The sequence below is a fragment of the Ictalurus furcatus genome, chromosome 12, assembly GCF_023375685.1.
Source record: "Ictalurus furcatus strain D&B chromosome 12, Billie_1.0, whole genome shotgun sequence".
Taxonomy (NCBI): Eukaryota; Metazoa; Chordata; class Actinopteri; order Siluriformes; family Ictaluridae; genus Ictalurus; species Ictalurus furcatus.
The window spans coordinates 13,738,666-13,948,665 of record NC_071266.1 but is presented as its reverse complement, the minus strand read 5'-3'; the positions used below and the strand labels follow the sequence as shown (position 1 = coordinate 13,948,665).

Genomic DNA, 210,000 nt, shown 5'->3' with positions numbered 1-210,000 from the left:
GTGCCTGTGGTTGGTTTGACATTGTAACTAGACAGTGAGTGCTTTTACAAGTAATAAACAACTGCAAAAACATTAGCTGTAGTAACCAGAGGTGGGAAGATCAGCCAGAACCACACTCGTGTACACATACTACACCTTCGTAGCGTAATGACATGGAAGTATCTGGTGAAAAGACTGAAGTCTTTTTTTTTTTTAAACGATAGGATTTTAATTTTATAAACAAGTAGTGCTGATTTTTAAAAAAAAAAAAAAAAAAAATCCTGTATAATCTAATGGATATATAACAGTCTACAGGAAGGACGTGAATTTGGACGTAACTTTTCAATTCACGTTTTACGTTATGAACATATTTACTTTCAAATACTAAAACTCACCAAAATTGAGTCTTTGAAGGTGGGGTTAAGACCGTGTGTTCCCACGGATATGACTGGTCGGTCTCGACCAATCTCCTTTCTGGGACCAACCTTTGACCTCATTCGAAGTAAAAATCCCAAAATGGCAGACATGAATCAGTTTAATGTACTGGTCACCCAAACCCAAAATTAGTTTACAATTATTATGTTCTTACGCTAAGCTAAATAAATGAAACCTGAAACACACACAAAGTACATTTGCTTGCTCTTCGACTTTATGGGTTGCTGTTTTCCTGCTCAGCCTGTCGGCGTTCAGTGGAAAGTCTGGTTGATGAACATCATTGATAACCATGATTATGATTCTGGAGGGCTGCACATCAGTCTGTCGTTACGCAGATACGCAAACATGCTTCAGTGCACTAGTATTAACTTAAAAAGGTATTTTTGTAAACTGTTCACAACACTTTTTTCCCCTCCTCTTCTCTCTGATATAAGGCTGGAATGAGCTGCTGATTGCCTCATTCTCTCATCGCTCCATCGCTGTGAAGGATGGTATTCTGCTGGCCACTGGACTCCACGTCCACAGAAACAGTGCCCATAGCGCAGGAGTGGGAGCCATCTTCGATAGGTAATGTTCGCAGTCATGCATTCAGATTGTAGTTGCAATAACTGTGAAGATTGTGGATTCATGTTTTAATTTAGCACATAGAGCAATGTGGGCTGGGGTTTAGCTCCAGAATCAAGCGAGTGACAATCGTTTAACCCATGTAAAGTTTGTGTATTTTTATTTATTTATTTTTCTCCCTCATTCCTCCTTTTGTTGTTACTTTATAAATGCAGGCCTGTCTTTGTTGTTGTTGTGGTTATTCAGCAAACAGCAAGTGAAGAATACGATGTTATCAGTCTAAACTATGAGCATATGTAATCTGTCATGTTTAGTAACTTAATAGTAGGTCAAAAATCTTTGTACTTTTCCATAAGGGTGTTTTCACATTCTGTTCATTCCAGGGAATTTAAGCACATTCATTGTGTCTCCCGTACATGAACGCTCCAAATTAACTCCCAAAAAAAGCGAACCAAACTCTGATCGTCTCAAGATGTGGTTGAGTCTGAGTACAGTTCGTTAGAAGTCTTCTCTCCTACGTTGCTTGTATGATGTTACAGTTGAGCGGAGCTTAAAAATGTAAAACACTCATTAAAAACAACGAAGTGTTTGGACAGTTTTTTTTCTTTTAAGAAGGAGATGAAGGTATCTAGCCTTTCTTTATTATGGTGTAATATAAGCATGAAACTCATGGCAGGTGTGGGTGCAGCCGTCTTCAGAGGAAATTTATGATTTAAGACATTAGTGGGTCCAAAAGGACTGAGGCCTCATAAGAGCTGAAGAGAATCAGTAGGTAAAGTGGACTGAGTTAGGCTCTTTTTTTAAAAGATGTCTATATATGATTACACCGTCAATCAACTTAAGTGTATTTTAGCTGTGGGTAAAAGGTCTCTTCAGAAAGTAGAGATGGCTCTGGCCCTTTTTGTACACAGTGCCACAGTGCCTGGGATCATATAAATGCAGCCCCAGGTATTTGTCCTCACTGTCTCTTATCTCACTGCATTAGCTTCATTTTAAGACATGACCTCCTGAAGTCCACCACTATCTCCTTTGTCTTCCTGATATTGAGGTGAAGTTGATTCACTTTGCACCATTCAGAAAAGCCCTTGGCCCGGTGTTCCTCCACTTGCTCATCCCACCTGATACACCGTAAGAGCTGCTGCAGATGATGTGACACAAGGTGTAAGCTGGACAGTTTCACCCAGTTGTCCAAACATAAAGCTTCAGTACCCTGAACTGTCTGGTTCTGCAGCACTGTCCTGAATTTTCCCCAGCTCAGTAGTGTATGATGGATCAGGGAGGCAGAGAAGGCTGTGGATTGAGAGGAAGAGGGAGGAGTGGGTCTTCAGTCCCACTGGGCAATGACGGATGCTCTGAGGTGTGAATGGAGGAGGGACGGCGAGGAACTGAGGAAGGTGTCCAAGCTAATGTGAGCCAGGAGAGGGCAGTAAAACCTGGTTAACTCATTACGCACTCATGAATGAATTATTTTACTTCAGTCTGCCCTCAGCCTTTATCATTGGCCTCTTCTTACCTCATCCTGATCTGTCTTTGCACAGTCAATATTTTCTTCTTGTTCTTTGACCTGAAGAGACTCTCTTCTTGTCATGAAATTTAGATGTGGTGACATTTGCTTCTGCTGGTTTCAGAGTATATTCTTCCAAATATGTCAATTGTAAACAATAGAATTGTTAACTATTTTTTCCTTGTTGCATCGAGTACTTAAGCTCTTCTACAGACTGGAGACTGCTGCTGCTTCATTTATTTGGATCATGATGTTGTGTTTAAATATAACTTGTTAGGCTTTGAAAAAATGTTTTTCTTTTTAGTTTAATCCTGCAGTATCGTACACTTTACTCCCAATAAACACACAGTGTAGGGGATAGACACCACAGCAATTCAGTAAAAAATAAACACCATCAGTCAGTCAGCGCTTGCTAGATATGTGGATTTAAATGCTGGTTAAAATGAAGTGCTTCAGTAATACATGGGCCACTTGATACTGTGAGGGGGGGACACTTCAGAAATGATTTCAGTGAGAATTGACTCGATTTATAATTGATCATGCCAAGGCTTCCTTTTCCTCAGTGCAGTTACACACGTATTGCCTTCTGTTTATTACTGCACTTCTTTGTTTTTGGCTTCCAAGATGTTCTCCGTCTCCTGGTGTTGGTCATGCCCCCTAGTGGACGTTCTCTCCTTAAGTGCATGTATGAAGACTTCACTCTTTGCTGGCAGAAGTATAAATCAACCTTGAGACATTGTGCAGAGAGGAGTGGGAGAAAATCCCCAAATAGAGGTGTGCCTAGCTTTTAGCAGTGTACACATTTTAGAGTATGGCAGTAACATTGAAGGGATCTGAATACTTTCTGAATGAATGCACTGTATTTAAGTATCTGACTCCAAATATTACAAAAACAGTGCAGTGATGATGAGATTGCATAACCAGAGAGCAAAATATTAGACCATCTGCATCACTGGTGCATGAAAGCAGAGCTTCTATAGATATAGATGACCTCTACATTAACTTCCTGGCCTAAACCCTCCATCATCTGCCTCCATTATCAACACTACCTAAGACACTTGTCATCTCTCTAAATGATTACACCCTATCGCGCACACCTTGAAAGTTAGGTAGTGTTTCGAAAGGCTCACTATGTCGTACCTTATATCTGGTGTCTCTGCTGCGAACACCTCCTTCAGCTCAACCCAGCAAATCACCCGAAGAGGATATACACCTAACCCTGACACAGGAAATGCACTCATTACAACGCTTTTTCTTACTAATAGTTAAAGCAACAAATAAGGCACTAGTGTCTTGAGATGTTTATAGTTACGGCTGAGAAGTAAACAAAGTGATGGCGATTGAATGGTGCATCCCAGAAGGTTGGGCATGTTCTGCACATTAATTCTTTCCAAGAGGGGTGGATGGCTATACAGACGTGAGAGGCCTTTTTTTTTCCTGGAGTTAAAAATGTCTTAAAAGGTCTTTATTAGGAAAACTAATACTGGGTAGACCCACTTGCTTTGTGGCATGGATTCTATAAGGAATCTGTGAATCTCCCTTTCTACTACACCCCAAAGGTGTTCTCTTGGATTCAGATCTGGGGACTGGGAAGGCCACTGAAGAACACTGAACTCATGGTCATGTTCATGAAGCCAGTTTTGTGACATTGAGCATTTTCACGTTTGGAAAGTAGCCATTAGGAATTGGTAACCTGCAGCCAATAAAGGTCCGTATGTGCCAAGATAACATTCCCCACACCATTACACCACCACCACCAGCCTGAACTGTTCACACAAGACAGGATGATTCATGCTGTTGACTACTATCATCTGCATGTCACAGTAGAAATCAAGATTCATCATCAGACCAGGTGATCTTTTTCCAATATTTAAACTGTCCAGTTTGGGTGAGTCTGTGCCTGCTGTAGTCTCAGATCCTTGTTCCTAGTAGACAGGAGTGGAACCTGATGTGGTCTGAAGCATTGTCTCTTAATCATCTTTTGAGATGTTCCGTGTCATCCTCAACAAGCAGTACTGTAAGCCGGTTACTTTTATAAATGGAAGTAATTTACCATATATGGTGATTTTGGGAGTGTTTATGCAAATGAGAGTGGCTGTGTACTAGTAGAGCTGCTTAGAATGTGTACTGGAGTCCTTGCGTACACAGTTCTTGTTCTTCACACACTTTGATAAATGCCTCATGTAATACCTTGCGTAGCATCAGGACAGTTCATTTTGGACTGCTCATTGTTAAACACTGGCCTTTTTCCTCATATAACAATGGTACACTTTATTTCTGAAGTACTGTTCGCTTGCTGTCTGGTTTTTTGGTTTGAGAACACGAACTGAATGGCCAAACCCTGACCTGTAATAGGGGGAAAAAAGCAGGAGATCAGATGGTCTACTTGCAGTTGTACAAGAGGAGCTGGCCGATGGGTTTATATTAAAGAGTAGTGCTTTAGGGTTAAGGCTAGTATTTTGTAGTGCCTGCCTGTGGGTTTTTGAGTGTGTGTTTGTTGTTGGATATGGAATGGTACTTTTTTCATACGTGATCTGCAGACGTTAAGGCATTGTGAAAGGAAATTGTTGCCATACCAGTGACTTTAGGATTGGCTGAGGGTTTTCTTGTTTGCTCAGGTTGAAACCTAGAGAACAAGTGGGAAATTTAGAGAGAGCATGACATGGAAGTCATAGCTCAAAATGAACTTTTTTACTTTGGTAGCACTGGTGCTCGCAATTTTAAAAAGTTAAGAGCACCAGCAAAAATTTAGGAGCACATGCTGAAAATTAAGGAGCACCACAGCTACAATTTTATATATATATATATATATATATATATATATATATATATATATATATATATATATATATATATATATATATATATGTATGTGTGTGTGTGTGTGTGTGTGTGTGTGTGTATACATATTAGAGATGCACCGATATTAAATTTCTCAGCTGATACTGATAATTCTGTAAAATTTCCCAGTTGCTCCCCTACCAGTGTATCTAATCTTTTCCAACTTAAGATGACACATGACTTCCCTGACCCAATGACTATACACTGGTGGAGCAGGATCCTTCCATCTAAACAATATTAATCTCCTGGCCAGGAGAGTGCAGAAGGACATCATGCTGATCTCACACCATCTAAAAGGAGCATTCTCCAGAGTCACCCCAAACATTGCAATAAGGGGTGACTCCGGAGAATGACTCCGGAGAGGGGACGGCTGTACTACTCTTCCCAATATCTTAGTGAAAGTCTCAAATACAGATTGCCAGAATGTGTACAGCTTTGGTACCAGGTGGAGAGGGGCTATAGAGGATATTGAAAAGGCGTCTGATGTTGAAAAAAGAGTAACGATTCCTAATAAAACCTGTTTGGTCCGGCGATATAATGGCTGGAAGAACCCCCTCCAAGCGACGTGCCAAAGTTTTAGCAATGATTTTAACATCGGTATTTAGTAAAGAAATTGGACGGTAGGAGCTGCACTCAAGAGGGCTCTTGTCTTTCTTAAGGAGTAAGGAGATAACTGCTTCACGCATAGTAGATGGCAGGGCTCTCAAGGAGAACGAATCCTTGAAAACCGACAATAACAAAGGGGAGAGTTGCCTTGAAAAACCTTTTTATAGAAATCGGTTGGATAACCATCCGGTCCTGGGGACTTGCCGCTTTGCATAGAGCCAATCGCTGATACTATCTCCCCGACCGAAAGGTTCTCCTCCAACCCTGCGGCCTCCCCTGGATCTAAGGACGGAACATGCAGGGTCTTAAAAAAGTCTTCCAATACAGAAGGGTCTACAGATGGGCTGGAGCTGTGTAGTGACACACAAAAAGCTTGAAAACTGGAGTTAATTTTATGACTATTTCTGTACATTTTGAGCCCTGCTCATCATATATTTCAGAGATGGTCAGATTAGCAGGTCTCTGTCTTAGCTGGTGAGCGAGAATCCGTCCAGCCTTTTCCCTGTGCTCATAAAACCCGTATCGTGAAGATACTCAGCCTGTTTCGTCGATAAAAGGTCAAACGCTGTCTGCAGTGACAAACGCCTCTTCATAGAATCTGCAGAAGGTAGTTGGCTATGTGCCCTTTCCAGCTCAAGAATCTTTTCCGCCAGTTCTTTAAGTCGAGCAGTGCTCACTCTCCCCTGGTTAGCACAGTATGAGATGACCTGACCTCGTAAATATGCCTTCAGCGACTCCCAAATCGTCAAGGAGGACATTCCAGCTGTTTGATTAATATAAAAAAAAAAAGACTAGACTAGAGGAAGAACTGGATAGAACGCGCCACCCCAGACAGGGACGAGAATCTGGGTGAGCTACGATCCAACACAGGGGAAAGCGTACAGTTTATGTCACTGCCGAGGATGAGGTAATGCGATGCCTTATTCGGTAGGCGGGAAAAAAAATTTGTGAAGAAAATTGAATCATCCCAGTTTGGTGCATAAACATTGGCCAGAATGACCAGAAAAGTATAAATTACCCTACAACAATAACATAGTGCCCAGTGGGGTCAGCTTCTACACTTGTCATCGTAAATGGTTTATTTCTGTCAATTAATATAGCTGCCCCCCTAGCCTTCGAATGGCAATTTTAATGAAATATCTGTCCTGACCAGTCCCCTCCCAGTCTAGAATGGTCTGATGACTGTAGATGTGTCTCCTGAAGAAATGCAATATTTATATTAAGCTGTTTCAGATGTGTAAATACCTTCTTTCGCTTCAAATGATGATTAAGTGCCTTAACATTCCAGCTCATGAAATTAACCATACTACCATCCAACCCTCTGGGAATACTGAAATTAGTCATCATGAGAGAAAAAAAAAACTTGGATATCTGAGCCCTACAGGGAACCTAGAATGACAGCAGATGGGCCACAACACAGATGTCTGGCAAATTAAACACAATAAACGACAAAGTCTGGCACACCCTCCCCGTAACCCCAACTCCACCCCCCCACAGCACCTACAGGAACGGGGTGCTCACCGTACCCTCCCGAAACAAATCCGCACATTCAGTGCTTGTGTGGAGGAACTTTATAGAGCCTACTGCTCAAGCTCCCACCGAACCCCTGGTATGAAAAGTAAACTAAAAAAAAAAAAAAAAAAAGTGCAGCCTATCACAGTGTAGAAGCGTACACCCGATCATAACGTATATAACAGAAAATAAGACAGCAGTGTTGATCATCCTCCTTATTACAGTAAAAGTCTGATCAAACAGTGATCATCCATTCAAAGGTCAGAGACGATGAATTACCCAGGGCAATGTTACTCACTCTGCCCTTTACAGTAGTAATGATATTCTTCTTGACGTAGCTCATCGCTTTGCTTGCATTTATGAACTCCTTTTCCTCTCTGTTGAACGTGATGCGGAGAAAGGCTGGAAACAGGATGCCATACTGAACTCCCTGCCGGTTACGGAGCAACTTCCTGACCTCATTGAAAGCCGCCCTGGCCTTAGCAACACTCGTGGTATAATCCGGAAAGATAGCAATCGTCTCACCGTTACGCCGGAGCGGGGCTCGAGAGTGCGCCCGGCTCAGTACCTCAGCGCAGTCCTGGTAGTAGTGGAGTTTGGCTATGATGGCGCGTGGTTTCCCATCCTTCCTCACAGGACCCAGGCTTCTATGAGAGCGGTCCACAAGCACATCTCTATCCAGCTGTAATGTTTCTCTCAGTAGTTCTGAGACCGATGTTGTAGAGCTGGATCCATTTGCTTCCGCCACCATCAGAATTCTGATGTTACATCTCCTCAGTCTCCCCTCCATGTCCTCACACTTATTCCTGAGTCCAGTCACCTCTACTGCCAGGTCATTCACCAGGTCGTTAGCCCACCTTCCACCTCTTTAATTGTAGCTTTCATCTGGTCAATTTCGGAACGAATTGCGGCCGTATTGTTCTTTATTTCCACTTTCACCGCTTGCAACTCGTTCTTAAGAAAGTCGAAACCTTCAGCAAGTGCACTTTTCAGCTCAGTTTTTATCACCGTAGCAATGTCTGCCCTTAGTGAAAGCAGGATATCCGTCATCAAGGTTTCAGCGTCCATCTCTTGGCTGTTTGGCCGGGGCAGGAGCTCCGATCCTGGAGAGGCAGCAGAACTCACGGACGAGGCAGTGCTGGGTCTAGATTTGGTTGACGCTGTGAATTTATATTTCCACAAATTTGCCGCCATCTTCACGCAGATATATGTACATTTAACTTAAGAAAATATGTTCGAAACAGGGTTTGCTTGCATTTAACTATGAAAAACACTTATTAACTTAAAAAAAAAAAAAAAACAGACGTTCGACCGGAGCTCAAACTAAACCTACTCCATTGCCCGCTCGACAGTGCCCCCACATTAACTAAATTCTGAAGATTGAAGTAAAATTTCTTAATTTATTGAATGTTATTAATTCATATTAACATTGACTGAATTCTAAAAAACCTCCTGTTAGTCTCACATTCACTCACGACAAACAAAAGTATTTCTACTTCATCATTAACATCAAAGTGGTAATATATAATATAAACTTTTTTATATATTAACATTAACTGGATATGAAATACTACCCTACAAATATATATATATATATATATATATATATATGTGTGTGTGTGTGTGTGTGTGTGTGTGTGTGTGTGTGTGTGTATATATATGTGTATATATATATATATGTATATATATGTGTGTATATATATATATATATATATATATATATATATATATATATATATATATATACACACAAATATATATATATATATATATATATATATATATATATATATATATATATATATATATATATACACAAATATACAAATATATAAATATATAAATATATAAAAATAATATATTTACTGTCAACCCATCTTCATTTAAATCTTTCAACAATGTACTGGCGCTTTAATTCAGTGCGAGCAGCGTGGCAAAAAAAATTTAGCCTTGACGCCGAAACTCCCGTTTCACTGCTGCAGCGTCCGGTGTAAAAGCACTAATTCATTAACATGCAGTGCAGAGCTTACAGAGCTTATAAACTGCAGTTTTGTCGTCATTCCACACAAAAGACATCTTTACACAACATGAAATTTGTGTTTTCCTGCCCTCTTTTGATTGACAGGATATAATTGACCCTGATCATTGGATGTTTCTAAGCTATCGGCCGATGGCTTATAGCGTGAAAAATTGCCTTTATCGGTCGTCTGTGCATCTCAAATAAATAAAGTGGCAGGCAGCCAATCAGAACGGATTTCTGGACAAATGAGTTAGCCAATGGTTTTTGAGGCTACAGGCAACCCAGTTGAGCCTGCCCACTGCTGGCAAGAACAAAGTGTGCGCGAACGGAGCATAGAGATTTTTCTTTGCACGTGTGAGAGTTTTAAACGAGCATGCAAGTTCTCCCTCCTTTCCACATGTGAACATCTATTGTCCTATTTTATTGAATCTCGCATGTGTGTTATTGAAGCTCATGCGCATGAGCTTCAATGACGTGTTGCATTTTTTTTTTTTGTTTTACATGGATTTGCCGCCTCTGTCCCACTGGCTTTACAGTGAATGCAGTGCATCGAGATATTTTCGTAGCGGAGCCACTCGAAGTCTTTCAGCCACTCACTCACCAAAAACTGTAAGCCTTCTTTTCCACTGCTGGATCCACATTCACCACATGATCACCAACTCCAGGAGTCTAACTTTAGGTGGCTTACAAAAGAAATCTGTGTTCTTCAGCGCTTTACATTTTGCGTGCTAGTTAGCTCCCTGTCACGTGACAACGGAGCGCAGTGAAAGGCAGTGATTGACGGCTAATATTAAGCAATTGAAAATCTGCATTAAAGTTAAGAATGTGAAGATGAAGTTTAATTGGTTATGTAACATTTGATAGAACGGTGGTCCGATCACTGTATAAGCTCACAGCAGGCACATACTGTGCAGTAATTAGCAAACTTTTTGTAGAGAAATGAAAGCTGGTCGCACCACAACAATTCTTTTCACTCGCGCAAACGCGCCCAAATATATTTTAAGGTTGCGCAGATTAAATTTCTCTAGCATATGCGACCAAAATGGCTGCAATTTCGAGCCTTGTAAGTGACACTCACCCCTCTGCCTGGCTGCCAGCTCTGTCCTGACAATGTGTATTCTGATTGCTTTTAGCTCTGGCTGTGAATTACTATTACAGGATTTCCAGGGTGAGTCTCAGCAGAGTATTTTTCTCCTCTGACGCTATACTGACTCTGAGATTTAACAAGGGAGCGTATTGGATGTGGCGCTGCACTACATGTTTACCACATTTATTATTTTTCAGTAAATGACTAAACTTGTCTACAAATTGGGAACCAACCATCTTCATTAGAAGATAACTGTGAGTGGGATTTAATAATCATGTTGTGCACATTTTTAATCTACACATACCAATAGTGATTCCTTGTCATAGCGTCACCAAATGGCAACAGGATGTCAAGCAGGTTTTTTCAGTAATGAACTTGTTCATTAACAGTTCACATGTATGTTCAGTGATGTGATAATGTAAGATCCACATGCCAACACACCTTGGTGCTTGGGCCCATCCCTCGCTGCTTGCAGCTATTATTATTATGGGTTCAAGCATGAAATATAACCGTATTGTAACTGTTATGAGTCGTCCTCGTCAATTCCTTGCATTCTCCCAAACAAAAAAAGCCTTTGGAACCATTTCGTGCCACCCACTTAGATTGTTTCCTAATTTGAATATGAAAAATCTAGGTGATTATGCAAAGTTTGGGGCATAACCTTTGAAAATGGGTGGGGTTAAGTTGAAATGCTGTTTCTCAGGAACCCAAAGGTACGATGAGGCTGAAATTTGGTGTACTGCATCAATGTGCTAATCTGCGAGTGGATTTTTAAACACCACTGAATTACTTCAAAATTCTGATCGCCTTCCGCCAATCAGCTTTCTGCAGGCATTTTGCACAACTAGCGTTGAGTTTTTGTCACAAAACTTGATAAGTATTTTCATGTATGGTCAAGAGTGCTTGGACCCTGCAGATCACCACTTGTGACATTTTTTTTATTACTACTACTACTTGTAGTAGAATATTACCTCTGCTTGTGGAAGTGCACACTGTCTGTCATTCATGTACAGTTGCAATCAGAATTATTCAACCCCCATTGCAAATCAGGTTTGTCAAAATTTACAGTCTTTCAGCTGTTTGCAATTAACAAATCAACCAAAAGCAATTAAAATATGCTTCAAGTGTTTTCCCCAAATTCAACTGAAAATGCAGCTTATGATTTCTCCAGTTTCAAAATCATTCCACCTCTTCATGGCAAGGATCTTTAGTACTTTAATACTGTAGTACAGGGCGGCTGTGGCTCAGGTGGTAGAGCAGGTTGTCCACTAATCGTAGGGTTGGCGGTTCGATTCCTGGCCTACGTGACTCCACATGCCAAAGTGTCCTTGGGCAAGACACTGAACCCCAAGTTGCTCCCGATGGCAGGTTAGCGCCTTGCATGGCAGCTCTGCTACCATTGGTGTGTGTGTGTGAGTGAGTGTGTGAATGTGTGACAGACATAGTGCAAAGCGCTTTGGATAAAAGCGCTATATAAGTGCGCCATTTACCATTTACTTAGTAGAGCTTTACCTTTTGCTGTTATGACCTGCTGCAAACAAGATACATAGCCAGACACCAGCTTCCTGAGGAATCTTAGCCTCATGAGCAGTGGTGACTGTGATGGCCCTTTATGATGTTCCAGAACTTCTGCAACCAAGTGTTGGTGGAAGTTGAGGTATGCTTGGGATTATTGTCCTGTTGGAAGGTCCAATGAAACCCAAGCCTCAGCTTCCTCACAGATGGCATGATGTTTTCTCCTTGGATTTCCTGATACATCAATGAATCCAACTTGCCTTCCACATTTCCAGTGCTAGAGGATGCAAAGCAGCCCCAGAGCATCACCGAGCCACCACCATGCTTGAAATGTGGACAGAGTGTTCTTTCTTCATTTTTCTTCCTCCAGACATACCAGTTCAATTAAATTTTATTTGTATAGCACTTTTTACAATGGACATTGTCTCAAGGCAGCTTTACAGAAATATATAACCACAGGATGCAGATTAAGTGTGTGGTTTTATCCCAGTTGAGCAAGCCGGTGACGATGGTGGTAAGGAAAAACTCCCTAAGATGATATGAGGAAGAAACCTTGAGAGGAAGCAGACTCAGAAGGGAACCCATCCTCATCTGGGTAACAACGGATAGTGTGAAAGTATAAGAAAGTTCATTATGGTTTGTACATGAAGTTTTTGTTGAACTAGTTCACTGTTCACCAAAGGAGACCCGAGTGCAAAACTGCATGTGGTAATTGCAGTCCCAAGGCCATAGCAGCAACCGTAGTCCCAGCAACCACAGTGAGAATGTCCATGTGGAATTGAGGTCCAAAAATATTTCATGGCACTTCAAGTGATACATTCTAATCAATCTCCAGGCTGTAGCCTCCAGTTGATGGGAGCTCCATCCAGAGATAGGGCATCAGGATGGATCAGATAGGTCCGGAGAGCAGAAAGGGTCAGGATCACTGGCATCTCCATAAAATCCTGTGTGGCTCAACAGAAGCAGAGCGGGAGAGGGAAGTAAAGAGAGGGAGAGATAAAGTAAGATGTTGTACTTTAAGTCTACTCATGGTAACCTTCAGTAAACATATGTTTTCAGACTGGACTTACACTGAGGCTGTGTCTGAGTCCCGAACACTAAGTGGAAGGCTATTCTATAACTGTGGGGCTTTGTAAGAGAAAGCTCTTCCCCCTGCTGTAGCCCTCGCTATACGAGGTACCAACAAATAGCCTGCACCTTTTGATCCAAGTAGGCATGGTGGATCATAGAAGAACAAAAGTTCGCTTAGATACTATGGCACGAGACCGTTTAGTGCTTTATAGGTCAATAATAGTATTTTATAATCAATGCGAGATTTCACTGGGAGCCAATGCAGTGTGGATAAGATTGGGGTGATGTGATGTCATATTTTCTGGTTCTAGTAAGGACTCTTGTAGCTGCATTCTGGACTAACTGAAGCTTGTTTATGCACCTATTGGAACATCCAGACAGTAAGGCATTACAAAAATCTAGTCTAGAGGTGATGAAAGCATGAACTAATATTTCTGCATCGTGTCGTGACATTATATTTCTTATTTTGGCAATATTTCTGAGATGAAAGGCGGCTATCCTAGTAATATTATCTACATGAACGTTAAATGAAAGACTGGAGTCAATAATCACACCAAGGTCTTTTACTGCTGCACATGAGGAAACAGAAAGACCATCCAGAGTTATGTGATCAGAAAGCTTACTTCTAGCTACACGTGGTCCTAGTACAAGTACTTCTGTCTTGTCAGAATTAAGTAAGAGGAAGTTAAAAAGCATCCAACGTCTAATGTCCTTTACACATTCCTCAACTTTATTAAGCTGCTGTGTGTTGTCTGGCTTTGCTGAAATGTACAACTGCGTATCATCAGCATAACAGTGGAAGCTAATTCCATGTTTACGAATAATTTGACCTAGAGGTAGCATATATAAAGTAAAAAACAGTGGGCTTAAAAGAGAACCTTGTGGAACTCCAAATTTAACCTCTGTATGCTTGGAGAGGTCTCCATTTGCATCTACGAACTGATACTGATCGGTCAAATAAGATCTGAGACAGGAGAGGACTGTTCCCATAATGCCAACAACATTTTCTAGTCTATCAAGGAGAATAGTATGATCAATAGTATCAAAAGTTGCACTAAGGTCAAGTAACACAAGCAAGGAGACCACTGATCCATCGTGCTGAAAAGTTCCAGTTTTGTTTCATCGCACCTCAGAACAGAATCCCAAAACGTCTGTGGCTTATTTATATGATTTTGAGCCGAATTTTCTTGTGCTTTTGGGTCAGCAGTGGTGTATGTCTTGGAGTTCTGGCATGGAAACCTTCTGCACTTAGTATGCGCCTTACTGTTCTCACTGAAACCTCAGTGTCTGTTGCCACCAAGCCTTGCTGCAGGTCTTATGCAGTCACTCGAGGGTTTTTCACAACCTGCCTTCCCAGAAATCTGCTTGCAGCCTTTGATGGCTTCTTTTTTCTTCCCCGTCCAGGTATTTAGTAAATTTTCTGCCCCTAGCCAGTTCAGGTATTTCATTTGTTCCAGCTCAAGCACACCTGGTGCAACTAATGAAGGCCTTGATTAGTTGCATCAAGTCTGCTTGAGACAACACCTGTTTTGCATATTTGTGCTGTTGTGAGGGATTCTATTCAGGAGGTTGAATAATTTAGAAACTTGAGAAATCATTAAGTTGTGTTTTCAGTTGAATTTGGGGAAACCACTTGAAGCATTTGTTGTGTTGAACTCTTTCAGTTGCTTTTGTTTGATTTGTTCATTGCAAACAGCTGAAAGTCTGTACATTTTGAAAATAAACCTGATTTGCAGTGGGGGTTGAAAGTTTGATTGCAACTGTAAATAATAGATAAATATCTACACAGACACACACATTTCTTAAATTAAGCTTCATCACAGCACTGTTATCCTGCTACAAGTTCTTTCGTTTATAAATACTATTTGCATTTTTTTTTAATGCTCAGTACTTGAAAGAAATCTTGGAATGACCAGTTGCAGGCTGCTGTTTGAGATTCACCTGCTTCAGTGTTCTCTGATGCTCGTCCAGTTTACACCCATTTGTCTCGTGTTCGCTTCTCCACCATAAAAGGAGACACGCTTTGCTTATTTCACTTGCATGACTGAAAGTTAACACTGAATGGTGGTGTATCATCTACTGCATATTTAAATAAATAGTTTTTCCATCTCATTACTTGCACTATTACTTCATGCTTGTGCTTTCTGCTCCGTGTATTGTTTCATACCAACGCTATAATGATCCTGATTGTATAACGCTAAGCTGCTTGCTTTTCTCATGACATGAACATCTCTAGTCATTTGGATTTCTTTACTTCACTCTAAACTGTTTGTGTTCAGTAACCCCCCCCCCCCCCCCCCCCCCACAAATATATGCAGATTCTTTAAGACTGCAGTTTGTTTAGCCACCTGTCATCTAAAGCTGTTTTTTCCCCCCCTCCTTTTGTTTGTGTGATGCTCCAAGCCCAGACAAACACTTCTCAACAAGAGCCTGCAGCTTGTTACTCCTTGAATGGGCCCCACTTTCTCTGCTGGTGCACACAGTCATAACCTTTTAAATGCGGAAGATGTTAACAGTGTAATAATCTGTGTATTGACATTGTAATAACACATTGTGATTGAATACACAGGGAGAGTGCGCACAATGCAGAGGTTGGGGCCATATTTGACAGGTAATAAAGCCACACCACACAACACAAATATTCCAAGCCAGCAAAAACAAAAAAACTATTTATTTATTTATTTTAAATTCTGATTTATAGGTGGGTAAAGAGCAATGTGTGTGTCTGTGTCTCTGAATGTCTCCATATTGTTAATGGTTGGAATCATGTACTTTTTGTGAGAAATGTTCCTGCTCTGAGCCAGTATTTTTGTATTCAGACGTGTAACATAAAACTGCTGTCACTTCTTTTGCATGTCCCCCCCCCCCCCAAATCTGTCATCCTACGCTATATTGTGTGTGTGTGTGTGTGTGTGTGTGTGTGTGTGTTTCTCATTTTGTGGTGATACAGGGTGCTGACTGAGCTAGTGAGTAAGATGAGGGATATGCAGATGGATAAGACTGAACTTGGGTGTTTAAGAGCCATCATCCTTTTCAACCCAGGTACTTGGGTTTTAAAAAATGTATTTTGTATTTCATTTGGCTTGAGAATGTAAATTCTGAAATGTTTAATAAAACGCACATCTTGTCTCTTATCTCTAAAGCAGTTGTTAACAACGATAACAGTTTACTAAACGAATATGCTGCTGGGATGTTGATTTTATGTCCAGTGCTACTTCAAATGATGATTTTTCTGATTTGACAACACAAGGTACCATAATTATTCTTGTCTGTATATTTCACAGATGCGAAGGGGCTTTCAAACCCAAGTGAAGTGGAGTTACTGAGAGAGAAAGTCTATGCTGCACTAGAAGCTTATTGTAAACAGAGATATCCTGACCAGCAGGGCAGGTACATAATGAAAATAATTTACTAACCTTTCCTGTTTTTCTTACTTAGTTGCCAGTTTGGTAGACTGAAGATTTTGTATTTTGGGGAGCCTGGTAATGTTTTTATAATTTGTAGGTTTTGATAAATTCAGCTAAGTTAATGTCCTGGGTTACCGTAGGTATGAAAAGTATTCAGACCCCTTGGTTTCAAAGGCACACACCTCCCCCATAATTCACAGTGCATGTCGCACCAAAAACCAAGCCATGTAGTCCAAGAAACTCGCCGTAGACCTCTGTGATCGAATTGTGTCAAGACATAGATCTGGGCGAAGGGAATAAAACCATTTCTAAAGCTTATGTTCCCGGAGCACAGTGAGCTCCATGTCTGTGAAATACAGAGCTGTAAACTCAACCTGCGATAAGGACAACCATCTCAGAAATACTCCCATCAGTGAGGCCTTCATGCTAGAGTGGCTAGACAGTGTAAAAGGCATTTGGCTGAAAAGATTCTCTTGAGACATAAATGTTTTGGGCCGAGCTTGAATCACTACGTCTGGTAAAAACCAGGTACTGCTCATCCACTGGCTAATATCATCCCTATGGTGAAACATGGTGGTGGTGGCGGCATCATGCTATGGTGGTCATTTTCAGTGGCAGGGACTGGTCAGAAATGATGGAAGGATGAATACATCATTGTCTTGGCTGTAGTGGCATCAGGATCAGTTTCTCATCATCTGTTTTTTTTTTTTTTTCTTCATTTTGTGTTTTTCTACCTCAGCTATGTATGATCGCTTCATGATCACCTCTTATTCCTGATCTTCTGACGTTAGTTACAAACTTACAAAGTTACCCTTCCCAGAACAGTTATTTGGTTAATGGCTCATTTATTTTAAAGTGGATGTAGATTATGATAATTTAGGGTTAATAGCAGCATAGGAACTCTGCATTTTAACATCGGAGTACGCTGCTACGAGCGATCACTCCAAAACACACAAAATTAAAAACTGCAAATGAGCCAGTCGACGTATAACTATAGCATGATTGACAGTTGCATAGGCGTTTTGAACTCCCCAATATTAAAATTAAAGCCCCGCCCTCCTTCCATGTCTCACATTAGTAATATTTTGTCTCCTCTCGATTTACCTGCTGATGAGGCGTCCTCGCTCTCTGTCATGGTAAATGGAGTTAGGGTTCATGAGTGGTAAATAAATTCTATCTTTAAATTTAAAAAACGTATTTTCCAACTTCTCATTAACATTAGACCAGCACCTATATAGTTAACATCAGATAACTGTATTTATTAGGGATGCCACTGAACGTTTCCGGGCATGAAATAGCCAAAAATGTCACTTTCTTCAGCCAAAAGCAGGTCCTTACCCTCCAAAAAATAAATATTCTATTTAATTCAATTTTAATTTAATCGCTTTTAACAAAGTAGCCTTATAGAAATATATAAATTCGGATATAAATTTTAAATGTATAAATTTATCCCTAATATTAATAAATAATGTTAATGAAGACCATACCTGTCAGCCTTTTATGCAGCTTGGAGTACGGTGGAAAGCAAAAATGCGCAAAAGGAGCAGTATTAATTTTTTCCCGCCTCATAAGAAAAATGTCAAATGAGCCAATCAAATATGAATTGGGAATGATTGACCGTTGTGTTGGTCTTTTGAACTCTGATATTAACAGACGCCCCTGCAAAAAAATGCGACTATATTCAAGATATACCTTTTTTTTTTTCTCCGTGTTTATACAATCCTTCATATTTTCCAGTTACATGACGCATGTAAAACACGTGGACGGCTTTGTTTTTATGCTGCTTATACATATTTTTTCATTAAAATGTCCTACGTTAACGTACACTCTCCCAGTACGTCCCTGTCCAGTTGGGGCTAAACAACAAAATGACTGACGATATTATGATAATATAGCAAGATGCAGTATATTAAGTAATATTTGGTGATTGTGACTGGTGTAAAGTTATACTGGTGGAATGTTAACCATGATCTTGAACCATAACCAAATCTGTCTGACAATAGCAATGTAATAACTGTAATATTCACATTCTTGCGGTCAGCCTCTGTGAGTATAATGTGAGCGATCTTTTGTTCCTGTTCACTAGGTTTGCCAAGCTCCTCCTCCGACTGCCAGCATTGCGCTCCATTGGTTTAAAATGTCTGGAACACCTGTTCTTCTTCAAGCTGATTGGTGATACCCCAATTGACACCTTCCTCATGGAGATGCTGGAGGCTCCCCATCAACTGACCTAATCTGGACCACTTTCTACCCAGTTGTATCTGGTTAGCACCAGGGTGTACCGGTAGCCTGGACATTGGGGCTTCACTGTGTCTGTTCAATCTCCCTGCTTACACCTTCCTTTATTCTCTCCTTTTCTTCTCCCTTCCACGTCGTCTCCTATGCTAGTATTGCGCCAAAAAGACTTTCATCTCTCAGAAAACGAAGCGGGGGACATTTTTCATCGGGGGACACGTTGAGAGAGATCCGTATTTTGCAAATAAGGCTTTTCGAGGTTGTTTTCGGTTTTACACTTCCATTCTCAGAGCCTTTTTATTGATGTTGGTGCTCAGCTATGTTAGTTTTTAATCTGCTACAAAAGAAAAAAAATACAGCTGGTACGTTTCTTTTCTCACTACAGCTCGTTAGAAAGCTAACGAGTTGAACGCACAGCTCTCATGCGCAGGACGTGAAGTTTCATCACTCGCTGTAACCTTAAAGCGGCCGTCACACCTGATGCGAATAAAATCTGCCTGGTGAAAAAGCCAGTTCACTTGAATGGAAGAGGACATGGTATATGGTGGGGGGTTTTGTGGGGGGGGTTGCTTCCTGTAGCAGTTAATTTCTCCTCATCATTCTTCTCCGATTTTGGTTTTTGTGTCGTGTTCATGTAGATGAAACTTAAGCCCATGAATCTGCAAATCTTGGATTAGAATCGTGGGCCAATAGAAAACTAGAGCACGGTGATGGAGTCGTGTCTTTCTGGAGTAACTACTTATGATTACTGTATTACTGTTTCCCTGTTTTTCTACAGCAGTGTGTACATGGAATTGGTTAGCAGGAGCTGAAGAGCTGTTCCAATCTCGCTATATGAACCTCCTAATAATATTCTACTTAACAAGCTAAAGGCACTTAGCAGTCTGAGATGATTAGTCTGCATTGGCAAGGTTAGCTGTTCACTGAATCAGTTGTTTCCTTCAAGGTCTGTCCATAATCAACCGACTTTGCTCAACCCTGGCAAATAAATTCACAAAACTCTGGTGTGCTTGCTCCTTCATGCTACACCACCAGTGAAAATGAAAATTTTTTTAATTTATTTAATGTTTTGACGATACCCTGGTTGTTTGTGGGCATTCCTGCGTTTTCAGTTTCCTACCGTTGTCACTGTGATATTCGCACAAGCTAGCTACAGAACATATCTAAAACACCCGTTTGATCGCAAATCGTACGTCTTCCCACTTCTGGAGGGAAATGCTTCTGTGCCACGTATCAGAACAAAAACAACATTTTGTGCTTCACGGTTTCAGCGAAAACACCAGCACTGTTGCATTTTGGGTAAACACTTCAAGCTTGTGGCGGCACAGCGATAAGGAGAGACGAGTAGGAATAAATTAAACCAAAACACACGTTCCTGGATGGGGGTAAGGAACGTACCACAGTTCCTTGGTTAGGCGCTAAATTATTCTGCTTCTTCTCAACTTAAATGTCGCTCGTCTTTGTCGTATCTATTGCCCCGCCCTCTTCACGCCGCTACCGTTTGCTTCGCCTAGTGTCTCCCCAAATCAACAGCTCTAACTGAAAATGACTGACTTCTGGCAGCTTCCTCGTGTTGTGTTGCTGCGGTCGGTCTGAGTGCAGGGTTACTGATGACAGCAGCAGACCTGTGTGTAACAGGTAACTGTACAATTTAACATTCTGGGCCTCATGTAATCACGACAGTGTTTATGTGAGACTTAGTAAATCAGGTGCGGACCAGTGAGGGTCCTGTGAAATTCTTGCCAGGCTCTTCGTGAACAAATCTATGTGGAATGATTGCGGGTGTGTGTTTATGATTCGTGGCCAGAGCAAGCCCTTTAAAGACACAGCTGTTTTAATGTCATTTGGGGTCTTTAGTGGGTGGTGTGGTTCCCTCCTCATATGGTCCATTGCTTGGGAAATTACCTGCTACATTTTAAAACCAAACTTAACCCCAGACCTACACCTTGACCCCAGGTTTGCTTTGAAAAGTGTGTGTACTGTGATGTACAATATGTGAATTCAATCACTTTTGAAAAAAATATTTTTCATGTGCCAAATGTGACTTTTTTTCTCTCTCTCTCTCTTTCTCTCTCTCTCTCTCACTCACACACACACACACACACACACTATATGGTGTTGAAAAATAGTGATGATAAAAAAAAAAACCACAGGTCAGTAGGTTAAGTCCTCTGAGGGTTCTACATTCCATCCGTAATGGTGTTTTGTGCTTTTCTCACATTAGATGACAAACACCTTTTTATTTTATTGATTTAGTTAAAAAAAAAAAAAAACAAAACAACCAAAACTAAAAAAATTGCCCTTTTAAACTCACATAACTCACACGAACTTGTTTTAACAGTTGTTAATATAAATGAATTCACTTTGTATGGTTTAACAGTCGAAACCAGCATCTTGGCAATCTATGCATCTATTTGTAGAAAGACAAATATATTAATACTGTGTGCTTATTGTCTTCTTAATTCTGTACGTGTGCGCGCAGGCCAAGCTCAAAACCAAGGAGTAGTTAAATGCAACGAATTTTAACTGAAGTGGTTGTGTACCAGCGCACGACCTGCAGTTGGTCCTTGGTCTGTAACTTCATCCATCACGACATCAGTTCAGGCCTTGTTGCTGAATCAGCTGTGTATTATGATTTTTAACAATGCATGTACTTCATTTATAAATGTCCTGGAAAGTATTGTCAGTAACAAAGGATGAATAATACAGATCAAACAGAATGTTCTGTGATTGTGAATGTATTTGGAAATAGTGGAATTTGCCATTTTCCCAGGGATTTTTTTTCGTTTTTAAACTCTATTTCCTCCCCAATTTTGGCTCTCTCCTTATCCCATGACGACTACTGATTCAGAAGAGTGACTGTGAACACGTGCTTCCTTTGAGGCACATGAAGCCAGACGACACAGTCGGAGGAAAGTGCCATCTCTCCTCTTCTGCATAGATGAGCCCACAGACTCCCATGATTGGCTAGTGTCGCAGGGGACAAAACACTATGCCCCTCCCACCCAGACAGCTCGACCAGTTTGCTGCCCTGTATCAAGGCCACCGATAGCTGTGACATCATCAGGATTAGAACTTGCGATCTCCTGACAATCGAGCAAACACAGGATCTATTTAGACGTTATCTAATTTCTTTTTGAGGAGGTCCTGTTTAATAGTTTCACCGGCTTTCAAAAATTCCTCATTCACCTCTTGTAAGTGCACATTTTCTTCTGTTCTGTTTCCATCAGTGGTGTTTTTAAGTTCTGGTGAAGGTGTAATAAAGCACCTGATCACTTCTTGCTGTGGACACTGGTACTGATGAGCTGCTGTCTGAAGTGTGTGTGTGTGTGTGTGTGTCTGTGTGTGTGGAGGGGGAGGGGGGGTGCTTTCTTACGCACATCCCCAACTTCCCATACATGTTTAAGTGCACCAGTAGTACATTGTGGCCGTGCAAAATTGAATCTATCGGAGGTGTTTGGGAGGTATTTACACCCTGGACTGAGAAACAGACTGTAGTGGACCTACTCTTGATGCCGGGTTGTCATGATTTAAGAGAACTATTTTTGTTTGAGAGTCACCTTGCGTTTTCCCAAGGCTGACCCTGACTCTTGTTTATGGTCCACTATTTTTACTCTACAAAGCGAACATTCTTAGTCGCCTGTTATACCAGAAACAATGTTATACTTAAAAATCGGGTGTAACATCGGTTCTCTGCCATTGATGAGCATGAATAGCACGCTGTGCTTGTTAAGCCAGGGCAACATTTGTAAAGAATTACACGATACATACAAATCATGGGAATCTTTTGTGCTTTCTAATATTGTTTTGTGCTAAAGTTTGTCACACTAAGGTCTCCTGAAATATGCACAAAGTGTACAAGTCCTATTCTTTCATAAAACAAGCACCCATTAAACATAAGACATGAAAACAAAAGGTCACTTTTCTCTCGCCTTTTTCCTTAAAAAAAAAATCTGTGTAATAAGGGGGGGGGGATTATTTATAGTGTTTTCCCTACTTAATTGCACTTGTTTATTTTCCTTTCTCACAATGTTAACTAGCTCAGGCAGTTCTGTGCAGAGTTATGTTGTATCATGTCTGATTAAATATTTTATTACTGTATAATTGCTTCTTGGTTCTTCATTAATGCTGGACAGGACTTGTTTTTAAACAGTTGTACATATACATTCACTGTTCACTTTAATAGGAACACCTGTACACATGCTCATTTATGCAGTAATCTAATCAACCAAGAAAAAAAATCACCTGGACTTTTTCTAGTCTTGTACCTCAGATTCCTGGTCTTGGCATGTCCATCCATCTCAAGGTTTGATGTTTTGTGCATGCTGAGATGCTTTTCTGTTCACCATGGTTGTAAAGAGTGATTGAGTTACCATATCCTTCCCGGCAGCTAGAACCAATCTGGCCGTTTTCCTCTAACCTCTCTCATCAACAAGGTGTTTCCGCCCACAGCACCGTCGCTCACTCAATGTTGTTTTTCTTTTTTTCTTTCTCATTTTTTTTTCTGGATAGTGTTGTGTATGAAAATCCCAGATCATCAGTTTCAGTTTCTGAAACACTCAAACCAGCTCATCTGCTACCAACAACCATGCCATGGTTAAAGTCACATTTTGGAGATCACACTTTTCTTCATTCTGTTTGATGTGAACATTAATTGAAGCTCTTGACCTGTATTTGCATGATTTTATGCATTGTGCTGCTGCCACATGATTGGCTGATTGGTTACCTGCATGAATGTTCAGTTGTAAAGGTGTTCCCAATAAAGTGGATCGTGAGTGTATACGCGTCATAAATATATGTAATGTATTAATGACCTGTTTATATTCTTACTTTAAAAAAATTAAACATACGTAATTTTTACTATCTCAAGATTTTTGTGTGGTGCTAACCTGCTGGCCACACCCCCTTATATGATGACACATGAATCAAATCCACACCTTTCTATCAATCAGTTCCACTATGTCCTAATGATGACTCCACACTGTTCTGTAGCCTCTTTCGTGTGGGATCTTTATTCTTCTTTCATTTGTTTTTCTGCTTTTCCCTTAGGATTCTCGGTGATGTTTGTTTGTTTTTGTTTGTTTTGCATTATATTTATTTCAGATGTACATGTTCCATGCTTTACAGCGTGTGTCCCATGTATTTAGATTTTTTTAACGTTGGAGACGAGCTTGACCTGTAAATAGGTGGAAGCTCTAAAGCTCCTCCAGTACACTGTGCAGGTGATGCAGGAGTTTTCCTGTGCTCAGTCCAGCAGGACCCCCGGGCCCTCTCTGACCACTGCGGCTGCACTGCAGCTCTCTGGCCGCTAGAGGGCGTGTGTTGATGCTCGCTGCAGCCTAAACAGGGGAAACGCTTACCGTGTGATCTCTTCGCCACGGCGCACGAGCCAAGCGCGTTGGGAAATACAGATTTAGTTCACTTCACCTCCACTTCCATATCCGCCCTCTTTCTCTACACACCGAGTGGGTGATGTGGTTCACACAGGCTCCACATGCACGAGCTGGAGCTGCCACGGTTCTGGATGGAAAGCTTATTAAACCTATTTTGATAAAATGGGGCACGTGCACACTGCAAAACAATTACTCAGCAAGTCAAAGTGTGTCAAAAAAAATCTAAATATGATTTATTAACCCTATTTCTAGACATATTACTCATTTCAATCCTGTCTTGTTCGGTTAGCAGATCATTTTTCTAATTTTAAGCGTTATTATTTTATAAAGAAAATGTGAAAAGTATGAGGCTGAATCATTTTATATTTGATTTATAATCAACTCATAATAAATGTCCATATTTAATATTAATAATTTAATTTAAGATTTGTTCTAATAAGTGAATAATAGGTATTGTGTTGAGAACTTTTAAATGTTAGCGAAACAATTGCTTATGTACATGATAAGTTTAAAAAAAAAAAAGGTAAACTTCCATGGATTAGTGGTTAGCATGTTTGCCTTGCACCTCTTGGGTTGGGGGTTTGAATCCCACCTCTGCCTTGTGTGCCTGGCATTTGCATGTTCTCCCCATGCTTCTGGGGTTGTCTCCGGGTACTCCAGTTTCTTCCCCCAGTTCGAAGACATGCATTGTAGGCTTATTGGTGTCTCTAAATTGTCTATGGTGTACGATTGTGCTCTGCGATGAGTTTACATTTGATTGTCATTGTGCAAACATGGAAAAGCAGCGCAGCAAAGACAGCTTGGGGTTGTAGACCGTGCTGTATTAATGCTGCAAGTCATGCCAGGTCTGATCTGTGAAAGCTGATGTTGCAGCTTTTGAAAACGAAATCCACCAATATTACTTTTGGTGTCTATTTTTTGGAGTCTGAAAGCTGACTTTATTAGGTACCCCTCTACATTTATGCAGTTATCTAATCAGCCAATCATGTGGCAGCAGCACAATGCATAAAATCATGCAACTACAGGTTAAGAGCTTTAGTTAATGTTCACATCAAACATCAGAATGAAGAAAAACTGTGATCTCTAACATGTGGCTTTAACAGTGGCATGGATGTACCAGATACACTGGTTTGAGTATTTCAGAAACTGCTGATATGGGATTTTCACACACAAGTCTGTAGAGTTTACATACTGTAGAATGGTGCGAAAAACAAAAAACATCCAGTGAGCAACAGTTCTGTGGATGAAAACGATGAGCGAGGTGAGAAGAGAATGACCGGCCTGATTCAAGCTGACAAGAAGTAGTTCAAATAAGCACTCAGTACAACTGTGGTGAGCAGAAAAGCATCTCAGAACGCGTAATATGTCCAACCTTAATGCAGATTGGATCAGTACAGTGGATATAAAACGTCTACACACCCCTGTTAAAAATGGCAGGTTTTTTAATGTAGAAAAATGAAACCAAGAAAAATCATGTCAGAACTTTTTCACCCTAAATGTCATATTATAACGTATAAAAATTAGGTGGAAAACAATCAACCATTTCAGGGAAAAATTAAAGTTACAATAATCTGGGTGCATAAGTGTGCACACCCTTTTATAACTGGAGCTGTGGCTGTGTTCACAATCAACCGATCACATTAAAAAGTAATTATCATACAGCTGTAATCAATTAAATTATTCTGATTAACCCCAAATAAAGATCAGCTGTTTCTGTAGGAGTTTCTTCACACCTTCTTAGTTTCATATGAGTGCTGAAGACATGGTCCACAAAGAGCTTTCAAAGCATGCATGGTATCTCACTTGTTGAAAGATATCGATCAGCAGAGTGGTATAAAAGAGTTTCCAAAACATTAGATGCACCATGGAACACTGTAAAGGCCATCATCAACCAGTGGAGAAAATGGTGCACCACAGTGACATCACCAAGAACAGGTTGTCCCTCCAAAAATGAACAAAAGAACAAGACAAATACTTTCCAGGGAGGCTGCCAAGAGACCTACAGCAACATGAAAGGAGCTGCAGGAACATCTGACAGGTACTGATTACTCTCTGTATGTGACAACAATCTCTTGTATTCTTCACGTGTCTGGTCTATAGGGTAGGTGGGCTAGACTGAAGCACTATCTCATGAAAAAAACAACATCCAAGTTCAACTAAATCACCCCAAACCACGTGGAAAATGTGTTATGGTCTGATGAGACCAATTCCAAAAGGTATAATAATTGCATTATTCCAAAAAGCATGTTTAGTGCAAAAAGCCTCACCAAAACACCACCATCCCCACGATGAAGCATGGTGGTGGCAGCACCATGTTTTAGGGCTGCTTTTCTTCAGCCAGGACTGGGGTTTTTATCAAGGTGGAGGGAATCATGAATAGATACAAATACCAGTTTATTTTAGGGCAAAACCTTCATTTATCTGCTAGTAAGCTGAAGATGAAAAGGAATTTAACCTTTCAGCACGTCAATGACCCAAAGCACACATGCAAATCAACAAAGGAACGGCATAACCAAAAGAAGGTCAATGTTTTTGAATTAGTTTAGGGGTGTGCAACTATTGTATTGTTACACACTTGTGTAACTAGAGTACTGTAAGTTTTTTATTTTCCCCTAAAATATTTCTGAGTGTTTTTCATGTAAATTTTATATGTTGTAATTTCACACTGAGGGTGGAACAAGTTCTCACATGATTTATCTTGGTTTAATTTTTTTTACAAAAACCTGGCATTTTAACAGGGGTGTGTAGACTTTTTAACTCCACTGTAGAACACAGGGTTCCTCTCCTGTCAGCCAATAACAGGGATTTGAGGCTGCGGTGGGCACAGACTCACCCAAACTGGACAGATGAAGACATCAGAAAAATATCTGCTTGTCTTTTTTCAGTCTTCAACTGTCCAGTTTTTTCCCCTTCAATAAAGCTATTTAAGGCAGAAATCAAGTAGAAAATGGCAGAAAGTAGCCATTTCCTGACTTCGCCTGCAGGTTGCTATGTGAATTCCTTTTATAACTAAAAGCTAGATCATTTAGATTTAAAATAAGTCATTTTGAATGAAAGTTTTATTTAAATTATAGGCAAATTCCCACCCTGAACCTCCAGCTGCTAGTGCGGAGCTGAGATGACTGATAGAACTGAGTATTCAAACTAAATAAATAATAGACTGCGCTAATGAATAAAAAGCACACCTGATGTGTTTTAGCCTTGATATGAAATTCTATATGAAATTTTAAATAACTGATATGATAGAATACTGTTTTGTGTGAGAGGAGGAAAATACAAACACATTCACCACAAACAAAAAAAAGTCAAAAGCAATATTTTACTGCCACCGCTTCAAAAATTACACCCAAGAAAGAGGAAGCCACTTCTCCATCTCGCTGACAGTAAGCAAGGCCAAAACTATAAATAAAACCCAACACTAACTCCACAAACAGCAAACATAAATTTTATATATATATAAACGAAACTGTTAGAAATGGTTCCTTAACCCTATGCTAACACCAGAAAGCAAATGCGCTCGCTTATTTTCTTCTTATGTGTGCGAGACAGAGCTGCCATTTCTGCACTACTGACATTTAAACTGAGATTTTCTCAGTCTGATGTAAAGTGGATCTGACATTGTAAAGCGACAAATCCAAACATTTGGATAGAACGATTCTATGTCATTTTGAGCCATGCCTGGATGCACAGCTTCTGTAGGAGTGAAGTGATGTGTGGGTGAGTGAAATTTGCATAGAAGTAAAAGATCTTACCCTTTAAAGTGCACCTATTATGGTTTTTCAAATATGACCTTTCATGTAGTGTGTTATAGAACTGTTTGTGAATATAAAAAGTCTGCAAAGTTTCAAAAATCAAAGAGTTACTGACTCCCAAAAGAAGGAACCTATTCTGAACAGCTGAAACGAGTTGTTAGTAATTCCAGACTTTACTTCCTGTAGTAACCTACATAGGTTTGTAACAAAAAGCCCCGCCTCTGGTCTTTATCGGCTGCTCGCAAAAAGACGGAGCTGAAACTCGTTATGGTAGTGGGCGTTTCCTTTTTGTAACACGCTGACAGTGGTAGACCAATCACAACAGACTGGGACATCTGTCCAATCAGAGCAGAGTATGCTCTCTGAAAGGAGGAGTTTAGAATGAATCCTTTAGAATGGATCATTTAAAGAGTCATTTTTGACACTGGGGAAAAATGGCAATGCTGCAATTTAAATGATGAGTTTTATGATCTTGGATGCATGTAAATATATTGTATGAGACCTTTAAAACAAAACTAGGCACTTTTCAAAACCATAATAGGTGCACTTTAATGGACAGTTAGCTCTTTGTAGGTTCCACCCAGACACACATCTTCTCTATATGATGATTGGGAGATCCCTCGAAGGGGCGGAACCTCGTAACCTACAGCTAATCAGTGAAACGATAATGAACATGAATGACATTTCAAACTTAAACACATCAGCTCCAGTCAGGAGAGCAGCGTGCTCAGAGCCGATCAGCCAATAACCAAATCCATAACACAACTAATGTAGCTTGTTATTTTATCACTGTCATTTCACTGTCATTGTCAAATGAATATATAAGTATACAGTGTATACTTCTATAACAGGAACTTGTGCTTCACCTGATTTAAAAACCACCAGCTTCATCTGGAATCATGTCCAATGTCCCACTGGCTTGTCTGCCAAAATCAGAGGAGGTAGTGGAACCAACTTTAAGGTATTGTCACTACACAGAGCTGACAGTTTGAAGTACATCTAGCTTGTACCTACATTTATTCACGTACTCGTAGTATACAGACTACCATTAATGGAAAGAGAATACTGCTGACCAGATGATATTTGTTTATTCTTGGTACAGGAGTGTGTGTGTGTGTGTGTGTGTGTGTGTGTGTGTGTTGCATGGCACTGTTGTGAGTGTACAGCTACTCAGTTTATTGCTCATGCCTACTACTACGTACATAGATCCACTTTATAGGGTATAATAAGTGACTAAAACTTATCTTTCTCCTCACACAGTTTGTGTTCTTCATCAGTTCTGAGTTCAGTCTGGATATTTTTGGTTGATGGACCAGCAGTAAATAATGAGGTGTTTAAAAACCCCAACAATGTTTTTGTACCTGATCCACTCACACCAGCACCACACACAGACTACGATGTATGGTCTATCCCAAATAACATCTGCTTTGTACTCATGGGTGGAGTACAGAGCGGCTAATAATAGTGCAGTGCAACAGCTTCAGTCAGGACCTACAAAGTGCACCTACAATATATTGTAGGTGGACCAGATGAAATGGTCAATAAGTATGGACACAAGCTAGGTGTAGGTCTTTTCGAATGATCTGTGTCTACTCAACAGGTACAAGAACAGCTGCAACACTATAATAATAACCTCTAGATCTAAAACAGGTGGAAATTGATGTTGGATCTTCACTGACCATCTTGTCTGGACTGTGACTAAGAATGCAATCTCTGCCTCATCGTTTGTTAGGATGCTTCTAATAGTGGTGTTTCCCATGGATGTGCTACTTGTGAGGAACCTTCACGGCAAGTCGAGGGATTCTGGGGATCAGTGTTGAGCGCTGGAGAAGAGCAAAGTGGATGCAGTCTACAGTATGTGTTTATATGCTCTTTCTTTTTTATGGATTCATATATGTGTATCCTTGATGGTTCACGCCTTATCTAGAGCATTTTGCAAGTGTAAATTTTTACTGGGTGCATAAATATTTCCATCAAGTATCCAACAACTGTATTGCAACACTCTCAGTGCTTTGCCTTTTTCCTCTACTTCATCTCACAGGAGCAACGCTGACTCAGTGGCTTCACATGGTGCCTTCAACCACTGCTTCTACAATCAGTGCCTAGTTGACAGACAAGCAAGAAGAAAGAATAAAACACAGAAGCCTGAAGAAACACTAATAGTGTTCTATGACTGATTCATCTCCATCTGTTACTAAGCTGGTCAGTGTAATTATAGTTTATTAAATAAACTACTGCTGGGGAGGGAGGGGAGAAGATGAACAGAGCGTAGTTACAAATAGAAGCACAGTTCTTTTGAAATAATAGAACAGTTTTATATAAGTGCTCTTCAAAAAAAGTTTTTTGTTGTTGTTGTTGTATATCTTTGGATTATACAACCCAAATGTAAATAAAAACAGAATGTAATGATTTGCAAATGTCATAAACCCATATATTATTCACAATAGAAAACATATAAAATGTTTAAACTGAGGAAATGTACCATTTTAAGGGAAAAAAAAAGAAGGTCCTTTTGAATTTGATGGCCGCAACACATCTCGGAAATGTTGGGACGGGGAAACAAAAGGCTGGAAAAGTAAGTGCTACTAAAAAGAAACAGCTGGAGGTTAATTGACAACAGGTAAGTAACATGATTGGGTATAAAAAGAGCATCTAACATCTTAAATTGATTTCCAAATGAAATGCAAAATTTACTTTCATCTTCCCCATGATTGTGGTTGTGTACTGAACCAGACTTAGATATTAAAGGCTCAGGAAACCTCTGCAGGTGTTTTGAGTTAATTATCTGATTAGAGCTCTTCTCAGGTCGATATTTCTGTATTATAAATGCTTTATTCTAATATTTTGAGATACTGGAATTTTGATTTCCATGAGCTGTAAGCTGTAATCATCAAGATTAAAACAAACAAAAAAAGGCTTGAAATATTTCACTTTGTGTAATGAATCTAGAATATATGAAAGTTCCACATTTGAATTAAATTGCAGAAAAAATTTAACTTTTCCACGATATTCTAAATTTTTGAGATGCACCTGTATACTGAAGGAAGTTGTAAATATTTCATGTATGATTTTCATGAGATTTAATCAGCACCTTCTGATCTGAGAATTCAACCTTGCTGTTGCATTATAATTGTACTAAACACACTATCTCTGTTGAAACACGCCACATGTTCCCGAACCCACAGTCTAAAACAACTTCCCATGTTCCCTGTGAGAAAATCAATCTAAAATTGATGAAGAAACAGTTTAATGAATGTAAAACATACATTTTCTTAAGCTGTGACATAATGCAAAGATGTATAGCTTTTAAAAGACTTTTTATATTAGTCATATATTCCATTAAGCCATTATATTAATGTGGATATAATCATACAAAAAAAGACACTGATTTGTAGCAAATACAATAAACCATAAGATCCACTTAAATTCAGATTTACTCAGATGGAGACTTGCTAGTCATATTAGAACCATGCAGGGTTTTTTTCATATGGAAAACATACTAAGGACCTATCATGATTGAGGTTTTTTTTATGTCATGCTTTAGGTCCATTTACTGTAGAGTGAAGATTCAGTGAGAATCAACACAAATTTATTCTAGATGATCACCTTTATCCCATGATGAAACAGTTCTATGCTGATGGGTGTGGTCTCTTCCAGGATGACTCCGCCCCATCTACAGGGCGCAAGGTCACTGGATAGTTTGATGAATATGAAAATGATATAAAGAGCAAGAGGGTTAAAAATATGTACAATAAATTATGGTTCAGAGAGTTAATGAATTATTCATTTGGTAACATTAACATTACAAATAAACCACCTTTACTTGCACCCAACACTGATACTGACATTACTCTGTAAGGCTGTAACTGACCACACCCATGCGTCAGTTCAAAAAATTCACCGGAGTGATGAGAACACTCAAACCCTTGTTTTCCCATTCCAATCCCACACACACACAAACACGAACAGACAGAGTCAAACACCTCTCTCTCCTTTGAGGTATGAAAGTCCATGAAAAAACTCAACAGTGACACTCCCAAAGTATATAACAACGTATGCAGTATCGTGACCACAAAATTCCAACCTGAAGGACAAAATGTGTTTTTCAGAGTACATTCTACTGGTCAAGACCCGTCACCAGAATACATTTAAAATATCTGTTAGTTTCTGTTGGAGAGATACAGATAGAAGTGTAAATTCAGCAGTAGTTAAAACGATTCTGACAAACTCCCTAACCCCTTTGACATTTCTTGTGTAACTACTGTCTTATTCCTAACTCTGCTAATACCCAGTAAACACCTTTTGTTAAGCATTAAATCCATTAAGTCACTTTTCTCTGAGTTGGGCTAAATTGCTGTTACTATTTATTTATTTATTTATTTTTAAAATAGCATCGTATTCCATGTAAACAGTGTACAGCCAACGTCCTGGATGTTAAAACGATTGTTGTTTATTTTCCAGTTTAATCTTGTCAGTTATAATCAGCGCTATGTGAACTGGAACGACCCGAAATGGCCGAATTCCCACTCCATTCACATAAACGCACATCACTAATATAACATGTAATATAATATAATAATATGTGAATCTTTGTGTACATGCACGGTGAAAATAATGGTATTTGTACGTACAGTATGTGGATGCAAGCTGTTGTGTATACCGTATAGTGTGGAATGATTACTAAAATACGTTTGTCACAAACAAACAGTGTAAATCTAGTCCCTGTGAATGAACATACATGATGAGATGTATGACGATGCAATTAAGTTAATTCAGCTAAATATCTATTTCATTAAAATGTTATTTTCTATAGTGTCATGCACTTGAATTGAAATTGAACTGAAAAACCTTATTTGGGGGTTTAAACCTTTTATTTACACAATATGTCTAACATTTGAATGTGCAAAATATTTTTTATTGTGACAAAAAGGTTAATTAAACAAAATTAACCTTTGTGTCACAGGTCAATACTTGGTAGAACTAGAAACTCCTCTGGATACAATTACAGCTGCAAGTTATCTGGATATGTGGATATCACTTTTGCCCATTATTCTTAGCAAAATTGCTGAAACATTGGCTGGAGACCACTGATATAGGCTAGAGAAACTTTCAAGCCTTACCACAGGTCACCCTAACCCTAGATTGAGGTCCAGGCTTTAACTGGGTCATTTTATAACATTCAGGTTCTTGGTTTTCAACTATGGTTTTGGTTATGAAGTATGGGTTATTGTTCTTTTGAAAATCAAACCTCCATCCCAGCCTCAAGTTTGGAACAGATTTTCTTCTACGATTGTCCAGTATATCTCTCTATCCTTCTTTCATTGAACCCTGACCAGTCTCCCAGTCCCTGCTGACGAAGAGTATCCCCACCACATGGTGCTACCATCACCATGCTTCACTGTTGAGATGGTGTTCTCAAGATGACAAGAAGTGTTGGATTTTCACTAAATGTGACACAATATTGGTCTCTTTTTTTCTACCTAAAAATGGATTATGGATAATGGATTTAAGGTCTTTCCATAGGATGTTCAAAGTGTGGTATACTGTTTTATGATTAATATTTTTGCAAGGCACTGTATTTTAAACTAGATGGAGAACAACTTTAGATGAAAGCAGACTAGGCAGCTAGGCTTAGCTGTTGGTTTTGCTAGCACCAGAAGAAAAAAAAGCATAATTAACTCAGCCCATTCTACTCTGATGTTATATTTCATGAATTATTATTTTTTGTGTCTCAAACCAAAATTGCATAATGATTTCACAGTATTTGTGTACCAGCTTTCTTCTACTCTGAATTTATACAGTGAGAGAAAAACAAGCATTAGACTTCTTGTTCAAAGCTACTGTATACGGAAGGATAAATTCCAATGTGAACTTTAGGTGGATTTTACTGACTCTTTTAAAAATATATTTTATCTGTTAGTATAGCTACAGGCTAAAAGTCTTCTGTTATTAAGACTGTGTTTTCTTCAGCCTCAAAAGTTGTGTTGCTATATTCACTGAGCACACATTAAGCACAGAAGGCATTTCAGATGTTAATAAATCCATCATATAAAACTGGGTTTAATGATAGTATACAGAAGCCTGTCATGTACAGCTTTGATATTTGTTTTATTACACACTTACTTTGTTGACAGTTTAGAGAAAGTGAAGGTGTTTTAAGAAACTACCTTTGTGGTACTACCTTCTTCTTTTTAGACAAGCTGCCACTATCAGAGCAGAGGCTCCATTTCCTAGAGTACTAGCACACCCTCTGGGAAGCACTTCCAAGCTATTTCCTGAGTTTTAACTATTTAAACAACCTATTTTCAAATTCTAATTTTATTTTCCTCACATGCACACAGCCATACACAGTATGACATGTAGTGAAATGCTTTACAACTGTCCATGACACAAAATAGATTTTTTTTTTAATATACCAGAATTTACTTATAAAGATATAACGTAATGATATTTGTGTAAAAAAAAGCTAAGGTAGTTGTATTAAAATTGCCCACATATATGATATAAATATTTATAAGTACAGGATAATACAGAATAAAGAGGTTGAATAGAAGGTGTATTAAAGGAATATAGGTGATGTAGGTGTTGTGTAGCATGTCCAAGCTCTAAGCTCTCATTTGTAAGTCGCTTTGGATAAAAGTGTCTGCTAAATGAATAAATGTAAATGTAAATGTAATCCTTGGTGTTGTCCTGGTTGACGGCCTGAATGGCCTGTGGGAAGAAGCTCGTCCTCATTCTCTCTGTGTTGGCCTTCAGGGAGTGGTAGTGTGTCCCTGACCACAACAGCGAGAAGAGTCCATTGTTTAGATAGATGAAGTCCTTCATTATCTTCCTGGCCTTGGTCCAGCACCACTTGCGGTAGATAGACTGCGGGTCAGGGAGCTCAGTGCTGATGGTGCGCTCAGCTGATCACACATTTCCTATTTGTAACAAATGTTGGTGGGTTTTTCTGAATCAAGATGTCACCTGATTCATCCAATCTTGTCAAGAATGTTCACAGTCAAGAACTTCTTGTCAGCTTCCCACAGGCCTCCCAGAACCCCTACCTCTACATTTACCATGCCATACTTGGTCCCATGTAGTGCTTGATTTTATCACTGACCTAGTAGAATCCCAAGGGAAAACAACTATCCTGATTATCACTGATCACTTTTCAAAGGCATGTTAGTTAATTTCCTTTTTAAATTCTGTACAGCAATGGAAACAGTGGAGAGCATCTTTAGAGTGGTCTTTCGCTACTATGGTAGTGAAATCCCAGTATCCCCAGTATCTCAGTTTTATTGATACAGATAGAAGTTCCAGACTGTTCATTTCTCATGTCTGGAAAACTTTCTACAAAAAGAACATTAGTGTCAGCTTTTCCTCCGGTTATCATCACCAATCCAATGGCCAAGTTGAATGCCTCAACCCAGTGGTTACCAAAGTAAGAGTTCTGCAGGGGAGGCGCAAATGTATGAGGGAATGAAATGTAGAAATAATGGTTAGAGTTCAGTATGCGTAGGCCTAAACATTTCCGGAGTAGAGCATTGCTGCTGCTCATTTGAACTTATATTTTTACTGTGCCAGGGTTTCTGTTTCTCTGAACAGGGAACCCATCAGAAATCCCTGTAATAGTCAAGTGGATGAGGAGGAGTTAGCAGGCTTGGGAGGCAGCACATGTCTGTCTGCAGAGGGCAATAATATAGTAGAAGCTCACAGCTGACCAATGCCGAAGTCCACACCACCAGCTGTGCCCTGGCCAGTTGGTTTGGCTGTCCACCAGAGACCTACATTGAGACTTGCATCAAAATAGTAATGCAGACCCAGGACATGTCCCCTCTCCACTAACAGAGGTCCAATTTCCTGGAATACTAGTGTGACCTCTGGCAAGCACTTCCAGGTTACTTCCTGCTGGTTTTGAACTATTTAAGTAACCCAAGCAACTAAAGTTTTACAATCCCTGGTGCATGTATGTATGTTCTGAGCCTTAGTCCCATACTGACTGCCTAGTTGTTTAGTGAACCTTTGTGTTATTATTTGCCAAACAAGGTTTGGGACACCCTGGATGTGGTTCCAGCCCATCACAGGGCACAATCGCACACACACCCATTCACACACTATGGACAATTTATAGATACCAATCAGCCTGCAACGTATGTCTTTGGACTGGGGGAGGAACCCAGAGTACCCGGACGAAACCCCCGAAGCAAAGGGAGAACACTTAATACCATCCAATATGTTAAATATTGCCCTACTTTTAACAGCCCTTTAACTACCATGATTTGTTAGATTATCACTGGATAGTAAGGCAGAAAATCAGGGAATAAATATTGCTGTATACGATTATGGAGGTGAATCTCTGCAAAGTTGTTTATTCATGATACTGTATCTATTTCTATATTTACAAGTTAAAGTTAAGAGAAGGCAACCTACATTCAGAACTCCTCAGGATTAAAGGCGTTACTCAAAGACCCAACTGGCTCTCTGGCAGTGCTGGCATTGAACTCACAATCTTCCTATCACTAGATCAAACCTTAACTACTGAGGTACCAGTGAGGTGTTAAATTGTATGAGCATTTAGCTCTTTAACAGGGAGTCACAGACTGATGTTTGTCTAAAATAATGTTTGTGCTTTGCTTCAGACTGGCACTGAAAAGTGTAATTTAAACTCCAGGCTCACTAAAGTTATAAATGGACCTGTTTTCCCAACATAGGCTGTGTAGTTTGGCATGGGTGTGCTAAAACTGCACATTCTCAGATTTAAGAATGCACACCCAAGCTGAAAGGATTCCAGCAACATTTAGAGAAAGTAATCAGTACATGCTTTTTATTGTACATGGAAATGACCAAAACAATTAATCATAAGGTATTACAGTACAGTGTATACTTCTCAGATATATTTACATTTTTTAATACATTTGACAAGTAAGGAAAACATTGACAAAAGAATGACATTTGGTTCTGTTTATTTTTGTTTTATATTATCACTCTCATTCTGTAAGCATTCTTCAGTTAATAAGCCCAAATTGCAACCTTAGTCAATAGGTCAACTAAAGTGTCCCCACCATATTGCTCTCCTTGTTGTCAATCCCGTTTCTACTCTTCTCTGTGTAAATAGTGGGCTCTCTCTCTCTCTCTCTCTCTCTCTCTCTCTCTCTATCGCTCTCCGTCAATGGCCCTCATTCATATCCTTGCTTCATTCACATGCCTCTTGGCCCCCTTCCATCCTTCTCTATAAATTCCTATAATTTCTCCCTCTGTGCTTTTCTTGCTTGTCCAAATTCACTTCATCGTTGCTAATCATTTGTACTGTCATCTTTACATCATTAGAATTTTTAAGCCATGCCATCAGAAGTATTATGCTATGTTTTTGTTTAAGTCTTTATTCTAATTGGCCAGAAGATGTTGATTAATATTTCTAATCACCTCCATAAAAGTTCAATTCAGGGTTATACTTGACACATGACTATGCATGCAAATGCTCGTGCAGCAGGTAGGTGGCATTGTCTGCATATATTTTGCACATCTGGAGATTTTTTTTTTTTTTTTTTTGTATTGTATGTGAACTTGTATTTATTGTTCATTTTATTTTAAGGTCTGCACTTCTGTAGGTTGCTTTCAGAGCAACAACATTTACCCATAACAAGTTCGAAACAAAGAAAACACTTTGGCAAAAATGTACATTTATTGAATACACACACAAAAAAACCCCAACAATTATTGAATGTGACGTGTGTATAATGCAAATATACTGTACACAATTCATATTCACTTTTCTCAGCTTCCAAGCTCCATATGTATGTCTGTATGCATACCCAGTTGCCAGTTTGCACATTATATGTTCGTACATTCATCTGCCAAGTTAAATTCCTGTGTACTTGTGCATTTTGGTGAATTAAGTGATTCTGATTAAAATTAGTATCCATTATAGGGAGACCTACATTCCTGTCCAGCAGGCTTCCATACTGACCTGTAAAATATTTAGCAATTTCATGACAGCTATTCTGGGACAACTATTTGCCAGTGTGCAGCAACATGAAGATGTTAAATACACAGACGAACTTTTTAAAACGCTCTGCATTTGTTGGGTTTGTTGTCATGAACTATGTCTCAAACTGCATACTAAGACCTTTCATGTAAAAGTACTTAGTAATATTAAAGATTTGTGTGTAAAACAGATTTTTCAGTCGGTTTATAGACTGAATGAGAGTTGTGCTATCATCAAATGTTCTTTATTGAGTAATAGTTTTTCAGCAGCTATTTCAGAGGTGAACTTTAAAAGGAGAGCACGGTATGAAGGGAGTTACAACTTCCTCCATTTTCCTAAGTGATAACAATAAGGTATTGTTCGGTGCAAGTGGTGAGCTGAAAGGTGGTGATGGATCACTGTAAAGTTCAAAACTGGCATAGGTCTACTGAAGATCAGTTCTAGCAGTTTGCCTGCTTTGTGTCTCAGAGGAGAGGTTTAGGGCAAAAGATCTGATCAAAAAGGTGATAAAAGTGAGTCTAGGAAGGAACAGAGCTTAAATGATGACAGGTTGAAATCTCACTGAATGGAAAATTAAATACGGCCTAAATGATTAGGTGGGTGAAAGATGACAATAATGTGAATTATTAACAATAGTTAATAATAGTGGGGAACATTGCAGGAATACCATGAAATTCAAAAGATGATATGTTAGGATCCAAAAAAAAAGAGACAGAAGCAAACTATGCCACGACCTCAGACAAAGACGGAGAGAAAACAAAGGCAGAGTTTTGCCAGGGTCTGTAGAGCCATAAGTCTTTGAAAAAAACTAAGATGAAGTTAGCTTTGTGGACAGATTGGAAATTTCAGAGCTCCTTGGCTGGCTGAGACAGTGTGGGACAAATGAGATTATTGGTATTGTGGTTTCTGAAATGGGAACATCTTGAAGGTCTGAGATGGGTGTTTACAGGGTTTGGAGAAAGTCACATGATGGAAAAAAAAATTGTTTGAATATGCCCAGCTCGAATGTGAAGTTACCTATACCAGGTGGTTTTAAACTTTACACAGCCAGAGAGCTCTATAACTGTACAATAAAACCCACTGACCATCTCTGTACAAATGTATTTTAGGAGCTTAACCCAATATTCAATACAATATTTTGACTAGTTATTGGAGCCATATAACTTTTTATTCCTGTCTACGCTCAGAATGTATTTTTTTATTACAGTTGTTAAATTGGAGGCAAATTATCTTGAACCCTTTCATGCATAGTGCCTACACTTATGGACAATCAGTTTAAGGCTCTTTTATATATATATATATATATATATATATATATATATATATATATATATATATATATATATATATATATATATATATATATATATATTTTCAGATATAAGATGTAAATCACTTCCAGCTTGAGTTTACTGAGAACTTACTCTAAATACTGTAAATTAACATAAAACTATACAGCTCCATAGACTATTTGTTGTATTCAAGCTTTAATAACTTTTTACATAAAATAAAAAATAAATAAAATAAATGTTTTTTAAATTTAGTGTTTTTTGAAAGATTTTATTTATTTATTTCCCCCTTTACCTCCTTATGTCATGCAACCTTTCTAAAATGTGTATGTTTAGACATTTTCTACAAAAATAAAATGTCTTCAATATAATAGATTTGAAGACCTGAAAGTTTTGAACATTTGAATATTTATTTATTTTCATTATTTCAGGAATGCTGTTTAATATAAGTAATATTTAGACAGAATCATAATTCATACTTAATGCAGTTTTAAATATATAAAAAAAGAGAAAATATAAAAATCTGGATATGTGAATAAATAATTTATGCATGAAAGGGTTAAGATAAGTGAACAGTCAAATAGGCTTATAATGATAAGATGTCAGTAATAATTACAATAACTTTGTTAATGGTGGATTATAATTTATAGTAATGTAACAAGAAAAAAAAAAAGATGGACCCCCTGACTATGCTTCATGTACCCACTTTGAGAACTATGGGCTTAAGAGATTTAAATGAATGAGAACAAAGACAACAAACCAGTGGCTAAAATGGATCGAAAAATGAATGAAAGAAGAAAAGTGGTCAAGAACAAGACAAAGGTTTATGGTGGATACAAATAAAGATACTTCACTAAGAACTATAAGAATTTTTTTGTGGCATGCTCAACATAGCCTGTAATATTGAATTGGGAGGATGAATATAGTTTACGTAATTGCATAGGGCAACTGACCTAAACAAACCACAAACTGAGATATCAAAACATGTCCAGGACAAAGAAAATTATCAATCAAAACCTCCCAAACTGTGGAAACCCCTCAGAGGACCATTAAATTCATTATTTTAAAAAAATGGAAAGAATATGACACAACTCTGACTCTGCCTAGACAAGTCCGTCCACCAAAAGCCGTTGACCAGGTAAAGAGGGTATTGCTCAAAATAACAACCAAGAGTCCAAGGGTGATTCTGAAGGAACTGAAGAGATCCACAGCTTAGATGGAAGAAGCTATTCATAAGCTATTCTGTTCTGCATGCTCATGTACTTGCTTCGCTTGCATTCGTTTGCACAAGGCTACACTCTACTTACAAGTCAAGTTAAATTTTGAGACTTTGGGGGTGGGTATAAGATGCATGTTCCATGACTGTGATCTCAACCAATCCCTTTTCTTCTGGAAACAGACTTTGAAAATTCCCAGAATGATGGGAAATCATAGTAAACTTCATTTTAATATTCACCATAATTACAGCTGAGCTAAGCTAACATATATAGAATAATGATATATGTTATACTAGGTAGCTAACACGAACCAATAAGACCACCATTTCCATATACACATATTTTTTGCTTAGTTTTTCCCCAAGGAAAAGTCAGTTGGTGAATGTAAATTCCCCCATAGATTCAACATACACTATTGACAGGAGAGTCAATTAGCGACAGAGATAATATTAATATTACTTATTCAGAATGTGATCATCAGAGACATAAGGAACAATTTACTTAAAACTGCCTATCAGTCTGCCTATAACATCTGCCTATAACACACCACCAATGGCAATGATAAATGGAAGAGCCCTCAATCTCTTGTCACTCCATTAGAAATAATAAAAATTTTTGCTCAAATTCTGTTTGCAGAGGAGCTCTGGACTAAAAAAAACCCATTCTCCAGTGCACATTGGGAAAACAGAAAGCACAATGATCTGACAAACTGGGTTTCTCCACTTGCCAGTGTCATGGCCATAACAGACTGAAAAATGGTTCAAATAAGTGTAAGTGTATAAGTGTAACATCATGAACAAAAAACAACCAATTGGTCTAAAAGCAACCTTGCCCTTAACAAACCAATTATTTTCAGTTTTCTGCCTGCCTGTATCTTTATGTTATAAGCAAAAATCTCTGGGGAACTTTCCTGTTTTAACATCTTGCAATGAATCTTAATGACAGTCTGTTCTAATGTTGGTTATATATCACTCTCCCAGGCAACAATCAAATTGTCTCAAAGAACTCGGAGAGCTGCTATCTAGGATCTTGACAGATTTTGATTTCGTATTACTCACTGGAGACTTTAATATTCAACTTAAAAAGACTGCATGAAGGCAAGAAGGAAATTGGGTGTGACAAAGCTTACCATGTGCTATTATATTAATGAAACCCATCTGAAATTCTTTAGTAATCTTGCTAGGAAAACCTACTTCTCAAGCCTATTTAAAGATAATTCAAAATCCCTATTCTTGATAATTGCTGGGCTGATTAACCATGTGCCTTATGCCCCATATGAATTTTTCTCTAATGGGAAATGTAATTAATTTGCAGAACAAACAACACAGAAAATGATCACCCCTCTACAATAACTCTTTCAGCTCTTAATGGCGCAGATAACACTAAGTCCGCATACTGAACATCGTTAATCAGTCACAACAAGAAGGCATTTATCCATTGAATCTCCAAACAGCTGTTTTTCCTGGAAACAGTGATATTGACACATCGTTTCTTAGTAGTTAAAGGAATAAATGTAGTTACAGACTAATTTCATTCCAGTTCAAAATCTATGGGTTTTTCATTCAATAGAATAATCCGCATTAAACTGGTCTCCATTTCCATGACCTAGGTCTTCAGGAGCACCTCTACAGTTGTATCATGGACTTCCTGACAAACAACCCTCAATCAGTTAGGCCCAGAATACACCAAGCCTCCACCCTGATACTCTGCAGGGCTGTGTGGTAGGACCCCTCCTGTACACCATCTTTACCTATGACTGTGTCCCTGCCTACAACACAAACACCTTCATAAAGTACACATATGACACCACAGTGATGGAGCTGATTTCTGACAATAAAAAATCAGCTTATAGGCTATGTAGTACTCTGAGAAAAGCCTGGCTCTTAACACCAACAAGATGAAGGAGCTCATGACTGACTTCAGGAGAGGCAGTGAAACACCTGCTCCATAGTACTTCATGGTAGAGAGAGAGTCCAGAGTTTCGAGTTCCTGGGTGTCCACATGTCCGAGGACCTGTCATGGACACTCAATACTGCAGCAATAATAAAGAAGGCATAGCAGCAGCTCTACTTTTTGAGGTCATTCAGGAAAGTAAAAAAGGACCTGCTCCCCACCTTCTACTGCTATAGTATCAAGAGCATACTCACTCTTGTTTATGGAAGAGAGGTGAAAAGAAAGCCTTTGTTGAAAAAAAGCCATATGAAGTCCCATTTGTAGACTCTGCAAACGAAGAAGAATGTTCTCTGGTCTGATCTTTTTGGCGTTGGCACAATCTGCTATGTTTGGTTGAAATCCCAAACCGTTCATGACCGTGAAAGCTCCACCCCTAGAGTAAAGCATGGTGGTGGTAGCATTTTTATTTTACATCAGCAGAAAGGGAAACTGGTCACAGTTGAGGGCAAGATGTCTAGTTATCTGTGTTGGATATGTTAGAATTTTACATGTAACATAACTGTAAAAAAAAAAAAAAAGCCTTGCTCCACAAGGATTGGGCTGATACTTTTATCCAAAGCAACTTACAATTAAACAGAGCAGATGAAGGTTAAGGGCCTTGCTCAAGGGGTTTATTATGGCAGCTTGCCAGGATTTTAACTCATAGCCTTCTGATCTGTAGCAAAATGCCTTAACCACTGAACCACCACCGCCTCTATGCCATCCAGTGTAGGAGGTTTAAAATTACTAAGAGTACTACCTAGCATATCATGATAAATTGCAGTAGCACTACACTGACTCTTCAGGCAAGGGTATATTTAACAGTAGTCTAGTGTTTAATTTGAGTCATATTTCTGTCAAATAAAATATATCAGAACTATGATGTGTGATGGTGTGAATTTAATTCAAACTAGAAATGTGATATTTAAATGACCCAGCTTTCATGAAACAATTCATTTCTAAAATTACATGTATTCTTATGTTTTCTGTTCATTTTGTTTGCTAAAAATGTTTGTTTGTCTCCTAGGTTAAGCCTTGATTAGTCACTGTATTAAAACTACAAGACAGGTTTCTAGAATGGAGAGTGACATCTTCCTATAATCTTTTTTTAACAGACCAGAGCTACTCCATAAACACCTCGATTTGTTAATAAGATCACATACTTGGCTTCTGGATACTACATAGCCAATCAAAACCGAAACAACAATCTGTTTTATCTGTGGCAAACTTCTCTGTGCAAATGAGAATATCATCTAGACAGACAACAAACCATCATGGTTGAAAAGCTTTTAATCAGTGCAGCATTTGCCAGACCATAATTCCAAAGCCTATTGCTAAAGTCCATAATTTTTGCAAATGATTTGCAAATGATATAAACGTATTCAGATAATCGTATCTGTTTTCCTGACTTATCTGTATCCCCTGAAACTGACCCTCCTATCCCATTTCCTTCTTTGCAGCTACCTTCTTAAAATAAACAGATAATTGAGTGTGTATAGGGCCCATATTTAAAATAACTTAGCTTATTGTTCAGAATCCCAATTGTTCAGAGTCCTACTGTGTTTCAACACATGGACACACAACTACTGTATATTCTATCTGTAGTCTAGTTCTCTAGCAAGTGATGTAACACACATACATCCTGTCTATTTCCTCTCAAGTTTTCGATCTATTTTAGTACATTGTAGGGTGTGTGCAGATGGTTTGCAGCCCTGCCCAGTAAAATATAGACCCTGTGAGGAACTCTTGCCTGCTTTATTGTAATTACAAGGTCCAATTCTTAAATAGCCAGGCTAGCCACAAGTACTTGCTGTGTCTGTCTGTGGTGACATTTTGCTTTTCCGTTTATGTAGTCCACCTGGCAACCCCCAAAACAGTAATAAAATATATATACACATACAGTATATTCAATAGACTTTTCTTTTGATCATGTGTCATTTAGGTGATCTGCCTTGGTGGCTGATCAAAAGCCAGACATATAAATACAGAGTTAATGATGCACTTTAAGTTTAGTGTGGAATATTAGCAGGCTGTATTATTTTAGGTGAATTATCTGATATGAAATGAATATCCCAAACTTTCAATTTCCTTAGTCAGGAGAGCATGACAATCTATATCTAGTATAGATGATTTTAGTCCTTTTGTCAGAATAATGTAATATCACATAAATAATGAATGAATGGAAATGACATATAAGTACTTGTTAATTAAAGTTTGTTCATTTGTCCCAGAGCTGACTAGTATGGATCTTGAATCAGCTAATAAACCATTATATCAAAAACAAAACAAAACATAGCAGTCTTTCTAAGTTAACATCTTTTTTTTTTTTGCTTCCTTGCCATAGCATGTAAACACTATATGATCAGGTGGAGATATAGCACACATTGAGTTTCATATAAATAAAAAACCCACAAAAATCCTGAAAATTCCAAATCGTGAGGGATTCAGTGCAATCCTGTGGTACATGAGTCACAAAGATTGTCTGGGACATATATCATCGAACTTGTTTGTGGCACAGGCTTGTTTTGTCATGTACAGACAAATTTAGTAAGAAAAATAGCCTGTTGATGACACCCTTCACAGTGAGAAGCCTCAAAGGCCCTACATGTACAGGGTGAAACATACTGTACAGACATTTAGAATTCCCTTCAGCATCATTTTCCCAAGCCAAAGCCAGTGTTTTCTTCTTGCACAAGAAATCAAAAACAAAATAAATCTCAAAATATTTTTTTTTAAAAAGCACCAAATAGATTTAACAGTTAAATTGTCCCCATTCTCACAGCTACAGTTTATTTGACAGTTTTACTTTTTACTTTAGACTTCATACTGTCTGTTATTTCTGGAATTATCAGTGATTGCAGCGTTCTCACTAAACACACTGACTCAAATTGGGCCAAGTTCCCACGTTTTTATAAACAGACTGTTTACAGACACTCCTTAAGAAACCACATCATAAATGCTCTGATCTCAAACAACATCTCTTTTCTGTCTAAGATTTTGCCCAACGGCTCTGTTCTTTAGAAAGATTTATGTATTTCCATCTGGTTTGATTAGCATGTAAGCAACATCTCTAAACTGCATATTAATCATCCGAGAAATATAACTAAAATAAAATAGTACATGTTTTTATAGCATCTAGATTGGACTGTTGTGTTGCTGACTGCTTTTCCTGCTGTGCCATTAAGTGAACTTTAACGTACCTGGAAAAGAAAGTTTTACCCCAGTCTTATTTAATCTACATTCCTATCAGGTGAGAATCAACTGGATACCTGTGTGTGTGTGTGTGTGTCTGTGTGTGTGTGTGTGTCTGTGTGTGTCTGTGTGTGGGCGTGCACATGTGCACATATGCTAAGACCTTACAAAAAATTAAATAATAAAAAAAAATTGTCCAAAAAAGTGCAATAATTCAAATGAATTTGATTTGTATAGAGTTTTTAACAGTAAAGCAACTTTACACAACATGATCGTAAACATGCAGCCCACAGTTTATTCTTTTCTCTGCTGCCTGGACTCGGCTCTGGATTGTCACTGATTAATTAGGCCTTTTCTATGATTATGTCTACTATGTTACTAGATATGAGAACAGCAGTGATGGCTGTCTGTGATATTAGATGGGAAGCTAAAATCTAATATAAATATCCTGACATTGAAACTATTAGCATTGAGCAATGCCTGTCATGATGTCTCATCAGCGGTATAATAAGAATGATGGGGCAAAGTATTCTTAATTCTCTTTTCCTTGGAATCTACTTCATTGGATTTTAAAGAAATCAGCCCTAGCCTCACTTCTTCATACCACTCTGTGTATTACTTATGAGCATTGTGGGTACTGTTGCGCTCAGTTCCAGAAAAGTACAAAATAAACCCTGAGACATTTGTTAAAAGCAAATAATCTGATGTAGATGCCAAAAACAAACTAAAGCTTATATTGACCCCCCCTCCCCGAATATGTTTGTATGATACCTTACTATATGTCTCATATCAGTTGTCTTTAACACAGTTCTGATCTTAGTTTCATTCACGTTTGCAATGTTGTCAGTCATTTACAGTATAGGTTGTATCAGGTTTAGGTAAGTCAAGCGTCTGCTAACATTACTGAGTTTGAGCATGACATCAGCTCGTGGGCCATCAGAGTTCAGGTTTGCTGCAGTTTTAGCAAAGTTTTTGAAGTATTTTTGTCTTGTGCACAACTCAGTTCAGATTCATTATGTCACATTGTAAAAGAGATGCTATTAAACAATCGACAAAGAAAATGTGATTGTGAACATTTCTAACACAGCTCACAAGAATGCCCCAGTATATATAGTATACAGTACCGTGGGGTCGAAAGGTCTGCGAGCACTAGTGAAAAATTCTTCTCTTTGGCATTCTTTTTCAATTTAACGCAAAGGTTTTCATTACAAATGATATTATGAGCAATAACTTGAGTGAATCTTAGAAATATTTACATGAATTTCAGAGTTTCATAGTATGTGGTACTTTTTGCTTTAATGACTGTGCACTCGAGCTGACACAGACTCCATACATTTGTGCAAAACCTGATGATCCATGTTAGATCAAATCCATTGGAGTGTCGTCTGATCACACGCTTCAGTAGAAGAGATTTGACATGAGGAAAATCTGACCTTTTGTACAAAGCAGTTAACAATATGGTCAATATCACACATTTGCTTACATTTAAATAGTGACGAAAGAAAGCAACATCTTGAATATTGAATAGTCGAGATGTTAAACAGTTCCTTTTTTTGTTTTTGAATTTTCAGATTTCTAAAACTTTCTGTTTATTTCTAGTTTTTTTAAAAAAACAACCATAAATCTGGTCTCACGTTTTCAGACCCCACTTTTGCTTGTTATCCATTTTAGAGCATCTTAATAATTATTACTCCAGTGAAATTAAGTTGTGTAAATTATGAGAGTGAGGTATGTGAGTCTGGACCTGTTGATCCTGGAAGGGGAAGCAGTTTAATTGAAACCATGTCATTGACTCTTAAAATCTGTAATCCTTCTTAAAACATTTCTTACATTTTGATGACTAACATTGATGATAGTTTGAGCCAATACTACATGCCTAGAACTAGATATTTGCATAGAAACCACATACATGTTTATACATACACTCACCATCCACTTTATTAGGAACATCGGTACACCTGCTCATTCATGTAGTTATCTAATCAGCTAATCACATATCAGCAGCACAATGCATAAAATCATGCAGATACAGGTCAAGAACTTCAGTTAATGTTTATATCAAACATCAGAATGAAGAAAAAGTGTGATCTCTATGACTTTAACCATGGCATGGTTGTTGTTGCCAATTACAATTAAATACAAATGCATTTGTATAGCGCTTTTAACAATAGACACTGTCAAAAGGCAGCTTTATAGAAATATATAAATTCAGGATATAGATTTTAAATGTATATATTGAGCCCTAATGAGCACGACAGAAGCGACAGTGGTGAACCATCCACAGTAACCTTGTGTATCTTTAGGCAGTCCATGTAGGACCATCCTCAGCAGCAGCGAGTGATTTCCAATTGATGAAACTCCAACCAGAAGTAGGGCATCAGGATGGATCAGGCATGTCTGGAGAGCAGAAGGGGTCAGGTGGTCACTGGTACCACATGGGTTGGTTTGAGTATTTCAGAATCTCCTGGGATTTTCATGCACAACAGTATCTAGAGTTTACGCAGAATGGTGTGAGTTGTGTGAGTGGAAATGCCTTGTTGATACTGTTGATAGAGGTCAGAGGAAAATAAGGATATCAAATAGATAACTGATTAAATAACTGTACAGGTGTTCCTAATAAAGTAGGCGGTGAGTGTATGCATGTTCTCTTGAGGAAATGCCATCATGTAGTGCCAGTCATGTGACTCTGAGATTATTATTATTATTATTATTATTATTATTATGAGTCAACAATGACATTTTTCAGTTCATTTGACACAATAAATTGTTATTCTTATATTTGAAACGAATGCATCAATGGCACAACTTCCTTCTCATTATACATAAGGACATTTTAATGTCAATAGTCTTAAGGATAATATAGCGTACACATATCATTCACGCGCGACGGTATTTTAAGGGAACTTGGATTCATGTATCAGAGATAGCAGTAAGCCAGATGTACAGTTTCGCATCGCAAACGAAATGAGTCCGATTAGTGTAAGGGAGTAATGAGGCTGTTAACCCGGTAGCTTTGGGAAGGACTTGCACAATAGCGCGTCTGTTCTGAGCCTCGTCTCGAGCCGACGTGTAGCCTGTGATTAGTGCGGTTACGCGTGTACCTTCCCTCCCTCCCTCCCCAGCTTTCTCCCTCTCATTCCCTCTCTCTCTCCCCCTCTCTCACTTACACATCCTTCCTAGCTTTTCAGGGAGTAAAGTAAGAAGTGGAAGAGGGACTGGGAGAGAGAAAGTGTGATTTGAAGTCTCTCTCTCTCTCTCTGCTCTCTCCGCTCCTCCTGACTCAATGGGTCCGTAGCGTTATATTAATTATCAAGTTCCCTGTTACTAATTTCAGTTTTATGTAAAAGTTTACAAAAAAAAGGTGGGTGTACGATAAAATCCGCTTTTTGTATTTTTTTTTTAAAACGCGGACTGCACAGAAACTTATTTTTATTATTTTTATTTTTATTTTATTTTGTTTATTTATTTTTTTAACTTTGTGCTGTCCTGCCTTGTAGTCTCACCAAAAACTTGGAAACTATGGATATTCGGATGAAACGAAGACCGTGGATCCAAGACCCTATATCCCTCCTGCTAAGTGTTGTGTTCGTCCTGTGCCTAATTCTCCGGGCACAAGCAGGTAAGGTGTATTTGTTGAAGATATATAATGTTATGTATACACACAGCTACAAACCCTCAGCAGGTCTCTTCTCACCTTTACGCGCGCGTTTGTCTCTTTCTGCTTTTACGCATTGGTGATGGCTCACACAGAGATCACAGATTAATGATGAAATCTTGTCTATACGCATAGAACACGTTCTCATAGTTTTACATATTATAAAAACCACGTTCCTACATGTGAGATAAAGCCCTGGTTGTACTCGGATATTCCAGGAGGTGACAGAGGCTTGGACGGTGCTTTAGCTCAGGGCTGGCTGCAGGTTCATGATGCTGGCTGTACAGGTTCATTTCACTCAGTTTTGTCAATGATTACTGCAATGAACTGGGCAAAATGGAATATTCTGTATAGCCTACAAGTGTAGATTATAATAGACCTGGATTAAGCTGAGGTTAACTTGTGATCTGTCCTCACCTCTCAGCCTCCAATTATAAAGCATGAGTTTAGAAACAGACAAGGCCTAAGACTATGTAATCACATGCTTGTGTATTTTTCTCTCCTAAATATAGGAATATATCATCTTCTTTCAAAGAATTTTGATTGTTTTTGATTACAGGCTTTTCAAATAGCAACAGTCCAAGTACTGGAGTAATTAATATATATATATATATATATATATATATATATATATATATATATATATATATATATATATATATATATATTTCTCTCACTATATGATCAGTTTATACACAGCTACCTAGTTTAAAGTGTTAATTATAGCCTATGTTACTTTCCAGGTGAAAGAACCAACAAACAATGTGTAAAAAGATTAATTCATAGTCTATATTGAATTTGTTTGTTGACATTGAAATTTCATAGATGTAAATAGATAGAATTTCATAGCTGTAAACTCATTTGTGCTGAAAAATGTTTTTTGTTAAAAAAAAATCGAAGCAATTTTAAAAAGAGAAACTCTTCAGATGAGAAAATGCTGCGTTTACTGCTTCAAAGCATAATGTATTTGAAAGAAAGCCTGAATATGTTTAATGAATGGGTTATTATGAAGCACTCAGAAGTGAGTGAAAGAGTTAGTGTCTCCCTCTGTGTGTGTGTGTGTGTGTGTGCTTTGTTCAGCTATGTTTATATAACCGCAAACGTCAGGGGAAAAGCAACATTTTTTTCACCCATAAAAAAGCAGAGTTTAATAGTAAGATGAATGCTTTACTGTGTATGCCACAGATGAGGGTGTGACTGTGTCACTGTGAGAAAGCAGTACAGATGGCTGCTTGCACCTATAGGAAGATGGTATAAATGTTAGCATCCACTTAAAGAAGTGCTCTGACCTTACACTGTCAAAAGTTATTAAGCTTAGCAGCATTTATTTTCTGGCTTTAATGCTTGTGGATGTGTTTGATAGAAATAACTTGACTTAATTTTTGTGACATCATACAAAGGGGTGTGGTCAGCAGCCGCCTTATATCATGTCAAAAACAATCATCTTGGAGCAGGAAACATGACATACTGTATGCTTTGGCTAATTTTTATTATAAAGTTATAATGTGTATATCTTGTTATCATTAATATATGACACATACAGTATTTATGATATATGTATATACGTGTAAACTTGACTACTGTAACAAAATTAGGATAAAGTTCATTCAAATTATATGCAGATGTTTATAATTTTAATTATTTTCAACATGATTCAGGTTAAGATTTAAAATATAATAAATGGAGATGTATAAAGGGATGCATGAAAACCCCCACAACTGTGGGGTTAAACGAGGCATTTATGTTTTTTAAGGCATTTAATGGTGTTTTTATGAAGCATTTTAATAAGCAGGGAAATAATGTACACTGGGACACATAGAACATCACTTAGGCCTACTACTGAGTATACAGTTTATATAATTTTAGAGATTGATGTTGGTTTATTTTTTAAAGCTGTGTGTTACACTGCTACTGCAAAAGATACATTATAAAATGTTACTTACCCATTAGTGGTGGTTTTCTACTGTGATTATTATATATTATATATATTTTCCCTTCATATTTAGAATTTGCTGCCACCGTTCGGTGAAAATTTGCCCTTGTCAACTAATTTTCATAACTGGATTCTTACTGTTATCTGTAGCTTCTGACTCCAAAAGAAAGAACATTGATTAACATTAATCTGTTATTTAACATTAGTTAAGATTTCTGAATTTCTTTTTTCTGCCATTTGTTCTGAATCTTCAGTCAATCAGAAACATGATTCATCATAAACAGCAACTACTACATCCATGATTAAGACAGGAAGTGGTTAGCATTTTGTCTTTCTCAATGTAACATTTACTTTAGGCAAGGTCTGTCTGTCAGGTCATTTGAACAAAACCCAGATAGATTGAGCTTTACAATAAACTGGTGACACAAATAATCGCTTTCTTGCATTTGTAGTTTATGTGCTTGTTCTGTGGTCTCGTGCACCAATACATTTCACTCAAATGATTAAATTAAATCACATGACATTTAAAATTCTGAGGAATTTCACAGGTACTCATGATATGAGTTTTGTACTGTAGAAAGTTGTAATAATAAGATGGCCAAATTATCTAAAATTTCGTTCCATATCTGCTACATATTAAACTTACAGTTACATTTTTACTGCAACTTTATTAGATTGTTGAAGATGCATTTTCTGCTCAATTCATTAGTAATGATGGCATGGCAAGATCCTCCACAATGTTCATGAACCATTTTCCTATGGAATGTTCATATCTAATTGTTTTCAGCGAACTCCACAGGATTCTTGAAGAGAACTTCCACAGGTACTCATAACATGACTTCAGTAATCACTTTTGACTTTTCTCCTGTGGAATAATGGGATATAATGCATGTTAACTTGGCCTCTGCCATCCCATTCCCATCCCAATGCTCACCCCATCTCTGAGCAATTTTTGAAAGGCCTTTAATGAGAGTGGAACCATCAGCACTTTTACAGAACAGCTCATTGGTCCATTGATGCCTTTTATGGCATGACAGAAGTGCGTGTCATTTTTGTCCACATAAGAATGGGTTTCTTTGGTAATCCATCACTCATTATGTAGTTGATGCAGCTCATGCTGCATTGTTCTTCCATCACTTCCTGAGGATTAATCATGCTGGATTATTGATGCTCACTTTGTGGGCTTTGTGCATGTTGTCCAGGAAATATGTGAAGTGTGGTGCTTTTCATGAAGCAAGGCAGTGGTTAGGCTCCATTTGTTGTTGAGGAAGTCTTCTCTGTTCTGCATGAGCTCACATTTTGTGCTTCCATGTCTTTGAGTTTGTCACAGTGCAGCCTCTTTTTGATGCATGACTTTCTTGACAGCTCGACACAGCTTAAGATGGAGCTTTTCTTTTATCAAACGGTTTTCTGCATCACATTCTGCTGCCCTCATGACCTGGGTGATTTATCTAGAAGTATTAGATACTTTCACTTGCTAAAATGTAATGTTTTGCAATGCAGGAGGAAGATTTTATGTTTCTTTGGGACTCTTTTAAGGGTATCATCCAGGAGCCGGTAAAAGTGTTTTTCTTCAGCGTTCACTGGTCATGTTGGTGCATATGCAGTGAAGATGGTAGCAGAGCGCTTTCCAGCAAGAAGATGCTATGTGAAGTGTCATAAGCCTTTTAATTAGACCAATCGGTGTTTCTGTAAGACTGAGAAGGAAGCTTTTGTTTCAGAAGTTATAACAACCACCTTCTTCCCTGAGAGACTCCTCATCCAGGAGTCTGGTTTCATTCAAAGGCAGCAATGTTGATGTTCTATCACTGCAGTTCTTTTGCAGTGAGTTCAGTCCGATATTCAGATTTGTCAGTGCCCTTGTATCCCATGTTGCAATACTTATAGCAAGTGAGTTTAGGTTTTGAACGCTGATGGGAATGTCCTGATTACTGATCGGCATGTTATTTTCCGGATGCGTCTTTGAGACATGGATGGTTTAAAATTACATTTAAATGGGTCAGTTGCATTTGCTAGCTGTTTCACATTGCAGTCTATTAGACTACTGTTTAATATTGCCGTGTGCAATAGCTTTGGCAGACCACCAGGGGGAGATGTAACCGATCATGTAGATATAATTGACCTTCATCACTCCTCTGATACATAATACAGCTCTGTATAGTGGGTCTTCCTGATGTGACGCTGTCTGTGTGGTTTTAACAGTATGTATGTAGGCGTACGATATTGATTTAAATAATCATTGGGAAAATTTCCCAGTTATTTATACATGAAAAAGGCATAGATCCCAAGCCTAATTATCAGTTATGAGGAGGTGAATTCTGTTTTGAGACATATAAACTCTTCTATATTTAATAATCAATGGTTTAAGCCTAGTTTGAGAGCTACCAAATTCCTGAGTGAAAACCACACCCCCTCTCAGGCAAGCCTATCTAAATGTCTCATTTAATAATAAGTGAAATGTTTTTGCCAAACATTGCTGAAGAGGGCGCTAACACTGCAGACTGGATATAAAGTGGCCAACAACTGAAAGAATTGGAAGAAAAGGTCCCTTTGTTCTTGTTTGCTCTCAAGCTCTCTTTATTATTAATCCTGTTTTGTTTGTAGTGATCTGCTGTAACATGACATGAGACAGTGGGACACCAATAACTGGTGTATATTTGCATTTATTTTGTTTCCTCGTGCTGGTGTACAATGAGTAACATAAATTCAGTTTGCTGGCATTTCATGCTGTTCATTAGCACAGCAGTATACTGTACATAGACAGCTCTCTGGTCTTCATCTTGGTTTATCCTTTTTAATAAAAATTGCAGTCTTCACAGATGAAATCTAGGGCTCAAATCAAGAGTAGAAATGGAGAGATATTAACTGTTTATACAATCATTCTAACAGGACTGTTATTAACCGTTATTATTAGTTTAAATAGTGAGATGTGGTTTTGAGTTATTTGGGTTTTATTTCTGTAGTTTAGATTAAAAGGTGTAAATGCTTGTTGATGATTAAGGTGTTGTACTATTTTGTTGTAGTATTCATTCTGTGTAATACACTGTTTGTGTGAATTTGTGTGAATGCAGGCCTGTGGTTCACTGAAAAAAAAAGATATATTAGCAAGTAAAAATATCTTAAATATAGGCAATTTTATTTAACTACTATTTCTCTTAATTAGATTGTTCTTAAACAAATACAGTATAAGACTGTTAAGCTTCATTTTTACTTATTTGAAGCATTTATTTCTGGAAAAAGGGGAAAATTATATGCCAATAAAATAAAAGGTTTGAAATATGTCTAGAAATAGGATTAATGGTCTTTTATAATTGTTACATAATAATCTCATAATGAGAAATATTGGATTACTTCTTCACTTGCTAAAAGATAATACGTTTTGCAGTGTTGGTTCTGCAGTTTTGTGGTACATCATTATGTATTGTAATATAACTGAAAAGTACAAATGAGCCACAGACACAAATAATCATGAAGGTAATTTAAAAAAATCTTTATTATTGCTTGTCATTTTTTAGTAAAACAAAAAATAAAAATTCTAATCATAATAAGTGTCATGTTTCAAAGATGGATTTGGAAGCAATCGCAGATATACAATGTTTATTTAAACAAACAAACAAACAAAACAAAGCCACTAAGACAACTTGGCAAAATACTGTGGCAAGAAACAAAACATGGTAACATGGAACACAGTAGTCTAAGACAAACGTAAGACAGAGAAGCAGTGCAAACAATGGCTATATATAAGTGTGCTCATTAACAGAAACGTGATTCAGGTACAGATGGTCATGTGACATGTAGTACAGTGCAGTGGCTGATGGGAACTGAAGTCCAGAGTTACCTCCTTGATATATGACAATAAGTAATTAATAATAAATAACCTTTGAACCAGTTCTTGAAATATGCCAATATTTCTGTTACTTTGTATTGATAATTTCTACTACATTAACACTATTTCTCTCTAATATTTTCTTTAATATTAATAAAAAAATAAATAAAATGCTGTGAGTTACTTGTTAAAGATAATGTGTTGATGATAAACTACATTAGTCAGACCCTCCAGGATTTTGTGATTTTGTGAGCGCAGAAATTAACGCAAAAGCAAGGAAACGCTGCAATATTCGGAGGCGCTTGCAATTTTTCAAAATTACCGCAGATTTGGGTCTAGACGGGTCATGTGACATCATCACAACTTGTATTCAGCTAAAGCCCTCTTTGATTCACATGCTTCGAACATGAGTACAGCTAAAAGGTCTCATTTACTAACAAACATCACTGCAAAAGACCGTACAAAACAATTTTGTATGATTGCGATTTCGCTAATTCAAGTAGTTTTCTGCAAAAAAAAAAAAAACACAAAAAACCAAAGAAGTTTTAAAAAAAAATGTTTAAATCCACAGCAAAATCAAGCATTTTTGGCTGCAACAATCACAAAAAAACTCTGCGAAATCCTGTATGGACTTACATTATGGAAATAATTACTAACTTGATTAATAAAACAATCTACAACCAGTAAATAATTAGCCGTAGATCTATGTGTGTATAGTAATATATTTACCAAGATAAAAGTCCCAGGAATTATGAACAAGCCAGTTTAAACAAGTTTGTTTTCAATATGGATTTCAAAAGGCCTATAGAGCTAGCTATTCCTGAGTTTTATGTGAGAAAAGCGTCTTTTATTGGCTGAGCTGTGAGTAGGCCTGCCTCAGCAAAGTGCTCACTGATTCCTGAGATAAACATTAAAAAACCAAAAACCTTTAATTAGGAAAAGCCAGAATAATAAGGCTCAGGACTTCAAAGAAACATGATAAAGACACAGGGTCTATATCTGAAAGTAAAACTAAGATATGTTACGCTGAGTATCGGAGCTTGGACAGAAGGTAGTGTGTGTCACTTTCACTGTAGCATTTAATCTCATTATCCCATTAATTTAATGAAACACTGTCATTTCTATTCCTTTTGTAGATTTTAATCATATAGATATGATCACTTCAGTGACCTGTAAAAGCAATATTATTTAAAGTTCCTGTCTAGTCTGTATGCTAAAAACATAATACATTTTCAAGAGTTCCTTATTTTACATGAATTACATCAGCCATTTATTCCTTTAACAACATTTATTGGTGCAAATTTTACACACACCATGCTGACATCTAAAATTCTTTCTACACACACACTGATTCATTTATTTACTTGACTAAAACAGGCCTCTGGTGTGGTTTCATTAAAGCTACATCTTGTCATCACTGTCCACAACAGAAGAGCAGGTGTTTGGTAGTCTCACGTGGACAGTTGTCATCCATAATGAGAATTCATGTCTGGAGATGCTGGGAGGAAAGTTTGGCATAAGGGTTGTTTGGAATGTAGAGGAGAACAAGCTCATTCAGGATGGATAAGAAGCGTGTGTTCAGGAAACAGTTTAGTAAACGACTATTCTGAAGATTTAACTCCTCTGAACTGCAAATTAACGTGGGTGTCAGAGGAAAACCCTGTGGTTTGTAAATCCCTACCATCATTTTTTATGGACTCCAGATATCATCCGTATTCTCATTAGAACTCAAACCTACAGTAGCCTTACATGAGAATTACATGATGGATAGATCAGCATCAAGGACTACACCAAGGTCCTGAAGTGTAGTTTAGAATAGTCATCAAGCTCTAGGGTGAAATTAAAAAAATCTTACTGGCAGAGTTAGTTCCCAACATCGATATATCTGTTGTATCATTGTTTAGGAGAACAAGTTTTTTTTTAAATTTTTTTTTTACACATTTTACATTTACAGCTTTTGGTAGACGGCCTTATCCAGCAAATTATAGAAGCACGTGCTACACTGCAAAAATATTTATCAACATGGATTTATTGTAAATCAAAGATAAGATTATACCACCTGTTTTTAGATGCTTTTACACATGGTCAGGCTTGACATTTTTCTATTTGTAAATCATTTAGCATCTTTCTAGAAATAAATATATACAATTAGAAAAAAGAAATTGTTATTAGAAAGTATTAGAAAATATTAATAATGTCTAGAAATATGTTTAATAATCATATATTTGTTTATTGTAATCTTTACTGTAATAGGAAATACTCTATAAATGTGACTTTAATCAAGATATTCAGGGGTATATGAATAAAATCAAAAATTTTACATCAAACATCAAACTTTGCATTTTGAGTTGCTGTGATGCTGAATTTGCCCAAACTTATATGCATTGTGTAGCCTCAGTGTTGAAGTCAAATCCATCAATGTGTTAGTGAATTATAGATCCCGGACACCTAAAACAGAACCCATGTGCACTTTTATTGGTTTTAGGCTCTGAAGAATATCCATTGAGGATAAAATGATAACATATATGTCTATTGAAATATGATGATCATGTTCAGGGGCCATGGTGCAACTAAATGACAAATTCATTATTGTAAGTAATCTATTAATGTATCATAATGCAAAAGGTTTAGATGGTTTTAGTCTCAGTTCTGGGATTATGATGCTCCCTGGATTTTTAGGATTAGATAGCACAGAGCTGATCGCTAGCAACCTGCTGCTGAATTTTAACCCTTATGGTCTCTATTTCCTTATTGAAGAAGTTAAAATCCACTGCTATTAATATCTAAAACCTAGAACTTGAGAATCCAAAATGGCCTGATTATTTATAAATCTGAATTCGGAATTAAATAATAATATAACAGTGTTCTTAAAGCCTGCTGTGGCTGTAACTGGAGCTTAACATTAATGTTAGTTAATGATAAATTCTCTCTAGATTCTCTCTTATGGTATTAGTTATAATTTTTTTTTTTTAAACACAAACAATCTGGCTTGTTGTGGATATTACTATGAGAGGATGCATTGTAAAAAATATTATAAAAGTTATTATAAATTTTCAGTAAATAATTGTGACATATTTAAAGTAAAGTACTATAATATATTCCTTTTTTTGTTTCCAGTAATATACGGTAAATTTAAAATAAAATATGTACAATTTTAATTTGATTAGTTACTCTGTTAGTATCCATGCTCTATCATGTCACAAAAAAAACACAAATTGCACTTGAAAGCACCTAAATTATAGTTAATTATATGCATTACAAGTTTTGTTTGATCACATGCATGTGAAATTTGTAACTGAAAATATTTTTTAAAGTATAGATAGATAGATAGATAGATAGATATAATAGATAGATGTACTTTATTGCTGCCCAGCAGGAAATCTGAGACATATTAAGATATGTTATTATATACTGAATAACTTGACATGTTTATTCTAGGGTATAGAACATTAAGGAACCATAATTATGGAAAGCCTATAAAGCAAGTAGCCCACCTCATGTGTACATAGATCACTATTGTATGTTCACAGTGTTCAGCTTGGCGTAAAAGTTTGTCAATACTACACTTAAACAAATGGTGCCATCCCTGGTGTGTAATGACTTCTGGGATTTTTCTGAGTTTGAATAATTTTCAGGTAAATTTTAGACTACTCCCCAGCTTTACCTGGTTCAGGGAAGGCAGTCTAAAGTACATGTTTTGCGTACTGTCCTTTTTGGTCCTAGACTCTGCTCTCTGTCTCTCGCTCGCTTTCTCTCTGTCCCTAAATTCACTCTATTTGCTAAGAATCATTAAGTTACAGATCCTGTCTGTAGAAATATACTTTTCTTGCAGGTAATTTAATTACAACTCTCTCTCTCTCTCTCTCTCTCTCTCTCTCTCTCTCTCTAATAGCTTTTCATATTTGGTTTCATGCTTGATAAGACAGCTATTTTGGCATGTACGTTGATACAAGTATGATAATAGGTCCCTGTGCAAATATCTTTATTTATTCCTACAGTACTGACCCCATCAATTATTAACTGTTTAGAATCTTTTTGGACTGAAATATATCTTTTGCTACGACTATAAAATGTAATTGAGTTTTGTTTGGCTGTACTTTTGAGGAATGATTGAGTGGCAAATCATGCATACGACACTGCGCATATGGAATTAATCTTTGAGACACGATTCCTAGGTGTTATATCCACACATGTAACCCACATATTCCAGTTGAACAGATCATGCGTATACTGCTGTGAAACATATTTAGCATCCTTACTCACATTAGGTAGAAAATAGAAAGCTTTCCAGAATGTTCCACAGGGCGTCTGGTTCAGGAGTGGAATAAAGTTCTATTTGTGGTACTGCTATTTGTTGTTAATGAGAAATTATTATTTTTCCAGCTGCCCTCAATTTTTATTTTTTATTTTTAGGTTCTGGTGTTTCCACTTTTTGCATTAAATCTGAATATGAAAACAGAAATAGATTTTTTGAGCCTTAATTGATACAGATACATCTCATGGATTCCATCACACCTCTACACAGGGTTTGGCACCCGTAAAGCATCAAAACTGATGGGCTTTGCCATGCATGTAAAAAGTCTTTTCTGATAGGTGTTTAGCTTCTTTTAATGTCATCTATGATTGTAGTGAATTTTATTCATTCTTTCCTTCTCTGTGTTCATAGATCCAGTTGATGTTCTGCGGGTTCTCCAGGTTCCCTCCCTTCCTGAAGGTGTACAGAAGGTTCCAGGCTTTTGTCCCTCGCAGCATGCTGGTACTCATCATGCCTACCGTATCAGCAAGAAGGCCCAAATCTCTGCTCCAACCAAGCAACTCTTCCCAGGTACCAATCTCAGAGATCCTGCAAAATTATTTAACCCTTCAACATAGCAAATATTATTCAAGCAGGTTATTATGGGGCAATTTATAAATCAGTGATTATATATTATATACTATATGCGTGGCCTTAAAGCCAACTGATTTTAGACCTACAGTTAAGTGCAAAACTTTTGCATACACTTAAAACATTGGTGGCTTGTCCGTAAGTGTCATTTATATTATCCATTCAACAAATGTTAATCCTCAGAAAGTCTTTAAGTTCTGTTGAAATGCTGATAACCTCTTTTGAGTGACCAACAATTAAAAAAAAAGTTGCGATTTGACAGATTGTTGATGTTCCCTTGATTTGCTCACTTTTCTAGAAGTTGTGTAATCGTGGTACAGTGTACTCACTGCCCCATATACTGTAGCATCACAGAACTATTTTTTTACCTAGTGGTCAAAACAAAGGCCCACACACGCTGCCCCATGCTCAGGGGAGGAGAAGTGAACAGGACAGTTAACAAGAGGGTTGCCAGATGTTTTATTTTTTTTTGTGGCTGCCAAGATCTCGTTTTATAACAAATCATCGAAATTAAATCTAATAAAATTCCAGGCAATGTGTAAGTACAGACAGTGTGTACAGATAGTGTGTGTGATGTACAGAATCATTTCTAATGTAAGATAAACTATATAGTCAAAAGTATGTGCACCCCTCCTAATTACTGAGTTCAGGTGTTTCAGCCACATCCATTGCTTACAAGTGAATAAAATCAAGCACACAGCCATGTAATCTCCACAGATAAGCATGTGGGTCATACTGAAGAGCTCAGTGAACATGGTATAGTCATAGAATGCCTCCTATACCACAAGTCAGTTGGTGAAATTTCTGCCCTGCTAGATCAGCCCCAGTCAACTGTAAGTGCTATTATTATGAAATGGAAACAGCTCAGCCACAAAGCAGTACTGTAGACCACACAAACTCACAGAACGGGACTGCCGAGTGCTGAAGCGCGAAGTGCGTAAAAACCACCTATCCTCTGTTACATCACTCACTACAGAGCTCCAAACTGCCTCTGGAAGTAACATCAGTACAAGAACTGTGCATCAGAAGCTTTATTAAAATGGGGTTCATGGCTGAGCAGCTGCACACAAGCCTAAGATCACTAAGTGCAGTGCTGAGCGTGAGCTGGTGTAGTGTAAAGCACCGACACTGGACTCTGGAGCAGTGGAAACATCTTCTCTTGAGTGATGAGTCACGTTTCACTATCTGGCAGTCTGATGGATGAGTCTGGGTTTGGTGGATGTCAGGTGAACTTTACCTACCAAAACACAGAACCAGCAGTAAAATGTGTTGGAGGAAGGATAATGATCTGGGGCTGTTTATGTTGCTGAAACCGGTCAATATTAAGGATGGAATCTCGAACAAAAAACACCCAATGAGTTGCTAGACTGGATTACTGTGTGTTGTCGATTACCATCTGTTACAAATGACAAAGCTACTCTAAAAATTCATTAGATAGTACCCTGATCAGGTACGCCATGTGATGACATTTTGTTTGAGGCCGTGCTGTTATTAATGTCATCCTGCAACACCAAAATCTACGATCACGATCCACTTCTAACTTAAAACAGAAAGTGTTAGGTTTCACAGATGCTTATAAATTATTACATGTAACAAAAATGGCTAAATCGTGCATATTAAATATTAATATTGAAAAAAATATATATTAATAATGCTTCACCTTTATAAATGGAGCCAATCTGTTTGTGTGTCCTATAGAATACAACCACATTTTGTTCTGAAGATAAATTTTGAACAAGAGAAACTTTGCTGAATGCAAATATTTGACCGTACCAACCTACAGAGTAGATTTAAAAAGACTACACACCCCTGTTAAGATTGCAGAATTTCGTGATGGAAAAAACTCTTTGTCATCACTATTAACATTATTTGTGAAGTGAAGCCATGATAAATCATGTCAGAGCTTTGTGAAGAATACGAGAGATTGTTGTCACAAGCAGGGAGTGACCAGTACTCACCATATGTTCCTGCAGATCCTTTAATGTTGCTGTAGGTAGCTCAGCAGCCTTACTGATTTCTTTTCTTTTCTTCTTGTCCTTTTGTCAGTTTTGGAGGGACATCCTGTCATTGGTGATTGCCTTTGTGGTGTTCCATGCTACATCAAATGATTCAGAAATTCTTTTATATCCCTGTCCTGATCAATTTCTTTCCACAGTGAGATCCTGTACATGCTTTGTCAGCTCTTCAGCTTCAGCAGTCAGACGAAACCAAGAAGATGTGAAGAAATTCCTATAGAAACAGTTGATATTTATTTGGTGTTAATCAGAATCACTTCATTGATGAAAGATGTATGATAATTACTTTTGACCATGAGATTGAATATATGTGTTAATTCTGAGCACAGTCACATGACTCATTTTAAAAGGGTCATGTGACTGTGCTCAGAATTAACACATATTCATTAAAACATTTCTCTTTGTTTTTGTGAAAAAGGATCTTACATGATTTATCTTGGTTGAATTTTTTTAACAGGGGTGTGTAAACTTTTTATATCCACTATACCTACAATAAAATCAGTATTCTGAGACATGGGTTCCTTTAAGTCCTACGAGGTGGACTTGTTTGTCCAGCACATCCCTCAGATGCTCGATTGGATTGAGATCTGAGGATTTCGAGGTCGAGTCAACACCTTGAACTCTTTGTCATGTTTCTCAAACCATTCCTGAACAATTTTTGCAGTGAGGCAGGGCGCATTATCCTGCTGACAGTGGCCACTGACATTAGTGAACACCGTTGCCATGAAGGAGTGTACTTGGTCTGCAACAATGTTTAGGTAGGTGGTATGTGTCAAAGCACCCACGGTTTCTTCAGCCAGATTGGGGCTATCAACATTATCCCCAGTGCTGACTATGCAGTATAATCTACAGTAGCACAGAAAGCAATTTCTCAATTTAGTTGCTTTTTGCTGGCATCAGTAATCACATTAAGCTTGTGATAATCTATTTAATCATCCAGAACAAGACAAAAAAAATGAGCATTTCCACCATTTCAGTTTTAAGGAGTGAATGGAAGCTTGCAATTGTGAAAATGCGAAGCTGGATAGTTTTAGATAATTCTGCTGTAATGCACAGTAAATGTCCACTTGGCCAACATTTTCACATTTCTGCTCTCAAAGTATCTGAACACATCTGCAGTGACAGGCACAGAAAAAAACACACAAAAAAGCACCATGTCTGATCACTTTCCAATTGTCATCACTTTTAACATTATTTGTGAAGTGATACTTCATTTTAGGCCAATTGAATCTTTCTAGGTTAACATTGTCGTCCTTTTTTCTCTTTTGGCTGAAAAATGAAAGAGCCATTCTTGGCTGAAATATTTCAGTAGCAACTCTAATAAATATAATTAACTAATGTTAATATATGAGTGTCTAGTGTTAGCTAAGTTGAACATACACTCATAGATTTTATTTCATATTAATGAATTCAAACCATTCCCCATTTTTTACTGTGACAGAAAGCGAGAGTGCCCCGTGAGTGAGTTCGTCTGAGAGCACCTGAGGTGGGAAAAGGGGGCTGGGCTTCAGTGTTAGTTAATATCAGAGAGGTCAGGTCACCTGCGCAAATCTTTCCTGCATCCCGTGTCGATTGGCTTATCTCCTATTTTATTGGGGAGATAAAGACTGCTCGGTTAAAAAAAAAAGTTGATTGCAGAGCAATCCTATGCAAAATGCGTAATAGTTGGCAGATCTGGGAATATAATATGTTCGGTGATAAAAGTCACTGGATATCCTGGCACTGAGACATCATGTAGAGATGATAAAATCATTATATCGCACAAGCATACTTCATATTTATGTTGTGGAATTTCTTGTTCTGCCCCAGAGAAGTCTCTTGGATGTTCAATGCAAATGCCTTTATGTTCACACCACAGAGATTCAGTATAAGAGCTGAACTCTGGTTAGATGTTAATGAAAGCAGCATAATCAGTCCAGGATACGAAACACTTTATAAATTAAATTTGAATTTATTTATATTTACAATCTATTTATTGCATTGTTTCAGTCACAGCTAATGGTTGTGCCTTAATTAGCTCTAACTGTGTTGTATTTAATCACTAATCAACTCTGTGATTGAACAAAGAGGATCCCTGGGCATCAACATCACTGCATCCTTACAGTACATTTTCCCAAATGTGAGAAGTTGTCACACAGCTTTCTGTTTCAGTGCTGCCATACTCTCTGAGCAGTTTGCGTTGTGTCTGAAGCGTTTCTAAATACTAACCCAGTTTAGGTTAAAGAATGATATAAGAGTCATTTCCTGATTTCAAAGATTTCTTTTTGCCATTTTTGCCAAATTTTACACTGAGCTTTTTATGGTTTTATGTTATCTAGTATTGGCTAATAAGTTATGGTTCCTCGTTAGTGATTTGAATGATGTTTACCGTAAACTGGATATGTTCTAGGAACAATGAGGTCTCTTCCTGTGCTTATGAATATTCATCAGTGTCAGCACTTCTATTCTTTGCACTGTGCAGTCTCGAAGTCCCTACCACCTCTCATTTCCTCTCACCCCTACCTCATTCTTTCTTCAGTCCATTCCTTCCTGCTGAATTATTTCTAATCTTCTCATCCACTGTATTCTTTCATTCATTCAATCATTTGGTATTTCTTAAATCCATTTTCTTTTTTCCACAAGGTCGTTTCCCAGAGAACTTCTCCATCATGACCACAGTGAAGGCCAAGGCTGGGCTTCAAGCCTTCCTATTGTCCATCTACAGTGAACAGGGAGTGCAGCAACTGGGACTAGAGCTGGGCCGCTCGCCCGTCTTCCTGTATGAGGACCAGAGCCGCATGCCTACCCCAGAGAACTACCCATTATTCAAAGGCGTCAACCTGGCTGATGGCAAGTCAGTAACCAAACCATTCAGAGTGCAATCACATACATATATTTGTCTGTAGGGCTCTAATGATTATTTTGATAATCAAATGCATTATGGAGACTTGATGACTTGACACACAGGATATATTAACAGTATTTATTGTTCTCAATTCTCAATTACTTACAAGCTTATTGATTCAAATAGTGTCACTACTCACTGCTTAACTCTGTATAACATGACATGAGAAAACATCTGTCTCGTAACATTTGACTAATCATTCAAGACTATGTTCAGTCATTTTCAACCCATCGTGGCGTCAAATGAAGCACTGACAGGTTGGCCAATGAATGATGAGACAATATTTTTTAGAGCAGGAAAGATTGATGAATATGTCCATGAATGTGTGACACAGCTAGAAAACCGTATAAAGAAGGAAAGTCAAGATAACACACGGCGGTTAATAAGCACGATTCAAGCAGGTACATCAAGCTTCTCACAATAACCACAAACTAATGATTACAGCTCACGAAAACACACGTTATGTCATGAACCGAACACTGTCGTTTAATGTACAGAGTTCAGATACTTTAGAGGAGGTGTTTTCTGTTGTAACCTGCTCCACCATTTCCATCAAATGTGTTTTAGTCTAAACACAGTCCAGTAAATCGATAATGAAATTCGTTGCCAACTATTGTTTTTTATTATTATTGAATTTTATCAATTAGTTACAGTATTGCAGACCTATTTTTCTTTTTTTAGGGTGCTGACATCTTTTCAAATCGTAAACTCTTATATGTGCTTATTGTCTCTTCGGATTATTTTTGTGTTTTTAATGCTAAATGAATATATATATGTGTGTGTGTATATATATATATATATATATATATATATATATATATATGTATATATATATATATATATATATATATATATATATATATATATATATATATATATATATATATATACAGTTCTGTGTAAACGTCTTAGTCACCCTAAAACTTTTAATACTGATTTTGTCTTAGATGTTTATTTGATGACTTCTGCATCATTGGGTCAGTAAAATTACATTTTAGGTTAAACACATTACATTTCCAACAAATAATAAAAAATTACAGAAAAATGTTTGTATGTGATGAAATAATGTAACATGTTACATAATAAACCTAGTGAAGGCTGTCAAGTTTTACCTGAAAACACAGAAGCAAGTGTGAAAGTCAAAGTCTCCAGAAGAACTGAAGCAGATTCTCCTAAATGTTTGGAATAGCTTACGAAACATCATCCTTATAAAACTGCACAACATTTACCTGAGACTACTGATGTATTTGTTTTTTTTTTTTTTTTAAAGCAAAGGGTTGTCATGCCAAATATGTAGAAATGTTTAATTGAATTATTTTTTGAAGGTATCTTTGCTTGACAGCATTTCTTTACATGTGTGTAAGACTTCACAGTACTGTACAGTATATTAACATTTTCCTCATGGAAATTGGAGGCAGTCACACTCATCTGCTTTATCTCCATCAATCCTGCAGGTGGCACCGCATTGCCATCTCTGTGCAGAAGAAAAATGTTACTCTTCTCCTTGACTGCAAGAAGAAAATGACGAGACCGCTTCCTAGAAGTAACAAACCAGTGGTGGACAACAAGGGCATCACTGTTTTTGGTACTCGTCTGTTGGATAACGAGGTTTTCCAGGTCAGTTGTAATTGATTGTACAATGGATTTTGTGAGCATTTAAACCTCTGCCTGTTTATTTGGAACACCATTCACTTCATAAATCAGCATATCTGTCACCAAATTTTACATTCTACACTTGATGCAGTTGGGTGAATGGCCTGACATGAACACAGACTCTTGAGACACATAAAGAAGACAAAATTTCAACCAGGTTTTCAACACGAATCAAAATACACATTCCTTAGAGAATCTGTTCATGTTGACTTGATTTTTGTTTTTAATGTTTGTCTATAGCCACCTTGAGTGTAAATTGTGAGCTTGTGTTACTGTATATGTGTTCTCACTGTGTCTGCATAGGTTTCCTCTGGGTTCTTTGGTTTACTCCCAAGTAAACTTAGTTTACACTGGTTGCTTTTAAATCCAAACATTTATGCAGTGTTGCAGTTAAATATGTTTTTCTAGTGTTTAGCTGGTGGTTATCTGGTGTTTGCATAGACCCATAGTTATATACGTAACTAGCATTTTGTTAGCATTAGTTATATAGTTTGTCAATTCACTTCTGCTAGCAGATCATTTTACTTGGTGCCAGTTTTATTTAGGTGAACTTTATTGCCATGAATTCACATATAGTCACACAGGTCTGGCAACACTGCTGATAACAGCTTTGAAAACGTCTTCATTTATAAATAATTTATCTTTTATGCATTTACCCTTTGCATTTTGAGAGCTACCATATCACAGAGACATTTAAACCCTATGACTCATGCAGAGTACATTTAGTAAGTGGCTTACATCATGATCGCTTGCATAGTCAGAAATAAGGACTATAAGACAGAGAAGCTGGTGTGATCATTTCTTAATAATGGGAAGTTTACAGGAAATAACAGGAACCAACAGCTCAGAGCTTACTCAATAAAGATATCAGCAAGACCTTGCAATGTGGTATAATGCATGAATAATTAGTGGAAAACCAGGAAATGATTAGAGAATAGGAAGTGTGTGTGCTGTATTCAGGGAGATAGCCTCACGTTCGCCTCACACTTCCAGTGTCCGGGGTTCGAGTCCTGCCGGGGCCATGTGTGTGTGGAGTTTGCATGTTCTCCCTGTGCTGCGGGGGTTTCCCCCCCAGTCCAAAGATATGCATGGTAGGCTGATTGGCATATCTAAAGTGTCCGTAGTGTATGAATTCGAGTCCGAGTGTGTATGTGAATGTGCCCTGCGATGGACTGGCACCCTGTCCAGGGTGTACCCTGCCTTGTGCCCGATGCTCCCTGGGATAGGCTCCAGGTTCCCCATGACCCTGAAAAAGGAGTAACCGGTAGAAGATGGATGGATGGTATTGCCATGAATAAAAACAATATAAGAAAAAGTACAAATACTGTTAGTATAGGTTTTTTAATATATAGAATTAATGTAAAATACCCACATTGGAAAACCATGGACAAAAAGAACCTGCACCAGCAGTAGACCATAAACCTGGCAGCACAATCCATTAATTCATCTTCAGTAACCACTGTATCCTGCTCAGGGTCACAGTGGATCCAGAGCCTATACTGGGAACACTGGGCATGAGGTGGGAATACACTCTGGATGGTGTAGGACATTTTGGAAATGTGAAGCTTAATTTATAACTAGGTGCTGTAATAAACCTGTCATGTGATTTGCATGTTGAAGTGTTTATATCTTGAAATTTGAAAGCTTTATATTTAGCAGTTAGATGGCATTTCCTAATTCAGATCTATCAACATCTGCAGTTTAGCCGTAGACTTTACAGGTTTAGACCTCTTTTTCTCCGACAATAACAGAGCAACTAGAAAATTACACTTCTTTTTGAGCTAAAACAGCATTTAGACCAAAACCAGATAAGAATCCAAGACACTGAAGGTGTAAGGATGTGAAATATGCATTTGTTTTTGGTAGTGGTTACTTTCACTTTGCGTCACTTTATCTGGATAAACTTTGACTTGTGAATTTTGCATCCTCAGTCTTGTGATTGATCCTTCATCTTTCACCGGGTTACGCTTCTCTACAGGGTGACATCCAGCAGCTGTTGATTGCCTCCAACCCTCAGGCAGCCTATGACTTCTGTGAGCATTACAGCCCCAACTGTGATTCTCCTGTGCCCAGGATTCAGGCCCAGGATCCTAACACTTTTGTGAGTATCATTCTTACAAACACAGTACTTGGAATTGCTGTACTATACAGACCTGTTAGACTTAGTTAGAAATGAAAGGTTAATTTAATGTAAACAAACAAACAGCATTTGGTATGACTAGGAGCATACAGTTTTTATATAATACGTACATTGTTCAAGTCTGAGTGAATCTCTCGTTATATCAACAGTCATCTTTATTGCACAGTTTGCAAATGATATTGAAATTCATGACAATCATGTCATGATCTCATGTTTACTGAGGCGTTTGTATACGAGGATTATGCATCAGACAAGCTGTTCTTTCCATATGAATAGCAAATGTATTATTATATCGCTACTTAATTTTTTGTACATGCTATTTAAACTACTAATAAGCAAAAAAATGTTTTTGTTTGAGAAAGACAGATTGAGATATTCCTTCTTTGGACAATATAGGAATTACAGGTGGGGTGCAGGTGAAATGGAAAATAACACTAATAAATATTTAAAAGATCATTTTGCATAGGAGCGTTACATTTTAACAACAGAATATGGCAAAAAAATACGTCAAAAGAGCAATCTTCTGTTTTTATCCCTAAAGAAAACGGCATGTATGCCACTCGACATGTCAATCCTGACTGACTGAAAGTCATTATGAGCTCTCTGCTTGAAAGATGAGCTCTTGGGTTTTGTAAATACTTAGTTTTCCCCACTTCATTATTGTGCATTTTTTAGTTTATTCATGTGAAAAGCAAAATCATCAATGTATGTCCAACTTAATTATCATTAAATAAGTATATAACTAACATCAGATATTTATTATGGAGGCCACTGAAAAATTGTCTGTAGACAGTATAAGAACTGTAGTTGTGGGAAGTGTGGCACATGTGGGAAAATGTTTGAAAACATCTGTTATAAATCTTTAAGTCCGGTCAAATTTTCATTCATTCATACATTCATAGAATTTTTGGACTATGAACAACACTAATGTGGACTGATAACCATTAATATTGGCATCCTTGGTAAATATGAGCAAAGAAGGATGTGAAAAATTGTCTTTGTTGTTTAACCTTTAGATCTTTTGTTAAAAAAAAAATCACAAAAATACTCTGCTCTCATGAATACCAAACAATTGCAAACACAACACAGGTTTATAAAAAAAAATATTTGTTATATATTGGTGTGCAACAATTATTGGTACCCTTTTAGTCAATACTTTGTGCTACCTCCCTTTGTCAAGATAACAGCTCTGAGTCTTCTTCTATAATGCCTGATGAGGTTGGGTAATACATGGCAAGGGATCTGTGATCATTCCTCCATACGGAATCTCACCAGATCCTTCACATTTCGAGGGCCACACTGGTGGCTCTCCTCTTCAGTTCACCCCACAGGTTTTCTATAGGTTTCAAGTCAAGGGACTGGGATGGTCATGGCAGGACCTTGATTTTGTGGTCAGGAAACCATTTTTGTGTTGATTTTGATGTATGTTTTGGATCATTGTCCTGCTGGAAGATCCAACCATGGCCAATTTGAAGCTTTCTGCCAGAGACAGTCAGGTTTTCATTTAATATCTGTTGATATTTGATCATCCATGATGCCATGTATCCTAACAAAATGTCCAGGTCCTCTGGCAGAAAAACAGCCCCAAAACATTAAAGAGCCACCACCATATTTAACCGTGAGTATGAGATACTTTTCCATATGGCTACCTCTCTGTGTGCGCCAAAACCACCTCTGGTGTTTATTGCCAAAAAGCTCTATTTTGGTTTCATCTGACCATAGAACCTGATCCCATTTGAAGTTCCAGTAGTGTCTGGCATACTGAAGATCCTTGAGTTTTTTTTTTATGAGAGTAGAGGCTTTTTTCTTGAAACTCTTCCAAACAACTTGTGGTGATTTAGGTGACTTCGGATTGTAGTTTTGGAGATTTTCTGACACCAAGATGCAACTAACTTCTGCAATTCTCCAGCTGTGATCCTTTTTTTTGGTCACTCGAACCATCCTCTTCAAAGTGCGTTGAGACAATATAGACACGTCCTCTAACATTTCCAGTTGATTCATAATATTTCCAGTTGGCTGGAAATTCTTAATTATTGCCCTGATTGTGGAAATGGACATTTTCAATGCGTGTGCCATTTTCTTATAGCCACTTCCCATTTTGTGAAGCTCAACAACATTTTGCCGCACATCACAGCTATGTTCCTTGGTCTTACTCATTGTTATAAATGACTAAGGAGAATTTGGCCTATGTGTAACCTCATATTTATACCCCTGTGAAACAGGAAGTCATGGTTGAATAATTTCCTATTCCTAGTCACCCATGTGTACCAACAAAATGTAAAATATCAATGGTAATATATATTTCTCATATGAATTCATAGAGGTGCCAATAATTGTTGCTTCACCTATACTTAACAAAGATGACGTGTGTAGGTCACGCCTCCGTGGTTGCTACATTTTCTTCAGTAGAAGCGTCTGAAATGGGTTTTTTTCAGTAGCATCTAGACCAGTGTCTTTAAACACAAGCATTCGCTTTTAAGGCCAAAATCATAATGATTAAGGCCATAATCACATGTAATGAAGTGAGTCTTGGGGCAGATGCAAGTGCAGTTTAGAGTTTTATTAGGAACAGTTAATCCAAAGGCCAAGGCAAAAGACAGAAACAAAGCCAGGCAAATGTTATGCGATCGCCAAATGGGCATAAAGCAAACAAGGCAAAGCACGCAAGAACACAAGAAGCTAGAAACAAGCTCAAAAACCGGAAATGAGAACACAGGACAAAGGCTTGGTATGGTGACTCAATACTTTGCATTTGATCAACGACACACGAGGGGTTTAAATAACAAACATAACCAGGGGTGTAACACAAAACAGCTGTGATTATTGAGACCATGTGAGGGAAATATCTAGTGACATAACAGGGAGGAGACAGGGAATAAACCATAACAAATACAAGTATGGGATATAAACAAAGTCAATGTCACGGCACCTGGAAGTGTGTGTTGTCCCGCCTCGGGCTTCAGAGCACGCTGCGTGCTCCAACACTTTGCGCGAGGCGAAATCATGATATCACAGACAGAAAATGCATAATGTTTATTCAGATCATCAGTTTTTTTTCTTTGCTATCAAGTGCAATATGATGTAACATAAATGTAAAAAAAAATTAACAAGTAAAAATAAATGAGTACAGTGATACTGATGGCAATTATTCATATAAACATCTCATAGGATTCTAGTTTAATGTCAGTATATTGCTACATGAATAATCCTAGTTGTAATTATCACATTAATCACTGCAAATTGTCTTAATTTAACAATATGGCTTCTGTCAAGTAAACTGTCGTTACTTGACAGTTCATAAAATAGCATGAAAATTTCGAAATTTTAGAAACTTTATGAAATAGTACAAAGAACTAGAAGTACAGCTGCAGAAAGATGAAGGTTAACAGTCGTAGCAAGTGACAGCACAGGCCACAAAAATGATTTATTTTATGGTTTTATATTGTGTGCAGACAGTTAATTGTATGCACAGTTTAATGTGAACACAAGATACTAAATCAAGTTCATGAAATTGTAATGTGTACACAGGACATAGGCTATTTCATCACACTTTTAATTTGATTTATTGAAATAATAAACTAATGGCAATGTTTTTGTTAGTACAATGTGCTCTCATGTGATGAAAACATGGCAACGGTTTAAAAAGAAAGGCTGAGCGAGCACTTTACGTTAGTGTTATTTGTAAATTTATTTATATAAAATTTTGTCCTAAAGATAAGCAATGTCTCTGATTAAAATGCTGTCTACTCTGATCTCTGAGCAAAAAAAAACAAACAAAAAAAAAAACCTTGAGCCTTTGTTTTCAGTGACTTAAGTCCAAAAGAAACATATTCAGTGACTTAAATCTAAAAGAAACAGCAGTGTTTGTATATGAAAATTTGTGTGTATTCAGAGTTCAGTTATGCAGGTACAGAATATTCTCTTGGCTCTCTTAGATTATATAAATCCCCTGTGTGTAGTTAACACCACCGAGTCTGGGAGATTTTTCAATATCAGGCACTTGCCTTTAAACACCAGCCACATCAGAGAAGGAAACAGCAAAAATTGTGTTTGTTTGCTGTCAAATGCAATAAGATGTAACATCAAAGATAGAGGCACTTTAAAAATGAAACATTAATTAAACACAAAAGACTAATGTATATTCATAATATATTGCTGCATGAATAGTCCTAGTTTGGTTTACTTTAACAATACGGTTTCTACTATCATGTGATCTGCTGAGGGTCTAAGTCTTGCTAAGCTGCATAGCTGCATTCAGTTTGGTCTGCAGGATTTGCTTTAAGGAAAAAAAAAATAACTTGAAAAAGTTGGACCCATAATAATAAATGTTAGTAGCTAAATGCTAACCCTGTGCAATGCTTGGTGAAACCTGACTGGTCGATGGTGACCATGTTTTTAAGGAACCAGGCCATCATTAAAAAAAAAAAAAATCCCCTTATAGATTATAGATCATCTGAATTTAACTCAACCCCATATGCAAGACTACGACTCAAACTTTGCAGACATCCTCAGAATCTTTTCCTGAGCATGGCTTTCAAGTTTTGTTCAAATCCATGCAACAAATTGTGTGAAACAGCTGTTTGAGTTCATTAGACTCTGCCTTGCTACATTTGATTGGCATACTGTATAGTGGCCATATTGTTTACAAATTTTGTAAACAAACATGTTTTTAATAATGATTGACGTTCAGACTCTGCTGACCACCAATTTCATAGAAGATAGGACAAAAATCCTAGGGTTAGTTGCAAATTATTTCAAGATCTTAGTGGGTGAAGCTTAGCTTATGAGATATGGTCCAAAATGTAAAACACTGAGCTGTAGTGCCACCATCAGGTCGATCAGGCTCATGTTGCTTGCCTGTGTGTCCAAATGACCAAGTGTCTCTATGACTTATGGTTTGGTCTGCACAATTTGTTTTATTGGAAGAAAAATAAGAAGAAATATAGCTGCAAGTAGTGATCTGCAGGGTCCAAGCACCATTTTATGACTTCTGTATTGTCAATAAAAAAAGTTATGCAAACATTACTTTTCCAACAAAAATTCCTTGTTACAGAAAAATGTGTGTACAGTATGTCAGCAATATAGAGTATTACATAGTAAACCACTTTTCAGATGAAACCATAATGAATTCTGTCAGCGATTAGCAGCAAAAACAGAAGCGAGTGAGACAGTCAAACTCTCCGAAAGAACTGTAGCAGATTCTCCAAGAGGCTCAGTAAAACTCACCAGTTAATTTCCTCTTAAAACTGCACAAATTATACCTGAGACTACTGATGCATTTTTAAAACGCAATGGCTTGTCACACTAAATATTGACTTTATTTAAGTTACTACTTTTTACTGTAGATTTCTTTATAAAGAAACATTTTATTTTGAATAAATGACTGTTTTTAGTACAATCCCAATTCCAAAAAAGTTGGGACTCTATTATAAGTCTATTATATGTAAAATATAAATAAATGTAAATAAAAACAGAATGCAATGATTTGCAAATCTCATAAACCCATATTTTATTCACAATAGAACATGGAAACATATCAAATGTTTAAACTGAGGAAATGTACCATTGTAAGGAAAAAATAAAGTAAATTTAAAACAAGGTAAATATGGCCACAGCAAACGGCAACAAAAGGCTGGAAAAGTAAGTGTTACTAAAAAGAAACAGCTGGAGTTAATTGGCAACAGGTCAGTAACATGATTGGGTAAAAAGAGCATCTTAGAGAGGCAGAGTCTTTCAGAAGTAAAGATGGACAGAGGTTCACCAATCCGTCGAAAAACTGCGTCTACAATTGGTCTGGTCACACCACATGATATTTTCACGTTCACTCAAATTGAATAGGCACAAAATTGACCACCAAAGCAAAACCAGACTTCAGCTCACCATCTCACCAAAGTCCATTATAAGATTTCTAATAAAAACATAGATTTACAGATAGAGTGTATTTTTAAAATTTATTTTCTTGAAGTCATACCAGATGACAGCTATACGGTATATGGTGACTATACAGCAGTACTTAAATAGGTGAAAGTTTTCCAAATTTGACAGTCTGATAAATCTTCTAGATATTACATATAAATTTTTTCTAGTCCTACTTTCTCTCTAAATCAGTCAGAACTCTACATTAATGTGGTGTTTATGTCCTTTACGTGCTGTGTATTCTATATGTTTTGTTAGAGGCTCAGGTATAGCAATGCAGTCTCACACATCCAGATCCACTAATTTTTGTATGCAGCATTATATTAAGAAAATTATCTCATTCTCAAAGCAACCACTCTGCACAATACAGCTAATTTGCATTCAGTAATCATGGTCATGAAAAATGTATACTGTATATTGTATATCTAAAAGTAATTTGCATGTGTGCACATAAAAATGTACAGTTAGATTTTCAACACACAAAAAATCCATTATAATGTATACTCACCGGCCACTTTAATAGGAACACTTGTACCTCTGCTCATTCAAGATTTCCATTACATGAGAATAGATGTTAAACTTCATGCTCATTTTGCCAGCGAACTTGGCTCTCGCCATGATAAGCACCAACTCAGATGTCACTTCACAGTAAACTAATGTCCTTATGTGTTTCCATCCATTTACGCTTCCTTCCATTTAATGTCCTTCAGTTTGGTGTTGATAGCTGACTCCAGGGATCTGCTTATTTTGGTTGAGCTAAGTAGGGTACATCCCTGGGGTCTTCAAGTGGGCAAGTCCTCGGTGTTTCGTCGACTAGCCCACGACACCTCAAGAGGGCTCGACGGTGATTCTGGCGTCCCAGAATCACCCCCTCCGTACCCCACTCAACTCAGCCCAGCTAATTTACCTCTACCTTTCTTTCTTTCTATTGTGCTTGAACTCCCCAACCTGAATCTTTCCGTCTCAACCACAGCCAATTGCTGCTCCTCTCTGCTGCTTCAGATAAATTCTTCACTGTGCGACGCAACTCTTGGCCGTTGAATCCTACATCTCTAAGAAACCTGGTTGTAGAGTGTGCCACAAATCCTCGACATCCTACTTCCACTGGGTAAACCCAAATTCTCCATCCTCGCTGTTCTGCTTCAGTGGCTAGTTGAGCATACTGCAATTTCTTCATCTCATACGCCTCATCTACAGCATCTTCCCATGGCACTGTTAACTCTACCAGGTGAACAAGGCGTGCTGACCCAGACCACAAGACTATATCTGGTCGAAGGTTTGTGGTGGCAATCTCAGGTGGAAAAATAAGCCGTTGATCGACATCTACCAGCATTTTCCAATCTCTGGCAGCTTCCAGTTGTCCTGGGCGAGGATTGGTTTTAACACCTTTTCTTGGTGGTTGCTCTCCTGGACGGAGGAATATTGTCTTTTGTATGTACTGTTTTGATGGAACAGGTGGCAACTTATTCTTCATGTTATGACTGTCTTCCAATGCTAATGCCAAACATCGCAGCACCTGGTCGTGACGCCAAGTAAACCGTCCTTGGCTAAGAGCCACCTTGCATCCTGTGAAAATGTGCCTTAATGTTGCAGATGATGAACACAAAGGACACGAGGGATCCTCTCCTACCCAAAGGTTTAGGTTCTGCTGTGATGGGAGAACATCATACTTGACCTTATAAGGAAACTGATCCTGCTCTGTTCCATTGCCCATAGGTCTTGCCAGCCAATCTTGCGTTGTTCCACACTCTCCCATCTCATCCATTCTCCCTGCTTTCCCTGAGAAATGGCCTTTATACACCTCATCTTCTCCTCCTGCTTTTGCACCTCGTTAACTACAAGCTTCCTCCGTTGCACTGGGGCTGCCTTGTGCCATGTAGGAGGAGCTGAACTGAAACCAAGACCCCCTCTTCCATGCTGAACTTGCCCCATAATATCACCAATTTGAAGGGAAGCCTTTGCATTTGCCACAGCTTTCTTTGCCTCCCACTTTCTTCCAGTTTTGAACACAGGTGCTGCCTCCCTTACGCATTTATCGCGTGACTCTACTAATGTCATTTCCAGTCGGACCTTGGCGCACTTAAACTCCGCGGTTAAAGCGGAGACAGGTAACTGCAGTATTCCTTTACCATAAAGCCCCACTCTGCTGAGGCAGCGTGGAACTCCCAACCATTTCCTGATGTGTGAACTGATTAAAGCTTCCAACTTCTCTACTGCTGTCAAAGAAACCTCGTACACGGTCAGTGGCCAGAGCAACCTTGGTAGTAGGCCAAACTGAAAGCACCAGAGTGTTAATTTACCTGGTAAAGCACTGCTGTCTATGCTCTTCAACCCTTCCACCACTTGTTGTCTAACTTCTCCCACACGAACTGTGTCCTTTAGATCCCCGTTGTACCATCTCCCAAGGCTCTTCACTGGCTTCTCAGACACTGTTGGTATTGCCTCACCATTAATGAAGAACGTTTTATCTACTACTTTACCTTTAACTATAGAGATGCTCCTTGATTTAGTGGGCTTGAATTGCATTCGCACCCATTCAAGCAATTATCTAATCAGCCAATCATGTGGCAGCAGCACAGTGGATAAAATCATGCAGATACAAGTCAAGATCTTCAGTTAATCTTCACAACAAGCATCAGAATGGGGAGAAAATGTGATCTCTGTGACTTTGGTATGGTTGTTGGTGTAGGACAAGCTGGTTAGAGTATACATGTGTTCATATTAAAGTGGCAAGTCATTGTAATTGTAATGTCATTCTACTGGAGCATATTTTTGTGACTTTTGTATCCAATGAATGCCATTTTGTTTTTCTCAGACCATCTTTTGTTCTTTTTTTTCTGGTAGATCAGTCAAAATCTACCATCTGTTTCCAGTCGCCTGCATTCATTATTATTGTTAGAAACATTGTGTTGATTGGAAGGTTTATTAAATATTTGTTTTACAGGGAGTGATTTTATGCAACTTGTTGGGGTTGTTCTGATCATTACAGATCAGTATCATGACCTGTGATACTGCTAGGAAGCAAAACTTCCTTTTTGGGTAGTCTCAGCTATTGAAATGTCCTCTATTTATGGCCTCTATAATGTAATTTCTTCATTGATAGTGCCTTGGCATCTCATGTTCATATGGAGTACTGCAACAGTGAAAGTAGTGACACTCTGAATGGTCAAAAAAATATCTGAATCTGTGTGTTGCTTGTTGCTGTCATCTCTTTGCTCATGCTCAGTATGCCCTCATCTCTCTCTGCACAGTGTGCCAGTCAAGCATCAGTTTTTTATCAGGACCACAGGCTTTATTTGAACCTTGTTCTCAGTGTCCCTGCAAACCACAGGCTTTTTAACACAATGAATAGCACTATTGGAGTATACAGAATTAAAATTCACTCTTAGCCTATGTTCTTATCCAACAGTTCTCATAATTGACATGCCTTTTTTAAATTGAATCAGCAAAAGAATATTCAATATGTACTTGCATTAATTAATTAATTAATTTATTTATTTATTTTGCATAAAAATAGAATATTGTGTTTAAATATTTTCAACAGCAGTGAGACAGTCAATATGCCAGCGATCTTAATGTCATTATGTCATCAAACACCAACGCTTCTTTTTTTTTCTCTCCTCCTGCCCTTCCCCACTACTTTCAATCCCCCTTTTCTCTGTTTTTATCTTTTACTCTCACTTCCCCAACTACCCTATTACATTAATATTCAAAAATCTAAATATATGTTCTGTACTTAAAAAAACAAACTAAAAAACCCAAACATTAATTGTAGGGCAGCAAGACATCCAAATCCATACCTCCTACTAAGACAGCTAAATCTTATAAAGCAACATCTAGCTCAGCTAAATCATCTAAGGATATACGTGTTCCAGCCAAGCAAGCTGCCATGACTAAGCCTGCCAAGACCAGATCTACGTTTGTGAGACTGTCACATTCTGACATTAAGTCAACTGTAGCAGCTCAAGCAGGCCCTCGTTTAAAACCCACTGTAATAGAAAATAAGAAATTAAGTAACAGTGGCAAAGCATCTGAAAAGAAAAAGCCTAGTGGAAAAATTAAAGAAAATGGAGTTAGCAATGGCAAGGCTAATGATGCTGCTAAAGCTTCCAGCAATGATAGAATAAATATCAGAGGTCAAGCCAGTGCCAACGGAAAGGTGGCTGTTAAAGTAAATGCTTTTTCTAAAGCCAACAGCAGCAGTAACAGAAAGGCAGCAGTTGTGACAATAACAAATGCTGGTGCTAAAGGCAGTGTCAAAGTAGCTGAAGAGATAAAGTCATCAAGAGTGATATCTAAGAAACCTTATAGCACAGAGGGAAAAACAGTTCAAACAGGAGTTTTGAAGTCAATCACCAAACCCCCGCAATGGAGGACAACTCACACAGCGAAATCCGACAATAGAGTCAAATCAGTGTCGAATCAGTCCCCGCCCTTCAACAAGCCTGCAGTCAGTGGCATCACCATCTCCGCTCCAGAAAAAGTCAAGACGAAACCAACCAATGGTTATACACAGGTACAAAGTTAAGAGCCCAAGTTGGCTGTCCAGATCTTTATTTCCAACCTCATAGTTAAGCAGCTAAAACCTCTACCCACAAATTAGCCCATAGTGAGAGTGTTGGCCTAGAATTACACTTTCCAAAAGAAGTGTTTTTCACAACATGCTGAAAAATGACATTTTAGAAACACTCTGACTCTGGTATTTGGAGAATCATTCTTTTAGGTATTACACACATACTGTGACATTCCTGATTTTGTAGAAATCTGTAAATGTAAAAGCAGGTCAGTATCTGTCTACAAAATCAGAAATACAATAGTACAGCCTGAGTATTAGCCCATGCGCAGTTCCACTGACATTTTTCCTATAACCGTATATTTTTCAGTCCACTATATCCTGAAATATAGGTTATAGAGTGCATGTGTTAACTGACTGATTTCAGTAGATACCTATCATTTCTTAAGAACTTGGATTTCCACTTATCTCGACCGCTTTTACTATCTGTTCAAAACACAAATACATTGACTTCTTTATCCTACAAATGTTTTGCATTCACTTTGCCCATGTATTGAGTCAGATACAACCCTAAAACCCAACCCAGGTTTTTTCAGCTGCAGGGTTAAAATGAACAGTTTCATAACTGATACAGCATGAATGAATCATGCTAGCAATGGGCTACCAATGCTCAGGCTAAATGGTAATCTTCCTGTTTTAATGAATACGTATTGGGATAATTGAACTTCAGAATATGAATTCAATTTTTCAATATTTATCCCTTTTTTTTCTTTCTTTCTTTTTTTTTTTTTTTAGAGCTAGTGACATTTCCTGAAATCCCTTCGTAGTAACTGTATTGCATTTTATTGGCTCAGATGCAAGGTGTGTCTAAGAATGAGGAAAAGCATGTGTGAAGCCTTAAAGCCTTAGACATTCTAGCATCCCAGCAATGAGGTTGGAATATACTGACCCACTGGACCCTCTCCAACGTTTCATATATCAAATGATCTCAAAGATCATGAGAAACGATATGATAAAGCAGAATAAACTGTGACACTACTGCATGAGTATCTATCTTAGACTTCTTTGTATTTACCCACGATCTCCTGTCACTATCAGTCTGCACACCCTATTTCAGTGTCATCTAGTTCACAGAAAGTGTTTGTGTAAGCATGCAAATGTTTGTTAAAGGTAATGTTATGGGCCCACACATGAAATACTCCTAGCTGATTGATGTAGTTTCACAGAAGAACTACTGCTGCGTTTTTTTTATCAATCACTAAATGAAGCTCTTATGTGGCTTACCTAAAATATGTGTTACTTTATCCATTGTTATTCAGAGCCATCCTTGAAGAATATACAGTATAGCGTTTCTGTGAGACTGTGGTTAATACTTATTGTTTTTTTAAGGTCTGTATTGTTTAAGGGCTGTTTTACAGAAGAGATGCAAAATACTAAAACATTACATATTCTTTATTAAGCAAGTGAGAGTTGAGACAGAAAAGTAAAAATGTGTTTTTTTTAAATGACTTTATGAGACCTGCCAACCTTTACATATTTATGTAGAAGCTATACATTTTGTGTATCACTGTGTATCACTCAATAATACAGCAGAAGATCTATTTTTCATAATATAAATCTGGAATGATTGACAATCCCGCCCCCTTCCCCCATCTCACCTTGGTAATGTTCTCATCTGCACCGATTACCTGCTCGAAAGGTGCGTCAATTCGACACAATCACTTTCTGTAACAGTAAATGGAGAATGTTTTGGTTCATTAATGTAAAATAAAACACATTAAACATAGCTAACATTAGATACATATATAGTTAACATCAGTTTGCTATATTTATTTGGGAGGCAACGAACATGGTCAACAATGGCACTCTCAGTTTTTAGACAATATTAGGACCGGGGGAAATAAATGATTAAATAGACTTCATAATTAATTGTAAGTTTGAACATGTCAGTTCTAGACATATTCTTTAGTTATGGTTCTTCACAAAACAGTTAATGTGTCATTTTAGGATCATTTAAATCAGTAAGTCAAGCCTTGAAGATATTAACATGAAGTTTTATGGTAGTAATTTTGATCCTGGCTTAAACTTTTCCTTTTCTACACTAATTCCAATTTAGAACACACAGATTAGACATTTTGCCATAACACACCTTGTGCATTTATAATAATGAACTTGCACTATGTCACGATGTAGTATTAACACATTTATAGAAGGGATTTATTTATTTATAATCACACTATCCGTTGTCACCCAGATAATGATGGGTTCCCTTTTGAGTGTGGTTCCTCTCAAGGTTTCTTCCTCATATCATCTGAGGGAGTTTTTCCTCATCACCGTTGTCTCTGGCTTGCTCATTAGAGATAAACTCATACATTTTAATTCTGAATTTATATATTTTTGTAAAGCTGCTTTGGGACAATGTGCATTGTTAAAAGTGCTATACAGATAAATAAAACTGAACTAAACTTGCATTTAACTCACTAGACTTGATCATACAACTCTCTAAACCTTCTTCAGCAATTCAATTCAATTCAATTTTATTTGTATAGCGCTTTTTACAATGGTCATTGTCTCAAAGCAGCTTTACAGAAATATATAAACACAGGATACAGATTTTAAATGTGTGAATTTATCCCAATTGAGCCACCAAGCCGGTGACAACGGTGGCAGGAAAAACTCCCTAAGCAAACCAGCAAACCTCCTCAATCTTTTTACGGCATGCCCAATCAGGATTCTGCATACTCTGAGGCTGACCACACCCCCACAGAAACAAATTACTATTAAAACTTGAGGAAGAAGCCAACCCACAGCCAGACAGTGAGGTGAATGGATATGAAGTATTTACAGGATAAGTAACACATCCACTTTAGTCTGCTGAAATTAATGATGCTGAATACTATGTAGTCAGAGTTCAGTTGCTCACACCCAGTGATTCAGTATTTAATACTGAAATAACACACACTAGAATTCAGACCTTAAATATTTACCCAGGGAAAGTTGTGCTTGTTCGGAGTTGGGTTAAGCACATGCTCATGTTTAGGGGTAACTACTAGCTTAAAAATGTTTTATTAATGTGAACAATTTTCAAAATATTGTATATTTTCCAGTATTTTATCTTGCAACCAAATGCTACACCACTGCTTTTCCCCTTTTCACATCATTTATCATAGCTGCAAAAAATGAAAATGTCAGTTAATTTTCCTCAGTTTGTCAAAGTAGCTACTTTTCCTTAATTTATTTAGCAAAATGGTCTTTCTGATAGTTTGTGAGCTTAGCAATTGCAAAGCAGCTTCCCTTACATTGCACATGCTTTAGTGGATTTTCAGAGTTCGTCATTCAGATTACTCAAATCACCTGCATGTACAGTAAGTCACACCTCTGAGGTCGTCAGACTTTTCTTAAGTTCAAGTGTCTTAAATAGGGTTTTCAGTAGTGTTAGACTGCTGCCTTTAAACACAAGCCCTTGTCTTTAAGCCTGAAAAAAAATTTAAGATAGAAAATATGGACTGAAGAAGTAAAATTTTCTTTTCCTTTACTGTCAAATGTAATGCAATTTAATATTAATGCCCGAGGCAATTTAAAGATAAAACAACAACAACAAAAAAGACTAATGGTGAGCATTGAAATAAACACCTAAAAGGAGTCTAGTATGTGATGCTGATGTGTGATCCTGAAACTTCTTCTGCTTGGAGCTTTCTGTACTTTCTGGACTAAAGCTTAAAGTGTATGCCCAAGACTCAAGCTTGGTTCTACTCTTACTTGGATACTGTAGAATTGTACATAAAAACTTAGTGTAATCATGAAGACTATGATGTAACACTTAGTTACTGTTTGAGCTTATAGTGCACAGCTGTGGAAGAGTAATGATTTATAATTACACTATCAAGCTTATAAAATAGCACTTGAGTGTTTTATTGCTGGCACAAATTAATGTAGTCATGAGATACTAAATTGAAGTCCAAAGTTACATCTAAGATGTGAATATCGATTTGGGTAATAAATCCCTGTGCACACATCTCATGCATGATTCTGACCTTGAACTTAATCGCATTGTTTTTGCATGATATTGGCTTGAGCGAGGATCAGTATCAAGTCCAGTATTAATTCCACAATCAGGTCCAGTGCCACATAAATATAACAATTAAGTAATCGTATTGTCTCTTTCATTGTAAAAACATTTTACTGCCAAAGAAAGGGATTTTTTCTTAATCTCAGATATTGCTTATTGTGCTGAGTGAACTTTTTATGGATAAAGTTATGAATTAAATGATCTAATTATCGTATCCTTTAAAACCGTGCCTATGTTCTTTAGAGAAGAGTGTACAGAGTTAACAAAAGCATTTCCATTATTTTATTATTTGACAAATTAAAATATCACGCACACAATTGCGATTTCATGACCTCGATTTCTTATTTGAACATTAATTGTTGGCGCACAATTAACTTTCTGTGTGTGATCTAAAAAAGCAAAATAATAGAATGTGCTGGATCAAGTGCTATTTTATAAGCTATTATATATTTTATACTTGTGGAGGCCATATACATTTAAATCAAATTTGCAGTCTTATGATTACAACTAGGACTATTCATTATTGTTCAGTGGACTGGCAATATACTAGACTCTTACTAGATGTTTATTTAAGTGCTTGCACTTTTAAAATATATTCAGATATATAATGTAATCATATTTTTTTTATGTTACATCATATTACATTTGGCAGAAAATAAAACTATTTCGTTCTTCAGTCTGTATTTTCTATCCCCTGAAGTTTTTTGGGCTTAAAAGCAAGTGCTTGTGTTTAAAGGTGGTATAGAAGCTATTGAAAAACCCAGTCTCCATGCTTATTCATGAAAAACCTGCCAAACTCAAATGCATGGACTACACACATGTAATTTCATGCAGAAAATCATCTTAAGTATATGCTGAACCCATCTCTGAATACCCATAACATTCTCTGTGTAAATATTCACTTTTGGATGTGTCCAAATCTAAATATGGCTTACTGTTAGTTAAAAAACTAGATATTACAATGGAGATCTAACCAGCCTATCGTATAGTACCTAAAAATCTGCAATAATGCCATTTCTTATTAACATAACTCTGCAGCTGTAGTGCCATGTGTGATCCAGGACCTTCTCTCCAAGAATAATGCATAGCAGTCATTTTTATCAACTTTATTTAAGGGACAGTTTTATGATGTACAAAATTTCCTCTTGTTCCTATATTAACATTACAGATTAACATCACCATCTTGACATGAAGGAAATCTTGTAAAATGGAAGTCACTTAAAAATTGTTGACAAAAATTACAGAGTCAATAGGCATTGACTACAGAGTGTACTCTATTATAGCATGCATTATTTCTTAAACAGCCAATAATCTCTTGAGATGAATATTTTTGAAAATATTTTTGAGTGAAGCATTTTGCTTTTACAAGTAGAAAACAAAACACCCTTACAGCAGTTATTTTATTAATTTTACTATTACTATTTTACTTTCATTAATTTTTTTAATGAAAGGGTTTGGGTGTCAAAGTAGAGCTATGAAAAGGTTTGTATTTAAATATGGTGTGAAGTTGGATGTGGACATGTGCAGGGAAATGGTAAGTTGGTGGTAAGGAACTTATAATATGCACAGTAGCAAGTTTAGAATTATAAAGTAAATGCTGCATCATATGCTTGTGTTTCTCCCCTTATTAAATATGAATAATGGTACTCTTGTAACATTTCTATGATTTATTTATAATATAAGATAATGTAGTATAGAAAACCAAATATAACTGCTGTTCATTATGGCACAGTACACAAGAATATGATCCAGCATGCCACAACTCATGCTCATGGCACCTGATATGCAAAGAGAGATGGTGTGTGTGTGTGTGTGTGTGTGTGTGTGTGTGTGTGTGTGTGTATGTGTGTGTGTGTGTGTGTGTGTGTGTATAGCTGCAGGTAAGGCTGATTATTCTGATTCTGTGCTTTCTTCCTTTCAATCTCTTCCTGTTTGTTTCCTGTTTGTTTATGTTCATCTTATTCCTCTTTTTCTTTCTAAATATCACTTTATTCCTTATCTCACTTCACTCCACTCTATCCTCCACTCCATTATTCTTTTTCTTCCTGGCACATGCATTTCTACTATTATCTGCTCTGCTGTCTACATTCATTCTCAATGACATGGCCCAGGTGCATAAGACGCATGTGGTGGGTGAAGAGGTAGAAGAGGTCAAAGAAGTTGGTGAGGTGATGTCTCAAACAAAAGATGAGGCCTTTGCTGAAGAGTCTGTGACAGGAGACTTTGGAATGAAGGAATATGAATATTCCTACAAGGACTACAATGAGCCTGTTCCCGATGGAGAGACTGGTGGTGACATGGGCCATACCCTGGCTGCTGTCACACATATGGGAGGTGTAAGTCATGTTGTGCTTTCTGGCAAGTTCTCTTTTAAGCTCTTGAACATTAAGAGGTGATGCAGTTAGATTGTAGAGGCATCTTACAGAAATGGAAAGAGACTGGGCACAGAGATAGACTAAGCTTATCCAGTGTTATTCAGGTTTATCTTAACTTGGATTTCTGTAAATTTCCATCGACATGGTAATTTTATCAACACCAGTCTTCATGACTCTCTGAAAGATTCCACTGCAAACTCACTCAAACTCTTTTTCCCTTATTATTATTATACTTTGCATATCACAGAATTTGCCCTCACACCAAAAAGACTTTCTCAGAGTGGTCCATGTTGGAAAATGGAAAAGGGAAACTTGTTCTTGATCAGTAAAAACAACAACTTTTCCCTCCAATATAGTACCACTCTGATAGTTTTGAATGTATGCATGCATAAGTGCAAATACCAACATGGATGAGCATGCTGCATTCCTTTTTTAGTTAGAAAACCAGAGGAAGAACAACACTAAAGATACTAGGAGCATTCAGTCTGACCGACAAACTTTGGTTTGAGACTACACTCAACTATTAGTTGGTATAGCGCCGGAGTTTAACTGACTTCAGAAAACCAGGTCACAAGATGTGTATCTGGTGTCAGAGATCTACTTAACTTATTATGTTCAGTTCACTGTTAATCACTTCAAATTGCCTTAAATTCATCACTCATAAGTACTGAGAAAATACAAGACTAGTTTACAGCCCTTTCAGTAGACCTGGCACCTATTCTCCTGGGGAAACCTGCAGCAGAGGTTTGACTAAGCAAAGCATTTACTTCTGTAGACATTGCAAAATTCATGGTGGTGAAAGCAATGTTAAGTAAATGACTCTGGAAAATGAATATTCCATTGAATAATCTGTATGGCATTGTCACATGCAGTGTAAGTGAGCTCTTATACACGTTGAGGAACACACTGATCACTGACACTGATCTTTGGGGTTAGAATCTTCCGAATACGTGAAGAAGATTCTGTGGCAGACGGATCTTGTATCAGGACGTTTCTCAGTGAAATCAAGTGTCAGTCAAGTGCTCACAGTTTGATGGTTTTCATTTTTTAACTGTTTTCAAAGCATTTTTGTTGTTGTTGTTGTTGTTCAGAGGTTATTCAAATTGAACTTTACATTGTGAATACTGAGTGGAATGTGTTGCTGCTTACGTATGTGTGTCCCTCAGGCTGCTGTGAGAGCCCAGAAGGGAGAGAAGGGCGCGCCTGCTGTCCTTGAATCTGTAAGTACTATCTTCTTATACAGGTTGCATATAAAGGCACAAACACAGTGAGCTGCTAATTTGTTAGCTACTTTGACACAATTTGTACATTCTAGTTAGTAATACATATGTTTATTTGTTTGTTGCGGATGAGCTAGCTGCTCAGCTGAAATCGCTGTAGCACAGCACAGAAACACCTTATAGCTTGATGATGATAAAATCCTAGCTTAATGATGGATAAGAATATGATGTCTATAGCAATCTGAGAGATTTCTATCACCAAGTTCAAATAACGTTCAAAAATGATTCTGGATCAGCCACTTTGAGTCAGCATGCGTCACTGATCTGCCTCTAAACTAGCCGAGCGAATCCCGCATGGTGAATGCACATCTGTCCACAACATGCAATGTGATATCAAAGATATCAGACATGTCAGCGCTTCAGTAACCTGCCTACTCCCTATATCTCAACCCTGTTGAACATCTTGGAAATGATTGGGGAAGAGTGGTCTGTAGCAACAAGCTTCAACCATGCAATTTTCAGCAACTTTGCAATTCAATAATTTCCAATAAATGAAGTGGTAGCTCGGTCCATTTAGTGGAAATTATTGAATATTCAGTACAAAATGCTAAAAGATGATAATGTCTGATAAATGTAAGAGCAGCATGGTGAGGAACACATGCATACCCAGACCTTCCAACAAAGTCAGAAAGTGACCATATGATATCATTCTTGTTAAAAATATTCTTACAGCCATTTCCCCCTTTTTTTTCTTCTTACTTCCTACTCATTTTGCACCTCATGTAACATTTGTAGCAGATTTAGACCCTGACCTGGGGTTGAATGTGAATGTGTAGAGGAAACGTGAGCTCGTAAACAGAGCTGTCATTATAGCCAGAGATCTGAGTTTCTGATAGATTCCATTGTCTACAGCCACATCTGAGACATTTTTCCACTGAACAGTTACAGTGAAGTGATAGTTGAACCTTGATGTTCAATGTGACACACAGAAAAGAATCTGGATCGGCTGCTACTAGCTTAAATGCACTACCAGCAGGCTCGAAACAGGCTTCAGCAGCCATGGTTAAGATGGTAGCAGCTTAAATTGGACTGGATGCTGACAGGCAGTTCATTGCCCCAAATCATAAAGGACTTCACTGTCCCACCGTGTACAGATCAGTAAAAAAGGTTTTAGTGCCTCTGCTATCGTTGGTGGTTTCAGAACAAAGCAGTGCATCCAGTTGTATGCTGGTCAAGCACTGAATACAGACACATTGGTGATACTTTAGAGAGAGCTTATCACATACAGGAAATTTGTTTGCAATTCTGCTGCATGTGTTGGAACTGTCACTCCAATTTACAGCTGTCAACTGCTCTGTGGTGGAGCTGATAAAAACCTCACTCCTGTCAGTGTGACATCTAGGCCATGACATGGGACAGCTGTCTGCCAGACATATGTAAATCAACCATGTGAAATCTGGCCTATATGCCATTGTTGCTCTCCTGCTAGCAAAGAAGCTGTAGAGGAGAGCGAGGGTTTCACGCACTAGAACCCAGCAAAGCCACCTGGACCAGCCATACAGCACCTCCAATTCACTTATTTTTAATACCCACATCATTTCCTTTGTCCTGATATGAGCAAAAGGATGATGTCATGCTCTCTGGCCCCTAGGAGTAGTCTGAGTGCTCCCCAATCATCCTGTGGTATGGGTCCTAACTTCACAGCTGAAAACATTGCTCATCATGGGCATAAAGCTGTCCCCTTTGACATGTTAAGGCTAGCAGATGTTATTCATTCCATGGAACCACAGAAATGATTCACAAATATGAATTTCCTTGTATCCATCTTCCCAGAACACAGAAGCCTTTTGAAATTTGGCCTCTCTCTAGCTCCACGAATGTTTTCATAATATAAATGTATGCAGGCAGTTCAGCCACATCTGATAGTCAGAGGTATTAGGGTACTTATTTGTCATGGTGAAGACACATAGGGAGCTCCCCTGCCTGGTCAGAGACTGGTCCACTGGGTGATGGACATTATCTCTGTGGCCTACAGTCAGACCAGGACTCTGAGCCATCATACTTCTCCAGGTTCGACAAGTGTAACATTGCTCCTACCAGTGATGGTAGCATGGTGGCCCCCTCCGAACACCTTTCCAGCACATTCCTCATGACTCTGTGGTATACGTTATCCATGTGATATTCATCTTCCCTGGCTTGTTACACTCATTACACAAGTACCTATGACCATGTGAATGTTGGATATCTGCCAGGATTTTATGTCATTTGGAACCAGCATCAATCTGGTGCAAACTTGGTGAGAATGTTCCATTGAAAGATGGGTGCATGTTACTGGTATTTATAGCAAATACTACTGTACATGATACAGTGACTTTTTTGGACGGTCATGCCATGAGCAAAAGAAGGTGACTAGCATTCTAGACTGCTAAATTCTAGCCAACTCTCTCTATGCTTGTGTGGGTTTCTTCTTTTTGGGTCTCCGGATTCATCTCACTCCCCCAAAACATGCCAGTGGTTACTCTCAGTTGTCCCTAAATGTAAAAGAGTTTGTGAGGATGTTTGTTAATCCCCGCGATGGACTGGTACAGGATGTAACCACCATGACCCTGACCATAATCCTTTTATTATTTTCATTCTCACAGGGCATGTTGATTGAGGGACCACCAGGACCAGAAGGACCGACAGTGAGTATTAAAGTCAATTTGTAATGTTAACAGATCATTTTGGATAGGCAAATTGTGAGTCTGGTGCATCAAATCTTTTCTCTTTAACAAATTAATTATCACAGTCATAGTACCTGTTTCATAAAGACATTAAAATATTATATTTCAGTTTTTCTTCATGCAGTTCTCTTTAATAATTTACCGCAGGGTCTCCCTGGCCCTTCAGGGTCTCCAGGACTGCCGGGCTCTGTGGGTGATCCAGGTGAAAGGGTGCGTTTGTATTGAGAACTTGATATCCAAGTGTGTTTATAGTGTGTGTGAGAGAGGTATATTGTCTAACAAAGAATAAAATATTAAAAGTGCACAAAGCACTCATAATTAATATATCTTTAATTAAATGCAATATAATAAGTATTAATGTAAGATTAAAGTCAAATTTGTCACAAGTTTTTTACTTCGAACTAACCCCTTCTTCAGGGTCCAACTGGGAAAGCAGGTCTGCCCGGAGCTGATGGTCGCCAAGGACCTCCTGGCTCATCTATCATGCTTCCAGTATGAAAATCATATTTCTTCTTTGTGGATCAATATCTCCTAATAAATTTCAGTTCAGCATGAGATTTTGGCAAACAAAACATTTAGCAATTGTTTTATACTAATTATAAACACGTAGAGTGCTAGCTAATGTTAGCTTGATGAAGACATGGACACCATTACCCTTGTAGATAGCTAATATAGTCATGATTGAACATTTACATGATTGAACGATGATAGAGTTGAAGTTTATTTTGAACACAGTGTTAAAATTTGCAGTATTTAGCTCCTCTTTTTCCCCCTCAATCTCTTGATAGTGATTTGTAGCTGTTAGTGCATATTTTTATTCAAAAGATTTTTAAAGAAATGTCCTCTAATATGCTTGTTAATGCTCATTTTAATCCAATAGTTCCGCCTTGGACAAAGTGGTGGAGACAAAGGTCCCATTGTCTCAGCACAGGAGGCCCAAGCTCATGCCATTATGTCTCAGGCTCGGGTACGTATCTCACATGAGTGATAAGTAAAAGCAGTAGTGATTAGTAATGAGCAGGGGAGTAAAAAGTACTGAGAAAGTATATTTAAGTGAAAGTATAATGTATCAAAATCTTACTCAATTAAAAGTGGAAGTATCCAGACAAAAACTGAAAGTAAAAATGTTGCTATTTTTAAATGTACTCAAGAAATAAAAATGTTTTTAACTTAAATTAAGTTAATTTCATTTTAGACTTTCACTTTAAAAGTCTTATTATGTCTCAAAAATGATTAGAAGATGGTTTACGTTTTAAGTCAACTATGCCGTTTAACGATGAATCATTTTATACGAGTCTTTGTTTACTCTAGCATACTGAAATGTTTTACTGAGGCAGGGCCAGAGGTGCCTTTCCTCAGCTTCCACACTGCAGTGTGCTGGATTATTTTATAGCTACAATGCTAACTTCACTGCGTAGCATGAGAAGGTCACGAGATTTTATAGGATTTTTTTATGAACTTGATTGGATACTGCAGTGAAATGTTTGGATGGCTGCTAAATTGAAACAAAATCTATTGATGTCCAGCATACAGTTATTGGCTAGATGAGAGAAGGAAAGACCTTTTGAGGTTTGTAAAGTAATTAACAGTGCAAGTATTCTTTTTCAGTAATGCTCAACTCAAAGTATAAATATGCCAAAATAATACGTAAATATAGTAAGTACAATTACACAAGTATTTTCCACCTCTGGGAATGTGGTACACTTTTATGCCTGGAAATGTAACAACATATACATTACAAACATTCAGCATAAAAGTGTAAGTGAATATAGTAAGTGTTAGTAAAATTTTTAGTGTTTTGTATATTAGTAGGGCGGTCCAAACATGCACGGTCTATTCGTAGCATTTAGTTCTTTTTTGTTGTTGTTGTTGAGAAAACTACAAGCAAATACAAGGCCTGTAAAGAAATGGAGGAGCTGCAAATTTTTAAGTAGAAATCACACCAAGATTTTGGCATCCTATTTTTTTTTTACTTGTTACACATCTGGAAAGAAAAAAAGAGAATTAAACCTGTGCTTAAACTAAACTTGATGGTATTGTGTAATAAGTTAGTCTACATCTTAAGAAGAAAAAGTTGAAATGGGAAAACTGAAATGGGTTAACTTGTTCTTTAATAATAATGTAAGCGTAGCGTAGCACAGTGGTTTTCAAAGTGGGGGCCGTCAGGGGGTGCCCAGGGGCCCTCAACAATTTGGTGTGAAAAATAAATAAATACATGATTCTCACTCTCAGACAACCACACAATCAGTTCCTAATGTAATATAATGTAAAGATGAAAGAGGTAATTATTAATAAAAAAGGGGGATATATTCAGAAGTCTGTATTTTTAATGTGTTTTAAAGACATCTTGCAAAATGGGGGCCTCGTCAAATGTAAATGACATTTGGGGGGCCTTGCCCTGAAAAAGTTTGGGAATCCCTAACGTAGCATGTACTGTTGGGCCATTTAATATTTTCTTTCAGTATGAATTTTTTTTTTTTAATTAAACATTTTATGTTCCAGACAAGTTGTTTGATATTTTCCTTTCATGTCAGTGATAAAAACATAAAGACCAATGTCTATATTGATGTTTATATCAGATCTACATATATCTACAAATAAGTCATCTGATCAACAATGAATATGTTTCACTACAGTTTATTATGTGCTATATAACCAGACATGCATTTACCTTAATATCCTAACAATTAATTATTATAAAAATAACTCTATACCTTCAGCTGGCTGAAGGTATATCTTTTATCACTTATGCTATTAGCATTGAGTCGGTCCCATCTACTGAAATATCTTAGCGTTTTTGGGGTAAAATTCTGTTTCCTAAATTCTTAAATTCTAAATAAAATGATACACTCATAAATAAACCATGATTTACTAGAAAATTGCTATAATTTAAGTAATCAAAAATCACCTACATTTAGAATGCTGTCTTTATATCTTTCTATATCTCAGTCAACATACATCAGCATCTCATTTACAGAAAATCCAGGAGAGAAGAATAATAATTGAATAACTCCTCAGTAGGCTGGTGTATGTTTATGTACAGTATGTCCTTGGTTAAACTGTTGTTTTTTCTTGTCTGTAGTTAGCTTTGACGGGTCCACCCGGAGCAATGGGTTTTACTGGCCGACCTGGACCCATGGTATGAAATCCCAGTTATATGATTTTTTTTTTTGCACTCTTATCTGTGTTTCATGACACACTGCATGTCTATATGCATCATGAGAATGTGATGCTTGCAAATCAACAAATAGATGCAGAACCTATAGAAAACATTCTTGTGTTTTATAGGGTTCACCTGGCAGCGATGGTCTGAAGGGAGAGAGTGGAGACCCTGGCCCACAGGTTTATTCTTATTTTTTGTTTGGTTTTTGGAATTTTGTTTGTGTGTGTGTTTTGCCTCTTGACAGTTGTATTTGTTCTGCAGGGTCCCAGAGGTTCTCGGGGGGTATCCGGTCCTCCTGGTAAACCTGGTAGAAGAGTAAGTGACCATCACTGTGCTGACCTGCAGCTTTTATCGGTCTTAGTTTGTGTGATTTAACCTGCAGTACCTTTTGTTTTACTCTGTGTCTACTGTTTTGCTTATTAATGCTCCTGGTGTTGTTCCAGGGTCGACCTGGTGCTGATGGTGCACGTGGAATGCCAGGAGCATCTGGAATTAAGGTCAGACATGTTTCAGCCATTAGTTCTGTTCAGTGCTGCACTGTATCATTTTGTTATTGAGGATTAATAATAATAATAATAATAATAATAATAATAATGCAGTTGCAGTTTGTTTTTATGCATTGGCTCCAGCGTAAAAAGTCCTTTTGTGTTTCTGTGTGTCTGTTTTAGGGAGATCGTGGTTTTGATGGGTTGCCTGGTCTGCCAGGAGACAAAGGTCATCGGGTGAGAACTGCAATCTCAGGATCTCATGAATTGTTTGATTATTTGAGTGTTTGATTAACCACTGCATCCATAAGGCCACCTGCATTGTGTACGACCCCTCCCACCCCTCTCATGGACTCTTCATCCTCCTACCAGAACATACAGTACCGGAGCATCCGTGACACCACCACCACCACCAGATGCCACAAATGCTTCCTCCCTGAAGCAGTCATATTACTCAACACCCTGCTGCCTCCGAACACTCACCTGGACTAATCAAACCCTTACCTCTATCTAGCTGTGGCTTCTTTGGGAACTATTTTTGTTGATGGAGCAAAAAAGAACCAAAATATTTGGCCATACTGTGTCTGAAATATGAGTCACTTAATATTAATGGTATAAAAGCAAGATCATACTCACAATCGTGTTGTTGTGCTGAATATCAGCACGGATGTGATTACCTGTGGCTGTATGTCCTAATTTTCAATACAACAGCACTCTTGCTTGTGTGATTTGGTTTAATTATGTGTTGCTCCATGGTTCTAGAGAAATGACAATAAAAACCTACTTGATTTCATACACCTTTACCAACTGCTTCACACATTTCATATTGTTCTTCTCTTCAGGGAAATTCTGGAGGAATGGGACCACAAGGACCCCAAGGAGAGGATGGAGAGAGAGTAAGTGGTGAAAACAGCACGTTAATAGCATCTAATTAATGTATTGTCTGTGTGTTATCTGTACTCTCTATAGCCATGGCTCTCAAAGCAAGTTGTGCCTCTTCTTCTGTGATGTATATCTAGGGGGTTCCTGACTACACTCCTTTTTTTAAAAAGGAGATTTAAAGGAGATTTCCATTAATTAGCATGAATGTTGTTATTGTTAGGAAAGGAAAGGGGATCATGTAAAACTTAATAATTGAAGCATAAATAATGTTAACGCCCTACGATGGGCTGGCACCCTGTCCAGGGTGTACCCCACCTTGTGCCCGATGCTTCCTGGGATAGGCTCCAGGTTCCCCGTGACCCTGAAAATGAGTAAGCGGTAGAAGATGGATTGATGGATGGATGGATAATGTTAACTTTAATCCAACTGCAGGAAGTGATGGTAATAATACACAGTGTTTCAAATCTAGAAACACTGGATAGTGGCACATTTAGCAAGAAAAAGTTGTAATGGCTCAATAATTGAATATGGCGGTATAGACTGTATTTGCCCTGCTGTTCTTAAATCTGTGCTGTGACCATGAAGGGGTCCTTGGAAACTCTGTGACTCTGGAAAAGTTTCTTGGATGCAACTAGTTTGAAAAGTACCGCTCTATAGCATGCACCATATTTACTACATGTAGAGTATGTCATGTAGTGTGTTTCAAAATATCCTTGACTGAATACTGAAGGCTGTTTTCTTTATTTTCCCAGGGAGATGATGGCGATGTTGGGCCCAGAGGACTCCCAGGTGAACCAGTGAGTGCTTCTGTCTATCACACCCCTTTTACGCCATCAAAATTAATTATTGTCCATCATACATTTCATGCTATAAGCACATGACCCCACAGAACTTAGTTCTTGATGTAAAACTAATATTGTTTCAGTAGATCACACATTGTGTTCTTTCTCTTGTTCTATAGGGGCCTCGTGGGTTGTTGGGGCCTAAGGGTCCCTCAGGAATCCCTGGACCTCCAGTAAGAATTCACTCTACACAAAACTGCTTTTTTATTACAACAAAAAATACATTCTTGTATCTGCAAATGTTTGATCAATATGTCAATATCACTATATAAAATGGCTCTGATATGTAAAATCATTTCAAATTCATACTTTTAGGCTTAAGTCTCACATTATTTACTCAGCCAGTGTTTATCCTTGTCCAGCTTGGACTTACATAGACACTGTAGGTGTTCACTAAAAACACTCAAATCACTAAATGTTGCTGTTAATATTAAAGTGGAAATCATTTCAAGGTTCAAACTTTTTTTTAATCTTTATCTTGCCTAGATGAGGGAATATATATTATCAGTCCCTCTAGGTTTTGCGAATTTGCGTTCACAGAAATTAACGCAAAATCTAGAAAACTCTGCAATATTCAGAGGAGCTTTCAGTTTTTCAAAATTACAGCAGATTTTCTGCAGATTTGAGCCAACACGGGTCATCGTCATCACAAAGTGCTTCAGCCAAAGCCCTCTTTAATTCATGTACAGGTCTAATTTACCAACAAACATCACAATTTCATGCTATTGCTATTTTACCAATTCAAGTAGTTTTCCACAAAAAAAAGCACGAAAATCTTTGAAAAGAAACCACAGCAAAATCAAACATTTTTGGCCGTGACAATCATAAAAAAAACTCTGCAAAATCCTGTATGGACTGATATGTATTATGTGTGTGTGTGTGTGTGTGTGTATATATATATATAGTGCTATTAAAATATACCAATATGAAATATTTCATAATAAATATACATGAAATAGAGATTATTTTATTCTTACTGAGCGTTAAGATTTCACTACTTCTTTTATTCTCTTTAAACCTCTTTAAGGGTGTGCGTGGAAGCGATGGACCTCATGGGCCAAAAGGAAGCTTGGTTAGTAAAATTCTTTATATACATTTTACTGATTTGTTTCAGCACAGTGTTAGTGTCCTGTTCTATTTGTCTGTTCATGTTTAATAGGGACCTCAAGGAGAGCCAGGTCCTCCAGGCCAGCAGGGAGCTCCAGGAACACAGGTTAATAATAATGTTGAAATCATTAACATCAAACTATTAATCAAATACACAATTCACACTAGACATGGTACAGTATATAGTAGGTGTTACGTAGTGCCATTATCTGTATCTGTTTCTGCTAAAAATATTCATATCTGTTTTTGGTTTTAAATCGGAAGTGGGAGTGAACTTTACCCAACCTGGACACACTAACAGAATCTGCTATAACGCTGAGACAAGCTTCTGCGAGTCACAATGGGGTTATTTGAGCAGTATTTCATTGTAATGCCTGTATGATTTTCAGAGAAGGATTTCGTTTAATAATGAGGTAGAATGATCATTTAAGAATGACGAAAAAACAAGTAATGAACGTAGTACATGAAGTTTTACAATAGTTTTAACATTAATTAAATAATCCCTTTTGTAAATCCCCACTGAGATACACAGCTTTGTGCACATTGTGTACTGTGTTAGTGATATGGAGCAACGGCTCAATAAATTAAAGCAGATTTCTTATGTTTGTACAGAAATATGATAGAAATATGGCTTTAATTTGCCACTCAGTACAGCAGTGTTTAGTTCGGGATAAAGCCGAACAGTGCATCTCCCATTTGTGTCATGTGGTATTTATTCCATGAGCAGGGTTGCCACATTCATTGTATAATGTCTGTGTACAGCAGATATACTGCAAATCAGAAATGCACACACCTCTTCTGCTTTCTGTTAAGCTTTCTTTAAAAAAAGAAAAGTACCACATGATAAATGGTTACACCAAATGATGAGATTATGCAAATAAATAAATAAATAATCAACACATCATAAACCAGGTCTGAAATCTCACAAACATTTCATAAGAATGAATCTTTTTGTAACAATGTTTACAAAAAGTGAAATGTATGTTAAATAGTTTTTCTTTATTACTTAATAAATGATATCATAGATTCACAAATATGTTGACTCATTAAATTGTACAAATGTATCACATGATATTTTTGTATTTATGTCAAATTTAACAGCCACAGAATGGACCAGTAAATCAAAACAGAACAGAATAGAACTTTCCTTGGCAGAATCCTTGGCATGTAGCTGTATGATGAAATTTTTTCGTCACTGAATTATATTCAAAATAAAAGTCTAAAAATGGCCTTTTCTTGATGGCCACACCAGGTGATATTTCATCAAATGAACAACTTCAGACAATTTTTGTTAGTGAATTATGAAATAACATTAAATGCAAATGCTTTGTAGTTTTGGTCAGTAATGCAAAATATTTTTTTAAAGTAGGCCAGATATGGCAAAATAAAAATATAAAATGATTCAGGACAACTTTACACAATACAACGGTCAGTCGGTCACACCACATGGTATTTTCTCATTTTCTAATGCATGAAAAATGACAAATAATTCAAGTACATACATACAGTATATATTGTACGAGCACCCTAGATGTGTATTATGCCTTGTTTTGTATTTTATTTCTTTTTTAGTTTGCACGAACTCATATATATTCTGATTTACAGGGAATGCCTGGTCCGCAAGGTGCTAATGGTCCCGCAGGAGAGAAGGTAAAACTCTCAGAACGTCAGCCCCAGTTTTAGACACTATTGTGCACATTCTGTACTCAGGGTACCTGATTTATTTCAGACCATACCAAGAATCATATTTTTCTTGTTGTGATTAGGTGAAATGCATAAATCCCACCCTGTGTTTTACTAATTTTTTGCTGAGAATTAGTGCTGATGACATGCTTAAGCACAACAGCCAGTGTTGAAAAAATTTATTATTTTTTGCCATTTCTCAGGGACCTACAGGAAAGCCTGGTCTGCCAGGCATGCCTGGAGCTGATGGTCCCCCTGTAAGGAAACACCACTTTATTTTCTTCTTCATCATCAATAATGTGCAGATTCACTTGCCATTTTGTGCCACGGTTAACTGCCACTCGTACTAGCAGATCAGTCTGAGACCACTGTATTCTTTGACTAAAATCAAATCACTGTTTGTGATTATATTCCTTTAGTTATATAGTAACATCCTCTTTACATACAGGGTCACCCAGGAAAGGAAGGCCCATGCGGAACAAAAGGAAATCAGGTCAGTCTATGTGTAACTGGAATATTTCAATGAAAGTGACTTTCTGAAATTCTACTTCAAAACATATTTAATATTTATAAAAACTCACAAACTGACTTTAACGTACAGTACATCCACATTCTGTCAAATGGTTTATGTTAAAAACTATTACACCATGGAAATTCTGTAATCCTTAAATCTGCTCAGGTGTTGATTGATTTTCTATAACAGCATGACTCTGACATATTTGGCTCCATATTTATATTAATGCACTTGTTCTGACATATTTGGCTCCATATTTATATTAATGCACTTGTTCTGAGCTTTCTAAGCGTTCTAAGCTTTATATTAATAATGTGCTGCTATTAACAAAGGTGTGCTGAAGTTTTCTGTAAGGAGATTTATGGAAGGAGTCTCTGATGTCAGCGCTTTGTAACTTTGCGGTTTCTCAGTAACATGACAAGCCTGTCTGATTAACTTCAAGAAAGAGAATACAGAGAAGCTAGTGAAGGAACAACTGTTTATAGCTGCTGTAACATAAGTGACAACAGGAACTAACTGGTCTGGTGGACATTCCACAACATTAAATGTAGCTATCAACAGCTAAAAGTATGATGTGTTGTTCCTTAATAAATTAAAATTTGTAATCATTGACAAATTGCTGTGATATGAGAGGAATCAGGGTGGTAATCCTAACTCCATATCATTTCAGCCCGGTGTTATTTTCATATTAAGTGGTCCGTACAGGATTTTGTGGAGTTTTTTTTGGGATTGTCAAAAATGTTTGATTATGCCGCAGCTTTTTTCTTCAAAATTTCCGATGCACTTTGTGGAGTTTTTTACGCTTGTGAAAAACTATTTGAATTGGCGAAATCGCAATTGCACAAAATAGTTTTGCGGTCTTTTGCAGTGATGTTTGTTGGTAAATGAGACCTTTTAGCTGTACTCATGTTCCACACACGTGAATCGAAGAGGGCTTTGGCTGAATGTGCGTCGTGATGATGTCACATGATGCATTTCGGCCCAGATGTGCGGAAAATCTGGGGTAATTTTGAAAAATTTGCAAGCTCCTCCGAATACTGCAGAGTTTCCTTGATTTTGCGTTAATTTCTGTGATCGCACCATTGGGAAATCCTGCAGGGACTGGTTAGAGCATGCTCCATCAGGATTTAAGGATATAGTTAATACATTTATATTTATTTTAATTAAAGTTGATAGGTAAACAACGAGTTTAGGGAGATGTGTGAGAAACCATGTGCAGGCGGTTTATTAGAAAAACTGTTCACAGTCCGGAGTCAGAAATCAGAAACATTGCAAGGTCAAGGAAAGGGACCTCTGGTGGCTTGGTGGAGAATTGTCTCTGATAGGTGTAACAGCTAGTATGCTAACATGTTCTTTTATTATTATTATTCTAGCTCTCTCAGTTTAGATGAATATTTTTTCTGATTTTACTGCTGATATTTTTTATTATGAAATGAATAAAACATACCACAGACCAGCCAGTGACAAATTTTTTTAATGTGTAAATGAATGACACATCATGCATTTTAACTGCTTATGGTTGTATTTAATGGAGCAGCCATGAGATAAGTTTTTTCTGTATCTTAATTTTAATAAGACAAATAATTTTTCCTTTGTTATACAGAATAACAATATACAAAACATTTATTATTAGTCTCAGATTATGTGAAAGAGCTGTTACTATAGAAACAGTAATGTATTAGAGCAAGAGAATTCAACAGCACTGTGATTTCGTGACTGAATCTGTTTATTCAAGTTTATAATCTATGCTGCTGTCAGCAACCTATATTGATTTAACAATTTGGGACATTGTACAAGTCTTTTCTGTGATTCTAGTTAGTTAATGAACTGCTCCTACACTTGTGAATCAGCAGACACACCACGAATGAACCTTTTTGTCATTATTTCCTCAGGGGCCTTCTGGTCCTCAGGGTGCTATTGGCTATCCTGGTCCTCGAGGAGTGAAGGTGTGACTCATATCTCTGTCTACTATTAGACTTGAAATGTTAATGAGTGAATATCTGAAATTAAATTAAAATGAACCTTTTGCCAGGGGATTCAAGGTATCCGTGGACTGAAGGGTCATAAGGGAGAAAAGGTAGGCATTGTCTGTTTTCATGTAAAAGCCTAATTGAGAACACTGAACATCTGATGCTGTCACTGTCCACTAAATTAAATGCTTTAGCTGTATGTGATAATTGTACTGTATATCATTGTTAGGGAGATGACGGTTTTCCTGGAATCAAGGGAGATTTTGGTTCCAAAGGAGAAAGGGTAACCACAGCCTAATGGGCAACTCATACAGATTTAGTCCAAATTTTGAAGATGAATACATAACTGATTTTGCTGAAATTTGTTTTGATGTTATTTTCTACCTGTATGATTAGGGAGAGGTAGGACTGCCAGGCCTCAGAGGGGAGGACGGGCCTGAGGGTCCAAAAGGGCGTGTTGGTCCCCCTGGGGAGATTGGACAACTTGGCCCGGTTGGAGAGAAGGTGAATTTAAACGCATCTGTTCTTCTTCTTCTACTTCTTCTTCTTATTATTATTATTATTTTATTATTATATATATATATTATTATTTATAATTATTATTATTATTATAACCTTGTTACAGTTTTGTTGTGCAACCTACAGTGTTTTTACCTGATATATTTAAAGCCAAATTGTGTAATTCTAGGGTAAACTTGGCGTACCTGGTCTGCCTGGATATCCTGGAAGACAAGGACCTAAGGTGATCTATACTTCTGTGATCTGATACATTTCACAGAATAAAAGTTTCATATCATATCTATCGTTCAAGGGATTACATATTTTATTACAGCCCAGATGTTTATTTATGCTAAGCAAAAACAGAGGGAAGGAGAGAAAATAATAAAGAAAAGCAGTCTAATTTAGGATTGTAGGGTGCAGTAGTGGCTCGTCCGTTGAGGCAGGTGAGGCAGAGCCCCAGTATATATGGTATATCGTTATAAAGTCCGCATTCACTACTAGATACCTTCTTCTGAAATTCTAATAACCACTTTTAAATGATCAACCATTTAAAAAGTTATAAGCCGTTGTTGCGATGATTTTCTCAGCTTTCTAGATACTGCACAATCATAAGGCAATGTATTTAGCTTCATAGCGAGGAGCAGTGGACAGTACTGGGTTAATGTTAATGAAAGGGTTTCCAGGGTTATAGTTTTTATGCCAAATTGGGCTAGTTTAAAAATATTCCGCAGCTGCCAAGATCTTGCTTTATAGAAAATTATCAGATTTATATCCACAAACAAAGGTAAACAAAGTGTGTAAGTGAATTGTGTACAGAACTGTGTTGTACAGAACCTTTTCTATTGTAAGATATATTGCAAAGACTGAGAAAGGGAAAGGGAGATTATGGAGTGAATAATGTCTGGTTATGGAGTGAGTAAAATCTCACATCAGAAATGTGCGTGCACTGTGGTGATCTTGACTGTGTCAACTTACTCTAAAAATTCACGCCATATTAGTATAACGCAGGTGTGATAACCTGTTTCACGATAACGTGATTCTTAACATGATCGATATTTATTAATACTTAATACTTGCTCAATGATGTTTAACACTACTACCACCAAAGAGAAAAATACCAGTCATTTGCAATACGCTGAAAATACACAAGCTGGTACAGCGAGGCAAAGTCATGCCTGGGCTAAACCTTCTTCCCACCATGGTCTTCCTCTTACTGTATACACAGCTTTCCTTGCTGGTGGCCAGTAGAGAGAAAACACACACATACACACGCACACACACACACACATAGGTCTTACACAGATCTACACAGACATGTTATGAACTCTAGAGTAACACAGTTATAAAATAGTAACTTGATTTTTTATAAGGCAAATAACTTTTATGTTTTAGGGCTCACTTGGTTTCCCAGGATTCCCTGGTGCAAATGGAGAGAAAGGTGCAAGGGTGAGGCTTACAATACTACAATCATTTATTCCTGGAGCCATAAAGTTCAATTAATTCAATCTTATTAATGTCCTTGAAGTATTTTAGATTTGGTATTTGTTTATTTTTCTTCCAGTTACACAACAGTGAATTTTGACAGAGCATTTTGAGTGTGTAGCATGTTGTTAACTGGAAGAACAATATCTGGTTCATTTATTATTGTTTTGGGTTTTTTGTTTTTTATTATATTTTGAAGCAATAAATTCTCACTATTATACTGTATATTTTTTTCTGCAGGGTCTAATTGGAAAATCTGGACCAAGAGGACTGAGAGGACCAACAGTATGATCCTGTTCCTCTGTTTTCTTCTGTTCTGTTCTGCTTCTCCTTTGGTTAACACTTTTATCAAATATTATTATAAGATTAATATATCAAAAGTGATGTTGTTCAGTGTGATGCTGATCAACTCAACACATTTCACACATGCAATTAGATGATATCTCTGTGTCACTTTAGGGGCCCAGAGGACAGAGAGGACCTCGTGGGTCTACTGGAAAACTGGGTGCTAAGGTAGATTTCTATGGAATTATTGTCTATATATTGCATAATTACATATTAATGTACCGAACAGTTAAACGATTACATATTTTAGGGTTCATCCGGTAGCGACGGCCCTCCTGGACCCCCAGGCGAGAGGGTAGGTTTTTTTTCTTTTCTTTTTTTTCATATTGAGTTGAAATAATACTCATCCCATATATCTGTCTCACTTTGTTTTTATGTACCATTTCAGGGATCACCTGGAACCCAAGGAGTAAATGGATTTCCAGGACCAAAGGGACCTCCTGTATGAGCAATCTTCCCTGTTTAACTGATTAGAAACTGTAATGGAGATCAGTGTGTGATGGGGGAACATTTGAATTTCTACATTTGAAATTTAAGTCTACAATTTGCAAACTGTAGGCTCAAACTTCAGTAAATTATGCTATTAACTGCTGATGAATCAATTCAACAGTCAGCAGGCCTGGCACGTATTTCAACGCTTTCAAACCACTGAAAATCTGAGAGGCGTAGCTAGGGGTGGATTTCATGTTTGAACCCCCATGAAACATTTTCCAGTTCCAAATGTTTCCTCATGGAGAATTAACACAACACACATAGAGTGCCGCTTATTAATTGCACATTTTATGTAGCTCATCATAGCGTCATTTGTGCACGAAACAATATTATTCAGTGTAAAATGATGTTTCGTGCAGAAATTGAGCTATAATGATGTTCATAACAGGTCAACAGAATCATTATATTTAACCTCCCCAAACCTTAAATGAGCAGATGACTTGTCTCTTTAATCACAGTTTGTGTGATCACATTTTACTGGCTACTAGCTAGTGATAACGAGGTGATGGGCGATGAAGTACCACAGGGTTACTACACAAAAAAGTGAATCGTAGCTCTGGTTTCCTCTAATACTAGTGTCTTATTTTATTAAATTTCAATGGAACAGTCATAAAGGTATTTTAGGGCAATGTTATTAATATATTAAGGCTGCTTGACCATGCCTTAAGCATTGATAAGCGTGTTGGACTTATCAATATAATAGAACAGAAACAGTGCTATTTCCTCATTCATTTCCACATTAATTTGAGATTAAAATGATATGTATAGCACCTTTTTTTAAGCATTTATTATTTACTGTGCTCTTTGAATGCATTGTTTTAAAAAAAAAGAAAAAAAAAAAAGGAAAGTTTTTTTTAAAACCTGACCTCTGGTCTTTGAAGGGACCTCCAGGGAAAGACGGACTGCCTGGACACCCTGGACAGAGAGGAGAAGTTGTAAGTATTAATTATTTAGATTAAAGATTTAGTCTTTTTTTTTTTCAAACAAAGTACACAATGTGTTCTTGCTAGTATGTCCTCAGGAGTCATTGTTTTGTTTGTGGTTGAATTTCCTTTTTTTTCCCCTTAGGGTTTCCAAGGCAAGGCTGGGCCTCCTGGGCCACCTGGAGTTGTTGGACCTCAGGTAAGGTTTATTTAGCCTTTATGTACTTACTATTAAACATTTTTTGGGTTTTTAAATGTCTGTCTGTATGTATAAGACTATAGGATATAATCAGATATCTTTAAATTACAAGCATGTGCATTAACATACATTAACAGTGCCCTTCTCAGTGGAATAATCTTGATTATGAATAAATTATAATCGGCTCAATCATAACCATTCTAGAATACATTCAGACATATTAAGTATGACACATTCTGACAGGGGCAGCATGGGTCCTGGATTCAATGATGATCTTGGGTTACTGTCTCTGGTGGAGAACTTTTAATACGTCCATCATACCTTTTTGATGTCTTGTGAGTGCAAAGCTGTGAATGTAGCAACATATTTCCGACTATGGTTGACCCTAACTGTCAATATCCATCTTCAGTTAGACTTGAACATGCTTAGGACTGTTTTGCATTGATGCTTTGTGGCCTTTTTGAGTTAGGACCAGGATATTTTATCCTAAATCCTGCTAGGAGGTTAAGAATTGGCACTTGATCCCAAACACATCAAGTTTCAAGGAAAACTGATTCAGTGTTTTGCGCTTGCTATACCACTCTTGCTATACCAGATTTGAACCGCATTGAATGTCTGTGGTCTGAACTGAAGAGGACATCCACATTTGCAAAGTAAATACGAAGTAGCTTGAAATGTCGTGGACGGAGGAGAGATCCAAGATCCTCTGCAAGTGTCTTCAACATTGATAGACATTATAATAGATTAATTGCTGTTATTTTCCCCAGGGAAGGCTGCATTAATATATTTTTCTGTGGCTTCTGATAATTCTGAAATCTGTTTTCCATAAAAAGACACTACTAAAATTGCAAAAAGAAAATGTTTATTAGAAAAATTTTGTTAAACTAACATTGTCCAGCATCCCCATATATTTGTAATAAGAATATGACTATTTGGAGGTGCTCGTGTTTATAAAGGGTGGCAATAACTCAACAAGTTGCATTTTGAATAGACCTTTTGCACAACTAAGACATTTCCCCAATCTTTCCCTAAACTTTTCATTCTGTCTTTCATGACAAAACCAAAACAAGGTCACGGTATTGTTAGGCTACCTAAATAGCAATAGAGTTGTATACTGTATGTGTGCTCCAGCAAGCTATGCAGTGAGGGGAGAAGGGTAAGTGATTCACATTTACTTGCTCCCTTGATAGTTAAGAGAAATAAGAGAAAATTATGAAATGTAGGTGAAATAGTCCAAACTTTTATGACTTCCAACTTCATGGTTGGAGCTGAGTAAGATGATGGCGAACACTAGCTAGATTGGCAGTAAACTGATAGCTAAGATTACACATTAGGCTAGGAAATACAGTAGTAATGATGGTAAGGGAAAGCAATTTGCTACAGTGGTCTTCTTAGCTAGTTAGCTAGCTTGACCATGCCTAGGTAATAAACTATAGGTAATAAACAAATGGATGTCAAACAATTAAGATAGCCTAACATTATTTGTAGCTTTGGTAACCTTGAATATATTTGCTAAATCAGATATAGCATAGTCAGAAGCTATTTTAGATTGCCGTTGATGCTGCATAAGAAGAACCTGTGTAATTACTTTCCTTTTATGTTTGGAGAGTTGGAAACACATTGCATATGCAGACATGATTCTACCACTGAGTGGATGACCGCCAGTGTGGTTCCCTCTGGATCTAGGGCATATTCCCATTTGCTTGTTTCCTTGCCAAGTACGAATAGAAAACTCATTACCTTGGGATTGTGACACCATATGGGTAGTCTATAAAGTACACCACATCATTCTCTGGCCATTCTCATCAATCTGACTGACACAGGTGGCTGATGGCAAGAGAGATTTCCTTTGGATTCTCTGGAAATGGACCTACTCATCACAAGTCCTGATAGCACATCATTCCAGACAATAGCAGAAAACACTCATGAATAGTGCCAATAGCATAAATTATTAAGATTAATAATGACTCAAAGTGTTGATACTGATACCTTGTTAGAGAAAATTGATTATGTTTTTATACTGATCTCTATTGAGGATGAGAATCACTTGAAGTTCTGTCACTCTTTCCAAGAATATAATTTTCCTTTAAAAAAAATTCTCCAAATCCTGATACCATTCTCATTGAGGATAAGAATTGCTCAAAGTGTTGATACTGTTCTTTATTAAAGAGAAGAATCAAGTCTTGATACTCTCATACTGAAGTTTAGAATCACTTGATTGTGCTCTATATTGAGGGTTAGGATCACTCAACCTCACAACAGAGCACATAGGATGTGATGAAGCAACATTCATTCTGTAAAATCTGGCAAATGTACACACGCCATGTCACAACTTGACAAATGTCTGCAAGTTACCATTCTCTTGCCACCAAGGAAGTTAGCACTGTATGTGTTGACATTTAATAGAAGAAGCTACCTCTTGGCCCATTTTCAGTTACACTTGTATAATTAGTACCTTCTACCTTCACCCAATGGGCTCAGTTGGCTTAAGTGTCACTTTCACATAGTAAATGGTAGCCCTCACTGGACACAGGACTGGCCTGGGTCTATTCTCTTCTGCAAAGGCAGACAGGTTAATAGGTTTATTAATATTTTGTGCTATTGATAACTTTGGCACCAGTGTTGGGTTCAGGCATAGCGTGACACTGATCCCCAACACAGAAGCATTGTTTGCTGACTGATCTGGCAGTAGTGATGGCCAGTAAGCTGTCTTAAGTAAAACTCCTTTTACAGTAAACACCATATCTTCCATTGGTTAATATGGCCAGTTGTGTGTTCTGCCCTCTCTGTGAACCACTTTGGGCAGTAAGTTGTCTGTCTGGTTGCAAACAGATGAACTACCTACCTCCATAGATATTCCAAATGAAGTGAACCACCTCCTTAGTACAGGCTTGCTGTCAGACTGCACATCTGCCTCAGTTAGGTAGGCAGCTCACAGATACAAGGGATGAATTTGCCAACTTCCAGAGTTTGCTCACCCACCTCAACATTGCAAATGATTTTGTGTCTTCTTGGTGGTTGATGTAAATGACCACTTTGGGACCACTAGTTTGCACTAGTATCTGTGACCCTCTTATGGGTTCCTGGAAAAAAAAAGATGAGTTTTTCCACCTTACTTTAACTTTAAGAATGCTAAAGCTAACACAAAGGGAAAAGCTCTGAAGTGGTACATCACTCTGCTTATCACTCTGGAAGCGAAATCTATGGTTATGAATTTGCTTAATTAACATTCATGAGTAACATTTGTGTAACAAATAGGTGCCACAGCAAGTTTCTCAGTGTTTCTTTCATTTCTTTTATGTGTTTTATTTGTAACTTCACTTGCTCAAGAGAAGCCCTACTCAGGATTTGGCGTATTATTCCACCAGATTTGACTCGGAATCTTCCCTCAAGTTTGGATTGTTTATAGTTCATCTCGAAAGGTGCAGCAGCTCTGTCACATGTGTAGTGGTGCAGGAGGAGAGGAATGTGCTTGGGGCCTTACTGGGCTCAGAGGGCTATGTTACCTCTCCTGTTACCTCGTAAATGTCCAATCTATGTCTAACAAACTAGATAAACTACTACTCAAGACAAAAAACAACATTTTTGCTCATTATTCTAGGGGATGTTGATAATGCAAACCTCAGTAAAGAACTCACAGATCACAGGGAAAACTTTTGGCCACTGTTACACCACAATGAAAGGTGCATATTGTACTACAAATCGTACCCCACGAAGGTCTCATAAAAAGGGAGAACACATATCAGCACAAATTAGAAAACTAATACTAAGGAAAGCAGAGAGATGCAAGAAATTTAATACACAACAAAAACAAAACGTGTGTGTGCATGTGTATAATGTGGCTACTGTATCTATGTGATTGAATGTTGTAATGAATCTTTAGATGTGTGCTATGTTCTTTTAGATAGATTTTTAAATATATGATGGATCTGAGTTGTATTAATTTGAGAAACTGTTTTTTCTTGGTGCCATGATTCTACGTCAGATACGAGACTGATTGGAAAATGTGTTTATGATGCATGAAGCATTTTTCTATTCATGTGGAGAAGTTTGGTGTTTTTGGATTATTACCTGTTCTGGCACGAAAGCATCTTTGTGTTCTGGGTTACCATGGCAGCACTAATATGGTCTGAACTCCTACATAACTCTCTCTATCCACTTTTGTGGTTTTTGAAATCCATATTCATAGGAATAATGTTCCAGAGTAGAAAGGTGTCTCACATGTTTAGTTCATGTCTTGGAGGCTCTCCTTTAATTATTTTCTTCATTCCAACCCAGTAAAAGCAGTTGCCCTTCCTCTTTTCCTCTTCCATGGCCTGATCAGCCATAACTTTTTTCCTTCAGGCTCTGCACCCATATCTACTGGTCATTTCACTCCTTGTTGCAGCAACACAGTATATTTCCATAGTCTGCAAGGCTATTTCATTATTTCTGTGATGCTTTGAACGACATTGCTGCAAATCAGTTGGGACATATCAATTGGGATAACACGGAAGGCAAATTACACATTGCTATAGAATACTGTTTGTGTGCGTTTGACAGATTTCAGTTAAAACACTTTGGTAGTGTTTTTCACACATCTAGCACCATGGACTAGATAGATAGCTAACCTAATTACCAAGCCATGAAAGAAATCACCAATCAAAATGAAATGTTTTTCAATGAAGCAACATCATGTTTTCATGTGAAAACAACTTTTTTATTATAAGCAACTATGTCATTTTTCTTGAAAAGATCCTTTAATCTCTACCCCACATTTGCTGGTCACTATCTCTTCCTACTTTGCTAATGAATTAATCAGATATAAAATGTTCTGAAAAATAACCAATATTTGCCATTAACTAGACTTGGACTTGATGTCTAGCCAATTATATTAGCTATTGGAATCGATGCTAGTCTAACCTGGCATTAGCAAATAAAACAGGCTAACATAGTTAAATATAGCCAATTAACATTAGCAAATTAGCTAAACTTACCTCAACATGCTTTTTCAAATTAAATGGAGTTCATGCTTTCTAGGAAAGCCAAAGAGACGCTTCATTTTATACGAGTCTTTGCTTACTCCAGCATAAGAAAACATTTTACTGAGGTGGAATCAGGAACGCTGGTCCCCAAGGCTTGTGTGTATATATATATATATATATATATATATATATATATATATATATATATATATATATATATATATATACATATATACACACACACACACACACACACACACACATATATATAGATATATATATATATATATATATATATATATATATATATATATATATATATATATATATATATATATATATATATATATATGTATGTATACACACAGTATCTCACAAAAGTGAGTACACCCCTCACATTTTTGTAAATATTTGATTATATCTTTTCATATGACAACACTGAAGAAATGACACTTTGCTACAATGTAAAGTAGTGAGTGTACAGCTTGTGTAACAGTGTAAATTTGCTGTCCCCTCAAAATAACTCAACACACAGACATTAATGTCTAAACCGCTGGCAACAAAAGTGAGTACACCCTAAGTGAAAATGTCCAAATTGAGCCCAAAGTGTCAATATTTTGTGTGGCCACCATTATTTTCCAGCACTGCCTTAACCCTCTTGGGCATGGAGTTCACCAGAGCTTCACAGGTTGCCACTGGAGTCCTCTTCCACTCCTCCGTGATGACATCACAGAGCTGGTGGATGTTAGAGACCTTGTGCTCCTCCACCTTCCATTTATGGATACCCCACAGAGGCTCAATAGGGTTTAGGTCTGGAGACATGCTTGGCCAGTCCATCACCTTCACCCTCAGCTTCTTTAGCAAGGCAGTGGTCGTCTTGGTGGTGGGTTCAGGGTTGTTATCATGCTGGAATACTGCATACTGATCATGGTCTGCTTCAGTAGGTCACAGTACATGTTGGCATTCATGGTTCCCTCAATGAACTGTAGCTCCCCAGTGCCGGCAGCACTCATGCAGCCCCAGACCATGACACTTCCACCACCATGCTTGACTGTGGGCAAGACACACTTGTCTTTGTACTCCTCACCTGGTTGCCGCCACACACGCTTGACACCATCTGACCCAAATAAGTTTATCTTGGTCTCATCAGACCACAGGACATGGTTCTAGTAATCCATGTCCTTAGGCTGTTTGTCTTCAGCAAACTGTTTGTGGGCTTTCTTGTGCATCATCTTTAGAAGAGGCTTCCTTCTGGGATGACAGCCATGCAGACCAATTTGATGCAGTGTGCGGCATATGGTCTGAGCACTGACAGGCTGATCCCCCACCCCTTCAATCTCTGCAGCAATGCTGGTAGCACTCATACGTCTATTTCCCAAAGACAACCTCTGGATATGACGCTGAGCATGTGCACTCAACTTCTTTGGTCGACCATGGCGAGGCCTGTTCTGAGTGGAACCTGTCCTGCTAAACCACTGTATGGTCTTGGCCACCATGCTGCAGCTCAGTGTCAGGGTCTTGGCAATCTTCTTATAGCCTAGGCCATCTTTATGTAGAGCAACAATTCTTTTTTTCAGATCCTCAGAGAGTTCTTTGCCATGAGGTGCCATGTTGAACTTCCAGTGACCAGTAGGAGGGAGTGTGAGAGCGATGACACCAAATTTAACACACCTGCGCCCCATTTACACCTGAGACCTTGTAACACTAACAAGTCACATGACACCGGTGAGGGAAAATGGCTAATTGGGCCCAATATGGACACTTTCACTTAGGGGTGTACTCACTTTTGTTACCAGAGGTTTATACATTAATGGCTGTGTGTTGAGTTATTTTGAGGGGACAGCAAATTTACACTGTTACACAAGCTGTACACTCACTACTTTACATTGTAGCAAAGTGTCATTTCTTCAGTGTTGTCACATGAAAAGATATAATCAAATATTTATAAAAATGTGAGGGGTGTACTCACTTTTGTGAGATACTGTATATATAATAATAATTTTTTTTAACAACCAGAGCAACCTTGTTTTTGAATGTTGGGCAAATATAAAATGCTGAGCAACTGTAATGTACTCAGAAACTCTTCTTCTCACTGTCTGTTCAATAAGCACACTCTGGTGAGGTTTTGCTGTGATGAAAATAATAATAATAATAAAAAAAATAATGCCAATACTAAGCATTGCACACGCATAACTTTGGGTTGGATTATTTGATGTGTATAAACGAAGATCACATACAGACTGCCCAGTTTAGGATACATTAATAATAAATAATAATTCAGAATAATAATTTATATCTGATAGACTGATAATCTTTGCATGTAAACAAAGCCAATCTTTGTTTACATGTTTTGCATCTTGAAATTCTACTGTAAACTTATTGGGTAAATATTGGCTTTCCTGTATAAATGTTAGGTTCCACGGGGACTGCTATAAATAATTTACAAACAAGTTTCTGTCATATTAGTTGGATGATTCAATGACATTTAGAGTATGCTCACAAAACGTACTCCTTGATTCAGGGAGATTATCCTTGCTACTCATTATGGATCTATATTAGGTTTTCTGTAATGCAGCTTTATAACGATGTCTATTGTTGAAAGCGCTGTGTAAGTAAAATGAAACTGAATAGAATTAAAGCTGAGATTTATAATACTGACAGTCAACTGACATGCAGTAGGGAATTGAAATAGACATTCATTATACTATCAAGGTATATACTATGGAGCACTTGGATGATACAAATGACATTGAAAGGACACATAAAATGACAGTTTAGAGTCTCCATATCCAATAACATGCATAAAGCTTAGAAATTACATGCAATTTATATCACTAGAAGGTATACGAGAGATGCAGTACATGGATGACTTATTGCATTTAATAGCCTTGTACTGACTAATATCTACTGAAGAAGGAAGAGGTATACTGACTGTCAAAATTAACATAGATTGCATGAAAATAATTATAGTTACTGTGTTATTATTTATTGGCATTGAGATATACCTGTTATCATACTGTTATTCATACTGCTTCTATATGGCTCAACACAATAGGAAAAAAACACATAAATATGCTTATACATTTTGCTAACAACAAGCAATTGTAGCCCAACATAAATGGCGCACTTGGCGCAATGTAGACACTGCTGCACGTGGCGGTCATGTTATATTATAGTACTTTAGGCTTTTCATATTTTCTGTACAGTAATTCCTCAATGTTCTTTTTGTAGGTATTCTGTACCAATACATCAGTCTTAATCAGAAACCACTCTTTCATATAATTCTTTCATATCTATTATCATTCTTTTATATGTAGGGTCCTTCTGGAGAGACAGGCCCATTGGGAGAGCGGGGCCACTCCGGACCCCCTGGACCACCAGGTGAGCTAGGCCTTCCTGGCCCTTCGGGTAAGGAAGGAACCAAAGGAGATCCTGGTCCTCCTGGTGGCCCAGGAAAAGATGGACCTCCTGGATTGAGAGGCTTCCCTGGAGAGAGAGGACTCCCTGGAACACCAGTAAGGAAATTACTCAAAAAGAAAGAGAAATCACATAGACATGTCTCAGAATAACTTTATTAATTGTGATTGCAGAATCCTGCTTTTATGTTTCGATATAGAACTGCACGGCTGCATGACAACTGAATCAGAAATATTGTATGATTGATGTCTTCATAAGCTATTTATCTTCTAAATAGGGTGGTGCTGGACTGAAAGGAAGTGAAGGCCCAGCAGGACCTCCTGGACCAGCTGTTAGTATTTAAAATGAGACCTTAACAAAAAAAAAAACATTGATTAAATTTATGTACATTTCTCAGTAACATAAATGGAATTGCTGTGTAGGGATCCCCAGGTGAGAGAGGCTTGGCAGGCACAGCTGGCCCCATTGGCCCCCCTGGAAGACCTGGACCTCAGGGACCTCCTGGAGTTGCAGGAGAGAAAGGAGTGGCTGTGAGTGTCCAGCTCAGATTTACTGAAATCTAATAATTCATGTCAATATATTATTCAACTAAGCAGAAACAAATGGTTAATTAAATGTGATTTAATTATTTTCCAGGGAGAGAAAGGCCCAGTTGGCCCAGCTGGTCGTGATGGCATTCAAGGCCCAGTTGGGCTTCCAGGCCCTGCTGGATCTGTCGGTGTTCCAGGAGAGGATGGTGACAAAGTCAGGGACCTATTCACCTCTACTCATAATCAAAACATTAGTCCCTGGCTTCAGTGGCTGTTTGTGCTTAAAATTATGTGATTTAACTTCTGTCAGGGTGAGGTTGGAGAGCATGGGCATAAGGGCGCAAAGGGAGCAAAGGGAGAACAAGTAAGTAAAAAAAAAAAAAAATTCACTTACATCTCTACTCTGCACACTTTGCTTTTTCTAGAACTCAATTAATGGCTCTTGTATGGTAGCACTACTTGTATTGTTCTCTGCTTGATATATCGCTTTGCCTGTATTTTCTCATTTGTAAGTCGCTTTGGATAAAAGCGTCTGCTAAATGAATAAATGTAAACGTAAGTAAATATACTTGCTGCAATCATAATTAGGGGGCCAAGCATCAAAAGTGTTTAGGCACCGTATTGGAATTTTATGCTTTCTTTTTCTTCTTGTTATTTTTATACTTCAACATGGGAGTCCATAGAATGCTTCATACACTTTTTTAATGAAATTTGGAGTGATAGAGGACAGTCTCAGCTACTTTCGTAGTAATTTTGATGTATTCCACTCAAGCACTTTAGTGTCACCAATAGGGCAAATTTGCACTTACATTTACAATAGTAACTCTGCAACATGGTGTCATGGAAACACGATTTCAAATTCCTCTGCGTCTCAGATTTTCCACCATTATTTTATTTTATTTTATTTTTTTGCAGAATTTTTTTTTCAATTCTTCTCCTACAAGTTTCATTTAATTTGGAAGCATCAGGAGACCAACCCGAACAAAAATGTTAGATTTTTGATATGTGATGGGTTACCCATTACACACAAACGAACTTGACACTGCTGGCTCAAATTTAGCCTATTACCTGAAGACACTTAAAAATTCAACATAGAAGCAAATACTCACATCTGCAAACCCAGTTGGAGATAGAAAAATAAGACACCAGCCGTGAGTGAGAAGAAGCAAAGTTCCAGATTTATTGGTTCCGTTCCACCACACAAGATCCACACCGATGAGAATTCTCAGAAGTGATCTGACACCTGGAGCTCAAGCTCCAGTATTTATACTGTATTTACACAGTAAATAACCAATATATCTTAGAAAGACTATGATATCAATACCAATAGGGTTAAAAAAGAGCTCATCTACATTACCATGATGTTTAAAAAGAGGCTTATCAAATTTACCATTATGTTTTGAACAAGGACTTTCTGAGTACCATTATGTTTTGAAAGAGGACTTTCTGACTACCATTAGGATTGAAAGTGGGAGAGAGAGAAAACAATTTAGAGAGACCTTGGTCTCACCATTGGGCGGGGGGGCAACTTGACTCAGCTACCCTTATAAGTCTAAGTCTAAGTCTCCAAATAGGAAGTGAGGGCACCTGAGCCATACGTTTATGTATTGACACCCACCTTTCCACATATATATTGAGCAACAGCTTTGAGTTCATTTGCAACTTCTTTAATTGCTGCTTGCAGCTATATTTTTTTACATAACATTGTAAAATTATAATAGTTTGTCAATTTTGCACAAAGTGTATTGCAATGTATATGTTTTGCTATTTTTGTAATTAGATAATTGTTTGTTGACAGGGTCCTCCTGGCCCACCTGGGCCGGTGGGTCCTCTTGGACAGCCTGGTGCTCCTGTAAGCATAACACTTTCAAATTTATCAAATTAATAATACAACATTTAATAGTATTTTGATTAACCTATTAAAAAGTCCTTTTTGTGAGCTCATGCCTGAATTCATTTTTCTTTTAATTAGGGTGCTGATGGTGAAACAGGTGCCAGAGGTCAGCAAGGTGCATTTGGTGCTAAAGGAGATGAAGGAACAAGAGGATTTCCTGGTCCTCCAGGCCCTATTGGGCTACAGGTATCAAACTAAATATCAAGACCACACACATTCAGAGATTTCATACAGGAGTGCAATGACAGTTATTTTAAACCTAGGGATTGCCAGGATCAGCAGGAGAGAAGGGTGAAACAGGAGATGTCGGACCATTGGTAAGTGTTGAGGATTTATGCTTGCTGTGATGAAAAATGTTGGGATTGTTCCAATAGAACTCTGTTGATCATTTTTGGTTTTGTGATCTACTTTTTAGGGTCCTCCTGGACCTCCTGGACCCCGTGGCCCAGCAGGTCCTAATGGTGCTGATGTGAGTAATTTAATACAAAATATTACAGATTATATTTTGTCTAACAATATTATATTATATTTTGTCTAACAATGACATCATCATTAACACATGTCTTTTGGCAATTAGGGTCCTCAAGGTCCCCCTGGTGGTTTGGGTAACCCAGGTCCACGTGGGGAGAAGGTAAACACAAAAGAGTATAGTTTTTGTATATTAAGACACATGTCTAAAGTTATATGCTGATGTATAATGATGTGTCGACAGGGTGAACCTGGTGAATCTGGACCATCTGGTATTGGTGGAGAGCCAGGAAAGAAGGTAAAAATGATCTTTATTAAAATTTACTACTTAGATTAACTTTTAACAAATTCATAATTGCTTCAATTAGGTTCTTGCTCATGATATTCATTGCCAGTAGACTTTGAATAATAATCCACTTTTTCAATGCAATTTGATTGTTTAATGGCAGGGCCCAAGAGGAGAACGTGGTGAGAAAGGTGAGGCTGGACAGCCAGGTACACCTGGTCCTTCAGGTGGAAAGGGACCCATTGGAGATGATGGACCTAAAGGAAACCCTGTAAGTGTCAAAGTATGAATCAGCCTGACATATACGTAGACTCTATGATTCAGTAGTGACTTCTTTCTTTCTGTTTAAGGGTCCTGTCGGTTTCCCTGGTGATCCTGGTCCTCCTGGAGAAGTTGGGCCTAGAGTGAGTACACATTACATTTTCATTTGGTCTGGTTCTGTATTTGGTATGACAATATTTAATTCCTAATTACAGATTTTTGCCTTTTATATAGCTGTATAATACATTTTCTTAACCTTGTCTTTTATTAGGGCCAAGACGGAGCAAAGGGAGACCGAGGAGAAGCTGGTGAACAAGGAGAGACAGTAAGTGGCAAATTTTTGTCATGTGTGAAGTTAATTGAGTGTACCCAAGTGCCTGTACTTTTACATGACATCAGTGTGAAGAAAAATTCAATTTGTAGTGGATTGACACTTTAATCAACCAACGCTTGACTAGCTCTACAATGCAGAAGAAACTATACTTATAGTATACTGTACAATTGATTATATTGAGCCTGTGTCCAGCTTTCTTTTATGGTTCATGGCTGGATAGGTAAGGGCATACTTTAGGTGTTATATCACTGGCAAACTGCAGCATCATCTACAGCAGCAGTAGTAGAGAAAAATAAAGAGTAAGACTCTGACCTGAGATATGCATTTAAATATTTTATTACAGAGGAATTCATTGTAGCATATAGAGAGAGGGAGAGTGTTTTCTTTGCACAAACAAGACATGGCCATGGAAAGGACAGGAAAGGAAAAGAGAAAAATAGACTTACTGAGACACTATTTATACAGGGAATGGTTTACTCATCACCAAGCGATCATGACCAATGAAATGACCCTTTCTGGCATTACTAAGGAAAGAGGGGAGCTCTGGTAAGCATGATACAGTATAGGGAAGATACGACATCTGCATGGCACATTCATACGCTTGCCAAGAGGTCAAACAAGTACACCATCTGCAAGTTTTAAATTCCCAATTCTTAAAAATGTTGCAACCATTAATGTTCCTATAGATCCAAAAAGGAAAAATGCTTTGATGATGCATTTGAGTGCATTTGCTAAATTAGGGCCCATGCATGAAGCTTCCTAGATAACTTAAATAAATATATACAACAACACTACAAATAACATTAGCACTGATTTAAGCAACACAGAGACATAGACAACGGAGTTTTCTAATACTGTAGTCATTAGAGCAGGGGAAATAAGTTAGTTAGGAAAAATAAGAGCAGACAGGTGGAATAACAAGGAGGAACTGATAATAGCCTTGGAATTTAACTGAAAGCCAGACCATCAGACCATGTTTTGGTTTATTACAAATGCTCCTTTTTTATTATTATTTTGTCCATTACTAGGTTTCAAGGTTCAATTTTACATTTTATTTTGAATGCCATATGTAAATATCTAGTGTGTGAGTCCATCCACATTTACAGCATTATCCATTTCTTCACTGCGTGATTTATGAACAATAACAATAATGGATTATAACGATGGGAAAATATATTTAACAGAAAATCACGCAAAGATTCAGCAGTAAACACAGTGAATATATTTTAATTGTAATGTTGAATTTTAATATTTACTATCATATTTAATATTAATATAATTAAGTATTTCAAGGCTGTTTGACTGACAAAGGATTTAATGTGCTGTGAATTGTCCTGTCATCATTGTTTACAACCAAATATTTAACAGTATGTAGTAAATGTCTATTTGATTGAAAACAATCTGGTAATCATTTCAGGGTTCGCCAGGACCTCCTGGTGAAAACGGACCACCTGGCCCTACAGGGAAAAGAGTATGTATATACACAGGAAATATTATATTTCAAAAAGAAACTGATAACAAATTATTTTTTGCTGATAAGTAACCGTTAAATAGTTATACCTTTCCAATGGATTGAGTGGCATTGTGTGTAATATTTATTTTTTGTGCTAATTTTTGCTCTGTGACGCTAAACTGATGTATAAGAAGTGTCTGATATTGGCCTTTCATACAATTTTAATAATTGACATAGATAGTAAGTGTTCGATGTTTAAGTGTAAGCTTTCCTTAAACCCATGTAATCATTTTTAAGGGGCCACCAGGCACAAGAGGACCTGAAGGCCGTGAAGGAGAGAAGGGAAGCAAGGTAAAACATATTTATGATCTCATTTGAAGTTTCATGAAATTATCATTTATGAAACATTAGCGCTGTTGAGCTTTTCTTTAAGATGCTTAATTATGTGTTGCTGGAGGAGTCACAATTTCTTACAACTTCTATAAATATAAATATATATATATATTTATATATATAATTTATATATAAAACTATTTAAAGTGTATATGTTTATGTAAATATCAGTATTGATTGATTCTTTCTCACTTTGTAACTTTTTTCCCCCAGGGAAATTCAGGAGCTGTTGGGGCTCCAGGAAAGACAGGCGCTGTTGGGCCACAAGGTCCTCCTGGAAAGCCAGGAACAGAGGGTCTGAGAGGCCTGCCCGGTTCAGTGGTACGTTCTCAGCTGCCCTGATTTACTGGCCACATACAATTTTATTTATTTATTTATTTTTACCTGGTTTATAATTGAAAGTAGCCTTGTTTGATATTATGAATTAGATTAAGCACCTAAGATTTACTATAATGTCTGAAACATCTGTGCTAACATACCATCACATTTTCTGTGCTGCAAACATGTTTCATCAGTGTAAAAAAATGTATCCTTGATTTCTCTAAGGGAGAACAAGGTGCTCCTGGCCTGACGGGTGAGAAAGGACCTCCTGGACCCATAGTAAGCCTTTCTACAGTTAAAACCTCATAGGCATTGGTGATGTACTGTATATTGCATACTTTAACACATATTATAAATACATTATGAATAGTTTGTATCAAATAAACTTGTCAGTGAATTTAAAGAAATGCCATGCCTTGTTTACCCATCACAGGGTCCTTCAGGTTTGGCAGGTCTACGTGGTGACTTTGGTGCTAAGGGTGAAAAGGGACATACAGGTATGATTGGTCTGATTGGACCTCCAGGTGAGCAGGGAGAAAAGGGAGACAGAGGAATTCCTGGCCCTCATGGATCAACTGGGCCCAAGGGAGAAACTGTAAGTGACATTTATACAGCCTCATATACCTTACATACCTCAACGTTTGCTTGCATGATATAGGCAGGAACCAACAACGGGCTGCTCAGAAAATTAACTTAAATATGTGCGTAAATCTATTCTGAATACGATGAACATTCCCCATGTAAGTATTAATATAACTTTAGGTTATAGTCCCCATATTCAGTTGCCAACTCTGAATACGCAGTTCTATTTGAATACACAAACCTGGCCATACATGTAATACAGAAGAGTATAAGTTTGACTGAATATGCACATGCTGCATTTCATCTGCTGTGCTGTGTTCCAGGGTGTGTCTGGTGGTACCGGCCCTCTGGGCCCTGCTGGTCCTGCTGGTTTTCCTGTGAGTATCTCTTGGCAAAACTTTGTTTATAGTCAATATATACATTGGTGTAAGGTTAAATCTGACACTTTTTCACATTTTCACAGGGCGAGAGGGGTATTAAGGGAGTAAAGGGTACTATGGTGAGTAGCTATTAACCTTTATGGCAGATATAACATCAACAACTACAAATACTACAAACATCTTCAAAGTTGTGATATAATATCAGGTAATGCCATGAAGCCTTTCCTGTGTTACAGGGCGGAGCTGGTCCCAAAGGAGAGAAAGGTGTACAAGGGCCCCCCGGACCCCCTGTAAGTTCACCTAGTGGCTGTCAGTTTAGGTGTTGAGTAAGATATAGAATGAAAGCACCCTTATTTCTCTACAACAAATTAGAACAAACAACTTAGAAGCAGGACGTACTGTAGGATGGTGGAAGGTGCTGAACAACATCTAATGAACAGAATCAATAAAACATTAGCTTATATAAATGTTGTGTCCTAGAATCCTCACAATAAATCATCCACAAAAGCACACAAGAAGACAAAAAACACACATTTGTTGCCATTTATATTAGCTAGACATTTATTTCAACTACGAAATTAATAATTGAAACAGAATTAAATATGGTCACAAAATTATCACTGTGCTAACCCACCTCTGTAAAGAGGACTTGATCACTTTATCACATCTGTATCATCTGCCACACCCACTGTTGTTATGCACACAAAAATTCTCCCTCCTAGGGACCTCCTGGTGATGTCATCCAACCCATGCCCATTTCAGTCCCGAAAAAGTCAAAGCGTTCCATCGATGCCAGTAAGATACTCTCTCAGAATGATGAGGATTCCCCAGCTGATGCCACAGGTGCCGGATTTCTGACCGGCAAAGAAAACATGGAGGAGATTTTAGGCTCTCTGAACTCCCTTCAAGTTGAGATTGAGAGCATGCGTTTCCCACTTGGAACAAAGGAAAGCCCAGCCCGCACATGCCATGACCTCCAACTCGGTCAATCAGAATACAAAGATGGTATGCTTATCACATTCTGTCATTGTGGCACCTAACTAGGGAATAGTGATTCCTTTTGCTCGTGTTAAAGTAATAATATTCAGGCATTTCGTAGCCCTGCCTAGGAACATTATGTTTTTTTCCCTGTACAGGTGAATACTGGATTGATCCAAACCAGGGCTGTGCTCGAGACTCTTTTAAGGTTTACTGCAACTTTACAGCAGGTGGAGAGACATGTCTCCATCCTGGCAGAGAAGTGGAGAGTGTAAGTGCATGGAGGTTGCATATGTAATATACTAGAGGGAAAAAAATCTATAACCTATATTATCCAGGGGTTCATGGACAGTAATGGATTCGGGTCCAGAAAATAATTTTTATGGTACAGGTTCATCAAATGTCTACATTCATGTCAAATAAGTAATAGGTCCTTATTTTCTTTCTCAAACCTCTCAGGTAAAGATGAAGCATTGGTCAAAGGAGAAGCCGGAGTCATGGTACAGCCAGTTTGCTAAAGGAAGCAAGGTAAGCATTTCTTTGTCTAATCTCTAGGTGGATACTAAGTAATCAGGTCGTCATCAAAATTCCACCAAGAGATTAGCAGCATTTCCTTGTCTAACAATGCATTGATACCACAAGCCAAAAAGTTTTACAGTCAACTGCACAATTAATGCAAAAAAACTCAATTATTTTCATAAAATAAACATTACACAAAATTAAGCATTTGCCACTCAGTTAAATAAGGTTTGGTATATAACAAAAATCAGCATAGTAAAAAAAAAAATTAATAATAGTATTTTCTCTCAAAGCACATGGGAAAACAATAGGGGATTACTTTCAAATTACAGCTTGATCAGTCTTACAGTTCCTGAGGCACAGATATTTGAGCATTATTCTGCAGCCCTATGACTGACCTCAGCACATAATCTTGGCATTTTAATGGCCTTTTCACGTTTTGCAAATCAATCCAAACAATCATGAGATACAGTTGTTTAGTAAATTAAGCTCATTAAGCCACAGGAATTGATTTGTAGCCATATTGTTTACAAATGTAAAAAGAAATCCCCAGTTTGGTCATCTGCCAATTCCCACCCACCAGCAAGTGCTCCCCTATCATATGAACGCTACCAACCGGGGGAGGGTGAAGGCTGGGGTGAAGGTTGTGCTTCCTTCAAGACATGTGAATGTTTCATGCTTCATCACAAGGCAGCGAAACACGCATGGAAAGTGTCTTCTGCACTCTTCCACATACATGAGCTTACAGAAACCCATGATTGACTAGAGTTGCTGTGAGTGAGTATGCCATCCTGTGGAGTTTTTTGTGCTTTTTTTGCGGGAAAAAAAAATTACGGAATTGTTTTGTGCAGTCTTTCGCAGTGATGTTTGCTGGTAAATGGGACCTTTTAGCTGCACTCATGTGCGATGCACATGAAACGAAGACGGCTTTGGCTGAATGCGTGTTGTGATGACGTCACGTCACAAATCTGGGTTAATTTTGAAAAATTGCAAGCTCCTCCAAATATTGCGGCGTGTCCTTGATTTTGCATTCATTTCTGCGATCACAAAATCCTGGAGAGACTCTAAATGGTTCAAAATGGTTAAAATTTTTGTGGCTTAATGCAGTGAATAGTGTCGCAGCCGGGAATCAAAATTGAGAGAATTGGGATTTTTACCATTTTATTTACACAATACGTTTGAAGGTGCAGTATAGGTGCAGTCTGGGCTTGACTGGGCCGGAAGTGCTAAAATGCTAACTCATTTCTTGGTTTTAGGAATCATTCCTGCAGCAATCACAAGATATTTACTTGTTTTTATGTAGAAAAAAAACAGGAACAGCGCCCCCAAGTGGCTAATACACATTAGGTTCCAAACAATACTAGAGGATCTGTAGAGGGACATATCATTCAATCATTTATTAATGACAGCTTAATGTTAACCTTTTCTAATGCCTTTCTTAACCTTTTCAAAATGTTTTTAAAAAAATCATTTAAAGGTTCAGTCTCTGCTAAGTAATTGTGAAGATTTGCCAAAAAAATCCTAGGGCTAGTATGCAATATTATGCAAATTAGCTCAAAAGCTGAGGGGGTCAGAACTAAATGGTTCTTTTTTGCAGAACAATTGAATGAGTCAGCAAGAATAAATAAATAAATAGATTCCTATTGCACGTTTCTACAGGGGTGACATCACGAAATATTAATTTTGGGGGCCAGTGTTTTCAAAAAAATGCTACTGCTTAAGAAAACTTTGCTGTTTGAAAGATTGTAGGAAAAATTCTCAGTTATTTACTGTATATGTTCATTTTTATGAATGGTACCAATAATTCTGGAGTCGACTGTATCTGCAGAAGAGACCGACATTTTAGTTTGTTCCACTTATTCTGATCTTAATTTTTTTCCCCCCCAGCTTTCTTATGTGGATGCAGACGGTAAGCCTGTGGGAGTGGTGCAGCTGGGATTCCTGCGGTTGCTCAGCATTCGGGCTCATCAAAACTTCACCTATCACTGCCACCACTCAGTGGCCTGGACTGATAACACTGCTGCCAACAGATATCAGAGAGCACTGCGCTTCCTGGCTGCTAACGAAGAAGAGCTGAGTTATGAGACCAGTCCCTATATCAAGGCACTCACTGATGGCTGTTCTGTAAGTTTTCCCTTTTATTTCCAATATATATACATATATGTATTTATATGTGTGTGTGTGTGTGTGTGTGTGTGTGTGTGTGTATTGCCCTCATTCTGAACTGGTTGAAATGCACTCAAGACAAATGTGAGAAGTGGGAGAAAACAAATTTATGTATTCAAGATTCAGATCAGTAAATAAATCTGTGTATCATCTGTTCAATCCATATCTGTTTTGATTTTTTTTTTTTTTTAATTTCCATAAAACCAACGAATTCTCAGCTTTTTCTCATTCTTAACAGTAAAAATGGGAAATACGGAAAAAAAAGGCACCTTTTTAAAACTCGTTTCATCCACGTACCACACCAGCAGTGGAATATGTGAGGATATGAACAGAGTACTGTAAATGTGGGAAAATAACTAAAAGACACCTGAAAGACAGTTGCATCGTTAGAGCTGTATGTGGATGTCATAGTTAAAATGTTTGATGATGGAACGATGAACACTGATACGTCTGCCAGGACGGCTCAAATTGGTGTAGAGAAATGCTCAGCTTTGCAAACGCAGAGAACAAAAAGAAAAGTGGATCATGACATTTTTGAAATATTCTGAGTTTGGTAACACCCACTCCCACACACACTTTTTTTTTCTTCCACTGCTCACACCTGTTAAATTAAACACAGTGATATTGTGGGTCTTATTTATGGACCTCAGCTCTGCCTTTTCCTTTTTTCCTAGTAACAACAGATAAACTGTGAAAAAATGCTGTTTTTTGTAAATTCAGGCAATTTTTTATTTTCTGGTTTTTTTTGTTTTGTTTTTTTTTTGTTTGTTTGTTTTGTTTGTTTGTTTTTCCAGAACAGATTTTGATTGAATGGATGAGACACGGATTGTAAATCAAGTGTAATTCAAGTGCATTCTGTTCTCCGTATCAATTGCCTGTCATTAGCATGTCTGTAGAATATAACAGAAACGTCTCTGCTGGTTCGACATTAGGTTTGTGGTCAAACCAGTAACCTGCATGTGCATCTTGCTAAAGAATTGGACAATGCCAAAACATTTAATTAATGGCAATTAAAATAATTCTCTCTTTTTCCACTCTCTCTCTCTCTCTCTCTCTCTCTCTTTTTCAGTATCGCAAAGGTAATGGTAGGACAATTCTGGAGATAAACACACCTCAAGTTGAGCAGCTTCCTCTCATGGACATCAAGATCACAGACATTGGGGAGACCAATCAGAAGTTTGGTTTTGAAGTCGGACCTGTCTGTTTCCTGGGATAAACTTACAGACATGGCAAGAACATAAAAGGAATACAAAATTAGAGACAAATGACACACAATAACTTGGATTCATTCAAAGATGCATTTATTTGGCATAGATGTATGCCAGAATAAATACATGTTAAAAGACAATCTAAGATGTGGACACACACACACACACACACACATACACACACACACACACACACACACACACATACACGTCATTGTGAAGCAAATGTAAGTAGAAATCAAGGGCAAAACAACTCTAAACCAGCTTGAAGATGAGATGAAGATGGATGGCAAGATGAGAAAACAGCCTTGATGAAACACACCTGTAGCAGAACAGAGTAAAGATCAATATGTGACAAGGCATATTTTCAGAAAGAGTGTTCTGGAACAAGCTGATGGCCTAAAGGGGAAACTACTGCAGAAAAGCAACCAAATTTCTGCTTCTGCATTTCAGATCACCTCGCCCTTATCTTTCCTTCTCACTGTTACTTCCCCAGGTGTCCCACTCTACCTCTGTGCTTCAGCCTTCCTCTCCATAATCTCATCTAAGCCCTGTGTGATCACTCCATTTGAAGTTGAGACAACGTAAAAAGTAACTTCTTTTTTTTTTTTTTTAAGTAAAATGGATAAACTGGTATGTTTCCATTTATCCTTTCCATACTGTAATAAAGCCACATGGCAACATTTTGTACTGTTTTTTCTCTCTCCCTTGTTTCTAATATATGCAGTGGATATCTGTAAATTGCATTGCCTTGTTGTACATGCCTTGTAGAGTGATTAAACCTAGTGTTTTTACAAGTTTTGTGGGCAACCCATGGACCCAATATTAACTCATCAGAGAAGAATTTATAGATAAGAGAGTTGCGCTAGTTTGTGTAATGCAAGCTAGCTTAAGCATGGGCCATTCATAGTTATATAAAACAATATCTTATTTTTGCTTTAAAGTGGAATTCCCTCTGTGTTGTGAAGATCGAGAGCATCCTGTCACTATTTTATCTCCACGTAAGGTTTCAGCGACAAGCTATTCAGTTCACCATCACTAACCTCTCTTATTACCAGTTCATGGTGAAAATGTGAATTAGAAAGCATTTGTATAGAAATATTTTATTGTATTTATTTTTCAAAATCTCATTAAAACAAGGTGCTCAAGCAGACCAAACACTTTTGCAGTACAAAATAAAATGTGGTGTTTCACCTGTATTTACCTGTTTATACCACCTCATTACTTGTTTGTTTGTGAAAGAAGATCACAATCGAGTAAAATTTAGGCTCACTACTTTGAAACAACAGTTGCACAATGGGGGCAAGAACAAGTGTGAAAATATTAAACCTTTTTAAAAATATTACATTTCTGGAGAAGACAAGCCACTGCCTGTGTGGTTTTCTCCGCAGAGCTATACTGGGGAGAGTTTTGTTGTGTTATTAAAAGACACTCCACAAAATCATTTGCTTGTTTAATTTTGTCTAATGGACTTCTACTAATTGTCCCAAAAGTTTCAACTCCCAACCAACCCAGTCTCACAGAAAAAAAACGTTTGCATGCAAGTTATCTGCAGCACCTTCTATACGATGAATATCAACATATAAATATTTCACTTGACTGCTCTGCATGAGACGTTCTACACCAACACATTAACCAAGCTAACCTCTCCCACTTTGCTATTTCAATAAAATCAGTAGGTAATGAATAGTATTACCACATTTTTTAAAAACATATTGAGTGTTGTCCACTTCATGCGTAAAGGTTGTGCTTTTTCTCAACTTACTATTCTCATGAAACTCCTTCTCCTCTTCTTTGCAAACACATTCGAGTTGGTAATGTGATACAGTAATACAGAGAGGAATTTTAATCATATGTCATGAAAAGCACAAACTTTGCGCATAAAATGGGCAATACTCAATGTGTTACAAAAGTGGAAACTATTTATTACATAGTAATCTTATTCAAATAGTGTCATGGTAGAGGTTAGCTTGGATGAAATATGTTGGTTCAGAACATCTCATACAGAGCATTTGAGTGAGAGTTTGCTATGAAGCATATGCTTGTGCAAGAACGTTGATGTTCAGCGCATAGAAGGTGTTGCAGATGAGTTGCATGCAAACGTTTATTTGTGCACATTATAGCATGTGTCAAATGTGTATTTTCAATGTTTTAGCCATTTTTTATTGCCAATTCTGCTGATAAACCTACATTTTAGAATACTAAAAAAAATCCATTCAATCCCAACTAGACAGCTTTTCTAACCAATGGCAAAGCAGATGCACCACACATTGGCACACTGCGGTGTTGCAGAGCATTATGCCATTGTGAGGGAAGAGGCAAAACTGTAACTCAGGCTGCATATTGTGTTTTAAAAAAGTATAGCTAAAAGATGTAAGTAAACTTCCATTTTCTAAACCCGTAGGAAAGATGAAAATGTTAACAATGAATAATTTTCAGAAATAAAACCATGATAAACCAAGTGGTTGATGTTTCAGTTAAAGGCAATAACTGCATGGATCAGAGCTGATGAGAGTAGCATTGACTCTAATAATTGTACTGATTATAAATATTCTTGACATTTCCCCATAAAGCGATATTTTGTTGCTTTATAATGGACATGTAATGAAATGTGTACTGAAAACAGGCCAGTTAAAGGATGTGGAAGTAGGCGTGCTGAGGGTGCTGCAGGACCTTCGATTTTCAGGATTCCTTTACTGCAACTGCTTAAAAAATAATATGTATGTAAATAAACAAATAAACAAAGTTTAAAATGTATTATTTTGAGTAGTTTTATGTCAGAGATAGTATTCATTTTATACTACAGCGAATTTCCAGTGCTTACAATTCTCAATTTTCAACTGTTTAGAGTTACATTTTATGTTTTGGAAGATCCGGGAGTTTGTGCTTTCTGGTTTCTTGGTAATATTAAAAGCTATGAGAAAGAGAAAACAGAGACAATTCCAATGCCGCATTTGTGATACAGATGAATTTCAAGTACAGGCCAATGTATTAACAGAACATTTTATATGTAGAGGATATCAGAAAAAGGTTGTTCAAGGCACTCATGATAGAGTCTTTTTAACTTCTAGAGCTGAAAGCCTACAAACTGCACAGGAAAAAAAAGGAAAAAACAGGTTTAAGAAATCAAGTTTATTTTGTAACCAAATGTGGTCATATACCTAATCAGGTAAAACAAATTGTTTTTTTCCAATTGGAAATGGATTCAAAGTGCCCCTATTTTAAGGGAAATTAATTTCAGAAGAGCACTGCCCTTAAAAGGTGAACTAGTACAAAGTCACCTATCCAGTAAGAAAAAAACTACATGGCTTCACCAGTCTTTAAAGGGCTTACATATATATGTGGCTCCTGCAACCACTGCTGTAGTAGTCATTTATAAAAGTCATGAACCAATTGTAATACACAATACAGAGTCTATTGGCTATCGTGCAGCTGTGGTTGCTTCAACCATGGTAGAACTAACAGGTGCTTGAAGAATATGGACTACCCCATGGCGAAACATTTTCAGGTAGCTCATAATGGCAACCCAGACAGTCTCCTAGTGGAAGCATTAGAAACAATAGGTAAAATCGTATGAGGTGGAGATCATTTGAAATTATTTTCATTTGAAATTATAATTTCAATAATTAGGGCGGCTGTGGCTCAGGTGGCTGTGGCTCAGGTGTTACAGCGGGTTGTCCACCAATCATAGGGTTGGTGGTTCGATTCCTGGCCCACATGACTCCGCATACAGAAGTGTCCTTGGGCAAGACATTGAACCCCAAGTTGCTCCCAATTTGCGCCTTGCATGGCAGCTCTGCTACCATTGGTGTGTGTGTGGGCGAATGAAACAGTGTAAAGTGCTTTGGATAAAAGCGCTATATAAGTGCAGACCATTTACCATAATTACAAAGGGTAACATATATATATATATATAAAATAGATACAACCAAGTCTGTGGATCCCCCTCTTGGAACCTAGAGGGTTAGCAGTTTCAAAATCGTCGTAATAGAGTAGAATCTGTAAAACGTGCTTTTGCGGCGAGAACAGTGCATGGTTTTGGAAATACGACCCATCATTAATGTCTTTGTAAACTCCAATTCCACTCTGTTTGTCCTGTAAAAAGCTCTCTCATACTTGACTGTTTTTGAATATGGATTTCAGTGTACCGAGAATGGGTACTGTAGGGAATCTAGCCAGCAGGGGGACGGAGCACAGACACACAGGAGGCTGTTTTGGTGTCACTCGTGGAGAATTCGTTATTCAAAAATAGTTCTTGAGAGGGTGTGGGTACGCGTGTGTGCGTGCGTGTCGGCGTGGGGGTGTGAGGAGAAAGGCTTATTTGCCGCGGGGTTGCCGAGGGCGTGCTAGGGGTTTCCCAAGTAATGGGGATCCCGTTTTACTGTCAGGAACATCAGCAGATGCAGTCAGGGGGCAGAGTCTTTGCTTGCATCTGGATTGCCTGGAAAACATACAGCATAGGTTAGCGCATACACCCAGAGAGTGTTCTCTCCCTTTGCGAGCGGATTAGCGCCCTTTTATACTCTCCCCTCGCCTGCTGGATGGTGGAATTCTCCCATGCCGTGCGCCATTCACCGGCCATGTGTGTTGGCGGCCCCGAGCCACCGCCACGTGCTCTCCGGCTGTCCAAAACATTGGTGGTGCTGAAGTGGAGCTGTCTCTTCAGCACCACTGCGGCAGTCACGGGAGGAGCGATCTTTGTCTCTTGTGCTCCAGCTGTCAGTCCGTCACGACAGTACCCCCCCTCAGCTCTGAGCCTACTGCCGTCGCGTGTCGGGCCCACAGTGCATCCCGTCGCGAGAGGCCATCTGCATTCCCATGGTGGGTCCCCTCCCGGTGCTGGACCTGGAAAGAGAACTCCTGTAACCATCGGGTTACCCTGGCGTTAGTCTCCTTGGCCTTGGCCATCCACTGTAGTGGGGCGTGGTCTGTCACCAGGACGAAGTGCCGACCGGCCAGGTAGTGTCGTAGCTCTTCGATGGCCCACTTTATCACCAGGGCCTATCTTTCCACTGCTGCATACTTCCCCTCAGCTGGGGACAACTTCCGACTGATGTAGAGGACCAGGTGTTCCTCTCCACCGAAGGTCTGTGAGAGAACTGCGCCCAGCCCGGTTTGGGATGCATCTGTGTGCACGGTGAATGGAAGGGCGAAGTCTGGGCGTAGCACTGGGGCACTGGTGAGGGCTTCTTTCAGGGCTTGGAAGGCCCGTTCCGCTTCTGCCGACCACTTCACCCGGTCTGGCTGGCCCTTTTTCGTGAGATCTGAGAGGGAGGAAGCTACAGAGGAGAAGTTAGGCACAAATCGGCGGTAGTACCCCGCCAACCCCAAGAAGGCACGTACCTGTTTTTTTTTATGCAGGCCGGGGATAGTCTCTTACTGCCTCAATTTTCTTCATCTGGGGCTTTAGTAGGCACCGGCCGATATGGTACCCGAGGTACTGTGCCTCAGTCAGCCCCAAGTGGCACTTTTTCTTCCTTGACAAAGTTTTAAGGCAGGAGCTGAAACCTGTTCCCTAGTCTGGATCGTAGAAATGTTCCTGTCAGAAAGACAAGAGAAAATGTTTTTTGTAAGAACTGAACATTCATCTGAACACTGTGTCATACCACAAAACAGAACATCAACTACAACACAGTCCTCTAAAGCAGAAAATTGGTAGTGAAAATATCGTTATGGAAGACTTGAAGAGCTGCAGTTGTTGCAAGCCCGAATTTGCTTTTAACTGAAAAGTAATTTTATCAATGGCATGAACGTAGACATTTAAATTTATTTGCTCATATTTAAGTCAAACCGAAAAGGGGTCATGATATAAGAAATCCAAATCTAAAATAAAATTGTACTTAATCTTTTAACATATCATTGTATGATTAAAACGTCCTGGAGGTTTCATAGCTTAATACATCCTTTTTAGTACAAAAAGAGCATTTATTTAACCAAGCTCCAAAAACGGCTCATTTGGATGTGGTAGGATTTGTGACATCACACGGGCAAATACATTTGTATATGACTGACCCTACAGCAAGACTTCACTACCAATGGGAGTGAATACAGTAGAGTGCACGTGATCCGTAGCCCTTGGGTGGTTACATTAAAGTCTTAACAGTAAAGGACAAAAAAAATTGTTGTTTCAGTCAGAGAACGCGTAGAAAAAAGTTATAAATACTATAATATATATAGTATAAATACTATAAATTACTACATTTTGTATGTTTTTTGTGCAAAAAATTTTACTAAAATCTGCTGAAACATGTGGGTCTGCAGCCCACTATTTCCCTTTATTTTAATATTTCTACTATTAAATAGCCCTTTAAATAAAGGCTTTTGAACAATTCCAGTTGGAAGTGTGCCTTGGATGACCTTTTTGGATTATAGAGTACCTTCAAATATACTCCATAAAACTTCTATGCATTTCTGACTAATAATTACATAAAAAATTTTTGCCTAAAATAAAAAAAAATCCCCACCATTTACAACATTCCTCAAAGAATTGTCTTTGTTTTTATAATTATTTAAAACTCATGGAAAGTAAACATGCACTTGTTTACTCAATATAATTTAAATATATAACAACTCCCACCGTGGCCCTGTGTGTGCAGAGTTTGCATGTTCTCCCCGTGCTGCAGGGGTTTCCTCCATGTACTCTGGTTTCCTCCCCCAGTCCAAAGACATGCATGGTAGGCTGATTGGCATGTCTAAAGTGTCCGTAGTGTATGAATGGGTATGTGAGTGTGTATGTGATTGTGCCCTGCGATGGATTGGCACCCTGTCCAGGGTGTACCCCGCCTTGTACCCGATGCTCCCTGGGATAGGCTCCAGGTTTCCCCGTGACCCTGAAAAGGATAAAGCTGTATAGAAGATGGATGGATGGATGGATATATAACAACTTAAATAAATAACTAATATAAGTTGCTGTTTATTTCTTTTATGAATTTCAGTGAAGCTTTCATGAAGCTTCCATGAAGCTTCGTCTCACCGTCAGTCAGTAGCTGCGTTTACATGGACAACAATAATCCACTCTTAACCCGATTAAGACCATACTTTGATTAAGAAACTACCATGTAAACAGAAATTTTTACTTACCTTCATCTAATTAAGGTCATCCTTGAATTAAGCTCTAATCGAATTAAGACAGGTGGAGTACTCCTGTTTTAGTCGCATTATGGACGTGTATTACAGACATGTAAACACCTTAATCACATTATGAACGTCGTGTGAGAGTTTTCACCGCATTTTGCGACAGGACACGATCACACACGGCAGTTTTCAACATTTTACAGCGAACAAGAGAGTTCGGCTGCGTCCCAAACCGCTTACTTACCTACTATAGGCCGGTAGTGGGGAAAAATACATGTATCTCGGCTACTATATAGACGGTAAGTACGCGGTTTGGGACGCAGCCCACGGCTTCAAGCAGTCGTCTATTTGCACGTACAGCATGCCAAATAATTAACTGCACTTAAAGCGTTCGTAAAAAAAATTAAATATAAACACCCAAAACTGTATACGGTACCATAACGAAGACAAACTGTATGTTGATACGTGAAATTCTGGAGGGACGTCGGACGGCGTGGCGCGGTGACGTAATGACGTGTGACGTTAATCTAATTATGTTCTATAACATGTAAAACGGGTACATAAAAGGAGTATTCTAAAAGCGACTCATGTAAACACCTTAATCACAATATTATCTTACTCAGAGTAAGGTCAATAATTAGAATCCTGCTGTCCATGTAAACGTAGTCGTAACTGAGGTGTAAGGTGTGTAAAAATGTGCGCATGCTTACTAACGCCAGGTCACAAAACTGCTTTATCAACCCACCAGATCACTAGGTGGCGGTAATATCACCTGTCAGTGCGAAGAAGGAGAATGTTATGTAGAAAAAGAAGACGGCGACGATAACAAACTCGACATGGCCGCGTTCTTTGCTACTTCCCGTGTCCTCGGAAAAAAGGTCTTGTTATCAAAAGCTGTAAGTAATTTCATAATGTCAGTGTAATTCTTGTGTGCTGGTGTGAAAGTGTTTAATACATGCATGCAGAGCCTCTACACATATTCTGTTCATTTATAAGGGAAGAAGTCCTTCATATCTCAGGGTCATTGCTTATGCAACTATGTAGGTCAGGTCAGGCAAGGCAAGTACAGAGTCATGATGTTCAGTTAGTATTAAACCAATATTTTAAGAAAATCATGATCTAGTTGTGGGGGCGCACGGTGGCTTAGTGGTTAGCACGTTCGCCTCACACCTCTAGGGTTGGGGGTTTGGCACCCTGTCCAGGGTGTACCCTGCCTTGTGCCTGATGCTCCCTGGGATAGGCTCCAGGTTCCCCGTGACCCTGAAAAGGATGAGCGATATACGTAAAGGTATAGAAGATGGATGGATGGATGGATGTTCCAGTTGTAAGAGGGTGCGTGTGTGTGTGCGCGCGCGCCCGTGCGTCATGTGAGTGCTGGCGAAAGATTCACACTGTACTGATAGGACCTGCCAGTCTTAAATAAGTGTTTTACTGTCATTTTTTTTACACTGGCCACTTTAATAGCCACATGCTTGTTCCTTCACATCCAACATCATAATGAGGGAAATGATCATAACCCAAAACCCAGTCAGTCTATTAATGAATTTAAATTTAATTTAAATTTAATAAGTGTGCAGTACACTTAATTTAAATCTACTCCATACTTATTTAAAAACAAACAAACAAACAAAAAAACACCTATAATAATAGCCTAAGAATCAATCAGACAACAGCTTCATAGAATCCACCTGAAAGGAATCAGCAATAACAAGATGACATAAAATATCAATGTAATAGCTTCATATAAAAATCCTTTTACACAACCAATGGCATTGTAAACTGGTCAGGTAACGATGTGAGCTGAAGTTGGGTTAGTTCCGTTGTAATAAACAAAGTCCCGGACAAACTAATCTACTGGCAAATCCACCCAGCAAATCTTACCAAATTTAACAGACTCTACTGAATATTAATAACGTTAGCCAAGAACTGAGGTTAATAACCAGTAAACAAGTCTAACCAGTGATCAGCAAGATTTGTTTATAAAAATTGTATAAATTAATTAATAGCTAACTGTGATTTGTTTTTGTGCTCCTCCACTTTTATCTCATCAGTAAATGACTTTAAACCCAGAAATGCTCTTTTTATTGTTGTTGTATTTTTTGTTTCACCTAACCCAAATGTTTTGTTAACTTTGGACCCAGTTATCCCCAGGTTCCTCAGCCAGCCTTCGTAAGCTTCATTTCTCCATTTATGGGAAACGGGGAGATGCCAAAGTCTCAGATGCTGTAAGTTATTTTCCTCTTTTTGTTCAATTTGACACAAACACAACTACTATGATCTTATTATTATAACTGAGTTGAGGTGTTAAGAACTACATGACAAGTAGGGCTGCAACTAACGATGAGTTTTTTGATAATGAATGAATCCATCGATTTACTTTTTTTTTCTTCTCCTCTATTTAGTCTTCTAACATTACTACAGAACTCTCAACTAGTCTTAATTACATATCAGGTCACTAACTATCTGACTTTTATCAGATACTCTATCACTAAGTGTTTATTCAAACCAAATGAGACACAGAAACTGTGTTCTGTACATTTTCACTTTATCTTTTACTTTTTCTTTCACTTTTCTTCTTTATCCGTGTTTTGGGACCTTGATTTGTTCCATTCTGATCAACATAAATACTAGTTCAAAATAAATATCTTCTGGCTGTATGGCTAACTGAAATACTCCCATGCTGAATTAGTTTTGCCGTATGAGCGTGAGGTGAAACGTTATTAAAAAGATACTAAGAAAGTTAAATAATGTATCCATTCAAATAGCTTCACTACTCACTGCCCAGCACTGTAGAATACTTCATGAGCCGCGTTTTGAAGTGAGACTTGTAGACTAATTAATCATTTGAGATGAGATGTTTAGTTATTTTCAACCCATCGAGGTGTCAAAGTACTGACTTTTTGGACAATATAGCACAGGTTATAATGTCTTCTAATACGCAAAACTAATGTCACAAAGCCTGCAGTGTAGTGTAGTATAAGAGTTCACATACTTTAGAGGAAGTTGTACTGTTTCCTCTGTTGTCTTTCCATCAAATGGGTTTTCTAGTCTAAATGAAGTGATGTAGAGCCACAATGCACTTCATAACAGTCTGTGAGTCTGTTCTTTACTTCCTCAGTATTAAGGCACACGTAGTCGCTCTGAGTGTTGTCTTCGTGTGTTTTGGTTTCTTACAGATATCCACACACTATCCAGTGGTGGATCATGAGTTTGATGCTGTTGTGGTGGGAGCAGGTGGTGCTGGACTGCGTGCTGCTTTTGGATTGTCAGAAGCTGGTTTTAATACGGCATGTGTCACCAAGCTGTTCCCTACTCGCTCTCACACGGTGGCTGCACAGGTAAAATAAACCCCCCATCTACATCTGTAATGCTTAGTTTAATATCTATAACTTACTTGCTTTGTAAATCACTAACATTTACCTCCCACAGTGTACATATATTTGTGGATTTTATAATTCACAGCCCCCTCTGAGAGGATTGGGACACCAAAGCCGATCTTGTTATACACTGAAGACATTTGGGTTTGAGATCAAAAGATGGATATGAGACCATAGATCCGAATTTCAGCTTTCATTACATGATATTTACATCCTAGATAAACAACTTGGCACCTTTTGTTTGGACCCACCCATGTTGAACAAAAGTGATAAAAAATATTCAAACATGTGACTGACGGGTGTTTCCTGTTGCCCAGGTGTGCCCAGGTGTGTCCTGTTAGATTGATTGTTTAAAGAATTAAAAGCTCTGAAAGTCTACTCTTGGTTTGAGCCCTGGGTTTCACCTGTGAAGACTGTATTTGGTGTTAAAAAGGATAAACCAATATAAAGATCAGAGAGCCATTTTGAAAAATGTAAGCCATTTTGAAGCTAAGAAAAGAGGGGAAAGCAATCCGAGGCATTGCATAAACATTGCGCATATCCAGTACAACAATATGAAATGTCCTGAAAAAGAAAGAAACCACTGGTGTACTAGCAACCAGACATGGAACAGATCGGCTAAAGAAAAACAACAGTAGTTGATGACAAACATTGTGAGCAGTGTGAAGAAAAAAAAAGGGGGGTGAAGGAATCACAATGCACCATTCGAAGACCACTTTGAACTGCTGTTTGATCAGAGCCGATGACTTTCCATATATACCAGTAATGACTAGGATGGGAATTGTATTAGTACAGGTCCCAACGCTTTGACCAAATTAACTGGTTTAAGGATCATCAGATTAAGTTTTATCCAATTTAAATCTTATCCACATAAAAATGCCTTTTGTTCCTTTCAGTATAATAGCTGACTTTTTTCCTGTAGGGTGGGATCAATGCGGCGCTTGGTAACATGGAGGAAGATGATTGGCGCTGGCACTTTTATGACACAGTAAAAGGATCTGATTGGCTGGGAGACCAGGATGCCATTCACTATATGACTGAACAGGCTCCTGCTGCTGTGGTTGAGGTGAGAGAGAGAAAACACTTTCTTATTTCTTAAATCGCCCTGCCTCATTTCCTTTACTCACTTCTTCTCTTCCTCGTTTCTTTGCGCCTCCCCTGATGAGATGAGAAAAAGGGAACAGTAGGAGGAATAATGTGTTTGCAAAATGATCTGGTGTTGCGCACTTAACTTTCTGCTCATGACCTGATTTCTCCTGGTTAAATCAGACACATTTTATTGGACTTTTATCAAAAAAGGTGGAGTACAAAATATCGATTCTCCGATTTTAATCGATCTTCAATTTAAGGAAACTATATTGATTGGGGAAATCCCCGAATCAATTCTTACTGGCGCTTTACTTGAGAGGATGTGAATATTATCTGTAGTTCACCTCTCGTCCTGAAGATGTCGCCATCCTTCATGTTTTGAATTTTGAAAACGGCTTTATTTCTTAAACATGTTTCAAGCTGTTAATTTCACTGTTGCACATTTTCTTTTCTTTTTTTCTTCTTTTTTTACAGTAATGTGCAATTTGTACTTACCTCGTGTGCATTGTATGCACATATTTATGATTTCCTATTACAATGTTTTTTACTCAAGGTGAAAAGTAGTTAAACATAATTGTTATTGTTCATTTTAATGTGTTTCATAATATGAGTAGGAGGGTTTCAGTTACCAGCATTTATATTAAAATATGGATTCCATGTCTCCAAAACTAACGTTTCAAATGAAATATTGATAACCAATCGAAATTTAATCGAAATCGAATCAAAACCATATAAATAAGAATCGAATCGCCAAATTGGTCACAATACCCAGCCCTAATAATATTTATTTATTTATTTATTTATTTATTTTTAAGTACAGTACAGTTTCATGGTTCAGTCAGTACTGTTTATTTTTGTAATAAAGTTAATTCATTTTACTTTAAGTGTTATGTTTTCATTCAGTATCAATTTTGCAATCTATCAGTTGATTAATAAATTTTTTTTTTTTACAGTAAAATCCACTATCACTCGACCTCTAGTCGGTTATATATGTGTCTCAGTGTGTAATTCACATTGCTGTACAGGATTATAATCTGCTCAATACTCCGCTGTAGTAAGCACAGAGCTCAAGGTTTTTGCCAAACTGTCACGAAGAGAGCGCTGAAATGACAGACTGGCATATTGTGTGTGTAATGCACATGAAGGCCAATAATGAGTCCGAACTTCCACTACTTCTCGTGTTTGCTCTTTTCTTTTTTTGGCCGTAGCGATTTTGCCAGCTTTAATTACAAAACTGTCCAGTTAAAAGCCGCGAAGATCCGAAATATCATACCAATATACCAGCCCCATGTTATGCAGCTACAGGTTACTCAATCATGATATCTTTGTAGATTATGATTTAAAACGGATAGAAAGTGTGGTTTTGGGATTTTCAGTGGGTTTCTATGGAGTTTTGACTTGCCTCTCACACACGAGTGGGAAACGATGGACTCCAAGTATAAAACAAGGGCAGCGTCGCCTGTGAGCTGGAATTTAATGTGCCTCTGATGCAGCCGGCTGTGGGCGGCTGTGGTTCAGGTGCTAGAGTGGGATGTCCACTAATCGTAGGGTTAGCGGTTCGATTCCCGGCCCACATGATTCCACATGACGAAGTGTCCTTGGGCAAGACACTGAACCCCAAGTTGCCCCTGATGGCAAGTTAGCGCCTTGCATGGCAGTTCTGCTACCATTGGTGTGTGTGTGTGTGTGTGAGTGAATGGGTGAATGAGACACAGTGTAAAGCGCTTTGGATAAAAGTGCTATATAAGTGCGCCATTTAGCCAGTGTGGACGGAAATGGTTTTTTAAAATGGAACTGAATTCGGTCTTAGGGTGCTTTAGAGTTGCTTTCATGGTTCATTCTGAATTTAGAGGTGCATTTTAGTTTGTTTGGGGTTTTTTCGGGGGAGGGGCGGGGTCACAGGAAGCACCTTTTCCTTACCAATTTCCTTTCAATCTCTCTGACATGGAAATGCGGTGTGTAAAATATTGTAGTTAAGTGTATTGTCTTATCTTAATAGTGCATTTATGCTTTGTATAGCATTTATAAATATAATATGGTTCATAATGGTCTCTTTTGTGCACATTCACCTCCAAACACAACCCCCGCCCCCCCCCCCTTTCTCTCATCAATATGCATTGCTCAAGTTGGAGAACTTTGGTATGCCGTTCAGCCGTACAGACGATGGAAAAATCTACCAGCGTGCGTTTGGAGGCCAGAGTCTGAAGTACGGAAAAGGAGGCCAGGCTCACAGGTGCTGCTGTGTGGCCGACAGGACGGGTCACTCCCTTCTGCACACGCTCTATGGACGGGTGTGTGTCACAGTACCTACTGAAACCATTTAAACCCGCTATTCTTTGGGGAAATGAAATTTATATTCTGAGCATTGCTTTGCTGTAAGTGTTCAGTATTAACTGTAGATTCTCACTGTTGTGTGACAGTCTCTGAGGTATGACACGAGCTATTTTGTGGAGTATTTCGCCCTGGACCTGTTGATGGAGGAAGGAAAATGCGTCGGAGTCATAGCCTTGTGCATGGAAGATGGTTCTATTCACCGTTTCAGGGCCAAAAACACAGTAATTGCGACAGGGTAAGAAAAAATAGCCTGTACAGTTTGTTTCTCTTTTTTTTTTTTGTGACTGTGCCAGTTTACCTTTTATTTACTTTTCAACCTAAGGTTGTTTTCACAGTCGTGTTTCTTTCTGGGACACAACACCGTGGAGCGGTCCAGATAATCGATCCCTGGTCCTCTTGAAAATGGTAGGCTGGGGTTTTCTTCAGGTGGATGTCCTCTGTGCTTGGTGTTACTGCTGTGATTTCCGGCATGCCGAGCAATGCGATTGGTTCAACTTGTAACGCCATTTCCTGTTTCTGCTGCCATGGTGCAGGGGAAAGGATTGTTATTGTTTTATAAAGCCAGACTTTCAGGGCTGCATTGCTGTAATTGGCTCACCTTTGTGGTGCGAGTGTTTGCACTGAGAGCGTCATGGAAACCACACGTCTCCTGCAGGCCTGCATGGCTAAAAACGTTCTTGTAGAACGGCTCCTCGTTTCCTGCAAAGATGACATGCCACGGATCCAAAAAGCGCTCTTCCTCACTTTAGTGTTGGTGTTCACCATTTTGCCCATACAAGCCCAGGCTCAGGTCTAGGTGTGGACTCGGGTATTCGGACCAAGTGTGAAAACGCCTTTGGTTTGTGAACCTGTGAATTTCAACAGGGGGAAAAAAACCAGCAGTTAATTTCTAGCTGCAATAACATTCATCTACCTGATTTGATGTGAAATAACATGTAGGATGTGCAGTTAATTTGTTGAAAGGACTGGCACTTTCTGTACCTCTTACCTCATTTAGCTGATGACTAACAATGTCCTTATATGTGGTGTGCAGTATTGGGTCATGAAGCCAGAAATGAATATTTTGTTTGTGTTTGTTGAATATTTTGTTGAGTTGTGGTGAATTAGTGTCCTAATTACTGGATTCTCAGCGGATCAAAAGTGCAAATCTAGCATTGTTTTTTTACAATATTTTGTGCTTTACATTCTTTACAAAAGCAAAACTGCAAGCGACATGGCCGACGTGTCATTATACGTCGTGTGATTAGCGTCGTGAATATGTTCAGGTAGACAGGCCAAGTGGTTTTCCTTTGCTATACTATGTGCTGTTTGCTACTTAGCCTGTTAATAAGTTAGCTGGATTCTGCTCATTTGAAACATTGCAGTGCAGGTACTGGAGTCGGATCCATTCCTCCCTCATTTTCACTGCTGGATCAGGTTCTCCTCAACACTACCTGCTCATCCCATGCCGTCAGACAGACTGGCAGGCCTGTGGCTACATACTGCTAGCGTGGTTGATTGGTTTTCTGGGGCTGGATTTTTTTTCCCTCCACACAAAGGATGCTTTGTTCTTTTGAGTGGTTAACCCAAGCCATGCTGTCTGACTCTCACTCATGCAGCCAGCGTGGAGGTGGTGGAGGCTTTGTGATTTCAGGTTGTCCGGGCTGAGAATCTATCCAAGATTCTCGTTAGTGCAATATCTCCAGATCAATTCCTAGAATGCTTGTTGGCAGTCTACATCATTGACATTAAGTCCTACTTGTTTAATCATGTTTTTCATCCATGTGTGGTTATATACACTGACAATGCATGTCTCCACAGTGGTTATGGACGCACCTATTTCAGCTGTACATCAGCACACACTAGTACAGGAGATGGTAATGCCATGGTAACCCGTGCCGGCCTGCCATGCCAGGATCTGGAGTTCGTTCAGTTTCACCCCACAGGTCAGGATCTTTTTTTTTTATTATGAATAAGAGTACACTTTTTTTCCTACATTTACAAAATTTCAATTCTGTAGAAACTCTTTTATAAAGGGTAACGTCATAAATTAGTGTGTACCTCTTAATGAAAATGGCTTGTGTTCTAATATGAAGTTGCAAAAGTTTTAGGCTTCTGTTTTATTATCCCTAATCTAATCTAATCTAATTCAATAAAGCAACCAGGGATGATATTGGTTGATGCTGTTTAGATCTGTTTCCTCTTTAGTTTATAGGATGCAGTGTCCATGGTTTCCAAAAAGAATTTTGATTTGTCTGACCACAGAACGGTTTTCTGTGAACAGTTTTTCAGTTTGCCTCAGTCCATTTTAAATGAGCTTTGGCTCAGACAAGATGTCGGCGTTTCTGGATCATGTTCACATATGGCTTCTTCTTTGCATGATGGAGCTTTACCCAGCATTTGTGGATGGCACGGCAAACTGTGTTCACAGACAATGAGTTCTGGAGGTGTTTCTGAGGCCATGTAGTGATCTCCATTACAGTCATGTGTGTTTTTAATGCAGTGCTGCCTGAGGGCCCGAAGATCACGGGCATGTAATATTAATTATATTAATAACACCCTTGTCCCTTGTGCACAGAGATTTCTCCAGATTCTCAGAATCTTTTGTTGTTATTACGTTCTGTAGATTATGAGATATTCATAGTCTTCGCAATTTTACGTTGAGGAACACAGTCTGAAATTGTTCCACAAATTGTAGACACAGTTTTTCGCAGATTAGTGAACCTCTGCCCATCTTTACATCTGAAAGACTCTGCCTCTCTAAGATGCTCTTTTTATACCCAATCATGTTACTGACCTGTTACCAATTAACCTCCAGCAGTTTCTTTTTAATAAAACTTACTTTTCCAGCCTTTTGTTGCCCCGTCCCAACTTTTTTGAGACGTGTTGCGGCCATCAAATTCAAAATGACCTTATTTTCTTTCTTAAAATGGTACATTTCCTCAGTTTAAAAATTTGATACGTTTTCTATGTTCTATTGTGAATAACATATGGGTTTATGAGATTTGAAAATCATTGCATTCTGTTTTTATTTACATTTTAGAGAGTGTCCCAACAATTTTTGGAATTGGGGTTGTATTACATGATTAATGATGGCAGTCAAATCAAAGGAGACTACAAACTGTGCTCTGTGACAATATCAAGAGAAACTGCAGCATTCTCCTACAATACAAATCACTTGATAAAACATCTTGCACATAAAACTCAGTATGAGGAGTTTATTACTAGCAGCAAACACAGACTAGATGCATTCTTTTACAGCTGTACTGATGTGCTTTTCTGCACCATCCAAGCTTACTAATGTCGCTAGCTAATGCAGTACATTTTAAAATCAACTTGTCGACGTTATAAAGAAAGCTTATTCATGGACGCTGTTTAAACTGAGGAGACATAATCGGAGAGGAATAAAATGTTCAGTGATGTCCCTGATTAATACTAAACACCAGTTCACACCGGACCTCATTCTATTCCTTTTTATGTGATTTTTTTTCTTTCTTTCTTTTCCCACTTGCTCCTAGGTCTCAAAACTAGGTTTTTCGCATTAACTATCAGTTAATGTCCCAAAACACAAATATGCAGGAAATATGTAAATTAGCCTACAGAGTGTGCTGTTCTCTCTTTCTCCTGCCAGTAGCTCATACAGAAACACTGCTGAGATGCATCTGTATAATGGTATTGGTATGGGCGTTTACAAATAAATGTGTACTCTTGCTCCGATTGCGGGGGGGAAATGGTATTGATGCATCCTTAGTACTTTAATATGGTTTCTTAATATACATTTCCAAATCTTGTTTGTCTTACAACCTGAAACTGAAATGGACTTGTTTGGAATTTCTAACATTTGAAGGTGGAAACTATTTTTTATTGTGACACACAGGTTAATTAGGCTAAAAAAAAAAAAACATGTCTACTGGGTGATTCTACACCGTCTTCAATGAGCATTTAGAACTGCAGGTCTTTTGTGATACAGTATGTCTGGATCAGGATTGCACTTTTCTGGATCCTGAATACTTATGCAATCACAAATGTTCTGTTTTATTTGTAAATAATTTTTGCATTATCTTATAACTATATGATCCCCAGGGGGGCACGGTGGCTTAGCGGTTAACATGTTTGCCTCGCATCTTCAGGGTTAGGGTTTCGATTCCCGCCTCTGCTGTGTGTGCTCGGAGTTTGTTCTCCCCGTGCTTCAGGGGTTTCCTCCGGGTACTCCCCCAATTCAAAGACATGCGTTGTAGGCTGAATGGCATCTCTAAATCTGTCCGTAGTGTGTGTGTGAGATTGTGCCCTGCGATGGGTTGGCGCCCCGTCCAGGGTGTCCCGAGTACCCTGGGATAGTCTTCAGGCTCTGTTTAGGATAAGTGGAACAGACGATGGATGGATGGATGGATGGATGGACAGATATCATCCCTACTCCCTCCCTCTCAGTTCAGTTGTTCAGTATAGTTAGGGATGCTTATGCAAGGCACTGGATAAAGTGTTTTATGATGTTGTTGCATACTGTACTTCTCCAACTAGGCTCGTTCTTTATAAAGTGACATTTTGGGATTTGCCTTAACCTAATCGAGAGAACGGAGAGGCTGTGTGGTGCATGCGTATGGCCACAAGAATTATTTACAGCCACTTGACCGTTGTTTTTTTTCTAGGCATCTATGGAGCTGGTTGTCTGATCACAGAGGGTTGTCGTGGTGAAGGTGGAATCCTGATTAACAGTGAAGGTGAGAGATTTATGGAACGCTATGCTCCAAACGCTAAAGACTTGGCCTCCAGGGATGTGGTTTCACGCTCCATGACCATCGAAATCCGTGAGGGAAGGTATGGTTCTTCCTAGACACACACACACACACACACACGCATTCTAACTGTGTGTACAGCAGGGGTAATAAAACAAGACCGATACAGTCAAGGAGTCATTATTATGAAGTCATGTTATTCCTAATAAAGTGCATGCTGAGTGGATGTCTAATAAAATATGACACGGTATTGTCCTTGCTCAGGGGTGTAGGACCAGAGAAAGACCACGTCTACCTCCAGCTCCACCACCTCCCACCTCAGCAGCTGGCATCCCGTCTGCCAGGAATCTCTGAAACCGCCATGATATTTGCTGGAGTGGACGTCACGAAAGAACCTATCCCAGTCTTACCCACAGTGCACTACAACATGGGAGGCATCCCCACCAACTACAAGGGACAGGTTCCTGTATTACTTGTACTATATTGAGATGATTCTTTTTGTGTGATTAAAGCATGACTTTAAATGACTAGTTAGTCCAGTATCAGTACATCTAAGTATTGATAAGATTTGATCATTCAGTATGGATTATTTTTTTATTTCATTATCGAGGAGTTGGACTGTGTTATGTGGAGCTACGTCACTTCATTTTGATTAACAATGAAAAAACACTGCTGGAAATACTGGAGCAGGTTAAAATGGAAAACAACTCATCTAAAGTGTGTGAACTCTTTACACCAAACAGCTGGCTTTGTATATCATTAGTTTGTGGTGAGCGTGAGAAACAGCTCGTGCTTATTAACTGTCGTGTGTTCTTTTGAGTCCTGTCTTATCCTGTTTTATTCTGTGTCACATTTTTATGGTCCTATTTATCGCTCTTTCCTGCTCTATTAGAAATCATTATCTCATGATACTTTGACCAAACATTCTGTGCTTTGTTCGTCACCTGGATGGGAAAATGACCCTGAAGGATCGCGAATGATTTAGTCTACAAGATGAAAGTTTTCTCTGTTCAAAACACAACTTGTGTCATGAAGCGTGTGCGTTATGTATTCTATGTGTTGGGTAGCGAGTATTGAAGTGAATAGATGAACTGTGCTTCCAACTCCGTAACGCTGATCAACACTACATTGTTTAATTTTCTTAGCGTACACAATATATATTTTTAATCAATGTTGTGTGTCAAGTCACCAAGTCTCCATCCTGCTCTCAGTTCACATCGAAATCGCTCCAAATATGAGTTGATTGACCGATTCCAGGCAATGAAATGTACGAGTCTGGTTCCTCAGGCTTTCCTCCTCATGTCGTCTCGGGGAGTTTTTCTTTGCAGCAGTCACCTCTGACTTGTTCATTAGGGATAAATGTATATATTTACATTTTATTACCAGATTTCTGTGAAACTGCTTTGCCACACTGTCCATTTCAGTTAGCGAGACAGCCAGCAGATATTTATCTTGCCTTTATATTGAATTTGTCTGGTCCAAGAAATCAATTCAAAATGAATATCATTGCCTTGTTTTAGCATGAGTGCCTCATTTGCTCAACATAAGCACTTGGTAATATTCTTACACTACGACAATAATAATAATAATAATAATAATAATAATACATGAAATTTTGTTTTCTGCATAGGTCATCACCTACAAGGATGGTGAGGATAGGGTAGTGCCAGGGTTGTATGCCTGCGGTGAAGCTGGCTGTGCCTCTGTACATGGTGCCAATCGTCTGGGAGCCAACTCGCTGCTGGATCTTGTGGTGTTTGGCCGCGCATGTGCTCTCACCATTGCCGAAACCAACACTCCAGGTTGGCAGGAACATTTTAGACATGTTCACAATCCTGTAGTATTGCATTAATATCGTAAGCAGAGTATTTAGGTTGTTTTATGGGTGGAGAGGAACACTGTGATTATACCTTTTTGAACCATTTTAACTAGAGATGCACCGATACTAAATTTCTCAGCCGATACCGATAATCGATTATTCAGAGTGATATCGGCCAATACCGCTAGTTCTGCCTTTTATGCCTTCTTTTAAATGAATAATAATTAATACCACAATTCTGAAAGAAATGCAAATAAAAACTTTATTCTCTCCATTTCATCAAGTTGTTTTACAGCAACTGGTCTCAAACAGAAAACACATTACTCAAATTAACATTAACACATGAACTAAATTCTGAAGATTAAAGTAAGATTTCTTAACTTATTGAATATTATTAATTCATATCAACAGAATTAATTGACTGAATTCTAAAAAACTTCCTGTTAGGCTTCACATTCACTCATCACAAATAAAAGCATTTCTACTTCATCATTAACATCAAACTGGTAATATATAAAAAAGTTTATTATATATTAACATTAACTGGATATGAAATATTCTACTCTACAAATATATTTTTCTGTGCTATATATATATATATATATATATGTACTTTTGTCAACTCATCTTCATTTAAATCTTTCAACGGTGTACTGGTGCTTTAATTCAGCTCAAGCAGTGCAGCAAATAAACAATTAGACTCGACGACGAAACCCCCGCTTCACTGCTGCTCACTTCCGGTGTAAAGTTTTATCAGTGCAGAGATTACAACTGCAGTTTTGTCATCATTCCACACAAGAGACATCTTTACACACAGCATGAAATCCGGTGTTTTCCCGCCCTCTTTTGATTGACAGGATATAATTGGCCCTGTTTTTAAACTATTAGCCGATGGCCCATAGCGTGAAAAACTGCCTTTATACGTGGATGCATTTCTAATTTTGACTATTCACATTAATATATTGGTGTAGCTGAGCTCCCTCTTCTGAAAGAGTAACTTCCCGTTGTATCTTGCATCAGGAGAGGTGGGTTTCTACTAGGGGTTTAAAATGCACACTTTGGCTGATGTAAAGAATTCACTGCAACGATTGCGAAGTTCATAGTGGAGAACTCAGGATTATAAAAACATGTTTGAGCTATAAAGAATTCAGACATGCCAGCAGGGTTGCCAGGGTTGCAGTTTGTACACCAAATTGGGCTAGTTACGAAACAAGAAATCAGAAATGTCTGCAATACGGCGATGGAAACCAGATGGTGCCATCCTACGATAGCACGATTGGCTGATTTAAATAACTACATGAATGCTTGGGTGTACAGGGGTTCCTAAAAAAAAAAAAAAAAAAAAAAGGTGCTCAGTGAGTGTATGTAAAACCCGTGGTTTTTACTGTTTTCATAGCATGAACATTTCGTACCATTCCACCCCAAGGTTAACATAAAAATATTGGTTATCGATCAGAGGAACTGTTTAAGGAAATGTATGTTCTTATTTTGCTGAAACAGGGGAGAAGCTTGAACCCCTAAAGCCTAATGCAGGAGAGGAATCTGTCACTAACCTGGATAAACTACGCTTTGCTAATGGCTCTACAAGAACTTCTGAGATCAGGCTTAACATGCAGAAGGTACTAAATAATACAGTTGTTTTATGTGTATTCTTTTTGAAGGTAGTAAGTTTACTTCTGGGGGAAAAAAAATCCTAATTCTCAAGAAGTGTTTGAAATTCAGAAAGGGGAATGTGTACCACAGACAGACATTGTTGCTTTCTTTTTTTTATTTTTTAAGCATAAACTTGAATATTTTAGAGTCACTGTTATTTATTTATTAACCTACCCATGGTTATGATGCTTACATTTTAAGATTCGTAACTATACACAGATAGTTGGAAACTATACACAGATAGTTTTACCTGGTTGCGTCTGAGAAGGGTTCGCTGTCATTATACAGTACGAGAGCGCCCCTTTTGTTGTGTTATTTGAAGTGTTTTTTATTATATATATATATATATATATATATATATATATATATATATATATATATATATATATATATATATATATATATATATATATATATATATATAAAATATAATATAATGTATATAAAAATTCAGTTTGGATGTCTCATTACTTGATGTTTCTAGTGTTACTTTTTGGTTCAGCTTGGATGTATATCTTGAATATGTGTTTTAAACATTTATATTTTTATTTAATTTTAAATGCAGTACATTTTCACAGTACAGTTAGAACTGTATATTTTTGTAACAAAGTTCAAAAATATTTTACTTTTCATTCAGTAACAATTTTAATTGGTTGATTAATCAGTTACCAGTAGGTCCTGCCCAACTTTGGTATCAGTAAAATCTGCTATCACTCGACCTTTTAATAAGCAGTAGGGCCTCCCCAGCCCGTCCTCAGAATCTGACATGCACCCAATAATACATGTAATTGTTTACTAGTTAGAACTTTAAACTGCAAACGGAAGCATGCATGTGAGCCGATTTAATTATTTTTCCTTAAAATCTTCTATTTTGAGCTAGATTTACCCAGGCTTAATACAAATTCCTGTCTCCATGTCTTGGTTCTCAGACTATGCAGTCTCATGCAGCAGTGTTTCGTACCGGAGATGTCTTGAAAGAAGGGTGCGTTAAGATGGACGCCATCTATCAGGCATTAGACGACATCAAGACATTTGACCGAGGTTGGCCTTTTTTGTTTCTTTTTAATTAATTAGTTTTTTTTTTCCTTTGGAAACAAATATGCTGTAATTATGTTCACTATATCAAAAGGACATTCTAACACTGCACAAATATATTTACAATATCTTTGGATAAAATTAAAGAACTGAGTTCAGGCTTAATATTATATATGTATAGTAAACTCTCTCAACAGTATAAATGAAAGAATAAGACAGTTTATATTGCTCAGCTTCACATCCAAAACTCGCTGGCCTGAGTGGTTAATAAGCCTCTCGCCACATGTGAGTAGGCAGTTAAAGGAAAGGGTAGCAAAGTTAATTGTGGTGATGTATGTGCTACAGTGTAGTAATCCAACACAAAAAGGGGAAGTAGCAGTATACATATTATTGTGTAAAACCTATAAATGAAGCCCTACTGCGATCTTAAGCAATGGCTTGAGGACGTTGGTATATTTCACACAAAGTCTAATGTGAAGCTTCTATTGCTGGGGTGTTTCAGGTATTGTTTGGAACACTGACCTAGTGGAGACTCTGGAGCTGCAGAATCTGATGCTGAACGCTGTACAAACAATTCACTCAGCTGAGGCTCGCAAAGAAAGCAGAGGGGCTCATGCCCGGGAAGATTTCAAAGCAAGTTATTCTCAATGACACTTTAAGGCTAAAGCATCTATTAGTTTCTTCTTATGGTCAGATTTAGCACCAATATTTATAACTCGAAAACGACTTTATTTATTTTAATGCAGTTGAATAAAAATGAACAAGTCTGTAAACAATTTACAGATTAACACATATTGTATTAGTTTGTATTGTTTTTCCATTGACTGTGTGTGTGTCACACTCTGATGTCCGATATAGGTGCGTGTGGATGAGTATGACTACTCAAAGCCATTGCAGGGTCAACAGAAGAAGCCTTTTGAAGAGCACTGGAGAAAACACACTCTGTCATACACAGATCCAAAGACTGGAAAGGTATTATTATTATTATTATTATTATTATTATTATTATTATTATTATTATAGCAGCTTTGGGTATTTAACATAAGTTCAAAAGGAAGGTTTGTTTAAATCATTATTGGGTTAAGAAGAGTTTTTTGTACATGACGAGGCATTTGCCAATTTGATGACAAATACTTCATTTATAAATTCCATCATTCCTGAATGTTTTATTAAATAAGTTGGTTTTTTTGTGGTGGGGGAGGGGGGGTTGCTCGTCACATCACACTTTAATGTCATATAAACTTGACTGTGTCTTAGGTCACTCTGGAATATAGACCTGTGATCGATGACTCTCTGAACGCTGAAGACTGTGCCGCCATTCCACCTGCTATCCGCTCCTATTAAACACGGCCGCACCTTTCACTATTATTTAATATTATGCTTAATCTGACTCCTTAAGTACATTACAGGACATTTGTGTTAAACTTTGGCATTCGGGCTGACATTTCTTTTTGCTAATAAAAAAATACTAAAAGTAGAGAAATTTGAATTCATGTAATAAATATTGTTAGAATGCAGGCAAATATTGTTTCCTGCAGCCTGCACTTAAAAGTACAGTAATTAAATTCCAGATGCACCTGTGTTCTGCTGAATTAGCCTCATTTATCAAGCTTCATATAAACTAATTTTCCATCAGTCATTCGTAGTTCGAATTCTACAAGAGCTCCGGAGTTTGTGTAAGTTTACATTTAGGGACACTCGCAGATCATATAATATGGTTGAGTTACACAACAATTTAATGATGTAGATACTTTTTTTTTTCTCCATTTTCATGTCAAGCCATTTTCTTGTAACCTCACTTAAGTCGCACCTAATTCACCTTTTCTGTGCAAGTCAAAATAACTTATGAATCTGAGAAATTAATTTTCTCTCGCTGTTTTGTCCTCTGTGAGCTTTGCTTTTATAGAGCTTTGTGGGCATCACTAAATGCAAATGAGCTGTAGCGTGAACCCATGTTGCACTTTGAGTGAGTTGTAATTCATCAACATACGACAGGAGCGTGGAGAAAAATCAACATTACTGAAACTTTTGCAAATCTGGCGGCGATTTTTCCTTTTGGTTTGGCTGATAAACATTTACGCACAAGTTGATAAATGAGGCTCAGTGTTCATGCGTGTTTTCACCAATGTACTAGCTCGATGTGTGTTAAAGATTCATTAAATTATTTTCCAGCTACTTTGTTTTGAATGACTTTCTTATGGGGGCTACTGGGTTATTAAAAAATGACTGTCATTCTGCTGTTGTAATCTCTTCCATTAGCACTGCAGTGGATCCTTTAGGACACACACCACATAAAATAATCTGATTGGCTGCATCCTGGCAATATTCTGTCTCATTTGCATAAAGTTGATCTGACCATCTGATCTTCAGCATATTAAAACCTTGTACATAGCATGCATGTGGTCTTCTAACGCTGCAGCAAATAGACCCCATCACCAGCTGATCCACAACCCCTGCCCTACTGCAAATTTCAAAACTTAGGGTTGGCAAAGGCTCATTAATATTCAAATGTCAATTTGTATTTCTGTGTCAAATGTGTAAATAAAGCAACAAATAATTTGGCATGCATTCACTTCTACATGAATATAAACAAACTATAATTAAATAGACAACTAAATAAACTTTATTGTTGGTTAATGTGCAGTTTGAATAACTATCAATACATGTGGGAAATGTGTAAATGTATACATGTGAATCTTAATCATTGGAACTTGAATTGAATTTGTATTGAAGTGCTATCAAACATAGACATGAGTAAAGCAAACATTCTCAACAAGCAAGCTTTGTTTCATGCATGAGGTCTGAATGTTTCTAGTTTTCTGTTTATTGTTAAAATTTCTTTCAAACTTTGCAAGTATTTGCACATTGAAATAGGTAAATGAACAGTGATATCTACCTTTTGGTTTGGTGATGTGGGTTTCCATGGTTCTTAAAGCTGTAGTATGAAGTGTCAGAGCTGGATTATTTCACTGGTCAGTCGGGTAGCACTTCACTCATTAATATTAATAAGTGCCCCCCCCCTCCTTATTTACTCAATCAAACAATTAACCAGATTTAATTGATAATCGGGTTCAATTAGACTAGACACACCATGGCTTGATTACTGCCAACCCTGTGCAATTTAAACATCACTCAAATAAAAACCTTTACAGCAATGTGAAGTTGGCTAAAAGGTCTCAACAAGCAGCACACTATGCCATATTCAAAAGAAATTCTGGAAGAGATGAAAAAGTAAATTGCTGAAATATCAGTCTGAAAATGGTTATGGAGCCATTTCTAAGGTTCAGGGACGCCAGCAAACCACAGTGACAGCCATTATCTCCAAATGGAGAAATCTTAGAACAGTGGTGAATCTTCCCACAAGTGGCCAGCATACCAAAATTCTTACAAGAGCTAATTGACAACCTATCCACGAAGTCACAAAAGAATCCAGGTGACCATCTAAGGGACTACATGCCTCACTCACCTCATATAAGGTCAGTGTTTGTAATTTGACATTTAGAATAAGACTGGGTGAAAATGGTATCCATGAGAGTGTTGCAAGGCTGCTTGCAAACCCACTGCTAACCAAGAGGAACATAAAGGCTCATCTCACATTTGTCAAAAAAACACCTTGATGACCTTCAGAATATTTGGGATAATGTTTTGCAGACCGATGAGATGAAAGTATAACTTTTTGGAAGACAGGAGTCCCATTACTTCTGGTATAAAGCTAACAGCATTCCACAATAAGAACATCATACCAACAGTCAAACATGGTGGTGGTAGTGTGATGGTCTGGGGATGGTTTGCTCCATTGACAGAACTATGGATTCTGACACAGTGAAAGCCACAGAGAATCCTGAAGGAGGACATCCATGATCTGATGCTCAAGTGCAGTTGGATTATGCTGCAAAACAACAATCTGAAGCAGAAGATCGAGTCCACCTCTGAATGGCTTAAAAGAAACAAAATTAATCTTTTGGAGTGGCCGAGTAAAAGTTCAACCTAGAAATGCCTTCAGTTTTATTAAGTAATGTCCTTGCCTTTAAAGTTAGGTCTCTCAAGAGCCACAGATTGAATCTTTACTTTGTCACTTAAGATTTAAGTTGCTAACATAATTTAAAATCTCAGTACCTAATATATTGATTAATTCTTGTATTGATTTTGTAGAGATAAGCCACGGGCAGTAAAAACTGTCTTTATATATTTGGTTTCTATGGAAATCAGTGATTGATCTTTAAAAAATTTAAAAGCAGCCCTCCTCAGAAGTTCATGCGTACATGTTCAGTGGTCATGATTACGACATAGTGCGTGTTCAAGTAGTTTTGGTTAGGGGAAAAGGGATTGTGTGAGAACTTTTGGTGGGTTTTTTTGTTGTTTTTTTGTTTGTTTTCATCAATGACCAGAAATTTATTTTATGAGTTCCTGAGTTTACTGCAATTATTGTATATCGCCAAATATTGTTATTAGGATATTTCCAACAGCACCTGAAGGCAGATCATAACTTGTAATTCCCAAGCACTGGCCAGAAAAAAAGGCAAAGGAAACTCCCCTTGAAATTGGGGTAGTCTTTTTTCAACTACAGGTTCCTCAAAGTTAAAGGAGTGACGTCAAATCAACATGGCCGCTCACAGCACCAGCAGTAAACACAGCAGCAACTTATCTTTAAACGAGTTGTACTGTTTATACACGTATTATCTGTAGATCAATCAACATATAAACGCAGTCACTTGTTAAATCTATGACCACTGACGCTGCAGTTCACTGTTCTTAGGTAAATATACACCACTCAGCAGTTAGCTAGCCCCAGAGCTCGAAAATGACGTCATTCGCCAAATTCCCGCTTCCGAGGTCAGTCGAATGGTTCGACTTCGCCCTAGTGGGACGAGCTGGATCATATCTGACTCCGCCCCCTGGACTTTTGGTTCTGCAGCGACAGGGAAAAGGTGCAAACTTTTATAAGGCCTTCCTGCTTCATAAAGCAGAATTTGTTACGTTTCGTAAAAAAGAACACACACCATCAAAACACTGTGTGTGTCTTATTAATGACAATTAAACTGAAACACGGTGATTACAGCGTCGAATCAGACGAATTACCATTGCTGCAGCCAGACCGGAAGTGGCGTTCAATCTCGCGCAAGGAAACCGGCGCGCCAAATTTCAAAGCACTTCCTGGGAAGAAATTGCAAAAAAAAAAGTTAGTAACGAGGAAACCAATAGAAGCATACTGTTCAGGTTTGCAGTAATCTGGCGTCATATTTATGGTATGTCATGTTTTTTTTTTTGTTTTTGTTACAATATTTTGCCGCCCTAATGATCAGCTGAAACGGGAATATAACTGACTCTTAAGCATTTTATTTGAAGTTTCTCTGGACCTGCCGCGAGCTAAGCTGTATTTAGCGCCTTCCCTTCGGCATTTCCTGTTTACTCGCTGGCGTTAAATCTGCACGCGCACCATATCTACGAGTTTGTAATATATATATATATATTTTAAACTCCATAATGTAATTATTAATAAACAAACGCGCAGTATGGTTTGACTTGTATTTGGACAGCTGTTTCAAGAACATTGCCGTTGGGACAGTGCAGTAAGCGTGCTAGCTAAGGAACTAGCTCTTGATGCTAAACAATAAGACTATGCAGTAGCTAAGCTAAGCTAAAGTCACAGCTGCACACTGAAAGGGATTAGCATCATGAGTAGTTAAAGGGAAATTCAAAAGTCTATTATAATAATTCGTTTGTTTTATGTTAATGTTTATGATATGTGAATAAATTTTGATGTTTTATTTTAACATTAAAATACAGAGTCATTATACTGATATTTCATATTTTTTTACTTTTTATATTAAGTTATAGTTAGTTTGTCTTTGTTTTTCTTCCCAGGATGAAGACCATCTGAGTCTGACCTCACCTTCAGCTGTTTGCGTTAACACAACAGGCTAATTATTTTATACTGTTATACAATAAACACATTTTTAAAATGATGTTGCTGTAAAACTTCCTAATTTACACAGGACTTAATATTTAATGACTAAAGAAAATCTACAATGGTGGGTCGTAATCCTGCAAGCAGTTCTATGTAAGGTAACCAAAGGTGGGCGTCATTTTGACTTTTTTCCCTTGTGGCGTGCCAACATGTTCCCTGGAATCCATCCCTGTTTTCAGCTCTTGAGAATAGGATCGTCATGTAGTGTAAACGGCTCCGGCGGTGCCGTTGCAGATTCGGCCCATGACCTGTACACTTTCCGGCCGGCACTTGCGCACTCGGTGTTCAGATTGGGCCGACTGGCAGAGTTGTGCGACGTCACTTTGGAGTCGACGACAGTTTCACGTGTACACGCCGAGCTGCACGCTGAGAAACAGACTGACGCTGCTGGAGAGGAGAGCTGGAAGGTCCAAGTGAGGGACAGAAGCAGCTATGGTTGGTGTTAAAGTAGTTAATGCTTTATGTGAAAGTGCAGATCATCACTGGTGAACGCAACAATAACTTTTTACTTCTGTTGACAGGTACATGGGTGAACGATGTCCGAATCCAGTCAGGTGTCTTGTTGGAGATATTTGATGGTGACACGCTGACATTTGGTGGCCAAACAGTACAAGGGAGCCCAGAGTTCTACTTCCTTTTCCAGAAGGTCAGGGTCAGTCCACAGGAGTTTGATGCCATGACTGTCCCAAAGGCAAGCTCTTTCTCATCCAATATCAATAACCGGATCAGAACAAGTCAAGACTGCAAGCAAGAGCCCGGCCTTGACATTTCTAAGTTGTCCATCAACAAAGCCACAGTCATTCTCAACTCCATCGGTAGCCTTAGTAAGATCAATGGCAGCCGCTGGACCTTCAAGAAGACTGACAAAACCACTGGCCTGAATTCAGCCGTTATGCCTTCATTTCAAACGTTGGTACCGCCTTCAACTCCTCCTTCTCTTTCTAATAGTCGAGAGACTGCGAAATCCATCCCACCATCGTCCAAGAGTCGCCGCAAATCAGCCCACACAGTGCTTTTGGAAGACGGCAGTGTGGAGGACCACAATGGCTGCAGGTCTGGGTTAGAGGAAGCATGGAAAGCCAAAGCTGGCAAGAGACGACGTCTGTACAAGTCAGAGTCTGAGATTCTCCAGTCTCCGCTGTCCAACATGGAGTTAAGTATGAAGCCGCAGCTCGACACCAGTCCAGTCATGCCCAAGCAAAACACAGTCGTTCTCAATCAGTTGAGCAACGGAAAACTCGGTCATCCTCCTTTTACCTTGATCCTGAAGCGCGAGAGTGAAAACACAGGCCACAACAGAAGTGTAAGTCTGATGGGATGCCGGCAGCAAAAGCGTTGCTCCTCGGCTCCTCGTGGCAGGCGAAGGGCAAACAGCACTCCGTTATGTTCTTCGCTACTCGTTGGAGGTGAAAATTATCAGCTGGCCAGTCCACCAGCAAGGCCGGCCAAAGCAGTGAGGGGACACACGGCGCGGTTCCACGCCACCACTAGGTACGTCAGTTCACTGATTTTAAGCGGCATTTATTTGTGCTCATCAATAATAAATTTGTCTGTGATCATCTTTTAGAAATGCTAATGTTGATCATCAGCGTTAAAGATTCAAATTGAGCTTGGAGAAAACATTTTGGGCTCTGACTCAACAATTCAGCATACAGTGTTTTCATTTCATACTTCACTCACTTTTCATTTTATGTACAAATCACAAAATAAAACTGAGCTTAAAGATGTCCAACTATTATTTTTTTTCCACTCTTGTAATTTAAATAAAATGCTCCTGGGATGCAGCAGAACAAAAGAATAAAGCAACACAAATGGTAAATGATCTGCACTTATATAGCGCTTTTATCCAAAGCACTTTCATTCTCTCATTCATCCACTCACACATACACTTGCACACCAATGGTAGCAGAGCTATCGGGAGCAACTTGGGGTTCAGTGTCTTGCCCAAGGACACTTCGGTATGTGGAGTCACGTGGGGCAGGAATCGAACCGCCAACCCTACGATTAGTGGACAAACCACTCTAACACCTGAGCCACAGCCGCCCCGAGATAGACGAGTTAATATTGCTATATCTTACTGTTTGTGTGTGAAAACATTGGAATGGCCTCTTTTTCACTATAGGACTGAGTGGTTCTGAGGCAAGAGAGAAATAATTTCTGCACCATTAGCTAACCATACAAAAATAAAACGGTACAGGTAGAATGGTGTGATGTTACATACTTTTTCTTAAAGTGTGGGACCTTTTAAGCTGGATATTGTGCTGGCCACACTCAGTATTTAGTGAATACCAGGCACGAGCAATATTTATTGATTTTCCATTTTTGTGAAAAGTGATTTAAACCTCCAAACCAACAGCCTTAAAAACACAAGAAAACAAGCATTTTCACTATTTTAGGTTTAAGGAGAATACAGAAAAGTGGAATAGTATGCAGTCAAACTGTTTGTCGGTAACTCTGCTTGATGGTGGATTTTAAATGAATTTGTAGCAAACAATAAATTATTTATTTATTTTAAATAGCACATTATCAGTATGGTCCTGATCAAGTCCCCACGGATGACCTTTTCACTGTCATTCTGCTCAAAGAGTTTGAACAAAGAGCAAAACAAACCCCCAGCATATTTAATCACTTGCTAATCATCATCGCTGAAATTAATTATAAAGTTAGATTTGACACTTCGTCTCAGAGCTATTTAAATTTTTTCCTTTTGGCCGAAAACTGAAAGCCTTTTTTGTAGCATCTCTGATAAATACGGTTCCCTGATGTTAAATATGTACATGTTTAATGTTATCCAAGTTGAACATACACTGATGGAATTTATTTCACTTTAATGAAATGGAGAGTGTGTGAGATTTGGGGAAGTGGGTGTGGCTTATTGGAGATCAGGTAATATTAAAGTCATTCCAGATTCCTGTGGCTCATCTGCTGTTTTATTGGGGATAAAGCCTGCTCTTTTGGCATATTTTTGAGTGATAGCCGACATTGGGGCAGTGTAATATGTAGGAACGATAAAAACACATGAGCCTATTAAATACTTTGGTCTTACTGTGAATAAAGTTTAATGAGGATGCTATGTTTGGTCTAACAACATATATTTAAATGCACAAATTTCAAGCATCTTGTGGTTTTTATTTAAAACAAATTCATCAAATTCCTTGTTTGTGCTTCAAATTTGTTTAAATTTAAATTTGTTATTGGGAACAGGGAATGATCGTTAGATTAGCCCCAGGGCAGAAAGAGTACTTTAAGAGTACGTTTCATTTTCCATTGTGTTTGTCTTCTAATTTTTTTTTCCAATAACACAAATTAGGGCTGGGTAATAATATTGATATAATGTCGATATATAATTGTTTTTGTTTTGTTAACAATTACAAATTAAATGGTACTGAATGGATTCCATTGAGTTGGCATAATTTAAAAATTTTCTGTTTTTGTAGGCATTAAAGAAAAGTATAATCAAATTCAGTTTAATGGTTTTTTTTTGTTTATTTTACTACTGTTTTTGCTGACATACCGTGATATGAAATTTTTGTCATATTGCCCAGCCCTAACACACATGCCAAATGTTTTTTTACAGCCCTTCTTATTTATAAGCCACATTTAAGCCGATTAATTAACCACTGTTGATGAGTGAACAATGCAGTTCTTGCCCAAAACATTAATCAGTGATTTTAGATTATTTTTTTGAGGTTGCAAATATTCTACTGTGTCCAAAAAATATTTTAACTTCTTACAAGCTAATTGATTGAAATATCCTTACTACCTGTAGAAGAGATTAGCACCCAAGTCTGCATAATTCATATTTAAATTCATTATAAATACAGGACATTTATTATGGATAAAATATTCAAAACCCAAATAAAAGAAACTGTAAAATTCTTTGGGTTCATGACATGAGTTGTGTTGAAGTGAGAAAATTTTCAACCCACAGAGTTGTCATACACGCTACTTTTTATAGCATGAAACAGCAGTGATTTGAGAAATTTATGGTCATTTCTTACCGGTTGGACAACCTGATAACTCGCTAGAATACCCAACGGTTAATAAGCAAGGGTCAACCCAGGACGGGGGGGGGGGGGACGACAGCATCCAAACATCCCAGTTCACCACAACACCGTATGCCCATGAACCCTCCAGTTCTGCTCCTTTACCAAAGAGAACGTGGACTTAAACACTGAGACGGTCCCGAACACTAATTGGGAGGCTGTTCCTTAACTGTGGGGCTTTATAAGAGAAAGTTCTACCCCCTGCTGAAGCCTTCACTATTCGAGGTACCAACAAATAGCCTGTACCTTTTGCTTGAAGTAGGCATAATGGATTATAAAAGACCAGAAGTTCACTTGGGTACTGCGCCGTGAGACCATTCAGTACTCTTATTTTTATTATTTTTCCACCCAAAGTCCAGTTGAGTTGAAATTTGGTGGTCTGCTAGACTGTAATTGGATTTTTAATCATCACTGAATTATGTAAAAAATATGGCCACCTTCAACCAATCCAATTTTAGCAGGTATAGCACACAACTAGCTTTGAGCTGTCATCACAAAACTTGACAAGTATGCTGATCTATGGCCTCTATTGTTCTTTGTATCTTGGCAAGAACTGGCTATTAAGGGACACTATTTGAGGAGTGTTTGGACCCCGCAGATCACCTCTTGCAGCTATTATTATCATCATCATTATTATTATTATTATTATTATTATTATTATTATTATTGTTATTAAAGGTGACAAGGTGGTGCATTGAGTATTATAGCCCTCTTTTGTTATTGCAGTAGACGGCGTGGGAGACCCAGAAAGCATCCACCACCCCAGCCTTCCCTTCCATCTCCTGCTTCCTCATCATCATCATCTAGCTCATCATCATCATCTTCTTCAACATCGTCTTCCTCAGAGGATGAAGATGACGATGAAAATGAAGAAGAAATGAGGGCAACACAGGGCATAGAGCCATGTGCTGCAGTGCGTTGTCGTCTGCCGCAGCAGGACACAGTACAGTGGGTGCAGTGTGACGACTGTGATGCCTGGTATCACTTGGACTGCCTTCCAAACGACCGCAACCGAGCCGCGTTCCTGCTTGATCCTAGCGCTGAATTCCACTGTGGCTGCTGCTGAGTGGCTCCACTAATGGTAATTAGAAAGGCTGGTCAGACAGAAGCAGTGCTACATATTTAAGAAATAAAGTCTATGTTGTTTGACTGCCTGAGCTAATTATTTTTAGACATCAGACTCGGTTGTCAGGTAATACACTAAGCTTTATAGCATTAAGATCAGATTCAGAAGTGGGTGAACGCATCTTAATGGGCACAGCTTTTTTTTTTTGCAACATAGAAAGTGTGCTGGATCTGCCTGGCAGCTTATGGGTTCCCCCAATGTTCTTCTGAAATTAAAGGGATTCCTCCAATGTTCTCCTAAAATCGATCTTTAATATGTTCAAGAATCTTCTGGATAATTATCTGGAATTGATGCAGAAAATCAGTAGCTGACGTATTACAGGCTTAACAAAAGTGTTGGAAATGTGTCTTAGCTATTAGGGTTAGGGAATATATCGTTCATGATGATACCAGTGTAACTTTAAAGATTTTGTCACATTGCAACATAAGCAGGATTTTACAGTGTGAGGGCTTTGCTTGCATTTGCACCTTTATTTTTCTAAAACACAAAATAACTTTGGACTTGCAAGACCAGATTTTAGTCCGTGCAGCCTACCACTTTGACTTAATATTATTTATTTGATGAACAAAAGTGTATATATAGATCGAAAAGCTTTTCACAAGATAGAAGGCTCTCTGCTCCAGCTGCCTCACTGTGCTTCACAGAGAAAATGTTAGAATTCCTGCTCAACACATTGTTTCTAGTGCAGCAGGTGAAAAACTGGTTCTTCACCAGATAATCTCCAGGTGTGGTTTTTAACACCTGGATATGCTCTCGTGTGTGTGTGTGTGCCATGCCAAGACCATCACCAAAATTGTAAAATGACAGTGATTTAGTATTCATTATAAATGCCTTCTGCACTTCAGGACCTGGAAACTTCTCACTGGGCACTTATTGGGTCAGTGGGGGTTATCTGGTGTTCATGGAGCCACAGTTACATGAGTAACTAGTATTTTATTTCACTGTGTCTAAATGCCAGGGGTGGGGTTTAACACCTGGATACCCCCTGCTACAAGATCATGAGAAATCAGCTCGCCTGTGGCTGACTGTGAAGGTAGAAATTATCACTTGAGGTTGATTTTGACCTTCTAGAACCTGGAGAAGATAAAAGTTTACGCCCAGGTAGCTGCAGTGCAGATGTCCTGAAACAGTACAGCTCTTAGTGATGAAACACTTCTCGTGGAATGGCCTGTCATTGTAGGGACTGGACATCCAGCCTGTCCAGATCAACCTCCTGGATGGGTTTTTAGAACTTGAGGGACTCTAACACAAGGGGTAGATCCCATGCCTGCTCTTCAGGGGGTGAGGTCTGGCCACACCTTACAGTTTAGAATTTAGAATTTTTTATATATCTGCATAAATGACCTAAAACATCATCAGATTTTCATACAAGTCCTAAAAGTAAATAGAGAGAACCCAATTAAACAAATGGGACAAAAATATTATACTTGGTCATTTATTTATTGAGGGAAATTATCCAATATTACATATCTGTGAGTGGCAAAAGTATGTGAAACTTTGCTTTCAGTATTTGGTGTGACCCGCTTGTGCAGAAATAACTGCAACTAAACGTTTGCGGTAACTGTTGATCAGTCCTGCACATCGACTTGGCGGAATTTCAGCCCATTCCTCAGTACAGAACAGCTTCAACTCTGGGATGATTTTGGGTTTCTTACATGAACTGCTTGCTTCAGGTCCTTCCACAACATTTCTATTGGATTAAGGTCAGGACATTGACTTGGCCATTCCAAAACATTAACTTCATTCTTCTTTAACCGTTCTTTGGTAGAATGACTTGTGTGCTTAGGGTCGTTGTCCTGCTGCATGTCCCACTTTCTCTTCAGATTCAGTTCATGGACAGATGTCCTGACATTTTCCTTTACAATTCGCTGGTGTTATTCAGAATTCATTGTTCCATCAATGATGGCAAGCCATTTTGGCCCAGATTCAGTGAAACAGGCCGAAACAATGATACTACAATGATGGGGTTTTATGCTGGAATTCAGATTGTTTTACTTTCTCCAAACATAACGCTTCTCATTTAAACCAAATGAGATCCGTCCACAAAATATTTTTCCAATATCCTCCTGGCTTGTCCACGTGATCTTTAGAAAACTGCAGATGGGCAGCAATGTTCTTTTTGGAGAGTGGTGTTTTTCTCCTCGTAACCCTGCCATACACACTATTGTTGTTCAGTGTTCTCCTGATGGTGGACTCATGAACATTAACGTTAGCCAATGTGAGAGAGGCCTTTAGTTGATTAGAAGTTACCCTGGGTTCCTTTGTGACCTTGTGGACTATAACACGTTTTGCTCTTGGAGTGATCTTTGTTGGTCTCCACTCCTGGGGAGGTTAACAATGGTCTTGAATTTCCTCCATTTGTACACAATCTGTCTGACTGTGTATTGGTGGAGTCCTAACTCTTTAGAGATGGTTTTGTCTTTCCCAGCCTGATGAGCATCAACAACTCTTTTTCTGAGGTCCTCAGAAATCTCCTTTGTTCGTACCATGATACACTTCCACAATCGTGTTGTAAAGCTCAGACTTTTATAGATCTGTTTTTTAAATAAAACAGGGTTCTCTCTCACACTGGATTGTCATCCCATTGACTGAAAACACCTGACACTAATTTCACCTTCAACTTAATTGCTAATCCTAGAGGTTCACATACTTTTGCCACTCACAGATATGTAATGCTAGATAATTTTCCTCAATAAATAAATGATCAAGTATAATATTTTGTCTCATTTATTTAATTGGATTCTCTTCATCTATTGATTTATTTTTTAACAGTGGACTAGTTCAACAAACAGACTTTATATAAAAACTATAATGAATTTTCCTTTACTTTCGCACTATCCGTTGCTACCCACATGAGGATGGGTTCCCTTCTGAGTCTGGTTCCTCTCAAGGTTTCTTCCTCTTGACATCTTAGGGAGTTTTTCCTCACCACCGTCGCCACCGGCTTGCTCAATTGGGATAAATTCACGCATTTAAAATCTGTATCCTGTGTTTATTTATTTCTTTAAAGCTGCTTTGAGTCATTGTCCATTGTAAAAAGCGCTATACAAATTGAATTGAATTGAACTTTTAGGACTTGTGTGAAAATCTGATGTGTTGGGTCATTTATGCAGATGTATAGAAAATTCTAAAAGGTTCACAAACTTTCAAGCATCCCTGTACATAGGCCATGGGGCCAGTTGTGGCTAGTTTGGCTTGTCCGAAAGTGCCATTTAGCTCTGTTTTGGAGAACCACGTTTGACAATCAGTTGACTCTGCATTGGCAAAGGGTTCCTCCTGTGCCCAGATGTATTTTCTTGAGCTCTGTTGCATCACCCCTGGGTGCAAGCTGTCTGCTGCAAGTTGCTCTCCCTCAAGCTAGCTGTCAGTGAGCCCACTTGAACTTCTGTGTAAGGTGGAGAGCGTTTTTGGGTTCCTGCCTCCTTGGAGTCACTTTAATGTCTGAACCGATCAGGACGTGACATTATCTCAGAACAGACAGGAAGAATCAGAGGGCCAGCTAGACCATCCACAGTTGTAGCAGGCTAATGTGTTCTAATGTCACATCAAGGGTCTATATGCCTCCTGTGACATCACTCTGCTCTCAAGCTGGTAAGGGTTAGTGTCAGTGGTGTCCCTTCGATGAGGAACCACTCCTAGATTTACCCTTTGAAAAAGGTCTCTCCTCCTCAGCAAGTCAGGCTCCATGTCACTTTCACTGAAGTTAAATGTTTGCAGCTGAAGCCCAGGCATGATAGAAAACTGTACCTTCAACAGAAGTCACAAGCTGCACATTCACTTTGAATTCCACAGGCAATCCTGGCAGTGGCTTCCAGTGAGCTGTTAAAAGGAACCAAAGTGACATTGCAGAAGATATTTATAGCAAAACTGCGTCGATATAATTTCATGACTCTGTTGGAAGTCTCATGTGCATCATGCTCATGTGCACAAGACCATATCCAAGTGTTCATCACCACTCCTGGCAGGTAGAAGGGAGAGAAATATATCTTATGTTTCACACCATATACTCATTTTTTGCTTTTGTTGCACCCTAATTTTTGGTTAAAATACTTCTTTTTCATTTAAACAAACTGTAAGCAGAGTAATTAATCATTGAATTAATTAATTAGTAGTCATTTAAAAAAAAAATGTCCCGACTAGTTTGACCTCATTTTGAATAACTTCACACGTGTAGGACCACAGGACCAGCATTTTCATTGTAGAGACTTGAATGACTTGGAGTGCAGTTGAGAAACACTTCCATCTCTTAATAATTATTTCGCAATGTTGAAGTTGATTTATTTACTCGTTTCTTCTTCAGTTTCTCTGTTCCACCTTAAAAGATTCAATCGTTTGGACAGTGCTGATGCTGTGTCTTATTCAGTTCCTCCAGGATTGTGCGATCAAAGAAATGAATGCAAAATGAAGCAAACTCTGCAGTATTCAGCCAAGCTTGCAATTTTTCAAAAATTACCGCAGAGTTGGGCCGAGACGTGTCACGAGACGTCATCACCACACGAATTCGACCAAAGCCGTCTTCAATTCACATGCGCCAAACAGCTAAACAGCTTAAAGGTCCCATTTACCAACAAACATCACGACGAAAAGGCCATGCAAAACTATTTTGTGAAAATGCAATTTTGCCAATTCAAGTAGTTTTCTGCAAAAAACTGAAGTTGCGTGACAAATTTTGAAAAAAATTACGCAGCAAAATAGAGTATTTTTGGCCACAACAATCATAAAAAAAACTCTGTGAAATCCTATATGGACTGATTAATACCACTTACACAAGGATAATCATGCTATGAGGTTCCCTATCCTGGTCCTGGAGTACCTTCTGTTCTGCACATTTTAGTGTTTACAACTCATTCAGCTAAATAATCAGCTAATTAACAGCTCTTCCTGTAGTTGGAGCAGGAACACTTCAGTTGTACAGGAAAGGGGTACTCCAGGACCAGGGTTGTGAACCTGCGTATTAGTACAAAGTAACACAATGTAAAATAATAAGTAAGAAATTTACTTGGCAGTTTTTAATAAACGTGTTTTTAGTAAATCATGTGCGCAGTTATTCAAGCTCAGTTTAACTATACTGGGCATTGAGTATCTTGCAAACGCTTTTGCTGGACTATGTGGTTTTAGGAGTATGGGAAGTCATAGTGACTTACTCACTGTTCACTAGGTTGTCCACATTTTGAGAGGCTCTCATTGCACGGATCACGTTGCTCTAAACTGGTCAGCTCCATGCTGTGTACTGGATTGCACAGGTATCTGGTTTTGTCATGTATTTAAGCTTCCCGAAGATTTGTCTTGCTCACACAACACACAGAATCGAATCCTATGACAAAAAGCGAGGCGTCTTTGCTGCACTCTTTCTCAACAGGATGTTGTAATTTATGGAAGGTTGATTAAAATGACACGTAACAGTTTTGTCAGACTCAGGTGGTTATCTACGTACACTCGAAAAAGGTGCTCTGCTTTTTTTCTCTCAGAATGATATATTAGAAATATATTTAGCCGTCTAAATGTTGTATTGTACATTTTAATGCTGGGAATTTAATCACATCGTTTCATAAATAACCGATTATTTCCTCATTTTGGCCACGGTTCAAAAGCTATTTTTTTTTATCACACGAGCAGAGTGGACAATACTCAGCAGAAGTTCCATTACAGTCTTCGTAGTTGTTTGAGATTTTGATTCACTATTACAAAAAAATGGTTTTGGCAGCTCAAAAGTTTAATGTGTAATACGTGCTCATGGGGTAGACTGGAGGTCTGACTGGGGTAGACTGTTTCAGCATATCGTTTTTGTTTCCTTATGATGAACACAACAGCACTGACTTCAGATCTCGTGAAAAAGAAATTTTTTTTTTTATTACATTAAGTAGAAGAAACGTTTCATGATCAGTATATTGTGTTTTGCTAGAAGGCGTATTTGTTTCTGTCTCATAATAACAAATTTTCTTTTAATATTAATGTAAGCTTTGCGTGTGAGCTCTACTAATCGTTAGCATGTACAGGGGTGGACAAATTGCTAGCCAGACATGTTTGTTCAACATTAAAAATAAATACAACTCATAATGCAAACTTTTGCAAAGCAAAATGTTTCATTCGGTTTGTAGGTTATGTTTAAACATAGTTTAACCCATTGCGTGCACATCGAAGGAGGCATGATCTGGCTGACGCTAGAACAGTTTTTACTAGGCGGGTTAATTAGCGTGCACGAATGACGGATGATCTTTTTCAGAATCAGGAACACAGAGGGATGTGGAAACTGATGAATCCACAAAGCTGTCTTCTGTGAACTGCACGCAGTAATCTCCTGGTTAAACATCAAGAGACCGTATTAAACAACGCTGAACTACAAGCTGACAGCCAGGCGCCACGTCTCATAATGTCGGCTGAATTTTTGTTGAGGGTACAAACATGATGTGCTACTTTTAATTTTTTAGAAGAGGATAATAATAGAACTCGTACATTTTCCTTTAGTCTGTATTAATGCACTTAACTAGTTCACCATACATTATTACATTGTGTTAGCCCCCCAACCCCTTATTAATTTTTTTTTAATCCCAAGTTGGTTAAGTTTCTGGGCGTGCATACTGGTGCGTTTACATGCCCAGTGGGCTAGCTAATTAATTTATGATTTGCCCACCCCTGAGGTGGCTATTTAAGGATAGAATATGTGTTGTATAAATCTTTCACTGTCTTCACTTTATTGCTTTACCTAAGATGACTATATGCAGTACTTTTACAAAATTGCTGTTTGTCATGAAGGGAATCAGGGACTGAATAAAAACATATGTAAAGATACCGTGTGTCTAAGTTCATCTGATTTCTGAAGTTGTTTTTTTTTTTTAGGATGGAAAGTACTGCTGATCAGGAAACCACAAAGAACCAGCACTGATACTGTGCATGTTTTGATTTCTTTTCAGTAATTCAGAAGCAGATTAAATTGCTTTTAATGTTTGGTTATTACCAGTCATTACATTGAGTATGTTTCTCCAATTATTTCTTAGTAAAAGTTGAATAAATCAGTGTGACATCTAATCCACAAACACTGCTCATGTACACATTAATAGTATCCTAGTGTATATGTGAGTGGTCTATGACTGAAGAAGAAAATGCATCTACCGGTTCCTATGGCTGAACATGTTGGGCTCGTTCCAAGTCTTTTTGTGCGTGTGTGTGTGTTTTTTTTAAGTTTTACTTTGGTTGGAAATTTTTGTTGAAACCCTCCCCAGAAGATTAAAGCAAATTTTTGTGCCCGAGCAACTTTTTTTTTTTACTTTGTCCTGCAGAATCTCAGTGCCGATGCACACACCTAATGTGCAGAAAATAAAGGAGAAGAATGCTCCACCTGCTGAGCAGAATTCATAGGGGTGCCAATAATTGTTGCACACCTATATTTAATAAAGATTTTTTGTTTGTAATTGTTTGATATTCATGAGAGCAGAGTATTTTTGTGAAATTTTTTAACAAAAGGTTAAACAATTAAGAGAAATTTTCACTGCCTTCTTTGCTCATATTTACCAAGGTGCCAATATTAGTGTACGTTCACGACATAACTGTTCAAGCCAAATAATGTATTCGTATTCGGTTACATCGCTAGTGTGTGTCATTTACGTTTTAACCTGGAGCCGGACCGGGACAGAAATTCAGGCCGGGAGTCTCACAGCCACCCAGAAAACCTCATACATACACAAATTTTAAGAATACTGAACCCTGTAATGTACACTCACTGATCAATTTATTAGAACCCTGTACCTCTGTTCATTCATGCTAATGTCTGATCAGCTGTTCATGAAGCAGCAGCACAATGCATTCAATCATGTAGGCATGGATCAACAGCTTCAGTGAATGTTAATATCAAACGTCAGAATGGAGGAAAATGTGATCTCTGTGACTTTAACCGAGGCATGGTTGTAGGTGCCAGATGGGCCGGTTTGAGTATTTCAGAAACTGTTCAGAATCACACACAACAGTCCTTAACTAGCTAAAGACCCACCTCTTCCGTGAGCACTTGACTAACCCCAAAAATGCCAACCCCACATTATTTAAAAAAATAAATAAAAACTTACTCTGGCTCTTACACCTCTACTCTGCTCACTTTACTTTTCTAGAACTCAATTATAAATCTTGTATGGTAGCACTTCTTGTATTGTTCTCCGCTTGATATATCGCTTTGCTTGTATTTCCTCATTTGTGAGTCGCTTTGGATAAAGGCTAAATGTATAAATAGAAATGTAAAGCTTACACAGAATGCTGTGGGAAAACAAACAAAAAACATTCAGTTCAGTGAGGGTCAGTTCTGTGGGCAGAAACACCTTGTTAATGAAAAAGGTCAGAGTTTGGTTCAAGCTGACAGGAAGACTACTACAGTAACTCAAACAATCACTCAGGTGTGAGCAGAATGTGGAGTTTTACTCAGTTTTAGCATGGGGTTGATAATTGTATCTCGAAAGAAAAGCATTACTTTTAACAATAAAACAAACAGTGAAAGTGATACCTTTGCTCCTTATGTGTGAATTTCTCATAGGAACTTCTGATCAATACCTTTAAATTAATCTCAGTCCCCCTCTACTATCTAACCTGCAGAATCAGCTACAACACCACCATACAAACAAGGCCTTAAGCTACGATACCAAATCAAATAGAATTTCTTTAGTTTAAGATCACTTTAAATAGCTTAAAATATCTTCTTTCTTTAATCTATCTGCCCTGTAGCTGTAGTATCACTCTCTGCTCCTGGCAGATTATAAGTGTAGGCCTACCTTCTCTCACTGTTAACCAGCTAACTAGTCACTGACTACATTACATTACATTAGTTGTAGGACAAAAGGTTACATACACCCAGGCTAAATACATTCAAACTCAATTTTTCACAACTTCCATCCATTTCCTGTATTAATTTAATTAGAGTATCTACTTTATTTCCGTAAGAAATTATTTCAAAATAATAGCTAACAGACAGATTTAGTTCAGCTTTTATTTACTACATCAGCATTACAGTGTGTAAAATGGTTTTTGTTTTTTTTAGTATTTGCTAGCATTGCGTTTTAAATGTTTGATTTTGACTCAAACTCTTGTTGCCTTCCACAAGCTTCTCAAAATACTGGTAGATGGGCCTCCTCGTTCGTGTGTTTTCAGTTCTGTCCCCAAAATGTCTTGTGTGATTCAGGTCAGGACTTTGTGATGATTACTCAAGTACTTACCGAGATTAACCTGTACCAAAAGTGATGGAAAGGCCAAAAGTGTGGAGAAAGAAAGGATCTGCTCATGAACCAAAACATGCGAGCTATTGATTATGAACTCATGACGGTAGCAGCAGAATGAATTCAGAAGTCTACAGAAACAATCTGTCTTCCAAATTTACAGAGAAATGCATCCGATCTAATCAGCAAGATGATGCAAAACACACTGCCAACTCAACAAAGGACTTTTTCAGGGGGGAAATGTGGAAGGTTTTAGACTGGCCAAGTCAATCACCAAACCTTAACCCATCTGAGCAGCATTTCACCTCCTGAAGACGAGACTGAAGGGAGAAACCCCCCGAAACCTACATCAACTGAAAGTAGCTGCAGTAAAATCCTGGAAAAGCATCACAAAAAATATAAACACCATATTCAGTGCAATTACTCTGTAAAATTACACTGGCCTAACTACAATTATGTAATGTAGGATTAGTGCACAAACAAAACACAATAGCCTAACAGAAACAATTACGAATTTTCCAGTTTTGTTTACAAGTTTTGACGTACAGCTGCATTTTGTTCGAGCTTTGTGACGCACCTCATCCTGAGCCATGGTTATTACCTTCTTTCTGCCTCCTTGTCTGAATATTTTCTCTGCTTTTGGAAAGACTTGCTCAGCTGTATATAGACAGACTAATTGACCACCACCTGCCTTCTATGAGATCTCAATAAATGAAGATCTGGAAAAACTCAGTTTCAGCCATCTGATAACCATCTAACAGTATGACAGACAGTGCACATATTGTTTAATGCAGAATTCTAAGTTTATTAGAAAGGTTTTCAACAGCCATTTCAGTTCATTTTTAAGAAACCCTGTGGCAATGTAAGAGAACTACATATTTGGATGAAGGTGAATATCTAACAGAAACATTTAACCATACAACAAACATGATGTCACATCTGGAGGTTAAAGAACATGAAAGAAGGTAATTGACCAGGAGTAATGTTTTATTATGTGTCACATATTGGGTTCACCTGAGTAAAGACAAAAGGCCCAGACAAGTTGCATTGCTCTCAAGTCAAAATCTTAGATATATCCATGCTGTAGGCAGAAATGTGCATTGTGGGTGTGATAAAAGTCACTGTATATTAACTCTGCACATTTCCTGTCATTTATTATATTCATAAAAATTTCTGTCTAATCAAAGTCTGTAATAAAGTCTATAGGTTTATGATTCTGCTCCTGTCCCTAGTCACTGATTTGATTTCCAAAAATCTAGCAGTTTTACCAAGTACAATAAAATATTAACGCATATATTTAACATTTATTATTTTCCCATATGAGCTTAAGCCTATGCTATTTTAGATCTTGGTCATGAGCTGATAATACGTTTCACCTCTGTTAATATGCTACATCTCATGGTGTTTGAGAGGACATTTCTATTACTCCATTAATTCCCCAGTATTCATAGGTGGGACAAAAAGAGAGACAGGGAGAGAAAGGGTTTTGTGACATTAATGTCTGACAGGTGCCATGATCTTTTTCATGACTTTCTTCTTTCTTAGACTCTCTACTTCTCCCTTCCAACTCTAGCCTTTCTTTTTCTTTCATTTGCTCCCCCTCCTTCTCCCCCTTTTTTTTGGGGAGGTGGTTGGACCAGATCAGTTCCAGACTTTTAGAAAGCTGTCCCATGAGCCAGTGCACACACACATGCCATCCAATGGTACTCCGGCGCAACTCACTCTGTTGTCATGCCCAGACAACACTCCTGGAAAGAAGGGAATTAAAAGAAAAGTCGAACATAAGTTGTTTACTTTAGGCTTCACTTCCCTACCATCTACGTAATGGTACAATCCAAGTTGCCACAAGCACTCTACTTTTCTACACTCCACCTACAGCACTACCTGTTAAGCTCTGCTCTTCTGGCTTTGCCACTCACCAACTTTATCACCCTTCAGTGAGTCCCAGATGTTGCAGTTAAAGTTGTCATATCCAGCAAATATGAGGCGGCCTGACATAGACAGGGTCAGTGATGTCACAGCACTGTTCATTTGGCCATCCTCGTAGCACATCACTTCCTGATCAGAGCGGATGTCAAACATCTTAAGGGTACAGTCGTCTGAGCCAGTCACAAAAGTGTTTCCATTATTCAAGAACTAGAGGAAAAGGGAAGCAAAGATCACGGTGTAATTCAGTATAGCTGAACTTTCCACACAATAGGAATTATTATTATTGTTGTTTTTGTTGATTGTTTATTTTTATTCTTTTTTTCCTTCAGAGAGTTGATAGTTTAGGGTGTCCTTTGTTTGTCTTTGTGGTAGTTTTCTGTTCCACACCTTAAGATCTGGTTCTTTAAACTTGGCTCGATAATCATTTCCATAGTCATTCTATTATGTTTTTGTTTTTTTAATAGAATCACTATGGATTTAATGTTCTGTCACCAGTGGCCCTCACTATGGGTGTAAATATATTTTCTGACTTCTGTTTTGCACTTGTGAAATTAATATTCTCTCTTATGCCACTATAGACCAAGATCAGGATCGAACTATCCAGAATGTGATGTAATATTCCCAGTGATAGTTTTACAATACTTTGTTCAAGTGTGCAAATGAAATATATGATTCATGTCCCTGGCCCCCGCACTCACAGCAATGGCATTGATATCGCTGGTGTGGCCCTGGAATGTCTGTTTGCACTGGCCATCCCTGATGTCCCACAGTTTGGCCAACGAGTCACAGGCCCCAGAAATGAACATCTTCATATCAGGGGACAGAGCCAGGCACATACAATCACCCACATGGTTAAGATAGACAATCTTCTGCTTGCCAGACTCTATATCCCACAGTGCACTAGAAGAGAACAGGGTTTAAGTAGCGGATGGAGAGATTGATCAGTAAAAGAGAAAACTGGGATTATTCCAATGATGATTAATTCAACAGATGAAGACAGATGTTTTCAAACAGCAGTACAGACCAAAGATCATGATAAAGACCGTATTTATGGAAACTTGACTAGTACAACTACTTAGCAAAAAGAACCTAATACAATCATTTGGAGATAGGAGCATTTGTGGCATTGTTAGGTAATCCTTAAAGAGCGAATGCAATCATGGTATATTTCAGAGGCAGTAACATTATTTACCAGGTGGTGTCACCAGAGGAAGTGAGGATTTCAGTGTCACTAAGAAAGCGGGCACAGGAGAGGTAACCTGTATAAAAAAGGAAGAGTCACTGTATAAAAAAGAACGAGTTTTTTTTTTTAATAGTCTAATATCCATCAAGTGATATGCATTCCACGATAATGTTAAAGGTGTTACTAATAAATGATCTAAAGCTACAATAAAAATCCAATTTCTGCTTTTGTTAAGAGTCAGCATTGGTGGCCAAGTATTTTCCACATTACCTGAGTGTGCGTCTAATTCTTTCACAATCTTAACAGCAGGTGTCTTCAAATTGTATACGGTGCACATGTTGTCGAGACCACCACTGGCCACAAGGTTTCCAGAGGGGGAATATCCACAGGTCATCACCCATGAGGACTTCAGAGGAACCGCATTAATCTGGTATGGGGGGAAAAACAGTGTAATTCTGTTTTGCTTAGGTTAATGTAGGAAAAAGAGGTGGGATAGAGATACAGCCAACAATTCTCATACACCACCTGTTAAAAGTTTAGACACACTCATTCTTTATATTTTCCCCCACACATTTTAGAATAATAATAATAAAGTCATCGAAACTCTGGAATAACACAAATGGAACTATGGGAATCCAAATTAAATCAAAACAATTCAGTATTTTAGCATCTTCATAGTAGACACCCTTTTTGCCTAGAATTTCCAGAAATGTATTCTTGGGATTTTCTCAACTGATTTCTTGAGGAATCCTCCTGAGATGCTTTTTAAACATTATTAAAGGAGTTCACACCTACGCTGGACACTTATTGGCTGCTTTTCGGAATATTTCGCTCCGAGATGTCGGTTTAAAAAAATATTTTTTTTAAATTAAATGTTAGTTTTCTAATGAAAGACTATATATATATATATATATATATATATATATATATATATATATATGTATATATATATATATGTATAGTCTACAAAACCGATTTCAAACATTTAATCATACACCTTCAGATCAAAAGGTTTTTAAGATCATGAGAAACATTTCAGTCCAGTGTCTCCAAACTTTATACGGGTAGTGTATGTCTGTACTAAGTATCGTAACAAATTTATGCTTTCTACTTCATGCCTTCAGATGGTATGGAACACGGCAGTTCCAAAACATCTAACCTGCCTACATCTGCAGTGAAGAGTCAGTAATAATATGTGAACGAATGTGGGCCGTAAACTGATGGGAGCTGTGACTATGTGATACCTTCCACTATAGCTATACACTCACCTGCCACTTTAATAGGAACACACGCACCCCTACACATTCATGCAATTGATCCACTGGACAGTTATTCAAGGAAAATGGTCAGTTGAAGATTGGAAAAAGTTTCACTCATTTCAGTGAGTCTGTGCCCATTGTAGCCTCAAGTTACTGTTCTTGGCTGACAGGAGTGAAACCCAAAGTGTTCTTCTACTGTTGTAGTGCAATAGCATCAAAGTTTGTCATGTTGTGATTACCATAGTCTTCATGTCAGCTCAAACCAGTCTGGCCATTCTCCTCTGATCCTTTTCATGAACAAGGTGTTTCAACTCACACAACTGCCACGCACTGGATGTTTTTAAAATACTTAAATAACAATGGTCAAAGTCAATGAGATCACATATTTTCCCTATTTTGCTGTTTGATGTAAACATTAGGTGAAGCTCTTGAAGACTAGTATCTGAATGATTTTATGCACTGCTGCCTAATTGCCTGAATGACCAAGGGTACAGGTCTTCCTATTAGTCCAATGCATTTATATATTTACAGACAGTACTGGTACATAATGAATGTTTTTGGTTTACGAATCATTGTTTATGGACAGGTAAGCTACACCTACTATTCAGAGAGACCATGAATGCATAGGTTTCAAAAAGTGTGTAAGTGTGTAATACATGGATGAAAAGACTATTGCACTGATAGATACAGTGAAATCCTCATAATTACATAGTGTGCAAAATGTTGGTTGGATGTAATAGTGGATACACTGTACAATTAATGATCCTAACTAATTCCACGTCAGAAACATTGCTATAGACATATCAGGACATCTTTGTATTAGTCTCACCTTGTTTCCTGAATGCGTATCCCAAATAAGGAGTTTTCCATCCTGTGAGGCAGTGACCATTAACCTGACAACAGGGGGTGTATGAAAAAGGTGGAGAATGGTGAAGAAATGCAGAGTAGCATTGTTCTTTTCTTTCACACTATTTATACCACAATACCATATTATTTACTGCTAAAACAATGCTACTTGAATATACAAAATATGGATCCATAATGCATTGTATTAATACTTGGATTGAAATTATATGGCCTTCAAACTGTCAATATGATCAACTAAGCACAATGAATAAATGAATAAAAATCTGTGCTTCCCTTGTTGTTAATGAATTCCATTAAGTCTGAGGCTATTTCAGGCCAGAGTCTGATAATTAATCTAACTAAGCATTAAAGTGGATTCAAGATGACCACAAAATACTGAGAACCTGCTGTAAGGAAACTAGGCTAGGTAGATTATGGCTTAGCTGCAGGGGACAATCACATACACAACTTGTAACACTCTGTGTGATACCGAACTGATTTAAGACTCGGTGTTATGCTTAAAATGCAAACTAGAGGAAATAAAATGAGTGTCATTCTGCAATCTACATTATACATCACAAATACAATGATGTCCTCTCATCTTTTCAACTTTAAGTCTTTTACTGTTAAACGTCTATGTCAAATTGGCTAACAAATGTCATACATATGAAAACAAAATTTAGTCCATTTGAAAACAAATAGTTACATTTGATATACTGGTACCCTGATATTGTCATTGTACAGTATTGTCATGGGTCTGTCAGTTGTTGTTGTTGTTGTTTTTTCTTTCTATTGCCGTTACCTACATGTAGTCATAAATTCTTAACTTTCATAGCTCAAGTTACAACTTTTGAAGTTGTGAGTAAATGTATTGGCACATCTCATTCACTGGACAAAGCACTCTCACCTGCTATCTGTGGCCCAGTGCAGGGCATAGATTTTGGCCAAGTGGCCTTTCAGTGTCTTCCTGGTCTTGAGCTGTATGGCGGGTGTAATTGTCACTCCAGAGGCAGCAGCAGCCAACTCTATGTCATGAGCCGCTTTGCGTGCTGCCTAATGGATGAGATATGATTTACAGTTGAGTTACAAAGCATAGCAGATGTATGAGGAACAGAGCATGGAGTAATCTCTAATGAAAATCTAATCTCATGGAAATCTCATGAAAATTCTGTGCTTGTTTTTGTTATTATTGTAGAAATATTGTTCAGCTTTGTAATCTGAACATTTGGTGTGTGTGTGTGTGTGTGTGTGTGTGTGTGTGTGTGTGTGTGTGTGTGTGTGTGTGTGTGTGTGTGTGTGTGTGTACGTACACACTTGTGACAACACAGACTCAAACTTGCACACAAAAGTGATAAAAGTGATTGTTATAAATGCTATATTTTGATTTGCAGTGCTGGACTACAGCTGTGTAGAAATCTAACCTCGATTTGTGTCTTCAGGGTTTCAGCTTCCTTTTTCATCTTCTCCATTTCACCCATGGCAGCAGTTGACGACTGTAATTACTGATGAAAATGAATGGATACAAGGTGACCTAACCAAGAGTGAGACATAAAATAAACAAGACCCAGTTTCGAATAGCAATTTGTAACAAACTGTAGGTCAAGCAGAAGGATGCAATGGTCCTATGATGTAAAAACAAATAGATTAATCATGATATCTTCCCGCTTTTGTCAACAGGCGCAAACCCTCATACGCTAAATGAATTAGACCTCACCGTGACACCATCAGATGGAGAACAAAACAGTGGTTTCTATGTATTTATGTACACCTGACCACCTACTGTATAGTAACAAAACTGGCAACATTCCGCAAATATCTAAATATTCAAACTTGTCCAAACATTAATTATAAACATGTATTAAACATGACCCAGAATGTACCAATGTCTCCCGAATTAGCAAATGAGCTGAATGCGATGTCATTGAGACATGAGTTGAACAGTGTGCGGATGTTGATTAGGTGTGTGGTATGTAGGTCAGTTTCAAAAAGTTTCAAATTGCTGTTAAGTTTTAAACAAAGGCAAGAAAATGGATGAAAACACAATATTCACAATAACCTACTACAGAGTGACTGCAGTTTGGTTCCACCAAGCTTCATCCAAAAGTCAATCACTCACCTTTTTTTTTTCAACACTTAAGAGCGTGTTCTCTGTTATTCCTCAAGAATGAGTGTTTCTCTTCTTAACTGAAGCCCCACTTCACTTTTCAGCACACCTCAATCCAATGGACTGTCTCTGAGCTCTCTGCCGTTCATGTGTTCCCCTAAGAGACTGGTGGCAACTTGCCTGTGAAAAACACACTCTTTTTCTCTCCTTTCCGCTAGAGAGGAACAGATGAGGATTGGATCGGATGAAGGAGATCAAGGATGAAGGGATAAGCCTAAAGATGGAAACAGAGAGAGAAGAGGAGCAGTAGGAAGTGTATTGATAGAGGAGGGGTGATTGAGAGCAGGACAGGGAGAGAAGGTAAACTGAAGTTTAGAATCAATGCAGAAAGGACAGGCAAAGTAAGATTCCATGCTGAAAATATTACATGAAAAGTTCCTTACAATTTAAAAATGCACATGAACTACAGTTTGGAGTGCTGCTTCTGGTATGGGTATTGGGATTTAGATTTCTAAATGTTTAGTTCGTAGATCATTTTGTGAGACAATCAATGAAGCATAAATGTGAGAAGGATTAATTATCAGTATCACTAATATCACACAGGGTCCCAAGCCTGGAAAATGGGGAGGGTTGCGTCAGGAAGGGCATCTGGTGTAATACTTGCTCCAGAATCAATATGCAGAGGGGTGATCACCTGTGGTGACCCCAAAACAGGAGCGCTCGAAAGAGGTCACTAATATCGCACAGAATTAGTAGAACTATGTGAGACCAGTCGTAGGTATACTGGAGAGGTATTATTAGGTATGGTCTGTATGGGAGTGGTATTGTAATTTAGCTGCATTATTTTGCCAGACCTAATGGGTTGATCTTACTTAATCAGGATCTAGTGGGATTTCTGGAGAATCAGCAATCCTATTAAGGAATTAGAGCAGGTGAATCCAAGCATGCGTCACCACTGACACAGAGTCAGAGATAGGTAAGAAAGAGAGAAAATGGTTTACAATAGTGTTAATATACCCAGAAGAGAATAGCATTTAATTAACTTGTTGGCCTGACAGGTAGCAGTGCAAACAAGTGTGATCCCGGGTGTGATCTTTAAACGCTAAGGCGTTCTCTTGGACATTATCGGACTTGCAGTTCCAAAACTCTGGGCAATGGTACAACGAGGTGGGATGAGGTCAGTTTAACCCAGACATCTATGTGGTGGTGTGGTGCAGTTTGAAAGAACAGACCTCTCTACCTGACCCACTGGTGAATCTACTGATCAACCAAATAGCACATGTTAATTCTTTCTTCATTTTCTTAGCTTTCATTAGGAATAGGGGAAAACTTTTTTTTTTTACAGTGGAAACCAGTGTAGTATCAACAAGTACTTATTTCCCCACTTTCCTGCAAAAAATTAAGTATTGGACCCACAAATCCTGTCCCATAAATGTTATTCATAATGCTTTGTTTTAAGTCATGAATTTTTAGAAAACTACTCTATGACTAGAGCTGTAGTGGGCAGTAGTGCCACTATCTGAATCTGTTTAGTGCACCAAATTCATATCTGTATTTGGATTTAAACCAGAAATGGGGGCATAGTGTAAAACTCAAGGTTTTTTTTTAACCCCCTACTGGGCTACTGAAAAATAGAAATAATTTTTCATGTACAGAATAGAACAACAAATAGGAATTTGCAGAATGTAAATTTAGTTCATAAACAGCCTGAACAGATACTCTGTGGACCTTTCTTGCAGGCTTTCTATCTGTTTTGACTATGTAAACTAGGGAGGTTCAAAACAGTGCAGTCTTTCATAAATTAAGGAACTGTTGTTTATAGTTGACAAGAATAGTCACCTCATAATATTTTATAAGATTTACTTTATTTTCTGGGTTTGCTATTTTCCAGAAAGATCAAAAAATCTTGCTAGACACGCTATCAGAGCTTACTAGAAATTTGGGGTGCAGTAACACTGCTAGTCAAAATGGGGTAGATTAACTAACATTTTACTATAATAATACACATAAAATTTTCCGGCAAGATCTGATGATGGAGAACGTTAATTTAAGAATGACAAAAATGTGCAATGAACATACATATACATGTTAATGAACTTGGCTCAAGCCTGCATCAACTGAAAGTTGATGCAGGTTCCACTTGAAGTTCCACTTGAAGTTCCACTTCAGGATTGTGGAAGCCTCACAGTCTCTTGTGTGCATGGGGCCACCCTGGAGGTTCCTGTCGCTGAGGTCCAGGTAGGAAACCGTAAAGGTGAGTGGCCAGTGTTGATTGGATAGGTGTCTGAACTACCTGTGCCTCTACTTGCAGGGAGCGATTGGCCGGGAGTTACCATAGACCCACCCAAGATCCCAAGAGGTAGAGGACAGTGTCGACATGGAAGCCCTGATGGTACACAAATACTGTTGGGGGGCAGGTGCTCCAGATAGAAGGAGAAAACCAGAGGACATGCCAAGCATTAATCTCCACCTACTTCCTGATCAACAATGCCCTGCTTTTATTTCCACACTGAGCATCTAGGGCAAACCTGAGGTCCCTAGGTCCAAAATTGACCTCCTGATGCACCTGGCCCACTTAACGCCACTGAAAAACTTCAAGACTATTTCCATTGGCCAGGCCTGGACGCTTAGGTACAAAATTTCTGCAAGTGTTGCCACCAATAGAGGAATCATTATTATTAGTAGATCCAATGTCTATAATTGGAACACAGGGCACAAGACCGGAATTCACTCTTGATGGGATGCCAGGCCATTATAATTTAATAGTCAACTGTATGACTGAACTGTCTTAGAATGTATATTTTCATTTGGTGGATCTTTTAAATTAAATTACCAATTAATTATTGCTTAGTGTACTGTCAGTTTGTGTGCTGTACATCACACCAGACAGTGGATTTGTAAGTATTCAGACCCCTTCAATTTTGCACACTTTATTGTGTTATAGATTTAATTTAAAATATATTTTTTTGGCCACCAATCTACACAATTATCCATAATGACAAAGCCAAAACAATATTTAGGAATTTAGACCCTTTATTGAGTATTTTGTGGAAACACCTTTGGCAGCAATTACAAATAAAATCCCATTCTTCCTGGCAGATCCTCTCAAGCTCAGATCAGATTGGATGCCGAGTGTCTATCAACTGCCATCTTCAGGTCTCTCCACAAATGGCAAGTCACACTTCTATGGGTTGCAGTGTGGGTTTTGGTTGGGCTAGTCAAGAATACTCAGAGACTTGCTCTGAAGCCAGTCCAGTGTTGCCTTGGCTATATTCTTCAGGTTGTTGTCATGCTAAAAGGTGAACTTTCACCCCAGTCTTTATATGTGTGCATTCTATAGCAGACTTTCTTCAAGGAACTCTGTGTATTTGGCTGCATTCATCTTTCCCTCAATTCTGACCAGTGTCCCTGCCCCTGTCACTGAGAAGTAGCATGATGCTGCCACCATCATGCTTCTCAGTGGAGGTGATTTTATCCAGTTGAGCAGTACTATCTAGTTTTCAGCCCTTGGAGTTCAGCCAGAAGTGTTCATTTATTGTTATCACACCAGAAAATCCTTTTCCTCATGTTCTCATATGTGCCATATGCCTTTTACTCAGGAGTGGCTTCCATCTAGCCATAAAGGCCTGATAGATGGAGTGTTTCTGAGATGGATGTTGTTCTAGCAGGTTCTCCCATCTCTGCAGAGGACTTCTGAACCTCTGTTAGAGTGGCTATTGGGTTCTTGGTCACCTCCCAGACCAAGGCCATTCTAGACCTGTTACTGAGCTCTAGGAAGAGTCCTGTTGTTTCCAAACTTCTTCCATTTCACAATGATGGACCCCACTGTGCTCCTGGGAACATTTGGAACTTTAGAAATGTTTTTATACCCTTGCACATAATTGCACTAATGCACAAAGTTCTACAGAGAGTTCCTTGGTTTGTTTGTTTTTCTGACATTTGCTGTGAATTGTGGACCTCATACACAAATGTGTGTGCCTTTCTAATCATGTCTAATCAATTGAAATTGCCACAAGTAGACTCCAGTCAAGGTCGAGAGACATATTAAGACAATCAAAGCAAACAGGATGCACCTGAGTTAAGTTTAGAGTGCCTTAACCAAAGCACAGTCAGATGAATACTTAATAGTTTAATTAGATATTTCAGTTTTTGATTTTTAATGAATTTACAAAAAATTCTAAAAACATGTTTTTGCTTTGTTATTATGGATTATTGTGTGTAGATTTAATGACTCACCCTGTACAAGTCTTGTGTTCATCCAATTAAATACTCTATAGGTCATATATGTCCCACCCCCGGAGTGTGAGAAATCCTCCACAGCTGAAAAAAGGCTCTTGTTAAACACATCTTTAAACTCATTAAAACTAACTCTACAATACAATATACATACTTACGTACATTTGAACTGATAACAAGAGTCAAGACATTTGTGAATCTTAAGACATGGGGTGTAGTTAGTATTTGGAGACTGCTGATGGCAGCATAGTCTATGTACATTGGTACCTGTCTGTGAGCCACACCTTTTCCAAGAATGCATAATCCTGGGATTGAAATACCACTCCCTTAGTGCACGAACATAATTGTGTTACTTTAATCGTGAGAACCAACTGTCATATCCAAGCTCTCGCAAGAATGATCTCACACATGTTTTTACACATGAAACAAATTTTCTAATAAAAATGTAAATATACAGACATATGCAGTCAGAAAAGCACACAGATGCACAGAGCAAGAAATTACCCCCATGCATTTGAGAGTGTGGGTTGCAAAGTTTAAGAAAGTTTAAGTTCCCATGAATTTTTATTTTATTTTATTTTATTTATTTTTTAATTTTATTTTTTTTGAGGAGAAGATGTGTTAAACCTATACTAGGACAGATCACTCATGTATCTCATGTATTATGACTAGCAGGGTGTCTCACAGATACAGAACATTTTCCTGGGGTGGCTATAGTGGGAGAAAAAGCTAGCATGGGGTGGTCATAGCAAAATGACACTTATAGTAAATAAATTTAATCTGTGAGGGAAACAAAAAGTGCTAACACTATAGTTTGACACATTGCATGTGTTAATTTCAGCAGTTGGGTTAAAACTATCTGTCATGTTTATAATGTGTTTCCTAAGCTTTTAAATAATAGTGATAATAGAGTTTTCAACCATTAGTCATTTTCAGGACTGGCTATACCATCGGAAAACCTACAACATACACAACAAAATATAGTATTTTGGTATTAATTTAATCATAAAATTCAACTGAATGTCACTCTTTCTGTGAACAACTTGAATATAGTCAAATGTATCTAGTATTTCCTATTATAAGATTATAATAAACCAAATATAAGATTATTAAACATATTTCTACACATTTTTACTCGTTTCAAGCATTAGATAGTCTTGGTCTATTGGCAGATACATATTCTAAATATAAGCATTTATTTCTAGAAAATGACCTGCCGATAGAATAAGAACATTTAATGCTGGAAATGTGCAAAAGCATTTAAAAATAAATAAATAAATAAATAAATAATAAAAAAACCAGGCTGAATAATTTTAAAATAATATGAGGAACAAAATGCACATATTCAAGATATTTTCACTTGCTATGATATCATATTTTTACATTGCAGTTCTCAGGGTAGGGCAGTCAATGATGCTGGGCTTGTATGTACATGCATACACTGCATACCCATACACCACACCACTGTCTGTGTGTTTAGTATAGGAAGCATGAGAACACCAATTTCAAAATTCCTCTGCAAGTATCCAACTTGGAGCATGTCCTGACTTGCAGCCTTCTCAGAAACACACAGCTTTACAGGGAAAGAAAATACTCACCAGTGGCCTAATCATTCCCTACTATTCATTAGGAGGATTAGTCAAGCTAAATGCTAAATAAGTGCCCAGAATATATTATCACTTCTGGGGTTAGTTATACTAACACATTTTAATTTAAATCTCCAGCCAATTCTCCACCAGAGACTTCCTAATCCAGAGCTATACATTCTGTGTTTAGACAAAGTGAAATCTGTGAACTCTTCCCTGTGATTCATGAAATGTAAATAGTCTGCACTTATATAGTGCTTTTTTAACCTTAGCAGTTCTACAAAGTGCTTTACACTGTGTCTCATTAACCCATTCACACACACACTGATGGTAGCAGAGCTGCCATGCAAGGCGCTAGCTTGCCATCAGGAGCAACTTGGGGTTGTGTCCAATATGCATGTTGAGTCATGTGGGCCGGGAATCAAACCGCCAATCTTCCGATTAGTGGACAACCCGCTCTACCACCTGAGCCACAGCCGCCCAAATGCAAAAAAAAAGCATTGCAGTGCTGAATAAAACTGTTCCCTCTATCACTCGTGTGTCTGTTATCACTGCTTCAGTAATGCAATTGCTGTGCTTTTCTGGTTATATTGTTAGATTTTATCAAGCGTCATGTGATCTCATCTTGATAGATATTATAGGTTCCCTGATTAGATTGTATCATGAGACATGTAATCTAATGTTGGCAGATATTTCAGGTATCTGGAGTGTGATAAAATATATATATATATATATAAGCAATAACAAATGTACATATTCTAAATATATTATCTTTTATTCTAGTTTTGTTGACAACATACAAAAGCAACGAATTTTAGATGCTGGACAGTTAAGCAATCTCGAGTCTTGACATCTCCACCCACTTACCTTTAATTATTTATTTTCATATACTGTATTTGTACAGTTTTCTTTTGATTCTAAAATAAATAAACAAATACATAAATAAATAAATAAATAAATAAATAACAGTCTAAATAAACCCATAAGACTGGACACAAATTCCTGGTAAAGACTTCCCCAGGTCTGTAATTGATAAGGCAATGAAATATGTCATACATTATATACAAATTGTTCGGATGTTTGTACACGTCTGCACTTTCCTAAAATAGTGCTTACTTTGTTGTATAGTGTGCTTGCATTACATACTAGACTCTGATCTCTGACTATTTTAATCAATACATGCAGAAGGATTTTAGCTTTCCACAGCAAGCTTGTGGACCTCCTCAAATCTATAACACGGTGCACCTCATTGGTGGATTCAAAAAGCGCAAAGGAAACAGTTATCAAACGATCCAGATCTGCAGCACCAAGTTTATGAATTACTTAGCAATGAAACAAAAACAAACACAAACAAATGTAATTATAGGATAGAGTATTCACAAGTTGGAAGACAGGAATAACAAGTTTGCTTCTGAGAAATGAATCTTCTCCTATTAAGGCTCACCTACAGAGTAACAAACACATGTTACATTTGAAACAGAGAAAGAAGAGGCGAGTGAAATGAAATAGTTACAAAGCACTAGAAAAAGATAAAAATGCAGGAGAGAGGAAAGGGTGGTAAAGAAGACAGAAGTAAGACATGGTAAGAAGGAAGCAGGGAGTTGGTGAGAACCTGATAAACAACATTTTGTGGCCTGAGGTGAAGCAATGAGCAAAGCATTTGTACATTGTACTAACAAAAATAAGCAAATGCAGGCAAATGAAAGACATGTATTTGCATGGGTACAATATAGTACACACATATTCACACTCATGCATGCTCTAGGCGTCACACTCAAAGCATACAATCAGCTCCGAGAGAACAGGACAGTTATTGTTAAGTGACTGCTAGGTTCAGTAATGTCAAGCAGTGATGTGAACCTTTATATGACAAAGACAGCCCCTTATCGGGGCACATTATGTGTAGATCAGCATGTTCAATATACACTATATGGCCATAACACTCATGTGTGCTTGTTGAACATCCCATTCCAGATTTATTACCCCTTTACTGTTATAATAACCTCCACTCTTCTGGGAAGACTTCCCACTAGATTTTGTGGCGTGGCTGTGGGCAGTGCTTAATTTGTAAATCTGCAGGTCGGGTTGTGTTCCAAGTCGGGAGGCAGGTGAAAGCTCCCGGTCCTCGAACTTACAGCCGTGTAAAAGTGCTTCCAGTATCTCACGTAGTCAACGATATTCAATCAGTAGGCCTATGTAATGGATCACACTGGTACAGCGACGTAATAGTATAAGGAACTTTATAGTGAGTGAGTATTCTCAGTTCAAAGAGAAACATTTAAGGATTGCACGTTCTATCAGCTTATGCGCTGTCACCTCAATTAGCTACAAAACACATTTGCCCAAAACACTTCGAAAACAATGCTACGTTTCATACAGTAAGAGTACTTACAAATAAACATTAACTACACAACAAAAACAAGAAAAAAGCTGTCATGTCAGTGTCCGCCCATGTCAGTGTCCTGCGTCCCAAATGGCTCGGGATTGAACTTTGTAAGCGATGGACCCCCGATGTTCAGAAACATCAGAGGCGAGATGGTGTGGATGAGAAGGGATTCACGCTGTGAGCTACAAATTAGGTTGATTTTGGAGAAACCCTGCTCGTGCTCCTCCACTGGAGATTGGTATGGTGTTCACAGTAGCCAACAACTGCCTCAGTCCTTCTGGAACTTTTTGTCTATTTGAGCCCCTGTACTCCCTAAAAGCCAGAATGACGTGGGCTGTTAACTCTTTTTAATTCTCATTTTCAAAGCCATGCGCAGGTTGACAATGTTAAACCTCGCAAGTGCTTCTAAACTGCGTCATCAATGACCTGCTGCTGCTCGCACTCTTGGACTCTTGCCTTTTTAGTATTTTGTTTGTGTTCTTTAAAAATGCTGGTAATGAATACTTGCTTTCTTTTTGCCGTGACACACTCATGCCAACGAATTCAGGTGAGCTTTGAACTCAAAATGATTACGTTATGTGAAAGAGGCTATTGATTGGATTGGCTATTTGCAATATTTGAGCATTTCTGTTGCCGTTTTTTGTTGTTCTGTATTACTTTTGTTGAAATAAAAACTAAAACTATTTGTTTTGATAATATTGCTGCAGGAGACTTTACATCCAGCTGCAGAGGTCCACATAAAAAGGTGCTGGAATGCGGGTGTGCTATATTTAATTAAGCTCTGGCTGTGGGGATTTGTGTTCATTCAGCTACAAGAGCATTAGTGAAGTTGAGGTCAGGCACTGATGTTGGGTGAGGAGGTCAGGGCTCTGTGCAGGACACTCGAGTTCTTCCACCTTCTTCTAAACTTAACACGCCATGTTGTCATAGAGCTCGCTTTGTGCACTGGGAAATTGTAAAGCTACAGTGAAAATAAAGACATTCAATACAATTGTGTGCTTCAAACTTTGTGGCAACCATTTGAGGAAGAACTACAAATGGGTGTGATGGTCAGGTGTCCACATACTTTTGGCCATATAGTGTAGCAGTTCAGTCATGCTCATGCAGCATGTCCCCATGTCCCCAGACATGGTCTTGTGGTGACACATGCTTTGTTTAAGTGCTTCTATTCCTTCGCTTTTCTATATTGTTAGAGATAAGCACGTCTGTGGATTTCTGGGTTCAGTCAGACAATTAGCTATGGCTGTTAACATTCCACCACCCGCACCAACGAAGCTCATAGTGGACATGAGTACAATTGGAGATATTTTGTGCCATGTTTGAGCATTAATGTTTAACTATTGAACTGTTAGAGAATAATGGTGTTAAGGACCATAATGAGCGCTTAATATCACCACATTTACAATCACAACTTTGATGGTGGAGCAGCGTGAAAATGTAACAGCTATCCTCAATGCCTTCAAGATTATTTCATACCAGCAGTGAACATCATCTATGGACAGTAAGGGTTTTGGCTGTTGCAGACAAGTGGAATTTGAGCCGACTGATAGCTTCGTCACACATTTGTGAGAGAAGCTACATGAGAATATGACGAGCTCAAAGATGATTTAATGACTTAGACAAAATAGTGCTCTACTCACTGCAAAAACTGACATCTTAGCATGTGAAAATATCTTGATTAAATTCGAATGTATCTCATATGTATTTACTATTGTATGATTAAACAAAAATGAGGTTATTAAACATATTTCTAAACTTTTTTTAACTAATATCAAGCTTGAAATTTTCTTGTTCTATTGGCAGATGATTTTTCAAATTGTAATAATTTATTTCTAGAAGTTTTCTGCCTATTTTTTTTTTTTTTTGCTTTTATTCCATGCCAAAAAGATGATAGAGAGAGATAGTTTGTATATATTGTAACCTTATTTTTGACATGTATAGGTCAAAGGTCAAAAAGATACACATTCTAACTCTCTATATCTAGATCAAAGGTCATGATCATAAAAATATTTATAGTTATGTTAAATCGGGATCACATACATTCGTGACACAAACGTTACCATACATGGTATGGCCATGTGTATTCCAGACACCCACACACATTGCACACATGTTCTTTCTTTTCACATAGAATATGAAACTCTCTGTGGTAGGTCATAAAAATATATATAGTTATGTTAAATCTGGATCACATCCATTCGTGACACAAACGTTACCATACCTGGTACGGCCATATGTTTTCCACCCCACACACGTTGCACACATGGTCTTTCTAACACTCTGTGGTAGGTCATAAAATATATATATAGTTATGTTAAATCTGGATCACATCCATTCGTGACAGAAACGTTACCATACATGGTACGGCCATATTTGTTCCACCCACACAAGATGCACATACATGTTCTTTCTAACACTCTGTGGTAGGTCATAAAAATATATATATATAGTTATGTTAAATCTGGATCACATCCATTCGTGACAGAAACGTTACCATACATGGTACGGCCATATGTGTTCCACCCACACAAGTTGCACACACATGTTCTTTCTAACACTCTGTGGTAGGTCATAAAAATATATATATAGTTATGTTAAATCTGGATCACATCCATTCGTGACACAAACGTTACCATACCTGGTACGGCCATGTGTATTCCACATCCAAACAAAAATATGACACACACACACACACGCGCGCGCACGCACAAACACACATGTGCACGTACAGACAAACGCATGCATACGAACCTGTTTATAAAAGTCGAGCATCCCTCTAGGTTTTATAATACTCTGTACTTAGAACAACGTGTGCGAGCTTACAACATGGCTGATGTTTGTCCTAACGCGCCGAAAAAAGCTCACCCTTTTTTGGGAAGAATAGAAAAAATGTTAGAACATGAAAAGATTCAATATTGGGTAATGTCAAACGGATGTACAGCTGGGTTTTTTTTCGATGCAGAAAAAGGAACCGTTTTGCTTTTCAAGTTCTCGGTCCCGGGACACACGATCTTTTCCTTTCACGTAGAATATGAAGCACTCTGAGTCAGGCCTAGGTCAAAGGTCAACACCATAAAACCCCGTTCTGATGCATTCCCGCGCACACACCACACACACTAGCATGCATACGAACCTGTTTATAAAAGTCGAGCACTTCGAAAGTTTTAACATCGGCAAAGGTTCGACCGAATTTCCAGAGTCTATTCTTCACTACTTTTTTCTTCTTTACGGCGGTCGAACAAACGCGTTAAATTTGCATTATGTAGCTCAACCCGGTGAGAGAATCGATTATTTCGACTTTACCTCTCTTTACCCATTCGTAAATAAGACAAAGACATACCCGATCGATCATCGGGTTGAGCTACATAATGCAAATTTAACGCGTTTGTTCGACCGCCGTAAAGAGCATCTCGTGGGTTTAAACGCTCAGGAACGTCAAAGTCTTTTAGAAAATTTTGCACAAGATTGTCGTTTTTCTTCATTTCATTCCACTCGTGTTCCCACATCAGAGTGACTTGCAAATTGAGAGTGTCTTGCAAATTCTTAATTCTCTCCATCGATTTTTGACGGATATCTCCGAGGGTTGCATTTGATTTGGTAAGAGGATGCGGGGTCATTGAGGGAAAACACTTTTCACAGCCGTGATAAAAACATCCAAGAAACTCAAAAACCTTACGGTTTTCCCCTTCCTCACAGTAACCATCTACGTAATAGGTACCAAACCTGACTTCACCTTCATTCAACGCGTGGCGAATGGGTAGGTTTTGCGTTTTTGAAACATATTCGAGCCATTGTATGGAAGGTGTTGAGAAAGATTTCTGAGTGGTGATGTAATTATCAAGCGGCGGAATAGCTAAAGTGTCTTTACGCAGGAAGTTGGTTCTAAAGATTTTCATGCACACAGATGTGATCGTTATGCATTTAAAAGGATCGACCTTTGTACTATCCAGAATTTCTTGTCTGAAAGCTATACAACCCTTTCTCAAAATTTCTACGTCGTTCACACAGTATTCCGCCATCTCTTTCTTGAAATCAAAGACTTTGTCAGAAACCGTTCTGTACCACTTAAAGAATTCTTCTCTATCCTTAGGCATCATGCCATCTACACCGTAAAACTTAGGGTCAGGATACGGCCCTACGTAATCCTGATGTTCTACGGTGTTCCAGAAATGGGGAAAATAGCCTTTCTTGCTTTCCGAAAAACCCATGGCTTTTGGGATGCTACTCAATTTCATGGGTAAGAACGATAAAGTATCAATGTAGGACTGACGAAACGCGGTATTGATGAAGCACAAAATTTTACAGCCTTGCGCTATGATTTCGGGTGTGATTCCTTCTTTCACTAAATGGTTTAACAAAAGGTATGAATCGAACCCTCTAGCGTTATGGGCGATAAACTTGTAACCGTGGTATGTATTACACCGAAACTTTTTAAAGAAGGCACTGACGCAATCATCCCCTTCAGCCACCCACTCCTCTCCCTTAAAATCAATACAGCATATGAAATTAGCTACATGTGTTCCTGTTTCCTGCCTAGTCTCGAAATCGTAAAACACATAATCCGTATTTTCGCTTTTTTTCCTGGCCCTTTGTATAAAACAGCTATGCTCGATATCCTCATCGAGTTTTTGGCCACAGAGTATGCATTTCGAATGGGCACATACGTGATTCTCACGATTAGAAGGTTTATCCCGTATCACACGTTTACATTTACCGCAGTAGAATCCCGTTTCACACATAGAATATTCGCCTTTGTGCGATTGAATCTTTGCTTTATGCATCTCGAAACAGTATTGTGAGCTACACAGTCTCTGACACTCTGGACATTTAGTAACATTCTTAGGGTGTTTGTAACAATCGGGGTCGTGACAAACGTTGCAGCTATAAGTGCATTTATGATTCCATAAAACGTCAAACCCCGAATGGCAGAAATGACAAACATGACTCGTTCCTAAAAGTCCGGTGATACTTTTAACCCCATAATAGTGGTTGTCATGTAAAAACAAGTAAATGGTTTTTTCGTGGGGAGTCTTGCTAGTTTGAAAGAAAGAGTATCCGGCTTTGCTAGCAGAACAGTGTACGATTACGATTTTACAATTCAAATGTCTCTCAAATCTCGATACGTCAACGAAGCTGACCGCGGTGTTTATGGATATCCCACATCGTGTTGTAATTTTCTAGCGATTTGTTCGGTTTCAAAATCATTTTTTTCACGATTCAAAAGTTGGCTAACACACAAGGCGAAGCACATGTTGTCTCTGTTGTGAAAAATGTATAGATGCTGCATTTTCTTCTGCATGGTTTCTGATTTGAATATATGGCCTATTTTCCTTCTAATTCCACTGCCCCGAGGTGGTCGGACGATTTGGACAACTATTTCAAGGGTATTATCGGTAAAAATTTCACGTTTACTCTGAATTGCATTTTCGAGCATGGTCAGAAAAGAACCTAAATCGATGACACCATTGTCTAATTGAACGCGTGATGAAACATTGATCGTATCACCTCTAATTTCAACGGTGACTACATCCTTGGCAGAAATTAAATTGTTAGCGATTTCAATCACACTGTTTAAAATCTCTAAAACATAATTATAAAAATCTGCAAAGCTGTCAACGTTCGCAATAGAAGAAAAATTCACTCTTCTCCTAATCTCAGTGTTGTTGAATCTTTCCCGATTAATTATTCTAATATTAGGATCTAATCCATCACCCTCTTGCTCTACTTGGATATCGGGCGAGTTTTCCATTTGAGAATCTTGGATATCGGGCGAAAAATGCATGTTTTCCATTTGAGAATCTTGGGTATTGGGCGAATGTGTGTTTTCCATTTGGGAATCTTGGGTATTAGGCGAGTGTATGTTTTCCATTTGGGAATCTTGGGTATTAGGCGAGTGTATGTTTTCCATTTGGGAATCTTGGGTATTAGGCGAGTGTATGTTTTCCATTTGGGAATCTTGGGTATTAGGCGAGTGTACGTTTTCCATTGGACGGTTGTGTTCATTATCGTTTTCCGAATTTTGTGCAATATTGTCAGGGTTTTCGATTAAGTTAACAAGACTGTCATTTATCCTCATATGACTTTGATTAAGTTCGTGTATCATATCATGAGAAGATAACGGTCTAGGTTCCTGAGCATTTTCTGGAGTTGAGACGATATTCTGAACGGGAGATAATGACATATTTTCATTGATTTGATTCACCACGTCTATTAAACATGGATTATCTGCATAGATTCTCTTTGTTCGATTAGGGTATTTTGTAGCTCTAGCAGACATTGATTTAATTCGAAAAATATGTCGTGCGACGTCACCGGCGTACTTGATACAGTTTGACTGGAATTTCGGCTGGGGTTTTCATTTTGAGTATTGCTCTGCTCTGACGATCTTAAATTTTCATTCAACTGATTGACTGCATCGATTAGATCAGGGTTTAATTGTACTGAATGACCGTGTTCATTTAGGTTATTATGTAACTCTAACAGACATTGATTTAATTCAGAAAATATATCGTTTGGCGTCACCGATGTGTTTGATACAACGTAATTTGGACTCTGATTAGGTCTCTCACTAACGACTTGGTGTGACGGAATTAAACTTTCGTTCAGCCGGTTGATCGCTTCAGTTAAACATGGGTTCAGGGGTGTGTACGAATCATGATATAACGGACCATTTGAAAAACTCTGGTTTCCATCATAAAAGAAATCATGCGATAATGGAGAATTTTTGGTTCTCTTTTTTTTTTTTAGTCTCCATATCCGAACTGCATTTCAGTCGTTTCTGCGCCATATCTATCATACAATTTTCTAATCAACTTTATGTTCACTGGGAGACATCTATTCACATTTTCAAGCGTGTTGTACAGTAAAGGGATAAAATCTGTACCTCGACCAGATTCAAGTGTATAATCAATCTGTCCAAAGTTTTCCAATAAATCAGTCTTTGCTTCGAAGAATTCACGCCACAATGCACAGATCTGTTGTAGTTCGATGTCTTGTTGAATGTCGGTTTCCGAGATGATTTCCTCTTGGTCTTCTATTGCATCACTCGTATCTATAAGTCACAGAACATGTGAAAGAGCTTTTATTTATTTATTTTTTGTGCTGCGTAAATAGAAGGTAAAAATATACATCAACTCACCTGAAATATCTCCGTCGTAAGCACTGTTAGTCACGTTTCCCTCAACTTCTGAATATGATACAAACAATGTTATATTCACGTATGAAAGACTTTTACAGCATGAAACATTCATAATTTTATGTTATGACTTACGTGTGGAGCTCAGATTCAAAAGGTCATGAGTGGTTGTTTCGGGAATCTCATCATCAGAAATAATCACCAAGCTGTCTATAAAACAGTAAAACACACTTTTAATAACTCAACATTCCCATTTTAGATCACTACATAGATCTAAGAGACAAATTTTAATTACCTATACACTAGAATCAGATGAGCTTAACTCGGTCTTGCACTGTAATATAAATGTAGTGAAAATTTAAATTTTAGACAAAGTATTGTACCAGATTACATAATGACCAGATAAGGATGATGATTTTTGTACTCAGAAAGATTAGTTCTAAGTTTATATCAGTATCATTGCCAGTTGGATAATTACATAAACATTGTATTTCATTTTATATTTAACTATTAATTGATTAAAATACATATTTTTACCTGCCGAGAATTCCATGGTGTCTGGAAGTAGTGAAGGATAGACTCTGGAAATTCTGTTGAACTTTGCCGATGTTCAAACTTTCGAAGTGTTTGATTCCGGAAGTAGTGAAGAATAGACTCTGGAAATTCGGTCGAACCTTTGCCGATGTTAAAACTTTTGAAGTGCTCGACTTTTATAAACAAGTTCGTATGCATGCTAGTGTGTGTGGTGTGTGCGCGGGAATGCATAAGAACGGGGTTTTACGGTGTTGACCTTTGACCTAGGCCTGACTCAGAGTGCTTCATATTCTACGTGAAAGGAAAAGATCGTGTGTCCCGGGACCGAGAACTTGAAAAGCAAAACGGTTCCTTTTTCTGCATCAAAAAAAAACCCGGCTGTACATCCGTTTGACATTACCCAATATTGAATCTTTTCATGTTCTAACATTTTTTCTATTCTTCCCAAAAAAAGGGTGAGCTTTTTTCGGCGCGTTAGGACAAACATCAGCCATGTTGTAAGCTCGCACACGTTGTTCTAAGTACAGAGTATTATAAAACCTAGAGGGATGCTCGACTTTTATAAACAGGTTCGTATGCATGCGTTTGTCTGTACGTGCACATGTGTGTTTGTGCGTGCGCGTGTGTGTGTGTGTGTGTGTGTGTGTGTGTGTCATATTTTTGTTTCGATGTGGAATACACATGGCCGTACCAGGTATGGTAACGTTTGTGTCACGAATGGATGTGATCCAGATTTAACATAACTATATATATATTTTTATGACCTACCACAGAGTGTTAGAAAGAACATGTGTGTGCAACTTGTGTGGGTGGAACACATATGGCCGTACCATGTATGGTAACGTTTCTGTCACGAATGGATGTGATCCAGATTTAACATAACTATATATATATTTTATGACCTACCACAGAGTGTTAGAAAGACCATGTGTGCAACGTGTGTGGGGTGGAAAACATATGGCCGTACCAGGTATGGTAACATTTGTGTCACGAATGGATGTGATCCAGATTTAACATAACTATATATATTTTTATGACCTACCACAGAGAATTTCATATTCTATGTGAAAAGAAAGAACATGTGTGCAACGTGTGTGGGTGTCTGGAATACACATGGCCATACCATGTATGGTAACGTTTGTGTCACGAATGTATGTGATCCCGATTTAACATAACTATAAATATTTTTATGATCATGACCTTTGATCTAGATATAGAGAGTTAGAATGTGTATCTTTTTGACCTTTGACCTATACCTGTCAAAAATAAGGTTACAATATATACAAACTATCTCTCTCTGATGATCAAGGACAACAGCTTCCTCAATACATGAATGACCAAGTATAATATTTTTGTCTCATTTGTTAAATTGGGTTCTCTTTATTTACTTTTAGGACTTGTGTGAAAATCTGATGATGTTTTAGGTCAGGGGTTCCCAAACTTTTCCAGGGCAAGGCCCCCCAAATGGCATTAAAATTAAAAAGAGGCCCCCCTTTTGCAATATGTCTTTAAAACACATTAAAAATACAGACTTCTGAATATACGTATCCCCCTTTTTTTTATTAATAATTACATCTTACATCTTTACATTACATTACATTAGGAATTGATTGTGTGTGTGTGTGTGTGTGTGTGTGTGTGTGTGTGTGTGTGTGTGTGTGTCTGAGAGTGAGAAATAGAAAACATACATTTATTTATTTTTCACACCAAATTGTTGAGGCCCCCCGGGCACCCCCTTATATTTTCTTAAGGTAGAGATGTCAAAGTATATTATTCAGCTACTGCTACATCTGGCAGGTTTCTCCACGCCACATTACATTTATGCTGGCACCAGATATGGGCTGGTGTTTGTAATGATTATGTTGCAAAACAGTGTGATGTCCTAACTTGTACAGAAAGCCCTATCTCTCTTTATACTCTGGTTAATAGTCTCTTACGAGCAATACCTTTGCCTTCTGCCATTGCAGTTTATAAATGTCAAGCGCCTACTTCTGCTCTGTCTGCTATGCCAAAGCCACAGCCACTTTCTGTTCTTCTTCACAGCTGCAACTGGTTTCACTTCCTTTTTATCTCGTCTCTCTTGATCATGTCTCCTCACCCCACACAGGGGTTTAAAAGAGAGAGAGTAAACAGACTGGCAGAATTCATGCACACAGGACACAGCTTCTGACGTTTTGACAGTCCTGAATGACATGGGAGAGCCCTGTGCCAGAATAATATAAAGAAAATGGAAATGTAAGGATTCTTGGAATTCGTATTGATATTTTATTTTAGGATAGGTGATGGTAAATGATTACTATTAAACATCACTATAATACTAAACACTAAAGTATAACACTAAAATAATTTATTATTGCTTTAATAATAATTATATTAAATGGGGCAACAGTCCAATAAAAAAAAGTCTAAGAAAGAGATACGACTTGAAGATGCTTAATATGCCTCATATCTGAAGGATATTTGAATGCTCAAATTAAGGAAATACTTTGATAATTTGTTGAACTTATTTTCAGAAACACAAGTAAAATGCATGTTTAAAAAAATAATGAGAAACTCTACTCATCAATATAATACAAAAAATAGGAGAAAAGAAAATATCTACAAATGTAGTGAATAAAACTGTATAATTATGCTGAATTATGCTGAGTGGCAAACATGTGCTTGCATATAAATCGCACATGGGAACATGTTGAGAGCAAAAATCAAAACAAAGAAGTGACTTTGCAGTGGCTTATTTCTTCTGTGAAACTTGGCTAGGTTTTTGCAGATTAATGAGAGCACCGTGAATCTGCCTGGCTCTGACCATGCTTCACTCCTCAGCAGCAAGACAAAAGGTGAACCACGTTCTTATCTTAAGAAGAGGTAACTCTCCTCACAAAATTTTGCTCAGTAGACTTGGAATTTGGCCAATTTGTGTATCTTTGATTTCTATACATGTACGTGTAAGTCTCTATGTGAATCAACTTTGCCATGACAATTGGTCACTCGCGTCACGTGCCACACCCATACTCACACCCGAGCTGAGTGCTCAGAAGTCGCGATGAGCTCAAAGCGGCAAAAAAAAAAACATTCACTCCTTTTTTACTAAGTGGAGCAGTGTAAGTGTAAGTTCTTTTGGCATGTGGTATTCATGTTGCACAATGATGTATAATTTGCTCCATATTTCTTTTTAAATGCTGCTTATTTCCAGTGATGAATAATTAGCAAGGTTTGATGGTAATATCAGCCTACCCATAGTCCCGCCCAAAAAAAAAGAGTTTGACACTAACAAACTTTGTGTACATTAAATTTTATTGCATATCATTGTTGATCTAGCATGCTATTGTACTGATATAAAGTCTCCGTACAGTGACATGTTTGTTAGTTTAGTTCAATTACAGTCTCTTTTCAACAGTGTGGTTGAGTGACATTTCTTTTCTGAACTGTGGACTGTTGAATGCTATGTATGTGCAATACAATGAACACTAAACACAAGATGCAATTTGTAAATAATACAGTGCAATATACAGTATAACATGCAATGAGACAAAGCACACGACAAAGAATACCCTTGACATTCTGTCCTCCACCACATCTGAAATGATGGCTACGCCCCTGTCCTTAACCCTCTCTGCTCCAGGGGTGCTGTATCATAGCTGATCCTGTGCTCTGACCCCAACTTCCTAACAAGCTGGGACACGCGAAGAAAAGCATTTCACTGTGCTGTAATGTATACGTGACAAATAAAGGCTGCTTCTTCTATTTCTCTCCCTGTGAGTTTACCAATCACTCTGGCTAGTGTTTATATTCCCCCAAATGCAAACAAGGAAGAAGTGGAGAACCAACTGTCAAATCAGATGCTAAATATAAAGACTAGATATCCTAACTCTGCATTATTCATCCAAACAGACTTCAAAAAGTAGTTTTAAACACCAGCTACCACAAAACAGACAGCTGGTCAACTGGGGAGAACACCATTTCTACACCACAATTATAACATTGCAATAAATTATATCTTAGCAAGTAACATATCTTGAAAATGGGGAAATGTATCTAATATTACTTTGTATGTGGGTATTATGAACCAATTATAATATTACTCAGCCTGTATTTAGATGATTTTACACATATCAAGCTTTAAATATTGTGATTCCTTTTGCAGAAAATGTTGCTTCATTCTAGAGCTGGTACAACACATAGCACACAGAGTAGATCAGACTGGCAAGAATAATAATGTCTGCCAAACATCTGGATGACATGTCCCTGATGGACACTCATAGGAGACAGTTGTCTACATTTGGGAGTATACTGATGGTTTTGGCCATCATGGTACTAGAGAGAAGCTGAAGGGTAGAACTTTCAGTTGGAATGCCAGTCCTTGAAAAGAAGACCTCTAAAAGAGTTTTTGTAGACTTTGCAGGGTTGATTTCCACATGTGCATCAAAGTGGACTGTGCTAATCACACTTTGCATCATGTGAAAATCAGGTTGGTGGAGAGCTGATCAAATGTCCTGGCCAAGGTGTCCCACTGCTAGGAGCAATATACTAATCAGCACTGCACTGGGAGACCAATTTTCAGTTTTCAATTTCAAAGTACTTTAATTGCATGATTGTTTACATACAATATTGCCAAAGCATCAATATAGATGTATATTATAGATGTAAAATGTATGCTGAATGTGTTCGATTGACCAGAGAGATGTGATCAGAGCAGTAGTTGGTTTCTGAACATGTGCAGCTTAGAGATTAATTTTGCTGCAGCAGGTGCGTGACTCTGCCTCCAGCAGCACCTGCACTTTTGATTTGTTTCTGATAGGTTGGAAAACTGTGGTAAGAGCTTAGAGAATTTTAGAGGTTTTTCTTTTGTTATGAAAGGTATCACAGTGAAGGAGAAGGTGTGCCTCTGTATCACCCTCACCAGTGTTACAGTGTTAGCACACTCTTTCTTCCTTTGGAAGCCATTAAGGATTCATCATACTGAAGTCCATGCCGAGGAGTTTAGTGAGGAGTCCAAAGCCTCCTCTAAAGCTCTCAATAAAATTCTTGCAAAGTGTCATAGGGCCATATTCAGAGTTCAGTTATGCACATGTAGTGAGGACTTAATACAAATACTTAATAAAATTGCGCACATCAGTATTGAGACCTCAGACATAACTAGGCACTAGTATATACATAAGCACAACAAAAGCACTATTCAGACCTTTGCGCAAGAATTGGGTCAGATTTTTCTTTTGTGTTTCAGTTACGCACAATTCTGACCTTGGAATTTTGTTATGTTTCGTTATGCTTTATGTTGGCTCAAGTGAGGACCAGTATTATGTCCAGTGTTACTGTTTAACAGTTTGATGTTACCACAATATGTCATACAAATTTATATTTGGGCATTGTGCATAAAAAAAAACAATTTAATGTCATTTGAAACCAATATGAAATATAGAAATACGACACCATATTTCTTTATTTAGATCAGAGGCGATCTCAATCTGAAACACTGCTTCTCTAGAGGAGAGATTTTTTTTATGGAATTAATAACAGTACTTATTTAAAGTGAGCTGTAAGCATAGCAGATGAATGCTTAATTAGCTTATTCTTCACACTGTGGTCACATTTTCTTTACAGGAGAGCATACTGAATGAACAAGAACACTGGCAATATGGAATTAATTCAGCAATTCAAAACAGAATTAACATATATACAGCACTAGACTTCTATTAGATGGTTATTTCAATGTTTGTCATCTTCTCATACATATTCAGTCATAATAAAGTGCCATTTGTAAATAGACTTTTACTTTCATTTACCTACATTGTGTTACATTTGACATCAAGTAAAAATGTTATCTGCTTCTTTAATCTGCAATTTCTATGCTAATTGTTGACCAGAGGCAGTAGTCTATCTTGAACACCTTTACCACCTTTATCAAGAAACATCTGGCAACCTCAGAGGTTGGAACTATGTGCAGGTATCTTGCATATCCTAAAAGGGCAGAAATTGCATGTCATTTACCTGGGTCTGAATAGATATTGGTAGAACTGGTAGTTATTGAAGTTTGAATGTGACTCATAGTAAATTCCGTCGCAGTCGGTCGCTGTAAGGGTGGATGTCACAACTCTTTTAGAGCTCATCAGTATTACATGCAAGCTGGTAGAGGCCAATCTTATCTCTTTCTTATCTCTTAGAGGCTTATCTCTTTCTGGATGCTGCTGATGCCTATTAGTCAGCTTTTTACTATACTTTTCAGTAATTTAGGGATATGAGTGTTTATAACATGTTTAGATGGCATCTTTAAGTTGGTCAATACTGATGAGTATGAGTCTTGCCACATTCCTTTTGTATCATGCAATTTATTGTGATGGAATGCCAGTTTTATTATGTAGAGATGATGAAATCCAATCCAAAACTGCATATTAGTAGAAACCCAGCTAACTTAGCAGCTAAACTGAGAAGCACACACAAAAACACACTAGCAGTATGTAGCCCCAAGCCCTCTAGTTGAATCGACCCAGAGGAGAGATGAGGGAAGAATGGAGGGAAACCTGACTCTGGCTGCCTCATGCACAGTAGCTGAGTCCAGTTGACTTCTTAAGCTCAGGGAGAAAGTGTGCACTAAGGCGAGAGAAAATCACTCAACCATGCTAGTATTCATAGGCTTGCTGATGCACTAGACAATGGTGGGATGTGAGATGCTCAGAAGAGATGAAACAAGGAGTATGAGAGGTGAGTGCCCCTACAGCAACAGTACATAATGCTAAATCACAAACAGTGCAGTGATGCCTACAGGTCACCATAAGGTTTTATAGCATTCTCCAGAAATTGCCATCAATCAGGGATATTGGAAGACGTTTTATATTGGGTGTGCTGGAATTTTAAGCACTTGACTTGCTGACCTCTTCTGCTCTCCAGACCTGCCTAATCCATCCTGATGCCCTACTTCTGGTTCCGTTCTCATCAATTGGAAGTCACATGCTGTTGCTGAGGATGGCTTCACATGGTGCAGCCTAAAGAACATTGAGATTACTGAGGATGGTACCACTCAAAAACCATAAACCTCAATTCATATGAACAGTTATGCTATAATAGCTTTAAGACTGCAATTGCCATAAACAGTTTTGCACTCAAGTCTCCATCAGTGAACAGTGGAGAAGTTCAACAGAACAGACTTCATGTGAAAACTATACTCAGCAAAAAAAAAGGTACACATCCCTTTTTCAGGAGACTGTATTTTAAAGATAATTTTGTAAAATCCAAATAAGCTTTACAGATCTTTATTGGAAAGGGTTTAAACGATGTTTTTCATGATTGTTCAATGAACCATAAACAATTATTGCACATGCCCCTGTAGAACAGTCCTTAAGACACGAACAGTTTACAGGCGGTGGGCAATTAAGGTCACTTAGGACACTAAAGAGACCTTTCTACTGACTCTGAAAAACACCAGAAGAAAGATGTCTAGGATTCCTGCACTCCTGCACTCCTTCTCACCTGCGTGAACATGCCATAGGCCTGCTGCAGGGAGGCATGAGGACTGCAGATGTGGCCAGAGCAATAAACTGCAATGTCTGTAATGTAAGACGCCTAAGACAGTGCTAAAGGGAGACAGGAAGGACAGCTGATCGTCCTTGCAGTGGAAAGTTACATGTAACCATGTCCTTACCCCCCCCCCCCCCCCCAAGACGTGATGGAGAGCTTGCAAATGCCTTGGTGGAAGAGTGGAGTAACATCTCACAGCAAGAACTGACCAATCTGGTGCAGTCCATGAGGATGAGATGCACTGTAGTACTTAAAGCAGCTGGAGGCTACACCAGATACTGACTGTTACTTTTAATATTGACCCCCCTTTGTTCAGGGACTCATTATTCCATTTCTGTTCATCAGATGTCTGTGAAACTTGTTCAGTTTCTGTCTCAGTTGTTGAATGTTTTTATGTTAATACAAATATTTAAACATGTTAAGAAATTTGCTGGAAATAAAAGCAGTTGAATGTGAGAGGACATTTCCTTTTTTGCTGAGTATAATGAAGTTCCTGGTTACACAACTGCACTATTTGATCATGCAGTACACAGTTATAGAAAGGATTTATTTATAAATCGCTCTATCTGGTGTCACCCAGATGAGGACGGGTTCCCGTTTGAGTCTGGTTCCTCTCAAGGTTTCTTCCTTATATCGTCTCAGGGAGATTTCCTCACAACTGTTGCCTCTGGCTTGCTCATTAGAGATAAACTCATACGTTTAAAATCTATATCCTGAATTGTATATATTTTTGTAAAGCTACTTTGTGACAACGTCCATTGTTAAAAGCACTATAAAAAATAAATTTGAATTGAATTGAACTTGGTGTCATGCGCGAAGTGTAGAGATGGAAGTGCAGTTCAGCGCTTTAATAAGAGCAGGAGAAATATCCAAATTGCAAGGCAAGATCAATGTTAAAAAACAGGCATAGGTCAGGCGATGAACAAACACAAAAAAACAAGGCTAGACAAAACATGAAAAACAAAAACCAGGCAAAAAGTAAAAAACCGGAATAACAGCATGGAACAAAAGGCTTTTCAAAGTCAGATGATAATCAACAAACTCAGCATTACATTGCAGTAAAGTGTGAGTGTGTGTGTGATTCAAACAGGTGTGTGTGATCAGAACTTTGGTGATTGTGAGCAGATTAGCAGCAGTGGATTCTGGGGTATGTAGTCTGGGGCAGCCATGTTTGTTTGTGTTCTGGGAGTTGGAGTTGGTGGATTGTGTGGATGTTGCACAATGACATTACACCCAAATGATAGTCAAATCATTTTATTTTACCAGATGACGTTAATGCTTTATATGGGGTACATATGAGCCAAAAATAGTATATGTATCAGGTGAGAAGAAAAAAGAAACATATGGCTTTATGCCAATGGTATTCATTGTCATACTTTACATTGTAACTATGTTGAAGGTCATGGCATGCATGCATACGTGTACAAGAAGGTGTCCAGGTGATACTCATCTCCCCTGGTGTTAGAAGGAGTGAAACAGAGACTCCTTTTTGAAGCCAGAATGAATCAGAGGATTTAGACCATGAAATATTTATTTCTTAAATTTTATATTCATCGGATACTTGCTTATATTGTGTACAGTATTGCGAAATCGCTCTATTGTCCTCATACTTGCTCGAGCCACCCTTGTCTGTCTTAAAGGATCTGCCCTGTTGACAGAAGGCAACAGATCCGGCTTGACCGGCTTTTTCCAAAGACAACCTCTGCTGTTTTACAGTAGTACAACAATTATTTGTAATAGGCATGAATACGTAAAAAAGATGCATATCTGAGTTCATGGAAAAATTCATGTCACTCTTTAACTATGCAGAAGTTTTTAGATTGAAATTGAAAAAGAAGTCAAAGAAGAACAGGTTTGCTTTCTATAGTACTGGCAGTGTATCATCTCAGTTCCCAGTAACAGAGATGACTGTTGCATATGCTGAGTGCATGCTGTGGTTATTGTTGCTGTAACAGATCGCCTGTTGAGACTGGAGTGGTTTGCGTAAATATCAAAGGAGCCATATTCTGTGTAAAGGTAGTAAAGGTACACAAGAGTGCTGTGTTGCAGAGCAAAACTGCATATAAGAGTAGATTACATGACCTGCTAGTCTTCACCTTCACTTGTTGGTGGTGATTCTTTTTACATAGCAATCAGGATAAATTTTTTGTTTGTTTTTCCCACTAAAAAGAGCAGAGGGAGGCTTAACAGTTAAAGGCTCTAGGTTACTGATCAGAAGGCCACCTTGATCAGAAGGTCGGGGTTTGGGAGTTCAAGCACACCCAAGTTGCCACTATTGGGCTTTTGAGCAACCCTTAACTCTCTCTGCTCCAAGGGCGCTGTATCATGGCCGACCCTGCACTCCTACCCCAACTTCTTAACAAACATGTGAAGAAAGAATTTCACTGTAGTGTATTGTATATGTGATAAATAAAGGCGTTTTCTTCTTCTTCTTCTTTGAAAAAAAGTTAGGTCATGGAGGGCTAGTTTGGTGGTTTCTGTTCACATGAATATACTGGTTAATTGGATGTGTTTGAACAGGGAATATATCAAACTGTAATTCCAGCCCCCCAGAACTGAAATGTAGAAGTTTTTTCCTTTCACTGATCTTTGCTTTTTTTTGTAAACTATTAAGAGTTTTTAAGCTGTGGAAGGAACAGGAATGTGTCGGATAAAAAGCAGGAGGAGGAGAAAAGCTAGGTGTAACTGTCTGTACTCCCCACCCTCTTCTTCTACTGCAGACTATTGGGAATGTGGCATTACTTCATTCTGCATTGCACTTGGCGTGTAATCATCATCTTACATGGAACACAGTGCTGTGTCTGACTTTCCTCCCTGAGACCGGAGTGGTTTGCATATCAAAGAAGCCATCTTCTGTGTAAAGGTACACAAGAGTGCTGTGTTGCTTAATTTATGGCACTCTAACTTACAGCAAAACTGCATAAGGCCTTAGGCCCTGTTTACACTAGTGTGTTTTCGTTTTAAGACGTATAACTGTTGCTACAGTTACGCCTGTTGTCTACACTACTCCGCCGTTTTCAACCCTCGAAAACCGAGACTTTTGGAAATGCCGAAGACACCGTTTTAGTTTGAAAACTCTGGACTTGCGTTTCAGTGTAAACAGACCAAAACGAAGACTTTTGAAAATGAAGGCGTGGCTTCGCCCACATTCGCCCCCTGATTGGGTCTTCTGGATCACTGAGTATCCTTCCTTGATTTGGCATGCCCCTACCATATGACCATTACGCTACCTTTTGATTAGAGCAATCGGCAACAAATCTCATTTCAAGCGGCATAAGTCCTACATGGAACGCCGGTTTGGACTAGCAACCAACTTCCTGTTTACACTTGTATGCGCATCTGCAGTGTGCATGAATGGTCATGTGACATGCGTATTCGGCCGTGTAGTGTGGACGAGGATCATTTCTGAAACACAGCGGAAACGCCAGTGTGGACGAGGATTGTTTTATTTTAAAACGTACATGCACTAGTGTATACAGGGCTTAAGAGTAGCTTACATGACCGGCTAGTTTCACCTTCACTTTTTGGTGGCAATTAGGATACCTTTTCAGTTTTTGTTTTTTGAACTAAGGAAGGAAGTGAGTGAGCAAGGAGTTAAAACAAACAAACAAAACAAACAAATAGCATTTAAAAATAATAGATAAATGACAACAAGGTTAGCACATTTTAGCACACTGATATACTATTTAGAGTTTATATAAGATAATTATATACCTATTTTATACACACTGCAAAAACATCTATAGCTAAATATAAAGAATAAGCCTAGAACAAATCAATTACTTCTGGACCATGATATATATATATATATATATATATATATATATATATATATATATATATATATATATATATATATATACACACACATTAATAGATTCCATTTGTGCGTTTACTCAATATACAATACTTTGTTCTTATTTTCCTTAATAATGTTTCTGCAAGCATGAGTTTTTGACACACCTTTAATTTAAAACAAAATGCCAGGTAAATAAACTTTATCATTGATTAATTTATTTATTTTCCAATTATAATACATAGAAAAATTGTAAGAAATTTGTCAATTGTTTAATTACAACCAAAATTACAAAATCAGACGTATTCTTTGGTGTGGGAAGAATCTAACTGTAAAGTTGTGTCACTCTGTATACCTGCACCGGGCAATTAATAGCCCTCTGAGTCAACATCGTTGGCACAAAGTAAAACATCACTGCTAGAAAAAAAAAAGAAATATAATTAGGCTTTATTTTAAAACCCCGGAATAATCAACATATGTGAGTACAACCATCAGAACAGAAAGCAGGTCTGTCTCAAGAACACTATATGCTGCTGCTGAAGATGGTACCACTTAAAAACCATAAGATGGCTTTGGACCTCAATTCATATGAACATATTACACAACTGCACTATTTGACCATGTAGTATTAGCACATTTATAGAAGGGATTTATTTATAATAATGTTTTTTTTTTTTTTATAAAAGCAGCTTTATTTATTTATAAAGCTGCTTTGGGACAATGTACATTGTTAAAAGCGCTATACAAATAAAACGGAATTGAATTGAATTTCTGCTCATGTTCAATGGAGAAAGTGCACACACACACACACATGCATGCACGCGCACATACATGCACGCATGCGCACACACACACACACACACACACAAACAAACACACACACATATAGGTTTAGTGTCCACAATTCAAAATCGTTGCCAAGATAACATCTTATCCTTGTGCATCTCTTTTAAAAACAGAGGAACCAGACATATCACTTAACCTAAACCTAAAAACAACTAAGATAACAAAAGTATTGAGTGGGTTTAGTTTTCAACCTGACAGGTGTATGTAACACTGAGAAATCAAAACTATTTGGTGTGCTTATAAGAAAACAAAATCAAAACAATGATTTTGGAGCAGAAGCAGAGTAAAATCTTCCCTCCAAAGCTGTGGAATGTCAGTACTCGGGGCTGCACAGACTAGTTGATTAAAACATTCACTAGTTGCTGCTGCGAGGTGTCGACTAGTAGGGAGTGGGGGAAAAAACAGTGAAGTAAATGAAATAAAGAAAGCAGGTAAATTTACTTTGTTGTCAGAATAGATGCCTAAGTCAGAAGTCAGTTCTGCAGTCAACTGCACAAGACTACGCTGAGAAAAGCTTTAATGGACCATTAACACGTTGGTATCACTTTGTCTGCAGTGCAGAGGTGTATAGAAGATCAGCGTTTTTGCTCACTGCTAAGTTAATGCTTTTACTGTATGGCTGAGGTAGCGCTAGGTCATCATGATGCATTTGAAAAAACAGATCATTCATAAGGCTAACCCATTCTGCTCGTTTCTAAATCCAACATTTATATAATCTCTAATAAAAACATGTCCTGGCTTTGGTTGTCCTATAGAGAAGATGGGAGAAAACATGCATCCTTGCTACATCACATATGAAGGTTCATTTTATTGGTTGTGCATGAAGGTGTCAAGTCTAGAGAAGTGATGGCTTCGCTGGCACAAAGAGGTTTTGCTGCTGATCATCTGTAAACAGCCTTGGTTTAGACTCAGATCAACAGCACATGCTAGCTCAAAGAGGCTGATTCAGACTTGTTTTCAGATGCTACAGGTGCTGGAGTTAAATGTGGCGTTATAAACTCCTACACTGCTATAGACATTTTATCCTCCATCCATCATTAAGCTAAGTTTAAGTTTACATTTCTGCACCAGTTAATCTGTGATTTCAGCTGTGCCACCAGTTGGTCCATAAGGGCGCATTTTATGAACTGGTATGTCCTTAAATAGTGCAGTATAATACACAGATTTATTCTTTTTTTGCACATTTATTGCACAGACATATTTACTTTGATCGTAGCCTGAAACACATCGTAGTCATTGTGGCAATTAGTAGTCGTGCAACCCCTAGTCAATACAAACAAAAATCTCACATTTACATCTTTTACTCACACTCGCTTATACGGTAGTGCTTGAAAGTTCATGAACCCTTTAGAATTTTCTATATTTCTGCATAATTATGACCTAAAACAACATCAGATTGTCCTAAAAGTAAAGTCCTAAAAGTAAATAAAAAGAACCCAAATTAAACAAAGAAGACATTAATTTATACTTGGTCATTTATTTATTAAGGAAAATGATCCAATATTACATATCTGTGAGTGGCAAAAGTATGTGAACCTTTGCTTTCAGTACCTGGTGTGACACACTTGTGCAGCAATAACTGCAACTAAATGTTTGCGGTAACTGTTGATCAGTCCTGCACATCGACTTGGAGGAATTTTAGCCCATTCCTCAGTACAGAACAGCTTCAACCCTGGGATGTTGGTGGGTTTCCTCACATGAACTGCTTGCTTCAGGTCCTTCCACAACAAATTAAGGTCAGGAGTTTGACTTGGCCATTCCAAAACATTAACTTCATTCTTCTTTAACCGTTCTTTGGTAGAATGACTTGTGTGCTTAGGGTCATTGTCCTGCTGCATGACCCACTTTCTCTTCAGATTCAGTTCATGGACAGATGTCCTGGCATTTTCCTTTACAATTCGCTGGTATAATTCAGAATTCATTGTTCCATCAATGATGGCAAGTCATCCTGGCCCAGATACATCAAAACAGACCCAAACCATGATACTTCCACCACCATGTTTCACAGATGGGATAGGGTTCTTATGCTGGAATGCAGTGTTTTCCTTTCTCCAAACATAACACTTCTCATTTAAACCAAAAAATTCTATTTTGTTTCATCCGTCCAGAAAACATTTTTCCAATATCCTCCTGGCTTGTCCATGTGATTTTTAGCAAACTGCAGGGCGGCAGCAGTGTTCTTTTTGGAGAGCAGTGGCTTTCTCCTTGCAACCCTGCAATGCACACCATTGTTGTTCAGTGTTCTCCTGATGGTGGACTCATGAATATTAACATTAGCCAATGTGAGAGAGGCCTTTAGTTGCTTAGAAATTACCCTGGGTTCCTTTGTGACCTCACAGACTATTACATGTCATGTTCTTGGACTGATGTTTGTTGGTCTCCACTCCTGGGGAGGGCAACAGTGGTCTTGAATTTCCTCCATCTGTACACAGTCTGTCTGACTGTGGATTGGTGAAGTCCAAACTCTTTATAGATGGTTTTGTAACCTTTTCCAATGTGATGAGCTTCAACAACTCCTTTTCTGAGGTCCTCAGAAATCTCCTTTGTTCGTACCATGATACACTTCCACAATCATGTGTTGTGAAGCTCAGACTTTTATAGATCTCTGTTTTTTAAATAAAACAGGGTTCTATCTCACACTGGATTGTCATCCCATTGACTGAAAACACCTGACTCTAATTTCACCTTCAAATTAACTACTAATCCTAGAGGTTCACATACTTTTGCCACTCAAAGATATGTAATACTGAACCATTTTCCTCAATAAATAAATGACCAAATACAATTTTTTTTTAAATTTGTTTAATTGGGTTCTCTTTATCTACTTTTAGGACTTGGACTTGAATGAAAATATGTTGATGTTTTAGGTCATATTTATGCAGATATATAAAAAATTTGAAAGGGTTCACAAACTTTCAAGCACCACTGTACTTCAATTCTACAGTAGACAAACATTATATTCAAAAGGCCACAAGAGGAGAGAATGAAATTGAGAACAGAGTTGTTGTACACATGTAAAAAACTTTGACACTAAGCTCTGTATTAGCATTGGCTTTTGTCAGCGATGGAATATTTTGGTGCTTCTGGGCACAAATGTTCATTTTCAACAGAATGTTGCCTTCCAAGCTTGGGTCAAGAAGCTTCTCCAGAATCAGAACAGTGTACTGGTGGAGTGTATGGTGTTATTCCACCATAGTCTGTTGCATCTTGGGTCTACAGTAGGTAGATCGATGAATTCAGTGAATGGTAAAGGACAGCAAGGTCAAAATATACCAAGGAGGAGGGCAAATTTCAGTGTGGGGTTTTCCTGGGTCACCAGAGAGAAATTGAGTGAGCAGGTGGATGGGAGATAGGAATTCCAGGATAAGAAACCAATCTCTATGGTTTGAGGTCAAAACACGGTGTGAGGGAGAGGGAGGGCCAGCCCTAAAGGTGTGTTCCACTAATGAAGGCAGTTCTTCCAGCTGCCTGGTGGAATCATCTTGTGGGTAAAAAAAGACAAAATGGCTGAAGAATTGTTCTAGCAGATCCTGAAAAGTGAAAGATAACAAGAGAGGTAAAATACAGTTATCTAAAGAACAACTAAATATTTATACAATATATACAGCGTTACCAGGGTATTAGATCCTCCTGTATTGTAGCTATACCTTTTGGCCGTTGTATCAGGTACGCCTAACATACAAGTACATTTTGCAGGTGTACATTCCATGACTGTAACCATTCTGTTGCTATGCACAATTTATTGCTCCCATCTTTTAACCGCTGACCAAATATTAATTGGTTTGTGGACCATTAATACTGACACAGTAGTGTGTTGTGCTAGTATGACTGTATCAGAGGGGTATTAAACAAAACAAGCTAATAAAAGCTTATTTGATTGACTTAGCATAACAGGTTAATCCATTAAAGAATATCATGTGCAAATTATTTCTGCTACTTCAAACTGAAATTTGTCAATGAAGGCCCACGTATGCACAAGAAAAAAAAAAAGGCAACACCTCAACAATGAACAAAGCTGACTCTTATATACAGTATATGAATAAATAAAATGAAATAAAATAATTTAAATTGACTTTAATCAAAATGAACGTTTAATACAAACTTGATCTCTTAAGTAAAAAGTACAAAGAGTATACTATGACAAAGTCACAGTTAATGTAATTTGACTACTTTAAGGCTGAATTTTTTACTTAGTGTACTGTGTTCATATCATTTTTAGGATGGATGTTCATGTTTTTTTTAACCCTGTGTTGTGCTGCTATTGAACGAAGTAAATTATAAAATGTTATTGACCTTTTAGTGGATTTTAGAAAAGCTTGGTTATGTATTTATAAAAGAGTTATTTCTGTTAGAAATTAATTAATAAAATGGTACTCAAGCCAACATCTTAATATCTAGCCAATTTTACTTAGTCTACTCTCATTGTACAACATTAGAATATGTTAATGATGGATTCAGAGTCCTGTTTTTGAAATATGATTTATTGATGTCAGATACAAATAAATGTTTGAAACTTGTCAAACATTTACATTTAGAATCAGTGTGTAACAAATGAGGATGTGTGTCCCGATTTAACATGCCATTAATACATTTTCAATTAGTCTTGACAAAAGAGTAAGCCATGCTTCTTTAAAATAGGATAGAAACATTTTTTTCATTTATTAATTGCAAGAAACCCTACATAAGGTGGAAATTCATACACACACACACTCACACACACACACACACACACACACATATATATATATATATATATATATATATATATATATATATATATATATATATATGATTAATATATATAGAAGAGATTTATATTTTATAAAACAGAGCTTGTATAATTGTATCATAACCTATATATAAGATTATTTAGCCTGATTTGTGATTTTATAATGTCCATGCTTTTGCAGGTGCAGTGGTGTTGCTTAGGTTTGTAAACACCTGACAATAATTGGGTGTACCACCCAAATAATATCTGGTCAGTAGTTGTATGGTTTCATCTTTTCCATTGTTAGACAGGGTGGGGGTGTCAATAACCTGCATAGCAATAGATCAAATACAGTCAGTAACTGAACACCTAGAAAGTGCTGTCATATGGTAGATATGTGATAAAATCTTCATTGTGCCCAGCTACAAGCCAGGAATAGCTAATAAAGGGCTAAAAGTGCTAATGGTATGGATATTTAGTATTTTATCCAAATATAAATTGGCCCATTATAAGCACGTTTTCAAATTTGAGCAAAAGTGCCACATACTTATTTAAAGCTTAGCATAAGTATTATTTTTAAATAATGCATAATTATGCAAAAGGTAAAGGTATTTGACTTTGCTTTTTGTTACCGTCATTGACGGTAGTTGCATCAAGAATGTAGTTGCAACACATGCAGGACAAATTACAGTGATTTGCAGTCACAGGTAACCTATTATTTGAGTCATACTTCCGGCACTGCACTAGAATGGATGTGGCAACGCCCTCATCAAGCTGTGTTTTTTTTAACCTTTTATTTAAACACTCAGGACAGTGTTAACGGCATACCAAAGTTGGTATGGCAAAAGCACAACCTGGCCAAGTCAGTGTTTTTCTTCTGAAATACTTGACTTTTTTTTTTTTGATAATTATTATTATTTTAGCAGTTAGCAACCTGTGAGCCAATTTAGGAGTTGCTTAAGGTTGTGTGTGTTCGCTCTTTGATGTCAGCAAGATATAGTGGAATGCATTTCACAAAGCAAACAAGACTGAATCAGTCAGGTGTTGAAATATACCCTTGAAACAAGATAGTGCTACTGGCTACTGTGGTCCTAAACAGAAGCTAAAGTAATAAGGAAGACTCACCAGGTGTTCTTCTTGTGGTTTTCTTTTCTTTAATATGGTGATGTAATACTGAAAAAAAGAGAAAATTAAGCAAGTTAACAAAATGTAGTTTATGATTTACAAGAAAACAGCTTATGGTGAAATTGAAATCAAAGTTTATGTGTGATACAAAGAGAAAGAAAGAGAGAGAGAGAAAGAAAGAGAGAGAGAGAGAGAGAGAAAGAGAGAGACATGTGTGGACATGGCTGACATTCCAGTGGTATTCCTGCTTTGACACCATTACCACCCCCTACCTCCTCACTTCTGCACATTCCTTTTGCTTTACTATTTACAGTCGGGTTTTACACTCTGACTGCTTGATACTGTGCATGTTTTAAAATACAGACCTAAAGTGCCTATTTGAGATTCAGTTATTAAGCAATGCTTTTGCTGTTTTTTTTGTTTTGTTTTTTTGCATAAATTGACCAGTAGAACAGGTTGACACAGTAGAAACGATATGGGTCACATAAGATAACATTAACTCTGAATCCACTACGCCGGCCTGAAGGCACCACACCCTGAAAGTAAAGTGGGAAAGAGGGTGGCTGAGGAAGAGAGAGATAAAGGAGAACAGGTTTAATACATGAATAGTACTGTACAGTTTGACAATTAGCTCCTAAATAATTTTTTTTTACAAAGCATGGGATAAGAGAAATAATAGGAGAGAGAAAGAGAGAGAGAGAGAGAGAACCCAAACTCAATAACAGAAACTAGATGTGAGATGACGTTAGAATGATTAATAAGTAGTGAATGAGTAGTGAAGCTGCACAAACACCACCTGTATAGTTTCTGGCAGGTGAAATGGACAGAATGCAGTGAAATACACGGATTAATGTTTAGCAGGATTTTGTGGCTACTTTAGACATATTTTTTTCAAACTTAATATTTAGGCATTTTGATCCCTTTCTGCATTTCGATGTCAAAATAAAACAAGGTATTTTAAACTCAGTGTTTTTTTTTCTCTTTTTTTTCTAACAAATAAGACAATATAGACAAATAGTATGGAATTAAATTTGTGCCAAAAGTATTAAATGTATCTTTGCAAGAAATGAACAAAAATATACAGTGAGAAAGAAGAAAAACACTGAAACTGAAAACAGTGAACTCAGTGGCAAAAATTTAACCTGGTCTTAAAAAATAAACAGCATTCTTTGTTGACCGTTTTCCAAGCTTCGTTTTCGCTAATCACTGTTTATGAATGCACTGTCAGAGTTTTTGGATAAGCTTTCAAAGTTTACACTCCATATGTTTACGGTCACCACTCTGGCACAAACCACACTTAACAGCACTTTACTCACTATAAGCTAGT

At 38.0% G+C, this 210,000-nt stretch overlaps 6 protein-coding genes and 1 long non-coding RNA gene across 17 annotated transcripts in view; 4 read left to right on the top strand and 3 right to left on the bottom strand.

The window, feature by feature from the left end:
• rxrba (retinoid x receptor, beta a) overlaps positions 1-22,716 on the top strand; it is a 33,340-nt gene extending 10,624 nt beyond the window's left edge. For 2 of the 5 annotated variants that reach the window (XM_053637603.1, XM_053637602.1), the window contains 5 exons: positions 849-981; positions 15,704-15,745; positions 16,085-16,176; positions 16,419-16,524; positions 18,628-22,716. In XM_053637603.1, the coding sequence (XP_053493578.1) occupies positions 849-981; positions 15,704-15,745; positions 16,085-16,176; positions 16,419-16,524; positions 18,628-18,775 (521 nt within the window). In that variant the 3' untranslated portion in view covers positions 18,776-22,716. Of the gene's footprint in view, positions 1-848; positions 982-9,997; positions 14,201-15,703; positions 15,746-16,084; positions 16,177-16,418; positions 16,525-18,627 lie in introns of those variants that run through there. The other 3 variants (XM_053637604.1, XM_053637606.1, XM_053637605.1) reach the window with 3 other exon arrangements.
• Positions 22,717-48,023: 25,307 nt separating this feature from the next.
• On the top strand, positions 48,024-124,097 carry col11a2 (collagen, type XI, alpha 2). Of its 2 annotated transcripts, XM_053637641.1 has the most exons (64): positions 48,024-48,879; positions 49,016-49,137; positions 59,599-59,757; positions 64,455-64,665; positions 66,171-66,333; positions 68,348-68,470; positions 85,119-85,343; positions 86,549-86,602; positions 89,245-89,286; positions 89,473-89,535; positions 89,743-89,817; positions 90,206-90,292; positions 92,408-92,464; positions 92,614-92,667; positions 92,750-92,803; positions 92,932-92,985; positions 93,157-93,210; positions 93,816-93,869; positions 94,608-94,652; positions 94,817-94,870; positions 95,725-95,769; positions 95,857-95,910; positions 97,410-97,454; positions 97,691-97,744; positions 97,936-97,980; positions 99,894-99,947; positions 100,034-100,078; positions 100,201-100,254; positions 100,368-100,475; positions 100,660-100,713; positions 101,865-101,918; positions 102,195-102,239; positions 102,414-102,467; positions 102,550-102,594; positions 102,688-102,741; positions 103,673-103,726; positions 103,860-103,913; positions 112,195-112,392; positions 112,572-112,625; positions 112,717-112,824; positions 112,931-113,038; positions 113,135-113,188; positions 114,623-114,676; positions 114,797-114,904; positions 114,982-115,035; positions 115,134-115,187; positions 115,296-115,349; positions 115,431-115,484; positions 115,636-115,743; positions 115,823-115,876; positions 116,005-116,058; positions 117,485-117,538; positions 117,818-117,871; positions 118,127-118,234; positions 118,460-118,513; positions 118,668-118,829; positions 119,140-119,193; positions 119,280-119,315; positions 119,433-119,486; positions 119,919-120,201; positions 120,333-120,445; positions 120,634-120,702; positions 122,581-122,817; positions 123,929-124,097. In XM_053637641.1, exons 2-64 carry the CDS (start codon positions 49,038-49,040, stop codon positions 124,073-124,075), a joined length of 5,187 nt encoding a protein of 1,728 aa, XP_053493616.1. In that variant the 5' UTR covers positions 48,024-48,879; positions 49,016-49,037; the 3' UTR covers positions 124,076-124,097. The 2 variants fall into 2 exon arrangements, with proteins under 2 accessions (XP_053493616.1, XP_053493617.1); XM_053637642.1 differs by lacking the exon at positions 85,119-85,343 and having other exon boundaries at positions 48,024-49,137.
• A 2,099-nt stretch (positions 124,098-126,196) lies between these two features.
• On the bottom strand, positions 126,197-131,601 carry LOC128615739 (uncharacterized). Of its 2 annotated transcripts, XR_008387266.1 has the most exons (4): positions 131,148-131,601; positions 130,645-130,897; positions 129,411-129,606; positions 126,197-129,346 (listed from the first exon to the last, which is right to left on the bottom strand). It is a non-coding gene; the product is annotated as an uncharacterized LOC128615739 (long non-coding RNA). The 2 variants fall into 2 exon arrangements; XR_008387265.1 differs by having other exon boundaries at positions 130,645-131,600.
• A 34-nt stretch (positions 131,602-131,635) lies between these two features.
• sdha (succinate dehydrogenase complex, subunit A, flavoprotein (Fp)) lies at positions 131,636-149,335 on the top strand. The gene is made up of 16 exons (XM_053638055.1): positions 131,636-131,655; positions 131,890-132,037; positions 133,283-133,366; positions 134,318-134,479; positions 135,441-135,584; positions 137,734-137,898; positions 138,028-138,176; positions 139,742-139,866; positions 142,567-142,735; positions 142,918-143,113; positions 144,284-144,455; positions 145,973-146,091; positions 147,055-147,166; positions 147,663-147,793; positions 148,019-148,132; positions 148,418-149,335. Exons 1-16 carry the CDS (start codon positions 131,651-131,653, stop codon positions 148,502-148,504), a joined length of 2,082 nt encoding a protein of 693 aa, XP_053494030.1. The 5' UTR covers positions 131,636-131,650; the 3' UTR covers positions 148,505-149,335.
• A 1,601-nt stretch (positions 149,336-150,936) lies between these two features.
• Positions 150,937-159,429, top strand: tcf19l (transcription factor 19 (SC1), like). Of its 4 annotated transcripts, none has more exons than XM_053638415.1 (4): positions 150,937-152,406; positions 153,026-153,563; positions 153,650-154,619; positions 157,904-159,429. In XM_053638415.1, the coding sequence occupies exons 2-4, from the start codon at positions 153,170-153,172 to the stop codon at positions 158,238-158,240; spliced, it is 1,701 nt and encodes a 566-aa protein (XP_053494390.1). In that variant the 5' UTR covers positions 150,937-152,406; positions 153,026-153,169; the 3' UTR covers positions 158,241-159,429. The 4 variants fall into 4 exon arrangements, with proteins under 4 accessions (XP_053494390.1, XP_053494387.1, XP_053494389.1 ...); XM_053638412.1 differs by having other exon boundaries at positions 157,901-159,429; XM_053638414.1 differs by lacking the exon at positions 150,937-152,406 and adding an exon at positions 152,436-152,608 and having other exon boundaries at positions 157,901-159,429.
• A 9,344-nt stretch (positions 159,430-168,773) lies between these two features.
• On the bottom strand, positions 168,774-174,498 carry gnb3b (guanine nucleotide binding protein (G protein), beta polypeptide 3b). The gene is made up of 8 exons (XM_053638416.1): positions 174,130-174,498; positions 173,616-173,761; positions 172,692-172,755; positions 170,874-171,030; positions 170,613-170,679; positions 170,119-170,320; positions 169,411-169,627; positions 168,774-169,239 (listed from the first exon to the last, which is right to left on the bottom strand). Exons 1-8 carry the CDS (start codon positions 174,184-174,186, stop codon positions 169,133-169,135), a joined length of 1,017 nt encoding a protein of 338 aa, XP_053494391.1. The 5' UTR covers positions 174,187-174,498; the 3' UTR covers positions 168,774-169,132.
• A 27,692-nt stretch (positions 174,499-202,190) lies between these two features.
• The window catches only part of si:ch211-264f5.6 (carcinoembryonic antigen-related cell adhesion molecule 5), a 23,707-nt gene continuing 15,897 nt past the window's right edge, over positions 202,191-210,000 (bottom strand). The window contains exons 8-9 of one of the 2 annotated variants that reach the window (XM_053638197.1): positions 208,674-208,721; positions 202,191-206,370 (exon numbers count right to left, since the gene is read on the bottom strand). In XM_053638197.1, the coding sequence (XP_053494172.1) occupies positions 208,703-208,721 (19 nt within the window). In that variant the 3' untranslated portion in view covers positions 202,191-206,370; positions 208,674-208,702. Of the gene's footprint in view, positions 206,371-207,646; positions 207,878-208,673; positions 208,722-210,000 lie in introns of those variants that run through there. The other variant, XM_053638198.1, reaches the window with a different exon arrangement.

Coding starts and splice junctions, on each gene's coding strand:
- gnb3b (XM_053638416.1), bottom strand. CDS start 174,186: ATGGGTGAAATGGAGAAGATGAAAAAGGAAGCTGAAACCCTGAAGACA. Junction 170,321..170,612: donor TCCTCTGGTGACACCACCTG/GTAAATAATGTT, acceptor GTTCTCTTCTAG/TGCACTGTGGGATATAGAGT. Junction 169,628..170,118: donor GCGATATCAATGCCATTGCT/GTGAGTGCGGGG, acceptor CTTTTCCTCTAG/TTCTTGAATAATGGAAACAC.
- tcf19l (XM_053638412.1), top strand. CDS start 153,170: ATGACTAAAGAAAATCTACAATGGTGGGTCGTAATCCTGCAAGCAGTT. Junction 153,564..153,649: donor GAGGGACAGAAGCAGCTATG/GTTGGTGTTAAA, acceptor TTCTGTTGACAG/GTACATGGGTGAACGATGTC. Junction 154,620..157,900: donor CGGTTCCACGCCACCACTAG/GTACGTCAGTTC, acceptor TTGTTATTGCAG/TAGACGGCGTGGGAGACCCA.
- sdha (XM_053638055.1), top strand. Junction 137,899..138,027: donor TGCACACGCTCTATGGACGG/GTGTGTGTCACA, acceptor GTTGTGTGACAG/TCTCTGAGGTATGACACGAG. Junction 139,867..142,566: donor CGTTCAGTTTCACCCCACAG/GTCAGGATCTTT, acceptor TTTTTTTTCTAG/GCATCTATGGAGCTGGTTGT.
- col11a2 (XM_053637641.1), top strand. CDS start 49,038: ATGGATATTCGGATGAAACGAAGACCGTGGATCCAAGACCCTATATCC. Junction 103,914..112,194: donor CTGGAGTTGTTGGACCTCAG/GTAAGGTTTATT, acceptor TTTTATATGTAG/GGTCCTTCTGGAGAGACAGG. Junction 113,039..113,134: donor CAGGAGAGGATGGTGACAAA/GTCAGGGACCTA, acceptor AACTTCTGTCAG/GGTGAGGTTGGAGAGCATGG.